General features: G+C 33.7%; 30 protein-coding genes, 2 non-coding genes and 1 pseudogene across 46 annotated transcripts; 17 read left to right on the forward strand and 16 right to left on the reverse strand.

The window, feature by feature from the left end:
• Positions 1 to 3,402: 3,402 nt before the first annotated feature.
• LOC129900747 (CASP-like protein 1F1) lies at positions 3,403 to 5,209 on the reverse strand. Its single transcript, XM_055975769.1, has 3 exons — positions 4,702 to 5,209; positions 4,497 to 4,620; positions 3,403 to 3,798 (listed from the first exon to the last, which is right to left on the reverse strand). The coding sequence occupies exons 1-3, from the start codon at positions 4,914 to 4,916 to the stop codon at positions 3,577 to 3,579; spliced, it is 561 nt and encodes a 186-aa protein (XP_055831744.1). The 5' UTR covers positions 4,917 to 5,209; the 3' UTR covers positions 3,403 to 3,576.
• Positions 5,210 to 14,822: 9,613 nt separating this feature from the next.
• LOC129899677 (CASP-like protein 1F1) lies at positions 14,823 to 17,131 on the reverse strand. Its single transcript, XM_055974699.1, has 3 exons — positions 16,800 to 17,131; positions 16,592 to 16,715; positions 14,823 to 15,242 (listed from the first exon to the last, which is right to left on the reverse strand). The coding sequence occupies exons 1-3, from the start codon at positions 16,988 to 16,990 to the stop codon at positions 15,021 to 15,023; spliced, it is 537 nt and encodes a 178-aa protein (XP_055830674.1). The 5' UTR covers positions 16,991 to 17,131; the 3' UTR covers positions 14,823 to 15,020.
• Positions 17,132 to 19,534: 2,403 nt separating this feature from the next.
• LOC129899533 (ubiquitin-conjugating enzyme E2 27) lies at positions 19,535 to 23,771 on the forward strand. The gene is made up of 5 exons (XM_055974535.1): positions 19,535 to 19,784; positions 20,975 to 21,023; positions 22,766 to 22,925; positions 23,051 to 23,140; positions 23,305 to 23,771. Exons 1-5 carry the CDS (start codon positions 19,607 to 19,609, stop codon positions 23,410 to 23,412), a joined length of 585 nt encoding a protein of 194 aa, XP_055830510.1. The 5' UTR covers positions 19,535 to 19,606; the 3' UTR covers positions 23,413 to 23,771.
• Positions 23,772 to 24,771: 1,000 nt separating this feature from the next.
• On the reverse strand, positions 24,772 to 32,597 carry LOC129899597 (pyruvate dehydrogenase E1 component subunit beta-1, mitochondrial-like). 2 transcript variants are annotated; one of them, XM_055974604.1, is made up of 15 exons: positions 32,309 to 32,597; positions 31,991 to 32,057; positions 31,839 to 31,901; positions 31,665 to 31,745; positions 31,313 to 31,339; positions 31,144 to 31,206; positions 30,960 to 31,046; positions 29,974 to 30,099; positions 28,454 to 28,587; positions 28,294 to 28,366; positions 28,147 to 28,212; positions 27,386 to 27,424; positions 27,167 to 27,291; positions 26,869 to 26,983; positions 24,772 to 25,162 (listed from the first exon to the last, which is right to left on the reverse strand). In XM_055974604.1, exons 2-15 carry the CDS (start codon positions 32,039 to 32,041, stop codon positions 25,109 to 25,111), a joined length of 1,104 nt encoding a protein of 367 aa, XP_055830579.1. In that variant the 5' UTR covers positions 32,042 to 32,057; positions 32,309 to 32,597; the 3' UTR covers positions 24,772 to 25,108. The 2 variants fall into 2 exon arrangements, with proteins under 2 accessions (XP_055830579.1, XP_055830580.1); XM_055974605.1 differs by lacking the exon at positions 32,309 to 32,597 and adding an exon at positions 32,182 to 32,273.
• A 1,146-nt stretch (positions 32,598 to 33,743) lies between these two features.
• LOC129901029 (uncharacterized) lies at positions 33,744 to 35,762 on the reverse strand. The gene is made up of 3 exons (XM_055976134.1): positions 35,120 to 35,762; positions 34,965 to 35,026; positions 33,744 to 34,213 (listed from the first exon to the last, which is right to left on the reverse strand). The coding sequence occupies exons 1-3, from the start codon at positions 35,610 to 35,612 to the stop codon at positions 34,046 to 34,048; spliced, it is 723 nt and encodes a 240-aa protein (XP_055832109.1). The 5' UTR covers positions 35,613 to 35,762; the 3' UTR covers positions 33,744 to 34,045.
• Positions 35,763 to 37,609: 1,847 nt separating this feature from the next.
• Positions 37,610 to 39,511, forward strand: LOC129899896 (mitochondrial import inner membrane translocase subunit TIM8-like). Its single transcript, XM_055974896.1, has 2 exons — positions 37,610 to 37,796; positions 39,181 to 39,511. Exons 1-2 carry the CDS (start codon positions 37,749 to 37,751, stop codon positions 39,367 to 39,369), a joined length of 237 nt encoding a protein of 78 aa, XP_055830871.1. The 5' UTR covers positions 37,610 to 37,748; the 3' UTR covers positions 39,370 to 39,511.
• A 1,791-nt stretch (positions 39,512 to 41,302) lies between these two features.
• On the reverse strand, positions 41,303 to 48,362 carry LOC129900661 (probable protein S-acyltransferase 7). Its single transcript, XM_055975677.1, has 5 exons — positions 47,866 to 48,362; positions 45,703 to 45,885; positions 43,651 to 43,947; positions 42,295 to 42,528; positions 41,303 to 42,134 (listed from the first exon to the last, which is right to left on the reverse strand). The coding sequence occupies exons 1-5, from the start codon at positions 47,962 to 47,964 to the stop codon at positions 41,619 to 41,621; spliced, it is 1,329 nt and encodes a 442-aa protein (XP_055831652.1). The 5' UTR covers positions 47,965 to 48,362; the 3' UTR covers positions 41,303 to 41,618.
• Positions 48,363 to 53,031: 4,669 nt separating this feature from the next.
• TRNAQ-UUG (transfer RNA glutamine (anticodon UUG)) lies at positions 53,032 to 53,103 on the reverse strand. Its single transcript has one exon. It is a non-coding gene; the product is annotated as a tRNA-Gln (tRNA).
• Positions 53,104 to 55,830: 2,727 nt separating this feature from the next.
• LOC129899460 (bidirectional sugar transporter SWEET9-like) lies at positions 55,831 to 58,000 on the forward strand. Its single transcript, XM_055974439.1, has 6 exons — positions 55,831 to 55,947; positions 56,202 to 56,238; positions 56,333 to 56,543; positions 56,655 to 56,816; positions 57,060 to 57,179; positions 57,527 to 58,000. Exons 1-6 carry the CDS (start codon positions 55,902 to 55,904, stop codon positions 57,791 to 57,793), a joined length of 843 nt encoding a protein of 280 aa, XP_055830414.1. The 5' UTR covers positions 55,831 to 55,901; the 3' UTR covers positions 57,794 to 58,000.
• A 4,862-nt stretch (positions 58,001 to 62,862) lies between these two features.
• LOC129899640 (bidirectional sugar transporter SWEET12-like) lies at positions 62,863 to 65,152 on the forward strand. Its single transcript, XM_055974652.1, has 6 exons — positions 62,863 to 62,948; positions 63,286 to 63,322; positions 63,421 to 63,631; positions 63,743 to 63,904; positions 64,299 to 64,418; positions 64,708 to 65,152. The coding sequence occupies exons 1-6, from the start codon at positions 62,903 to 62,905 to the stop codon at positions 64,996 to 64,998; spliced, it is 867 nt and encodes a 288-aa protein (XP_055830627.1). The 5' UTR covers positions 62,863 to 62,902; the 3' UTR covers positions 64,999 to 65,152.
• A 20,005-nt stretch (positions 65,153 to 85,157) lies between these two features.
• On the forward strand, positions 85,158 to 86,634 carry LOC129900155 (bidirectional sugar transporter SWEET11-like; annotated as a pseudogene).
• A 7,627-nt stretch (positions 86,635 to 94,261) lies between these two features.
• Positions 94,262 to 95,429, forward strand: LOC129899669 (auxin-responsive protein SAUR71-like). The gene has a single exon (XM_055974691.1). It carries the CDS (start codon positions 94,659 to 94,661, stop codon positions 95,166 to 95,168), a length of 510 nt encoding a protein of 169 aa, XP_055830666.1. The 5' UTR covers positions 94,262 to 94,658; the 3' UTR covers positions 95,169 to 95,429.
• Positions 95,430 to 95,559: 130 nt separating this feature from the next.
• Positions 95,560 to 101,849, reverse strand: LOC129899668 (DEK domain-containing chromatin-associated protein 1-like). Of its 3 annotated transcripts, none has more exons than XM_055974690.1 (11): positions 101,348 to 101,849; positions 100,483 to 100,516; positions 99,110 to 99,189; positions 98,894 to 98,953; positions 98,626 to 98,739; positions 98,457 to 98,537; positions 98,245 to 98,322; positions 96,602 to 97,145; positions 96,155 to 96,252; positions 96,041 to 96,071; positions 95,560 to 95,942 (listed from the first exon to the last, which is right to left on the reverse strand). In XM_055974690.1, the coding sequence occupies exons 1-11, from the start codon at positions 101,672 to 101,674 to the stop codon at positions 95,767 to 95,769; spliced, it is 1,623 nt and encodes a 540-aa protein (XP_055830665.1). In that variant the 5' UTR covers positions 101,675 to 101,849; the 3' UTR covers positions 95,560 to 95,766. The 3 variants fall into 3 exon arrangements, with proteins under 3 accessions (XP_055830665.1, XP_055830662.1, XP_055830663.1); XM_055974687.1 differs by having other exon boundaries at positions 98,245 to 98,325; positions 101,348 to 101,847; XM_055974688.1 differs by having other exon boundaries at positions 98,245 to 98,325; positions 98,626 to 98,736; positions 101,348 to 101,846.
• A 1,094-nt stretch (positions 101,850 to 102,943) lies between these two features.
• LOC129900603 (11-beta-hydroxysteroid dehydrogenase A-like) lies at positions 102,944 to 105,559 on the reverse strand. Its single transcript, XM_055975614.1, has 6 exons — positions 105,219 to 105,559; positions 104,671 to 104,863; positions 104,475 to 104,560; positions 104,111 to 104,242; positions 103,866 to 104,030; positions 102,944 to 103,380 (listed from the first exon to the last, which is right to left on the reverse strand). The coding sequence occupies exons 1-6, from the start codon at positions 105,405 to 105,407 to the stop codon at positions 103,090 to 103,092; spliced, it is 1,056 nt and encodes a 351-aa protein (XP_055831589.1). The 5' UTR covers positions 105,408 to 105,559; the 3' UTR covers positions 102,944 to 103,089.
• Positions 105,560 to 105,824: 265 nt separating this feature from the next.
• Positions 105,825 to 111,640, reverse strand: LOC129900359 (HVA22-like protein e). 2 transcript variants are annotated; one of them, XM_055975315.1, is made up of 6 exons: positions 111,557 to 111,640; positions 109,307 to 109,614; positions 109,167 to 109,193; positions 108,156 to 108,278; positions 106,643 to 106,796; positions 105,825 to 106,221 (listed from the first exon to the last, which is right to left on the reverse strand). In XM_055975315.1, the coding sequence occupies exons 2-6, from the start codon at positions 109,351 to 109,353 to the stop codon at positions 106,192 to 106,194; spliced, it is 381 nt and encodes a 126-aa protein (XP_055831290.1). In that variant the 5' UTR covers positions 109,354 to 109,614; positions 111,557 to 111,640; the 3' UTR covers positions 105,825 to 106,191. The 2 variants fall into 2 exon arrangements, with proteins under 2 accessions (XP_055831290.1, XP_055831289.1); XM_055975314.1 differs by lacking the exon at positions 111,557 to 111,640 and having other exon boundaries at positions 106,628 to 106,796; positions 109,307 to 109,599.
• Positions 111,287 to 113,490, reverse strand: LOC129900360 (mitotic-spindle organizing protein 1B-like). Of its 3 annotated transcripts, none has more exons than XM_055975318.1 (3): positions 113,247 to 113,490; positions 112,016 to 112,050; positions 111,287 to 111,886 (listed from the first exon to the last, which is right to left on the reverse strand). In XM_055975318.1, exon 3 carries the CDS (start codon positions 111,876 to 111,878, stop codon positions 111,657 to 111,659), a length of 222 nt encoding a protein of 73 aa, XP_055831293.1. In that variant the 5' UTR covers positions 111,879 to 111,886; positions 112,016 to 112,050; positions 113,247 to 113,490; the 3' UTR covers positions 111,287 to 111,656. The 3 variants fall into 3 exon arrangements, with proteins under 3 accessions (XP_055831293.1, XP_055831292.1, XP_055831291.1); XM_055975317.1 differs by having other exon boundaries at positions 112,016 to 112,093; positions 113,247 to 113,485; XM_055975316.1 differs by having other exon boundaries at positions 112,016 to 112,147; positions 113,247 to 113,485.
• Positions 113,491 to 116,768: 3,278 nt separating this feature from the next.
• Positions 116,769 to 119,470, reverse strand: LOC129900601 (heavy metal-associated isoprenylated plant protein 7-like). The gene is made up of 5 exons (XM_055975611.1): positions 119,184 to 119,470; positions 118,853 to 119,078; positions 118,541 to 118,755; positions 118,322 to 118,409; positions 116,769 to 117,501 (listed from the first exon to the last, which is right to left on the reverse strand). Exons 1-5 carry the CDS (start codon positions 119,190 to 119,192, stop codon positions 117,011 to 117,013), a joined length of 1,029 nt encoding a protein of 342 aa, XP_055831586.1. The 5' UTR covers positions 119,193 to 119,470; the 3' UTR covers positions 116,769 to 117,010.
• Positions 119,471 to 138,661: 19,191 nt separating this feature from the next.
• Positions 138,662 to 144,712, forward strand: LOC129899212 (RNA polymerase sigma factor sigA-like). Of its 2 annotated transcripts, none has more exons than XM_055974085.1 (10): positions 138,662 to 138,714; positions 139,197 to 140,011; positions 140,663 to 140,861; positions 140,983 to 141,075; positions 141,174 to 141,302; positions 141,422 to 141,475; positions 141,551 to 141,628; positions 141,843 to 141,905; positions 143,900 to 144,012; positions 144,186 to 144,712. In XM_055974085.1, the coding sequence occupies exons 2-10, from the start codon at positions 139,329 to 139,331 to the stop codon at positions 144,292 to 144,294; spliced, it is 1,521 nt and encodes a 506-aa protein (XP_055830060.1). In that variant the 5' UTR covers positions 138,662 to 138,714; positions 139,197 to 139,328; the 3' UTR covers positions 144,295 to 144,712. The 2 variants fall into 2 exon arrangements, with proteins under 2 accessions (XP_055830060.1, XP_055830061.1); XM_055974086.1 differs by having other exon boundaries at positions 139,200 to 140,011.
• A 6,903-nt stretch (positions 144,713 to 151,615) lies between these two features.
• On the reverse strand, positions 151,616 to 152,752 carry LOC129900156 (suppressor protein SRP40-like). The gene has a single exon (XM_055975098.1). It carries the CDS (start codon positions 152,750 to 152,752, stop codon positions 151,616 to 151,618), a length of 1,137 nt encoding a protein of 378 aa, XP_055831073.1.
• A 614-nt stretch (positions 152,753 to 153,366) lies between these two features.
• On the reverse strand, positions 153,367 to 158,684 carry LOC129899514 (zinc finger CCCH domain-containing protein 56-like). Its single transcript, XM_055974512.1, has 2 exons — positions 157,028 to 158,684; positions 153,367 to 153,903 (listed from the first exon to the last, which is right to left on the reverse strand). The coding sequence occupies exons 1-2, from the start codon at positions 157,815 to 157,817 to the stop codon at positions 153,620 to 153,622; spliced, it is 1,074 nt and encodes a 357-aa protein (XP_055830487.1). The 5' UTR covers positions 157,818 to 158,684; the 3' UTR covers positions 153,367 to 153,619.
• Positions 158,685 to 161,568: 2,884 nt separating this feature from the next.
• LOC129901368 (WEB family protein At3g02930, chloroplastic-like) lies at positions 161,569 to 165,320 on the forward strand. Its single transcript, XM_055976519.1, has 3 exons — positions 161,569 to 161,967; positions 162,435 to 162,639; positions 162,851 to 165,320. Exons 1-3 carry the CDS (start codon positions 161,951 to 161,953, stop codon positions 165,056 to 165,058), a joined length of 2,430 nt encoding a protein of 809 aa, XP_055832494.1. The 5' UTR covers positions 161,569 to 161,950; the 3' UTR covers positions 165,059 to 165,320.
• A 334-nt stretch (positions 165,321 to 165,654) lies between these two features.
• Positions 165,655 to 167,191, forward strand: LOC129898907 (inositol-tetrakisphosphate 1-kinase 1-like). The gene has a single exon (XM_055973620.1). It carries the CDS (start codon positions 165,835 to 165,837, stop codon positions 166,786 to 166,788), a length of 954 nt encoding a protein of 317 aa, XP_055829595.1. The 5' UTR covers positions 165,655 to 165,834; the 3' UTR covers positions 166,789 to 167,191.
• On the forward strand, positions 166,892 to 173,590 carry LOC129898906 (heat stress transcription factor A-1b-like). 2 transcript variants are annotated; one of them, XM_055973619.1, is made up of 4 exons: positions 166,892 to 166,996; positions 169,093 to 169,343; positions 171,036 to 172,341; positions 173,118 to 173,590. In XM_055973619.1, exons 2-3 carry the CDS (start codon positions 169,128 to 169,130, stop codon positions 172,263 to 172,265), a joined length of 1,446 nt encoding a protein of 481 aa, XP_055829594.1. In that variant the 5' UTR covers positions 166,892 to 166,996; positions 169,093 to 169,127; the 3' UTR covers positions 172,266 to 172,341; positions 173,118 to 173,590. The 2 variants fall into 2 exon arrangements, with proteins under 2 accessions (XP_055829594.1, XP_055829593.1); XM_055973618.1 differs by lacking the exon at positions 166,892 to 166,996 and having other exon boundaries at positions 168,926 to 169,343.
• A 693-nt stretch (positions 173,591 to 174,283) lies between these two features.
• LOC129899706 (syntaxin-22-like) lies at positions 174,284 to 176,440 on the reverse strand. 2 transcript variants are annotated; one of them, XM_055974733.1, is made up of 8 exons: positions 176,278 to 176,440; positions 175,752 to 175,981; positions 175,560 to 175,653; positions 175,325 to 175,464; positions 175,166 to 175,234; positions 174,808 to 174,965; positions 174,611 to 174,711; positions 174,284 to 174,520 (listed from the first exon to the last, which is right to left on the reverse strand). In XM_055974733.1, exons 2-8 carry the CDS (start codon positions 175,973 to 175,975, stop codon positions 174,455 to 174,457), a joined length of 852 nt encoding a protein of 283 aa, XP_055830708.1. In that variant the 5' UTR covers positions 175,976 to 175,981; positions 176,278 to 176,440; the 3' UTR covers positions 174,284 to 174,454. The 2 variants fall into 2 exon arrangements, with proteins under 2 accessions (XP_055830708.1, XP_055830709.1); XM_055974734.1 differs by lacking the exon at positions 176,278 to 176,440 and having other exon boundaries at positions 175,752 to 176,012.
• A 509-nt stretch (positions 176,441 to 176,949) lies between these two features.
• Positions 176,950 to 181,213, forward strand: LOC129901388 (binding partner of ACD11 1-like). The gene is made up of 5 exons (XM_055976539.1): positions 176,950 to 177,081; positions 177,575 to 177,678; positions 177,774 to 177,849; positions 180,118 to 180,201; positions 180,290 to 181,213. Exons 1-5 carry the CDS (start codon positions 177,076 to 177,078, stop codon positions 180,932 to 180,934), a joined length of 915 nt encoding a protein of 304 aa, XP_055832514.1. The 5' UTR covers positions 176,950 to 177,075; the 3' UTR covers positions 180,935 to 181,213.
• A 650-nt stretch (positions 181,214 to 181,863) lies between these two features.
• TRNAY-GUA (transfer RNA tyrosine (anticodon GUA)) lies at positions 181,864 to 181,949 on the forward strand. The gene is given in 2 exon segments: positions 181,864 to 181,900; positions 181,914 to 181,949. It is a non-coding gene; the product is annotated as a tRNA-Tyr (tRNA).
• Positions 181,950 to 183,260: 1,311 nt separating this feature from the next.
• LOC129900654 (FAS1 domain-containing protein SELMODRAFT_448915-like) lies at positions 183,261 to 184,281 on the forward strand. Its single transcript, XM_055975668.1, has one exon. It carries the CDS (start codon positions 183,261 to 183,263, stop codon positions 183,978 to 183,980), a length of 720 nt encoding a protein of 239 aa, XP_055831643.1. The 3' UTR covers positions 183,981 to 184,281.
• A 7,294-nt stretch (positions 184,282 to 191,575) lies between these two features.
• Positions 191,576 to 200,078, forward strand: LOC129899505 (ERAD-associated E3 ubiquitin-protein ligase HRD1B-like). 6 transcript variants are annotated; one of them, XM_055974497.1, is made up of 9 exons: positions 191,576 to 191,737; positions 192,106 to 192,327; positions 193,146 to 193,690; positions 194,659 to 194,835; positions 196,266 to 196,415; positions 196,494 to 196,684; positions 197,039 to 197,198; positions 197,894 to 198,158; positions 199,064 to 200,078. In XM_055974497.1, the coding sequence occupies exons 3-9, from the start codon at positions 193,158 to 193,160 to the stop codon at positions 199,202 to 199,204; spliced, it is 1,617 nt and encodes a 538-aa protein (XP_055830472.1). In that variant the 5' UTR covers positions 191,576 to 191,737; positions 192,106 to 192,327; positions 193,146 to 193,157; the 3' UTR covers positions 199,205 to 200,078. The 6 variants fall into 6 exon arrangements, with proteins under 6 accessions (XP_055830472.1, XP_055830471.1, XP_055830469.1 ...); XM_055974496.1 differs by having other exon boundaries at positions 192,116 to 192,327; XM_055974494.1 differs by lacking the exon at positions 192,106 to 192,327.
• Positions 200,079 to 202,678: 2,600 nt separating this feature from the next.
• On the forward strand, positions 202,679 to 210,703 carry LOC129898830 (uncharacterized). Its single transcript, XM_055973518.1, has 7 exons — positions 202,679 to 203,044; positions 205,658 to 205,748; positions 206,901 to 207,016; positions 207,417 to 207,476; positions 207,559 to 207,624; positions 209,949 to 210,148; positions 210,230 to 210,703. Exons 1-6 carry the CDS (start codon positions 202,988 to 202,990, stop codon positions 210,138 to 210,140), a joined length of 582 nt encoding a protein of 193 aa, XP_055829493.1. The 5' UTR covers positions 202,679 to 202,987; the 3' UTR covers positions 210,141 to 210,148; positions 210,230 to 210,703.
• A 431-nt stretch (positions 210,704 to 211,134) lies between these two features.
• Positions 211,135 to 214,913, reverse strand: LOC129898829 (uncharacterized). Its single transcript, XM_055973516.1, has 5 exons — positions 214,600 to 214,913; positions 213,142 to 213,760; positions 212,846 to 213,052; positions 211,621 to 212,696; positions 211,135 to 211,508 (listed from the first exon to the last, which is right to left on the reverse strand). The coding sequence occupies exons 1-5, from the start codon at positions 214,711 to 214,713 to the stop codon at positions 211,458 to 211,460; spliced, it is 2,067 nt and encodes a 688-aa protein (XP_055829491.1). The 5' UTR covers positions 214,714 to 214,913; the 3' UTR covers positions 211,135 to 211,457.
• Positions 214,914 to 215,810: 897 nt separating this feature from the next.
• On the forward strand, positions 215,811 to 224,354 carry LOC129899471 (uncharacterized protein At1g51745-like). Its single transcript, XM_055974456.1, has 3 exons — positions 215,811 to 216,462; positions 220,426 to 221,363; positions 222,711 to 224,354. The coding sequence occupies exons 1-3, from the start codon at positions 216,275 to 216,277 to the stop codon at positions 223,832 to 223,834; spliced, it is 2,250 nt and encodes a 749-aa protein (XP_055830431.1). The 5' UTR covers positions 215,811 to 216,274; the 3' UTR covers positions 223,835 to 224,354.
• An 853-nt stretch (positions 224,355 to 225,207) lies between these two features.
• Positions 225,208 to 228,239, forward strand: LOC129901333 (cell division cycle 20.2, cofactor of APC complex-like). The gene is made up of 5 exons (XM_055976483.1): positions 225,208 to 225,750; positions 226,301 to 226,576; positions 226,760 to 227,029; positions 227,111 to 227,692; positions 227,776 to 228,239. The coding sequence occupies exons 1-5, from the start codon at positions 225,652 to 225,654 to the stop codon at positions 227,914 to 227,916; spliced, it is 1,368 nt and encodes a 455-aa protein (XP_055832458.1). The 5' UTR covers positions 225,208 to 225,651; the 3' UTR covers positions 227,917 to 228,239.
• Positions 228,240 to 228,926: 687 nt separating this feature from the next.
• On the reverse strand, positions 228,927 to 229,828 carry LOC129899720 (late embryogenesis abundant protein At5g17165-like). Its single transcript, XM_055974753.1, has 2 exons — positions 229,544 to 229,828; positions 228,927 to 229,406 (listed from the first exon to the last, which is right to left on the reverse strand). The coding sequence occupies exons 1-2, from the start codon at positions 229,654 to 229,656 to the stop codon at positions 229,136 to 229,138; spliced, it is 384 nt and encodes a 127-aa protein (XP_055830728.1). The 5' UTR covers positions 229,657 to 229,828; the 3' UTR covers positions 228,927 to 229,135.
• Positions 229,829 to 236,716: the final 6,888 nt, after the last annotated feature.

Here is a 236,716-nt window from a genome sequence, read left to right on the forward strand (position 1 = left end):
TATTCTTCAAGAGTTTTTGAACTAAGACGTTATATTTTGTATATTATGAGACCATTGCCCTCTTTTCTTATTTTTTATTTTTTGGTATGGGGACTAATTACGTTTTTGTAGAGATTAAATTGCCATTTTTTCGAGTTAAGATCTTATTCTAATGGAAAAAACTAAGGAGAGGGATTTTATTTTCAATTATTTGGTTTAAAATCCTATACGTGTGAATGAGATTGAAAAGGAAAATATAAATGTGAACTGTAGGTTTAGTATAGGTAGCGTGCTAATAATATATTTAATGACTAGATTAGTTATCAATTTATCATCATCTTCTAACAAGTACTCCCTCCGTCCAACAATACTTGTCCACTATTGACTTTGCACAATTCTTAAAACACTATAAATAGAAGGGTAATTTTACAATATCACCCTTTGAATATAATAAATACAATGTCTTGAAAAATGTAATAGAAATGACTACTAATTAATGATAAGGATAAATTAAGAACTAAGTGTAAATTATTTCTTGATTTCATAAATTGGACAAGTATTGTTGGACATTTATTTTTAGTATAATGGACAAATAAAGATGGACGGAGGGAGTATAATATTTTGTATTTGTAGCATGGCGTGTTAGATGAAGTGCACACATTTATTAGGTGATTAAGATATGACATGATATGCCTTAACAACACTCTCTTTTTCCTCAACTTATAAACATATTGATGTAAGTTATATCAAATTACATATCATGACTGTTTTCCTTATACATCATATGAAACAACCCCTTAAGAGTTTTGTTCCAAATCGTTTGCTGGTGATGTTGAAGTTTCCAAAAACTACGACGCAAGTGCTTTCTTTACCCTTTAGTAAACGTCTAGTAAAAGAAAATGACATTTTTCAGATATTGTATGTCTAAAAATGAGGAACTATCATAAAAATGACATTAAATTTTTTCAATTTTTTATAGATAATCTACAAAATCAAATTTCCCTGCTCCGTGTCATATTTTTCATGCATATCTTATGTAATTTTGAGTGTCACAACGAGGTACAGGCAAGAGATTGTTAGAAATGGTATAATATAATTTGTAGAGGCTAATTTGAGATTTTTGGTTCAACAATACATAATGTTATTGTGTTACTTTCTGTAACAATATATATATATGTTGATTTTAGTATATATATATAATATATATAATGCTAGTATATATGAGTCAAAGATGAAAATGCATTTGAACTAATAATATTTTGTTTTTTCCTCCTATGATACATATTTCTCAATAATCGACATAATATGTCTCCATGTCATAGCAGATTCACATTCTCTTGCCTCAAGTCAAAGCATGTAAATTGGAATAATGTGGCAATTTAGATAATTGGACTTTAAATTTAATAAAAAGATGCAACGAACCTTGCAAGTATAATTAATAGGACAGATGCAAGTACTATAATTCTCATAGCCATAAAATAAATTCCATAATACCTTGTTTGGATGGTTGTATATATTGTATTGTTAGTTTATTTAATAATGTTTGTTTAAATTGTTACTTAAATTCTATTGTATCTTATTGTTTAAATCTATTGTTAGTTAACGACGAAAAAGACCATTTTTTTCTAACCATCGATTTAGTGTGATCGCGTCGTTATCTAAATATTTTTTCTCATTTTGTTTTTACTTATTATTTAATAGTTTTATTTTGTCATTTACCCTATATTTTCATAGTAGCTCTACCCGTACCCTACAAGTTCTTGTAGGTTTGCCATGGACGTGTGACATTATGTAACGAAGAAAAATGATACAATCTATTCAACCATTGTATTCATTAAAACAACACAGTACGATGCAGTACAACATAATACAATATAATATGATACATTATGAAATAATATATAACAACGATCTAAACAAAGGGTAAATTATAATTAATGTTGCGGTTGGCATTGCCACTTCATAAGTTGTTGATTGACGGACTAGTTTATACTTATATATATTCTTATAAATGTAATTAATTACATGACAATTTAGATACGTAACGAGAGTAAATGTAACCAATGGTGCTATCTTAATTAATTACCCTCTCAATTTCAAAAGAAATGAATTTTAAGATGTGTCACGCTTCTTAACAAAGTTAGTAAATGACATTAATTATAGAGTAATTTATTAATATTATTCTTTTATTTATTTCCAAACTTTTTTAAAAAGCTAGAAACTGTTAAAAAATAATTCGTTCATTATAAAACATTAAAAAAAATGTCAGAAATTCATGTATTTTAGGCCGAAGGAAGTAGCAAAGGTTGAGTTGGCCAGGAATGGTATATAATATATCTTAGTTTTAAATTTGGATATATAGAAGCATGATAATTCTTTAGTTATTCTCCAATAATAAATGCATTGTATAATTTTCTCTCAACAAACGATTCCCTCCAGACCAATGCACTGAATGGTCTTGAATTTTTAATTAATTTGCTGCTTTAAGTAGAATATTAAAAAAAAAGAAGATAATGTAGAATAAATAACTTGTTTAGATAAATTTCGACATTAGAGATTAGGTATGAGACACATTTACCGTGTTCCATGAGCTTTGTTTCCAATCTTCATACTCCCTCCGTTTCTTTTTCCTTATCAAATTTTGACTTGGTACACCTATTAAAAAAACAGTGAATGATATAATGAGTTTAATATTTTACCTCTATTAATTGATAGACTTTTACACGTGTTTACTCACTACATTTTTCAAAGCTATTAACTCAATGCTAATAAATTAAGGTTATAATAGGAAGAAAAAAATTATCATTTCTAGATTTGTCAAAATTGACAAGTAAAAAGGAAAATTCAAATTAAAAAAATATTTGACAAGTAAATAGGGACGAAGAAAGTAGTACACTTTCTCTATCCCATATTAGTTATTAACATTATTGAAAATATTTATCAAGTTATAAAATCAAAATAAAATTCATTAAATTTTCTCATCTTACCTTTAAAATTTAATTGTTTTTGAAAATAAACAATATTAATCATAATACATAAATAATATTGTAAATTTTGAATAATTGTAAAAAGTTATTAGCCTTATAATTGTAAAAATATATATCCATTAATTCTTATGTGAATATATAGGTGGTAAATGAGCACAAAATTTTAATTATTTATTTATTCTTTTATAATTTTTAGAACGTTATAAAATCATTATTTTTCTCCATTATGATTATATATAATTTATCACCACAATATATTTATATACTCTATGCTAGTGTAGTAACCTTTTCATGACTAATCTAAATACTCCATTAAACGTGTTGTACTCTATTTTAAATTTTTTAATCAAAACAGTTAGATGGCACTCTCAATTTTACATAAGCAATACCCAAGTCCAATAATATACAAAGTACAAGGTAGCTACAAAACTTAAAGTAAGGATAATATAAATTTTTATATATTCAAAGTAGCTAGCAACTAGAAGCAAGTAATGATTACAACAAAAACAAAAACTAAAACAACCTATAACAACACCACTACTATGTAAAATGAGTACAACATTGATCAAATCATATTGTTCATTGTTTTTTGTTTGTACTTGTTAAAGTGTTAAACTAGGATTTTTCTGGATTGATTTGCTGATATTATAGTGAGGCAGAGGTAAAGTAACACTGCAATGTAAGAGAGAATGATACTATGTCTAACTTTGCGACAGAATTTGTCAACATGATCACAAATGGGCATCCATCCTGAATGACTCTCTCCATATTGCCCCACATATCCAATTGCTGTTGCTGCTGCACATCCAGCCAGTAGCAATGCCATCATAATCTGCCCTCACAAACAAAAAATACCAACATTCACATAACTGCTGCGCGACATAAACAATGAGGATTCATACATAGACAACGTTATATTACTAGCCCAACAAAGCTCACTATAAAAAATAATCCTTGTCGTTATATATGTTTTTTTTTTACAAAATTTAGTATAATTAGTGTGTATACATTATACACTTATTACACATATGTAATATAGTGAGTAAATACTTGTTATATATTGAGTACACACGGATAACAATTACTACAAACGGTTACCGTGAATGTAGGTGAACTTTTATTTTTTTTGGCATCTGGCTAAAAAAGTAAGATTCATACATTCATATTTGCATTTATACCAAATGAAGGAATTATCACAACAAATTTTCTCATAAACTATAATATCCCCCCAAATTAGTGAAATAAAGTCAGAATTTTAACCCCAATATAAGTTTCTTTCGAAATGAAGCACTTGGCGTTACCTGGGTCCGTCCTACCTCAACAACTAGAAAAATGCATTATATTAGACGTCCACGTTTAGGCCTTAGAAATGAAGAGAGAGTAGGGCATTAAATTGCATATTGAGTGACGTTACAAGCTTCCATTAAATGCAAAATTGTACGCCTATTGATTAAGAAGTTTTGCCAGATCCAGTGATATAATTAGTGATTGTGATGTAGAAAAATTCATCAAGTAAAATGTTGGACGTACCAAGTCATGAAGGAACATGTAAAAATAGTTCTTTGGATCAACACTTTTATGGCCAAGAACAGAAGCCAAAATCAGGGACAAAACAGAGAAGGCACATCCAATCATATTTGCAATAGCAAAGAACCTGCAAAAGAATACACAAATAAAAAATAAAAATAAAAATAAAAAAGCAAAAATTTAATTTTGTTGTGTGATGTTGGCTTACTTGAAAGCTGAAGAATAAGTATAGCGAGCCTCCATTTCAATGCCATATACAGTAACCGTCTGTTTGCTGATGAGAATCATCACAATGGCTGCCAATGTGAATGCAATGCTCAAAATTCTCAACAAAATTTGGGTTGCCAACAAACCTTTGTGAGATTTCAAATGTGGGTTTGGCCTATTTTGGTTGTGCATATTTTTGGCACCAAAGTTTTCCATTTTTTAGGATCTCAAGAAAACTAAAGTTTGGACAAAGAAGATAAACAAAAACTGAATGAGGAAGTGGGTGAGTGGAGGTTGGTGCTGGTATTTATAGAATGAGAAAGTGGGAGAGAGAGAGAGAGATCATTGAAGTTCATGGATCAGTTTCAAAACCGACAAAAAAGCTACCAAGTTCAAAACTGCCTCCTTTAATAACTAACAAAAATAGATCAACAAAAATGCAGTAATTTTCGGGGGGAAAAGAAAATGTTTGACATTTTCCCCTTTCTAGTTTCTACCTTTCAACTTTTCACTTGGACTCATTTGTCAATAATGTACATCTTACATTATTTATTTATATTAAGGTTTAAATAAATATTTATTTCTTTATCCAAAGTCTTAGTTTTTTTTGTATAGATAATTTTTACTAACCATTTTCTGTGATCACAACTACTAACATTTTCAGTTATTACTACACTTATCACCTAATTCATCTATAGAAGCCAACACTATCACCTCTGCACACCACCTCAGCTATTACTCTCAGTTTCTACCATCACAATGGTCAATTTTACTATATACCAATAACCTTATCATCACAACCATCACCACCATCACTATGGCCGTTTACTATCATGCCGCTCAATACAACACCAATCACATCGACCAACCACCATAGCTATCCCTACTATCATTCATAGTCGCTAGCACCATCCATCAAATATCGTCATCACAATAAACCATCTCCATCATTATTAGTGAATAGGAATATTTTATTTTTTTAACTAAATAATAATTTTATTTTATTAAATGTTATATTTTAAAAAAAATAGCTAATTACTTTTTAAATTTAAATTGTATAATTATTATATTCAAAAATAAATAAATTATGCACTGAAAAATCATTTGAGACAACATATTAATTATTTGTGCTTTCAAATTTAGATATCTTAATGTAAATAAATGGAACATTAATCCGAGTCAATAGCTATCCTTTCTCAAAGATTTGTAAAATTCAAAAGCACCAAATTAAAGGGAAAAAAATTAAATTAAATCAACTCCATAATTCAACTGGCTCCTGCCACTACCCTAACTAAACGCCACAAAATTTTCTCCACCATCTTATAATCGGTTTAGGTACTTAGAGGGTGAGAAAACGTTAATTTCGGACAGAATGGCATCAAACGAATGAATAATATGGACATATTTTTTCTCATTTTCAACAAATTGAATATTGTGTGGTAACTGTACTAACACTATACCAACATAGGTGGTAGTGCAACACTGCTCCATCCTTAGTTAGAATTTTCAGATTCGAAGCTTGAATATGGAGAAATTTTATTAGGAGCGTCACCCTCAAAATGAATTCGAATTAAATTGAGGCTCCAACATCGAATATCGAGTGAAAAATATATATAAAAAAATATACTAATACTATATCTAAACTAGAAAAAAGTATGAGTTTGACAAAAATCATTAATTTTAGTTTAAATCTTTTATATAAAAGAGAAATTCAATTAATGAGTTGTAGGTCTAGAGGCAAACAAGAATTATCCGAATTCATAAACTTCATATTTTAAATTTCATCCCATCTTTTACAATTGTGGGGTATAAAACATCACAAGTTTATAATTTGCAATTTCAAGAAGGTTGATGAAGACTTTGTTAAATGCAGTCAAAGCATGGAGAGATTGTACAAAGCATGTTCATTAATTAAAGATATTTATTTGCAAAGAATAGAATTGACTACCAAAAATTCTAGAAACAAAAAGTTGTACTAAAGGTTGATGAAGACTTTGTTAAATGCAGTCAAAGCATGGAGAGATTGTACAAAGCATGTTCATTAATTAAAGATATTTATTTGCAAAGAATAGAATTGACTACCAAAAATTCTAGAAACAAAAAGTTGTACTAATTGATAACATATCTTGGTTAACTAATAATTGCTCAGTTTTGACACAGATAAATAAGAACAATCCCACTGAAAAAGTCTATCCGATTTTCCTGTAGTCAGTTACCTAAATTTCGAAAACGAAAATAAAATAAAATAACGACAGTACCATACTATTTATACAAAGGCTGCTAGCAAAAAAGCATTTTTGCCCTGATTTGTGTGGAGCAAAATTTGTAACAAAACTATGGGTGGGTTTCCAACGGAAGAAACCATTTTTCGAAATATATTTTTTAATTTTTTTATATTTGGTAAATTAAAATATTTTAAAAATATTATCAATTTAAGAAATACAATTATTCTCATGTTTGGTAAGTTAAAATAAACTATATTCTATAGAAAAATAAATTTCTTAAAAATCAGGAATATGATTTTTCTATCGAAAATAAAAAAAATTAAATTTCATAAACGACATTTCAAGTTTACCCACACTTATTGACCATCCTACCATCCAACACTCCACCATCCATCATTCCACACTTTGTTAGAAAAATGGATTTACATTATTTAAAATATTTTCCTTATATCTTAACTATTTTCGGACTATATATTAATCCATAACATAAGTCGAATTATAAATGTGATAATTGATAATTGGATTGTGCATTTTATTTTATGTGCTTGACGGATCTCGTGAGGCGATGAGTATAGGCTTAATCCAATGGGGCTCATAATGGGTGAATCCATTAAAGTTTCAATAATTACAGCTAGGTTCCCTTTTCTAACCCTAACACTTCTTTGACTTTTTTTGTCATTACTAAAGATATATATGAGTGTGAGTATGTTGTCTAATTGCTGCTTTAATGAAAAGAGTAACAGAGAGGAAGACTTAATCCGTTCTACAATCTGCTATGAGTCAAATAGATCAGATATGACGTTCAATCCTACTAATTTTTATATATTTTGTATCTTATTATCATGTATGATCTTGGATTTATCATGTTAAATATCTAACACCCTCCGCTCTCCACCTCACCCAATTCCTCCCTAGTGTTTCAATTTCTAGATTAAATATAAATATTTCAGATAATATTTTTTATTTACTTACAGAACATCAAGAAATAAATTTTAAAACCACCTATTATTTTTCAGAAAAAAATTCTATGAAAAACATTTTTCATACCAAAGACCCTATATATACATAATATTATATTACTCCCTGCCGTCCTTTTTAGTTGTTACATATACTGAAAATAGCAGGTCTAAAATAATTACTGCATCATTTTAGAAAATTACGCTTCAAGTCTTGAACCATGTTTGATTAAACAAACGTTATCCCCCACTTTTCCAGCCAAAATGCGCTAATAATGATCATTAGCTGATTTCTCTTTTAATTAATTTGGCTTTGATTTCTAATTCCTCATTGGTTAGGCATTGATCGTTTCCAATTACAAGAAGATTTTGAAGCTTTACGTTGAACTTTTGTAAAATGCTCCTTTTTGGTTGGGATTGATTGTAATTTCAATTTTTTACCATTGGATTGAGACTGAAATTTTTATAGAAGTTTGTAACATGTTGTTCTTCAATCTGAATAATGGAAATTATTTTAGAGGTCCTTAGCTAGCTGTAAATTTTAAGCCACACACATCTCTCGATATCCTTGAGCAAAGGCCATGCTAATTTCAATTTTATCGGATGTACCCGGAGTGACACTTTTCTCGTGATTATTTCCCATTCTTCACTTAATTGTTTTGTTATTGTTACTCTAATTGATATCGTTTCTCCCGCACTAGCTCAATGACATATTTCAGTCTTAGTTTGTTTTTAGTCACAAAATTCTTTATAATTAAAATTCCAACTCTAACTTCATTTCTTCAAATGGTAACATACGTGTGAGCTATGTTTTCCTTGATCAAATTGAAACAAGAGAACCTTTTAGCAGATATTTTCCGTCCTCATCTTACCTAATATACTAGACATTTGTTAGTTGTAAAGCGCCATCCAGGGTGTAGTTGTGTATAACCTAAGATTCAGGAATCAACCGGGGTGTGGTGTTCTGCAGAAATTGCTTGTACAAACTGTTAGTGTGTGAACATTTTAACATTTTATTAAATTGCAATTTTAGCAATTGTCCATTGATGACATTTAATGTCATCTTTATTATTCTTTCTTTAGTGCATAAAAATGTCTTTCATTATCATCTTTATTTAGTGCAAGACTAAATCATTCCATTATGTATTTTTAATTTAATTATCACTAATAAGTGGTGCACTAAATCATATTATTATGTATTTTTAATTTAATTATCACTAATAAGTGGTGCACTAAATCATAATGGTGCACTAAATCATAATGGTACACTAAATGATGATAATGATGGCATTCTATTATTTTTTCATCTTTGTATGATTTTCTCTCCTATAAATAGAGAGGTCTTCTTTGTTTTGAAGGGAGAATAAGAGAAGAAAAAATTGAGAGAGTTAAGTTTATATAAAAAAGAGAGTTCTTATTAGTTGAAGGGAGGTGTTCTTTGTGTAGAGCTTTAAACTCAACTTTTGTCCAGAGTTTGTTGAGTTACATTTTTGTGATAAGGCTGTTGTATCCTGGAGGGGACAAGTCAAGAGGACTACTGCTGGACCAGTGAAACGATTTACTGCAGTGGGCTTGAATCTCCTTAAAGAGAGCGAGATATCCGCGCCTCAGCCAAGAAGTGAAGTTAATTTCTTCATTTTATTTTTTAATTGTAATTTGTAATCTTATAATTTCTCCAACAATTTTAAGGAGATTCAATATGGCTACAATTGAAAAATCCGCGGATATCAAGATGGGAGATCTAAACAAACCATTTCGGTTTAATGGTAATCATTTCAAGAGATGGAAGGGTAAAGTACTTTTCTACTTAAGTCTTCTCAATGTTTCATATGTGTTGACTCAAAAAAATCCTAATAAAGTTGACATCCTCTCCATGGATAACGATGAACTAATTTCTCATCAAGAGAAAGTGGAAAAGTACAATAATGATTCCTACAAGTGTCGGTATTATATTCTTAATTGTCTATCTGATAATTTTTATGATTATTATGATAGAACTTACTCTAGTGCAAAGAAAATATGGAAAGCATTGCAGAGTAAATATGATACCGAAGAAGCTGGAGCGAAAAAATATGCTGCTAGTCGATTTTTTCGTTTCCAAATGGTGGATGATAAATCAGTGATAGACCAAGCTCAAGATTTTATAATGATCGTTGGAGAGCTCAGGTCTGAGGAAGTCAAAATTGGAGACAATCTTATTGTTTGTGGCATAATAGACAAACTTCCACCTTCATGGAAGGAGTTTAAAAAAACTATGCGCCACAAACAAAAGGAAACCTCTCTTGAGACTTTGATCATGAAAATCCGCATGGAAGAGGAGGCAAGGGGCCAAGATGCACTTTTACAAAATGAAGAGAGCAACATCACAACGAAGGTAAATTTAGTTACTTCAAAATATATTACTCTTGAATCTAACAAAACAATTTTGTAACTTTGGGATCCATTAGCCTCACAAAGGCTAGACAACCCCAAACTCTTAGATATCCCAAATTTGGCTTATGACCTTTCCACAACTCAAAAGGTGTTAGTTTAGTCTTTTTATGAGGCACTCGATTTAACACATAACACGCAGTCAAAATAGCTTCACCCCAAAAATTCAAAGGTGCATTTGACTCAATAAGCATGGCATTAGTCAATTCAACCAAAGTTCTATTTTTCCTTTCCGCTACACCATTAGATGAAGGTGAATAAGGAGGAGTAGTTTCATGAATTATTCCCAATGATCTAACAAAAGAATTAAACTCATTTGACTCATATTCACGGCCTCTATCACTTCTAATTCTTTTTATTTTCTTCCCAAACTGATTTTCAACCTCATGGAGAAAAAATTTAAAATTTTCAAAAGCATCACTTTTATTTTTCATTAAGTAAACATATGTAAACTTAGAAAAATCATCAATGAAAATGATAAAATATCTATTTCCTCCACGAGTTAAAATTCCTCCAAGTTCACAAATATCAGTGTGAACTAATTCTAATAAATCAGTTTTTCTTTCAACTTTAAAATGAGGCCTTTTAGTGATTTTTGTTTTACTACAAGCTTCACACTTTTCAAAATTCTTTTTAATCACTGGGATTAATCCTAAATTACTCATGATTCCAACATAACGATCATTAATATGACACAAACGAGCATGCCAAAAATTAGTAGAAGAAAGCATGTAAACAGAAGTAGAAATTTTATTCATTTCAACATTCAGTTTAAACATCCCATCACAAGCATACCCATTTCCCACAAAAATACCTTTTTTCACAATTACATATTGATCAGATTCAATAATTTGTTTAAAGCCTGCTTTATTAAGAAGAAAACTAGACATCAAGTTTTTTCTCATGGAAGGAGTATAAAGTACATCTTTCAAAGTTAATATCCTTCCAGAGGTAAAACACAATTCGATATCTCCCGTTCCAAGCACTTGAGTAGTATGAGAATCACCGAGCATGATGGTTTTGGGCTCTCCAAAAAGAGTATATTTTTTAAACCAATCTTTGTCATAACAGACATGACGGTTTGCACCAGAATCAGCCCACCATCCATCAACATTCTCAACCATGTTTATGTCTGTAATCATTGCCACAAAAGGCTCTTCGGTAACGTTTGCCTGAGGTATAGGACCACGTTTCCGGTATCTGCAAAATCGAGCAATATGTCCACTCTTGCCACAGACAAAGCACGGTCCTTTATCATAAACTTGTTGATTTTGTGCTTGGCTATTTTCATCATTATTTTTCTTGGAAAGTCTACCATTATTTTTCTTGTGCTTTTCTTCTTAGGCTTCAAATAGTACAGCCTATAGATTTTTTAATCTTGAAGATAAAATTGTAATAGAATCAGGTGATGCTATTTTTCATGAAAATAAATTCCTTTTAATTCTAAAAATAGTGGGGGTCAAAGAATTGAACAAAATATTTTATCACTACCTAGTTCTTCTTCTTCCATTTTAAAAAATAAAGAAATTGATGATTTTGAGGTAAGAAGAAGTAAAAGAGCTAGAGTAGAAAAAGATTTTGGGCCTGATTTTTATGTTTTTAATGTTGGAGATGACCCTTTCACTTTACAAGAAGCTTTATCTTCGTATGATTCTATTTTTTGGAAAGAGGCTGTAAATGATGAAATGGAATCACTAATTTCTAATAAAACTTGGAAGTTAGTTGATTTACCACCAGGTTGTAAAACAATTGGTTGCAAATGGGTCTTACGAAAAAAGTTAAAACCAGATGGATCAATCGATAAATATAAGGCTAGACTAGTTGCTAAAGGGTTTAAGCAACTAGAAGGCCTAGAGTTTTTTGATACTTTTTCTCCGGTAACAAGAATTACATCCATTAGACTTTTAATTGTTATGGCTGCAATTTTTGATTTGCATATTCATCAAATGGATGTAAAAACTGCTTTTTTAAATGGAGAATTTAATGAAGAAATTTATATGGAACAACCTGAAGGTTTTGTTGAAGCAGGCCAAGAAAGCAAAGTATGTAAACTTACTAAATCCCTATATGGCTTGAAACAGGCACCAAAGCAATGGCATGAAAAGTTTGATTCCTGCATGATTGAAAATGATTTTAAAACAAATGAGTGTGATAAGTGCATATATCATAAGTCTTGGAATAATACACATGTTATTATTTGCCTATATGTTGATGATTTATTGATCTTTGGCTCGAATATGAATGTTATTGATGATACTAAGAACATTCTTAGAAGCCATTTTGATATGAAAGATCTTGGTGAGGCAAATTTTATTCTAGGAATAAAAATTACTAGAACATGTGATGGAATTTTCCTTGACCAGTCACATTATGTTGAGAAAATTTTAAAAAAATATAACTTTCTTGATTGCAAGCATGTTTTAACTCCTTTTGATTCAAGTGTACACTTGTTTCCTGTTCAAAGTGAAATTGATGTGATAAATCAAAAGGAATATGCTAGCGTAATTGGAAGTTTGAGATATGTGACTGATTGCACTAGGCCTGATATTGCATATGAAGTAGGAGTACTTAGCAGGTTTACTAGCAAGCCAGGTAATGAACATTGGCATGCTATAACAAGAGTTATGAGATATTTAATTGGAACAAAAACTTGTGGTTTGTTCTATAAAAAATATCCTGCTGTACTTGAAGGCTTTTCTGATGCAGATTGGAACACTTTAGCAGGTGATTCCTGTTCTACCACTGGTTACATTTTTACATTGGGTGGTGGTGCTGTTTGTTGGAAATCAAAAAAACAAACTATAATTGCTAACTCTACCATGAAGGCTGAACTAATTGCTTTAGCTTCAGCTAGTGAGGAAGCGAATTGGTTAAGAGATTTATTATTTCAAATACCTTATTTTGAAAAACCAATTCCTCCAATTTTAATTCATTGTGATAGCACTGCAGCAATTGGTAGAGTTCAAAATCGTTATTACAACGGTAAATCCAGACCTATAAGGAGGAAACACAGTAATGTAAGATCATATTTGACAAGTGGTACCATTAATGTTGATTATGTCAAATCTTGTGAAAATCTTGCAGATCCTCTTACTAAGGCCTTAACAAGAGAAAAGGTCTGGAGCACATCGAGGGGGATGGGATTGAAGCCTATAAATACATGAGTCATATATGAGGAAACCCAACTTGGAGACTAGAGATCCTATAACCAGGTTCAATGGGAAAAACGAATCATATGATGACTTGTTGTGAAAAAAATGCACTATTTTTATTCCCTCCCTATGATGTGAGTGCATTGTTTCCTGTAGTGAATTGAGGAGGTTGAGTTTAAAAAACTCTTAATGAAAATCTGTAGCCCGTATGGGTGGAGTGTTAAATTTACAGGAGCACTCTTGATAGATTTCACCTATGTGAGTATGGAAGTAGGCCGCTTCCTATGAGAATTAGGCTTATTCTCAAAAGCACTCATAAAATCGGGATAGCACAAGGCCGTAATGTGCTGGCTTATAAAGCTCGTGACAATACCTTGATTACTATGTGTGAGCAGTAATATTTTATGTCCCTTAAGCAGTCATAGTTCAAGTCTGAGACCACTACGACTCTGGAGTAAAAGTTATTGTTTCACTAAGTGGAGGTTCAATGCAGAGCACACCTTCATTATGTATAGTAATCTTCCTTCAGCTGATAAACTCTCTTATACAATATTAAAATGAGTGGGGGATTGTTAGTGTGTGAACATTTTAACATTTTATTAAATTGCAATTTTAGCAATTGTCCATTGATGACATTTAATGTCATCTTTATTATTCTTTCTTTAGTGCATAAAAATGTCTTTCATTATCATCTTTATTTAGTGCAAGACTAAATCATTCCATTATGTATTTTTAATTTAATTATCACTAATAAGTGGTGCACTAAATCATAATGGTGCACTAAATCATAATGGTACACTAAATGATGATAATGATGGCATTCTATTATTTTTTCATCTTTGTATGATTTTCTCTCCTATAAATAGAGAGGTCTTCTTTGTTTTGAAGGGAGAATAAGAGAAGAAAAAATTGAGAGAGTTAAGTTTATATAAAAAAGAGAGTTCTTATTAGTTGAAGGGAGGTGTTCTTTGTGTAGAGCTTTAAACTCAACTTTTGTCCAGAGTTTGTTGAGTTACATTTTTGTGATAAGGCTGTTGTATCCTGGAGGGGACAAGTCAAGAGGACTACTGCTGGACCAGTGAAACGATTTACTGCAGTGGGCTTGAATCTCCTTAAAGAGAGCGAGATATCCGCGCCTCAGCCAAGAAGTGAAGTTAATTTCTTCATTTTATTTTTTAATTGTAATTTGTAATCTTATAATTTCTCCAACACAAACCATCAGAGATTAATTTGGTTGAAGGACGGAACCAATTGTTCATCCTCAAAACTATTGATAACCTCTAGCATTATTATTACTACTTTTCTGAGTTAGAATTCGTTTCGAGTATAAAAGAAGTGACGAGAAAGGACATGACGAAGTACTCAAACTAAAAGATTGATCTGTAAATATCTTGTACACTAGACCCAAAAACTAACATACAACACGCATTTGGCCTGAGGTAGCCCTTAATAAATAGCATTGCGTCCATTCAGAATAGTACATGAAGAAAAAATCATTAGTTGCTCTGATTCAACTTCTGATGTATGTATCGTTAACAAAACGATATTTCTGGAATGTTAAACTTGGATCTGTCTGGATTGATTTGCAGAGATAATGGCAAGGCAGAGGTAGAAAAGCACAGCAAAGTAGGAGAGCATGACACTATTTGTAACTTTGTGACAGAATTTGTCAACATGATCACAAATGGGCATCCATCCTGAATGCATCTCTCCATATTTCCCCACATATCCAACTGCTGTTGCTGCTGCACATCCAGCTAGCAGCAGTGCCATCACAATCTGTGCTCACCACAAAATTCCAACATTCACATTACTGCTTCAAATTTTATACTAACAGAATAGTATATAATACAAATGTCTGGTTCATACAAGACTTTGAGTTTAATGTAACTATTACTCCCTCTGCAATAATTTACATAGCACCCTTCCCTTTTTAGTCTGTCTCAAAGAAAAATGTCACCTTTCTATGATTAGAAACAAAACTTTAAAAGTTCCATTTTACTCTTAATGGAATGATTTAAAGTCACACAAATGTCAAAGGTTTGTTTTAAACCATAAAGTTCAGAAGTCTTTGTGTCAAGTCAAACAATGCCACATAAATTGAAAAAAGTATATATACAACGGGTGTAAGCAAAATTTTACTCTATCCTATTATGTTAGCTAAAGGTAGCTATAGGTAACCGTTCATAAAATGTGTGACTAATAACTTAAAAATAAGGAAGGTTAACCGTTTACAATAGGTTAAATTTCATTGACAGTGTGAAAATTCTTTATAATGTCAAGGCGGCAATCCAAAGACTTTGTGTGTTTGAAATTTGAATGGTCCTAAAGGGCCGGACAGAAAGGAACAGAGAAGGGTCATACGTTCATACTAGCTAGCACCATTTATACCAATGTCCACCAATTAGTCTCTAGCGTCTAATTTTTGTTTTTTAATGATGGCAATAATTGATACAGGAAGATTCATCAGTATCCCAATTCCCACATACTAATAATCTGCTCTATATGTAGGTAACATTGCAATAACTGGAGAAATGCATTGTAAGTGAGTCTAGGAGACAGCTAGACAATCATGCCTCTTACGTGACATAACTAACTTGCAAACTGTGGACAAATAAATATTGTATGAAATTCTAGAATGGGGAAGAAAGGCACAACAACAATAATATACTCGATGTAATCCACAAGTTGGGTTTGAGGGAGGGTGGTGTTTATGAAGCCTTACACCTACCTTGATAAGGTAGAGAAATTGTTTTTGATAAACCCTCAGCTAAAGTAAAGCATATCAACAGGGAGGAAAGGTATATTTATGGAAAATATTGAGTGATTCCAGAGTGAAAAAAAAAAAGGAGTATGATTTCCAGACCCCCAAATGGCTATTCAAGTGGGTGAAGTGTATTTTTGTAGGATCTGACATAGGTGCAACAATATTTATGAAGAGTGCGAGCAACATAGCCTTTGAGTATTGGTTAAGAACTTTACGCAGATCTACTAACTAATAAAACGGAACACCTTCAATAGTAGTACTAAAAGGATGGAACAATCAAGAATTGCAAACTTGCTGCATCATAACTGATAAGTGACACTGTCAATTATAAAAACAAAAAAAGAGTAAAAGTTGGACGTACCAAATCATGAAGGAACATGTAAAAGGAATTCTTTGGATCAAGACCTTTATGGCCAAGAACAGAGGCAAGAAACAGAGACAAAACAGAGAAGGCACATCCAATCATATTTGCAAAAGCAAAAAACCTGCAAATAACCACACAAAAATAACACTAAGAATTCAGAACTTTCAAAGAAAAACACAAATATTTTCTTTTGATTTTCATTTACTTGAAAGCTGAAGAATAACTATAGCGAGCATCCATCTCAAGGCCAAATACAGTGACAGTTTGCTTGCTGGTCAGTATAATCCAAGTGGACGCCAACGTGAATGCTGTAGCCAAAATTCTCAACAAAATCTGTGTTCCCAACAAATATTTGTAAGGTTTCAGTGGTGGACTTTGCATATTTTTGGCCTCCATATTTTGGGATCTCAAGAAAACATACAAGAAAAACAACAAGTGAATGAATGAGTAGAAGTTGGTGGTGCTATTTATAGATGGAAAACAAAAAATGTATTGATTGTGTAAGTACTGTGGGGTAATAGAAAATGAGACTTTAATTGGTTTTGGGTATAAAAAGTTTGGACCCGTTAAATTATCATAAAAATATTTCATGTTTGTTCTCTATTTCTATATGAGCCGTTTGAATTGGCTTATAAGTTGTTTATAAACTGTTTTCAGCTTTTTTTGAGTGTTTGACTGACCAACTTAAAGTGATTTTGTGCTTAAAATAAGCCCCAATAAATAGTTGAGTTTATTTGGATGAACTTATTTTAAGCAGCTTATAAGTTGAAAACAGCTTATAAGTCAAAAAAAAAGTTGGCCTGCACCTATTATTTTTTTTAACTTTTAAGCAATTTTTAACTTATAAGCTGCTTAAAAATAAGTCGATCCAAACAGGCTATATGCCCTTCACTTCTGGGAAGTAGCTGATCATTTTGGTGTCAATATTTATGAAAATTGGCCTTAAATTAAGTGGAAGTCTCCACCTAAATAAAATATTACGATTTGAATGATAATGTCATGAGTTAGAATTTAATGAAGATTGATGTCTTAAGTGAGTTGTGAGTTTGAGTTCTTTGTCCCATTAACTATGCAAAATCAAATGTAGAATCATTTTCATCTAAAATTGCTATTTCCGCTCATCTAGCTCCGCCCCTGACTATTTCCTCTCGGAAGACATCAAATTAGCCAACCAAAAATTAATTTGTGATGAATGGTGTTCTGTTTTGTCACATTTTTTCTTCCTATATCAACCTTCTAACCACCTCACTGACATTCAAAATAAAGACGCGTTGTAATTTCATTCATATCTGCGTTTGCCCTTACTCAGATCGACAAAGACTTCTGTGAAATGAAGTCAAATTGTAAGTGTATTTTTTGCTTTGTGACTAAATAAAAAAAACAAATATGGAGAAGATAGTAGATCGTGTGTGTTCATTAATGAAAAAGGTGAAAAGAAATTGGTAAAAGGAGTCAAAATTGACTACCAAAAGTTGTGATACTGTATAAATGCTACACGGATTTCTAACATATTTTTGGTTACCTAATTAGCTGCTCAATTTTGACACAAAAAAATAACAACTATTGTTAACACTGGAAAAGTCCATACAGTTTTCTTGAAGTCTGTTACCTAAATTCCCCAAACAAAAAAAAAAACATTTTCACTTAAAATACTCATGAACAAGGTGAAACAATACATCTATCTATAAATTAGAAGTCTTTAATTTAAATTCGAAACTTTCCTCTTAAAGAATTTCTTTCAAACGTGAATTTGAATTAATTCAGCAATTATTTTTTTTAAAAAAATAGATAATTATAAAAAACTAGTTGAAATGAACTGAACACAAGTGAGGTTCAATTGATTGGTGGGAAAGGCCAAGGTTTGAATTTAAGGAAAAGAACAATACAAGTAGTTCAACGCTCTCTATATGCTTTTAGTCTATCATGCAATTCTCTCCTTAATTTCTAGGGAGATGAAATGTCTGATCACAATCTTTTCATCAACTGACTTTTCAATATCACATAGTTGTATTATATTGTACTTAAGATCATTGCATCGTATATAATTTTAGTGAACATTTTAATACATAAAATTATGCCAATAATTATTATCATTAGCACCTACCTATTCTTTTACCACGAATAATTGAGTATCTACCTATTAAGAAAAGACTAGGCCACAAGGGATGACTCGTGAGTGCTATTACACTATATATTTCCTTAAGTTTAAGTTTCATATATTGAAGGTGTAAAAATAATTCACATTATATTTAAACGGTAGAATTTATGATAAGCATCAATAATAATTAAGAAAATTATAATTTACTTAATATCATATGTTAACCTATATTGATGAAGAAAAATCTATTTATAAAATTCAAAATCTTACTATTTCTTTTATCCAAAAGGGGCTAAATATGCCCTATCAATTATTCTATAAAACCCCGTTACCATCCACTGATGTTTATTCAATAACTAATCTTTTTTCTTGTTGGCCTGTTGATCACTCTGTCACTTGAATACATATAAATTAAAAATGTTTGTCCTCTAAAAAATATACATCTGGATGAAAAAAATTACTTCTTATATTTTTTCTATTTTATTAAAAGTAACAATTAGGCCACACATATATATGCTTACCTTCTATGTAGAAAAAGTTAAAAAGAACAAAAGGTATATTTTTAATAAAGGAAAAAATAGTCTATAAAAATAAGTGGAATATTCTTTTTCTCAAGGTGAAGTCTATCACAGTAAAAAAATAAAAAATATTATAAAAGGATATATCAAACTTGGAAGTTAATAATTGGGTCAATTTACTAATAGTTAATAGTTAAAAGGCATTATTGAACTGAAAGAACAAAACATAGGGCTTTTTTTTTTTTAATAGTTTCGGATTAATTTTTGACCCTTTTGCCCTCCGTTTTATTTTATGATTCTCATTCACTTTACTTCATTACCCTCCTCACTTTGTCAGCCCATCTTCCAAAAAAAAGAAAGCAACCTTGGAATCAAATTGGAAGAGAGAAAACAAAAATGGTGGACTTGGCTAGGGTACAAAAGGAGCTCCATGAATGCAACAGAGATGTTCAGGTTTCTGGAATTAATGTTACCCTTAAAGGTGACAGTCTCACTCACTTGATTGGTACAATCCCTGGTCCTAGCGGTACTCCTTATGAAGGCGGTACTTTCAAGATCGATATCACTCTTACTGGTAACTCTCGCAATTGATTCTTAATCTAATTTTTCATCGTTTTACATAAATGGGATACAGATAAAAGGGCCTTTTTGTTATTGTATCAATTTTGAAGGTGGGTTTTGTTTATTGAGGGGTTCTAGGGTTTTGAATTTGGAATACTGAAAAATATAAATGGGTGTGTATTATTGAGGTTTTATTAGGTAAAAATTGAATCTTTTCAGTTAGTGTGGCACATGAAGGAGTTACAGATAGATTTTGTTTCTTTGTTTAAATTTGTTGTCAGGCACTTATGTTTGGGGACATTATGGAAAGGGTTTCAATGTCATATTTAATACTCCCTCCGTCCAAAATTTACAGCCATTTTATCTCAAAAAAAAAAGAATTTAGGATTAAAGTTGGCAATTGATTTCAATTATACCTGTAATGGCACCGTATTTAAGAAGAATAAATCAATCTGCTTTTATTTTAAACTATACCTTATATTTATTGTTTTTCTTAATGGGCGAGAAAAGAGCTAAAACAAGTATATCAACCTGAATGAAGATGAGTTGGAGTGTTGGACCATTGTTTATTGTTATTATTTTGATATATTAATTGTATACCTCTGGTGTTTTCTTAATTTACAACAGTTTTGTATGGGTTATTTCTGCTGTTTTGATAATGTCAAGTGTTGGTCCTCATATTTCAAAGATGTCCTTTGTTATCGAAATATGCATAACCCAAAAAGGGTCTTCCGACTGCTGGTAATGAAATATTTACCTCCTATTACTGGCTTCCTTGCATGAATCATTTTGAAAACAAACTTGTATAGGTGTTGAATACTAGGTGGAAGTCCACTTACTCACATTGTTGGTGACATCTGAAATTCATCTTGAGCGCTTGATGGTACATGGTAGGTAAAAGACATGACAAGGTAAAAAGGGCAGAGGTTTCCTCGCATCTAGAGAAAAGAAAACCTACTTCTGGAGGAGCTCAATCTTATTTTGATAAGGAAGACAGTCTAGGCAGAAAATTCCAGCACTACCTTTATGCTGTTTATGTATGCCACTATTACCATTTTTGAAAAAGGCTAAAGTGTGATTTTCACCCCTTAACTTGTCATGAATTTTCATTTAGACACTTGAAATGGGGAGCCCCCTAAAGTTTGTTAGCAGTAACTCTATTTCTATGTATGCCTCCTAAATCAAGAAGCTTTTTCTTTGCAGATGGCTACCCATTTGAGCCTCCAAAAATGAAATTCGCCACAAAAGTTTGGTATGAGAAAACATACATGCTCTATCATCTGTTTCTGTTCTTTCTTCTTCTTTGTGGTAACTGAAGCAATACCTGTATAACATTTCATACATTGAACTGCTGACTTAGGTTGTAATAAGAAGGAATAAACAAGTTGCAGATTACCTTACCTGCTGAATTGTTAATGATTGCAACTATGGTACCGTCTCTTGTATCGAATATTGACAACTCATAATTCCTTACTTCAGGCTTTTCTGTATTGGGCTCATGTGATGTAGTCAGACATCAGAGCAGTTAAATTACTTTATATTTTAGAATCATCCAGTATAAATTTAAATTGTGGGTGGTTGGTGAGCGGGAGGTGATGAAAGGAGTCTAGAACCAAAATATTCCTTCTAGTAAAACTGAGGTTTATAATCATTTCTTAGATACTCAAAGTTATTTAATGAGAGTTCCATTTTTTGAGTTCTAAACTTGTTATACATCTGTGTCTGCAAAGTATAAGTGTGTCTCCCAGCTGAAACATTGTTAAAATGGAATTCCTCCACAGTTTGATTAAGTCTAGCATACTCTTTATTCTTTTCTTTTTTTGACCAAGAAATCCTTTTGGTGCCAACCCCTAGGAGCAACTGTACCTTTCAAAACACGGAAACAATTGGCCCGCCCCTCTATCCTTCTCCACTTAAATACCAAGCTTAGTTAGCATGGTGAAAGGCTCAAACTTGTAACCAAAGTTACATTTAACCCTTTGCCACTTGACCAAGCCCTATCTTTTTATTCTATCCTCTGGTGTACTCTTTTAACTTTTTCCTTTGATGAAAGCCTAGATTCCTCGCACTATTGTTACTTGTTCTATACGTATATGTGAAGAAGTTTTCCTGTTTAACATCAGCAAGTTGCCCTAGCTCCCCCCATCCCACCCAAAATAAATAAATAAATGAAATCTTTACTTGAATATGTTCTGATAAAAACATGTTTAATGTTAGGCTAGCTTCCTCTAGTAGGGCTTCAGTTAGCCACTTAACCAAGTTTTCAATTTCATCAAATAGGTGCAATAGGTGATCTTTTCACTGTTGAACTAGAATTTAATCACAAGACTTGAGTCAATCTTTAGCATCACCAGAGCTAAGAAAGCCACTAGCACATGTCTTGTGTTTTTTCAAGTCCCCTACACTTTCTCCATGCATATGCAATTAATAGCTAGTTTCAGATGGCCACCTAATATATCATAGGAAGTCCTCTATTTTGCTTCCTTAATATTAAAGACACTAGCAGAGCACTGAATTATCGAGGTCATTTCACTGGAGGTTAAACATAAAACTTTCTTACATCTATCATTCAACCTGTATTTTCACCATAGAATTGATAGCCACAGATACCCCATCACACTGTACACAACCTCTGCTCCATGGACCTACACACCAACCACCAAAAGAATGAGCAATGTAGCACCCAAGGGTGTGGCCTAGTGGTCAATGAAGTGGGTTGACAACCATAAGATCTCAGGTTCAAATCCTGTGGAATTAACCGAGGTGTCAAGCTGGCCATGACACCACAGTTATCACACCAAAAGAGAGTACGAGCAACGTAAACATCCTTAAGAGTGATATTTTTAAAACTGTCTGTTACATAGACCTTGAACACACGGTATCCAATTGACGAGTCAAAGCAGCCCCTTTAATGTATGATAAAGGTCTATTTTCCTGTTCCCTTCTAGTGAAATTATGATTCAAGTGCTTTTATGTATTTAATCCCCTTTGAAGGCATCCCAACATAAGTAGTCAAAGTGGAGCAATATGTCTTGACATCCTGAAGGACCAGTGGAGCCCAGCGCTAACTCTCAAGACAGCTCTCCTTTCTATACAAGCATTACTTTCTGCTCCTGAACCTGATGATCCACAAGATGCAGTTGTTGCACAACAGGTGCTTCATACATTCAGTATTATCCTCCCCCCTACCTTTGAATCCTGACCTTATGTGTGTCCTGCATCCCTCCTTCCTTCACCAACATGCTTCTCTGCTGATCACTCTATTTCTTGCTGTTGCAGTATCTTAGAGACCATCAGACCTTTGTTGGCACAGCTCGTTACTGGACTGAAACTTTTGCAAAGACATCCACACTTGCCGCAGATGAGAAGGTGTGCAATTCTTACATGCTTTTGTTTTTGTTTCTGTTGGCTACTTACAGTAGACAGGAAATTTTTTGTTAAGTCGTGGGTAGATCTTGGATTTTCTGCGGTTCTTTCAAGATCTATCTACTGCGTCCAAATATGCTACTGAATGAGTACAATTAATGCCCCAGATACAAAAGCTTGTGGAAATGGGCTTTGCTGAAGCTCAAGTGAGGAGTACTTTGGAAGCAACTGGGTGGGATGAAAACATGGCTCTTGAAAAGCTGTTGTCCAGCTAGAACCCTTTTACTGCTACTCATATTTTGATACAGACAATTATAGCCTTCCAGCAAAAGCTGATGACCAGAATAGAGTCACTCGGTTATACTGTTGCTTGGCAATCTTGTTTCTATTGACATTTCTTCACATCGTGTGAAGATTCTGATGACATTTTTACAATATCAAGCAAATTGCATATGAAACATGGGGAGGAAGTGGACTTTCCGGGTGAATGTTATTTAAAGAGTTCAGCCTAAGTTTGCCTATTGCTGTCTTCTTTTGTAAAATTTTTCTGCTAAATTACTGTATTACATTCTTGCTCGTAACCTGTTATTCTCTGAAACTGAGAACTGCATTATGTCCTCCTTTCTTACTGTTCTTTTTTTTTCTATTTAAATTCTATCTACCATCTTCAAGTTTTATACAACCATCTCGTTGAAGGTAAGCAATAAGTTCACTTTTCTTGACAAAGAAAATTTTAACAATACCATCTACTAGTGATGTATATTCTTTTGAACTGAAGAATAATGTATAATATTGGATCGAGGTGATCTTAATCTTAGATAATGGACAGTGAGGATTTATGTAGTTAATCCCTGCTTTTGTTTGGGATTGAGGTGTAGCTGTTTTCACTTCATTAAGCAAGATACTGTTGTATCATATTCTTTATTGTTGCAAAAAGTTATATAAAAAGTACTAGTCCAGTTTATTATGTTGAGCCAATTTCAAGCATAATCTGGTTGAATCCCTTATGTAACAACTGTTTGTTTGGTGTCAAGGAAATATTTTCCTTTTACTTTCTTCTGGGTTTTGTTTATGCGAAGTGTTTCCCTGTTTCGTGACATAGCTTGGTGGTTGCTTCAGATAACGTTTACTTTCATTTGTCTATGTAAGTATGGCAAGAAGAGCTCGTTTCCTGCAATCTGCTAAGTTTGGTTGTGTGTATTTTTGGAAATTCCTCCTCGTGGCTCCCTCTCTAGGGAAAGAAATCAAGTCATGAACTTTCTGAATGTACCCTAAGTTACTTTCTCAAAGAAATATATTCCCACTATGGACTTATTCATTAAACATAACTTGAAAGCCTAAAATATGTGAAAATTCCAAAGTATGCTATTTCATTTCCACTCTGGAAGAACTAACCTTGTTTGGTAAATTGTTAAAGAGTGTTTAATTAGATTGAATTAGCAGTATAGTGTAAGAAAATACTAAAGTTACATAGTTCAAAAGTAAGTACTAAACAGCTTGAAGAAGATACAATCATTTGTCTAAAGGAAAAAGCAGCCATATTTGCATATCCAGTTAGAGTTGGTGTTCCCTTAAACATTTTATATTTTATAGCAACAAGCAGTTAAGAGACAATTAGACAAAGAAGAAACAAGCATTGGCACTGCAATTTGATATTTCCCAGAACACATGTATTCTCTTATAAAAACATTTTTCTAAACGTTCACCCAAAAAAGGAAAGAAGCTGTAAATTTTATTTTCTACAAGAACTATTTCCTCGTGTAGCTGAAAATTCGGGCAGCAGATTTCATTCGCTGAATTAGTTTACCAGTTTAGCTGGTTTTACAGTCAATTAAACTTTCCAGGAGATGGCAAGAAGCATACGCTCACAGGCAGATAAAGAATTGATATCCACAAAAAGAAGTTAAATGCTTTGGAACAAGCAAGACCTTGTTGGATCAAGCCTAAGCAACTGCAGCCATTGGAACTGATTTAGTTAGTTGATCGGTAACAAACCCTCTTGACTGCACGAACGATGTCTTCAATCTGTATCAGAAAGTTCAAACACATCAGGAATGTGTTCGTATGAAGGAAAACATGGAACAACTAGTTTCAAATGCAATTCACCAATAAAATATGGGAAGAAATATTCTCCATGAGCTACTCAGTTATCCATTGTTTTGTTCAGGTACATACTGAACTCTGGTAACTTGTTCCAACTACTCTCAATTTTTTTCTTAATTAGACTGATATACCGGGAGACATGTTGCACTATTCCATCAGTCAAATCAATTAATCAACTGTCTCAATTTCCAAAGTTAGTTAAGATCAAGTATACAAAACATTGCATTCATTCAGCTGTATCCTGATCAATTTCAATACTAAATAATGTCTTCCAAAGCAAGGTAGAGGTTTTTTAAATCTAACTATTATCCCTATATGAATATACAAGTCTGTACTCAAACTAAGAAAATTCCTGTCAAACACTGATCCAGTTTAAGCATAATAAATACAAGTAAAATTTTATTTCCAACGATCTGCCTATATGGATCTTTTGCTTCCATTATATTCTTAACTAAATCCACATTGAATCTAAGAAATTGTATGTCTTTTGACATAACTTCATCCATGTGAATTTAGGTTTATTTCGTCTTCTTTCTATAACAGTCAAATCATTGAAGTACCTCACCGACAGACCGGTACATATTAGAGGTCCAAATAGGACAAGATCAAACTATCTCAGGCGTTCTCTCTTTTTTCTTTTAATCAATTAAAGTGAGATGTGCTTCATTAATTTGCATCCACGGGATGCTGATAATAACAGCAGCTGAGCAAACATATTAGCTACTGCACATGGTTTGTCTGATCTCTAAATATAATCAAGTGGCTAGCAAAATAAATGAATTAGAGTATGTCCATTTGTGTTTAGACCAACAGAAAGGTCACTAAACATCTATCCTCGGGGATTCCCTCATTTTATCCTGTATGTGTGATACTTGCACCCTATGTAGGATGTGATCATTATTTATCATTTCCAATCTTGTATAACCACCTATTCATCTTATCATCTGCATTTCTACAACACATATTGCTGTGCCTATATGTTTACTCTCAAATAACATGGTTCATGGACAACCTTTTTGTAGAACTTGCACATTTCATTATTTGACAAATAGTCAGAATTTATCTACCCTGAGCTTGGACCACTAAATACTTACCTATCAGTTGTCTTATATGACATAAAAGAGAAGTCATTCTTGGATGTTCTAGGCCAATTGATCCTAATATGTTCTTTTTTCCTGAGTGCATCAGACCCTAATTCAACATGATATAATCATCTAGAGACACCGGAGAGTTCCAAGCTCAACCACATGCAGATCATTTATTTTTTTCATCCAGTTAATTTCTATATGTACCATTCTATCACAATAACCATACCTATGTTACATGGATTTGTTTCTGATAGGTCTCCGATACATGTGTGTATATCTGGTCCTGATATGACCTGTTCTTTCTTCTAATTTTTAATGTACTTTCAAGATTCTTGAAATACCCATGCAATACATGCATTTGAGTTTCGACATATGTACATCAAGACAGGGAAGATGAAGGATCTACGAAATATAAGGTCATAACTAGAATCAAATTAAAATTTATAAACTATCAAAGACCTAACAAAACCACCAATTTATGATTAAGTAAAATATAAAAGCCAAATTTCGGAGAACCAAGGAAAATATTTGACTACAGACCTGTGGAACAGCCAGTCTTTCAAGATTTGCTGCATATGGCATAGGAACATCAGCACCTGTTATCCTCTCAACTGGTGCATCAAGATACTCGAAGCTCTCCTCAACCACAGATGCACTAGTAAGATTAGGAAAATGTAATCCGGTAAGTTTCATTGATGTCAAAGGAGCTTTACCTTGTCAATCAAAAATAAAAAAGATAACAAAGGAGATCAAGTTTTTTTTTGCAGAATTGGTGGAAGGAGAGGACTTTGGGTTGGGGTGAGTGTGTTAAGTTCTAAGACTGTTAGAAGAGAGTAACCAGATCTCAGCGCCAACACCATGTTGCGGGAATCCTTCTTCAACAGTTACAAGTCTGTTGGTTTTCCTCACAGATGCATTAATGGCAGGTCTATCAAGTGGTCGGATCGAGCGCAGATTTATAACCTGATTACAGAAGAGAAATGAGAAGTGAAAAGCAGGAACTTTTTTGTGCTTACCAGTATAAAAGCAAAACTAGATATGAACTCAGGAGTCATACCTCAGCATTAATTCCTTCCTTGGCAAGAATTTCAGCAGCCTATAAAACTTTAGATGTCATTACGCATAGAATTGCACAAGTAAGCTAAAGAGAGCATCATACTATATATTTTTTTTATGCATCTAACATCAAATCCAAGCGATATTATCTCTTGTGGAATTCCCCCTCTAGCAGACTAGTGGATCGCAAGCTGTATGAGACTATGCTTTGTATTTAAAGTGCTTTTGCACTAGGATCTAAAACTTCAGCAATTACGAATCAACAATTGTTTTTGAAGAAGGAGAATGAATACTTACTACTTTAACACAATCCAAGGCCCAACATGTTATTTTACTCATCCAAAAATAGTTTAACACAAATCAAGACACAAAATATAAAAGCTAGCTTCTTAAAACCAGTCAAATTCGAGCCATCTAAGACTCCTCAGATCAGAAGAAATTCTGTCCAAACTGAAAGGTAATTAAATGAATCACACTTCAAATCTAAACGTTGTCACATGATTCATGACTTGTGATAATAGCCCTCAAATCCATCAAGCAAAAAAAATCTTAAATTCAAACAGAATTGCTATTAGGTATAGATATCCTTCTACTGTCATGTGCTTCATTGGTGGGAGACAATTCTGTTAATTGATATACTCGAATCCAATAAACACTAATCACCCATTTTATAGAAACCATCAAAAGTTTGTCACGGAGGATGATGCTGGAACTCATGCAGAAATGGTCCAAACAGTACTGCTAAGGAAAACTAACACAAACCTTGAGAGCATAGCCAACCATCTTTGAGAAGGCAGTGATTGTCACATCCTTCCCTTCGCGTTCTATCTGTCAATGTTTGTAAAGTAAGGAACAATAGCCCATAAGATGATACAGAAAAAACAATGTAATATACGTGAATGAACTTGCCTTAGCTTTTCCGATGGGGAGAGAGAAACTAGAATCAAGAGCTTCAGCTGAAACAGGGAAAGACTCACCATATCTGCATCATGAAAATCAAGTGACGAGGTTACATTTTGAGAAGGAATAAAGAAAACAACATTTTGGATAACTAAACCCATAAACTCACAGCAATTCATTTTCCAGAAACACAACAGGATCGGGATCCCTGATAGCAGCTTTGAGCAAGCCGCGAGCATCTTCGGAAGAGTATGGAGCTAGTACCTTTAATCCTGGACATGCACCATACCATGCCGCATAGCACTGCAAAAATATTAAAAGAAAGGACCATGGAACTTTATCCAATATAAAGCTTGCAATACACGTGCATGCACGCCCGCGCACGCACACACACTGAGAGCTGAAGCTTGAAGATAATATCAATGTCAACTAATAATTGACTGAAACAACGCAATAAATTTAAAAGATATGCAGATGATGCTATAGGACCGAATTTAAAAGTTCACGAGATACATTGACAAAGACAATTTGATTCTTACATTCCTCCCTCATTTCTTTGACCTGCATTGACATCTTTTATTATCTCAGGTTTTTTGTCAGAGCACTCCGAAAAGAAGGAGAAAAGGCGATAAAGCTTTTCTTTCTCACAAAAGTACCGAAAGAAAAAGAAAAAAAAAACTTTTATTATCAAAGATGAAGTCCTGCCCTCATCAAAATTAAGTTTCCTTCCATCAGCAAGATAAGCAATATTTCTACCCATAAAACAATGAACGTCATGAATAAAATTTTAAAACATGTACATTTGAAATTCTTACACTGAATAAAAATGGGAGAATTAGGGCGCACGACTTAAGAATCATTCAAGACTCAGGAAATAATGCAACTTAGTTGTAAAATACTGAAGTTAATCATAGTGACTTGCATAAGTCATTAGTGCAAATACTGTTTCCAATAATCTTTGGCGAAATGGTCCTAATTTTCTTATAGACACTCCCTGATAATTTCCCGAGAAAAAAAATGACCCTTGTTATTCTTGACGGCTCTCAGAATTATTTATTCAACCAAAGTTCATCAAACAGAAAAGATCTCAGCCGTATTCACAGACCTCTACTTATTTTGTAACCTTTTTAAAGACTAATTTTTACTAGCAATGTTGCTATATCAATCACTTTGTGGATAACAAGCCTAAAAATTAGCCTTTCCAGCATCAGGTATGGAACCAAACTATCTGCATATGACTAAATATATTCAGAACGTTCGGCATGCAGCAGGGAAGTGGTCTGATCAGAATACAAAACACCCTTATTCACATCTAGTGCCTCACCAGTCACCAATCCTGTAGCCAAGTTATCTTGCAATGCACCAGGTGTTAGTTAAAAACCATCTCCCAGTCTACTAATATACCCATACCATGTGCCATCTATATAAGATTATTAACTAAAGCCAACAACTTTAAAAACAAATCCATTCAAAACCAGAAAGAAGAATATAAAAAAAATCTAGAGTAACAGTTCTGTGTAATTTTGCTATTTGGCACCAGTTAAGAATAAACTCCAATAGTGAGTGTGGCTAGCACATCATTACTACCAACCTCAGAGAAAGACAAGATCAAATGTTGAACTGTTGAAGGAAACCCAACAGCAGCACCAACAAACCGCAGAACACCACATTTTCAGTTCATAAACATACCTGAGAGTGTTGGGCACCAACACCAGCTGCAGCACCATTAGGACCCCTGAAAACAATGGGCACAGATATCTGACCAGCAGACATGTAGTTTGATTTTGCAGCAGAATTGATAATATGGTCAATTGCCTGCAAAAGTTGGGGATAATATATCATGCATGTGCACAGGGTTAAAATTGCATAAACCTTAGCCTCAAGAAATCTTGTCAACATAACATGATCTACATAAAAAATGTAGTGACTTCGTGAGAAACCACCACCTATGTGCTTGACACATTTGCAGTCGGGAGATGTCATTGTTTGTAGCAAGGGGAAGAATAGGATGCAGATGCGAAGTTGGTCAGGGAGATAACAGTTGGAGGAAGAAATTTTTACCTATCTGCAAGGGAAACAAGCTCCGCAAACAGTTGGCCACTACATAGTTGATCAATAGCCATTTACAGTCCCCATCTATTTCCTAGTTTACATTGAGGGGGGGGGGGGGGGTTGACACTACACTTCAGAAACAAAGCACTTGTCCTACTGGCTGTTGTTATTTTTAGACCATGATTTCTATGAGTATAACACAAATTTAAGCATGGAAGTCATCTCATCTACATTTTGTTTAATTACTTGGTTTCTAGTGACTGCAGTAGTAGCTGCAACTTACCCCTCCCACCCCCCGAGACCTCTTAGTATTGTGTTTGCATTTAATTCAATCAGCTCATTTCAAGAAGACAAGGAAAACAAAAAGTTACACCATGTTATAAATATTAACTAGATTCCAAACATACACGATCAAAATTGTTTGCATGCTTTGCTTAATTCATCATTCTTAGCATGACCTTATTAATGGGTACTGTGAACTCATTCATACATAAAATACATACGGGAATTTTTCAATGACATTGGCAGATGATATCACATACTTATGTTCAAGGTAAGAACAAATAGATCAAAAAATATTAAGAAGATTAAACAAGAAGTCTTCGTGAGATCAGAAGTTCAACCTGCATGGAAAAGTTGAATGTCATGAATTCGATTATGGGCTTTAGACCATAGTAAGCTGCACCAACTCCAATTCCAGTAAATCCAGCCTAGGAAAGAATGAAAAATGGTTTGAGCGCTTTATTATGTATGTTCGAGAAAAAAAAGGAACAGCAACAGTTTCATAATTGAAGCAGCAGGAGCAACCTCAGTAATTGGTGTATCGAGAACTCTTTGGGGACCATATTTATCTAGAAGCCCCTTTGTAATCTGAAAAAAAGAAGCAGCTCATGCACTTAGTAAATGATTTCTCATTGCAAAGGGTGCCAATAATAACACAAGACTTGAAAAACTTGTGAAAAGAACCATTTCTTACCTTATAGGCTCCCTGGTACTCACCAACCTGAGCAAACATAACAGAGATTAAGATTTTTGTACTTTATAAATAATGTAAAATAACACAAATGAAGACTAAATGCAAAACATTAGTAGTGACAGATATTAGCAATAACAACAAAACAACTACCTTAGCAACAATAACTATGCCTCAATCCCAAACTAGTTAGGGTTGGCTAATATTTGCAACAACACCTTACAACAGGACAACCATGCCTCAAACCAAACTATCAGGTAGACTATATGAATCCTCTATCAGTTCTACTCTCTGTGGGCGTATTTTACAGGTAACATTTTCATTTTAGAATTTTAAACAAAAACTTTGATTGTACCTCTTCCCCCATAACGAAGACCTTAGGATCCGCAGACATTTCTTCATCTAGAGCTGAATTTAATGCGTCACGCACTGTCATCTACAAAGAGATCAAATTACTCCACAATCAACATCAGTAAACATCAACCAAATGTATAGACCAACAAAGTCAGATAGAAAGGGGGAAAAAAACCTCTTTAACTGCGGAAGAGTAAGTTCTAGATGCAAACACTCTGCTTCCCACCAAGAACTTGTTCTGTAATGGTAAATCCAAATTCACCATTTAAATATACAAAATACACCTCAAGAAAAAAAAAACATTCAGATACTGCAATTTATCCTCACCAAATCAGAAATCCTTCTGCTAGCCATTGTTCGACCTATAATTCGAGACATGTCTGGTCCTTCTTAGCTAAAATTCAAAATCGTAATAATAAACACAAAATATATAAGTCAAATCTGCTTGAGTAAAAGCAAATGCATCTACGCAAACTCATACATTGATCAATACATCTATAGTTAGTAGTAGTAGATACCAATAATCTCAACAGATCACAAAAACTCGATCTGGAAATTAGTTATTACAGTAGTTGTATTATTTGGGCCCGTCTCGTGGTGGCAGGCGCTAAAAGTAAAGTGGACAAATTCGATTTTCCTATTTACCTTGTTAATGGCGGACGATTATGGGGCCCGAGAGCAAAGCTATACAAGTCTGTCTCCTCTCTCCCTTTGAACGCCCGATAATGTTGTCCGCGGAATATGGCTGCTACCAACCAATATGAATATTTAATCATTCGAAAATTTACATATAACAACAATACAATATATAACAACAATCCAAAACAAGTTATTAGCAGCTCAGTTGGTTGATTTTAAATTTCTTTTCCATATTCCTCATTTTCTTCCTTTTGGTTTTGGGCTCTTGGGACTTCTGAAGGGTTGGACATGTAGATATGTAGCATTGACTTATGAATTTTATTTCTTTTTCTTACTCTGTTAAGTACTACATTATTGAAATCCATACAGAAAAAAAATTAAAAAAAATAGGTGAGTGACCAAGATAACACACTATTACTAGCATAATCAATTAGTTCAATCTTATATGATACCAATAGAGTATTAATATACCGACAGAGTATCACAGAGAATTAAGCTTAATCATATATGATACTGATAAAGTATCACAGAGGATTCTTTCATAACAGTGATGTTGATGTCATCATGATGTCATGAACGAAATTACAAGGGAAAAAGTGGGGTAAGAAGGTAAATAGTTTGGGTTATGAGTTTAATTAAGGATAAATAGTTAAATCCAATTTGAGTAAATAGTTTCACAATTGAGTCTATTTTGTGTAATTTTCCCTTATATATACACCATATATATAATATAATTTTTGTATAGTCAGTGTATATTTCATGTATAGTCAAATTATATTCAATTTTTGAAAGTATCATAATGTATATTAAGTGTATAGCTCATGTATAAATAATGTAAATAAAATATAATTATATTTATTATAAAATAATTAATTTCTTATATATATTTAAAATTGTCGTAGAATAGGTGACCGAGAGGTCCAATGGGCCAGGGATAAAATTGTAGCGGTCCGCACATGGGAATTTCAGCACCTCACCCAAATACATTTTGTCATCCCAAGTGGTGCAACGTATAGTTTTCACTTTTCAGTTCGTTTCGATCCTTTTGCCAAATCAAAATCAATGAAAAACAAGGAAGCTAAGACGTCAGCACAAAAGATTTGTTGAAGCAACTAGAATAACTAGGATAATTGTTAGGTGGACGAATAAAATGAAATTGCATACTACTCCCTCCATTTCATATTAAGTGAATTTTTAAGAAATTTTTTATTGTTTAAAATAATTGAATTGTTTAAAGTTCAACATACATATTTGAAACTTTTTTTCATATTTGCCCTTTCATTTATTGAAGTTTTATATTTGTTAGGAGATAAATCACACTACTTGCAAAATTATATTTATGATTTTACAAAGGACAATAGTGGAAAGTACGGTTCAAATTATGTTTTGAATGTTTTTCTTAATATATTTGTATTGCCTCACAAATATGAAATGGAAGGAGTATAGAATACTACTCTTATACCAAAATGATAAATATATATTACATTGAACGTTCTAGCTAAACAACTAGAAATATATATACATCAGAGGAAGGAAATTAAAACAAAATACACAGAAGAATATTTAGTTTACAAATAAATTCAATTATATATCTCAAATTCACAATAAATGAACCCTTTTATAATAGAAATTATTATTATTATTTCATAGAGAGTCAAAAGAGGAGGAATGCACAAGAGAAACAAAACAAAGCAATGTGTAGAGGTGTTTTAATAATTCCCCTTCAGCATGCCATATGATAGATCAAGAAGCTACTTTATGATGATATTGATGAGTTGATCGAGTTGAAGAGTTAGATGATGATCGAACATTCAACAAGTTCTTTGGTAGCACATTTCTAAAAGTACTCCTCTTTCTTATTTCCTTCTTCTCTTCCTTTTCCATCGACGGTTCCGACTCCGACTCCGAATTCTGTGCAAAATTGTCAATTTTATAAGTTTAATAGTACACTATATTCGAACTAATGCGGCACCATTCGAATTTCAAGAGTCATATGAGTTTTCGTTTGACCATGATGTTTTCATATGCCTTTTAAACATTTTGAATATATCGTTAATTATTATGACTTCTAATATTTTTTACGTAATTTTAAAAATGTATGAGTATATTTAATTATTTCAAGAAACTTAAAGATCACATGTCAGAATTCACAATCAAAATTTAAAAGTTTGATTCTCAAAAATCGACTGATGCCACATAAATTAAAATAGAAAGGATGTTCAGAATTTGGAACCCAAATTTTGAATAAATTACATGGACAGACGTTGCTACCACTTCTAATTTAGCAATTTTAACATCTCTGCCATGATAAGGTATGCAAGAAATGTAGTCAAAACGAGCAAGGTGTTGATAGAACTTTAATTAATTTGTGTATATACTTCTCCAATTTAACCTTTACAAATCCACCATGCTATGATGGAATGATCAAAATGTTTTACATCTTTTGCAAATAAAATGAAATTGGCAAAAACAGTAACAAAAAAAAAAGAGGGGGGGGGGGGGGGGTTAGGGGTTTCCATAATTGATAATCTTATTAAACAACGAAAATTTATACATTTATTCATTTTTTAGCTATGAATTTCTTGGCTAATTAGTTTTTCTCTAAAAGAAATAAAGAAATAATGCAAAAGAATAGAATTAATTGTGAAAATCACATGCACACCTTTGTTGGTGATATGGTAGTTGCAACTGGGGTAACGTCCTTCAAGCCAACCTTGTTATAACCTGCATTACGCAATTATTATGAAAAAAATTGTTAACCATCGTAAAATTAATCAATTTTCGATAAAGTTATCTTTTGTATATTGGTACACATACCGTCATCCTTGTTGTTTGTTTCAACATCCTTATCGGTGAAATAAACCCTAAAACTGGGTGAACTAGGGAAATCATTATCATCCTCCTCACCAACACGAACCTTATTAATCGCCCTTTGATCATCGTCATTACCATCCTCCTCCTCCGACCCCTCTCCTTCATCTTCATGTAGTCTACCCCTTTCATCATGTTTCTCCGCCTCCTCAACCATTGTCTTTATTTTCGCCACCCTTTTTTCGTCATTTTCTTCTTTAGATGCCTCGGGGTTGACACAATTCAAATTATTAACATCACATTTTGGAACAGAAATTGAAGGTCTATCATCATTTTCAGGCATCAACAACATTGGTTCTTTCTTTGGAGGGATGAATTTGGTTGATTGCTTCTTTCTAGTGGGGAAATTAGGGAGAATTGATCTGTTAGGTGTGGCGACGCCATTGGCATCTATTTTGGAAACGCCACAACCCATTCTAAGAATTCTGTAAAAGGGCATTTCAATTCCTTCCGCCCCCAAAAATAAAAAGGAATTGGAAGGCAAGGCCTAAACAAATGAAAAAAAAGGAGAATCTAATAAAGGTCAAAGCAAAATTTAAATTATCCCACTCCATTGAATATACCAACCAACATTTGCATAACATGTGTAATTTTTTACATATATTTTTGTCAGTCCATATAGTAGGGTAAATTACAGTACTATGCATGCATTTTTTAATAATATGACTCAATTGTAGATAAATCCTTATATATTTTTAAATTAAACACTTATATCCTTTATGATAGAGAGAACCTGGCCTAAACAAATATAGTCATCCATCAGTGATCAGTTATTGAAATATTAACTTGGTGATATTTTCACTATCCAGCTTCACCAAATTCCCCAATTGGGACCGGTTACAAGGCCCACGATCGAACCAGTCTGGGCCTTTAGACAACCCTAATCTAGAAAATGACCGAGGGCGTCGATATACATTATATCCAATAGGTATAGACATATTTATACTACTTTATACGAGTATTATTAAAAATGTTGTAATCTATTCTATATTTTGGTGCTATTAGAAAGGGAAAGAAAAGGTGAAGGAAATTGAATTTGTTTATATAATGTATTAAAATTAATATAATACCTCGAGATCTGATATGTAGCTTAAATTGATTCATAAGAAATTTTGTCAAAATACTTTTAAAACGACTTATTTCTTGTTTGAAATGCTATAAAAAAAAGGATAATTACGTCACATGGCCATTCGGCAAAAGTAATTACCAAAAAAAGGTCATTTGCTGTATAGGAATGTATAGTCAGTGTATATTTCATGTATAGTCAGTTTTTGAGTGTATCATAATATATATTTAGTGTATAGTTTATCTATAAGTAATCTATATTGTATAGTCAATATATACTTTCTGTGACTTTTGACAAACTATATTGTATAGTCACTATATATTTCCTATAATTTTGGCTATTTTTTATGTAAATAAAACATGGTTATATTTATTGTAAACTAATTAATTTATTATATATGTTTGAAATTGTCCACCCAAAAAACTAAAACTTGATAAGAGTCGATCATGTTGAGTTATGATACATTGTTTGATCTATTTTCATTTCAGTCCGAATGACCCACTATTTAATAACTCGATGCTAGTAGCGAACTAGCGTGGTGGAGTCGATAGCCAGTCCAACAATGTGATCGATACAATGAATGGGCTATTCTCACTCCTCGACGGGAAATCAACTTAGAAAAGATTATACAAATTTCATAGTGTTAGGAGTTAATTATATCCAATCTCTACTCTTTTTCAAATTACAAAAATTCCTTAAATTTGATGGAATTTGGATGCAACCCAAAACATCCTGATACATCACATAAAGTGTTGTATCTGACCGTGATGTATCAGACTCATATATTGCGTAAAGTGATGTCTCCAAGAATAGAAAAGAATAGGGATTTTTATAATTTTTTCAAATGGTAGAAAATTTTAGAGAATATGGTAAAATAAATTGTGTATTGATGTAATTTTTCCATGGGAAACTTACATAAATATACAATATTAAAAAAATATTTACCATCTATAGCAATAAAAAAATAATTTCACTAAACACTTATAATACATTTATAATACAGTTTTAATACATATTGCAGAGAATTATTTATAAAACATATATAATATAAGTTTTATAGATGGATAATACATTTATCACATATTTTAATAGACTTATAATACATTATGTCAGTTTTTTACTACACAAACATAATATATATTTTAAAATACTTATAATATATTTATATTGTATGCATAATTCACTTTTAATACAAATGTATATTTATCATAATATTGCTATGTATTACTATAAATTATAATAAATAAAAAATACCGCTATAATTAATAATTAATTTTTAAAAAGCACTTAATTAAGTAATTTTTCCTTTTTCCATCAAGGCTAAGGACGCTTAATGGGCTTAGAAGTCCAAAACTTGTTAAACTTATGGGCTAATCCAACACAACTACTCAACTATCGAATTCTAGTTCATCTTCCGATTTCAATCGGTTAGGGTTTTGCAAAAACTTCAAGTCCATAAAACTTCCGTCTAACCGGAAAAATCACTAGATTTCCTCCGTCAAAGTTCCCATGGATCCTTCAGTTCTTCAGTCCCCAGAATTACAGAATCTTCTCACCGTGAGTTTTTCAAATTCCGTAGATTGTATATCTCTGTCTATGCACACTTATGCAACCACATTTCTCTAATCCATTCGGCATTCCATTTTGTTCTGGACGATTACTTGAGTTGCTTTAGTCAAATAGCTTAAAATGGGCACAGTGCTTAATAATGCTTCATTCTGACTTTCTGTAATTATTGATCTGGTTAGTTGAGAAATTGGTTCCTTTTGTTTTTCTCTTTGGCTTAGATTCATAAAGTCTTCTTTTTTGTTAGAAAAGATAAAGCAGTCACCTGGAATAATCCTCCAACATGAGGTGGTACTATAGAATAAAGGGGAACCAAAATTTGACACAGTTTAGTTTGTGATTTTGATCCACTTTTTCTTTTGACCTTAGTAAAGCATTAAGATGACTGGTAAGATTGTATATGCTGCAAATTACTATAAGGAATGGATCTAGAATCACCCAAGAGTTTCTATGAAGCGGTTTGAATAAATTTTGCAGCTTATTAAACTAGTAAAAAGTTAATTTTTTGTGCTCATTTATCTTATGAAGCCCCTTTGAATGAATTTGCAGCTCTTAAACTGGTGAGAAAACTTTTGAGCTCGTTTATCTTTATCGCTGTTTGATCTTTTGCTACATGAAAATTCTATTTGCTAGTTATCTTTTTGCTCGCGGGATCGCTGATTATGTCCCAAGTCTTGTGTCATCAGTCTACGTCATCCACGAGGAACTTGGGTACCATCTTGGAAAAATCATGATTCGTTAAAGTTGATCTTAACTCATTATTTTTGGAATTTACTTTAAGTGCTTAATGAATTATTCTTTAATTTTCTTTTCACCAGAATCTATATTCTGAAGTTAATTTTCGTGCTGCAATATTTTGAGGTCTGTTGGACACAACATACTAGTAAAATAGGATTCTTAATCATGTTTTGCCTCAAGAATTTATATTTTTTTTCCCCGAATAACAGTTTATTACAAAGCTTCTCCAGCTACTTCTAAACATTTTTTCCTCATAACGTCAGTAAATATGCTCAATGAAATTCACACGTAGCTGTTAACCATTCCCTGCCTCTTCATAACAATACATATCTGTGAAGATCGTTCTGATCTTGTTCATTGCCTTTTCCTCTTTTGCCATATTAGGCTAAGAGATTCAGAGTGCTTTGGAATCTTAAGCTAAGAACCTTGTATCCCTTATAGTATTAGAGTGGATATTCCATGACTTGGAATTGCTTGATTTAATTAAGTTGCCCCTCCTGGTGTTGAGCAATGTATAAAACATCAGTTCCCAATTAACTGTTGTGTTTTGCTTTTCTTAATAGCCTTAATTTTTCTGATATGGTTAGAGTGTCTTCATCTCACTATGTTTTGCTCCGCAATTCTTAATTTTCTACAGCAAGAGAAAGAAAGGGCCATGATCAATGAAATGGTTGGAAAGCTTACAAGTGCTTGCTGGGATAAATGTATCACTGGAACACCTGGAAGCAAGTTCAGCTCCAGCGAATCTAGTTGTCTAACCAACTGTGCACAACGCTATATGGAAATGAGCCTCATCATTGTCAAACGATTTCAGAACATGCAGTGAAGAACGATTAGCTGCATTCCTTTGTGCCAATGAAAACTATGACTACTAACCGCAGATGGATGCCATCTCTCATTTGGGATTTTGTAGTGTAGATCAATAAATTGAATATTTATGTTGTTTTTTGGGCGGGAAAAAGCATAAATTTCCTCCTGAAATTGTATCGAAAAGTCAATTACACACTTAAACTATCATAACGGCTTATTACACACTTAAACTATCTAAAAGTGAAACTATTACACATCTGAACACATAACATCATTCTCATAGTATGTGGTGTATTATACTCGTTGTTACCTGACACCATGTCATCGTCACGTGAGAAATTATAATTTTTTATATATATTTTTTTTCTTTATTAATTAACTATAGTTTATATTAGTTAGCTCTTAATTAATTATTAACTATCCATTCAATTTTTTATATATTTTTTATTTATTATTAATTAACTTTTCTTTTATTAACTATATTTTATACTAATTAGCTCTTAATTAATTATTAATCACTCATCCGATTTTTTATATTTCTTTTTTTTCTTTATTAATTAACTTTTTTTTATTAATTATATTTTATACTAATTAAATTCTAATTAATTATTAACTACCCATCAATTATTAACCACTCATCCGAATTTTTATATTTCTTTTCTTTATTAATTAAGTTTTATTTTATTAACTATATTTTATACTAATTAACTCTTAATTAATTATTAACTACCATATGATTTTTTATATTTTTTTCTTTAATAATTAACTTTTTTTTATTAACTATATTTTATACTAATTAACTCCTAATTAATTATTAACTACCATATGATTTTTTATATATTTTTTTTTAATAATTAACTTTTTTTTATTAACTATATTTTATACTAATTAACTCCTAATTAATTATTAACTACCATATGATTTTTTATATTTTTTTCTTTAATAATTAACTTTTTTTTTATTAACTATATTTTATACTAATTAACTCCTAATTAATTATTACCCACCCATCCGATCCCCCCTCCCCCCCTCCCAAGACCCCAATCGTCTTCTCCACCAAAATGGATAGAATTCTTCTTCTTCTTCTTAATAAATTTTGAAAGAAAAAAAAATCAAGATTCAAAATGGGGAATAAATAGAGGTGGGTGTAAAGAAGAAGAAGGTAGGTGGGTGTGAAGTAGAAAGGATGTGGGGTGGGGTAATTTTGTTTTTTAATTTTTTTTACATTAATGTGTTTTGAAAGAAAAAAAAATCAAGATTTAAAATGGAGTAAATGGAGGTGGGTGTGAAGAAGAAGAGGGTAGGTGGTTGTGAAGAAGAAAAGATGTGGGGGTGGGTGATTTCGTTTTTTTATTTTTTTTACTTTACAGAATTTGACGCTTTTTTTTTTGGCCACGTCAGTTGTAGGGGGATAATAGTTTCACTTTTAGATAGTTTATGTGTGTAATAGATCGTCATGATAGTTTAAGTGTGTAATTGACTTTTTAATACAATTTCGGAGGGGGGGGGGGGATTTATGCATTTTCCCTTTTTTGGGCATGAAATGTCCTAAACATGAATGGAAAATCTTGAGATGCATTAGGAATTTGTTAAATAACTTATTTTTGATCTTTTTTCCTCTGAAAGTCTGAATATAATCTAAAACATCATAGTCCTCTTCATCCCATCCAACGACCAAACAACGGTTGCTAATGGAGGGCATTCAAGGAAAATGGAAGACGTAAAGTATACCTTTTTACCTTTCCTAATATTGCCTTCTTATGTAAGACATGTTTAAAAATTGCCCTGAAGATTCTCTTTCAGCGTTATTGTGAGCCACTTTTCACCCTTACAAAAAACTAACCATGTGTTTCTCTAGAAAACTTTTCAAGTCGTGGAGTGCGCACATCTGGAGCAAAATGGTGTTACCAAGAGTATCTATAATTCACATATCTGATAACTTGAGGCAATTACCCAAAAAAAGAAGAGAAGGGATGAAGTAGAATAGAATATGTATTTCACAATATATCACATGTAACAGTTGGAGCTATTACTGGTAAGTTTTTTTTTTTTTTTTTTTTTTTTTTTTTCAGATTAAGCTCATTTCAAAGAACTTTCAACAAAAGAAAACTAAACGTAGAAGGAAAATAGAATTATACACACAACAGCACACCCCCTCAAGGATAACCTGATCCCGTCGATTAACGGGATGGACAGGATCATCCTTTGGCTTAAGATCTCTACTTGTCAGTTCTTCTACAATAATTTAAACAGCATACAGGCCAACTACAACTGCTGGTTGTCAATCCGGTAAGCACTATCACTGACAGTAGTCCGATTAGACTCTCCAATTTCAGATGCCATGGCAATTACATCAGGCGGTATATTCAAAGTTCCACTTCTTCTTCCCCAACTAGAGCGCCTAGGATGTAGGATACTACGCCCTTCAGCCAATGTGGTGTTGCTTAGCTCTGGGGATGCAGCCAAGAGCTCTTCATCCTTATCTAAATGATTATCATTTCTAGGTTGTCCTTCAAAATCATCGGTTCCTGTTGCAGTCTCATGCCAACTTGGCTTCCTTCCCATTTCTAAGTCGCTCATTGTTTTCTCCAAGTTCGGACTAACGAAACCACCAGCCACATCACGAGCTGGTATCCCAGGTTCTCTCTGCACTCTGTCCCTGAATCTGTTCCTGGAAGGAGCAATACTGGTGCAGAATATCTCTAAGAAGTTATGGATTACACCTTTGTCAAAAGGATTGATCCGCCGATCATATCGATATCTAAAGTTCTCATACGTCGACTGCAAGCAGATAGAAGACTCAAGTGTCAAAAACATCAAGTAATCTAATCCTATAAAATCGAAAGACTTCACGAGTTTGAATCACTTAGAGAACTGAATAAACAACGAAAAAGAAGGGAAAACATCTGAAAAACTGCAGCTGTCAAGAAGAATATATTACCTGGTTTGTGCCAATAAGATAAAGATGGAAGACAGACAGGCCACCAACAAACCAGACTGATATGAATGTATAAATGATTAACACAATGGAGGCAGGAGTCTTGGCCATTGCTTTCCAGACGGTGGTCTGCTCACCATCCATGATCCTTCTAATATAGACCCAGCAGAAGCCATGGACATATAAGCAAAGAAGGGTTGTTGAGGATACAAACATGAAGAAGAAGCGGTAATTCCTCTGCACCACCAAACAGAATGTAGTTCAATTTAAGGGCTAAAACATTTCACTCAGAAATTTTGTATGAAATCGCTTACAAAAGTAGAAGCTATGATCAGACTAGGAAAATCATTTCCGACTTAAAGACCTAGATGTCCTTTATCAAAAAAAAAGGGAGACGACCAAGATGTTCTACCAGGATTAAGTGAGGAGAAGATGTGCAGATAACATTGCAAATGGAAAATATTTTATAAAAATAGTGTTTGCTGGAGAAACATAAAAGAACAGAAAACAAGAGGAGTCATCCGCCACTCAAATCACTCAAATCTTTAATCTTAAATATTTAGCAAGTAGACAATTTAAAGTTGATATACTTGATCATTGCAAGGCTTCTTGTTTGACCAGAAAACTATAAAGTATCTTTTTGCCAATACCCCAAAAAAGAGGATCATATACTTAAGAACTAACTTGACTATGAACTGGCTGGTGTTGTTAACCTAAAGAGTGCATGGATGGGAAAAGTTCATGACAGATTCACAGTTGGTCAAGTGCCATTCTAGCTTTAAAACCTTTCAAGAGAAGAATCTAATGACTCAAAACATTTTCTTGAGGAGGCTTTATGGATTCAAACAGAACAAAGAGGAGAAATGATAACTGACTGAAATCCTTTTGGGACGACAAGCAAACACTGCAATGCAGGACCACTGTTACTCATGAACATAAAATAAACTGTGTACGTTGTTACGTGCAGATATCAAATCATTCAGAACTCAGAATCCAAGGCATCTTTCGGGCAACAATTAAAGTATGATCCACAAAGGGAAAAATTACAAAACCAATTGATCACAAATCAAATAATGAATAATCATCACAAATTATTGATAAATACAGAACTGCCAACAATTGGAATAATTTTTATTTTTTTTCAGAATACTGCCTCCTGAGAAGTTAAAGAAGTGATGAAACTAAATAAAATAGGAATATTCAGTGCATGTGTTACTTATAAATTAAGAAAAAAAGAGGGAAGACCATCCATGCTATGCAAAGATATGCTTTTTGAGAGGAAAATAAAACTGAAAAGAGATTAACATATTGTAGGGCCCAACTGCAAAGCGGAAAAGATTTTCAGAGATTAGAACTCACCAATCCAATACATTGCCCAACCCAGGGACAGTGATGGTCAAATCGTTCCACGCAGTTATTGCAAATTGAACAGTGAGAACAGCGTGGAGGCCTATACAGCATGCAGGTATCACAATATTTGACTTTTACAGTTATTCCATTGACGTTCACGTCCTTGATGCGGGGTAAACGTAATTGTGGAGTTTGACCAGGACCAGTTTGAATACTTCCTTCAAAGTTCTCTAGCTCTGGAGGATGAGGATTGCGAGGAATAATACCAGGATCTCTTGCAGATGTCAGTAGAAGCAGGACTAAGACCTTTCAAAAAAAATAACATTATTACGTTCTATTTTGACTCATGAATCTATAATCTCTCTTGGCCATAAAATTAAAGTTCAGGAAACAACCCAATTAATAGTTCCTTTATGTTACAGAAATTAGCAAGAAACATCAGAAATCCTTTACGTAGAGAATTCTTTTTTCAAACGAAGACAGAAGGTCATCTGTATTAACATAATACTAAGGGAAAACCAGAAAGCAGGTCATCCACTTTCGTGTGATATCCAAGAAATGAAAATAAAACTGCAAGAAACTAGACACATTTTCTAGTGCAGCGAAAAATAAAGGAATATACAAACTTCCATCACCACATCACTCACTATCAGATGTCCCAAATAACAGCACTCTTCTATTTTTCGTCCCCCCACCCCACCCACAACAAGCTTTTTCACCACCATCATATGTATATCATGGTTAGAGATTTCCTCTTTTTTTTGTTGAAAGGAACCATGATTAGAAATTTCTGTTCTTCAAAAGTGCTTAAATCCACCAACAGTCCAACATAGTTACAATTAATGGAAAATCCACACGTACTGAAGGCAAGTTAAAATCTGGCAAATTAGCAACAATTTTCTGTCTTTATTTTATTATCTCTTGAGAATAGATGAAAAACCAACATGGTCTCCATACAAAGACTTTCACTTTTGTTTCTAAAGTAAACTGCAGCACATCTTCCACTTTTTATTGGCCTTACTAAGTGCCTCTGCTTTGTGCAGTCGATTTCAAAATTTGATCCAGAATGCATTGGATCAAGTAATTTATGAAACAATATCCATCTTTGTTTAATTGCAACTATTTGTTTAGTTCAACCAGAAAAATTGGCAGAAGATTGACTCGGTCCTTTGAACCCAACAGCATCTTCAAAATATAATCTGCATTGTACATAAAAAATACCCAACCTCTTCCAACCAACTAAGCATGCAATGCCCTTTTTTTCTTCATAACAGTGGTTTATGGGATGCTCTGACCATTTTATATGTTTGACATAATTATTCATGCAATCCACATCTTATTACAAGTATGTACTCAATCCATATAGCCTGGAATTGATAAGATAATTACAAGGAGAATTCTTGTTAAAAAGAATTTGTGCACTAATGGATATGGAGTATCTAGGAAAGGGTTAGGTTGGTTGAGCAATGGACTGCCGAACTGAGTCGATTACCAGAGGCATCTAAATAGACTAGAACTAGCGTGTAAACTTAAGCCATTAGGCATGCTCCAGACCACCTACTGATGTTTTAGAATGTAAAGAGTAGATAGTAATCAAAAGAACAACAATCCTGGAAGTTTCTCCTCATATTAATCAAGCTGCAATGTTAAGCAATGGCAAGATCTCTTGCAGTTAGATCACAGTTAATAAATCATAACAAGCCAGTCTTTTTGACACATTATCAACATTTACAATTAGTGTGCAAATGAAACTTGTTTTTGTTCATGAATCACCAAACTTACTTTAATTCCCAAACTGAATGAAAATGCAAGAAAGAAAAAGGAACAGCTAAGTAAATAACACAGTATTTACATAATAAGAAAGAATGTATAGTCAAGTGAGCAGGAGAAACTACTCGTAGAATTCCATTATCTGAAAATGATCAAAAGGCACAATACTTGCTTTGATTCCACCAGCTAAGACAGCCAATATAACCATAAAATATTTGAGGGATATACAGATTTTTGAAATCATGCTTACAGAATATAAGCTTAGTTTCCAAAAAAAATATAAACACTTACATATAGTGTAAAAACAACAGCTACGACCATGATAGACCACCCCCAATGACCAGCAAAGTCATCTACAAGTTTCCTCGCAACAAATATGCAAAACACAGCAACTGGGACAACTATAAGGAAGATAGTCATAAAGAGCGATCTCACATCAGGCCCAAATATGAACCTTCCTTGAAGACAAAATTTCTGCACAATCGAAAGGCAATACTTAAATTAAGAGAGAGCAAGCAAAATCGCGAGATGTGCTAATTAAAACAGCCAAAAATGCAAAAAGAAAAGAATGTCAAGATTTTAGCAATAAACAACAATATAGCTAATTGTGATAACATGCTAACTATACATGTTACTCTTTATGACAAAAGGCAATGTCAGTAAAGTTCCAATGTTCCATTAGCAGTAAAAATTTTGACTTAATGTATTTGTAGGTACCTATTTATATTTTGTTTTGCACAAAATTCTGGAAATAGATAGTATAGAACTTTCCTTTTTGGGGTTGCTTATGTTTTTCTCCCCTTCTTTGATAAGTTGGAGTAGCTTATGGTTTTTATTCCTTTCTTTCCCTTCATTCTTCAATAACTTGGGGTAGATTAGTCTCCAAAAGAAAAAACCTGAGGTAGCTTATGGTTCTGGTCCATTAGGTCATTTAATTTTTTATTTTTTTTATGACCGCTGTGTCCGCGCCAGCTTTCATGCACCTTGACTAATACCACGAGATATCTACCACCTCTCACCAGCAACAGGTACCGAATAACTCTGTCCACCAAGGCAAGAACAGATGGCAAGAATGACCTAGTGTTTTTGTCTCCGCTGGGATTTGAACCTTAGACCTCATGGCTTCATTCACCACTAGGCCACACTCTTGGGTGCTTTAATTTTGTTTAGTAGTAGTTCGTCTAGATGAGGAGAAGATTTTGGGGTCTACAAGGACTGCCTCAGTGTTTATTCTTTTTTCCTCCTTAGAGAGTCGGAAGAATACAAAATTTTGCAATAATTCAGAATTTCGGAACAACTTCTGATCTCCAGAGAGATTCTTAAGTTACTGGAACAACTCTTACAACTTTTTTTCCTGTTACTTTTGATTTTTGGGTTGTAATCACTTGTAGAGACCTCAATAACTACATTAGGTACCTGCTACCTACCCGCACAGTTACAAGGTACCTTTGTCCAACAAGTCTTAGGCAAATGAAAAGAAACCACAAAGCATTTTTGTCTCTACAGTCTACTCGCATTTGCACCCTAAACACATATGGTTTTTAGACCACTAGAGGCTAGACCATATCATCGGATGCAATCTCAATCATATACTAACTCTTATCTACGTAGAAGTCTTATCACTCAATAATTCGCTACCCTAGCTGCAGGGGATTTTTCCTCAAAATGCACAACCTAGCAAGATCATTTTCCATCTGATACTGATTTTAAGTTTCTTATTCCCATTTCTCAATAAACTTAATTAGCTCAAACAGACTCTTATCTCAAATCCAAACGGCATGTCATCATAAACCTCTGCTGAACCTCATTTCACTCCCAAAATAAATTGAAAAAATGAAACAAAATACTATCTCCTGACTCTTGTGTATTCTTACAGGTAGATAATAGATACTTAGTAAATGGATTAAATGTCAGGTGGCACCACCTGAACTTACAGTCTAATGGTACCAGTTTGAGTATTCCACAAAATAAGTATGGGTTCAATTCTGATTGTCCCTTTCCCCTTGCTTGATCTCCTAAGTGACAAAAGAGAATTTAAAAGATGCCAGGTGCTTAATGCTTGTGGTTGACACAGAAATGGTAGAAAATAAAAGGTTAAGAACAGAGGTTACAATACAAAATTGCCATCAAAAACTTGTTTTTGAAAGCTAAAATCTACTCCGTGAATTACAAAACTAATTCAAAAATATGGACTATGAATAACTAGTTCAACAGCCTATTCAAATAATCTGAAAACGAAGGAAATAATGAAATCAAAAGTACAGTAGATATCAACTATCTCGAGCAATTTAGAGATCAAAATTATAAATCGATTCCACTAAATCCGAGAATTCAATCACCAAACTCCTACAATAAATTGAGAAAAAATTAAGCAGAAAAAACACAATACCACATTCATAATCATTATAAAACCTAAAATATGGAGGAGCATAGAAAAGCAACTCGAATACTTACATTGCTTCCTTTCCAGGTCTGATACGTCCGGGGAAACGCCGTATTTTCAACAGCGCCACCTTCGGAACCCGTACTCCTCGGCGGAGCGACTCCATTCATATCTTTTTCTCTCTGTAACAATCTCTCAAGAAAAATGAAGAAAGTTGTACAATATGAATCGGGAAAAGGTCAATGAAAAGAAAGCAAAAAAGGAAAAGGGAAAAAGGCAGCTTTTTATTTGTTTATTTTTTCTCTATAACTTTTATTATTACTACTGCTTCAGTATTTCTTCTATTTTGGGTTCTTTGCAGGGTTTTTTTGACTGGAAATTTGGCAAATGGCAAAACGTTGACTACATCAGCCACGAGGGAGAATGGCGTCAGAGCACGGCGACACTCCCGTGGTATAATGAGGAGAGTGGATTCTTTACAGCAGGTGGACGGACGGTGGCGGCGTTAATTGTACAGAGATTTAAAAAAATATATCAAAAAATTGTTTCATTATATATTGTGCTTATTTTTTCACTTCAATTCGAAATTAAATTTTTTAAGTTTGAAAAATTAATTCTAATCACCTTTTTTATATTAAAAAAAAGATTCTCGCAAAAAGCTATGCGAGCTGGATCTATACATTAATATTTTGAGGATTTTTGGACAAATGAATTGATAGTTAGGGATGACATCACTTGTCAAAATTATTGCTAAACAATTTTTGAAAAAAAACATTTTGCGTTTGTTAGTGTTTGAGACACTTCCATCTTTTTTATATTAAATAATATATATTTTTATTTTTTTTTTATTTTTTTTATCTTCATTTTAAAGGACGTTTACGGTATTTCCACACTTTTTCTGTAACTCGAAACTAGCACTCCAACTAAGTTCCAATCATTATCTTCAATTTAATTTAAAATATTATTCAAATATTACCTAATTCGTGCCAAAATATCAACTAAAATTGGAGCACGAGGAGTGAGTGGCAATTGAAATGATTGAAGGCAAGTATTTTAGATTGTGGAATTAAGTGGGGGACAAATTATGGAATTGCCAACCCTTTCTCTCTCCAAAGTCCCATTAGTACCAATATTTTACTATGGTGTGACACTGGTGAAGGTTAAACCAACTAAAAATGATTTTTGGTGTGGAAGTCATTATTATAAATTGTCGCATCGTGAATATATGAAAAAATTGGAATCATCAATTTAACCAATATCACAATACAATTCCAAATTGAAATTGGTAAGTCGAGTTTTCCTCCAAATATAAAATTTGGATATGCTCATATGCATAAAGAGACAGAAGAACAAAGAGATGTGTCATTAATCATATCCAATAAGCTAATATTTTCATTGAGGTATATATCTATTAGAGGAAATAATGATTTTAGTCTCTATGTTATTGTATAATTCTAATTTTAGTTTTTGTGTTATTTGATTATGCACATTTAATCTTTAATTATTTGAAGTGTGCGATTTTGATCCCTGGAGTTAACAAAAATTAATTATAAAAGAAAAGAATAATGTTTTGCTAAGGAATAAAAAACAGAACATAGAATATTTGAATAAAATGAAGCTACAACAACAACAACAACCCAGTGAAATTCCACATCGTGGGTCTGGGGAGGGTAAAATGTACGCAGACCTGACTCCTACCAATGTAGGACGGCTGTTTTCGAAAGACCCTCGGCTCAATAGAAGCATAGAAAAAAGTGAGACAAAAATATTAAAAGTAGATAAGTAGATAACGAAAATGGTCCAAACAATAGTAAAATCAAAGCACCAAAAAAATAGTAGTAATTGTTAGATAATAACATAAATAACATAAATAACATAAGATAACATAACATATATAACATACATAACATAAATCAGAGTACAAGAAATCATAGTGCATTAATACGCCTACGGATAAGGGGAATAATGTCATTATGTACTAGCCCTCTACCCTAATGTGTGTCCTCCACACCCTCCTATCTAAGGTCATGTCCTCGGTAAGTCGTAAATGCGCCATGTCCTGTCTAATCACCTCTCCCTAATATTTCTTCGGCCTACCCCTACCTCTTCTGAAACCATCCATGGCCAACCTCTCACATCTCCGCACTGGTGCGTCTAGGACTCCCTTTTTCACATGCCCAAACCATCTTAATCGTGTTTCACGCATCTTGTCTTCCACCGAGGCCACTCCTATCTTATCTCGAATAGCCTCATTTCTAATCTTGTCGCTCCTGGTATGTCCACACATCCATCTCAACATCCTCATCTCGGCAATTTTCATCTTTTGCACGTGGGAGACCTTAACTAGCCAACACTCCACCCCATATAACATAGCTGGTCTAACCACCATTTTGTAGAACTTGCCCTTAAGTTATGGTGGCACCTTCTTGTCACATAACACACCGGAGGCGAGCCTTCATTTCATCCATCCTGCCCCAATACGATGTGTGACATCCTCGTCGATCTCTCCGCTACCTTGCATGATAGAACCAATGTACTTAAAACTACTTCTTTTTTGGATGGCTTGGTCCTCGAGCCTAACTTCTGCGCCAACCTCCTGAGGAGTCTCACTGAACTGACACTCTAGGTACTCTGTCTTGGTCCTACTCAGCTTAAACCCTTTAGACTTCAAGGTGCGTCTCCAATCTTCCAGCTTAGCGTTAACTCCGCTATGAGTCTCATCGATGAGGACTATGTCGTCCGCAAAAAGCATACACCATGGCACCTCACCTTGAATTTGTCGCGTTAATACATCCATCACCAAGGCAAATAGTAATGGACTAAGAGCTGATCCTTGATGCAACCCCATCACAACTGGAAAGTGTTCTGAGTCCCCTCCTACTGTCCTTACCCTGGTTTTGGCACCCTCATACATGTCCTTGATCACCCTTATGTATGCTACAGGTACACCTTTAGCCTCCAAACATCTCCATAGTATCTCTCGTGGACTTTATCGTAAGCCTTTTCTAAGTCGATGAATACCATGTGCAAGTCTCTCTTCCTCTCCTTATATTGCTCCATTAGTCTCCTCATAAGATGTATGGCTTCCGTAGTTGAGCGTCCCGGCATAAATCCGAACTAGTTCTCTGAAATAGACACGTCTCTCCTCACCCTCATCTCCACCACTCTTTCCCACACTTTCATTGTATGGCTTAGAAGCTTGATACCTCTATAGTTGTCGCAACTCTGGCTATCTCCCTTGTTTTTGTATAGAGGGATCATGATGCTCGACCTCCATTCTACGGGCATCGTTGCCGTCGTAAAAATGACATTAAATAACCTAGTCAGCCATTCCAAACCTACCGAGCCCGCACTCTTCCAAAATTCTCCAGGGATCTCGTCAGGTCCGGTCGCTCTTCCCCATCGCATCCTACGAACGACACCTTTAACCTCGTCGACCGTAATACTCCTACAACCCCCAATATCGTGACTACTTCCTGTATGTTCCAAATCTTCCAACACAATTTCTCTGTCCCCTTTGAAGCTAATGAAATGAAGCTAATGAATAAAATATAATTTTAATTTTATATACATAATTCTTCAACCATTTAAAATCACTAACCCTTTATTTTATTTTATATATTATCAAATAGTTATTTTGTTAAATAGTTAACTTTTGTTAGCTTTAAGGACTAAGACCGCACACTTCAAATAAATGAATGTTAAATGTGCATAATCAAAATTAATAGAGACTAAAATTATGCAATAACATAAAGATTAAAATCTCTATTTCCTCTATCCATTAACTTCGAAACATAAAAATAAATAACAAAATACCTCATAATTGAGTATGTAAATAAAAATCAGATTTTAAAAAAATCAACTTTTGTGTTTGACTATACATTTCGAAATGAAACGATATAAAAAATCGGAAAAAAGATTCATAGTTGTTAATGAAGTTGAGGTTTAACAAATCTCATATTCTTGAAACCAATAACAGCTTTTAAAATTTATTAAAAACCATTTATGATTCAATAATGCTTAAAAACAATTGCCACCGCTAATGGCCTCAACTATGCTCTAACAAAATTAAGTCTAATTTTTTTTTTTAAAAAAAGGTAAATGATTCATGATTCATGATTAGGTATTAAAGGACCAAATCTTTATGACTCGGAGTCTGATTAAAATAATGTAATTAAATAAATGCAAAAATTATTATAATCGAAATCTCTTGTAGGGGCTCTGTTTATGAATACACATATATTTAAGCCTTAATTTGGGAATTTTCAATATAGTCATCCATTTGAGGATATTGGGTAGTTTACCAACTAATTCAGCATTTGAGTTGACCCAAAATTGCATAGGCGTCCCAAGTAAAATTAGAATAGTATTTTTACAACACACTTTGTATTAAATAATTTATTGGAATTATTATAATAGATATTAATGTGTGATGCCAACTGCCAACAACCAAGTCAAGTGCCATGCCAACTATACAATTTTGTTTTACTTATTCGTTGTCTCTTTTTTTTTTTTTTAAAAAAATCACGTTCCTTTAGCATTTACGAATATTGTGTAAGAAATATACCACTACAACAACAATATACCAGTATAGTTCTATAAAGTGGAGTTTGGAAATGAAAGACACTATTTTTTATAGAAAGCTCAAAAAACCAATCCAAAAAAGCAGTTTTGAAAAAAGTTAACTAAGGTACAAAAAACAATCAACAGTAACAAAACGAAAACTAGAACAAAACAATATAATAATCAAGATATAAGAACAACAAATAGTAACAAAAATCAAAAGACAAGAAACTATAAAAGCAATACTATAACTACTTATATGAATAAATATCAAGACAACACACTACCACCAATCTATATTTTCTGAAAAAGATACATGTAGAAAATAGATAAATAAGCTTATACCCAAATAAAAGTTTCATAAATAGCCATTGTTTCTTTGTGTCGAAATGAATTTCATGAGTAATGATTCTTGATCATGTTTCAACCCTTTTTAAGAGCTCTCACATTTTTTGCTTTATCATAAGACTATAGGCGAAGGATGATCTTACCAACGACTTCAGCGATGTATAAGCCCATGCCAACCCTGATACCCATCAGCCAATATGAATAGAAGTTTAGTGGCCCAATTAGTGACTGGACTCTTTGCTGGGCTGGCGCATGATTAAGAAAGAGAAGTCCATAGCTTAACATGGGCCTAGACACTATCTAAAATCATTTCAAGTTAAAAAGAAAGGTCCTACCGGGAGTCGAACCCAGGTCGCTGGATTCAAAGTCCAGAGTGCTAACCACTACACCATAGAACCTGACGTGATATACATATTATAAAAAGAGTTTTACCTAAAGCTCGTCTTGTAGTAGTAGTACAAATCAAGTACTCTCTCCGTTCCATATTAAGTGAATTTTTGAGAGATTTTTCACTGTTCAAAATAATTGAATTGTTCAGTGAGAAACCTCAGGAGGTTTGCACGGAAGTTAGGCTTAGTGATCAGGCCATCCAAAAGAAAAGTAGTTTCAAGTATCTTGGGTCTATTATGCAAGGCAGTGGGGAGATTGCCGATGATGTCACACATCGTATTGGGGCAGGGGTGGATGAAATGGAGGCTCGCTTCCGGTGTGCTATGTGACAAGAAGGTGCCTCCACAACTTAAGGGCAAGTTCTACAAAGTGGTGGTTAGACCGGCTATGTTATATGGGGCGGAGTGTTGGCCAGTTAAGGTATCTCACGTTCAAAAGATGAAAGTTGCTGAAATGAGAATGTTGAGATGGATGTGTGGGCATACCAGGAGTGACATGATTAGAAATGAGGCTATTCGGGACAAGATAGAAGTGACCTCGGTGGAAGATAAGATGCGGAAAATGCGACTGAGATGGTTTGGGCATGTGAAGAGGAGAGACACAGATGCCCCAGTGCGGAGGTGTGAGAGGTTAGACATGGATGGTTTCAGAAGAGGTAGGGGTAGGCCGATGAAATATTGGGGAGAGGTGATTAGACAAGACATGACACAGTTACAACTTACCGATGATATGACCTTAGATAGGAGGGTGTGGAGGACCTACATTAGGGTAGAAGGCTAGTGCATAATCTCGTTATTCTTCCTTATTAGTAGGCGTATTAGTGCACTATAATTCCCTGTGGTCTGATGTCCATTATTATTTATTACTTTCAGTAATTTGAATGCTCTATCTTATCTGACTTTCTTTCGTTACTTCCTATTCCTTATCGCTTTGAACTTATAATTCTTATCTGACTTCTTTTTTTATTTTACTGAGCCGAGGGTCTTTCGAAAACAGCCGTCCTACCTTGGTAGGAGTCAGGTCTGCGTACACTCTACCCTCCCCAGACCCCACGTTGTGGGACTGCACTGGGTCATTGTTGTTGTTGTTGTAAAATAATTGAATTGTTCAAAGTTAAAGATAGATTAAAACTTTTTCCATATTTGCCCTTTCATTTATTGAAGTTTCATATTTTATAGGAGATAAATCACACTACTTGCAAAGTTATATTTATGATTTTACAAAGGAAAATAGTGGAAAGTATGGTTCAAATTATGTCCTTGAATATTTTTCTTACTATTTGTGTATTGCCTCACAAATTCACTTAATATGGAATAGAGAGAGTAGTTTGATGAGCTAGGTTGTATTGACCAATATTAACTTAAGGATGGTCACTTAAACACCTTTTATTGAAAAATTATATTATGCATATAAAAATTAATATTGTGTATAGCGAGAGCCTAGTGCACGAGCCGTCCTTTTTTATTCATTTTGTTTGGGACTGAGGATAAATTAGCCACGTCGTCCTGCATGGCTTCAAAGATGATAGGAAAAAAGTACATAATTCAAAGGCATGTAGTGGCTGCTGAATTTGAGAGGATGTACGCTAGCCATCCACAAAATCCTAAATTAAAGCTTTGGCCTCTTGTTGTCTCCCATTATTTTTCCTTTTCTAATGTAAAGGTGATATTTGCACGATGAATCTTATCCAAGAAAACAGGAAGAAAAGCCAACATGATAGTAGATATGGTTCAAGAATTTGATCAATCCGTAAAAGCCAGCAAAGTTGTTTCTATATTCTAAATGAGGTGGCCATATATAGCACCTTATTTTTCTCGTTTTATTATTATCGACAACAATCAATATTGGAAAAGAAAAAGCACCATATCATATCAAAGTGTTGTTACATTAATGCTATACCTACTACAACGAAATATGGAATTAGCTACGAAATTTGTCGGTAATATTTAACTAATCATCACTAAAAAGCTCCTAACTAATTGAATTTTCTCTTATAATCCATAGCTAAATGGAATTGGCATGAAGTTTTTGTTATTTAACTATGAAATTTTGTCTGTCGTTAATTCCTTGTTTATGATAGTTATATAGACTCAAAACACCATAAATTTATTTGAATATTCTTATATCTATAACGAATGAGGTAATAACGTAATGATAACATTCTTTTTATTTAACATATATATAAACAAGAAAATGGATTCATTAATTATATTACGTACTACACAGATAAATTGAATGACACAACCCACCTAGTAGACAAGATAATCCTGCTAATAAAGCTTACAAAGCAAATCACATCCTAGTGATTTTCATCACCTTTATACGCTGTATAGTAAATTGACCCCCCTTACGTAGAAATATTAAGGCCAGGACTATATATAATCCTACTATTAATTATTATTAATAGCAAATGACAAACATTATAGCTGGTCCCTCCATCATTTCTGGATTGATTTTTTGCTGATTAGGAATACATTTTGTTTACTAAAAAAAAATCCAATTTAATGGGTTAATTAGTGCCCCTATGGATTGGAAGATGAGTCGATGACATAATAAAAGCGTTGCATGGGGCCCTTTGTGAAGATATAATAATTAAAAAACTCATTAAAAGTGCTTTTATTTTAAAGAAATTGAAAAAGAAATACAGGAGATCAAAAAGAGAAGTTCTCCACTAATGACAATTACTATATAAACCTATAAGATGAGCCATCTTCATTCATTAAGAAGTAGAACTACAACTAAACGTTTGCAACTGTTAGCAAGTAAGAGAGCAAAGGCAAAATATTTCTTTCTTTGGTTAAAAAAAATGGCTGGATTTTCTGACCACTGGACCTTTGCATTTGGTGTCCTTGGTAAATACCTTCTTTTTTAGTCTGGTATTCAAAAAATATCACTAGCTATATTTATTAGTTACTCTTTAAAACCAATATATGTTATACATGAGTATCAGATAGGGGAAATAATAATATATTATCAATAACATCATCGTACTTATAAGATATCCTCAATCATTTAAGTACATAATCAAATGATTGCATCGAATATTCTAATACTAATTTATACTTTAAATTTTTTGAACCTCTTTTAATTTTCTTCTATTTTGCAGGAAACATTATCTCCTTTTTCGTTTTCCTTTCTCCACTGTATGTCTCTTGTTCCTTAAGTTCATTTTTGTAAGTGTTATATATTCCTTTTTTTTGTGTCAATGGATTAATTTGCATAATTATGCTTGTACAGGCCAACATTTTATAATATTTACAAGAAGAAATCAACAGAAGGCTATCAATCAATTCCATACGTGGTTGCTTTATTCAGTGCAATGCTCTGGATTTACTATGCATTTCTTAAGACCAACACCACCCTTCTTGTCACTATAAACACTTTTGGCTGCTTCATTGAGACTTTATATGTTGGCTTCTACCTTTTCTATGCACCAAAGAAAGCTAGGGTAATTAAGCTTTTCTATTAAATGTAAACAAAATACTTTCAAAATATCAAATCACCTAAAAGATAATTATACACGACTGTTTGGAATTAATTTTTGACTTTGCAAATGCAGGTCCAAACTATAAAGCTACTTCTTTTATTAGTGGTTGGTGGCTTTGGAGTTATTGTCCTCGTCACTCAATTTCTATTCAAAGGGGCAGTTCGTACCCAAATTGTTGGATGGATTTGCCTTGTGTTTTCCTTATGTGTTTTTGTAGCACCATTATGCATAGTGGTAAGTTTATACATTCAAAAATCAAACATATTATTGAAAGATTTTAACTTACTGTATACAATTTTCAGATTATCAGATCACTTAAAAGATAATTATAAGTCTATGATAAGTAGAATTAGTTATCTACAAATTAAGTCAACCAACTTGTTATAACATGTTAAATTACATTGATTGATAGTACTATAAAAAAATATTAATACAATCAATACAGGAAAATAATGTTTAATTTCTTATTTAATGCAGAGACAAGTAATCAAAACAAAGAGCGTGGAATACATGCCGTTTCTCCTCTCTGTTTTCCTCACTTTAAGTGCTGTTATGTGGTTTTTCTATGGTCTTCTATTAAAAGACTTCAATATTGCTGTAAGTTCTCTTTAAACTTTCATTTCCTACTGATAACACATACGTGCTCTTTATTTTAATTTTTTTTTTAGTCCGTTAAAAAAATATCTTTTCTTTTTTTTGATAATTTTTTAATTTCAATATTCCACCTGACATGTTTAAGACCACAAAATTAAATAACATTTTGGGTACATTCTGCATATCTTTAATTTAAGACTATAAAATTCAAAAGTTTTTTTTACTTTCTTAAACTCCGTGTCAAGTCAAAACTAGACAAACAAATTGATTTCAAATATTAATATATCTCTTTTGAACTCTAGAACTAATATTAATATATCTCTTTTCTTTCTAATTTTTTGGTTCAATAGATTCCAAATGTGTTGGGCTTCATCTTTGGTATTCTCCAAATGATACTCTATGTGATGTACAACAAGAAAGAGAAAGTTGTTACAAAGGAGCAGAATCTTCCAGAGCTAAAAAACCATGTTATAATTTTAGAGGAGGACAAGAAGAAGCTTCCAGAATTAAGTGAAGAGCAAATTATTAATATTATGAAACTTGGTTCACTTGTTTATTCAGAGAAAAATCATGGAAATTTAACTGAGGCTGCTAAAAATGAGAAGGTTGTTTCCTAGCGCGCTGCAAACTGTGGAAGCTTGAGAATTTGTAAATTTGTTTGGTAATTTGTAAATTTGCAAGCATCTTTACATTAAGCCATATACAAGGATTGTTGGCTTATTTTGATTTGATGTGTGTTGCATGTATTTACATAATTAGTGTTTAATTATCAACTGTAAATTATGTTTGACCATTAATAATTCAAGCTGTAATTGTAGTCACTTTCTCATGTCTAAGTTTACAACTTTAGTACTTTTATATACCGTCAGATTTTTCTATAACAATATTTCATTATAATATCTTAATTTTTTTAAAAAAATTGACTTTCATGTTATGATATACTATAGACTCTCTACAATAATATTTATATAAAAAAAATTAAAAATCACGCTATAAGCTATAGCATGCAAAAATATCCAAACAGACGTTGTATGTTATAGAAATATATGACTGTATATTAAGAATAAATAAATTGTTACTAGTACGAAGTATATACGATTGGAACATTATTAGATCATATATAATATGTCATGTCATGGTATATATAAATCTTCTAAACGGAAGATTATTAATTTAATTATTTCAAATTAAGGATCAAGAGATTGAAAAGAAACTAGAGGAGGATAAATATTAACTCCAAGAAAGTTGTATCTTTTTCCATAATTTCAATCCTTGAGAAGGATAAAGTTTCAATCCTTGTGTTGTATTCTGAGGTAATATAAAGCTTAGTCCTCCTTTTATTCTTTATGTCATGTTATATAATACTCCTGTATATTTAACAAGGGATACTGTTTAACTAGACTCTAGTATTTCATTTTTTTGAGTAGTTAAAGCTGTTTTTCAATTTGTTCCATTAAAAGGTCTATACTACAATTATCCAATTCTCACTTTTACATAATACATAAATATAACTCTTAACTTGGTTTCAGCTACAACTATAACCTCTAACTTTACTAATACACAAGTAGACACTTTAACTATTCAAAACTTAAACAAATAGACACATTCGTCTTACGTTGCAATTTTGTGTCCTACATGACGTCCTACGTGTATTGTGTCGCATAGGACATGTGTGTCTACTTGTTTAATTTTATGCAAGTTTAAGTGCTTACTTGTGCATACACAAAGTTGGAGGATATAAATATGAAATGAGGCCTAGTTAAATGATCTATTTATGTATTATGCATTGTGAATATATTTATTGTTTTGTTTATTAAGCAAAGGTCTGATGAACTTTGGCCTAAAAGTAGGTAGTCTTAGATCAAATAAAACCGTACAATCACCATTAAATATTCACCAACGGCTAGCATATATTTGAATGTTTTTTTTCTTTCATAATAGTATATTTCATTGAGCTTATATTATTACATATTTCCAACGATTAGAATTCAATTGATTGAAGAAAATTGAATGATAAAAGATTGAAGTAACATATATTAACCACACTTAGGATCACAATGGAAAGTTGATTTGAGACTTTTAGACTATTTTTGAGAGTTGAGGTGTAACTTTTTTTAAAAAAGGTAAGAAGCTGTTTTTGATAAGTTGAAAAGCTCTAATTAATATTGGCAAAAATAACTTTCAAATTAAATACCAAATACAAATAACTTTTCTCTAAAGGTATTTATTTTTGAAAATACTTCTAATAAAAAACAATTTTCAAAATAAGAAGATTAATTTTAAAAATTTGGACAAAAACTATTGAATCCGGAAAGGTACATTACTGATAAAAAAAAAATTATAGCAAGACTTTATGAACAGTAAGTTCGAACCTTTAACAGAAAATTACTTTAATGCTTCCTCTTTGCATGCAATGTTAAAATGATGGACGTGATATGTACAGATAGAATATAATTATGGGTGGCAATTGGGCGGGTTGAGTCAAGTTTAGACGGGTCATAATGGGTTAAGATAAAAATTGAGTCAACAGTCCAACCTAACCCAAATTAGTTTGGGTCAAAACGGGTTGGGTCAAAATGGGTTAGGTAAATGTTATATAACGGATCAAGATCCAACCCGACTCAATTTTTACTAAGCTTAATTGTTTTATTTGTTCTTTTAAATTATTTTAGTACGTAATAAAATTATTATTTTTCTTTATTATGGCTATAAATAACATATCAAATTAAAAAAAAAGTTTTTTAAAAATATTTTAACAATATTTCTCATGAGACAATTCGGGTTACATATCAACCTAATTTTTTATGAATTGAAATGGGTTGAGCTAATAAATAAGTGGGTCAATGACCAACCCAAACTTAAATAAATTGAATTGGACTGGACGGATTGGATTGATTTTGCCACCCCTGAATATAATACAACATGAATGAAGAAAATTAGAGAAACCTAGCTAAATAATAAAAAAAGAAAACAGAAAAAGAGAATGAGAGGATGGAAATTTATGTAAATATTTTGTGATTGGAGATTAAGGATAAAATTGTATGCGCCACGTCCTTGTTTCAATCATGAATGGGAAAGTATATATATAGTTGGACGGAAGATAAATCTTGTCCAGAAGAATGGAGGGGAAAGCTAGCAAGATTATTCAAGACTTCTTTTAAGCATTCCCCCCAAAAAAGAAGTTTATATATAATAGAATAAAGTCGATAATATAATTAGTGTTATTTCATAACTGAAGTCTATAAAGAGGCTGAGCGTATACAAATTTTAAGCAATTTATGTGAAGTAGATATAAGAAGAAATAGCGGTTTTAATTTATGTGTTATTATATAATTTTTGTGTTATTTGACTAGGCATATTTAACCTTCAATGATTTGAAGTGTGCGATTTTAGTCTTTGGAGTTAACAAAAGTAAATTATTTAATAAAATAATCATTTTGAAATATATAAAATAAAATAAATTGAAGGGTTTGTGATTCTAAATGTTTGAAGAATTATATATATGTGGGTAAAAAAATTAAATTTAATAAAAATTAAATGTTAAATTTTTTAAAGAGTGAAAGTTGTTAGGACACCATTAATAGCATTAAGGAGTCTGTCCACATACTAAACCCTCAAATATAATCGTATTTGACCTTGATTAGTACCATTGAAAAAGAGAGGAAGAACGAGTCGCTAAAGAATAAAAAACAGAGCATAGAGCATTTGAATAAAATGAAACTAATGAATAAAATATAATTTTAATTTTATATACATAATTCTTCAAACATTTAAAATCAGCAATCCTTTATTTATTTTATTTTATATATTGTCAAATAATTATTTTGTCAAATAGTTAAATTTTGTTAACCTCAAGGACTAAAACCGCACACTTCAAATAAATGAAGATTAAATGTGCATAATCAAATAGCACAGAACTAAAATTAGAATTATGCAATAACACAGAGACTAAAACTATTATTTCCTCTAGATAATCGAGATAAAGTATTTTAAAATATTACGTATATCACATATTAGGTATTTTTTTTTTGGTTTTCTATCGCAAAGGAAATTATCTTCCTCTGCACCCTCAAACATGAATTGGGATTCAGATAGGGAATCGAATTTGGACGAGCCCTGCATGAAATCCTCACAAGGGTTTATGCACATAGAACGGGCAACTCCTTATGGGTTGTATCCGAAGATCTGGAAATAGATATTTTTATGTTAGCAACAGAAGCCCAAGATTATGAAATTGTTGATCTTTTAGCAATTCAATGAAAATAACATGGATTTCGCGTAAATCTGTGATTTGATATTTTATATTTGAATTGAATATTCTATTAAATAGAAGTAATTCATCATCATTCGGTTAGGATTAATCTAAACCAACCCATCATATTATGTATACGATTCAACATGCCAACTATTAAACAACTTATTAGAAATACAAGACAACCAATTAGAAATGTCACGAAATTCCCTACTCTTCAGGGGTGTCCTCAGCATCGAGGAACATGTATTAGGGTGTATGTACGACTCGTTTAGATCATGAGCTGGCATAAAAAAACATGAAAACAATTTTTATAGTATCAACGATCAGTACCGGTGAATGGGATGGGGATAGAAAAAAGAGAAATTTTCATTATGAATCACTCGAATAAACACAATAATTCGCGAAAGGAAAATATCCTATAGTTATAATAGAAGGGAAGTAGTCAGAAAATTGTAGTAGTATAACATCAACATTTTGACTATGGTATGGCCAACGAGGGGTTGGCGGTGGCCTGATTCGATGATCAAATATGACACTTGCAAAATCCAAGACAAGATAATTTAACCCCAATAATCAAAGCAGTTTGTTTTCTGATTATTTGCATCGTCCTTGGTCCCTAGACACTGTATATTATTGATGCCAAATGGCAAACATTCATTGGTCTCTGGTTCCATCACTTTTATGATCGATTCTTTTTGCTGAGTAAAAGCACAATTCTTACAGCAAATAAAAGGGAGTCTAAGCGTATACATTAAAGCTGGAATGAATTAATTATCTAGAGATTATTTTTTATTTCACTATTTGATTTGATTTTTTTCCCGGAGAATTCTGTTTTTATCCTTGTTTATCTGTGTTAATAATAACTTACCAATATCATATTTTTTTTTTATGTATTTAGTATCCACCTTATCCTCCTAAATGACCCCGAATTATAAGGTTAGTGCGGCCTTTATGGATTGGTAGATGACATAACAAAAGTTCGGTAAGGGGCCCTGTTTCTTTTAAGATATGAAATCCTGCCACTGACACCCCCAAAAAAGAAAAGTTAGCTATAGCCATGTTGAAAGGTGCTCTATTTTTTTTATTTTTCTTAAATAAATAGAGAATTTTGATTCGTGAGATAAATGAAATATTTCAAAATTAAGTTTGAGACTAACTTTATATGTTATTTGATTGAAGATATAATTAATTTTAAAATAAATTTATATCTTCAATTAAATAAAATATGAATAATTCTAGACTACATTTTATTTAATCAAACTTGATTAATAAATTAATTTAAAAATAATAATTTCGGAATAACTTAGTGCGTGAACCAAATGATATCTGACAATACAATAAAGAGAAGATCTCCACTAATAACACCTACTTTCCTACTCTTGCTATATAAACATGTACTGATCGAGCCACCTTCATTCCTTGTCAAGTAGAACAAACTACCAAGGAATTTCCTTCTTTGGAAAAAAAAATAATGGCTGATTTTTCTGGCCACTGGGCTTTTGCATTTGGTGTCCTAGGTAAATTCCATTTTCCTTTTGTCAGTACAATTTTTTTTGTGTGTGCGTATGTATGTATTTTATAGTGTGCTTAGAGAAGAAAAAAATAATAATACATATGGTATTAACCGATGCAATAATACAAATTTAATCATATAAATAAAATATTTGTATATTCTTACACTGGAAATAGTAATCATTTCATTAATTGTACTAGCAATTATATATTGAATGGTATTAATCGATGATCATTCTTGTAGATAATTTAAATCATTGATTTTATGGCGATTTATCTCTTTCTATTATTCATTATTTCACAAATAGTGATCTTTTTACCCTCTCTTGCTCCATTTTGCAGGAAACATTGTCTCCTTTTTCGTTTTCCTTTCTCCACTGTATGTCTCTGGTTCCTTACGTCCCCCTTTTTTTTTGTGTTGCAACTTGTGCGATCAATCAATTAATTTAATTTACGTACTTATATATGATCCTGCAGGCCAACGTTTTATAGTATTTATAAGAAGAAATCAACAGAAGGCTATCAATCAATTCCATATGTGGTTGCTCTATTCAGTGCACTGCTCTGGATTTACTATGCATTTCTCAAGTCCAATACAACCCTTCTCATCACTATAAACACTTTTGGATGCTTCATTGAAACTATATACGTTGGCTTCTACCTTTTCTATGCACCAAAGGAAGTCAGGGTAAGCTTTTCGCAATACAATAAAGACGTAAACAAAGTAAGATCACCTAAAATATAACTACAGATAATTGTTCGTAATATATTTTTGACTTTGTAAGTGTAATTAATGCAGGTCCAAACTATAAAGCTACTTCTTCTATTAGTGGTTGGTGGCTTTGGAGCTATTGTCCTAGTGAGTCAGTTTCTATTGGAAGGAGCAGATCGTGTACAAGTGGTTGGATGGATTTGCCTTGTGTTTTCCCTATGTGTTTTTGTTACACCATTATGCATAGTGGTAAGTCTTATTCATGCAAGAATCAAACCTTATTTTCCTTTGATTTTTCATCAATATAGGCGATATTTAATAGTTGAAAATATATTTTCGACATGTTAGCACTTTTATTTTACGTCTCATATATGCTTTTCTAGCGTCGGTTTAACCTTTTAGAGATTTATTAGTTAGTAAAAAATATAATGAGCATCGAATACTTTTTTTTAAATATTATTATCAATTTTATTTTATATAGTATTGGTCTGAGATGAATTTAATTAATATAATCATTAAGAATTTATATATTTAATTTCTACTTGTTTAGGGCTAGACATAATTATTATTGAAGGTATCTTTTTGGTTTACATTGTTCATGAAAGAAAATAATGATATCCATTTTTACATTTGATGCATGCAGAGACAAGTAATCAAAACAAAGAGTGTAGAATACATGTCATTTCTCCTCTCTGTTTTCCTCACTTTAAGTTCTGTTATGTGGCTCTTCTATGGTCTTCTTTTAAAAGACTTCAACATTGCTGTAAGTTTTTTTTCTTCTTTTTTAACTTAGTTCATTTAAGTTCAGAGTTGATTTTTCGGATTATCATGACTCAAGTAATAATTATTATCACATAAAAGCTCTTTCTTTGTTGAAAATAATAAAAATCCAGAAAAACAATGACTTTCTGAGATAATAACTATTACTTGAGTGACCATCTGAGAGATCAACTCTTCATTATTTCCTATTCTTGACTTCATGCATCTATATATATATTTCTTGAAATATGATACTAATATTATTATCTCTTTAATTTCTTTTCAATGAATAGATTCCAAATGTATTGGGATTCACATTTGGTATCCTCCAAATGGTGCTCTATGTGATGTACAAGAAGAAAGTGGAAGACTTTGTAAAGGAGCAGAATCATCCAGAGATAAAAAACCATGTGATATTCTTACAAAATGACAAGAATTTTCCAGAACTAAGTGAAGAACAAATTATTGAAATTGTGAAACTTGGTTCACTAATTTCATGTACACAGAAGTTTGATTTGGCCTTATGCCTGCATGAAAACATAGCTGAAGATCATAAAAGGCTGCGGAAAACACTGGAAATATGAGACTATATACTAGTAAATTGTTGCTAATTGGTAACGTAAAAAAATGCACAGAGATTTAAATTTATATAAGCTGACGTGTACTATATTTTATTATGATAATTCTTTAAGTACCAAATGTAATTATATTTCTCCGAATAATTCAAGCTTTGTTGTCCGATCAGCTCCTGCTCTTGTACACAACTTCATGTGTTAATTTTGTGTCACCTCTAATTTTACTATTGTTTTGCTTTTACTAATTAGAAGCACGCCAATTATGGTGAGCTTAAATTCAATTAGGAGAAAACTGACATTAGGTTTATTTAAGAGCTGTCAAAAATGGGCTGGCCCTATAAACCACAAGGGTCATTTGCACTTTTGTCCCTATTTGCATTGGTTTTTATTTTTATATCTCTCGACAATAGCTTCTTTTTTTTCGGACATAAATTTATATTTTTTAAATCATAATATCTCACAAATTTTGTTTTGTATTTTTAAAGAACTTATGCTCCGATAGTATAAGCTTGACTTTTAGGAGGGGAAATCAAAGACCAGTCCATTTAAAGGGCAAAATCATGTCATTAAATGGTTCGACAATTCAATTTTTTGAAGGACCTCCAAAAGCACTAGTCGAACTTAGAGGATGTTTGGATTGACTTATTTCAAGTAGCTTTTGGTTTTTAAACTTTTTTTATTATTATTTATGTTTGGAAGTGTTTGAAAAAACAAAAAGTGATTTTTAAGAACCTACTTTTAGGTCAAAAAGTACAAAAATAAGCTAAAGGCCAAAAATTGAGTATGACCAACTTATAACTTTTAGCTTTTATCTTATAAGCTACTTAACAAAAATTCAATCCAAAAGACCCCTTAGCCACAAGTGGGTCGTGGGCTAGCTGATTGTTGAATCCATTCCTTTTAAATTAAATTTAAGTGATTAGTCATTACCAGGAGTTATTTAAAATAATAATTTCCACTAAACTGATGATTGGCTATTAGCTCAAAAGTTGATTCTATTTTTCAATCTAATCAATTACCAACAATCCAAGATTATATAAGGAATAATATAAACTCACATCAAATTCTGATTAAATCAGGTGGAGTAATCTAAATCAAACATTATATCAGTAATTCATCAAGACATATGCTTACTGTGGATCTAAATTTGCTACAAGTTCAAATTTATTAATACTCCCTCCGTTCCATATTAGATGGGCACTTCCAACTTTATACGGTGATTAAGAAATCATTAATACATCTTTATCATTTTTCCCTATTTATATCAATGCAATATACATAGAGTGTAGAAATAGCTAGTATTGAGAATTGTTTACATTCGAAAGGTCATATTAATTGTAGGGGTAAAATAGAAAAAAATTAATTAATTCTATCTTGATTTAATAAGTAATCAACTAATATGGGACAAACATTTTTAGTAAGATGTCCATATAATATGGGACGTAAGGAGTATTGCTTTTGGATACGTAATAAACTCTAAGGTAGTGTATATTTAAGAGTTCTTATTTTTTGCTAGCTCGTATTTCTAATGTGATGTCAATTGACTATGCCTTAATTCTAAATTAGTTCTGTGTAGATAATTTTTATCATAGCAAAATGTTATAGATAATTCAACTTCGTTCATTATGTTTTGCCATACTACAGACAACAGTCAAACCACTTTCGAATTTTAAAATCGTCACAGAAAAAAGTAGCATGATAATTATTAACATGAATTTTCCTAATCTTGTTTCATTTGTGGCTAGATTAAATTAGATTAGATTGTTGAGACCTAAATCTATCGATGCTATATTTTTCTTTTATATTGATGTGTCCACTCTCTGTGTACTAAAAAGAAATTACCTAACATATTTTTTATCTACTGAAATTTGAATCCGATTTCCTATAATTTCCCCTACTTTATTAATCATTAGGGCATATGTTACGCCTCGGAAGGGTACTCTAGAGACGTGGACGGCACTTAGAAATCATTATTGGCTTCCAAGTGAACCACTTGACCTGGTCACACATCCATTCATTTATTCAATCAACGGAAGACTTAAAATAAGAGACAAATAGGTGGACAATTACAATCAACTATCTAACTCGATGAAGAAAGGTCATAGGCCAACAAATCAAACTTCAATCTATGTTATGAGAATAGTTTGACAAGAACAATTCAAGGAATAGAAATACTCAATCAACCCATCTCTATTTAGTCTATGAAGCCTCTATCACTACTGTCTAAATGGTGCCAATGACAGATGCATGGCTACCTCAAATTAGAATGAAAAGACTCAACTCAAAACAAGAATAACATAAGTGGTATCTTCCGAATGCAAGGGAGGACTCACCAATGTGCTGAGTGTGAACAGATCCTCAATGGTATGCCTGTTGTGATCCTTAGAACCCGTCTCTGCATCATGAAATGATGCAAGTCCAAATGGATGTCAATACATTAATTGTACGAGTATGTAATATGGCAGAGTAAAACATGCCTAAGATAGAATAATATCAACTCAAGCAACTCAATCAAGAGAAAGAAACTCAATCAGGATGTCATAAGTCTAAAGTAAGAGTAAGGTTTAGATAGAGACCAATCATACACAATCCAATCCACTCCAATCCAATTGAAGTTCTACCAAGACCTATATGGGAGTTTCTCTTATCCGACAACAATCACTTATGAGCCAGTGATTGTGCAACAAGCTCGTTGTTGTTGCCACAACCGTCTAATACTTTGCCAGGGTAAATGATGAATCAACCAATCATGAATCCAATCATCAATCAATTCTTATCATGTCAGGACAATAAAATAGAGAAATATCTGACTTAACAGATCAATCTTCTCGTACATTTGGCTATGTAGTTATTGAATTCGAGTTATTACTTATTCTTATCCGATTCAGTACTCGATACTCCTCCCAAGACTCAATGCTCATAAGACAATCAATCACAATCAAACCAATCAACAAGTCTCATATGGACTCTTATCAGTTCATCAGTTTTTCTAATCAATCCTTTCAACCAATCATTCTCAATCATTTAAGAGTAGTTGGGACAATCATTTATGACAAGATTCAATTGAGACCATTCAATTAGGTTCAATTATGAAGATGGAAAGGACTATCAAGTTTCATCAACACTATCATCATGCTCACATCCCAATCACAATCATGTATTCACAAGTTCAAGGCTCTAGGCTCAATCCTTAGGCATATACATCCAATATTAATCAAAATACTGTTAGGGTTTATGAAATAAGTAGTTTAAATCATTTGTTCAAAAAACAAGTTTGTGGAAAAACATCAATTACGCAATATTATGTAAAATATATTAAATTTAAGGAAATTCTCAAGAAACACAATCATGAGGACTCAATTCATTCCCAAATCAACCTATCACAATCATAGGACACATGGAAGATCAAGGTCCATGCTTTAGTTTAGCCTTACATACCTGAAACAAATGTTGGACAATCAAACTGTGAAGATTTGGCTTAAATCCTTGAACCCTTGCCCTTTCTCCTCTTCTTAGCTCTAGTTTCTTTTGCTTGAACGCGTAAAAAGTCTAAAGATTGGGTTTAAAAACCCTTATAAGGTCGAAAATGGCCTATATCGGTCATGGATTAAGTATAGGAGGGGTGAGGAAAATATTGGAATGCCCCTCATTGAAACTGAAAAACGTACGAAAAAATACACATAAGTCAAATGCGATTTATGTACAAAAGTCGTGCAACACATAAAACGCATTTGCCAATTGAGTTTTATGAACAAAGTGAGAAAATGAACTAGGTGGGGGCAGGTACGCGACGCGAACCTATCGCACACTTTTCTAGTTAGGCTGTTTTTGCCCCGAAAAATTATCTTTTGATCCGGTTGGCCTAAAATTCAATCGAGACCACTTACCCACATGATTTTTCCCCCTGATCAATATTTCGGCCTCGGGATTGGCCAAAAAAAAATCAGAGATGGTGCATTATGTGAACGCACTATCCTCCAGGGGTATTTTGGTAATTTCTAGGGTACAACAACAAATCATTGAATACGACTAGTCACTATGACAAAAGAGATATTTAGTGGCAATAGATTTTTCTTTCAGCGGCAATATATATTGTCGCAAAATAATTTAGCGGCAATTGATGTTATTACATCCGGAGTCGCTATAACATTTTGCGACCTTTTATATAGAGTGTTGATTATAAATATCTATATTTATTATTATTGCTAAATATAATATAACAATAATTATATTATTGCCCCTAATTAATTATTTTTTCTTATTGTAGTGAGTACAGCTATATACCTTAAGCGTGTAAAATGTCTGCATTTCGATTTCACGAGCGTAGAATGGTCCAAGATTAAGTGTGATGCGACTATGACTTGTTAATAATTGGGTTGATGTATAAGTTATGGTTCGTCGGTATCATCAATCATGTAATTTATAAAAAATAAAAAAAAACGTAAGCATTTGAATATTCCAAACCCCTTAGTGGTGATGGAATATTCTTTATAAAACATATATACAATGTCAATTATATGATCCGTCTAAGTTTGGTTGGTTACTAATCCACAATTTATTAACTTAACATTTTGACTTGCACAATTTAGTTTATGTAAAAGTTGGGAATTGATTTGGATCGAATATGTATTATAAATTAATCTATGAAAAAATTTGTCAAAATAATATAAAATTATTTGGAATTTATATAAAGTCATAATAAAGGAAAAAAATAATTATAGGAGAATCTTAATTAATAGCTTAATTGGTTGACTATCTGAATTTCACATTGTTGGTGGGGGGAAATTTCAGAAATGACAAACATATTAAACATAATAATTTCATATGTGTATAGTTTTCCTAATTACTCTCCATAGCTATATTTATGTTTGCTATGGTCATTAACATTTGTATATTTCTCTGCATTATACAAATTGAGCTTTCGCTTTTGTACATCTCGATGCATTATACAAATTGTGTTTCAAAGAGATTGTATATATTCACGTTCAGAATTATATATTTGCTTTCAGATTTGCTTTAAAAATTTGTATATTCGCTATATATTCATTTCCAGATTTGTATATGAGCCCCCAGATTTATATAATAACAAATTTCATTAAACTATAGCCAATTCGTGTAATTAATTGAAACTATACCCTTATCGCGTAATTATAGTAGTAATGTTTGCCAATCCGCGTAATTTTCCCTTGTTGGTGAAGCTGATTCAATTCTCCACCTTGTAATCCTCTCCCCGTTTCCCTGCCTAGAAAAAGGAAGAAAAAAAATTATACAACGTTACGCATGTACGCATCTTAACAAGTATAAATTTCTAAAAGAATATTAATGTATTCAAATTTGTGTTTAATTCATGTATCAAAAATTAAAGGAAAAAATGCTATAGGGAATTTGAGATCCTGTTTAACTAAACTCAACGCAGAAATAGTCATGAAAAACTTCTTGGTTCTATATATTATATTAATACAACAACAACAACAATCCAGTGAAATCCCACATCGTGGGGTCTGGGGAGGGTAAAGTGTACGCAGACCTGACTCCTACCAATGTAGGACGGCTGTTTCCGAAAGACCCTCGGCTCAATAGAAGCATAGGAAAAAAGGTCAGACAAGAATATTAAAAGTAGAAAAGTAGATAACGGAAGAGTTCGAAACAATAGTATAATCAAAGCACCAAAAAACAGTAGATATCGTCAAATAATAGATAAATATAAATTAATTTCAACTTAGAGCTGTTTTCTACTCTAACTTAACATTATATGCTTATTTGGAGCCGTCACGATTTCAAAATGGTCCACTGAGTACATATTACTATGAGTTAAAAGTTATTAAAGCAGAAAAAAAAATCAATATGCTTCCAAGTGTGGCCTGTGAGATCATCAGTGATTTTCATATGTTTTAGAATTCAAGTTTTCCACGCAATTTTATTTGGATGATGTAACACAGAATTCTATAGATGTACTATAATATGAGTATAACTTTTTTTAGAAATGTGCTAAGTTCCTTTTCCCAAAAATAATGTCTTTCTCGGCCTTTTCCATGAAATAATTATAACCAAACAAATACTGTTCAATTAGCATACGACGTACCAATATTAACGCACGAAATCTTCAAAGTGGCACTAATATATACACCTTTCTTGTAAATATCCACCGTTTATTTATATCATCAAGCAACGTGTTTGCTTTCTTATGATACGAGTGTCAAATAAGCGAGTCGAATTGAATTTGAATAGGTCAATGACTAGATCAATAAGGGCAATTAGTTATATATTTGGTCGATTGACCAAAAATAATTAAACTTGCTAGCTAAATATACAAAAAAGTATATATTATGTTATATCAAAAATGTATATTTTATGTATGTTATATATTAATATAAATATATATATATATATATATATATATATATATATATATATATATATATATATATATATATATATATATATTTCCTGACTATTATATATTTTATAAGTGGAAGACTATTTATGTCTGTTTTCTCAATTAATAGGTATTAATAAGTCGCGGCGGTCCAAAGATTATTTGGATTGAAATAAGTTTTATCAAGATAACTTAAAGAATCTGCACTCACCTTGACTATTAAATGAAAATTTATTTTATTATGACTACATATACATATAAACAAAATATATTGTGATTGGTTAATTTCGACTACATGTTAATCTATATCACCCATCTTTTAAATGCATTAAATTGAACATATCAAAATAAATTGAATTAATAAATAAACGAAACATATATTGTTTCTTGGTTAATTTTCCCAGCCGTATACCATGCTAGTGATGCATTATATTCAACTTGTCCGATAAAAGGGAAAAATAATTATGGAGAAGAAAAAGAGAAATATGGTACGAAACATCTTTGAATGTTCAATCATTGGAACATGCATAATTGACAATTCATGAGCAATATGGAAGAATAGTATCCACAAATCTCTAAAGATGAAATTTATAAAAGGCTAAAGAAATGAATCTTATCCAATAATGAAAAAAGAGAGAAAAAAGTTAAGACTAAAAAGAAAAGTCTACTGTTTTGCTCTGCCATGTGTTTTAATTAATGTAAAGAATAGTCTCTATTCGCTGCCTCTGTATTGATTTATGTTTAGTTCCGATAACAAAGACTCTATTCGCTGCCGTCTCATATGAATTGTCCATCTTGTAATTAATTTTTTTAAAGTATAATAAATTTGTAAAGTTTCAAAAAAAAATAAAAATTAACGGGTGAATAAGTATAAATATCCTTATTTATAATATTTTTTTAAAAATATATAAAATAAACTACTAATATGAAACGGAAGAAGTACCTTTTAGTAACAATAAAACACCAAAGTACGAAACAATTATCTGCTGATCATCAATACTTAATAGCGTTATCGAGCCAAACAATCTTAGGTGGATATGTTTTTTTTTGGTAATAAAGGACTTTTATTCATTAATAATCGAATTTAAGAGTTATTACATAAGGAGACTAACCTAGACAGCATAGTGTTTATTCCGTCTCTTTCAAAAACAGAAATAACAAAAGCGGGAAAATTGGGGTACAATATTAAGCTTTCAAAAGTATCAATCTCGCATTCTTTTTTTGCTAATTGGTCCGCTACTTCATTAGCTTCTATATATATATACTTGATAGGTGCACTTCCCGCTTCATGCAATAGGTACCTGCAATCATCAATTAAATTTTGATAAGAACAATTTATGTTAGATAACATGCTGATAATTTCATAGCAATTTGTTTCGATTACTAAAGGTGTCAATTTGTTTTGTATAGCAATTTTTAAGCCGTGAGGTAGAGCTAATGCTTCCATGTAGATATTAAAGGCATAGTGTATTCCCATATTGAAACCCAAGACCCATTTCTTATTATGATCTCTAAATACACCTCCAATTTCTCCCTTGCCCGGATTACATTTGCAAGCTCCGTCAATATTGAGCTTAAAGACATTCTTATTTGGAGGTTTTCATTTGATGTAGATGATTTTTTTAATTCTATTTAGGACATTTTTACTGGTCATAAACTTGTATTTCTTTTTTTTTATTGTAAACTTGGATGATCAAGAGTGGTTTTGTACTTTTTTGAAATATGATGCCATTTCGGTTGTTCCAGTTTTATCATAGGAGAAACGATATAAAATTAGGCTAATTTAAGAAATTTAGCCGTTTCTCTGACTTAATTTGTTCTTTCAACCATAATTTCATGATTTCCAGGCTATGCGCACAGTGAGGATAGTTGTGACTTGGATTCACTTGATTCCATAATATTCTTGAGTGAGTGCATCTAAAGAGTATATGCTTTATGTCTTCTTTTTCATTCCAACAAATGTTGCAAATATCACTAGGGAGGATTTTTCTTCTATGTAACATGTGAGTTGTGGGAATTCTGTTAAGGCAAACTAACCACAAGAAGTATTTTATCTTATTTAAAGTGTTGATCTTCCAAAGCCAAGTAAAATCCTCCTCCTTAAATTTATAATTGCTTTCTTTTGAGATTAGATCGTAAGCCGCCTTTGTCGAGAAGACATTGCGTCCTACAATATTCCATCTATAGCTATCCTCTCCTATACTAATTTGCTTGACGTATGTGCTATGAATTTGTTTCTTAATTTCTATGGGGAGCTCAAAGTAGAAAGATTCAGTTTTGATATAACCATTACTAAGGATGTCGGTTATAGTTAAATCATATTCATGCTTCATTAGAGGGCCATAAATCATATTTCTTAGAGGTTTTTCTTGGTTTATCCAATTGTCTTGTCATGTGTTTATTTATTTTCCATTCTTAATTTTCCACTTAATGCCCTCGTTACAGAGTTTCAAGCCTCTAATAATATTTTTTGATATATTGGATCCTCTTAGGTGGCTTGTAGCCGTTTGATTATTCCTTTTGTTTGTTTTCATACTTGTTTTGCAAAAGTTGTGCCCAAAGTGAGTTCTGATTTTTTTTTAAATCTCCAGGATAATGCCATGTCGAAAGAAGCATTTTTTCATAGCACCTTATATAACCAAATGCCCCCCTTATTTTTTGGCTTGGTAACAATATCGAGTTTGCAAGGTGACATTTTTTTTTCTTCCGAACTTCCCCACAAGAAATTTCTTTGAATTGAGTCAATCTTTGATAATGTTGCCTTGGGTAAATGATAAAGCTGCATGATATGATTTGGGATAGTTGCAAGGGTTGATTTTATTAAGGTGGTTCTTTCCGCAATTGTGAGAAAGTTGGACTTCCACCCCTTTAACCTAGTGTTCAATCTATCGATAATGAACTGAAAATTATGTTTTGATAGTCCTGAATTGATCATTGAAAATCTCAAGTATTTACCAAAGTCATTAGAGTGTTTCATACCTAGGTAATTGCCGATTTCTTCTCTAACATCCGTCGGAGTGTTTTTGGAGAAAGTTATTTTGAATTTGCTAAAATTTATTGATTGTCCAGAGATTGCACAAAAACTGTTTAGCACATCTATTATAGAGTTATAATTTTTTTCCATTGCATTTGCAAGTAAGATAAGGTCATCGGCAAAGAAAAGGTGAGAAATTAAGGGTCCCTTTTTAAAAATCTTTATAGAATTCCATCTACGACAGTCTACTTCTTGATAGATGCATCAAGATAACATTTCCATACAAATAATAAAGATATAAGGAGAAAGAGGATCGCCTTGTCTTATCCCTCTAGATGGTTTGAAGAAATCTGTTTTTGAACCATTAACAAGGATGGATATTTTTGAACTGGATATTCATGACAAGATAATATCAACTAGTTTGGAGGAAAAATTTAGTGCTTTTAGGGAGAATCGAACAAAAGACCACTCTATTTTGTCAAACGCTTTTTAATCAACCTTTTTGCCTTTTTTCTTTTTAAAGTTCTAAAGTGATTTAGGACCTCGTGAACTGTTATAACGTTATCAGAGGCTCTTCTTCCTTTTATGAAAGTGGCTTGAGTTGAATGTATAAGTTTTAGAATGAAAGATTTAATTCTATTGACAATAATTTTTGTAAAGACTTTATAAGCGGTGTTACATAGACTGATAGGTCTAAATTATTTTAAAGTTTGTGCGTTTTGGCATTTTGGTATGAGACATATGTAAGTAGTATTCATATCTTAAGACATTCTCCTTGTCCTAAAAGTCTCTTTGCAAAAATTGATTAGGCATTTTTTTGTATCGTTTCAATATTTTTAGTACAAGAATGGATGTAGAACATCCAACCCTGGTGCTTTTAGAGGTTTGAAGGAGTCGATGGCATATTTTATTTCCTTTTCGCTAGGTTCCAATGTCATCCTATTGTGCTCCTCGATCTCTATATTAGCACCATAGGTCATACAATATTCATTAATCGAAGACCTCTTTTGGCTAGTGGTGTATAAGTCGTTATAGAAAGCGTTAAATATCTCTTTTATGTCGTTTTGTTCATAATATCAATTTTCTACATCATTTTTTAGACTAAAAATTCTTTTTTTCCTTCTTCTTTGCATTGTAGTAATGTGGAAGAATTTTGTATTGGCGTCTCCTTCTTGAAGCCATTGGATTCTAGATTTTTGTCTCCAAAATTCTTCCTCTAATTTTAATATCTCATTTAATTCTTCAAAAAATTTATTTTCAGGTTGATGAGAAAAGGACTGGTCATGTATTTTGGTGATTTTTGAATTCCTTCCATCCTTGCAAGCAAGATATTTTTTTTTATGAAAAATGTTTCCAAACATTTTGGTGTTGCGTTCTTTTAAGTTCTTAGTGAAGTTTTCTATCGCGTTGGTAATATTTGTTTGATTTTATCATGAATCGTGCACAATATTTATAAAGTTCAGATGAGATGTCCATATTGATTCTATTCTAAAGATATTATTATTTCTGGGAATATGTTTATGTAACTCAAGCTTAATTGCACAATGGTTGGAATGAGTTCTAACGAGATTTCTCACACTTGCATCTTGGTAGAGTTTTATCCATTCCAAATTGGCTAAGAATCTATCAAGTCTTTTCATAATTAACGTTTTACATTTTTTCCTCTTGTTAGCCTAAGTGAACCTTTGTCCTTGAAACCTAAGTCTAGCAATCCACATTTGTCCAAGCAACTCGTAAACTGATTAAGTCTAGTAGTATTAACAGGTAGACCACCAAACTTTTCACTAGCTTTTGTTACTTCGTTAAAATCTCTGGCTACTAACCATGGTCCCTTAAAATTGTTAGCTACAGTTTTAGGGTTACTCCATAAAATAAGTTTTTCGCTAAGTAAATTGCTAGCATAAATAATTGTTAGGAACTATGTGTTGGATTGATTGTGTACCTCTATCATTGCATAAATTTCTTGATTTGTAGAACCAATTTGATCCACCGTGATCTCCTCGCTGTTCCACGTAATTACAATATCACCAGAATTTTCTTGAGTAGGAACTTAAACCAAGCTGCTGAATTCGAAGTCCCTCATAATGCCATGGTGATTGTCCTGTTTTGTCTCAAGCAAAACAGTTAAGCTTGGCTGATTGTAATCGAGCATTGATCTGAAAGCTCTTCTAAAATCTCCATTTTCTGTTCCTCTACAATTCCATACGATAATTGTCATATTAGAGTTCTAAATTTGTGAGCTCCTTTGTCACGATCCAATCCCGTAGGCCGTGACTGGTGCCCCAAGTTGGGCACCCAAATGTACCCTTATCCCCAAATTAGCATATTAATCGGATAAACGTAGATAATGATCAGAAGGAATCTCTAAATAGATCACAAAAAAATAGATATAACGCACGAAGGCCGATAGGCCGTCATAAAACACACAAAGCCCAAACCATATATACAAAACCCACAACATAATTCTGTCTACAGACCTCTACAGATGATAGCATAGTCATAAGACGGGACAGGGCCCCATCGTACCCCTGACCAACTTATCCAAATATACAGAGATAAAGTAAGTACCGAAATACAAGCTCCGAACAAGGGAGCACTGTCAACAACGCAGTAGATGTCCTAAACAGACGGCTCAGCAAAACGAACTTCGGTACCTGCGGGCATGTAACGCAGCGCCCGAAGAAAGGGGGTCAGTACGGAAAATGTACCGAATATGTAAAGCATGAACTGTAATATATAAATTCATAATCTGAATAGTATGTGCAAAATATGAAATCAATGTTTAGAATTTCAAAATGCTTATCAAAATCTCAAATCATATATGCACAGACATATGCCATATCCGGCCCCATTATGGACTCGGTGAACAAAGTGTGGTCGCCCTCCCTTCATCGGCGCCACAGCATAGCATAACACCAGAGTAGGGAATATCTCCGTAACAAATCATATCATATCAGATGGCCATATCAATTCATATCATATCATATCATATCACAAACATATATGTACATGGCACAGCATAACTCCGTGGCATAACATTTACCACCCCATGTACATGTCATACCTGCCTCCTCACGTCGGGACACGGCGAACAATGCAGAGAAATACACACAAAAACATATCCTGGCCCAGGCTCAGTGAAAGAGTGGTTACAGTATACACGAATAGAGTAGTGAGAAACTAAATGCAATTTAAATTACAAATATTTATACAGACTCGATGGCATAATTTCGATAACAAATCATAAAAGAAAACTTGAATAATAATAATAGTACAAATACTTCCAATATCACAATAGTCTATGTCAAAATAGTATTTTCCGAATCATCTCCGTACTTCCAAATATATTATGGAAATTAACGGAATAATTATTCATATAATATTAGGAAGCATAGCAAAAAGTTTCTTTCAAATTTTCCCTAACATAATCCAAACGAAATAACAAAGAAAAATTCGGAATAATGGGACCCACCTCGGTCAAATGAGGTGGCGCATACAAATCACGTGTGTTACACCTTATAACATTATTTAGAAGAGTTTTAAGGTAGTCGGAATTCATTTGTGCAAAATCTAGAAGTTTAGACAATTTTTTCAAAACTATTCATAATTACCTAATTCAATTCTATTGAATAGAAAAGGGAAATTTTCGAGCGTCGATTTCGAAGAGTAGAGTGATCTCCGAGGTTCGTATTCACTCCTATTACATCTAGGACATGCCAAGAGAAGAAAATGTAAAGCTTTACGGTTGTCCAAATTCAATTCTCGTTTCCTTCAAAATCTACAATTGGTCACATTTACCAATTACTATTCACAAGACTTTAAGAATTTAATTCTATCAATATCTGTCTACAAAAATTTCGGCAGCATCTCCCTTATATATATGACAACCCCGAGATTACAACTCGGCCACCATATCAACAACCAAGTCAACAACAACACCGATACCATCAATAATCAATTTAAAACGCACCATAACATAAATTGGTTTCTTTTCCAAATAGTACAACAACTTTCAACCCAACTTTGCATTTCCAAATAAATATGAATATTTCATGTTCATAATTAATTTCAACTCATTCCAACATAAGTGAAAAATATTCCAAGTAAACTATCCAATATTCATCAATTCCATATTTCACCCAAAAATTCCATAAATGCAACAAAACTATTATAATCCATTTTCTTCTTTCAACTTCATAATCAACAACAATAATCCATACTTTAACAACTTTATTTTCATAATATTACAAAATCATCCTTTAAGGGCATAATTCCTACAAACCATTTTAATACCAACTTACACCATATAAACTTCATTTATATCCCCAAAATCATAACAACAACTAGCAAATTATACAAACTTAATTTTTTCCATTTCATCACCTAACCCATATTTCCAACTTCAATAAATTCATTCAACTTCCAATTCCAACATAAAATTTTTACCATAACCACTACTCCATAACTACTACTAAAATACTACACAAAAATTCAAGTCTTCTTGCCAACAATCTTACATACACATAACTTATTCATATGTCAAAATCCAACCATATAACTTCCATATTTCCATGGATTCTACACATTCCTACTTACTACAACATAAACAAACTTCATAACATAATGAAATTAGATTAATTCTTACCTTTTCCTTCCAACTTCTTCACTTCACCAAGACACCCAATCAACCAAACAAGGCTCCTATCTTCCAAAATAACTTCATCATATTGTAGAGGACCCTTGATTTAGTGGAAATACCAAGAAATTATAATTTTAGGGATGAAATTTCAAGGAGTTATTTTTTTCTTACCTTGGCCGAAACTCTCTTTTTTTTCCTTAGAATTTTTTGCTCTTCAACTTCTTCCAATTCTCTTGAAAGTTCTAGGAGTTGAAGATACTCCTAGGTGAAATTACCATTTTGCCCCTCACCTTTTCTAATATTTCTAAGTTGAAATTCCAATTATGCCCTTAACCTTTTATAGTATTTCCACATGTAAAATTCCAATTTTGTCCTCAACCTTTTATAGTATTTCCACATGTGAAATTTCAATTTTACCCCTAAACTTTTCCAATATTTCCACATTCCAATTTAGTCATAAGAATTTTGTATCCAACAAAATCAAACATAGCTTTGCCCTTGACTTGTTACCGTTATCCCAAAAATGTCCTATTGTAAAAAGAAAAAAAATATGGGATATAACATCCTTCCCCTCTAAGAACTTTGATGGTTCGAACTTTTTTCATTGCCCCACATATAGTTGGCAAATAGTGTTGGAACCATTACCATTGCATACTTGTAAATCCCTTGAGGAGGTGTTAAGGACCTTATAGTGATTGAGCATTTTCTCAATTTCATCGGGCAACGTAAAATGAACTTTTTTTTCTTGAACACTATTGTTTTTTCTTATCTTAGCATCCCATATTTGACTACATTTTCTGTTCTAAATCTTACCTCTTCTTCCTCCTCTTCTATCACTGGTTGGTTCAGTGTTGGTGATGTCACTAGATTTTGTGTAGCTTGAGGGGGTGACACATATGCTTGTTTCCTTTGTGTTGTGTTCCTCTGGTTCTGCATAGGGATTGACATATGTGCATAACCCTGGGCATTGTTGTTGGAATAGTAATTTCCTGGGTTTGACATTATGACGAAGTTTTGTGAATTCATCTCATAGTTCACTTTTATGTTAGGGTTCTTTGAGTCAATTGGGTTCGAACTGGTGGTAGTTGATGGCTTGAGAAAAGAGGGAGATTCATGTTGAGTAGGTTGGCTATGTTTTGTGGGTTCCAAATATTGGGGAATAAAGGATACAGTGGTGCTTGTTGCGCTGAGTTGGTCAGCCAGGGGTGATTTGCAATGTTGTTCATCCCTATTCTCAAGCCCTCCGTTACTATTTGAGCCAAGTAGAGGGGGTCCTCTATCTGGAGAACCATGTCCCGTCCATTGATCTAGAGTCCTATGCTCAACATGTGTCCGGTTAGTTCATCTTCCAACCATGATTGGGGAACATTATTCTAGGGGAGTAGTGTTGTGGAGCAGATCTGTGGTGGAGGAGTTGTTAGTTCTAGAGTAGGGATCCTATTGATATTGTTTGGCTTCCTCACCCACGGCTTCCTCACCCACACGTTCCTCTTTGTACGTTGGAATCTCCTGTGATGGTTCATTGATGGTCTCATCATTTTTTTTCCAAATTTTTGAAATATGAGAGTTGTTTGTTTTAGGATCTATGATGTTTATATGATTCTTTTTTATCTGTTTTTTTTAATTGGAGTGGAGGTTGGTCTGATGGATTTTCCTCATCCTTCTTCCTTGCCTAATCTAATTCATTAATGTGATTTTGATTTGTAATCTTTAGATTGTCAATATGATGTATACTATAGGGATCTTGTAGGAGTTTAAACTTGTTTTTTAGGTGTAGATTATCATTACTGTTGGGAGAATTGTAATCAACATTTAATGCTGCTAATATCTATTCTTCAGCGATGAGAGTTTCTATGTCCATAACCTGCTTTTCTGAGCAGATGGAAATATTGGTATGATTGGGTTTTTTCTTGTGTTTGTTTTGGGTCTTTTACAGTAACTAATGGGTATTTAATGAAGTTAAGTTATGTGCTATTTATTATCCAAAAAGCTGTATCTTTAATATTATTGTTCATAGTATGATTGGACATTGTCTCTTTGGTGTAGAAGTCTCTATGTCCAGTAGAGAATTAGAAGTTTTCCCCTTTATCTGATGGATTAACTAGATCTAAGTCTTTATCTAGTACTTTATAGGAATTAGGCTGATCTTGGTTGGAAAGCACAACTTTTTTTTGTAGGTGTGATAGTAGATGATGATGAGTTAGTGAAAGGGGTATCACTGGGTGTGATGGGTAGGGTGTTGGTATTGCTATTATCCTTTGAGCATTATTATCCATTATTTAGCGTAGAGGTCCTTTGCTTGTATTTTGGTTTGTAGTGAACTCTACCTGGTAGGTTCCCTTTCTTCTTCTTTGTGTTCATCGCCGGCGTTAGGTTTCCTCCGTTGTTCTCTGAGCCGTATGACTTTGCTTAATTTCTCTCTAATTGGTTGCTGGATTTCCTCCTTCTTTGGTGTGATAGAATGGTCCATTGATCAACTTTTTAAACAATTTTCTCAATGTTTTGTTTAATTTTTTCTGTACTGCTATGGTTGTTCTCCGATGTTATCTTAGGGCAGTTTCTATCATTGTGACCTATTTTTTCACAAGAAGTGCATAACATATTGAATCCCTCGTAGGTGACCCTTTGAATGTGTCTTTTGATTATGATAAAGGTTTTAAGTGGTTCCTCGATGAGAACAAATATACATACTCTAGCACATTTGCCCCTTACTGCTAAAGATGTGCAGGCATCAATACGTAGTAGTTGTCCCAGTTTTTCTCCAATCTTTTTAAGGATTTCGTAGTCGTAGAACTCGATAGGGAGTTTGGGTAGTCTTGCCCAGATGGCAGAATAAGTTAAAGATGTTTTAAAAGCTACAAATTTTGGCTCTCATCTCCTTACCGTTAGGAATTGGCTTCCTATAAAGAAAGGTCCTTCAGGTAAAGCTTTGTTGTAGTTGTCTTCTTTACTAAATTTCACTAAGTAGTAATCGAATCCAAGGTCTTTAAGGGACAAGTTTTCAGTAGGTTTCCAAATGGCTGTTAGTTTTTGTTGTAAAAATTGGTATCCCACTCTTCTTCCTAAAACTTTGATTATAAGGGCATTTGCCCAGTTGTTAAAAATTCGTTCTTTATCTGCGGAACTGAGGGGAATGAAGTTATCGGTCTCCAATGAATTTTTTATTTCGTCAGGCGGATCTAACTCTTCTACATTATCCTAAACTGTGACATGGTTTCCGATTGAATCTTGCTTAGAGGTTTCCATTTGTTTATCTAGAAAGGTACACTTATTAGTATCTGTGGATAGGGGGTGTTTATTTGGTGAGGATTGGAGCTCCTTATCTCTTTCTGTATAGTCATTTGGCTTTTGACTGTCTGTTTTTCAATACTTATCATCTCAATGCCGCTGTTTCTGACCTCATAATCCATTTGTTTTTGTTATTGTTCTTTATTGTTGTTGTTTGGTGAATGTTCATTTTCTGGGATTGTAACAATTCTATTCATTTGCTTTCGTTGATGTATCAGTAAAAGATGAATGTGTTATTCAAAAGGGGGATTTTTTCTTTACTAAAAAAACAAGCATTAATTTGTGATGAATATGTGGTTGATTGTGGGTTGGGTAGCTATAATAATTGAAGCCTAATCCTTGTGTAGTGAATAGAAAATCATATTTAGCAATTATATACTCAACATGTCATCTGCAATAAGTAGTTTTGATAAATAAAAAAAAGAAATAATTAATGCTATGATTAATAAATTGTATTGATAATGTAAGAATTGTTTATATATTTTTTTCAATATATATTAACTAAACTTCATGTATGAAAAATAAAAGAAATTAATTTAGTTCTACTCATTCACAATGGATAATTTTTTTATATTATCGGATCAGGTAGACCTATAATTAAACACAATAATAATAACAAGATGGTTAGTGTAATATCACAAGTGGAATCTTGAGGTGATGTTAGATGTGTACATAGTCTTATTCTTATTTTGAAAATAAATTTAAAATAAAATTTCAAAGGACCATGGCTCAAGTGTATATATATATATGATATGTAGTATTAAACGATGGAATGATAATGTAAAAAATATTTTTATAATTAAAATTAAATTCATGTAAGAAAGATTGATATTGAACTAATTTGATAGTGCAGAATATATGACATAACTCCACCCAGATCGACAAGATAAGCCTAATAAAGCAAGGCAATATCCTGATGAATTTTCATTAGCCATTTCACCAAATTGATCACAGCAATATAGTAGAAAAAAGTGGTCCCACTCTATTATTTATGCCAAATGGCAGGCAATAATTGGTTTGAACATCATTTCTGGATTCTTATTTTGCTGATTTGGAACCCATGCAGAACAGAAACTTACTCCTCTGGTCATGAGATTTTTCAGTTTTTATTTTCCTTTATTTGAAAATTGGTGTTTGGTATAAAATTTTAGATACAAAAATCTGAAATACATCAAAAAAATCTGTTTTTACTTTTACTTTTTTCACTAATTTTATCTTTTTCATAAAATAATCATATTTAAATTTATATTTTATATGTTTTTAAAAAACTACATTCAAATTTTAAATATTTATTAAAAAAGGTATGACCAAATACAACTCTAACTCCAATTTCAATGATAAAAATATCAAATAAAATAAAAAATAATAATTGTACTTTCATGAGCATACGCCCGCTAAAAAAAATCTGAGATCCCTCCAATATTAAAGCACCTTATTAGTGTATTGGAGGATGACATAATGAAAGCGTACGTTGGGACCCATTAATTTTAGGATATTTTCATTTTACCCCTTGAACAACAATAAATTGAGTTTAATTTATATACGTTGATATTGTAACAGAATTGAAGGAGAGCCTTGGAGTAACTGGTAAAGTATAAATATTAGCAAAAAGTAAAGAAAAAATTATTAGGAAAAACACTTTTTAATAAATAATTACTGATTTTAGCGATACTTTTTATTTATTACTATTTATAGCAATATATAATAATATTATGATATATCTACTATGTATTAAAAGTGAATTATGCATGCAATATAAATGTATTATAAGTGTTTTAAAATATATTATACTTGTTTGGTAAGAAATTGACATAATGTATTATAAGTGTATTAAAGTATGTGATAAATTAAGTATCCATGAATAAAACTTGTATTATATGAGTTTTATAAATTATTCTCGTTAATATGTATTAAAATTATATTATAAGTGTATTATAAGTGTTCAGTGAAAAAAAATATTATTGCTATAAATAGTAAATATTTTCTTAATGTTGTACATTTATGTAAATTTCCCAAAAGAAAAATGAGTAATCATGGGACTAATCTTTACATATATAACCGAGTGGATTCATTGATTATTTTTCCTAGCTGATGTATATATTATATTACACAAAATATATATTTATACATAACTATACATATATTATATATATATTCGCCAACAACTTTAAGTACAATTGGATGATCGACTACTTAGATTAGTTATTCATAAATAATTATTTGCTATAATATATTAAAATATACATATATGATGTATAAGAATTCCTTATAATGTTGGTGTATCTAAATTAAATTCATAAGAAATTTGCAATTGCAAGGGCTTTCTTTTTCGTTAATACATGTGTCCAAATACAACATAAAACAAAAGACCTTTTTGTTGTTGCACCTACTTTAATTCTCTCTATATATATATATGTGTGTCAATCAATTAGCTCTCCTAATTGCATTTTCAAGTAGTTGCAACTCTTGAAGCTCTTTGTGATACAAAGAAAATTGAGCTAGAGAATTGCACATATTATTAGTTCAGAAAAAAAGAATTAAAAACCATGGTCGAGATTAATCACTTATCTAATACTTTAAGTACCCTTGGTAAGCTAATCCTATTAGATTTCATGGATGTGACATTTCATCGTACTAGTAATTACATTTGTTTAATTAGTAGTACGCGTATCTTCATAAATTCATATCTCACTTGTTTGTTTGTTTGCTTGCTTTCCTTTCTCAATTTTCAGGCATGATCGTCTCGTCCATTGTGTTCCTTTCTCCACTGTGAGTCTCCCATTGCTTGAATAATTCATTGAGATATTGATTAAAATAAATTAGTACTTACATTATTGTATATATATATATATATACATGTACAAATTTTCAGGCCAACGTTTTGTAATATTTATAAGAAGAAATCAACAGAAGGCTATTCAATCAATTCCATATCTGGTTGCTCTAGCCAGTGCAATAATTTTGATATACTACGCATTTCTCCATGGTGGCTTGGTTCCCATTAAAATCATAAACGCCTTTGGTGTCTTTATTGAAACATTTTACGTCATTTTCTACATTTTCTATGCACCGAAGAAAGCCAAGGTAAGTTGTTGTTTTTTTCTATACACTAACAAACGAAAATGAAGTACTTTAAAATTATTAGATCATCTAAACGATAATTTCTGACGCTGCATCAGGTCCAAACTATAAAGCTACTAGTTTTATTAGTGGTGGCTGGCTTTGGAGGAGTTGTCGTCATCATTCAATTTCTATTCAAAGGAACAGACCGAGCCAAAATTGTTGGATGGATATGTATTGTGTTTTCAATATGTACGTTTGTAGCACCATTATGCGTACTGGTATGTCTACGTACGAATGCAATATTAACAATCGTTTTTAAATTATTTTGAAAATTATGTATATTTAACTATGTATATTCAATTTAATTAATTTGGTATTATTTCATTATATTCATGCAGCGAAAAGTTATCAAAACCAAGAGTGTGGAATATATGCCATTTCTCCTATCGCTTTTCCTATCGCTAAATGCTATTATGTGGTTCTTCTATGGTCTTTCTTTGAAAAACATCGTAATTTATGTAAGTATTTTATTTTTAAGCTTCACTTCCTCTCCCCTATTTGGGGCACGTTCTATGGGTTCAACTGAATTGATGATCTAATATTTATTTCGTCATGGCACTATTAGAAAATCCCCAATTTTGAACGCACATCCGATGTTTTGTTATTGATGAGCCAGATTCCAATAGATTCTATCAAAAGTTTCTATCAGAAATTAGCAATTTTCTGATAGCGTGAATCATAGTACATGTATATGTATATGATGCATGATTTAAATTTTGAATTCGCCTTTTGTGGTATATAATAATAACTCTCCACTCCTTGTCTGAACTATAGGCACCAAACATCTTAGGATTCATGTTCGGTGTTCTCCAAATGGTGCTATATGTTGTGTACAAAAACAAGAAAGATAAGACTGTTACAAAGGAGCAGACACTTCCAGAGCTATTACAAAATCATGTGATAATATTAGATGATGGGAAAAAGCTTCCTCATTTAACTGAAGAGCAGATTATTGACATTTGGAAACCTGGTACACCGCTTTACTCTGAGAAACTTAATGCACGTGCTGCTGAAGTTGACAATAATAGACCAAATCTGCAAACTGTGGAAACCTAAGACCTAAATTAATTAATCTAAGATTGGAATTGTCATTTTCATAATTAATCCTTAAGTGTTGTGTTTGTGTACACAAGTGAATTCTTAGCTCATGCAATAATATTTCTCTTGTTGTGCATGTACGTACCTAGCTAGAACAAGAAAATTCTTGTATGTGTTTTCTTTGTTACAAATAAAATTACGTTTTTTGTGGGGATATACATAGACTGTTCCATTTGCATGCGTTTGATTTTAATTTTAATTTCGTCCTATTTATAGCACTTCCTAAATAGTTTTTATTTCGATATCGGTGTTATAATCTAGCTTTCGTAAATATGTTCTTTAAATTTATTCATCACATTTTATATGGTGAACAAATAAGTTGTGTAACACAATAATACTTTCTCTAGTTAAAAAAAGAATGAAGGGATCGAAGCTACATAAAAGTAATACTATAAATTACACATTCTTAATTAATCAAGCGTATATCAAGAACATAAAGAATTATAGTGGAAAATTATTTGACTCTTTAAATAGTAATATCATGTTAAATGGAACACGGAGTAACTATTCCAAAAAGAAGTGCACAATTCCGTGAGAATCGTGGGTAGTATCTACTCTGACTTTTAGGTTAAATTATGATTCTTCAAGTTAAGTTATGCTCAAAGGATGTGTCCGAGAGGCCCAACATGGGAGGCTATACCATGTTAGATGAACTTTGGCCTTAACTTAGTCCCAGAACTAGCATAAGGAGATCAGAATTGTCCAAAATCATATAAAAGTCTGATTCATCTCAGATATAAGAATCTTTCTTTCATCAATATTGAGTTATCGATTTCCTTAGAATTAATTTTGCATCGATAAAACAACTTTTTTTCTAGGATTAAAAGATGTCCCATGAGGTCAATTCCAAAATCAAGTTGCATGGCAGTTTCGTTAGTGACAAGGAAAAATGCATATAAAAGATTGTTTTCTGAGGTAAATGGCTGACCTATAGGCTTCTTTTCATGCTTTTGAGAAAGCCATAAAAGCGTACAAATCTTTAAATCCTTTTTGTGTAGTCCACTCCTCTTTAATAAGTATTCATATATCCCAATTCTAACTACTGATGATATCAAATTTAATAGTATACCAATTGATACATATCACCAAATGTCCAGTCCTCCTTGAATTGCAAATCGTTTTCACAACAAGAAAAATACGAAATTAGCTAAAAAATAATAATAATTAATCCCTATCTAATTCGTTGCTAAATAGCTTTTAGCTAATTGGTTTTTTATTTAATCCATCCTAATCTATAGCTAAATGGAATTAACATCACATTTTTATTGTTTAGCTACAAAATTTGTCCGTCACTAATTGCTTATTTTCTTGTAATATTTAATTTTGCTATCACTTGATCAACGTAAGATTTATGAAGGAGAAGAGTGTCCACTATTTAATATACATATATTATAAACTAATTATATACCAATGTTATATATCTGCCGGCTACCTATTTTTGGGCGGGGGATAATTAAGTGAATTTTCCCATATATACTATTGGTCATTGGAGTATAATATAAATGTCCTTGTCCCTTCTTATTCAGTAGTTCAAACTGTTTTTCAAGCCAGACCGGTTCTTTTTCTTCTTTTTAAAACAATTTCCAGTAAGTCAGAATGAATAGTATGCCTTTTTTTCTTACTGTATGTAATTATTCATTTTAGTGAAAGAAATGAGAGATCAATTTTTCATTTCCCAAATTGGAAACAAGATCTCAACGAATTAATTTGCTCTAATTATAATTTACGATTGTACAAATATACGTCTAGGACATTACTACAACAATAATATAAGCTGTTAGAGAAAACATTTACTTGTAATACAGAGACCACTAGCTAACTTTCCGTACTAGGACATTACTATATCTAATAATACTACATATTACAAAATATGGGAAACCCAATTGCTGAAAAGAAAGATTCCCACAGACCATATATTATATTGCCCCAAGAAAGTAGAAATTCCCTTTCCTAGCTCCAATTATATGTGTAACATCGATTCAACAATTTAAATACTATTGCTTTGGATGATCACTTTTGCCTTTTCTAGTAATCATGAACACAAAGAATTGGAAGATCTAGGATGAAAAAATTCATCAAGAATTACCTCAACAAATCTGTGTTATATGTCCCCCTTGTTACAAATTCGTCCACTTTCAGGGTACAATATAATACGTCCAAGGTTTTAGTGCTACTGATGATCCTTTAGATAACATGAAATATGTTCAACTTTACTTACTTTTATATGAAATGAATTCATGCCAATCTCTTCTTATAGTAACTAGTTTATCTATGTTTCATGGTTATTTATAAGGGATTCCCTATATATAATATAAAAGTCGTATTTCCTGAATTTACCCATCATATAATATGTGTCTTATCTTAGGATGATTAAAAGTGAAATGGCTATATTAGAAAATTTTAATTTGTCAAACACTAGGAGGATGCACCTTATGCCAAGTGGTACCTGTTAAAGAATGATAAATGTCCCATATTGTTAATTAATGAGATGGTAGACTCTTTATAAGGCTTGGACAATTCTTTTTTTTAGCTAGTTTTTGGAGTGTGAGTTAGGTCCAAAATCTAATTTTACATGATATCAAAGTAGGACCAGTCTCACCCAACGTTGGGCTCCGAAATTAAAATTGTCCATAGAAGATTTCATCTAATATTTTTCTTTCTCCCACAAGAATGTAATAAATCTTGTGTACGCCACCGATCAAAACATATATAAGGTAAGTTTATCAATATGGGATGGATCCAAAATATTTGCGTATCCATGAATTATACTTTCACATGGTTGCAGTTAAATCGGGATCTCTTCTTTGGAGTCATTTTGTTTTCTTTTCTTTAGAGTAATTATTATTATCAAGATTGCAGTTCACTGATAATTAGGATTTAGTGGTGATGATGAGACTTCAAAATCAAATTGGTTTCCTAAGGATGATCCTCATAATCCAAAAGATTATTAACAAAAAGAGAGTAGCATCTGCATTAAAAAAAACGATAGAGACATTTCACTTTTGCCCCTATATTTTGTACTGGTCTTTAATATGTTATCCCACTCTCTTAAAGAACTTATACCCCACTAGACAATATATATATATATATATATATATATATATATATATATATATATACCCCACTAGACATAAGTTTGATTGCTAATACATAAAAATTAAAAATCAAACTATTTAAAGAGAAAATCGTGAAATTAAATGCTAAAGATAGGATTTCAAAATTCAAATTAATGAGTATGGCTCATTTTTAAATTTTTTGATATAGAAGCTTATTCGTCAAATTCAATTGCTTTTTACTTACTAATCCTGTCCAACAGATTTTATAAATTATATTGATGTCTTTTCACTAACTTGCACTATAAGAATTATTTACATGAAGACTATGAAAACTACCTTTAATAAAATAAAAAGGTGAGATAGGTGCAGTCGACCCAACTTTGTTATCTTTAGTCGCAGATCTCATTCATTTTAATTTTGGATTGGGTCAAGACTCCAAGTTTAGAGTGACAGGAGAGAAAATCGAATTTGATTCTTTTTTTTTAGAAATAAAACTTTTTTGTTTTGATTTTTTCATTCAATGTCTAATATCCACAGTGAAGGTCGAATATATCTATACTCGCATTGTTTAGGGTCTATTCGGAGAGAAGTGCTTTCTGCTAAAGATTTTTTCTATATTCAGAAATCGAATTTGAGACCTCTGATTAAAGAAGGAGCAGCACATCCAATGCACCAAATTCTTTGATAGTAAAATAAAACCTTAAGATCACTTGCAGCTGAGATTAATTACAATATGTTAGATTGATTTTCTGTTGGAATAATTACCGTTTTGTGGAGAAAACGGAAAGAGATAATTAATGGTTGTAGAAAAATAAAAATGACCATTTTTTTTATTAAGAGGAGAGTGCATCATTCAAATTTCAATACATATGATATTATTAAAGAAAAGTATTATCAATTTTAGTACTCCAAGGTCCAAAGTTTCACAAGACAGTCTCCGATTTGTTAATATTATTATTAATATTTAATTTAATTTTTAAAAATTCATTAACCAACCAAATTATAAAAAATATTTTTTTTGAAAAATAACTTCCTCCTTATCACATACACATGTAACAATATGTTGCCCATTCTGCTCTTGAAAAATATTGCTACACAAAAGGAACCTTCCCAATGGACTAAAAGAAGTGGGTTGGGCCGGTCTGAATTTTGAAATCAATGGGCCGGGTATCAAGCAGGTGTAATTGGGAAAATTACACGAGATGACAAACATTACTAGTTTATTACTAGTTTGTCTAATTCATTATGCAATTCACAGTTTTTATATAGCATTTGTGTAATTCACAAATTGTATAACGTTTATATATTTCGCTATACAATTCGTGTATCATATTTGTATGATTCACTATACAATTGTCAGTGTTTGTATATTTCAGTATACAAATAATTCGTGGGTATAGCGTTTGTATAATTTGCTACAGCATTTGTATAATTCGCTACAGCATTTGTATAATGACAAACATATGTTTGCTATTATATGTAATTAGGAAAACTATACCCATATAGAGTAATTATGCTTAAAAGGTTTGCCATATATAAAAAAAAAAATCAGTGTAATTAAGCAAAAAGCCGGTTATCCTTTTTCAAGAAAACTAGTTAAGTTGCCTGCCCCTTCGCGCCGAAAAAAGTTTATATATGAATTTGAAAAAAAAAATTAAAAAAATAATAATAAAATATATATATATTCTTCCATTGCTTAGTAAATGACACTTTTTTTAAGGGAAACTTACATAAATCTCACTAGTTTAGGAGCTAATTACTTACTTACACTCTAATTTGTAATATTACGTATCTTATCATATGTTTGTGCATCATACATGTATTTGGGATACATAACAAATCTCGCTCGCCTCTCTTCCATCTCGATCGCCATTCTCGCATGTATCTGGTACCTCAGATACATGCGAATCAAGCCAAATACATACAAGTACATGTATCTAGTGTGATACGCATGTCTCTGGAATACATACGAATCGCGCTAGGTTCTCTCCCTAATCTCGCTAACCTCTCTCCTTATTTTAGTGTATCTGATAACAAAAAAATACATGTATCTAGTAGAAAACTCTTAATTAGTGGTAGATACATAATATTTTGAAAGTATAGATAGTAATAGTAAATATGGTAGTAAAGTATGTGTAATTATGTAGTTTTTCCTTTTTTAAATGGAAAACTTACAGAAATTTCACTAGTTTAGAAGTTAATTACTTAGATATATCCTAGTTTGCAATATTATTAATCTTACCAGATTTTGGTGCGTTCACGTACGTCTAAATACATGTATCTTGGGATGCATGAGGTCAAAATTAGGTGTAATTTATTCTAGATACAATGTATGCAAGTGAATTCACATGTATCCGGTTTACATAATACAAATCTCGCTCGCCTCCCTCCTATCTTGCTCGCCACTCTCCTTTGTATCTGGTATCTCAAATACATGTGAATCACACAAGATACATACATATACATGTATCTAGAATACATAACTATCTCATTCGCTTTCTTCCCCATCTCGCTCGCATTCCTCCCTATTTTTAGTGTATTTAGTAGCAAAAATACATGTATTCAGATATATTTTTCTCAATATATGATTGAAAACTCTTAATTAGTGGCAAGATACATAATTATTTAAAAGTATAGGTAGACTTAATATATATGGTATGAATGTTTGTCTAATAATCTAGTTTCTCCTTTTTTTAATTTATATTTTTTTCAACTTAGAAACTTTTAGATCATGAGATTTGACAATCTCTTTTGATCGAATTGAAAATCTTATGAAAATTCCTGAGTCTACTATCTAAAATGTTAGAAGTTCTTGCAAATGTTAAACTATCTAATATTTTGATTTATTTGTAAGATTGAGTAAACATCATAGTGGGAGTTTAAATACACCGGACTGCCCTTTATTAAGTAAACATCATACTTGAATCTAACGTTTTCGAAGGACAATTTATCACAAGTTATACTATTTGCGACACCTCGACAAAATTTAACTGGGGGCTTAATGAAAGGTCATTTGTGTCAATAAGCCAGTAGTTAAGACCTGAAAAGGCTGCCTCAACATCAACTAAGGAAAAAACAAGTTGACCTTTTGTGAGATTCTAATATAATCCAACAAGCAAATAATTAAACATATGTAATAATGAGATATCCCACTTTTTGCATGTGTGCTTGATTTCTTTTGATAAACTAAATACGCCAAAATTCTTCTTAATGAATTACAGTAAAACTCAAATTTAGAACCTTTTATCTTATCTGGTGTGTTTCCACCCATTCTTATTAAACCACTTTCAAATTATGATATCAAGCTTAATACATGTTGGGGTATGTAATTACATAATCAACTACTACTTGTTTTCTTAATTTAAAGTAGCTCTTATAGTCTAATCCTTAGGTAATCAACTATTTATTTATTTTCTTAAAACTTTCAACATATTCAACAACATGTTATACGCTCTATTTCTCTGGAAGCTTGAATAGAATTCAGTCGAACTCAGTAACTTTTGCTTGTATTAAAAAATTTATGTGTATATATATATTAAGTTGAAATTATGGGTCAGCCTATCTAGGTAAGTTTCGATATAGTAAAACAAATTGCAAATTAAACCCACTCTATAATAAGCCGCCGCGCCTGTTGACTATCTCTCAACAAAACCAACAAAAACTGTCATGCTTTCGTCAATTTCATTTGTGCATTCTTTTTTTTTTTTTAGTTATAAACGTGAAGGGAAGATAGATACTGGCCAAGACAAGAATAAACTAGAATAGAGACTATTACGTATCAACTTCGTCTGTGTTTTTCAAATTCTAATACTGTTTTATACTTTTAGAAATTTTCAAATTTTAGTTTGTATATATCAAAAAATTTAAAGAATTTTATTACATCATGTTTTACAAGATTTTTAACACCGTGAATGTATAGAAATTAACGTCAAATATACAATAACAATAATATTTCAGTCTAATTTTATATGTGAGGTTTGAAAGAATAAAATATATACAAATTTTGTATTTATCTCAGCGGAATAGAGAATTTGTTTTCAATAGACGTTCGATTCAAAAATATGTAAGAGAAAAAGAGAATAATAATTTACGATATTCAAACTTGGATTTTACATAGAACTTAATTAGAAAAATTAAAACTTGAAAATAAACTAATGGATTTCTTGTAATGGGACCAAAATTCAAATGGATGCATGAATAATTGAACTAAAATAGTACGAGTAGTAATTAATTAGCTGAGGTAATCTTTTTAGATCAACATTAAGTGAAGCCTGAAATATACTAATAATAATAAAAACGTCCAGAAATTAGTGCTACTCAAATCAGACACGTTCTTTTACGGTGCCGACTCAACAACTACGTACTCCATTTATGGAAGAGTCAAAACAATAAAAAAACAAAAGTGAATGACATAACAAAAAAATGTTGGTTTATGGAAAACAATTTAATATTTGATCATTTTTTGTCATTCACTCTTAAGATGTTGAATACACTGAAAGTGGCCATCTCTTTTGTCCCCATTGGAATTTAATAAACAATCACCTTCCTGGTTTCGGTTGTCCGGTGTTCGTTACTCGTATTAAAATAAAGTAATTCAAATTTACGTTGTATATATCCTATTTGAGGAGAGTACTCCCTATCATTAATTTTTTCATATTCAGGACTAAAAAATTAAAAAAGTAGCAATTTCATCCCTTGCAAATAACAATGCCCTTTTTTAAACTAAAAGCTTTTATCACCGTTGACTATTGCAAGTGTATATTATAATATATATAGTGAGTAGTAGTATCTATTTGGGTATGGCTCTATGTAACTTAGTGACCTTTCGTATATATAAATTTGCCTCTTAGTAACCTATACCTCACAACTCTCTTTTCCCATTCTCTTTATGCCTTCTTCACCACAAGTTCTCAAGAATTCTTTTCTGTTATTTGAATACTCAAAAGTATGAGTAATCCAACTAGAATAAAATCTAGGTTTATGCTAAATTTAGCCTATGATAGAGGATAAATCCACAACTACATCCAAACAATTAAAACCGAAAAGCTTTTATTTTTTTTTGTTTCTTTTTTGTTTTCTCCTTTCATTTGAACTCTTGAGTTCTTGAGAAAGTGAATGGATATGGAAATGGATAAGGGGAAGAAGAACTCAAATTCGTCGATCCTAAGGAAATTGGAGGGATTTTTATCGATGAAGAAGGGAAGTCGAACGATTGTGTTGTCGAAGAGCAAATCATGGCACAGTGGTAGCAAAGCAAAGAGCTCAGTAGTACTAGCACCCCAAGGCTGTTTTTGTGTGTATGTTGGGCCAGAGAAAGAAAAGTTTATAATCAAGGCCAAATATGCAAACCATCCATTATTCAAGATGTTGCTTGAAGATGCTGAAATGGAATATGGTTACAGTAGCCAAGGGCCCATTTTGCTTCCTTGTGATGTTAATCTCTTTCACAAAGTATTGTGCCAGATGGATAGTGAGAAAGAGATTAATGGGCCTGGGTGTGGGCTTGCCTCATGCAGCCCATTTAGTCCAGCTAGGGTCTTGGGGCATGGAGAAATGGGCAAAGGCTATGGCTCTTATGGGATTCTCACTACACCAAGAATGCTCAAGCTCAACAGTTCTAATTAATTGTCTATAAGAAGTATGTGGTCTTTCTAAAATATGCATGTAATGTTCATAGATAGCACAAAATTGTGGGTTACTTTTAGTTGCAGTGAATAATATATGGTCTGTTCTTATGTAGTCTTTTTTCTAATACTAGCTAATAAGGTTAGTGCTTCGTCTAGACAATTGATGGCTACAAAGGTTTGAGATGGATGGATAAGATTGAGACACTTATCAAAAGGTTTGAGAGTCTTTAGAATTTAAAAAGAAAAAAATCTTAATAGGAGATTCTACCATGTTGCCACATTTGGCTGAATAAAATTGTACAACTGAAAACATCAACATAAAGTATCTGAAAATTCACATATTAAGCAAAGAGAATTGCAGCAACATAAATACAAGAATTTGAAAACTATTTCAGCAGCAGATGGTGTAGTGTTGCTTTAAAAGAAATGCACAGGTTAACTCTACAGAACAAGCAAAGGCAAAACAAATGCCTTATATACGAACCCATCGGGGTCACCATCTAATATCCAGCTAAAAGTATAAATAAAAACAACTCACAAGATGTATAAAACCTTATACCTATCCTTCTACTGGACTCGTAAATTAAGCATCACCTTCATTTTTTTTCTTCATCATTCTCAGCCTCAGGGTCATCACCTTCATTTTCTGCTTCCTCATTCTCAGCCTCAGGGTCATCCCCTTCTTCCTCATCACTCATATTATTTATTACATCGGTGATAATAGCCTTCACCTCCGCTTTCCTATGCATCAAATCTACACCAAAATGGCTACCTGAAATGACCACAGATACGCGGTCAATCACCAAATGAGAGAGCAGTACTATCAATTTTTTTAAGAACAAGCAATACAAGAGTTTCCTTAGGTCATACCTAGATTCCGGATGATATCAGATAAAGTTGCCTGCATTTGGAAGAGTACAACAAAACTGATTAGTAAGAAAAGTTCTAGTTCTTGTGTATTTAACACGACAAGATATCACTTACAGAGTTAAAATCCACTTCGTTCAGAATATTTACAACTGCTGCGTGTATTTCTTCATTGCTGGGCTCTGCCTTGGCCTTTTTGCCACTTTTTTCTTTTCCTATTCGAGAAGATTTTGGAACAACTTTAAAAATGGTAGAAGATATATAAGACTAATAAGAGATTCAGAGTTATGATTACATTGTATATTTATCCCTGAATACTAAACATTATAGGTGAGAATAAGACACTGGATGATCACCGAGATATTAAAAGAAGTTGAATAGAATGGTGTATCATGTTAGTTGATTCAAAATATTGAAAGGATCACTCCATATTGAATGATGAAACACCATCCCTCAAACCAATACCTCAAAAATAAAACATAAAATATAGGTTTTTTACCTCAATAAAAGAGGAATAAAAGCACGTATATCGAATCACCAATGAATAAAGAGAAAGTTAATCACCTTCCTTTTCAGAAACCTTAGCAGGAAACTTGGTTGATTTTTTCTTGTTTGAAGCATTTTCCTTGACCGACTCGTTTTCTTCTTGTTGACTTTTCTTTTCAACTTTTTGTTTCTTAGGTGTAACTATTGAATCAGCACCAGAACCACCTCTTTTGGAAGCTGTACTTGAAGACACTTTGGTAGGTTTAGTTGAACTTTTTGGGGATTTAGCAGGGTTATCCTTTTTCACAGCCTTGGGCTTCTCTGTTACTTTGTTTCCAGAATCCTTCTTTGAAGAAACATTCCCATTGGACTTCTTTTTCTTTGGTTTCTCTTCCTCTTCCTCTTCCTCTTCCTCTTCATCGTCCTCTTCCTCTTCCTCTTGCACTTCATCTTCCTCTTTCTCTGAAGCACTCTCTTCATGATCACTTCCTACTTCATTGGCCTGCTCATCATCATTGTCATCCCCAGATTCATCTCTGGCACTCGATGGTTCATCATCACTTTCGTCTTCCTCTATTTTTGGTGACTGCTTGCGCTTCTCCCCTTCAGATTTCTGATGCTTCTGCTTTGAACATAAGAGAAGAATTACTTTTTCAGCGAGACATATGTCAGGCATTTGCAGAAAAAACAACAGGTTAAATTTGAAAGTGTGTCCAACTATTTACAGCTGATTACAGACTCAACTTGTGAAAACAATGTTTTAAAGCAAATATAAAAAGTATAATTTTCTCTCAACACACATTGGAATCAAGCAATCTACAACTGACAAAATTAAAAAGATATCTGTATCAACTTACTCTATATGCATTAGATAACATACTGTTTTTAGAAGCTGCCAATTCCAATGTGCATTGAGGGAGAAGTAAATACAAATTTCAAAATAACAAAGGTTTCTTAAGAAAGTGATACTGCCACTAGTTCGTCTTAAAACCCTAACAATTATTGTACCACTTCAGAGGTAAAATGATGTCATTCTTTCATTTATATACATATAGGGGGACCATAAGACCATTTATGTTAAGTAAAGGCAGCCTTTACTGATAATCAATTTTCCTGGTAGTCGTTGACTCAATTTTCCTTTCCTGACAGCCTTTACTGATAGTCAATACTTCCCACAAGCAGCAGGAGCATCACTTGGAGTAGTGAGTATGTCTGTCATCTCTCCATGAAAGTGTTTCTGAGAAGAGTGTTGAGGAAAGGACGAAAAAAAGTGGAAGAACAATCGTGTTTGAAGAACAAGAAAAGTGGGATTCTCTATTCCTATTGTCATGTCTGCAAAGAGACTTTTCAGTTCTTTTTCTTCTTTTTACTTTTTGAAAAATAGTAATTTAAAAGTTCTCAATTTGTTTTTGTTTTCTTTACAACAGTGGTGGCCACACTTTTGCACATACCCCAACTATTCCACCAAATACTTGCATCCTCCTTCAATTCAAATTTGGAGCAACTCTACCAACCAAGACTTGTGAAGATGAGAAGAAATGACGTAATTGCTTATTCTTTTGACTTTTATGGGAATTGATCGGCATGCAACACCATTCGGTGCCAAAAAAATCAGGTATACATAAACCATTACTTTAAGGTTCAGAGTAATAACGTGATAGATTACAAATTTGTTGCAGTATCAGGCTTTCAAAGAGAAAGGAGATTAAAAGAAAGCTAACCTTTCCTGACTTTCCTACAGCTTTGTGTAAGGAACCTGTGCTTTTGGAAGTTTTGCCCTTCGATTTTCGCTTCTTACTCTTCTGAGATCAAAATGAAACATAATAACAGGAATAACTACATTGTGATAAACATATGGTTTATGGGTACCAAAGTCATAACAAAACGCAGCACTGTGAGCAAGAGGAAGCAGCAAATGCAGGATCAGCTGTACCTGTTCCTTCTCAGCAAGCAAAGAATCAGTCGTACTATGAGGAGATTCCAGGAAGTCTAATAACTTCATAGAGAGCTCATCCTGCAAATTGAAATATGCAACAATAATGATTAGCGGAGCATACATTTGCTGTAGTGGAGCACACAGCAAACCCATTGATGATACATGCCTTCTTTGCTGCAGATCTACTAACTGGGATATTGAGTATATCACAAAAAAACAGTAGCTTTTCTTTGACACACTTGTCAAGCTTCTCTTTGATTTTTGCCCTCTGTTTTTCCTGCTTGAGAAAGAAAGGGACATTAAACAACATACACATGCCATTCACGTATCAGAAAGTCACTTGATGTCAATACTTGCATATTCCATCCACATATGTCACATCATCCAAAAAACGACGAATCAACAAGATATAGCGAAGGAGAGAGACTGACTACCTCATTTTCAACCCAAACATATCCAGAAAACAGCCCTATGTTTTTCTTCAAATTATGTGCCTGCAAATGCAAGGACTTCATTTAACACTTATATGATTGCAATACTACCATAACCCAAACAATACAGTTGTGAGTTGAAAGAGAGAGACAGAGTGTGTAAGCAGGGGCATCAAGTTTTAGGGCTTAATAGATTGCAAGAGTGAAGAAGGCTATGACCTTTGTCTTCTTGCCAAAAAGAATACTATGCAGTATCTGCAGGTTGTCATCTGGTTTTCTCTTGGACAACTTATATGCCACTGAAATATTTCACAAAAAAAATTGTCAATGGATTTATCATCAGACAATTCATTTCCACAAATTTACTCAAACAAAGGAAGATCAAATGTATATAAAGCAACCACCCAAAATAAAAAAAGCACAAGCACAACAAAAAAACAGAATACTTCATATTTGCTAGTACATAACATGAAATAGTATGGCACAACAGATTATAAAAATGTTGGCAATCAAATATGAAATTGTGAAGCTAGTAATCAGTCAATCTAAGTATTAACTGGTAACCAACCTGTATGCAGTATCTGTGTTGACATATACGCATATAAACTTTTTGTAAAGTCATACCTCATTATTTTTTGTTACCAAAGACTATACCTCATATATGAGAAGAAAGAACAAAGAAAAGACACTGATGTACTACAGCTAGGTTATTCATTGTTCCAGTGTGTCAAATGGAATTTGTTGGGCACACCTATTTTTCTGCAATGTATGTATACTGTCCTATGCTCATATGGGTATTAAATGAAGTAAAGGGTACAGCAGAAGCATTTAAATGCTTCACCAGGCTCATTAGATCCAACCCCTTCTCTTCGAAAGAAATAAATTTGTAAGAGATAAATGAAACAAAGCAATAACCTAGCAATGTTCATTATTCATCAAAGTTAAACACACAAACAACTGCTGAAAAAATATAATTAGCATCCAGCACAAACTGAAAATACAAGGATCAAACACAAGGATTTTGTTGGCACAAAAAGGATATTGTTTATGTTACTATCTCAATGAATATTCGCTAACTGATATAACTAAATCTTGAGCCCGTTTGGATTGGCTTTAAGTTGGTCAAAACCAACTTAAAACCCCTTTTCAGCTTTTGGATGTGTTTGTCTAATGCTAACTTTAAGCCAGAAAGTTCTTAAAATCAGTCAAATATGAAAAGTTAGGATTGCTAACTTTTTTTTAAGTGCTTAAAGTCATTTTCTTTGACCATGAAAATTACTTTTATATAATTTATATTTTAACTAAATTCCCAAACTATACTTTTTATTATTTTAACCCTAAAATTCACATAATTTTACTCATTTAAGCACTTTTATCCAAACAATCAACTGCTTATTTATAAAAATAACTTTCAGCACTTTAAAGTTCTAAAAGCACTTAATACATAAAAGTTACTTTTTTTAAGCCCATACAAACGGGCTCCTTATTAGTTTCTCTAAGATAAACTTGATAATATACATAAAAGCAAAAAAGAAGAAAAAGCGGACTCCGAAAGGGGAAAAAGTGGTTGCATCAAATAAAAGAAAATGTACCATTTGGGATGTCCTTCAGCTGTGTACCTTGACCCTGCATTTAATCACCAGGATAATAAGAGGGAATCTCCGAAACAATGACAAATGCTAATAACATTTATGGTAAAAATTGAAACAAGACATTTCAATAACACTTGTTCCCTATACAGAACCCAAGAAACATGCAGAGAATGACACAGAAATTATCTAGTTTTCTTGGTTTGATTTCTTAGTTTAAGGAATACAAAGAAGAGACGGGAAACCACCCTCAACAAACTTAAAAGGTACAGCGATACAGGGAATAATTACAGAAATGAACGTTCTACCAAATTTAGTCAATTCTTCCTTATCCTTTCTATTGACAAATTATTTGAATCAGGATTGAAGATGAATTGAACAATGATCTTAAACATCTCAAAAGAAAGAATAAAAACATCAAAAGAAAAGGAAGGAATATGCACTAAAATTGGTGCACAACTATTTTTTCTTGATTTCTTTATTCACATGGATATGAAAGATTATACTTTTCACATAACCAGAACTTACTGTACCTTTTTTCGATCTTCCTCAATAAAACAACAAAAACCAAACTTAGACCCCAAAAAAATGACTTGAGAATACCCAAAACAGAACAGAGGCAGGTTGCTAAACTTTTTAGCAGCAACATTTTGAATCCTCTAAACACAGAATAGACATGGATAACAAAGATCCTCATGTTTCTAGTTTTACAGGTTCTTCCTATACTAAATCAGCTTAACTCTTGGATTTAGCAATGATTTGATTGAGATTGAAGCATAATTGATTGAACAAAAAACCTTCTTTTACCTATCGGATCTATGACAATGAAGCAAGTGAATTTTCAAAAGCAGAAAATTTTGAATTATACCTTCACAATAGACAAGGGCTTAGTTGCTGAACCTCTAGCAACCAAAGACTCAAAATACCTCTCCACTGTTTTCCTTTCCCTCGTCGGCCTGGAACCTGGTGTTTTAGGCGAAATCCCATCATCACTTTTCCATTCCTCCTCCTTCCCTACACCTCCATCTTCTACCTTCTTCACAACTTTTTCCTTCACCTCCTCATCTTGCTTGTCTACATCCATTTCCTCTGCACCTTCTTTCTCTTCTTCGCTATTCTTTTTTGCCTTGTCCATTTTCTCGATTGTTTCCTTTACTTGTTTCTTCTCTTCTAGGGTTTCTTTCACGGCCGCCATGGAAGTTATCAGTTAGGTTTTGTTTGTGCGTTGAAGGGAGAAAATTCTGCTGAATGACAACAGTTGAATAAAGAGTGGTGTGGTGTAATGGACCATATTACTCATATTCGGAAAATACAACTGCAAAATTTTGCGGGAAAATTCTTTTGGAAAACCGCGGGTAGATCTGCCGCTAAAAATAAAAATAGGGAATTTTTCGTTTCAAAATTTGCAACTTATGAAAAATTCCACATAAACATGAATTTTAACCCGCCAATGCCACGTTTTGTTTCACGGTCAGCTCTATTGACCTGCCCGTTTGATACTTGGATTTATGTGGAGAAAATTATCAAAATGGATCTTATTGAATATGGATTGGACTAATTTGGTCCCTAATACATACCAATCAAATTGAAATGAATAGAGTATTAAATTTAAATTAGAGGGTGTTGAGATCACGAATTAGGGTAGAAGATAAATAGGAGTGAAGTGTTGCCTTACTTTCGAGGATTCAAACTTATTGGTGTTTGTTGTTATACTAACCATATTTTTGTATCTAATTTTTGATATTTATCATCATTTGTTTATTGTATTTTGGCTACTACCCTATTTAATTGTTGTTCATATTTTTTTTCTTGTAAGCTTTGCGATGCTTCTCTTATTAGTTATTATGTTTTCTTCACTGTTGTTTGTTTTATTTTTACCTAAAATTATTACAATCAAGCTAAGAATCTTTCGAAAAATAATCTTTTTACTTAACTATCTTCATGATATAATGATAAGTTTCTCTAGCTAACTTTCTTCATGAGATAGTAATAAAGTCTACGTACGGTACCTAATTTTCTTTATGAGATAGTAATAAAGTCTACATGTACCGAATGCTCATGCGGAAAAATTGACTCCTGGGTCTGAAACCTGCAAAAGAGTTCGCCCAAGCTTCTGACCACAATTTTAAAAGAAAAGATTGGTCGGCACCATCCTCACTTATATGAAATTTCAATTCTACCTTCCTTTGACTATGAAAATTAGTCAAAACATTAATTTTTTTCCACTCTTTCTGTTATAAAAAATATATATTTAATATCAAAATTCCCAAATATTCATATTTGGTTAATTGGACTTTATAAATTGATGCATTATTATTTATTAATATTAATATGGTCCACAACTAGTTGCATTGTACTTGTAAAGAGCTACTGCAAAGGCCACTCTTCTAATATTGTTGTCACCTTGATAACATCATGTCCTTTTAGTTGATTTTCAGAGAACAAACAATACTGTATAATTAACTGAAACATTCATAATTTTATTCATAGTCACAATACAAACTACCACACAAAGGTCTTCCTTGTTGAAACTCCAGTGTAGGAAACAGCAGACAACACAAACTCTTTACAACTCATGAAACTAACTACAACCTCTTTTACATCATAGCATTAGTCCTTCTTTGTTTCTGAAGTCCTGATAGTTTCTGGATACAACACATTTTGCGCGCCCGTATAATCTGCTACTTTCTTGCTAAGTGCATCCTCCGGTGAAGTTCCCGGTCCGGTGAGATACATCAGCCTGTAGATCCATTCTATCACGTCCGGGGCAAACACCTTCCACAAGTAGCTAACTCGAAACCAAGCTGGTATTGTCACATATCTTTCACCTCGACAAGCACTATTCACTATTGTCTTGGCACATGATTCAACTTTAGCCACGGGAGTCGCGCCTATGAGCACCTGGTTCACACAAAAAATGTCCACTTTCTTGCTCAAAATGAGTAATGTACGTAATTCTTTGTAGAAGCAAATGAGAGAGCATTAGCATGAACCGAATAAGTTATCAAACCAATAGATTATGCAAGAAACAGTCTCTGCACTGCTAAAATTTCAATCTTTTCAGGTCAAATTACCTTTAATTAAAATGGATTTAAAAAGATTACATTAAGCATTACATATACACCGACAATCAACTTTTTACTAGTTATATAGTGGCTATCTACCAATTCCCATGTTACCGAATTACAGTTGCTACATAAAATTATTACCTGTTATTGCAAGTCACCTTACGATGATGCTACAAAACAACTATACAGAGAGTAATTTTCACAGACATAAGTTAATTCCAAATTTTAGGTTAGTTAAGATTGATTACCATAATTATATGCTTAGCGACCTAGAGCCAGATGAAAAGGCAGAAACTAGTAGCAAAGAGGAAAACTTACATCCCTCATTCCTTGATCAACCTCTACATCGCCGCCCTTACCGATGTATTTGCCTTGCGTTAGTTCAGATTCAACAAAGCCAGGCGTCACCAGAGTTATTTTGATGTCCTGCCCCAACTCAATTCTTAACGTCTCGAAGAATTGAGATATCGCTGCTTTGCTTGCCTGCCATGACAAAATTTTAGTAGGGTTAAAATGTGACCGTCTCCAATGGAAGAATAAAAAGCAGTAAAGTTTATACTCACATTGTAAAAGCTCGATCTTGGAACAGGCAGCCAAGAAGCAGATGAAGAAAGCACAATGATCCTACCTCTACAATATCTAAGATATGGAATTGCAAAGCGGGTCATGTAAACAGAACCCCAGAAGTTGATGTCCTGCGAAATACCAAAACATGTAAATAACGATTCAAACTTTAGTTCACTTAGGTTACCATTAATTCGAATTAATCCAGTAATGCATACAGCCTTTATTCTCTTAAAGAGAAGGAGGTTTTGCGTCAAACTCATTCAATGAATGTTCCTTTCATTCACCACACGGATGATTTTTTTGTGATAAACTTCAAACTGTCCGCTTATATGTAACAATCAAAACCATTTTCCACTTTACCATGACAGATTTAAAATCAGTGACATCTTCTGTATCTTCAAATAGAGTAATCGCGTGCACTCCAGCATTATTAACCAGATGGTCCACTGCATTAATAACATAATAACACAACAAAAAGAGTTCCATAAAACATGCTTAATCATTCTTTTTTTTAAAAAACATTTTAAGCATCAGAATCAAACGAATTAAAACCGACATTGGCCGAAGTGATTCATGGTTTGATCAACAATCCTTTTGCAGTCATCAGCTTTTGAAACATCAGCTTGAATTGTTATAACATCTGGTGAGCCAAGTTCACTTGCTCTTTCGGCCACTTCATTCAAACTCCTATCTCTTCTGGCTGCAAGGGTTAAACATGCTCCTCTCTTGGCGTACTCATAGGCCAGATACTGCAAATTGTCAAACAATTTTCCTTCGGTGGAAGAGTCATAAATTTATAAAAGGGGATTCAAATGTGGCAATTTTTAAACCTTTTCCCACATCATCAGAATTCTCTTTTATGTAAAACAACAACATTACACCGCATAAGTTGCAACTAAAGGGGATTTAATTTATCATCCTACCTCCGCCACTGCGTTGTTATTCAGTTTGGTGGAATTAAACTCTCAAATATGCATATATTATATAACAATCCATGTACTATTAATAATAATTACAGCATAAACAATTTAATTTTTCAATTAAAATTAATGTTCATGATTAATTATCATATAGCCTAAATAAAAATGGTTGAAAATAATTAACCTCGCCGATGCCGGATGAAGCCCCGGTGATGATGACAACCTTTCCAGCAACATCTTCACTAAAAAGTGTGCCCAAAATTGAGAGGACGAACTTGAAAAATTGAAAAGGCGGCAAGAAAAGAAGCAAGCTGAAGAAGGAAACTGGAGGAGCTACTAAGTTGAGAAATTTGTGAATTAGTTCCACCAACATTGTTTCTGATGATTTTGGCGTACGTTACTCAGGCAGTCAAAACAAGTGAAATTGTATTTATGGACTCAAACTTGTAACGTTTAATAATGATGGTATGAAAAAACAAAGAACAGATAAAGAGTTTATCCTTGATAAAAGCAAAACAGAAAGATATAGATGAAGCGGTGTTGTATTTACTACCACTGCATGGAAGTAACATGACACGTTTTCTTAGTCAAAGCGGTCGTGATGTGTCTTTTTGTATGGAAAGAGATACATACATATCAGATCGATATAGACATCATCGATTTCTATATTATCTCATTTGTTGCGGTGCATTACTTTTCATTAAAATCAACTTGGACTATTTTTTATTATAAAGAAAAAGGATCAAAGTATACGAAAGATGCAAATTTGCCCTTGCACTTTAGACAACACTAAGGATCAAAGCTCCAACTTAAGTCTCATTCTTTTCCTGTTTAGCTGTTGTATAAACAAGCAGACATCATAGCGTCACCAATTAACAAGCTGCTACTCTGAGAACACTGTGGCCATATATGCAACCAACGTTCAAATTGAGAATAGATCTCGAGCACTAATTCCATACACGCATCAACTAAAATCGGACAAAATAATTAAAAACGCTCATCGATAAGCAAACGATTATTACATATTTTAAAGTGGCGACATAACATTTACATTATGATCTTCACCAATTCCTATTCTGATAGTATTACAGATAGTGTTTTTTTCGCTTGATTAAAACAAGAGAGAGCAACGCTTCCACATTAATTCGCCTCCTCAATCAGTCCTCACTGGGTTTTTTCACGCTCACCTGTCCAAAAAAAAAACAATAAAAGATATTACTATGCACTTCCTAGGTATATATTCTCTCAAAAAATGATCCATGAAATCGCGGTACAATGTATTCTTTGTGAAATAAGAGCACAAAACCTCCATCATTGTGCGTTAGCATCATGCAAAATCTATTCATTTTAAGTTTGTGACCTTTATATAAATCAACAATGGTAGGCATGATATATAAATCAATAACCAATATAACAAGCCTGATATAATAACCTGAAAAAGAAAAAAAGACTAATAACATGCCATGGTCAGTTCAATCGAATGAATGGTGTAAATATTAATAGCTTTATCGTGTGTATAACTTGAATCCTAATTTTATTTATCAAAGTTTAAGATCTTCAACTACCACAATTCATAAGGGACAATTTAATCACCTTGGCATGACTCACAGGAGGGGAAGATTTGTCTCTGAAATATCGAGCTCCATATTTGGTGATGAATTTTTCCCTAACAAACTTCTCATAAATAAAAGCAGCTCCCCTGAACTGGGGAAGAACCAACCATGTCACCATTGCTAGCTTCAAATCATACCAAATAGGTATCCTACAAAACAAGCATAAAAATTGAATCAAGATTATATATATTTTTTCGAAAACTAATTGAAGATTATCTACTTGCTCTGCTCCCCCCCCCCCCCTCCCTCCTCTCTCGAGGATCTACTCAGTTCTATTGGAAACTACCTGTCTACCCACATCTTACTAGGTATTTTGTTCTTGTTCCTCTCTCTTTTAGGGCATGTTTGGAAATTGTAGTGTAATCACTACCGATTTTTCAGCAGGTAACAGATCCATTAGACGGTCTTCTCTATAATATATGTGAACAAACTAATAGCTATAATCCAATCATTTCCCGTGTAATTATTTAGCTATGTAAAGTCACTACTTAAGTAGCCAAATAATTACATAGTAGTATCCATTACAATAACCTATTTGTTTGTCAAATTTGTAGTGTGATGTTTGGCCTCGGTGGAAGACAAGATGCGGGAAATGTGACTGAGATGGTTTGGACATGTGAAGAGGAGAGACACAGATGACCCAGTGAGGAGGTGTGAGAGGTTGGCCATGGATGGTTACAGAAGAGGTAGGGGTAGGCCGAAGAAGTATTGGGGAGAGGTGATTAGACAGGACATGGCTCAGTTACAGCTTACCGAGGACATGACCTTAGATAGGAGGCTGTGGAGGACCCACATTAGGGTAGAAGGCTAGTACATAGTCTCGTTATTCTTCCCTATTCATAGGCGCACTAGCACATTACAATTCCTTGTACTCTCATTTCTGCTATTTATGTTACTATTTAATGCTTTCAGTACTTTTGATTACTCTATTTTATCTGTGATGCCTTCGTTATTTATTTTCCTATAGCGCTTTGAATTTCTTAACCTTATCTGACCCCTTTTATGCCTTTTTTGAGCCGAGGGTCTCTCGGAAACAGCCGTCCTACCTTGATAGGAGTAAGGTCTGCGTACACTCTACCCTCCCCAGACCCCACGTTGTGGGATTTCACTGGGTTGTTGTTGTTGTATGTTTGGTTGCACAACTGTAAACATATGATTTGATTTTTTTATTTTAGCTTAAAGCTTATTTAATGTGTGTGCATATAAGTAACCTTAGAAATGAAAAAGGAAAATTTGAAGTCGACTGATGATTACACCATGTAATTACCCTTTCTGTTGATCCCCTTGAGAATTACAGAGTACAAGTGCTATCAATTATACTTAAATTCATGCTGACCAACTAATTGCATTGGCTACACAAACACATTTATTTTTAAACCATGTAGTAACTAACAAATCCAGTTACAAGGTGGCCTTCAATTAGTTTTGATATATAGTAGTACTACTTTTTCTTTGCTATCTTAAGAAAAAAGGGCAGGGGAATAAAGAAAGGGATGCTAATTACTTACCATTGAAGCATGGGTTGAAGGAGCATCTCCATAAGAGTGAGAAAAGAATAGAGAATCCAATAAGCAAGCCATTGCTCATCATCCAACTTAGATGTGCTCTCTATAGCCACTACTGATGCATATCTTCATCATGAAAAACAAAGTTATTAACATTTCATCCTTGAAAACATGAAAAACTGAAATAATAAAGAAATAAAGGCATTACTCCCTCCGTCCCGCCCAATTTAGGTTGTCGACGAGGATTCCATTATCCACCTTGTGACCTCCTCCTCAATTTTCCCCTCTCCTACCCCAACCTTTTGTTTTTCAAAAAAAAAAAGACGAGTAGTCATACTAAGAAATTTTGCTCATGAAATAAAGATATGAGACCTTTGCCTCACAGAAAGAGTGGGAAATTGAGAGAAAGGAAGAATTTACGCAATTTAAAGAAAGAGAACTCAACCTAAAAGTTAACTCAAAAGAATTGGCTAAGTCCATAGATGTAGACCGACTCCTTCTCCAATCAATATGGGACTAAGCCTAGACCCAACAGAAGTGTGGACCGGAAGCTCAAACAAGGATAACCCTGACTCTGATACTATTATAACATTCCTCATGCCCAAACCCAACTAAAGTGGGGATCGGGAAGCTCAAACAAGGATGAACCTAACTCTCATAGCATGTAATTCAAATTTTAACCCACTCTAACAGTTTTAGCTAAAAGATTGTCTGGTTTGACTCTCAGAATCCAAATTACTCCCTCTGTTAAGAATGACCTACTTTCCTTTTTAATTTATTTGAAAAAGAACGACGGTATGTTTAAAGCTAAAAAAAAATAAAGAATATTTTCCTATATTTGACGTAAATTTAGGATAACAAGATAGAATAATATTTTTTTTGTTTTGTTAAATAATGTGCTAAGTTAAACTAGCTCATTATTATTATTATTAATGGAGGGAGGGAGTATATAAATCGGGACAATTAACAAAGTATTTTTTTTAAAAAAAAAAACTAAAGTATTTATGTACTTACAGAGGATAGAGCAACATCACCGATGGTCTTCATATGGAGATATATAGAGTTTCCAAAAAAAAAAAAAACAGAATGAAATCAAAGCTTCACTATAAAGAAAGAGGAAATAAAAATAAAAAGAAATTAATGTAAAATATTACCCGGCAAGAGTATGAAGGTGAGTCATCACAGTCAAGAATTTACCCATAACTATTCTGGTGCTGAAAAACAAAAACTTTGGCCTGGCCTGCAACTAAAAGAACAGTATCGAGTGTGCCGAGTGAGTGAGAAGTGAATTGCAGTTTATTAGAAACAGAGATGGATAGTGACAGCACATTCGACTCGTGGAGGCATCTCATCCTCTCTCTCACCGTCACTACACCTTTAGCACTGACCCCCACATAGTAATGCGTTACTGCTATAAATTGTTCGGGTCGGGTCAAAAGAATACTCCCTTCGTTTCTTTCGCCTACCATGTATCAAAACATCTTTTAATTTTATGATTTTAAATATTTGTATCAAAAAAAAAAAAGATACAAATAAATTAAAATGAAAAGAATATTTAGCTGACATTTAATCATAGATTTCTAAATATTTTTAGAAAACCACTTTTGAATGAAATCTCAACTTGTATGTGACCATTATTTATGGAAAATGTATTTTCACTCGTTTTAAAAAAAAACATGAAACAAAATTTTTACCCATCAATTCTAAAAACTATTATAAATATCTATAAATTTGACATAAAATTAATATTTTTATAATGAATTAGATAGTATATTATCTAAAAATCATAACATGATAATTTTTTTAAAAAATAACAACTGTAGCAACTAGTTATTCCTCAATATTATCTTCTCATGTTTTACAACAATCCCTTTAATAAAATCCATTTAATGAGGGGTTAAGTAGATAGAATATAAAATATTGATATGCATTTGAAGTTCTAATTGATAGGTTTTTTATAAAATATAAAAGTTTGAGGTAAGTCTGATAATTTCTAAAGAACACAAAAACTAGATTAGTTTTGTGTCCCTTTTTAAAAGAAATTTTTATTTTTACACGTAAAAAAGATTTGATTAAGTCATTTCTTCTATTCAATTTATAAGTGATCATTTCCACTCCCCAATAGCTATACTGGACTATAATTGAAAAGTATATGCTTTATTTGGGAGAGACTCTAAATATTACAATGTGCAAAATAAAGCTCTTTTTGTCTTTCTTTTTATAATCATGATGTTCGAATTAGCTTACGCAAACCTCAATTAATTTCACGGTATGACCTCCCACCCAACAACATGTACCACATAACTCTCTCCTCATCAAGGCTAGAACAAATGGAAAGAAATCATCTAGTGTTTTTTGTCTTTGCTAGAATTTGAACATGAAACCTTATTGTTCACAACCTACTTCATTGACCAGTAGACTACACATGGGTGAAAAACCTCCCCTTGACCTTGTGAGTTGTGCCTCAGGGAATTCTTCATTTAAAGAAAAGGTCATACTTGAACTAGGACTCAACTAACTTGGAGGACTTGTTTCTGTCTAGACTCTTGAGTGTCATCAGTAACAGAATAAATAGAGTGTTTTGAGAGAAGAAATCTAATGATTCCACAAATGAAAAACAGACATAACCACACAAAAGATGGATGAGAAGCCAACATTCTTTGGAGAGCATCCCCGTTGTCAGATCAGATACTAGATATGATGCCATACAGAAAACTCTAAGTTCGTATTATCTTGCTACACTGATGTAGCAAAAACATTTCCAATCTAACAAAATCAGACAATATCCACAGAAAACCTTGCCTTTTTCTGTATATAAGACAATACAATTGGCATAGGATGCACTAACAGAAAAATCATTTGCTGACTAAGTTTTTTCAAGAATCTCAACAGTTCTTCCACTAAAAGAAGAAACAACTATAATAGGATAAAAACACGTAGGGAATGCAAATGACGAAATTGGTCACAATTGCTCAATGGTTATGTGATTAATGATATAGTTGGTCACTCAGGGTTGCATTGGAATTGAAACACCTCAGAAAATAATTAACCAGCAGCTAGTAAGTGCATCCTTTTGAACTCCATTAAAACTAGCTAGTCATCGGTAAGTACTTGCTTATAAACTATGCTGGCAATACTACAACACTCAACAAAGTAGAAGATGATAAAATAGGCAACATTTGGATCGTACTTTTCTATATTTATCCCGTATTAGCAAAATAAGATATGATCTTTCAAAGAGAAGTCAATAAAAGCACACATATCAGCCAGTTGACATTTCAAATAAACGGAGAAAGCTTGCATAATAAAGGATAACCAGAAGGCTCACTCCAAATAAGCCTCAAAACTCAAAAAAAACACCTTGTGTTTGATGCCAAAGTAGGATAAGAGAACAACCCACTTACACATCAATCAACAGGGAAGATCAAAAGGGTTAAGAAAGAGCTCCTCCTGAGATTGTTCCATCAAATTTCAGCAATCAAATGGGATTTAAAATTAATCTGCCTAAGGTGCAGATGGAGCAGTTGATTGGACAGAAGAAGAAGCCGGTGTTTCTCTGCGAAGCTCCTTAACTACAGCGGCCAAGGCCTCAGGATTGAAACCCAGTTCAGAAAGTGCAATCAGAACGGATAAAGTGTGACGATCAAGCCCAGTGTCAAGAATGTTTGACATATGAAATACCAGATCCAGTGAATCCAGTGCGGTGCGTGCAGCTTCTGGATCCATTTGAGAAACTGTAAATCCACAATCATGAATAGGAAAAGGTGATAGCTTATGATTCAATCCATGCCTCGTACAGCAGAACTCATTAAAGTGAACAGAATAAGAAATGAATACTAATTTTCTGAAACGGAAAACTTTACCAGTATAATGAACTGGATCAGCTTGCTTTCTTTTCCTACATCAACTTTAAACGATGAGAAGATCCTGAGTTCTAAAACCTTTAGAACGTGAGGAACACACAGTCAAAGAATCTGGGATTTTAGCAGACTAATCTGACAGGAAGAAGGATTCAAATATGAAATTTATTTTCTAAAAATAGCAATAGTAGTGATAGACACAGAAATTAGTATTCAAAAAGAGCATTAATTATGAAGTTCTCTAACATAAAAACGTCAATTCATCGGTATATGTGATAAGACTGATTTGGATTTAAGGGATATTTCAGATGGTCAGAACATGAAGTCTGCAGTTGCAATAACTAAAAGATTTTGGTAAGTTGCATGAATTTTATAATTTTCATCGTTCGTGCTGAAAATTCACAAATAATGAAAAAACACTCCGTATTTTATGGCATTATTTCGCTTACTGAAGATTTGAAAGAATGCAAAAGAGCGAAAACAAAAGACGGTACACTTGAAATCAAGATATACTAAATTACTGTTCCATCTTCATTCCTATATGACCGCAAATGCAGATTAGTTACATTAGTACACCATCACAACTTCGAAGCTAATTACACCAGAAGCAAATGAAATGCATATTGATTTATTTATTTTTTTTAAAAATTGACGGCGGTGCTTCAACCAACTTGTGCGTCTGTAATAGTCCACAAGCACAATGCAGGGAAAATCTATTCACAAAGGTTAGGGCAAATGGGATCACCCTAAGTGGTGTAGCTTTGATTTGAACTGAAGATCTCAGTTTACTACTCCTACTCCTCAACCATTCAATCATACTCTTGGGGACACAAAAACGTATATTAACTTGTAAACACAAAGACCAATACAAATAATTGCATAGAGAACAATGATAAAGTTTTCCAAGCAATTCAATTACTATTAGATTTGAGAGAGTCAGAACGTAAATTGGGGTTGAAAAAGATCAAAACTTTGGTGGGGTGTGGCCTAGTGGTCAAATCTAGTGTATAGAATAACCTAATACTTATTGCGGTGATAGATGACAGATTTCTGGTGGAACTAGTTGAGGTGTGTGGTTGCAGTTATTCCAAGTAATTAGTTGAGATTGACATACTCAATCCTTTTATTAGTTAAAGTCAGAATGCAATATATTCCTAATTCGTACTTATTCATTAAGATCATTGGAATAAAGAGATAGAGAGAGCCAAAAAAGAGAGAAAGATAGAAAGCTTACAACTTGATCTCAAGGAACAAAGAGAGTGAGAAACGCAGGAGGGAGAGTGATCGTTGGCCGAAGAAAAAAAGGTGTGCGAAATTTGAAACTAGGGCCAAAATCAATTGGATTCGGGTTGATCTCCTACTAGCCCAAAATGGAAGAAATTTGGGCTTGTGGGTTCCGTATCACTCCATCGATACTGAGCCCAATATGATCGTTTTGTAACCAAAAAGCCCAAAGAAAAATAACTCGCCGTCGCCGGGATGGTGACAGCGGGAATACTTACCACTGTACTATAACAGCTTTGTTGCTAAAGAACGGCTACCTTATAATATCACTGAAGAATACTGAGGGTATAATGTTATTATTTTCTCATCAATTATGCTTCTATTTATAATGTACTAGAGTAGTAATAAATATGAAAAACCAAACATATATATTAGTAGTGGTTATGTAAAGTTTATTATGAACATATCAAACAATGTATTACTTGTGCAAAAATTACATACTGATATAGAAATTTATTCTGCAAGTGTTATTGTTTTAGTTTATTAGAAATCAAAGCACCCCTTGAATTAAGTAGTAACATTGGATGCCAATACTAGTGAAGAGGGCACGACAAAGTGGAGGCATCGAGATTGCTAACAAATTGTCAGCCACAATTCACAATGTTAATGTTACCTAGACAAGATTAACAAGAACCGCCATAGCTCGCTAAAACTCTCTCCTCTCAAAGCATATCATCCATCTCTTAAAATAATACTGTCTTTCTACTCTTTTATTCAATAGTACTATTTGAACGACTTGAGTAGACATAATTACAAAAATAGAACCTCGTGAACCTGCATATATATATATATATATATATATTACTAAAGAACCTCCTCGTGAAAATCCATCTATTTGATCTTTATGGTTTGAGAGTTAATTACACGTGATGGTAATTATAAGAGATTGAAAGGAGGATCATTATGTACTATTCTCATGAGGCCACATGTAAAAAAACGCCGATATTTTTTAATTATTATTATATTATTTTTCTCCATACCTAATGAGGGCATTTTATTGGAAAGTAATCTCCACTAATAAGCCAAAGCTAATTAGCCGATGCAAGCTTTAATTTGATCAAATCAAATAAAAAACAAGGAGGAAAAGAGAGCAGATAAGTCATGAGGCAACGTAAGTATATACGTAACAATGTTATCTCTAAATTTACAAATTAGTAGGGTCTTCATTAATGTGACTGTATATGACTTAACTTTTTCTCAAAGTGCTTTTCACAAACTTGATCATATCGAGTGCAACTGTAGATCATAAGAGAGACAAAGGACAATTATGCATTTCGAGTCCATAAAGTATTCCACTCATATATAATCATGATAAGAAATATACAACCCCACCAGAGGCAAGTGTACCATATATAATTTATGACCAAGGTAACAATCTCAAATTAGGTCTTTGACATCAAAAAGAAAGGTTGTAATAACGACATGTGAGAATTTCTTCTTAGCTAGTAGAACAAGAAAGACATAGATCTATACGCAATCAAAGGATTTCTCCCCAAAATATATTATACAATACTAACTGAGCTTACTAACAAATATTTATAAATATTTAGGGACTTTTTAAATATAAATACAAGGTATAAGTAATAGCTACTCGAATTCCCATGAACTCATATATTTTGTTCTTGGACCGCCCCAAATTATCCACACCCCTCTACTAAAAAACATAAATTGGCTATGAAATTTATTGGTAATTTCTAGCTAATCCATCGCTAAGTAGCTCTTAGCTAATTGAATTTTCATATAATCCATCACTAATTTATTTGATTTGTCTTTATTGATTTTTATAGCTATGTGGTTTAAAAGTTATTAGAATAAGTTTTGGAGTTAGTTTAATATTGGATTATTATTTTTTGAAATAATAAGGACATAATTTAATACGTTATTCAACTAAAGAGAAGTGAATTTTTTAAAAATAAATATGAAACAGAAGAACAATAATTGAGAACTCAAACCATGTGCACATGTACTTTGAGACCATGACCACAAGTTCATAGTCGTGAACTTTGTACTTGGCCATCAAAAGTTATAGTATAATGATTTCATCAAAGGAGTTGCAGTATTGTAAGATACTGATTATTGCAGTATTTACCAATATAGAAACATTATTTGTGGCCAAACAAAAGAATAAGTTTTGGGGTTATTTTTTCTTTGTATCTACTCATCTAGTATCCAAGATTTATTATTATTTTTATAAATTCTGATTCGTGTTACCTACAAATTTCTCCATTTCCAAAATTCAAACTTAAAAGTGACTAAGGGTGGAACTAATTTTAGGTTATTAATTATTCAACTAAAGTGTCTGTTCATTTCTTTTTTGATATCACAATTTAGTGGACCATCTTACCAATCTCAAAAGAAATTCTTTTGATGGATGAATTAAGAGTGGTGATGAATGGATGTACTAAAGAGATTGGTGGATTTATGTCAGTTGTCATATTTTTGCGTAACGGACTAAAGTTTGCGACCCCCTACAACAGTGTATTCCCAATTGCAATACAAGGACAAACTATGCAATCGCACTTCCATCATTCCCTATTTATGTATAGTTTTGATCTCAAGTTACTTTTGGAACTTGATATGTCCATTCTAAAGATATGATCATAAAGTTGGATATTATTACTCCTACAATATACTTGTGGTTAATATAATTTCTTGGCTAATTTTATTGGACAAGTCTCACTTCATTTTCTAATTTAATATTCGAGGTTAAATTAGATATTTTGCTATCTAAAATCATGTCATGTCAGACAAAATGCTCTAAAGACTCAGCGATATAACCATATTCTTCCATAAATAAGGAAGAGAAAATTGTTTGACTACTTACTAACCCATTACTTTAATCCTCGACCTTCATACTTTCCTATCTAGGATCAAGTTATGTCCAATTACCCCTTTTGAATAATTATCACCTCATAAGCTAACTTTTTGAAGTTAAATAAGATCGGAGGTCCATTACAATATTGGGAAAAAAAGGAAACCAGTAGATAATTTGTTATAACAAGCTAAAAAAAATATTTATTATATTGTAGTCAATTAAGGATTTAACTATAATATTTTGATTTGTTTACACAAAAAATAGTTATTTGCAAATGAATTCATAAGACAATATCACATATTTATCATTGCAAAAGAAAAGCTTACCTCGTGAATGCGCATTCCAATCTTAACCAACACGCCATTATCATTCTTACCCTACTGTTAGTTTTCCGTTGGCAATAAAAGGAGATCGAAAGAATGTCACTCACGCATTATAATATTCAACTACCAAAAAGATGTGACCGTTTAACAGCACCAAATCTAACCATACAACCTCTCTAAGGCATGAGTAAAATTGTTTGTTTTCACGTCAGACTCATAACACAGGATATATTGATAAATATTTATAGTAAGGATGTGTTTGGTAGGGAAAGAAGGAGAAAGCGGAACAAGCAAGGTGCAGTAACTCAAAATTAAACAACTTCCAAGTCCCAAGTACGATATATAATTTTTTCATATAGTACTGTTTATTGTATCGTACAATAGGGAGTATATAACAACATAAAGAAAGCCAAAACCAAAAAAAAAGTACAAAGGACTCACAAAATTCTACAGTATTTGTCTAGCAGATCAATTGTAACTTAGCGAGTCCCAAGACAAAGGCTCACATGAAGAGCACCACCACAAGATCAGGGCTGGACGTACATTACCCTTTTTACCCCTCACGTCCCTCCAAATTTACATCACGGAACATGCATTCGGATTTTCATCGCTGAAAATCTGGGGAGGTGGAGGGTAGGCAAACATTTCATGTGCAAGTCTCTGAGGGTTATTATACAGCTGATGATTCTGAGGATGGTGATAGTAGTAAAACTCATTCTTCTTCACATCTACTATTGGATCGACCTCGTTTTGTACAGCTTCTTCCTTAGCTGGTGCGGCTGCTACTACGGCTTCTTCCTTAGCTGGTGCGGCTGCTTCTTCCTTCTTCTCCTCTTTTTTGTCACCTTCTTCAACTTTCTTCGCTTCTTTTTCGTCGGTTTTCTTCTCTTCTTTTTGATCTTCTTTGGGCTTGACCTCCTCCTCCGCTTTCTTTGCTGGTTCTACTTTCACGATAATTGCCCGTTTTCCAGTCCTTTTGCTTACATATTCCACCAGTTTTGTTGCCTCAAACACACCTTTCACTGTCACCTGTGAGTTTTTCAAGTCTGGTTCCACGTTCTCCACACCTAAATTTAAGCAAAGTTAGCGTCAAAGACGAATTCAAAATTAAACTCTATATAAGTCTTAAACCTTTAAGGTTTTTAGCATTGGATTTCTAGAAGAAAATGTCATTAGTATGATGCGAAATAAAAAGGAATATTGAAAATTCGAGTGGTTGAAGGTGAAGCATTACTTTTGAAGTAATAGACCGAAAAAACAATGACTAGAGTGAAAGAGTTATGAGTGTAAAAAAGATTCCTCACTTGTTTCTCTCATTCAAAATTGTGAATCCGTGAATGAAACTATTGTATTTTTTAAATTATATGAGTTCATATATACTATTTCTTGCAATTTTAATATATTTTTTATACAAAAATTTATGCTCCGGATTATCACAAATCAATTTCCCAAATCACTTGCAGCTTTTGATAATACCTAATAGTCAATACTAAGTAACTGATTCCAAAGATTCAAATAGTTTATCAAGTGAATATAGTTGAGTAGTGGAGGACATGTGCTTTGAATTAAACTCAAAATTGAAGAATTTGAAGAGAATCTTAATACTTAAGAATTGAATATTCTATTCCTACTCACTACTAATAAAAGAATGTACAGATAGTGAAAGATATATATAAAATATAGGATCCTAAAGTATCCAATGCTATTTTAGAGATCCAAAAAGGAGGGAAAAAAACTTTCTTTAACAAATACAGCTGAAAAGTGTAACAAAAGCGTAATCAGAAATGCAGTAATTATCAGCAAAATGAATCAAAACAGTAGTAACTCAATTAATTAAGAGAAAAGAGATATGAAAATAAATTTTAAAAAAAATCTAAATAATCTTGCCTTTCATTTTTTGTATACGTCTTTTGATTTCTTGTGCACAAGCCTCACAATGCATGTGAACTTTCAGAACAACTGTAATCACCTGAGGCTGCACAAACAAACATATAAAACCATTTGCATATATGACTTTTACCTTAAAAACAAATAAACCCAAAAAAAAAGACTAAAGACCAAGAGAGAAAAATAAATACTAAAAATACTAAAAATAAATAAATGAACCTCCTCTTTTTTCTCTTCGGGTTTAACGGCTACTTTCTCCTCCGGTTTCTTGGGCTCTTCCACCGCCGGCGCCGGTGGTTTTGGGATTGGAGAGAGAAGCTCAACTTGGCGATGACTCTTTTTCTGTATTCTCTCCAATACCTTTAATGGATCTGCTTTTTCCCCTTTCACAACAACCTTATGGGTCTTGCAATCCGTCAACACATCTTCAACTCCTACATAAAACACAAATCATTCAAAAAAAAAATTAAAAAAAACACAGAAAACATAAAGAAATAAAAATAACAAAAAAATCCTTATCAATAAATACACCTTGGAATCCTTTGAGCGATTTTCGGACTTTACGAGCACAACCTTCACAATGCATGAAAACTCTCAAAACAATTTCTGCGGGTGGTGGAGGTGGTTCTGGTTTTGCCTCTTTGGATTCTTCCTCCGCCTTTTTTTCCTCTTTCTTCTCTTCACCACCGCCGCTGTCGCTTGGCTTTTCATCTTTTGGTGGTTCCTCTTTCTTCACTTCTTCTACCTTCTTCTCTTCCTAAAAAATATTTATTAATAAGCACAAAGCCACATTAATCAAAAATCTCAACCATCAAAGCAAAAAAAGTAAAAAAAAAATAGAATGAACAGAAAGTAAACCAACCTCTCCCATTTGCTGTTTACAGAAATGGAAAATGTATGTTTCTGTTTTTCTCTCTCTTCTCTTCTTTTATGATGAAAAGGAAAAGGGGGGAAGTGGGCTAGTGATGGAGCATCAGATCTAAGCGAGAAAGAGCACTCACTCACTTGCACAGTATGATAGCGGCGGAATAAGCGTGGCTGTTATATATAGGTGGCACGTGCGAGGGAAGTACAGTCATCATACTTCTGGCACTCTTTAAAAATATGCTATTAGTGGGATAGGTGGGATTATGGTCAGTAGTTAGGCAAAGATTATACTGATTAGGCAAGAGATTTATTGTGAAAATATATTACTATTTGGTAGATGAACTATACATTAATCATGATACTGATAAAAAGTAATTTTATATAAATCATTATTGAAAATTGCCTCTTTTTTTTTTTTACATTTAGGTACTTGATCACGGTCAAAATTCTGTCTTAAAATAAATAAGTGAATATTATTGCCAATATAATCTATTTTATGTCTGAAATTAAACCCATAGAGAATATTTTCAGACACAATATTCAGTATCACAAAAAGAATTAATTTAAATAATTTTGTCTTGTTATATTATTTTGATTTATATATTTACTACCAAACTCTAATAAATAACAACAGTAGTAAATTTATCATACTAATGAAAAGTTCTTTCGATAATTAGACTATAATTTTGTCAAACTATTTTCTACCAATTATTAGGCTTTTTGTTTTTATCACCAATAAGTATCTCTCAATCGATGTGTAGTACATAATTGTTTTAGAATTATTTTTTAACTCTAGCTTGCAAGATCACGTCAAAGTTTTGATATTTTTAATTTCACTACTAAATCTAAGCAAATAATTTCTAAACAACTTGAAAGTGATATTGTTTAACTAAAATCTAATTTTATAATATTTTTGAAGTATGCAAAGTATGGCAACACCGTTATTTGAGAGTACTTCAATGAATTAACAACAATCAAAATGTAGTTGAACAAGTAGATAATGAAAAACGATTCAATTATATTTTAAAACTATCCAGAATTCATCTAACAATTGGTCCACTAATATTCTAGATAATATTTTTTTGGCTACTCTTAATAGTATTCAAAAAATACTAGAATTCATAACCAACTAAAAATAATAGAAGAAATGTGAAGCTCGTAGTCGAATTTAAATCAAACAAACATGCGCCAAATAAGAAGCGATAGCATAATACAAGTTAGCTAGAGTGAGTTGAAGTCCATATTGATTGGAAAATAGATAGATAATTTGCTTATATGAATTTGTGCAATCTTTTATTCATTAGATAGCTTTTGAGGTTAAGTTAAGATTAAGTGTCACATTTTTACATGGTATTAAAATCAAGTTCATTCCAATTTAGACTCTTGGTCCACACTCCAGTTGACCTAGATATGAAAGGGGTACTGTTAAAATGAATTAGAATATCACATTGATTGAAAAATTGACTGAAAATTTGCGCATATGGATTTGAACAATCCTTCTCTAATTATGAGCTAACTTTCGAGATTGAGTTACAGCGCAATATTTTTACACTACGAATATGAAATTCTATCTGAATATCAATACTCTAATCCACTTGTTAATATATGTTTTTTGGAACTTCGCATTATATCCCGTATAAAATAGTATATAAAATCTCATAGTGATACATTTTTGTTTTTGTATTACGTTATTTATTTTTTCGTATTATATTTCGCCCAAATTATGCTGAGATCTTAATTATTGTAGATATCAAAAATTTTATCGAATTTAAAATAGGACATTATAAGATGGGTCAAATCTATCTTCAAACTTTAAGTACCCATTTGGTCACAAATATTCCTGGAAAAGAATTTGAGAAAAACTAGGGAAGTGGTGTTTGACCATATAACTTGACAAATATATTTGGCAATATCCCAAGTTTTCAAATACTAAAAAAAAAATTAGTATTTAGGCCAAGTTCTAGTATTTGGAAATTTTATCTATTTAAAAATTATCCCAAGCTTTTATATTTCGTAAAAAACACTCATCATTTATTTATTCCAACTAATATTTATCTATCTCCTCCGAAAAAGTTTGAATTATAATTTGAATGACAAGATTGAGAAAAAAGAATAATTTTTTTTAATAGATTATAATTTCAACTGAATTAGTGTCAACTTTGAGTATGCGATTAATGTATTGTTCTTGCTCATATTGTTATTTTGTTGTTGATTGTTATCAATTATGTTATAAAGTTATTTTTTAATGGAACATGTTCATTATAAAATGATAATACAAACTTATGGATATTTTAAATAAATTTTAGAAATTGTGGGTATAAATCATATTTTTTGAAAATAGTCAAATATTCTTGAAAAATTTTATGGTCAAACTCATGGTGAAACTTCACCCAAAAATAACTTGCCACGAATATTTGAGAATTTTTGGAGCCAAACGCTAGCTAAGATCCGTTAGGATTTTTTGGAGGCTAGTTTCTATCTATAAAAAGGGACACACGTTTCCTTGAATACTCATCTCAAAATCTATTAAACTTTTGACATATTTACAAAGAGATTGAGACATCAAATACTTCATTTCTCAAAGTCATTCTGTGACTTTCCTAGTAATTAAATACATCATAAGGAGGTCCAAATAATTTTATGTTCGAAAAAATATGCCATTAATAATTCTTGAATCACAAAAAAAAACTTAGGAAAGAAGAATTTAAAAAATACACGATATGTACTCACAATCTGATAAATAAGATCACATTTTAATATGTTTTGTGATTGCAATTTAATTTTTGAAAAATTTATTGCACGCAATTATAACTATACAATATTTATCATGGAAAATACTTCTTTAAGTATTACGTTTGTAAAGAAATTATTTTTTCTTATCATTCAAATCAAACTACCTCTCACAATGCTATTTTGATTACGTGCTATTTCATCTATCCTTTTGAATTTTTATTTCACTTCTTTTCCCCATGACTACACCGTACATTCGTACTCATCTTATAGTTTAAATAATTGCTTCAAATTACATATGAAACGTAGGTGATTAGTCATGAAATTCAATTGATTCCAATGAAGTCAAAATCTGTGGACTGTAGATAGTTTTGGATACACATCATACATATACCTTAACAAAGTTATTAAGCTATTTCGAATATCTCACACAATTAATAATTATGTAAAAACAATTAGAAAAATATCTGGGCCTTTTCCCGAATTTTGCGCATAGCGGGAGTTTTAGTGCACTGGACTTTTCACTTTTCTTAGTCAGAGTATGTGCTTGGACTTCAATTCGAAACTCTGAATCGATCAATCGAATGGGAAAACACCTTTCCTGCATACAATTAGAAAAATATCTCACAAATTAGTGAATTTAACATTATACTTTTGAGTGTACAAAATAATCATTTTCTGGATCATATACCCTAACAAAGTTATTTGGCTTTCTCTCTCTTTATATATATATAATCTGTATCACTTAAAATTTATCAATATTAATGATATTTTATCAGGTATATGTTTGTATTTAATGAGATGATTTTAAATTGTTTAATTAACATTATTTTAAAAACTTCTAAACATAAATTTTCAATTGAACAGTAACTATGATACCAAGGCGTGGTCCTAAATGTTATACGAATTTGTAGTCCTCATTTGCTATTGAATCACAACAGTAATTTCTACATAAATGGTAAAATTGAAACATGGCATTATTTCGATTTTCAGAATTCTGGTGCACTTCTGAATCCCCTCATTAAATGGTACAGCAGTAGTAGTAATATATTTTTCAGTACCAAAGAAAAATAATTAATGAGACATATATTTTAACAAGAGAACTTAATAAATGCCCTGATAGTAACATATACCGTGCCAGAGTTGGTACACAGTAAATATTCATTAGTATTCAATGCTATCAAATCAAATAATTTAATCTTAATGCACATCAAGTAACGACTACGAAGAGAGAAATGTTTCCATTTATCATATTACTGTAATTATTATAAAAATGTGATATATTATAAATATTGAGGGTAAATAATTAAGTTTAATTTAAATTGGTGACAGGGACTGTACAAGCGATGTGGTTTTGAAACTTGTTGCCCTGAGGAAATGTCAGTTGTTGCTGGTGAGGAATCTTTATAATTGCATAATATGGTAGTGCTCATCAGATTGCCGTTGCATAATTATAATAGTTAATTTAATGCCTTACCCTCCCCACTTTGGAAAAACATAAATGCGAATAATCCATCAAATTTTTTTTGTGCAACTGTATTGTATCTTATATTTGGTTGACATGTGAGCTGATGTGATCTTTTTGACTTTTATCAATTTAAATTGGCTGAAAATTATTTTCCCTCCCCATAATAATAATAATAATAATAGAAAGTTACAAAGATTATGTATTAGAAATTTAGAATAGAAGAATAGTAGGTAGCCATGTGTTATTGTGTTAAATGAGAGAAATACAGATAGCTAGAAATTTTATTTAGTAATTTTACCAAGTATTCACACACCAAGTATCTTATCTTTTAAGTTTACTATTGTACTATCTTTTACTTCCTTAGTTTTGTTTATTTTGCTATTTTATTGTGATTATTTTTCTTTATATCATGTTTTAATTATGCATTTTTTGAGTTGAGTGTCTATTAGAAACAATTTTGCGTACATTTTATCATTTTTCAAACCCACTTATGAAATTACCCTTAGTACATTGTTGCTGTAAATATTAATAATAGTAATGATAATAATAAATAAAATTAACTTTGAGCCACAGAATCCCGTGTGCATATTTTGTGGTTTCCCGTTCTGGAAGGAATATTGTAATTTGTAGGTAGGCTAAAAAGAGGGGTTTTCTAATATTATATCATTTTATCAATCCTAAGAGATTCTGCATTCCTTAAAAAAAATAAAGAATTTACATAAGTTAAAGGAGGCAGAAGAAGAGTACTAGGAATTAGTTAATTGTCTTTTTTTTTTCTCATTAGAGGGTCCATTTTCTTGCTAATGTCTACAAAAATTTCATTCTCATTGTAGTAGCAAAAATAGTTGCAATCCAATTATAATATTAGTGATAATTAAGGGGATAGTAATGATTTATAGAAAAAGACTAGCTAGTGTTTGTGAGATATAAAAATCAGGATGCTCAAATAGTCCAAGTGGCTTGGATTTAATTTTGATGAATGCTTTGATACTACTCCCCCGTCCGTCTCATATTAATTATCTAATAGTCAAATTATATGAATTATGACTAACATTTATATATATATTTTTCATCAAATTAACATAAAAAAAATTACTACAATTTATAGTACTTATTATAAAATTTTTAAATATTTAAATTTAAATATAAAATATTATGATGATTCAATTTAATTTAATTTATAAAATAAATAGAAATGACTTTCAAACAAAGAAACTATAATAACTAATTTGGAACAGGGTTACCATTTCAGATAAACCACAAATATGAATCAAAATTTGACTCCAAAATGATAACGAGATAACCCTTGAGTCCCTTTACCAAATGTTGATTTTCTCTAGAGAGTTTAACTTCTATAAGATAGCAGTAATGAGAAAATACTTATATGATCAGGTTATTTATTAGGTAATATTTTAATAAGTATTACTAATTGATAGTCATTAAAATGGCAATCCGTGACCTACTATTATAGATGAATATTTACAATTAATTATTTGTGTTAAATAATCTTTATAGTGACTGTGTGCAGGGCGGAGTTAGAGATTAAGGTATGAATTCGGCGAGATCAATACTAACTGTTGGTGTAATATACCATAAATTAAATTAATTACAGTTGAAAATAAAATGATAAAAATGAATAAAAAATATATTCACGCAGAGGTGAGGATATCTCGCTCTCTTTAAGGAGTTTCAAACCCAATGCGGCATAATCTAAACCGATTCAGCAGAAATACTCTTGTCTTGTCTCCTACAGGATACAATAGCCCAATAAAATTGTACAACTCAAGCAACTCTGGATTAGTTAAAGAGTCCAAAACTCTACCAAAAGAACACATTTCTTCAATAGATAGATACCCTCTTTTGTATAATGAATATAGTTGAGGACTTAGAATATTTTCTTGTCTCAACTCTCTCTTTCATTACTTCACTCTACAATATTTTTTCACACTTAAACATATTTCATCTCATCTTGTATTTCACAAAGGACGAAACACTACTATTTATAGGTGGGAGATTTTTTCTTGTCTTGAATAAAAACAAAGTGGATAATAATGTAGATAAATGAATGGAAAAATTATGCCCTAGAAGTTACATATGTTACAAGGCATAATGAGGTAGAACATGACTTAGTGGTTACATAAGTTATACCAATAATAATTGACCACATTCTTGTCAATTTATATCCACTAAAATATGCACTTAATATTTTATTTTAATAATAAAATGCATATACACCAACATTAACCTTGGTCCAAATACTATATTTTTTTCTTAAGAAAGACAACGAGATAACTCTTAAGAAAAATTAAAAAGGGTAAAAGTGAAAAGTAATATTTAATTTTTCTCCTAAACTTTTTTTTAATAAATGTACATATAAAATAAAGAAAGTACATTTATTACCACGTGTCATCTATTAATTTAAAATTTAATAATTTAAAAGTAATAAAATTTTGAGCGCATATAAATTTTAAATCCTCAATCCGTCACGACTTAAGTCCCTTTAGTAATGAAAAAGGGGAATGCTTATAACTGTTAGTAGTGGATCAGGCTTGTTGAATGTATTTGTCTTTGCTGCAATCATTGAGCAAATTAAGTTCAATGGTTCACATTTCACAATAAAAGGTACTCTAAAAGGTAGACTATCAATTAAAACAGGAGCTGATTGTACAAATATGATAGGTTAAAACAACATTATTTTAGTTGGTGAAATTAATGCTTTAAGTGAAAGTAAATAACAGAGGAAACACATTGATTAGTTAATTGTCTTTTTTCTTTTGGATTGTCATAAGAGTCAGGTTTATTTGTATATATAGGCCGTTTCAATAAATTCGGGAAACTAAAACTAAATTTTATAAAAAGGTCTTATTTCTTTTTAGTTAACATATATAAACTGAATAATTATAATATACTTAGTATAATCCTACAAATGAGGTTTGAAAAAATAGAATATATGCGGACATTATGAAATAAGAATGTAAATAATAAATATTTTTAATAAAAATATATAATATAAAATTAGAATAATAAAATCTAACTCAAAAATATGAAAAATTTATAATGATATCGAAATAGTGTTACGTTGAATTTGATAAATTCATATAAGGATAAATAGTGTTGATTAGTTTGGTGCTTTAAATTTGAAGAAGACACCAAAAAATAAATTTGATCTTTTTATAAACATATAATAATAGATTTTGCATTATGTAGAATGTTTGACCGTTTGAGAGATTTTAGAACATTTAGAAATGAGGAATAAAAATAGTAAACGAAAAATAAAAAAAGTAAAAATATAAAATAATAATGTTGGTTCATGATAATCGTCAGAATATAAATAAGACAACAAAATAGATAGCCACATAAGAAAGGTCATGCTATAATTAACTAAACTTTATTCCATTTTTTAAATATTACAACAATCATTATATTAAATAAGGTAAAAATTTATTATATTTTTTATTTGAAAAATCCTGTTCAAATTTCACAATACATGTAAAAAAAATTTAATAATATTTATACATATTTGAGAGAAATTAGGGGTCTTCAAAAAATTAGGACCCCAAATAATTGCTTTAATGAACTTATGATCGATGGTCGATGGTCGAGACGGCCCTCATATATAGTACTCCTAGCTGTTTTATGACTCTTTGATTCTTAAGTGTTCCAGTATTTAAACATATGATGTTGTGGTAAAATAAGTTTGAGTAAAATAATCTTTAAGGATGCTCCATATAGCACCAAATTGACAAGAGGAAAAATTTCTAAAAAAACAAACAAACTAAAGCATGTGACATGACATAAAGTTGATTATAAGTTGAAATTTATGAATTTTTAAATTTACCTATTTCGTTTAATCGATGATATCTAATAAGAATTGTCACGACCTCGATCTGTCATGACTAGCATTCACTCTAACTTTTCGATGTCAGTCCATCCACAATAATCGCAAGGTATACACAAGTTTAAAGATGCGGAAGCAGGATTAAATCAAAGATAGATGTTGAGTTCCCATAAATTCAGAAACCAACTAGTTATAAACTCAAAATATGCGGAAGTAAACACATCCTAGGAGCTGAAAGTCATCGTACCAAAACTCTAAAACTAACAAGTCTAGAACAGGAGTACAACTCCAAATAGAAACCAGTAACAACTAAACCATTGTCTGAATATCTAAATCCTGGAAAAGAAAAAGGACTAGAAATAACGATAAAGTTCACGGCAGCCTGAAGGAACAACTCACCCTTTAACTCGAAAACATAATTACTCCTCTAGATGAGGTCTCTCCGCAGCCGGCTGAATATGCCTTGTACTCAACAAAAGGCAGAGCAAGACTAGTATCAGTACACAAAAATAATGGTGTACTGGTAGGATCACGCAGTTAGCATTAAGCGGATTATAGACAAGTAAATTAAACACAATAGGCATATACATATACAAAATAAGTCAACTAATCTCAAGTTCAACCACATTTAGCAATATCACAACTCAATATCTTCCACATGTTATAATTTCACACAAGGGTCCTCTTAAGGGACCTACAAACAACCAACTTTGTGTCGGAACATGACACCCGATCCAAATATGTGTCAGAACGTGACACTCGATTTAAATATATCGTGTCGGAACATGACACCAGATCCAAATATGTGTCGGAACGTGACACCCGATCCAAGCATACCACAATCACAAATACATTCAGTATTTACAGTACTTATATCATCAAGAATAGGTTCATCACAAAAACAGGCCAACAAGTGATCATTTCACACATAATCTAGTATCTTTCCCTATTCATATACACACATACATATCATGAAGCAATTTAACAAGTATACGAAACACATACGAGAAACTAGACCATCACCTACCTCAATTTCAAGCTTCAGCAACCTTACAATGCAAGAGTCTTCCTTTTCCGGGTTCGTTCTTGATCTACAAAACAGTAAATACATATAAAGGATCAACACAATGGCCTAACTATCATAAAAATATAGTATAATTCACACCCTAGGCCAAACCCATGATCCTACCCTCACCCTAGGGCTATTTTCCACCATTAGCTTCCAGTTCAAACCCTCCCTCAATGACTACCAACCATACTTTCTAGGTTCTAGGAATCAAAGTATGAATTTAGGGAGTAAAATCCCTAACTTAAGTGTGGAAATCCGTGAAAAATTGGTAGAATTCGCCTTAGGTCACCTCTTGAAGTTTTAGAAACTAATTTTGCAGAAAAGACCGTTTCTGGGATTTTTCACGACTTAAGTTGCAATTGCCCCACTCTAGCGGGATCCATCCTGCTCTGGCGGCCCTGCTCTGGTGGGATATGCGAAAATAGTGAGCTCGGAGTTTGTGCTCCAAACCCCCATTTCACAACACATCCCCTTCCAATGACATATTTAAATATGTCTTTCACGCTAAATTCGAATTTTGGAGTTTTACTCGCCCGAATGCGATCCCGCGAAGCGTAAATGCTCCGTATTGTTTTGGCTATTAGTCTGTCCAATCAAATTAAAGATTTGACCTTCCATCATTCACATGACCACTCTAGACTTTACCTGGCTCAAAATTCGTCCAAGCCTGACCTAGGCTAATTTTTTTCGAAGTTACTATCCAAAGTTTTCTGGTCCGAAAATCCTTCCCCATTGACCTATTTCTAACGACAGGGACAAGTCGTTACATGAATATATATTACTAGTATTTAGTGCCACTACAAGTTATTTTGATTAGTAAGTTTCAGATATTGAATAATTAAATCAAAAATTATAATTAATGATTTGACTCGCTTTGCTTATGGTTCAAAGTATGTACACTGTTGGTAACAAATTGTCTGGTCGATTGATGTGAAAGGCCATTTGCAATTAGATATTCTTATAGAAAAATGCCTAGCTATATTAAGATAGAATAAGCAGTGCCTTGTACGCTGTTACTTTACCATGTATAACTTTCTTTTATTTCTATAAGCAATGTTTTAATTATTTGTGTAAAATAGTAAATAATAATTTTATCTGTTATAAAATCTTTTTAATAAAGGCTAAAAAATTATATTCACTTTTTCTTTATATTTAATTTCTTTTGCTAATTTTAACCTTTGTCTGATGCTCCATGATTTAATAAGGAAGATTGAGGTAAACTTCATCTTATACGAGTATCCTAATATTCATTTTTTTTCTTATTATCTTTAAATATTCCTCCAAAAACATTAATACAGAAGATTTAATTTATCACTCCAATATTACAGTGCCTAACAAGTGTCATATAATTTGTCAGACAAAAGCAGAACATAAGATCATGGTAAAATTGAACAAATGGTACCTGCAACATGGATTTGGATCTTCCTAGGTCCTCATTGACGCACCAATGAATCATTTTCTGTTTGTTTAGCTTAGGAAATGTGACATTATTATTACCATTTTTTTCTTTGAATAATGATTGTATAAACATTTTTTTTGGTTACTAGCTTTCCATTAATCACCAAGAACGATCTTTACATTCCGTAGCAAGCTTTAAGCTTAGCATTGCTATCTCAAATCAAGAACAAAGGAAACGCGTCCATAAGAGCTATCCTAGAATCTAAAACTTTGAACTAATGAATTAATTCTAGGAGGGGCTCGGACATAACTAATTAACATATGTCATTTCTCTAACAATAGCTTTCCAAGGCTGATTTCGTTTCTCAAATATCCTCTGATTTCTTTCTTTTCATATCTCCTTAGTGATCTCTGCATACAACATCTTGAATACCTGAGCTTTTTGTGATTTTCCTTTTGCATTGGTGACTGCCCACTGTATATGCTGATCCCATGTATTGGTAGTATATTTTGGATTGTGCATCCAAAGTAATAATCTGTCCCACAAATTCCTTACATATACACATTGTACAAAAAGATGCTTCCTGCTGGTGGCATAAACAACATGTTTTCTCTACTTCGATTCCCCATTTGCTCAGCCTATCAGTTGTCATCATTTTTCCAGGTAGTTGCAACCAAGTAGTGAATTTAGATTTTGGTCTAGCTGCATTCCCGAACATTGTTGGGTTTTAAAGAGGGTTTTAAAGGTGTGAATGAGAAATGAAAGATTGTGACATTTACGAGAGGTTGTGCCTTTTTTCAAAGGGTTGTGACCGTTTCGAAAGGTTGTGACCTTTTAAAGTGTTGTGACCATTCCGAAAGGTTGTGACCATTCTGAAAGGTTGTGACGTTTATGAAGGGTTGTGACTTTTCCGATAAGCTACAATAAACACCTGTTCACACTACCTTTGTTGTCTATAAATAGAGGATTTTCCTCTCATTTTTTAAACATTGAATTTCTCCCTCTTCTGCATATATTTTCTTACAAACAAAATTGAGTCTTTGTGTGATTTTGTTGCTGGCTTTTGAGTTCGTTTAAATTATTGAAGTTTGAGGTACCGCTACTTCTTTAATAATTTATCCGTTTTATCTTGGAAGGAAATAATTCATAACCTCAGGTATAGTGAGGGGATTAAATTCCTTAAGGACACACAGTAAATTTTATGGACTCGGATACTATTTTTTTTTTTTATCTTTATAGTTTCTGATTTACTAACCTTAATACAGGAGGAATAACAAACATGAGTCATTTCCAAGACACTCTAGACTTGTCATTTATCATATGGTTGTATATTTGTCTGATCAGACTCTTAGAATGATTGGTGAAGGGGATTTGAGAAACCAGCCTTCTAGCTTTCAATATTTTCCTGATCATCCAACTGGCCTGTTGTGGTTTAGTGCTGCTATCATTTCACTCCTTTTTTATGTAGTATGTGTGAATCCATCTAATCCACAGTTTGTCTACTTTATGGTCCACATCCCAGTAGTTCTTTGCTATAGCAGCTTTGTTCCACAGTCTCAAGTTGGTAATGTTGAGGTTTCCCATACACTTAGGAGAGCATAGAGTTTCCCAAGCAACTAAAGCCCTCTTAGTGATAGTGTTACTACCTGACCAAAGATAGCTTCTACAAAATGACTAAATCATTTTTATCACCTTTGCTGGTATCATAAACAGTTGTGCCCAATAAGCTTGAATGCCAAAGAGAACTGACTGGATGAGTTGGGCTCTTCTAGCATATAAAGGATTTTTAGCAGTCCATGAAGATATTGTCTAAGTAATCTTTGTGATGAGAGGTTGTCATTGAATTAAAGAGATTTTCTGAGTACTGAGAAGAACACCTAGATATTTGAATGGGAACTCACCAATGGTGAATCCTAATATGGATAATATTTCGACTTGATCATATTGTGAGACACCTCTAAAATAGATAGAAATTTTGCCTTGATTTGCTTGCAGCCCAAATGCCTTAGAAAAATCACTGAAGCAGTGCTGCATCAGAGTGATAGATACTAAGTCCCCTCTTGAGAATAAGAAAAGATCATCTGCAAAGCATAACTGGCTTATGTCCAACTTACCACACCTGGGGTGATACTTAGACTCCTTATTATCTTTGAGATTGTGAAGCAATCTACTCAGACACTCCATAGCAATTGCAAACAGGAAAAGGGACATAGGGTCACCTTTCCTTAGTCCTCTAGCAGCCTCAAAGGGGGAGGTTGATTCTCCATTGATCATAACGGTATAACTCACTATCTTAACACATTCCATCACCTAATTGGAGAATCTTGTTGGAAAGCCAACCTCACACAACACTTGTTCGAGAAAGATCCATTTTACAGAGTCATAAGCCTTCTGTAAGTCTATTTTGATCATATACCTAGGAGAGATGTGCTTTCTGGTATACCCCTTCACTATCTCATGGGAAAGGATAACATTACCTCCTATTTTCCTTCATGGGATGAATCCTGCCTGTGCTTCACTAATCACAGTAGTCATAACCTTTTGCAATCTGGAGGCTAATATCTTTGATATGAGCTTATACATTACTGAGCAACATGCTATAGGTCTATATTCTTTGATGTTTGCAAGATTAGAGTTTTTAGGCACAAGAGCAATGGTGGTACAGTTGATAGGCCTATATATTTTACCTGTATTAAAAAACTCTAAGATTGCTTCAATGACCTCAGGTTTGATAATTTGCCAAGCCTTCTTGAAAAACACAATATTATATCCATCAACTCCTAGTGCTTAATCATTTCCAATAGAGCTCAGACTAACTACTATTTCATCTTCAGTGACAGGATTGCATAGCTGAATTCTCTGTTCTTGAGATAGGACTGGTCCTTTCTTCATTAATGAGCTATTTATTGCAGGAAGATTCTTTGTTGAAGACCCCATTAAAGATTTATAGAAGCTAACTATTTCTTCCCTTATTGCATTTTGATCAGTCAATTGAGTACCTTTGAGGGAGGTAAGATGGCTGATCTGCTTTTTTTGGCTCCTCTTCTTCATCACAACACTAAAGTACTTGGTATTAGAGTCCCCCAGTTATATCTATTTTGCCTTGAATTTTTGTTTCTTAATATTCTCCTCCACCATTCCTACCTTGATAGGAGTAAGGTCTGTGTACACTTTACCCTCCCCCAGACCCCACGTTGTGGGATTTCACTGGGTTGTTGTTGTTGTTGTTGTTGTTGTAATACTCTCCTCCATCATAGACCACTTTTTAATCTCCTTCAAAGTATTTCCTTCCTGTATTTGTACTATATCACTATATTGAGCTCTGAATTGCTGTTGCACCTTAGCCAATACACTTTTTGCATTCTCAACTCTCTGCATAGTATTTTTGAATTCCTCCTTATTCAGTTTCCTAAATGCTAGATTAAGAGCCTTCAGATTTTACCATTTATTTTGCATACCATGCTTAGCCTTTCTTTCTTGCCAAGTCTCGTGCACAATAGCTAGGAATTGGCTATGGTCTGCCTAAACATTAAAAAATCTGAAAGGCACTTTGATACTATTTTGGCTTTCATCCACTTTGACAATCACAGGTGAATGATCAGATATGTTAGGAAGCTCATATTCAAGTATCACATGTCCTCATCTCATCATCCATTCACTATTCTCAAGTGCCCTATCTAGTCTACTACAAACCCTTTCAGTGCCTTGTTGCTTATTGGTCCATGTATAATATTCCCCTTTCTAGGGAACCTCATTGAGAGGTGTTGAATGCAGACAATCAGCAAAATCTTTAATCTCAGCATATTATACAGGATTGTTGGATAATCTATCCTGAGGATATAGTAATGCATTTAAGTCCCCACATATTATCCAAGGCCATACTGTGTTTAAAGAAATATCCCGTAAATATTACCACAATGATTTTCTTTGCTCTATGGTATTAAATCCATAGATAACTGTTAAGCAACACTCCACATCTTTCATTAGCCCCTTTACCTGATAGTGTATCATCTGATCAGCTTCTTTGAGAAATGCGACTATGTAACTCAATTTATTCCAAATTATCCATATTCTTCCTTTGCTAGCTGATTGATAGTTGTATAGTATGTCCCACCCTGGAGCTATATTATTCATAATCCCATTTGCTTTATGGTTCCTTACTCTAGTTTCAATTAAGCCAACAAGCTTAATTTGTTTATTATGGATTAGTTTCTTCACCTCTTTCTGCTTATATCTCTTATTGATCCCTCTTACATTTCATAATAGCCAAGTAATATTATTTGGTTTGTTCTTCCCCTATCAGGAGGTTGAAAGCTTGTTTCGCCACTCACATTCATTGCACTGAATCTATTCTTGAGAGGCATTGAACATAATACAGGGAACTCTTCTAGAGTAAACTCCAAATTGTGATTTTTATCTTTCCCTTTATCACCTAGCTGCTGATCTTTGCCCCCTTTATCCTTGATGTTACTTTTGCCCTTCATTTCAGTATCAATCCTCAGATATGGTGCTGCATCCCCTTCATTTTGTTGTTGAGATACCATAGGAACCGGTGGAATAGCTCCTTTGTATACCCATTTCTGCACTTTTCTTTTTTGTCCTGCATACTCACCTCTTCCTCTTGCTTGTCCTTGCTCACCTTTAGGATCACACTTGTGTCCTATGCTTTGGCATACTTCACAGAACATTGGCTTCCATTCATAAATAACAGGTTGTATAAATATTCTCACCTTGGGATCTTTCACTTTGATTTTTTCAGGGAGAGGCTTGGTCACATTAACTTCTATTAACATTCTAGAATAAGACACTTTTGTTTGTTTGGCTGTGCATTCATCTGCAAACATAGGAGTACCTATTGTGCTTGAAATTCTACTTAGTAAATTTGGCCCCCAATAGTTCAGAGGCAGATGTGGAAGCTTTACCCATAAAGGGATATCTGATGAGAATTCTTGCTAAATTCAAACTCAGGTATCCATTTCTTCAGAATCAGAGGTCTATAATTGATAGAGTAAGGTCCAGCCAACATTATTTCCTGGACATCTTCCTTCGATTAAAATTTCACAATAAAGTCTGTTCATGCATATAGATTGATGGTTCAACTACATTCCAGTTTTGGGCCACAAACCTAGTCATAACATTATATCCAGGACAATCTCCAATAGCATACACAATTAGGGCACACTCCCATTTTTCTGTTTCCCTTTGAACCTCCTTCTTTTCCAGTTCTACTACTATTTCAGCATCAATAAATTGAGGAGTGATATAGTCTAGAAACATACTATTACTAGCATCAATATGAAATTATAAATTATAAATCAAGAATACGGGGGCATGGGTCCACATGAATATGAAATATTGAAGTTATTATTGACCATTGATTGTTAAAAGGCAAATACATTTTATTTTTTAAAAGGAATAGTGGGGTTGACAACCTAGGGTAAGGGGGAACAATTGTTTTTTTATAAAAGCTTATATGATTAGGATTTCTGAATATGAAATGAATTGTCGCTTATAATTCCTTCAATTAACAAATGGTTCATTCAAGTTATTTTTGGAACATCAAATTAATAATACATGGCTCTAACAATCCCTGTATTTTGACCTAACAAACTTTGAAATTGCAATTTCAGTACCATGAACTTAATGGGAACCTGAGGGTCATTTAATTTGTTTGGTAAAGTACATAATATCTCTGCTAATTTATTGAGTTGGAGAAACATTATGGCAAAAATCATAGTACATTATGAATATATCTAACTTTAGATGTCACTTTTGTTTTTCATTTTTTATATCAACTGTACAATGTATAATAATCATAAAAATTGAATTTAAAATATTTAATAAACATTTAAAAAATGTTTTGATTCCTGAAATGGTAATGGTTCCGCTCTTGTTGGGCCATTTTAATGTTACCTTCATGATTCGGAATTTTTACATGAACTCTTTTAGATTAATAATTATTTTTTAAGGTATTTTTTTAATTAAGGTCTATAGCATATTTATCTTAATTAATAACTAAAATCATCTATTATCTCCCTTTCCCTTTCTCTTTCTCTTTCTCTCTCTCTCTTCCCCTCTTCTTTTTCTATTTATTTTTTCTCTTTCTTTTTCTCATTCTCATTTTCTTTCTCCCTTTTAAAAAAAAAATAAGAATTAATTATTCAAATTTAAAATAAATTTAAATAGTACCGAAATGTTTGAAATTCAAATATAATGCTTATAATATATTTGTATTAAAAATATTTTAATTATATATTCACCACATTTATTGAAAGATGCATATAATATCTATCATAAATTGATTTTAAAATGTATTATAATTATTATTTATTTTTTCTCTTATTAATAGTGCTAAAATATATTATTGTATTATAAATATTTTAGTTATATATTCACCACGTGCATTAAAACATGCCTATAATATAATGAATTCAAAATCTATTATAATTATTTTTTTCTCTTATTAGCGTAATATATTATTATATTAAAAATATTTTAGTTATATATTCACCACATGCATTGAAACGTGCATATAATATATTGAATTCAAAGTCTATTATAATTATTTTTTATTTTTTTCTCTTATTAATGGAATATATTATTGTATTAAAAGTATTTTAGTTATATATTCACCACGTGCATTGGATCTTCTCTATAATATGTATAATATATTAAATTTAAAATGTATTTACAATTAGAATTCAATATTATACATTGTTATGAATTCGATTGTTGTTATTTCAACAAATATAATATATTTTTAACAGCGTAAATTAATTTGAATAATACTAGAATGTTTAAAATTCAAACATAATATTTATAAAATATTTTTATTAAAAATATTTTAGTTATATATTCACCACATGCATTGAAACATGTCTATAATATGTATAATATATTGAATTCAAAATGTATTATACTTTTGTTTATATTTATTTCTTTTATTGTGTTAGAAATGCCTTATATATGTATTTATATATAAAAAAATAATTTAAAAAGTAATAAAAAACATTATTTTTATAATATTTAATTCAAAATTAAGTTTTAAATGAGAATAATTGATTATTATTTTTAAAAGAGGAAAAAATGAATAGAAAAAAAAGAAGGAAACGAACAAAAAGAAAAGAAGAGAAGAAGGAGAGACAAAAAAGAGAGAGGAAGAAAGTGAATGAGAAAAAAGAAAGGAAAAAACGGAAGAAAGAAAGAAAAAAATGGAAGAGAGAAAAAAAAAATATTTTTGGTATTTTTATTTTGTACTATTTTAGATAAGAAAAGTAAATTCATTTTTAGTAAAGGTGAAATATATACTAAAATTCGTAACTAATGTTATATACTTTCTTCATTTTATATTAAGTGAATTTTTGAAGAATTTTTCATTGTTCAAAGTTCAACATAAATGTTTGAAACTTTTTTCATATTCGTTCTTTCATTTATTGAAGTTTTATATTTTGTAGGAGATAAATCACACTATTTGCAAAGTTATATTTATAATTTTACAAAGGAAAATAGTAGAAAGTATGGTTCAAATTATGTTCTTAAATATTTTTCTTCATATGCATTGTTTCACAAATTCACTTAATATGGAATAGAGAAAGTATTATATTATTTACGTAAATGGGCCTTTTGTATTTCTATATAGGCCCATATGTACAACAATTTAACATTGATGTGGAAGAAGACTGCATATGCCCGACGAAACCCATTGGACTATAATTATCTTTTAGAATGGATTTTTTTCCTTATAGACATAAAAATATGATAATATTTAGTGTAATTTACATAAATCTCATAATGTTAAGAGCTAATTATATTATTTTTAAATATTTTTTAAATTATAAAAATTCCTTAAAATTTATGAAATTCAGAAATTATGGTAAAATAAGATGTGTATTTAGGTTATCTTTCCTAATATGTACCCCACTTTAGCTTATTCTTTATTTTCAAAAAAATATATACACAAATCCAGTCAAAACATTTGTATAATCTTATCAAAATATACAACTTGTATACAATTTTTTTATATTGTATATAAATTCTGTCAAAACATACAACTTGTATTTTTTTGTTGTATACAAATCCGATTCAGATATACAACTTACATATAATTTGTATACAACTTATTTATGTCTTTTTCCTTTTAAGTTTCAATATGAAATTTCAACCAAAATCAACTCAAATCTTCAGGAAGCTTCCTCAAGATTGAGATAAAAGCTCCAAAAATTATTCCTAGTCGGTTGCAGCGACACTCAATCCAAACAAATAATAGTTTTGCAAAATCCGATTTTCAAATTCAAAGTTTTGAAACTCCTTAATGGTTGCCAATGAAGCTTAATTGGAATGTACTTACATATACTATTTTTCAACTCTAATCAAATATCATTTGAACTGACACTTTATGTTATGCAAATCACACCAAGACTTGATAAAATTTGAGTTCAATATGAGTAATCAACATTTAAATATATAATTAGAGAGATTATTACAACACGTATTATTTGTGTACAATATAATAGATAATTGTGTTAGGTAATTAAATGGGAACCAATTTCTTAACACTAATCGAAATTCTTAATGTATGATTACAGATAGTAAACATAGATCCAGATCTAACATTTTGATCACAATAAATACTTTCCGTTTTAATTATATGTACATATCCAATTATATATGCATTAAACACTTCCTCCATTTCTGCGAGTTTTTTTATTTATTTTTTCTAACTCAATGTTGGAAAGATAGATAGAGAGATAAAGAAAGAGGACAAAAGATAAAAAGAAAAAGAGTAGGTGTATGGCTGAGAAACCAAAGAAAGAAGCCACACGAACCCAGCATCAAATATCTCTCCAGCCAATGGCTATTAACTTCTCTCTGCCCCCAATATCCAACCCTTCGTTATTTTCCACCAGTACCTTAATCATTCTAATAAAATCAAATTTCCAAAAAAAAAAAAAGAAATACATTTTCATTTCAGTTAGCAACACACATTCACACTATCTCACTTTGTGCAACTTCTAAAATTGAGGTATATCACAAGCTGAACAGATCACCTGAGATCTTCATACTATTTATTTTATATACTCATTTGATTTGATCTAATTTCATAAATTGGTAGAGTTTAGCTTAGTTTATGTAAATTCTCTTTGTGCCGATGCATTTTAGCCAATTTATTCATGTATTTACCTGTTTTAAGAATTCTTATGACTAATCCATATAGATTTATTTTTTTATGAATGTTAACTAAGTATCGTAAGTAAATTGTATCCCCGTTGTTCAATCATTTGATAACCAGAATCATCCTTCTATAGTTGTAGGGAAGGGTGGTGAATAAACATAATTTTCCTGATTTCATTGCTCATCCAAAAGAAAACAGAAGCAAAAAAATAGACAAGTTGATTGGTCAAAAAATTCGGGGTAGCTTGTTTGTTCGGATTCTCTGCTTACAATCCTTATTTTAGAAACTAATTGTCTCTTTGGTATTGTTTCTTTTTGTGGACTTGCTGTCAGAAGTTTGAGAAGTTGGGAGATTGAATTAGAGAATCAATATAGCACCTGGTCATCAGCTGGTATGGTTGTAACTCAGAAATATTGTTAAACGCGGTGCATGGTCTTGGATTTTAGATAGTCATATCCCTCGTGATGGCCATTGCTGCAGTTATCGGACTCTATGCAGGAAATAGAATCTTAAGCTCGTCCTTCTATTATTCTGATCTTACTGAAAAGTTAGCTTGTAGCGGTGGTGATCATGTTTTGATCTGCAATCATACGAGGAATGTGATCAATGCTAAGAAGTCATCCAATTATAGCCCCGGTTATGTTTCCAATCGAAAAAAACAATCTGTCAAGGCTGTCAAAGAGCATGTAGACATTGCATCTAATCATTCCAATATGGAGCCATGGGTTCAAATGTTCAAAAAGTTGCAGAATGAAAGCTGTAGTGAAGAAGATTCGGTGGAGGTTCTTCTTCTGTTGCAGAAATCCATGCTTGAAAAACAATGGAATCTTTCAGCTGAGAAGACATTGGCAGCTTTCCCACCAAATGAAAAGAACTGTAAAAAGACGATACAGATCACTTGTTCGGGGACATCTGCTAGGCGGAGGAGAATGGATACTCGTAAAAGAGTTCAAATTCCAAAAACTTCAGCCGCAGCAAATTCTGCAAGCAAGCGACTGAGATCTGTTGTCGGTCCAGAGCTACAACAAAACCGTTTAAAAGGTTACATGAATGGTGTTGTAAACCAAGAACTGCTTACACATAAGGAAGTGGTGCAACTATCCAAAAAAATCAAATTTGATCTTTATTTAGAAGAACAGAAGGCCAGGTACTAAACTCACAACTCCCTTCAACCGTGCCACCCCTACTTTCTCAGACATTAGAACAGACTTTAGAAGCTGATCTTCTCTTCAGTGATATTAATATAAAGAACTAAAGAAATATTGTAGAATGTATGATAATCTCTCTTCTCAAATACCCCACCCAAACGTTCTGTTCTCGAGATTGTCCAACTGCTTTTGTATGTTTTCCTGAATACATTGCTTTCATAATATCGGAGGTCAAGTTGCTACCAATGTTTTAGTAGTGCTTGAAACTCATTATAAGGAAGAGTATGAATGCTGTGGGACTGAACCAGATCTAAGCTAGTATTAATGTTGCTAATGGTAACTAGCTTCCTTATCTAATGAAAAATTAGGTAAATAAACAAGATGGAGACAGAATGCTGGAGAAGTTTTTAGATAATCTAGAGAGTTCCTACTCCTTAGCATGTTTCTCTTTATAGATGTCAAAATGTAGTTGTACCTTCTTGAAGGCTATGATTTCAATGTTAACGACAGCTTAGCTTCTCTATCTCTATCACATTGGAACTATTCTCTTAATAAAATTGATAGTGATATTTTGGACTAGGGTTTCCTTTCAAAATATGTTTTAGAGATGATTTACCCAGCTTGTTTAATTTAATCCATGAAATTTTTAGGCTGAAGGAAAGATTGGGATGTGAACCTTCTGACGACCAATTTGCGGTTTCCTTGAAGATGTCTCTTGCTGATTTACGATCTACATTAATTGAGTGTTCCTTGGCTAGAGAAAAACTTGCAATGAGCAATGTTCGTCTCGTCATGTCAATTGCACAAAGATATGATAGCATGGGTACTGAAATGGCTGACCTCATTCAGGTAACTTTTTACTGTATGAACAAAGTTACAGATGCAGAACTTCTTGTGTTTGTGCATTGGTCCTCATACTATAAAATCAAAAGTGTCACTTCTTGAGGAGAATTCCTTCATGTGCATGTAGGGGGGCCTTATTGGACTACTTCGCGGGATAGAGAAATTTGATCACTCAAGAGGATTCAAAATCTCAACTTATGTTTATTGGTGGATTCGTCAGGTGAGATTACTATTTAGTCTTGTTTTTCAGTTTCTTGAAAACAACACAAGTTTGTGTACGACCTTTCATTACCTATTGGCTATTTCCCCATTTCTCAGGGCGTCACCCGAGCATTAGTTGATAACTCAAGAACCTTAAGATTGCCCATACATCTACATGAAAGACTGAGCTTAATCCGGAATGCAAAAATCAAGCTTAAAGATAATGGAATAACTCCATCAATCGAAGTAAGTTCAGTCAAAATGAATGGATTGGTATCATACTCTGAATGTTGCTAATAAAATTAATTGTAAAATATCACACTGTTCTTTTTGCTAATTTTCTTGAGCTTCCCATGAACCATCAGAAAATAGCTGAATGCCTTAACATGTCACAGAAGAAAGTCAGGAATGCAACTGAGGTATGATTATCTTATAGCTTTAAAATTTGCAGTTCATTTAGTACAAAATTGTTTCTAAAATATTTTTTCTTCTAGGCAAGCAGCAAGGTGTTTTCACTTGATAGGGAAGCATTTCCCTCTTTAAATGGCCTTCCTGGAGCAACACTTCATAGCGTAAGTCCAAACCATAATCTTTGCAAAAATGTATTGTAGATTTGAATTTGACAGGATTCCAGATTTACTAAGTAATCCAAGACCTTCCCTTTCCAAAATTGACTATCAATCTTCTAGAAAGATTCTAGTCCAAGATCTTGAGGTCTTAGGCTTTTCTTTTTATCAGGCATTTTCCATCACCGACTAATGTTTCATGGTCTACTTTCTTCTGCAGTACATTGCTGATAATCGCCTGGAGAACAACCCGTGGCATGGAGTTGATGGATGGGCGCTCAAGGTAAGTTAATGAAGAGAAACCCTCACAATTTATTATTAAATATTGGACACATGTACAGTATTTATTATGTGACTTGTATTCATAAGTCAAATTTTAACAAAATCAAACTTTTGAGGTATTTTTGTCCTGATTTACCCCCCTCCCTTAAATTACAAAGGAATTTGTATTAACCCTGTGCATGCCTGAAAGATTCCTAGTGGCAGCTACTGCTATTCTTGTTGGAAAAATTAAAAATTCCAACAATTCTAGCATTAGCTATCCGAGCTGAGTCTTTCCTCCTTGACTCAAAGTTAGGTTTGATTTCAATAAGTCAACTCATAATGGTGGTTAGTTTGCCAATCATAATTTTGTGCAGGAAGTATGATCTTGGTCTACATTCTTTGTACCTCTCCATCATTATATCTGATTGCTGCGCTACCATAAAATCTTGTTCCCTTGGATTCCCTTCTTTCTGTGTCACTGTAATTTTTCTCTTCTATAACACACTACAACTGAGCCTCAATCCCAAACTAGTTGGGGTCAGCTGTTATGATCCTATTGCAAAAAGTCCCACATTGGGTTAAATGGGGAGCTGATTTGGGGCTTATATAACCTTGGACTCTTCCGCTTTACTAGTTAGCTATTGGGGTGTGGTTTTCCCTGGATTGTATCAATGGTATCAGAGCCACTCATCACCCTTGGCGCCTCCTGGGAAAGAGCTACCTACTTGTGGTAGAGTGAAATCTACCCAGAGTAGAGACGTCGAGGACGACGGATGTGGAGCGTGGTGATTTGTTATGATCCGATTGCAAAAAGTCTTACATCGGTTAAATGAGGAATAACCTTGGGCTCTCCTACCTTAATAGCTAGCTTTACAGGTGTGGCTCTCCTTGGGTTATATCAATTTAGGTTCTCTAGCACTAGAAGTTCTAAACTAAACCTGAATTACAAGTCAGAACTAAATGTTAGTCTATATGGATTGTTTTTTTTCCATTTTGCCTTATTTTGTGCTGAGTTTGCATGTATTCCAATAGACTCTGTGTCTTTTTAGACAACTTCCTTCCCTATGATTAGGTCTACCACATCAAGTTTGAACTTGGATTCTCATCTATCTATGATTAGGAGCCCGTTTGGATGGGCTTAAAAAAAGTAACTTTTATGTATGAAGTGCTTTTAGAACTTTAAAGTGCTGAAAGTTATTTTTATAAATAAGCAGTTGAGTGTTTGGATAAAAGTGCTTATGATGTGAATTTTAGGGTTAAAAGAATAAAAAAAGGTAGTTTGAGAATTTAGTTAAAATATAAGGGATATAAAAGTAATTTTCATGGTCAAAGAAAATGACTTTAAGCACTTTGAAAAAAAAAAAGTTAGGAATCCTAACTTTTCATTTTTGACTGACTTTAAGAACTTTATGGCTTAAAGTCATCATTAGGCAAACACGTCCAAAAGCTAAAAAGGGGCTTTAAGTTGGTTTTGACCAACTTAAAGCCAATCCAAACGGGTTCTAGGTCTACCTCCTATTTTCGCAAGGCATGTATGTAAACACATTAGTAGTAATGATAACACTCCAAATTAGGTCAAATTTGGGTCTGAGGATAAAATGATACCTGTGATATCAAGCATGCTTCTCCCTACCTACACCTCCTAGGGAGTGGTGTTCAGTGGAGTTGCCTCCTTCTATGCCACATTCTTCTATCTTCTTGTATTATTTATCAAGATGTAAACTTGAAATGTCTCAGAGAGTAAACGGCCTAATGTGTTTGAGTTATCTATGAGTTTTGCAAGAAATGAGTGTAACTACCAATAGATGGCAATGAAAATGTTTCGGCTTTGGTCAAAACTGTTTCAGTGGAAAAAACTGAACCTTTTGGATTTTATTCATCATATGCTTATATTTACTCTTGTAAAAATGTAAGAGAATACTTCTGAGGTTAATTCATTTATAACTTCCGTCTTCTTCCTGAATTCATAGATTGCTGATGAAGAAATCATAACTGACTTTATCTGTTTTGCAGGATGAAGTAAACAACCTCATTTCTTCAACTCTTAGGGAACGCGAGAGAGAGATTATCCGACTGTACTATGGTCTGGACAATGAATGCCTTACCTGGGAGGATATTAGTAGAAGGTGAGAGCCCCTAATAAAATTGGTTGTTTAATGTAGTTAGCAAAAGATAAAGAAACTATACATGATAAATTCACAACTAGCAACAATTTGAACTTGGTTTGAAAAATTTATTGCAATGAAGTTCCTTGTTATGTTGTACAGTTGCTCTAAATTTAATTTTTCTTTCTTAACAGGATAGGTTTGTCCAGAGAAAGGGTGAGGCAGGTTGGATTAGTTGCACTTGAGAAATTAAAGCATGCTGCCAGGAAAAGGCGATTAGACGCAATGTTGGTTAAACATTGAGTACGATTGTTGAGACCAAACTACAAATGAACTGTACATAGAATGTAAGGGAACCTACATCTCCTATTTATTTTCTTGATGAGGAGAACAGATGAAGATCAAAGGGACATTATTCATCATCCACTTCCCTGCTCCCCTCCCAAGCCTCCAAATTCGTCCGAGAAGAGTCAGAAAGATGTAGTGAAGATTTTGGTGCATCATATATTTTAGGCTGTATCTGTGTTTATTGAGATAGGAGGTAGGTAAATGCAAATACTGTAGATATGTTCTTTGTGTGGACTTTTTTCATACACTTGATGTGATAATGTCCATTTTATATGATGTATCTTGATGAAAAGCACAGTTTCCAAAATGTTAATCTGACTGTGTACATAATTTTAGCGGTCGTAGAAGAAAATGTTAAAATAATATTGTCAAATTATTTCCTGTAGTGAAGAAAGTAGCACAACAAAGTTGACATTTGATTTCTTAAAAGATTAAAAAGCTGTCTGGGAAGTGAAATCGTGTATAACAATTCGGAAGTTCAAAAATAAAATGTGTTACTAGTATATAAAAGGGATGGAGTAGTTCTGTTTTTTTTTTTTTTTTTTTTTTTTTTTTTTTTACCGGGAAGGGACCCTACACGAGGCTCCCACCTCTCGTGCACAGTCAGGGGTTGAGCAGCACCCCCAAGCCTTATCATACATAAAATATAAAGATACAAAGAGGGGGATATAACCTTACCTCCGAATTAAGGTGGTTCATAAGTCTGCAAACCTACTAAGGTCGGCTAACTCATCCCCGATACTAGAAAGTGCTTCCTAAATACTAGAAAAGCAGTAAACCTATGAGAGGACTCCTCTCGATACAATGCGACTAGGAAAACCATAAATGAGGGAGACTCTCCCCTTCCATGTGAATTCAAGAAAGATACCTACACTAGTCCTATTCAAATAAGCTACATTTTATACATAGCTAAATGAAGAAGATCAAGTATACGATACATCTTTTTCTTCCCAGTTTTGTCATATCGATTTTGTCCAAGTTAGGAACATTAGAGATAAAAAATGTTCAAGGAGGTTGTTTTATCCTTTTTAATCTTCTTCTCCTGAAGCTTGCCATTCCTATCTTGTCTAGCTTTATGTAGCCCTTGGTTTCTTGTGGAAGTTGTTGAAGGTTGTAGAAGTGTTGTGTATTATCAAGTGTATGGCTGTACTTAGATAATGTATCAGCTGGAAAATTTGCTTCCCGAAAAACATGTTTGCATTGGAAGAATTCTAGCAGTTGGACCAGTTGTTGGAGTTCATTAACGTAGTTTTGAATGTTCCAGGGTGGTTTGATGTCCAGATTCAGCCACTTGATCACAAGTTCAGAATCTACTTCCAATATTACTCTATTATAACCTTGTTGAATGCACCAATTAATGCCAAAACTGGTTGCCTGCACTTCCGCTTGATTATTGGTTCCAACTCCCAAAGGAGAGGCAAAAGCATATATCAGATTACCCTTATGATCCCTTACTATGCCTCCTGCTCCTATCTTTCCTGGGTTGCCTATGGCACTCCCATCAGTGTTAAGTTTAACTATGTTAGGGGGGGTTTGAGCCATTTAACCTGGATTACTTTTATGTCATGCTTACAGTTTTCTATCCAAATACTTAGATCCTTCCAAGCTGGTGGCCATGGGATATATGGAAAAGCTGTAGTAATAAGCATGTATATTTCTTTGATTATATTGAACTTCACTCTAGTAGTACTAGATTTCTTTCCTCCATATTTACTTGCACACCTGTTCTTCCAGACATTCCAGCAAATAAATATAGGGAGGGCTTGCAACATGAGTTTATGTACAGCATTATTTGGTTTGTAGGTCCACCATCTCATCAAGATGCCTCTAATGGAGTTGTGGTCCTGCATGATTCCCCCCAGTTGGAGAAATATGTCCAGATGTGTTTAGCAAAGCTTCCAGAGACAAATATGTGATCTATGTTGTCCAAACCAGGCCTGTAGCAGCATGAGCACTCTGCAGTTTCTCTCCCAAAAGAAATCAGTTTATCATTGGTTGGCAGTTTGTGTCTCAATGCTCTCCAAAGCAAGAATGAAGCCTTGAAAGGGATGTTAGTATGCCATGTCATCCTATCTATCAATGTCTTGTTTTTTTTCTTTCTCACATTTTCCCAAGCTGATTTACAAGTGAAATTTCCATGTGATTGCAGCTTCCATTGAGCTTGATCTAATATGTTTTGTTGGTACATGATTTTAGTATTGAGAATTGTGTGTATCATGTGTTGAGGGGCCTGTTGCCTGATTTTCTCTTCATTCCATTTTCCATTTGTCAAGAACATGGAGACAGTGGAGTTGTTGAATCTTGGAATATATTCATAGTGATTGGCTAGAGGGCCAATACCCAGCCAATCATCCCACCAGAAACTGCAGTTCCCTGAACATAAGGTCCACTTAATGTGAGGTTCTATGTCACCTTTGTTCTTCATCATGTTCTTCCACATGAGAGATTGACCTGTGTGCCACTTTTTTGTGACAGGGTGAGCTCTTTGGCAGTATTTAGCTCTCAAGAAATCCCCCCATAAAGATCTCTTAGTTCTGAACAACCACCAATGTTTGTATTGCATTGCCAGACATATATCTTCCAAGTTTTTTACACCAATACCTCCCTCCTCATATGGTAAGCTAAGGGTTTCCCAAGAGGCCCAATGGTACTTCCTTTTCTCCTTATCCCAACCCCAGAAGAAGTCAGCAATAAGGCATTTTATTTGTTTCAAAGTGGTTCTGGTAGGGGTTATGGCAGATAACAGATGTATAGGAAGTGATTGAAGCACTGATTTGATCAAAGTGGCTCTCCCCCCATAGCTTAGCATCTTTGTCTGCCACCCTTGAATTTTAGCAATCACTTTTGAAACTATACCAGTGAAATATATGACCCTTTGTCTTCCTATATACAATGGACATCCCAAGTATGTCATAGGCCCATGAGTGCATTTATAACCAGTGATGGTCACTACTCTATCCATTATATCATCAGGTGTATTGGTAGGGATTAAGATTTGGCTTTTGTCCTTATTAATAAGCTGCCCAGAAATGCCTTCATACATCTGAAGAGTCTTCATGATGAGTTGAAGGGAATACTTGGAAGTTGAGGTGAAAATAATAATGTCATCTGCAAAACTCAAGTGGTTAATTTGAGGACCCCTTTTCTCCATTTGAAAACCAGTGTATAGATAGTGCTGATGAAGGTTGTTTAACATTCTGGTCAGCACCTCTGCACCAAGAACAAAGAGAGCAGGAGAGAGTGGGTCTCCCTGTTTGAGACCTCTTGTTGAGTGGAAAAAACCATGCCTGCTGCCATTTATGATGACAGAGTACCAATTGTTAGACATTATTCTCCATACCATGTTTATGAAGGTTTCCCCAAATCCCATCTTTCTCATGACAAGACAGATAAAGGACCATGAGACTCTATCATAAGCCTTGGCCATGTCAAGTTTAATAACCACATTATCTCCAATTTTGGGTTTGTTTATGTTATGCATAATTTCTTGAGCCAGCATAATGTTCTCAGATATGCTCCTTCCTTGGACAAATCCAGACTGATTATCAGAAATAAGATGTGGAAGGATGGGAGCCAGTCTGCTACTAAGGAGTTTGGAGATTATTTTGCTACTAAAATTGCTGAGAGATATAGGTCTGAATTCAGATAGTCTATTAGGATGTTCAACTTTTGGGAGTAGAACCAGACATGCATGGGAGACGTATTTTGGGATGTCATGGCCATTAAAGAAAAACAGAATCAGCTCCAAAAGGTCCTCACTGATAATGTCCCAGCATACCTGGAAAAACTTGCCACTCATCCCATCAGGACCTGCAGCAGAAGTACCACTCATAGAGAAAATCACTTTCTGTAACTCCTCTTTAGTAGGTACCCTTTGCAACATGTGGTTTTGATTGTCACTGACCTTTCTAGGTATGTACTTAAGGAAATCTTCATTGATTTTCTTGTTGTCTGTAGTAAATATCTTTTCAAAGTAATGACATGCAGCCTTGGCAATTTCCTCATTTCCCTGAATACTATTACCCTGATCATCCTCAATTTTGTGAATATACAGTCTTCTCCTTCTCCCTCTAATGATAGCATGGAAGTAATTGGAGTTGGCATCCCCTTCCTTAAACCATTGGAGTTGAGTTTTTTGTTTGAGGATGGATTGCTCTATCTTTAGATACCTGATGTATTTGGCATTGATCAAGTTCAACTTGGTTCTATTATCTTCGGAGTTATCACTGATTATTGCATCCTCAGCCTCTCTAACTTTTGTCTCAAAATCAGTGATGGAAGAGAAAATATCACCATATTCTTGTCTTGACCACTTACTCAGAGTGCTTCGCACTCTTTTCATTTTTTCCTGAAATCTTCTCATAGGATTTCCTGCAGCAGGTTTTCCCCAGCACGTTTTCACTACATCAAGGAAGCTATCATTATCAACCCAGCAGTGTAGAAACTTAAAGTACTTAGGGGCATTGTTCTGTCTCTCTGCACACTCCATGAATAAAGGGCAATGGTCTGATCCAGTGGAAGCTAAATGAGTAATAGTAGTCATAGGCATCATGTCTAACCACTTATCATTTACCATAGCTCTATCTAGTCTCTTCCAAATCCTGGCATCATTATCTCTGTTGTTACACCATGTATACTTTGCACCATGAAAACCCAAGTCTATGAGTCCACAAGCTTCAATAGTACTTATGAATTCAAAACTTTTGTTCATGTTGTAGGGTATGCCCCCCAGCTTCTCTTCAATGCCAGTGATTACATTAAAATCCCCTATTGTACACCATGGTTTGCCTACACTGGAATATAGCAGTAGTTTATCCCAAAGATCTCTTCTCAAATGATCTTTACATTTAGCATAAACAAAGGTTGTGAGATAGGTAATATGCCATGTAACATGTTTGATCTCACAGGTAATCTGCTGCTCATCCTGATCTATAATGGAGCATGCTACATCTTTATTCCAGAAGAGCCAAATTTTGTTGTTGGAATTATGAATAGCACTGTCCATATTAAGCTGAATTTTATGGGAATTGAGGTGTGATTGGTTTGAGAATGGTTCAAGAATTGCCATCATAGATATTTTGTGATAGTCTTTGAGTTTTTGAAGTCTATCCAGTGAACCCTGAGTATCAATACTCCTTGCATTCCAACATATGGTATTAATCATTGAGACTTATTTGATTTGGACCTTGTTTTGATGCCACTTTTGCAAATAGCATTATCAGAACTTGTTGTGTTATCTTGTTGCTTCTTTTTCCTATTTTCTTGCTGACCCCTGGTAGAAAGAGCCCTCCTTTCCTCCTCTTCTTTTTGAACCTCATCATATTGGTCAGGATCTTCCTCATCCTCAGAATGCGTGACTCTGTATTCATCTGTTAGTTATTGTGGAGTAATTTTCTTGTTAAGGGCACATTTTCCAGTATCCGGTTTCTGAATTTGCGAAGCTGTCACATGGATGCCTGCATGTTCCACCACCAGTACATCATGTAAGCTCTGTTGTCCTGATTGCATTTCTTTAATAATTTTTTTCTTCAACGCATCCCTTTTCTTCTTACTAAGGGCTAATGTAGACTTATTGTTAAACGCCTGAGGACTCTCATTTTGCCTTTTCGGATCCGGAGGTTCCTTATCCATTGTGTAGCAGTCCTCTTCTTGTTGTGAGTTTTCATTGTACCTCTCCTTTCTGGTTACAGTTGTAGTAGTTACCTCTGTGGTAGCAGGAGCTCTAATGTCTTTCCTAGGGTCAACCAAAGTACTTTCCCTCCCTCCGGTAACCCCTTCCTGCAAGTTAGTGGGTTCCTCCTGTATTCCCCCATCCTCACCTCCATAAACTACAACAGCTACATCATTCACAACATTAAAATTATTGGGGGAGCCATGGGGCTGTGGGAGATATAAGTCAATACCTAGCTCCTTCATTTTTGTAATATTGCAGTCATCCTCAAGTGTATCATTTGTGTCAGCATTTAAACCAATAATCGGGACTTGGGGGTGTGGGAGAGATAAGTTAATACCTGAATCCTTCCTTTTTGTCGTATTGCAGTCATCATCCAGTGTGTCATTTGTGTTAGCATCTAAATCATTAATGGGGACTTGGGGGTGTGGGAGAGATAAGTCAATACCTGAATCCTTCCTTTTTTTTGTTACAGTCGTCATCCATTGTGTCATTTGCATCAGCATCTAAGCCATTAATGGGGACTTGGGGGGATGGGAGAGATAAGTCAATACCTGTTTGCTTTGCTAGATTCTGCTTTGATTGAACATTCTTTTGTTGTTCCTTCTGTCTTGGTTTTTTCTGAATTTGCCATTCTTGTTGTTCCTCCTTGTTTTTGTTCCTATTTTGGTGCTGTCTCTGTCTCCCAGCTTGATTTTCTTTTGTACCTGCATTAGTTAAAGATATATTATTCTCAGGCATTTGTACAGTGGTTAAGGGACATACCTGGTTGTCATCTTCTTTCCTGGTTTTATTATTCCTTGCTTCTTCAGCTTCTTTCCTTTCTTCATCTCTCCTCTTGACATTACATCTTGTCATAGTATGTCCTTGATGCTTACAGTAAGAACAGTATTCAGGTAAACCTTCATATTGTAGAGCTTGCCATCTGCCTTTATTGTGATCCTCTTCATCAATTCCTAACCATACATGTTGAGGCCTTTCCTTAGTGATATCCATTTGTATCCTTACTTTTGCAACACTGCCTCTAGTTTTTTTAAGAGATGCTGCATCCAGGTACAGGGTTTTACCAATCGGTTCTAAAAGGGTGGTTATAAACTCTTTATTGTAACAATGCCATGGTAGTTCTGGTAGTATGACCCAAACTGGTACGATAGGAGTTTCCTCCTCTGGCCTGAAGGTTGGAGTCCACAATTGTAATCGCATAAGTTGCCCATCAATATACATTTTCTGTTTATTCCAGACTGAAATATGATCTTCCTCATTATCAAGATCAATGTAAATGTGTCTTGCATTGAAATGAGCAATTTTGACACCTCCGGTGAGTTGAGTCTGCTGAATAAAGCTTCTTCTGATAAGCTCTATCTTGGGCATTGTATTGGTGAATTTTCCTATTAAAGTATACTTACATCTAGACGCAAGTTTCACAAAAAAGTCTTCCTTTTTATAAATTATAGCTGGTAGGCCCTGTCTTGTGGTGTAGACAGGAGGTGAAATATTAATAGACGCTTCAGTTCTATTTTGGTTAACTCTTAGTCTAGTCGCATAAGTTTGTATAACTGTGAATGGACTTGGTTCTGGGACAGAATCTATTTTGGAGCTCTGCAACTAAGGTAGCTGTTTTGGTTTTGTGGGAGGTTTGTCATTTGAATTCTGGATATTTGGTTTATACTGAGGGTTGTGTTTAACAAAGTTGGATGTTAGCTTGGTAAGATCATGAGGGAGTTGAGTCTTGTTAGATGCTGAATTGTTATGATTAATCTTGGTACTGTTATTACATGCATCATGTTTTCCTATGTTGTCCTGAGTATCAGTTTCTATAGCGATAGGATTCAACTCATTTTCACCCTTATTTTCCTTATTATTCTTAACCTCTTGATGTACAGAATGGGTTACCTCTTTCGACTTATGTTCAATCGGAATAGATACACTCTTACTTGGATTGATTTGGATATTGCTCCTTGTCGTTTCTTCAATGTCGATATTCGACTGTTTCGAGATCCTTTCCTGTGAGGCATTTCCAACACCAGTTGATACGCTCGCCGAGTCCTCCACATTTTGTGTAACTGTGTCGAATCTCTTCAAATTCAAGAAGTTCTCATCTGAGTTAGAGAACTCTTTATTAGAGGAACCACTCTCAGTATCCGAGTCACCTTGGGTATCCCCAGATTTTCCGATTGGGAGTGTGAAATCGTTTGAGATTTGTTGTGTATCTAATTGTTTAGAATCAGACTCCGCGTCTTTACCCTGAGTTTCACCATTGCTTCTATTTTGTGACCAGGAGATGATTTTTTGTGCCCAAGCTAGTTGTTCCTTCGAAATCTCTACAGGGGTCGCAGTGTTGTAGCAGAAGCTAGGTGTTGATTCCAGTTGGGTCTTGTTCCTGGGTGAGAGACGCTCCTCTTGGACTGATTCCGGTGGTCTGCGGAGGGCCATTCCGGCAGCTCTATATGCTGTCGCCGTTTGAGTATAGAGAGAAGGGAGAGTATTGTACAGAGAGAGAGTGCTAAGCTCGTTGAAGCGCTCCTTTTGGCGTTGAAATACGGATTCTTGTAAAGAAATGCATTTTTGTGCACAGTTCAAATCTTCATTCGAAATTGCTATATCGTTCTCTTCCTGCAGATTCGAAGAAATATGATTTGAATTAGGGGATAATACTTGATGGGTTTGGATCAATTGAGGATTATGCAACTTTTGGGACTGATCCGGTGGTTTGAAGAGTTCCACCGGCGTTGACGACGACATTCCGGTAGGGCTACAGTGTAACGGCTACAGAGGAAAGAAGAGAGAGGAAAGAAGAATTCAATTAAGATTTTCCCGGCATTATGGAGTAGTTCTGTTGATGTTTCAATGTGCCCATATGATCATCTGATTGCACACGTATAGTCTATTTGGCCAAACTTTTAAAATGAACTTATTTTGAAGAGTGCTTTTCGCATATGTACTTTTGATGAGAAACAATTTGAGTTTACAATAAATTTCAAACACTTTTAAGCATTTAGCATTTAGCATTTGACGAAGCTAATTCTACGTACATTTTTCTCAAAGTGATATTGGAGAACTATTTTTTTAGCTTCTAAAAGCCAGCTTCTGATATTCCCCAAAACACTTTTATTTTCTCATACAAACTTGGCCAAACACCTTACTTTTTAAAAATACACACTTTTCTCCCAAAAGCTTGGTCAAATAGACTATAAATTCCTTAGAAACATTGAGTTGTTCTTGCAGATAAAACCTCATACACTCACATCCAATGTCTGTGCTAGTGAGAGGAAACTGACTCTTCGCATTTTCCAGGGTTATATGGACTATGGTACATTGAAAATCACCACGCAAGACAAAAAGGAAATCAGAGAGGCTCGAATAAAGAGATTTTAGCCAATTATCATTCTTAAAAACAAGTTGTGAATAATACAGAAAAGTGATTAAACATTGGCTGCAGAGCAGTTATCTAGTTTGTAGCTCTAACACAAGAATGTTAGGCATAAGCCGAATTTGGTTCAGAGGGGCGAAAAAACACTAGGTAAAATTCCTTTGGATGCTAGGCTGAAAGCAACCCTTGGCTATTCAGTGTCTAGGTAAACAGATCAGTAGTTAATTAGGACAACTCTTTCATTCGATGTCATCAATCCAGTCACCATATATTTTACTAATCTTATCCGGGCCTTTCCATTTTTGAAAGAATCTTTGGCCAGGCCTATCAGCTATGCCAGTCGGCCTTTGTACCTGAACACCCTGCCCCAGATGATAAACATCCATGTGGAGTGGTGGAATGGTTGACGGCACTGTACTTTCTGTTGCTCTTAATGGACCCCCTCCCTGCTTTAATTCTGTAGGAACAGAAACATAATCTTTGCCCTCTGTTTCTGCAGGTCCTCCACCAAACTTGTTCAGTTCTGCCACAAAACAACACGAGTTAGTAGTTTGCAGAGGATCAAATGGAAACATCCAACAAAATTTTGTTGTCTGGTCCAATGAAACAAGACAGCTATAGCTAGCACAGAAGACCTCTAAACAATTAACTGAAAGATGGCCAAACAATTGCACATTTAAGAGTCTTAGCATATAGGTCTTACAATCATGCAGATTATCTTTACCCTAAACCATAATATCTCTCTACTGCAAAACCAGACAGCTTCAAGATGACCAACTTTTAGTCAGCATCCAACTGCTTCCCTGATACTCAAGGTTCTTTTAGTAGAGAAATTCAATGCCATGGTTATGTCCATATGTAGTGAAATTAATGAAGTTGATACCTAAGAGGCTCTTCCTATTGCACATGAAAATATTGACATAAAACATACACCACCAAGTTCCAGTACATTTCTGTCTTCTTCTTCTTCCTTTCAAAAATAATTAAATATTTAACTGTTACCTGGAAAACTGTAATCTTTATTACTTAACATGCCCTCCAGCATACACTAATCTCTAGGATGTTCCACAATCTCTGCTGAAATTATTAGATTCTTCCACATCCAAGGTTTCATAACTCTATGCAAACTTTCAATCAACCTCTTCTAATGACTTTAGTTCTTTAAAATCTTCATTTCATAGTCATTGCGTTGACTCATCGACCAAATAACAAGATTCAGAAATTCAATTCCATGGCCTTTCCTTTTTTTTTTTCTTTTTTTTTGTTGGATATAACAAACCCCACCTCACCATCCAGGATCCAAACAACGACTTTTCCCACTTTGCTTCTGCAACTTGAATCCAACATCGTGGTTGGAGGTGGAGAGCCCTTTCCACTAGATTATAAAGTCCTTTCAATTTTTTTGATGACCGGTAAACCTATCTGGAGCCAACCACAGCTTCCGAAACTCAGGAATGATGGGGCCATCCCTCTACCTTCTTCACTTAAATATTGGACTTGGTTCGCTTGATGCAGGGCTCGAACTTGTGAACTAAGACACAAATCTCTCAACCTTTACCAATTGAGCTAAACTCTAGGAGGCACTCCTTTCTCTCAATTTCATCCAACTTATAAAAAAGGAAAAGAAATTCAATTTAAATACCTATATACAATAGCATCAACACAGAATATTGAATATTACATGCAATTTGGAGTTGCTATTCATTTTACCTTGTTTTTGGATAGGCACATGTTAACCCAATAATTCTTTTTTTTTCTGCAATAAAGTGTACCTTCTGTTTTTTTGTGTATCTTGGTTTGACTGGGCACAAAGTCTAAAAAATAAGGGAGACTTTTGAATCTTGTGGTCTAAAACTAAAGATGTGTATAATGTAATAAAATGCTCTTTGAATCTAGTGATCTTAAACAAGAAATGTGAGATGTTAGAATTAAAGAGTTACCAGATATAGAAAGTGTCATTCTTTTTAAAATAGATTATAAAGGGAAGTAAGAGTGTAAGACACATAAATTGCAACGATGGAGTAATATTTTATTGATATTGTGGAGAAGAAGTATACTGTATACCAAAAGGTAAAGAGACTTAAAAAAGATATGGATTATCTTTATACATAGGGGTACACCAAAAGTTAATCAATTTAAAGGGCACACCCTAATAGTTGTAAAGTCGTATTTTATCGTTTGGCACAAGTATTTAAAGCCTTACCTATGTAAAGTCATACATATTCACCTAATATTCTAACCATACATATAAAAAATGTAATGAGTTTGGTATCTGATGTCATTCAACAGATAATCTCATATATAAAGGTATCAATAAAGAGGAGGATAATGACGAGAGTGAGTACAGCTATTAAGCAGACTAGTTGAGAACAAGAAAAATTAGGTTAATTGATATGGCAAACAGAGGTAAGATAGATAACTTAGAGCAACACTAAAATCATAACGTCAATGACATTTCCCAGTGAACCAAGAATAGCACTCCCATCAATTATACCGATTAAAAAAAAAAAATCTTCCATCTATCCAACAAATGGATTGTAGAAAAGCACATTCTCTAATTTCCATGCCCACCAAAATTCTTAACAACCTCGTAGGTAGAGATTCCCATAGTTATAGCATAGAATTTACAAGAGAGGTAAATGTAACTTGTTGCGACCGGAGTTTAAAAGGGGTTTTGCTGGCATGGCTTCAACAGAAGAGGAGATAGAAGTGGTGGGGAAGTATAGGTGAGCATAACAAAGAAGAAAAAGAGATTCTTAAAGTTGTAGAAATGGACAGAAAGGTAGATCAGATTAGACCAAATTACTACTGTGTTATCATTCAATGAGAAAAAAGAACCCATTGTTATGTCTCCCAACCATATATCAATTTTGGAGAATTTCCCAGGTAATACTTTCATAAGTATTGAAGTCATCCTATATTGAAAGAAACTCCAGTCTATTTAATGGTATTTTCAGCTTGTCTAATTTCAAGTTTACACTTTTAACATGACAAGGCAAGTCTCTGTCCACCATAAAACTTAAAAGACAAAGGAACCTTAATACACTCATCAACATGCATTTTCACATAGCATTCCAGCCAGGGGCGGAGCTACAGGGGTGCGAGGGGTAGCAACTAAACCCCCTTCATCGGAAAATTGCACTATATATATACTGCAAATTTTTTTATTCATGTACAAATATTATTTTTGCATCCCCTTAACAAATGGAGATTGTGGATCAGTGGATAAGGTGCCTAGGTGCCTGTGATTGAGCCCGCGGTCGCGGGTTCGACTCTTGGCAATGACACATTTTTTTACTTTTTTCATTCAGTCCCTTATTTTTTAATTTTCTTGAACCCCCTTATCAAATATTCTGGTTCCGCCCCTGATTCCAGCAAGCCAAAAATCAATATAAATCATCATTATTAAGCAATCTCATTATAAACATTGATAGATGATGAGGTAAGCTGCTATCCACCATAAAAGATAAAGGGAACCTTAATACACTTATCCACTTGCATTTTCACCTAAACAAAATTTAATCAAGCAGATCAACAATTGCAGCAAAGCAAAATCAATCATTAATCATCAATCTTCAGCAATCTCAATGTATAAATTGATATCATATCTCCCTACACCACAAATAAGCAAAAGGTTATATCCATACCTGCCACACCATGAGCAAAATGACACTTGCTGCCGAATGGGCAATAACCAGTAGTCTCCCACTTATTACAAATTCTTGTCTTCCAGTTTGAAGGCTTTTGGATTGCTCCAGTAGCATTATTTCCAAATCCACCAACAGTAGGAGTCACGCTTATTGCAACACTCTCTCTAGACCGTGATTGTTCATCGTGAAGAAAAGTGCAACTATCTCCATAAGGACATCCCTCTTCAGTGTAGAACTTCTTGCAGTGCCTCCCTTTAGCAGACCTTTGAGACTCCCCACGTAACTCCGGAGAGCTCAATATTGGTATCTGGTGTTCTTCTCTCAGTTCCACCATTACTCCCCGCTCATTTTCATGTGCAGCTACTATCTCTTGCCAATTTGGGGGTGGTTTGCGAAGCTCCTCTATTCCATGAGCAAAGTTACAATTAGTAACATAGGGGCAGACACCGGCACGGAACTTACAACACAATTTAGTTTTAAAGAACATCTTTCCGATTGCTTTAGAGCTACTGGTGACTATAATGCGAGCATCTGAATCCTGCACATTCCTTGACTTCTTGTTGGGAGGCTCACTCCCGGACCTGTTTTGTGAATGCCTCCCATCCTGACTGGAATTGGAAGGGGTTTCACAAAAGGGACCAGTGTTCCAGGCTTTATAATCATCCTCAGTAGCCCAAACTGCCTGGTCAGAAAAATTAGGACCCCAACTGTCAAAACCACCACCACTGGCTATGGAATCTGGGATCACATTCCCTCCAGCAAAACCAGCTTCACCCGTAAAATCCATTAAAACAGCAGATCTGACTACCCAAGATGTTCAATTCCCAAAACTGATAAAATTGAGATACATGACATAAAACAACAAGAAAGCTCAAACCATGAGCAAAAAGATTTACACACTGACAGCCATACCTCAAAAGAATGAGAAAGCAGGAACCTCAAACCAACAAAAACATCCCAACACACTTATTTTCCAGAAAGGAAAAGAAACAAAAAAAAAGTAACTAACTTAAGAAACTTTCCTCTTGAAAATAAGGAGTGTTGGAAGCTAAAAATCCTACCTTTTTCACTTGATTATTACAGAAAACCAAAATTGCTCCTTTAGTGGGTACAATGCCCTAATTCAAACTGCAAAAAGAGAATTAAGTATAGTACAACAAGTAATGAAACGAGATTGACCAACTCGTGCTAAAATACAATGCACTTCAAAAACCCTAGGTCATATTAATTACTAGTAACAGAAAAGAAAGAAAACCCAGCAACCCCAGATGGAAAAACAGAAGCTACAGAAAAGGAAAGACTACACAAATTAGGGAATTCAAGATTAGTAAGTGTAGAAACAGTTAATTAAAGTTAACTCCGATAAAGGAAACAGAATCTCAAGACTAAAAATTGGATTTAACAGAGATAAGATTATGGGGTTTCGATGTTTGATAGACGAAAATGAGAGAAAAGGGGAGGAGGAGCGGCGGTGGTGGGTCGTCAACTCATCGACCCTTATCTCCTCCAAAATAGCAATGCCACTGAAAATCGGACAATTTCCGGTCAGATGATAGATTGTCTTAAATTGGGATTTCCTTAGGGGCTCCGATTTAAGTGAACTCACACCAAACAAATCTCAATCCTAATTGAAATTTTTGAAGTTTCTTTTTCAAAAATAACCAAAAATTACGAAAAAAAGTATTATAAATATAATTTTTTTCTCTAATTTAAAACTATCAGAATTAAAGCAATCGAAAAACCTACATAATAGTGAAATAAATTATCAAATAAAAAAATACTATTAATTGACTCACGTAAGATAAGAAGAAAATCTTAAATTTACATAATGTGGAGTTAAAAAAATAAGAAGAGATATAAAGAGTAAACGTCTTGGGAAGGAAGGTCTTTGGAGGTGAGTCATTTTTTTGATCGAAGCAGGTGAGTTAAAGGATAATATTGAAAGAGAAATCAAGTGTACCTATAGAGCAATACAGAGAAACATCTGTAAAATGGATAACCTTAAAATAAAATAATAGAAATACCCTCGAATTGAATGTGAATTCCAAAAAACACACACATTAACAAGAAAGTGCTTGTTATTCTCTCTTACCGGATAATACTAGTGTTTGACACGTGTGTTGCATGTATGTCCTATATACAATATGATGATAAAACTAAAATGTAATAAGAAACATAAAACCTAAAGTGGAAAAATATTGAAATTAATTGCAAGTAAATAGGGACTTGTTTAGGCCATCCGATCCATTTTAAAAAGTTTTGAGGTTTTTCCTTTCCCACCCGATTTACAGATTGTTTTTAGGGCTTTGACTAATTGAATTCATGCCAAATACCCTTAATCGGTTAATCCTAATTAAAATTTTGATTCTTTTTCAAAAATAATTAAAAAATACATAAAAAAATATTATAGATAATTATTTTTTATAATTTATAACTATCAAAAACTAAACTACCGAAAGACATAACTAATTGTGAAATAAATTGCCAGGAAACAACATTGACGATACCCTCACTTAAGATAAGAAGAAACTCTAAAATTCACAGAAATGCAAAATTAAGAACAAGAGGAAAGGAGAGAGTAGACATTTTGAAGATGGGGTATTTAAAGACGAATTGTTTATTTGCTTGAAGGAGGTGCGCTAGAGGATAAAATTGACGAATAAATCAAGTGTACACGTCGAATATTACAGAGAAATTATTGCAAAATAAAAAATCTTAAAATAAAATTATATGAATATTTTCGAATTGAATGTGAATTTCAGAAAGTACACATGTTAATAAGGATGTGTTTATTATTCCCTCTAATTAAATTCTATTAGTTTTGACATGTGTATTACGCGTAGGTCCCATGCAAGTAGTATACAATATGCTTATATTAAAACTAAATTGTAATGAGTAACATAAAATCAAAGTGGAAAAATACAAGTTAAAACTAATTGAAAGTAAATAGAGATTTATTTACCTCATCCGTTTTAGAAAGTTTTGAGGAGTTATTTTATTATTTTTTTCACCCCTTTTATGAAACTTTTTAGGGCTCCGACTTATTGAAGTCATGCCAAATAAACCTCAGTCATAATTGGTTTTTTTTTCAAAAATAATTAAAAATTACATAAAGAGAATTATAGATAATTATTTTTTTATAATTTAAAAACTATCAAAATCAAAGCAGTTGAAAGAACCAAATAATCATAAAATAAATTTTGACGAAACAACATTAATAGTATTCTTTCTCTGAGATAAGAAGAAATTCTAAAATCCACAGAAATGTAAAATTAAGAACAAGAGGAGAGACATGGAGTGGACGTTCTAGAGAGGGAAGTGATTGGAGGTGAGTTGTTTATTTGGTCGAAGGAGGTAAGTTAGAGGATAAGATTGACGGAGAAATCAAGTGTACACGTTGAACAATATAGAGAAGCAATTGTAAAGTAGATAATCTTAAAATAAAAGAACAGGAATATCCTTTAATTGAATGTGAGTCTCAGAAAACACACACATTAAACAAAAGGTGCTTGTTATTCACTTTTATTAGATTGTAATATTGTTTAGCACGCGTGTTATGCAAATAGTATATACATTATAATTATATTAAAATTAAAATGTAATCTGTAACATAAAATCTATGGTGTGAATTGAAATCTAAAAATGAATATCTACTTTTTCCATCGTTAAAATTTGAGACATTTTCAAGTAGTCATATAAATAGTTGACTAAATCAAGGTTAAGAGACAAGGTTGACCAAATCAAAAAGTCATATAAATAACATCAAAATTGGACAAGATCATTCGAAACCAAAAAAAAGTACAGTAGATTTTTTAAGGTACTGGATTAGACTTTCAAAGTAAAAGAAATGAGTCACTAAAATGTAATTTCACTGAAAATATATACTCCATATTAAGAACTATTTATAGAATTAGCACAATACTCCTAAACTAACATTAAACGAAGAAAACTTACCTATTTTGATTTTTGTAAATTGGTTGTTCGTTGCAAATGGTGAATCGAGAAGGTGTCATTGCACCTCATCTTTCCTTAATAGATTTGTTGGACTTACACGCCAAAATTTTATAGCTAGTAAATGACATGGTACATTAAAATTCAGATAGTGTTATCCTATCCACGTTGAAATTTTGGTCCACTTTTACTTATTAACTTGGTTATTATCAATTTCAATATTTTTATTCAAATACGTAATTATTTATTTATAAATTTACCTTCACTACCAAAGTATATTTTTGAGCATTCAATATTCATCAACTGCTTTTAAATCAGCTTTGTTGTAGGGACAAGAACAAGGTCCCATCGTATCAAACGTACTTGCATCAGTTTAAACTTAAAGAATCTCAAAGAGTAGTTAAGAAAAAAATATTGAAGAGAGGTGTATGATTATTGGTTACTTAATAAAGTTGGTTAATTCTGTAAGACTATCCTTTTCCTTTCTGTAAAAGAAAAGTAAGCATTATAGAAATAGACCATTTGAAAACAACAGCAAACCTGCCTGACCCATTCTCCATCTTTATCACTTGCAAAAATCAAAAAGAAGTAGATAGATTTCTGAAAAAAAAGATAACTTATTACTACTACTACCCTTGCTGCAAAAGCAAAAATACCTCTTTTCTGAAAGCAGGAAGGGTAGACTTGTAAATTCTAACTCCCAATTCAAAAGCTGCAACTGATATAGAAAAAATAGTATAACTGCTCTAGTATGGCTGATCACCAACCCAAATGATCTTTTTTCTCTGTAATTTTCCCTTTATTCCATCAGTGTTAATACTAACATTCTTGATATAATTTGATCAATCTTTTTATTTGTCTCAGTCTTACATTTTCTCTTTGTTACTGAGACAAATGTCTGCAAATTTAGTAGCAAGTCTTCCCTTCTGTTGATAAAGTAGCATTCTTGTTTCTCTTCAACAGCCAACAATGTCCACTAAATCCAAGTAAGTGCTTATGGATCTGAATTGTGGGTTGTCTTTACAATTGTAACATGTCTGTAACCGTTTTTTTTTTGGCCCTCTTTCTTGGAAAGTAATCTTTTTTTTTTTTTAAATGTCTATGATTTTAAGCATCTTGTATTGTAATGTTGCCTTGTTATGGTATCTGGCTTGATCTAAGGATCTAAAATTTCACTCAATTTGGCAAAAAATTTCTGGTGCACCTACTTCTTTCTTGCTAGTGCTGCCAAAAAGTCAAAAGAAAACAATAAATAAGGAGAAAAAGATAGCTTGGATACTACATTCTGATAAAAAGTTTCTAACTTTGGCATGGATTATTCTAATTTCCTTTTGCAAATTACTAATTGGATGTTGTGGGGGTGCGGGATGGGGTTGATCTTGTGATTTTACTTTTTTTGAATTGCTTGGAGTATCAGGTTTACCTAATTGGGGTGTATTTGAATTTGCACCAGATCAACTCCAAATGGAACTCCTAGCAATTCGACACCAGCAACTCGGCGGATCGGTAGAGTGAGCAGGGGAATGGCTAAATGTGATGCTGATTCACCCTCGTCCTTGCAGAATTTGCATCGTTCAGTTGATAAGACTGTTAGATCTGCTATTACCTCTAAGCCTTCAGTGGAACGGCGGACCTCTAAACTCAGTACTCTACCTGATGTGAGTTTCTCAAAATCCATTTGATGTTATGTGTGTAAAGAGATGTAATTTGAGTTGCATTGTCTTGGTCATGCTGTGGCATTACGTTGAGCAAAATAAAGAAAGGTCTTCATGAAATTTTGAATTTCTATTTGTCTCAATGAAACTTTTTTGTCTTCTTTAACTTATGCATTCTGATTTACATTACTTGCTTGATTTTAATCCTTATCAGAAAAAGCCAACACGGATCCTGAAGCCATCAGAGCTGCAAGCTGAATTAAATGTTGTTCGAGAAGACCTTAAGAAGGCCAAGGAGATGTTGGCTTTGGTTGAAAAGGAAAATGTGCAAGCTCTTGAAGAAGTGAAGGAATCTCAGAAATTGTCTGAGGAAGCAAATGAGAAGCTGAGAGAAGCTTTGGTTGCTAGAAAGCAAGCGGAAGAGAACTCTGAAATTGAAACGTTTCGTGTTGTTGAGATGGAACAGGTGAGGTTTGAAGCTGCTCAGAAGAAAGAAGAGGAATGGCAGAATGAAGTCGAAGCTGTGAGGAACCAACATGCTGTGGATGTGGCTTCTCTCCTCTCTGCTACACGGGAACTTCAACGTGTAAAGCGCGAATTGGCCATGGCTTGTGAGGCCAAAAATAAGGCACTTAGCAATGCTGAGGATGCCGCAACAATTGCTGAAACTCATGCAGAGAAGGTGGAAATCCTCTCAGCTGAGTTAGTGAGATTGAAATCTTTACTTGATTCCAGGATCTCTTGGAATGAAACGGAGGTTAATGAGAAGAATAAGCTGGTGGATGATCTGAAACTTGAGATAGAGACACTGAAACAAGAACTCGAGAAAACAAAAAGTTATGAAGCTCAATTGGTGGAAAAAGAAGCTATCGTGAAGCAACTTAATGTCGATTTGGAGGCTGCTAAGATGGCTGAAGCTTGCGCGCATAATGTATTGGAGGAATGGAAGAAGAAGGTTGAAGAACTCGATGCTCAGGCTGAGGAAGCACTCCATTTAGAGAGATCTACATCAGCAACCCTTGAGTCGGTCATGAAACAACTGGAAGCAAGCAATGATCTGGTGCATGATGCAGAATCTGAGATTGCATATCTCAAGGAGAAGGTGCGCATACTGGAGATGTCAATGGCGAGGCAGAAAGGCGATCTTGAGGAATCAGAACATCATGCTCAAATGTCCAGGGAAGAGGCGTCTGAGTTGAGAAAGAAGGTAGATTCTCTTATGTGTGATCTTAAAACAGTGAAAGAGGAGAAGATTCGAGCTATGGAGAATGAAAAACTAGCAGCAGCCAGTGTTCAAACACTATTAGAAGAAAAGAACAGACTTGTAAATGATTTGGAAAGCTCCACGGAGGAGGAAGAAAAAAGTAAGAAGGCAATGGAAAGTTTGGCATCAGCTTTGCATGAGGTTTCTTCAGAAGCAAGAGAAGCCAGAGAGAGGTTGTTGTCTAACCAAGCTGATCAACATGAACATTATGAAACACAACTTGAAGATTTGAAGTTGGAATTGAAAGCAACAGAGGAAAAATACGAAAGCATGCTTGATGAAGCAAAAGAGAAACTTGATGTTCTTACCAATTCTATCGAACAATCCAAAGACGGACTAGAGAAATGGAAGGCTGAGTGGGAGGAAAAGGAGCTTCATCTGATGAGTTGCATGAATAAGACTGAAGAAGAAAATTCATTAATGGAAAAAGAAATAAACAGATTGGTAAATATGCTAAAAGATGCTGAGGAAGAAGCTTGTGCCAAAAAAGACGAAGAAGCTTATTTGAAGAATTCCCTAAGGAAATCTGAATCTGAGGTGACTTTTTTGAAAGAGGTCCTTGGTGAAGCAAAAGATGAGAGCATGAGGGTGAAGGAACGTTTAGCGGACAAAGAAAATGAAATGCAGAATATTGTTCGCGAAAATGAGGAGCTTCGAAGTAGAGAAGCTGCATCTTTGAAGAAAGTTGAGGAGTTGTCCATGCTGCTTGAAGAATCATTAGCCAAAAATGAACCTGAAGCAAGTGGAGAGCTTTCTGATAGTGAAAAAGACTACAACATGCTCCCAAAAGTAGTGAAATTCTCTGATCAAATAGAGAAGCCTAAGATGGAACTTCCACCTTATCAATCTGAGCAACATGTTGATGAAAAGCCTGAACAAGTCAAAATCACTTCACATGATGAAGCTGATCTTAAGGCCTCTAAAGTTGTCGATAATTCAAATGGAAAACTAAATGAATTCGAGAGCAAAGCAAAGGAAGATGTTGATTTGGCAAAAGGTGAGCATAAAATGTGGGAAAGAGAGGCAGACGAAAACTCAGAGCCCTATGAGAATGGTGGTACATCTCCTACTAAGCAGCAAAATCAGAAGAAGAAAAAACCATTATTTCATAAATTTGGAAGTCTACTGAAGAAGAAAAACACCAGCAGCCAGAAGTAATTGACCAGTTATCAACTGTTTTCTTATTTGTTTATATTTTCTAATAGGGGCTTAATTACATAAGAAAAAAAGTTGTATTATCTTTAGTTTTCTGTTCTTATTATTTGGGGGAATTTGTTTCTCAACTACAATTTGTCATGTTAGGATTATCCTTTATATTTGCCACCATTTCTTTTTAGCTTTGTCGTCTATGTATTTGGTTTCTGAATTGCACTTGGTTTCAACATACATTTGTCTCAGTTAAACTAGTGAGGTTATATTATGAGCAAGTGTCCACTAATTTTCACTTTGAAATACAAATCTTTACTAAGACACGCTTGGAAACTTATTTGTTCTATTTTGATTGACCTTAAATTTAAGAACGTAATTTTTTTTTTAGTCTTATAATCTTAAATAAAATATATGTCAAATATATCAAATTACCTTTAATTTTTATGATCTTAAATTAAAAATAATTTTTTAAGAAATTAAAAAAAAAAAGAAAAACATATTTGATGTGCACTAAAATGTAAGTATGAACTTTACACTTGTACAGTTTCTTTTTAAAAGGTTGGTGTCCAATCAAATTTGGAGGGTGTAATCTAGGAATTAGTGTCAAATGAATCAAATTAAATGCCAAGTGGGGCGCGACTTTCAAGTCCTAGAATATCCCACCCCACAGAAACACTAGCAAGTAAAACGCATCACTCTCCTTATCGCACTGCCTCCCAAAATCAAAATCCTCCTCTTCAACATTTTCTTGCTTTTCATATCTCAATTCAATTCGATAAACACCTATGTCTGAAAGGCGATTTCGCTTTGGTTACGTACTTGCATCGAAGAAAGTTTCAAGCTTTATTCAAGATTCACTCATCAATCACGCTCAAGAAAATGGTATTGATCTAATTTCCATCGATCTTGACAAACCATTAATCGAACAAGGTCCTTATGATTGTCTTTTCCACAAGCTATACGGTCCAGAATGGAGGAAACAGTTAGAAGAATTCGCCTTTCTGAACCCAACCACCATTATAGTAGATCCAATCGATGCCATTGAAAAGCTTCACAATCGGCTCACAATGCTCGAAGTCGTCAAAGGATTGAAAATTGACGGAGATAACGAAACTATAGGAATCCCTATTCAGATTTTCGTTGAAGAAAATTCGGAATCCCTATTGGACGCTATCACTAGTCAAGGGTTACATTTCCCAGTCATTGCTAAGCCGTTGATTGCGAACGGCACTGCCGATTCTCATCAAATGTCTTTGGTTTTGAAGCCAGAAGGGTTAGAAGGGTTGAAACCCCCAATTGTTTTACAGGAATTTGTGAACCATGGGGGAGTTATTTTCAAGGTTTATGTAGCTGGGGAGCATGTGAAATATGTGAAAAGGAGGTCGTTGCCTGATATTCCGGAAGATAAATTGGGGACATTAGAGAATTTGATATCTTTTGCGCAGATATCTAATTTAACTGCTCAAGATCAGAATGATGATAGTTTTGCTGAACTGATTGAGAAGGCGGTGATGCCTCCTTCGAAATTTGTGACAGATGTGGCTAATCAGTTGAGGGATGCTTTGAAGTTGCATCTTTTTAACTTTGATATGATAAGGGATGAAAAAGTTGGAAATCGATATCTTGTCATTGATATCAATTATTTCCCTGGCTATGCTAAAATGCCAAACTATGAGACTATGATGACTGCATTTTTCCTAGATATTGCCCGCGAGAAGCTTAACAATGAGTCTCATTAGGCTTCTCATGATCATTATAGGCCAGTGTAGTGGTTCTACATTTAGCTTTTTACTGTTTTATTTCAATGACAGGTAACAAATTTTCCAGAAGATGGGAACAGCTCACTGCTTTGCTGCAGATGATGCTGAAGTGTTTGAAATAATCCTGCTTGTTGAGGTAGATGCGAATCAAAAGAGGCTACCTGCTCTAATCACTTAAAATTGTTAGGTGAAGTCTACTGACTTCTGGTGCAATTGATGCTTCTCTTTCATTCTCGTTTTTTCTTAAGTTTAGTAATTGAGACGTGGAATAATTTGGAACCGGATGATAATACTTCAAAGTTTCAACATGTTCTGTTGAATGGAGTTTTTAGTTTTGAGGAATTGGTGTTTTCAATACATGCTTAATATTGAGATTGCTTGAGCCTTTTTCCTTTCTTGCTAAATCGTTCAATATTTTGGTTGCCTTTCTGGGTAATTGGTTCAAGAAGTCATAGAGTTAGTATTTTGCTGTCATCCAAGATGCATTTGTTTTGTTTATTCATGTTTTTTTAATGAAATTCCATATGCAAAATGTTATTAATGATTTTCACAGTTGAAGCTGATGTTATTAGGCTTAGTAGAGGTGGTGAAGTGGAGGGCTAGAAAATTTGGTGTGTCATGGGTTGGTGGCATTGTTTCTTGAATGGATTGCGATTTATGGTTCACTTAGATCACACTAACAGTTAACATCAAGATTTAAGTTCTTCAAGTGTGAGAATCTGAATGTTAGACCATACCAATTGTTTAAGGTGTTACAAACTTTATAATTTACCCACAGGGCCTAAATTTTCAGATCTACAATGTACAAAGATAAACATCTTAATCCTAGCTGTTGTCATTAAGTGAGCACCTTCTAAGGTTGAATGCCTAGTCATCCCTGCTCGCACCAATTACTCATATAACTACTCAATACAGGGTCAGAAAAATTAGACGTGGTTCAATGCATAATTAGATATAGTTGATTAACATCGCTTAATTATAACTTCTGTCTGGAAATTAGTGATGTAAGGATGCTTCTGGGTCTTTGTGGGTAAATGGTCGGGGACTTGCAATTTTTGGGACAATGTACTTGTTATAACTATGACATTGGTGCCTCAAGTGCTGCACTTGTTACCCAAAGTGCCAGGGTAACTTTAGCGTCTCTGCTAGGATTACTTGTGTGGTTCTGTTGGCAGAGATGTTTAAGGAAGTTGAATGTTTTGCAGCACTGACCTGAAAGTGTTGTTATGTTACCCCCGTGGTATATAGCGGTGATGCTGCAATTCATTAAACACCAAGAATTCCTATTGCATACTCTATGAGGTTGCTGCTTAATCCTATTGGTTTAGATTTGGTGATAAGATTCTTTTGACCTGAAGTTGGTGTGTGATCTCTGACCTTCCTTCTAACCAGGCTAGTCCCAAACTTGCTGGGGTGGGGTGGGGGGTTAACACAATTGTGTGAAGAACGTTGCCATGTTTAGTATGTTATACTAGAACTGAGTTTTCCATAGGCACTTTTATGGTACTTCAAATGGAGTTGTACTTATGCTCCTTCAGTCCTTCTCCCTCACCAAGTCTAAAGATGTGATTAACTTGGGTACCTCTTTGTCAACTATACTCAAATCAGTTGGCTTCTTGTTGCTGCACATTATTAGAAAAAATCGAGCGCATTTAAGCCTTGAAATTGTTTCGTAAGCCTTTAATTTTTTATCACGTTAATTTTATTTTAACAAACTAATTAAACTTTATTTACATGTCTTTTCACTTTTAGAACAACTAATTCTCCCTCAATTAGAATTCTCAATTTTGCGCTTTAAATATATATAAAAAATCTTTAGCAAAAAAGATTTTTTCTATTAAGATATCAATCTATCATATATTGATCGTATCAGTTTAACAGTTGAAAATCACTTAAAAATAAGGAGACAAATCAAATGACATGCACATGAATTAACATATTACATCTTACTCTAAAGCAAACAATGACATCTCCTAAAACAATCAAGAATTGAAAACAATAAAAAATGAAAATATGAAAATTAATCCTAAATAAGGATTTTATATAAAAAATATTATAAATATAATTTATTAATTTATTATTGTATTATTAATTAATCAATTATAAAAAATCTCGCGCATTTATTCTTTGAGTAATTCAGTCTGCTACTTCCTCTTTATCACCTTTTTCCCAATTAAAAATCTTCCGTCTCACAATCTCCTCGAATCGCGAGACCTACATAGTATATTTTCTAGTGTCTCGTGTAATTTCTGCTTCTTTCTATCTGTGTCTGTGTATTATCAGGTGAATAAACAGAGCACCGTCAGAAGGAGAAAAAAATGGAAGGAGCTGTTGAGATAGGAAATCCGCCACCGCCTTTTCTGAGCAAGACGTATGACATGGTGGATGATCTATCAACGGACTCTGTTGTGTCGTGGAGTAAGAGTAATAACAGTTTCGTCGTCTGGAATGTGCCCGAGTTTTCTAGGGATATTTTGCCAAAGTATTTTAAGCACAATAACTTCTCCAGCTTCGTCAGGCAGTTGAATACTTATGTTAGTAAATAAATAAAATTCATCTTTGTTTCATCGCTCGTAATCCTCCTATATTTCGATTTATGTTTTTGCTTGTGATGTTCGTGTTTGCAGCAATTTACTTAAAACCCTAAATGAACCATTTTTTTGAAGTGTTGAATTGGTTTCTGAATGTAGCTAATGTGGATTAGTGTATGTTGAAATGAAATTGGTCAGAGTGGAGTGGAAATATACCAATAATTTGAATATAGCCAACTCTAATTAGTCTGGGATTGAGACACAGCTGATTGCTTCTGCAAAATTTATTTACGTTTTTTCTGTATATTTGTTGTTTTAGGTGTTTTTACTTGGATCGGTTGTGTTCTAGCTCTCACTATAAGATAGCTTATTCGACTTCTATTTGTTGATAACTCATCCTGAGATTTGAGGTTATATGTAGCACATTGAGTTGGAAAGATGGAGCAAAACTTTGAGCAAATAGGCAGAACTTTCTATCTAATTAGAATAGAATTTCTGATTTAATATATTATTTCCAGAATATCATTCAAAGATTTTAGTTAAATTGGAAACTTTTCCTTCCTGCAATTCAGTTACATAATTAGCAAATTCCGTGCTGCGTAAACTGATTATTAGTTGGCCATGGCGAATAACTAAAGTAGAAAAACTTGGGGTGACTTGAGGCAATCGCTATGTACGCATAGGTTCTGTAAAAGGACTTCTATTTATTTAGAGAAGGAGCACCAAGGAGGTGCAAGGACAAAGTGCCCAGTAAGCTCAAAGGTATCATGCAAGATACTGCTAATAGTGCTGTATAATGATCCATAAAAACTAAAACTATGTCATCAAGAGTTAATGTACTGCAGAAGCTCATTAATCCATCTGCACTCTTGTTTAAATCAAACAGAAGCTGTCGTAGGTACTGAAGTTTCAGTTGGGGGCTTGACGCTTTGTTTTGGAAGTATTTTCCCTTCTCTTTAAATCTTGTGGTAGGGTCTCATCAGGGATATTAGAAACTGATGAATGGTACTTTAATTTGAGAAGCAGTTGCAGAGTTTGTACACCAGACTTAATCTTTTGGAAGTTTCCGTTTAGGGCCAATCTTGAATTCAATATTTGGAAGATAAATGCTAATTTCCGAGTTTGATGTGTTTTGCAAAACTGGGTTAGGGGCTTGTAATGTTTTCTCATGGGATGACAGTATTCCAACAGAAAAAAGTCTGGTTTACCCCCACCACAAAAAAAAGAAAAAAGAAGTAACAGCAATATTTTTGTTTATAATATGTTTGTTGCATGTGTTGAAATATTGAATAAATCGTTACCAAGCGAAGACATTTTTGTTGGAAAAAGTTGATAAAAACAAAATCACGATACAAGTATTACAATCTCACATGACTCGATTCCCAACAACTTCTAATTTTAGCATTCCAATCATTTGCTATTCCTGTCTGCCGAATAACCATTTCAAGACATCAAATGAAGTGTATCTGTGTGATACTGCAACAACTCTGTCATTGATCGACGATGAGAATCTCTTCTAATTATGACGAGGGAGTTAGTTTCTTGTGTAATGCAGCTAATACTTAAAACAGTCTCTGTTGTCTGTGTATTTTAAAACAGTGTCCGTTGTCTGTGTATTTCGGTTACAAATACTCTTTGTATATGTTGGGCAACCTTAACTCTTTTTACAGTTTGCTTTCCCCTTTCATCAACCAGGGTTACAAGAAGGTTGATCCAGACTGCTGGGAATTTGCAAATGAGGGATTTCTTAGAGGCCACAAGCACCTCTTGAAGACTATAAGTAGGCGAAAACCCTCTCAAATGCAGGTTCATCAGGAAACTGCCTCCCAAGTGCAAAGTTTATCTGTTGGATCTTGTGTTGAAGTTGGGAAGATTGGAATTGAAGAAGAGGTGGAAAGGCTTAAAATAGATAAAAGTTCTCATATGGAGGAGCTAATCAAGTTGAGGCAGCAGCAGAAGGCAACAGATCACCGCTTGGAGAATGTTGGGCAGCGTCTTCAGTTAATGGAGCAAAGGGAACAACAAGCGATGTCATTCCTTGCTAAGGCCTTGCAGAGCCCTGGCTTTATAGCTGAACTGGTTCATCAACAGAATGAAGGTAAAAGGCTAATTACTGGGATGACTAAGAAGAGGAGATTCCCCAACCAGGAAGAAGAAAATTATGCAGGCAAGCAGGTCAGTACTTTGCGTGACAGGCAGATAGTCCGTTACCAGCCTTTAATGAATGAGGCAGCACAAGCATTGCTGCAGAAGCTCCTGAAATTTAATACATCTGGTAGGCTGGAAACCAAACTTAAGAATACACATGGTTTCTTGATTAATCGTGCCCGGTCTTTTGAAAATACATTAGAGACTGGTGGTTTATCCCCTCATATTTCTGGGGTTACGCTTTCGCAATTGGCAACTTCTTCACAATCTCATGTGATGTTAGATTCAGGATTTCCATTCAACTCTAGTTTTTCTGTCATTCCTGAGATCCAGTATTCCCCTAGTCTGGTTCCTGGGGAGGACAAGGTCCCTCAGTTTTCTGAATTAAATGCGATCAACTCTCAGACAGACCATGTGACCCCTGAATTTTCGGGACATGGGATCAATACTCCGGAAACTCTTGAAATAACTGACCTTAAGCGGTCAGAGACCGGGGGTATGCCATACATTGACGCAATGCAAGGTATTGTGGATGGTGTAGCATCCATTGTCCCTGATGGATTTTCTACAGATGATGTCTTTCCGGACGAGATGCCTAAGCTTCCAGGCATTAATGACATTTTCTGGGACCAGATTCTTTTAGCAAGCCCTCTCACTGGCTATAAGGATGAGATTGGTTCTCTAGCATTAGAAGATGGTTTAGCAAAAGAAGAGGATATTCCAGGAGTTCAAGAGAGTGATTGTGATAAACTGGAGCATATGAGTCATCTTACTTAACAGATGGGGCTTCTCGCATCAGGCTCTCATAGTGAATGAAATTGTGGATTTTAGTTGAATCAGGAAAGCATCAGAGGTAGAAATTTTGTTTGTTATTCACTATGATGAGCTTATTACTTTCCTTTCCCTTTGACAAACCGTTGCAAATTTCTTACCATTTCTTTTAATTCTTTTAATTTTGATTTTTACACAACCCCTTTTTTTTTTAAACTGAAGTTTTTATAATTCTAGCTTATGCGAAAAACTTATGCGTGCATAACTCAAGAGAAAATGATAAAATTCTCTCTTGCTAAGAAAAATCTTTTTCAAGCCAATTAAATACACCATTTGATTTCTTCGACCCTTGCGAATGAATCAACATTTTATCTCATTTGTTCCATCAACAACAGCCTTAGTACGTGACACTGTATGCTGCTAACAAAGAAGAATTTCACTTGAAGGTTTAGACCAACCCTCAAACATAAAGGACTAGTTTTTTCATTTTCTCCATTAAGAAAGAGGAAGTTCACTTTCAATGTATCTGTATGCTGCTAACAGCCTGCTGGTTGCTTGAAATCTCTTGTTGAGTTAATTCTTACTTTGTTGTGGGAACAGAGATGTTTCATTGGTTTTATATCTTGACATTATGCATTAGTGCATTATATGGGTGGGTGGATGACATCTCGAGGTGGAGTCAGGTTTCAATATTTCTCCAATTCCTTTCAGGACCTTCTATTCTTAGGTCTGGTGTGCATGTTTTAATCTTCACACCATTATAGTTTTGCTTTGAGCACAACTACTAAAACCTTTGGTATGCTTAGAGAGAGCATTGGGGCTTTAAGTTTCTTATCATGTTTCTGTGGTTTTTGTCAGGTGAATGCGCTGTACTGGTGGACAGCAATGCCTTTCTGGGGAGCTGGTCTTCACCACAAATGAAGTTTTGAGTAGAAAAATATGTTATATCTGCCTAATACATTTTGATTCAAACACTGAGAGTATTTGGATATTCTAGTTACCATGGGGGCTGGAAAGGTTGCTAAAAGATTGCCACTGGTGGTATATATAGAAGTTCTTTTTCACATAATGGAATGACAATGAGGATTTGATGCAGATGTAGGTATAACTTTCAAGAATGTGATATTGTTAATCTGCAAAGGTTACTTCAAGCAGATTTCTCCCATTTTATAGTCGATTCTCTTTCCAGATGTGATGAGCTTATCAGTCATGAACGTATATTCCTTTTCCCACTTTCTTATTATCAGATTAATATTTGGTCATTCTGGACATCTAAAGTATTTGTAGTCGTTTTTAGTTTGCACCCATCAATTTGGTTATATTTCTCTTTATTGCTTGCTATTTGGGTTATGGTTTGGTGTAAACACCGCGTGGGTAAAATTTTACCAGATTACCAATGTTTGATGGAGATTAATGCCCACTGTGGTAGCAGATTAGTCCTCACATGCACTCAATCTTGATAGATATCAATTTACTCGATTGTATGCGGTCAGAAGGGATCAATCACAATAGCCAATAGGTATTTGGTTTTGCCTGCCTTTGGTTAGACGTTGGTAATATCGTTTCTTGCCAGTTGAATCAATTGAGTTTTGCCTTTGTTGGATCAGATGGAGGCGTGGAGCTAAAGCAATAAATATTTATACCCTTTTGGTTATGTAAATTAGATATAGAACCACTAGTCTTGCAAGGACGGAAGAATGTCAGTGAGCTAAGGGAGGACTTGGAGGACTGGGGGTGGCATTCTCCTACTTAGCTTCTTCTTACTGTCTCTGAAGTACTAGAAAAAAATGGTAGTAGTAGACTTGTCGAATACCAATTTGTGACTATATCTGGATCATTGAAACGAAGAGCTTTAACGTTATGGTAAGAGTTGTCATCTTAAGACCAGATCATGGGTTCAAGCTTGAAAATAACCTCTTGTAGAAATGAAAGGTCATAGGTTCAAGCTTGAAAATAACCTCTTGTAGAAATGAAAGGTAGGACTACATACACCGGACACAATGTGGTAGCGCACTGCACACAGATAGTTCCCAATGTCTATAAATTGTTTTACTGTACATCTGTACTTTGAAGGTCATATTGACATACAAATATCTACACTAGCAGACTGATGCAGGTAGAACAATTGGAACCCATACACTTGAGAGATGAAAAAGGCTACAATATCTCAATTTAGTTACTTGGAAGAAAAATCTTTATGGCAGCGCCAGTATAATTATTATTAGCAGGATGACCCCAAATATCACCAACAACAAGCAGCTCTGCAAAGAAAATTTGGAAGTATCAATGTTGCCTCAAAATGAAGGCAATTTGGCAGCTATCATAGGACTAGCTGCAATATAGACTCTTACCATTGATGAATTACATTGTTGGGTTTTTGATGCCTTGGTAAGTTGCTTAGCAGCTTGTGCAGTTGCATCATGAGAGCTCTCAATATTGGAACTGATATCATCTGGCAGATGGGTTTTAGGATGTTAGATCAGTTATAGTTGGAATTTTGGAGGAAGAAAGACAAAAGGTGAAGGATCGGATAGAGATATTGGCTAACCGAGCATAGTTCCTTGTTCATGGACCAATAAAGCCAAATCCTTGAACACCTCATTCAGTTCACCAATCTGCTGCTGGATTTCTATTATCCCTTGCTCTCTTTCTTCTATGATGGTTCTGTTAAAAACAATCTCATGTTCCAATTGTACCACATTCTGTCTGCCATAGAAGTAAAGCCAGAGTTCACTATGAGCAAAAGAAGTGGTGGTTGCATAAAGAATTTGTGAAAACAGTAAGAAAATAAGATTACAACTACTTGCCTTGCCATACTGAGACGTGGGTGCTAAAATAAACTTTCTTAACATACATTATCAACCAACAAAACCCAAAAACGAGTGTGTACTTAGTTATCTCCTAACCTTTTGGATTCCAGAAGGATAGAACCGCTCTCGGGACTGATAGATGAACTTATCTGAAGCTCTGGGCTTCTGCAAAATACAAATGTAAGTTATGAATATAAGATCATATATCCGGGCTAAGAAAGAAAGATGGCAGAAGCATTTGGAGTGGTTAATTACCTAGATGAAATGATTTCCTGGGAGATGAAAGGAGTGTAAGCTACTTCTCTCTGTGCTGCAAGTTGCTGAGCCTTTTGGAACTTTTTAAGAACTGATTGTAAATCCTTAGCAAGCTTAGTATCGGCAATCTTCTTGGTGACCTGAAAGTTTAAAAGAAACATTACTCACAAGATTCCCAATGTGTGACGCATTCTTATAAGTGCACTTTTTTGTTCAAATATTTTCATCCACTTACACTAGATTGAGAATGTCGATTTGATTCAATGGTTTGCTTTAGGGTAGCTGAAGTTCCTTTTATCAATTCCCCAATTTGCTGCCTTGTACTGTGGCTGCAGAGAAAAGCAAGAAATTAAGCCTTGCTAACACACGCACCACCGTAAAATGCCCCTAATAGCTTAATCAAGGAACACAGAATACAAGTCGTTACATCTTGTGGCGGAGTTGAAGAGTGTCTTTGGGAGTTCCAAGGGTGTTAACTAGGCGTTGAAAGTTTGTCAAAGCCGTGTTTATTTGAAACACACCAACTACTATGGATTGACGATTATCAGAAGCAGAAGGATTTGTGATGGTTTGTTTTGTTTGTCGTCCCCATGATCCATTTCCTCCTTGAACATACAATGACCTGCCTGATTCAAGATCTTCAAAGCTCATTTCTTCCTACTTGAAAAAAACACAAAAAAGAGAGAATTTTTTGTTGTTGTTGGTGTGCTGTAAAAGAAGTAGAAATCTGTGTCTACAAAAAGAAGAAGCAACGTTGTGTTTGATGTATTTGAAAATGCATTAAGTTTTTGCAAGAAAAGAGCAGGCGAAGTGGGCGATGTGCCGTGCAAGTGAAAATACTACTACTGAGAGTACAAAACGACCAAGGAAGGAAGGTGCATTAGCCTTAACGCCTCTGCTATTTCTGTTTTGCAGTTGATTTTGTCTTCAGTTTTATCATTTACTAATAATACCTCTTCCAAGTGTCATCCTCTTGGAGTGTATTGATTTGGAGAGGGTCTTTTTTTCCTCTTTTTATTGTTGTTGACATAATTAGCATACGAGATAGCGAAAAATACTTATAAAAATAGTCAAGCGCACACGTATAAATTGTAAGTCAGAATCGACAATGCTTATGAAACCATATAACATGCGAAGATAGAAAATTTTGGCAGTTATAATATTTGTGTTAAGAATACAGTGAATTGTGGAGTTATCCTACAATTAGCTTGTAATTATTTTATAACTATAATAAAACTTATTATTTATAACTATAAGAAGTAATTATGATTAATTAAATAATAATTGTATAAGGAATACACATATTTGCATTTATTGATTTGGTTTATATGTTCTGTACGCGTACATATTTACCAATTTATAAGTAACTTGTGCAGACAGCTGTAGAAAGCAACTTCTATTCTTATAAAAAGAGAAAGCTAAATTAATTTATTTTGTACTTACATTTCAATAACAATAAAATATCTCTCCCTCAATATTCTTTACTATTTTCTTGTATTTTTTGTAATCGGTGGGTAAAGCTTTCGTGTGGCCTTATTGGAAACAAACACCTGGGAAAGGTAAATAGCGTGTCCATTTGCCAACTTTTGCGTATAACACGTTCTATTTCTAACTCCATAATAATATTAGTTCTATTTTTTACACGTCTCTTCTCCCCTCTTGGATTCTTCCTCCAATTTTGATTTTTTTCTTTTCTTTCTTTATCCTCCAAATTCTTCTGGGGTTGATCTGCTATCTTTTTATCTCGATCGATGTCGGTAAGTGAATAGCTCAACATCTCTATTTCTTTTTATTTGTTGTTACAAATGCAAATTAGCTCATCCTAACGTGTATCCTCCCCAGTTCCGGTCATGGTATAAATGAAATAAATCAAAAAATGGATTTGTGTTCCATTTTTGACTTATTGTTCTATGAGATTCAATTTCATTTGTAAATCTCTTAAATACATAAACAAATGACAAAATAATTCTGATTTATATCCTTTTTGTAACTAGTTGTATATATATAGGAAAGGTACAACTTTTAATCTTATGGCAATATATCCATTAGGTGATAATAATATCCTGGTTAATTAGAATGTGCAAGATTGGTTTTTTTTGGGTGATAGTGATAAAATCAACAGATAAGTCACTTTTAGTGCCACTCTAGATAATCGTACATGAGATTTTTACCTTCACAAGAGGTGGAAGAATTAAGCCTTCTGTTATAAAGTCTTGCTGATCTTTTCTGGTTGTTTTATTATTATGATAGGTTAAAACAGTGCAAGTGAACAATGTTTCTTTGGGTGCTAAAGAGCTAGATATCAAGGAGTTCTTCTCCTTTTCTGGGGATATTGATTATTTAGAGATGAAAGGGTTAGTTTATTATTACTATTTTTGTGTTTTTTAGCATCTAACTTATCTTTACACGAGATTTTATTCCCTTACACGTTTTTTATTTTCTTTTATAGCGAGAATGAGCGATCTCAAGTTGCTTATGTCACGTTCAAGGATCCTCAGAGTGCGGAGACTGCAGTTCTTCTTTCAGTATGTAGACTTCTCATTGATCTTGGCATTTTGTTGCTTTTTTTTTTGTTTGTTAATGTTAGTTAATAAGCTTCTATAATTGCCATTCTGATTTATTTAATGAAGAAAAAGCTGTTATCTTTGTTGATGAAGTACTTTTACAACAACAGCAGCAGCACACCTAGTATAGTCCCAGAAAGTGGGGTTTGGGGAGGGGAGAGTGTACGCAGAACAAAGTGGGGTTTGGGGAGGGCAGAGTGTACGTAGACCTTATCCCTACCTTAGAGGTAAAGAGGTACTTATGATGGTTGTGTCTTTGAAGTACAACACAAATTCTATAAAAGGTACAAGACCTTTGTGCCAGTTAATTTAGCAAGCATGTGATACGAGCTAGCACCCCTATTCCTTTTTCTAAATCCTTCTGAATTATCACTTTGTTTCCTCGAAGTGGAATATAGTTTTGTGGGGTGAGACAGAATGAGATATTGAAGTGTCCCTATTGCAAAATTCTGTAAATAGCATTAATCGGTTAGCTCACATTGTTTGTGCTTTTGTGGTTGTCCCGAATCTTCCTATTTATTATTTGGTTGTTGCCTCATCTGTCCATCTGAGATAAATTCAGATTTTCTTTCACACTTGTGAGATAGCTAAGTTTTCTAGGTTAAGTAAAAAGGATACTCTTTATGTTAAGGAACATCAAAGGAGCTGCTGCGCCAAGGGGCGACAATTTGCTTCACGTTTGTACTGTTCCTCTTGGTTAATCTGTCACTTGTAACCTTGTGAGACCGTTAACTGAAAGAGCTTTAAGATATGATCCATCCATTTACTTGGATAAATACATCACACACCACTGCTGGTTGGTACATCCTTTGCAGTTAGGTTTATTAACTTGGAGCCTTTTCTTTTCTGTAAGAGTAATAGAAGTTCCAAAGTGGTCCCATATAAACTACAGTTGATTCAGTTGAGAGTCATCACATAACTTTGGTTGTTCGCAACATAGACAAATGTTAGCATTTTTGGCTACACAGGTGGTGAGGGGTGTGGGAGGTAAAGTTCCATTCCTTATCTCATATTAATAGAAGCGTACGGTAAAGAAATGAACCTTGGGCCTAACTCAATCCCAAAAATTAACTCATGAGGTGGGCAAATAAGTAAACAAACAACTCATCCCTCAACCCAATGTGGGATTCTTCTGTACGAGGTGAGTATCGTCCAAGACTAAATAAGTAGACAAATAACTCACCCCTCAACCCAATGTGGGAATCTTCTGTATGAGGTGAGGATTGCCCAAGACCAAATAAGTAGACAAACAACTCATCCCTCAACCAATGTGGGATTCTTCTGTATGAGGTGAGGATTGCTCAAGACCAACTAAGTAGACAAACAACTCATCCCTCAGCCTAACGTGGGAAACTTCTTTATGAGCTTCCAGTTTTCACTTCTTTAAGTATTTATCGGTTCGGGTAGCATTTATAGTTGTCTGTATCTTGTCTTGGTAAGTTATGGATTTTCTCTGTCGTTCTTAATTTCTATTTTTTATTAATTTTTCTTTTGTGCATCGCTAGGTAGCAGTTTGTCTTTCTTCTTTTTTTCCTTGGTGTGTAGGGGAGGGTGGAGAGGGGTATATTAGGCAGATGATAGAAGCGTTTTATCACAGTGCAACTGACAGGAGATTTATACATCCTCCTCAGCAGCAAAATTATGGTTTCATTTTTAGACCCAAGCACTTAGAAGTGCTTAAAGTCTTGAGGCTCACTACTGCTGCCAGAGAATAGAGCAAAGTAGCTAGCGAAATCATAAAAGCTAGGTCCATGTTACTTGAGTGTGGCCTTCTTACTCAGCATGATGGCTTTAATATAAGGATCAACATAACTTCAGGGGAAATTGAAGTTTGAAAAGTTAGGGTACTATATTGCATTTTAGCCTAGTGTAGAAGTCAATCAGTCTTTTAAAAGGAAGCACACAATTAAGGAGTTTGGATACATATCTAATGATCATTTTATTGACAATTTTCTCAGTGGATACTTTTACTGTTTGAGTATTAAAGTCAGAATTGCTCAGATGTTACAGAGAATAAGGAGACTGTTCTATACTTTAAAAAATCAGTACCATCATTTTTTCCTCTTCTTCTATCCAGTTAAATGTTGTAATAGAGATACAGATAAAAGCAAGTGCATTCTAGTGTAAGTATTGTTGGTTGTTCACTTGACTTATGTGCTATTTCCAATTCTGAACATGTTCCTTTACTTCTCCGCTTTTGCGATTGATAAGCTCATTTGGTGTTTCTAGGGAGCTACAATTGTTGATCAGTCCATCTCAATAGTCCTAGCTCCCGAGTACAAGCTCCCACCTACAGCTTCAGTATCACAAGTTGTACGTATAACTTTATGTTTTAAGCAGACTTTCCAGCTTCATGCATCACATGATTGTCCATAAATGGTGTACCGTTTATAATGTGCAGCCAACTGAAAGCAGCAATGTACCCGCTGCTGGATCTGCTATTCAAAAGGCAGAGGACGTAGTCAGCAGCATGTTGGCAAAGGGCTTTATCTTGGGCAAGGATGCAGTTGGCAAAGCCAAGGCACTAGACGAGAGACACAAGATCACATCCACTACCTCAGCCACAGTTGCTTCTTTAGACCAAAAATATGGCCTTAGCGAGAAAATCACTACAGGAGCAACCATTGTGAACCACAAAGTGAAAGAAATGGACCAGAAGTTCCAAGTCTCCGAAAAGTCAAAATCTGCTTTTGCAGCTGCTGAGCAGACGGTTAGCAATGCTGGATCCGCCATCATGAAGAACAGATATGCTTTGACCGGTGTAACTTGGGCTGCAGGTGCTTTTAGTCGGGTCACTAAGGCTGCCGGGGAAGTGGGACAGAAGACGAAAGAAAAACTGGCCGAAGAAGAAAGAAGAACTTTTACAAAAGGTCATGCACAAGAACAAGCTGCAGATTCCGCTAAAGGTGATGTGCAAGAACTTTCTGCAGCTTCAGCTAAAAGTGATGTGCAAGATCATGCTGCAGCTTCTGCAAAACAAGAACACCCCGAGTCCCAAACCGGAATTGAGGAATCTACCATTCCCTCTCTTCCCCCTAAAGCTTAATCCTACATTTATTTTGAAAGTAAATGCACAATTTACGCTAGTTTGTTATTCGAATTTAAGGTCATTATGTATGGTTTGATAAATGTGGTATTTATACAGGATTAAGAGAAGGTATACAGGAATCTTAAAGTGATGGCATAATATTAATGTTTGTATATCTTATTTAAGCAAATAAACTAACACTCGTTGAGAAGAAATAAGACTTTTTATTATATCAATAAGCAGAGTGAAAGAAAAAAAGAACGGAGGAGGGTAGCAGATTAAACATCAGAATATTGATGTTTCATTCTGAATTATAAAACAGATTAAGTAGAAAATGTCTTATAGAAATAAAGCATGTAGAATTTTTTACTTGTCAAATCTCAAAATATTCTATAGTTATAGCTTCCTTTTATGTTCTTTTTGGCATAAGAATCGGTATTAGCTAGTAGATTTCAATGATCATATATTTATTTGTATCACAGGAAAATTATATTATTAGTTTTTTTAATTTCGAAATGTTTAATATGTATGGTAAAGCATTCATATGTGTAGTTCTTTTGATATTGTATTGTTTTATTTAAATAAAAAGGTTAATATATTCAATAAGTCGTAAAATCTTAGACTTGTTCTGGTTGGTGTGTATAATTAGAGAAGGTGACATATTTTGAGTGGTTAACTTATCTATGTAATGAGCACGTGAGAATATGCACAAAAGTTTTCTTTCCAAAAAATATGAATATTTTAGCATGTGCTTAGGTATTCAATTAGAATACGTCATAGCCTGAGCGTCAAAATAAAATTTACTGATAATTTTAAAAGGCTGTTTGATGCATTCCGTGGTAAATAAAAGTGTTTGACGTAACCCATGAACGCATGAAACTAAATAATGAAGGAATGAGAATTGGTAAGACTAGCTTTATATTGGTGAATGCATGCTTATCACAAGTCCGACCTTAGCTCAGTTGGTAGAGCGGAGGACTGTAGTTTGAGTACTGAAATCCTTAGGTCGCTGGTTCGAATCCGGCAGGTCGGAAACATTTTTTTCTGTATTCCACCCAAAGAAGGAAGGAAAAAAAAAAAAAGTATGTCAGCACAAACCATGAGATTAATGGACATTTTGAGACATTTGACATATATTTAATTTAAGATCATAAAATTCAAAAGTTTTTTTTATTTTCTTAAATTTCCTATGAGGTCAAAACAAAACAAATAAATTGAAACATACAGAATACTTTTTACACCTGTCATTTAACATGTCATATCATGCTACTCACTATTTGTTCTAAATTACCAATCAATAATATTTAAGTATAACTATTGATTTGCAATTAATTACCTTTTAAGTGACTTAATCGTGTAAATTTTCTTTAAACTTTTTTGAAAGTTAGAGCTATGGAGGAAAGGAAACAACCCCCGAATTCTCAAGTAGGAAATTTTCTTCTAAGTGGAGGCTACTTAAAATTTTACATCTTTAAAAGCGGTAGCTTAATTTAGAGAAAATGATCTTCTATAGCCACTTACAATTTATATAGAAGAAATTAATTATATCATATCTTAGGCAAATTATTTTCATCTCTTAATTTATCAGGTTTCCTAAAGGAAGCAAAGAACACTGCTACTTTGACAAGACCCTTGTGAGACATAAAATTGATTTATTGGCTTTCTTCTCAGTGTCATAAGATGTTCATCATGAAGTTTTCAGCTTCCTTGCCCACTATCAACATGTTAAAGCTGTGATGTACTTAAAGAACCTTTCCCTTGAATTTGAAGAGAATAGAGTGTACGCAAACCTTTCTTTTACCTTGTGGAGGTAGTTTGGTCGCACTTCTAGCATTTAAAGAATGAAAAGAGGCCTAAAATATTTTCAAACTATTTAAATTGGTACAAAATTACCCTTTGTATACCTTTCTGCCCCTAAATACCCCGACAACTGGCATTAGATTGGCCCTACTATACCCTTATTTTTAAAGCCCCAAATTTTGACCCCAACTAATAACTTCATTTATGATGTATCGCTTATCTATCGATCACCCTATAATTAACTTGAACTAATTCACCCCACCCCACTACCCGGATCCGCCTTCACTATTCGAATAATTACAACACTCTTTGTGCTAGCAAAACAAATATATAGAGCGATCACTTAGCAGAGTTACCTACCATATATACATGCAGTAGGTATGAGGCTAATTAGTTGTTGTAGCAGCAAGATTGCATGGTTAAGCTAGCTTTCATTTAGCATAGTGTATCACATATAGAGCATTATTACCCATGATTATGATCATCAAATACTCTTCAAATAACTTAAGTCTAACAGCACTTTGACAAAAAAAATAAATCAAACATGGCCAGAAATTATATAATCTTGACATTCCTTCTAAAGTTGCTGCTATCATCTGTCTCTACTGCCACAAACAGTAACTCAGACATCCGCCAAGCCATTGAGGAGATGAGGACAGCAAATTATTTCACCTTTATAATGCTGATTAACATGGTCCCTGTTGACCTTATTCAAGGAAACATCACTTTCTTGATGCCAAGAGACAGGACACTGTCCCAAACATTAATCCAAGAAAACGACGTGGCAGATTTCTTGCAACGACATTCCATACAGTCACCATTGGCTTTCGACCACCTCCAACACTTCCCAACAGGCTCCATGATACCAACTTCAATACCCGACCTTTTCCTCAGAGTCAACAATTCTGGTAACATGCATTTCTTTCTCAACAACGCCAGAGTCGTTAGTCCAAATATCTGCACCAAAAGTGCTTCCATCAGATGTCATGGCATTGATCAAGTCCTGGAAGCTGCCACTTTGGCATCTGATCATAATGCCAGTCTTCCTGTGCCTCCACCTTGTGATCATATCATTACGAGTCCGCCTTTTGGGCTGGTTGCATCACCTCCTGCAATGTCACCACCATCAGCAGCACAGCCAATAAGTAGCAACATTAATCCGGTCCCATCATCGGCTCCACCACTGAAATCTACAGTAGCTTTAAGTCAAACCGGAATAACTGGGCTTATTTGGTTGCTAATGGCCGTGAAGTTATCTCTTTGATTGAAACTTAGGCTTCAAATTGAATCAAAGCAAGAGAGCAAGCTTGTATATGGAGGCCAAACGGAAATACTGATATATTATTGAATTTGTATTGCATATGGTACTTCTAGTCTATTAAAACTTCTTGTTTGTGTTGCCACTTTCTTTAGATGCTCCAAAGGTATCTTCTCTTAGATATCAGGTTTGAACTAGATAAAAGTCCACAAACAACTTTTTTACAAAAAGGGCTTGAAGTATTATTAATTGAACAGTACTGCATCATTGTGTTAGTTTGAATTGAGATACTGTGGGATGATTTTAAGTTTCTGGTTGCAAAAGAAAGGATCTGTAGGACCCAAAATATAACACTACTAGTAGTAGCAGTTAACTGAATAATATAGAGATAGAAATGAAACCTCTTTTAGTAAGGGAAATTCCGAGAAAGTGAGTTCGGAATGAGGCTCTCTTCATGCTGAGATAGGGAGAAATGAAACAAATTGTTGGAGACTGGAGCAAACTCCTTATTATGTGATCATCAACTACTGTATTTGCTAGATTGTAGCATGAGAAAGGAAAACTGGCATGGAATTGGAAAAAAGAGTTGGTAAGGCTGGAAATACCATGTTTAGGTGAATTGAAGTTTGTGAAATATTATCAATAGCAATGTGCAGCTTTGTGCTGAGGCAGAAATGAATGTTCCACAATAGAACTTTCATGGATTTCTCACCTTCCTTCTCACAGTTTGGGCTTTAAACTTTATCTGCCAAAGGAAAGGAAAAAAATACTTCCAAATTAATAAAACTAAATTAAATGAAAACAAAATAGGACTTTATGTCAAACGACCTTTAACATCACTTGAAAATAGAAAAGAAAGATTAGGTGAAGTTAAAGAAACTAGAGAACCAATCATTACATAAATAAAATAAGTACAAGATTTATTTGTTCAGATCTTCCAGACATCCCTCACATAGAATTATTTTTTTGTATTGTCAAGCTCTTCAACAGTAAGAAATCAGCACGAAAGCTCATTAATCTATCACCATTAAACACCCAAATTATTTTGAATAGTTTAAAGTAAAAGCCCACAATATTGTCAAATAGATATTTATGCAGTGAAAAGTTATGGAAACAGCTACTGACCATAATAAGATTACAATTCTGAGAACCAAGACCCCAGAAAATAAAACTTAAAAACGTTATTGAGATTACTATGCAAATGTAGCTTGCTTGATAAACATTTGACATATGCTCAAGAAGTTAAATGTTTTACAGGTTAGACTCTTAAATTTGAAGGAGTACAATATGGTCAGAAAATAGAGGGAAAACAATTGTGGTTCATGAGAAATATCACTTATCTGAATCTGGAAACCAAAAGAAAGGGCTGATAACACAAATCCAAAAAGAGAGGGAAAAAAAACATATGCACCAAAATAAGTTCATTAAAAAGGCCATACTATCATAGAAAGATCATTTCCATTAACATTTCTATTGGCTAAAATTGCGAAATGAGTTTTTATCAAGCAGACATGCAATAACAAAACAATTGTGGATACTTGATAGAGGAGCCCTAATGGCTAGGCTTAGGCCACTACTTACAGTCACATTTGACAGATTGATATGGAAAATGATATACATAAATCCACTTTTATGAAAGGAAAACGGGGCAACAATCCTGCCCTCAAACTTGATAGGTCAAATTTTATTGATCACTTCCATTGCTCTCTTGCTTGTTACCTGACCACAGAAGGAGTCAGCTTTAGGCCCTTAAATGATAATTCATGGTTTCAGGTAGTACGGTATACTGAAACCTAAGAATGAAAGAATCCAGTAAAGGGCTCGTTCTTCATGGTAAAATATTGTTGTGTCACCTCATATCTAGAGATTAGAAGAATGGATGCACATATAGGCTATATCATAGATTAATGGAAGTGAAAGATAGAATACAAAAGTATATTAATTGAAAAACAGATAAGGAAACATTTCCTTCTGGGAAAAGGACATCTTAACAGATGCGGTCCGTAGTAACTCTATTTGCACAAGGTTTTAGTCAGAAGGCAGGGTCGAGCTCGTCGCACCGGGCTTGCCTAGTGTGGGTTACCTCTCCTGTGTGGTTTGCGAGCTATTGCATAGCAGCAGGAGTTTTACCCTGTGCACACCCAAAGGGTAGTGCGGGTTTCCCTTGTCATAAAATAAATAAATTATACATAATAAGGAAATGAGAGGCATATTAACACAAAACATATTTCAGGAAATTCTAAAATAGACGTAACTGTTGAGTCACATCTCATCTCTACCTGATCCAGGCCCTGGCACAGCCCACACGGTCCAATCGGCCCATTCACTGACTTAGGCTGAAGATATTTATTTGTTTCACATGTATTTTCACCAATTTACCCTTGATGTATGTAAATTGTGTTATCTGTGAATTGTGGTGGTAGGTTCTCATCTTCTTTACCCTAATACGGCCGTCTTGCTCTCCATGTCTCTCTCTACCTTTCAAAAATCCTTGGTCTCTTTGTAAGATTTCTACTTCTTTTTTTTTGTGTTGAATTTGCAGAGATCTAATGAATCTTTCATTAACTATGGATTCTGATCCTAGTTCTTATATGAATTTCTCAACTAACCTTGCTTGGAACCAAATCAGGAAGCATAGAGATCTGTCTTTCACCAATTAGAAAATGTGCACAAGATGTTTCCTTATTCCCTATCTCAATCGCATCCATCTTCTTTTCATATGAGTTTTGTCAGTCTGGCAGCCATTTTTTATACTAAAAAGGAAATTTTGAAGTCTGAGTAGAAGAGACATTAGACAGATGAGTTGTAGGTAGAAAACTAGAGTTTGATAGGAGTTAAGAGCATGCATGTTTGGTAGGAGAGGGGCCGTTGTATTTGCTAGCATTGCTGCTGGAATCCAGTAGGAAAATATCTTCGGGGGGAAAAAAACAGTGGTTGCTCCATTTGCCAATACTATAGTTTGACTCCAATTAGGGAAACAAATATTTCCTGAAACGTTGGGTAATTGAGTTGGAGGTGAAAACGGAGTTGTGATAAAGGTATACGTGAATGACTAGTTTTTGGTAATCTAGATGAGGTTCTACTCTTCTCTGGTAATTAAGGTCAGCATTCCCAATATTGCAGCATTTCACCAATTAAGGTTAGCATTCCCAACTTTTTAGGAAGTATTTATTTCCTTAATTAGAGTCTAACTATAGTTTTGGCATATGGATCAACCACATAGAACCCTGTCATTTTTTTCCCGAAGTTATCTTGTTACTGGATTCCAACACAAAGTTAGCAAATACAGCAGCTCCGTACCACTGCCACATTCTCCGCGGAAAGACTAATAGCTCGATCTCTATCCAGACTATGCATCCTGCGACGAATCACTGGTAAGTAAGGCAATTCCCTTTTAGGACAACCTGCAACTTGTGGAACTGATCAGTTTTCACGGATTAGTCTTGTTTCGGGAAGCTGAGAGAGTAACTACTGGAAGAACATGAGGAACTCTAATTCTGCAGCTCAACTGGTGAATTTCCCAGTGAATGCACCTCAAAATTAATGAGCTAGTTATTTTAAAAAATTAAGTAAGGTTGCGTACAATAGATCCTTGTGGTCCAGTCCTTCCCCAGACCCAGCACATTGTGGGAGTTTTAGAGCACCAGGGCCAGTGGCGGAATCAGGATTTGAATAAGAGGGTTCAACACCTGAATAAGTAGACACACGAGCTAGTTGAAGGGGGTTCGACATCTAATTTATATACATAAAAAATTATTTTAACCATGTATAAATGGTATAATATGAACCCCCTCGGCACAAGGTGGCTTCGCCACTGACCAGGGCTTTTAAGTAAGGCCCAGTTCATTTTCTTAACACGCTTCAGATGTTCAACCCTTGAGCATGTGCAGGGTGTAAGCATATCATATTGGTTGGGAGTATGGGTTGTAGTTCATTCGGATTAAGTAAGACCCAAGATCCTTCTTTTAACACATACAATGCCTTAAAATATCTTGAAACTCAATTAAAGTGATACATCCCAACTGGGGTATTGTTGGTTTGATCACACAATCAATAGCTCGATCTCGAGCCCCTCACTTACCAGATTATGTCAATCTCAAGCAACAACAGCTTAGGCTTCTCTGAAGCCTGGGTCTAAGAGGTTAAGCTTGGCTTGGCTTGAATAATTTGCATCTATGCATAACAGGAGGTATTGGTATCTTACGTTGGGTCCTTAAGGATGATAAGGATCAAACTTAGGTCTTTAGGCTTTCATGATCTGAGGTGGTAAGAGAAGGTTAATGAAACAGATATTTCTATGCTCTAGACATGCCACACACATAAGGACAAGTTTGGAGGAGAAAACCCCTAATAGATGTATAAATGATGGAGAAAACCATTGGACTGACTTATCATTTATGGACTAGGGAAATATGGCCGTTTTTTCAATGATCTGTGGCTCTTTTGACCTGCAATTTCATCTCTTTCTATGTCTGTGATTATAAAGATGGCTACTTATTTCTTCACTTCCCCTTCATGGTTTTGTTTTGAAGGCCACATTCAAGTTAAGTAGAGTAATCGCTTGTTCTATAATCTCTTCTACATTGAGACCTACCCTTCTTCTTTGGCACTTTAGCCATGAAGCGGAATTTTGATCCGTGATTAACTTCATTTCAGTGGAATGATAGTCCAGTCACATTAATATCTGCACTTGCATAACCTTTTGATCTCACAAAAAATTATACGGCAGATGCCGCAAATCTGATTTCTACTCAATGTTTCCTTTTTAACACATGGATTCTCATCTGTTGTCCTTAAACTTTAGTCTCCTTTTCAACCCTTCAAATCACTAAACAATGAAGAGATTTCCTTCCAATAGGACCATGACAAATAGTTAAGCACACGTAGCAAGCTGTTTCTGATAACTTTTGGTTTTCACAAATTTCATCCGAACCCTCTTCGGCAAAAAAATGTACTATTTATATATGGTTAAAGTAATTTTTTATGTATAAATAGTAGATGTCGAACCCCCTTCGGGTAGTTCGTGTCTACTTCTTCAGATTTTGAACCCCCCTTACAAAAAATCCCGGCTCCGCCACTGTCTAAGTATCTATTTTCCCTATAACTAGTCTTTTATTGGTATTCCCTATGACTAAATTTTAGACTGACTATGTATTTTTACTAATGCCATATTGCATGAAGAGCTTTTTGAGCAGTCAGTCAATTTCTCTTTCACATGCAGGTGGCGCACATAGAGATCCTTTGTCAAATTCTTTCCTACACTTATCTCCAACGATAAAAGGAGGGAAACATACTAAATCAGATCTTCACTAATATTTTATTTTCAACCCTTAATTATGTACTCTTGAGGATACGAGATCGTCATTGCTTTTTTAACAAATAAATAAAGTTATGAAATGTCCGGCATACGCAGAAAACTAGTACTTCATACAGTTATGCACAAGAAGAAACTAAAATTTTCATCCAGTACTATTCCAAGTGTCAGCTTCCTTCTGAGTTCTCCTCCAAGTATTTACTTTATTTCTGCTTATGTCTCGAGTTCAGAAGTTCTTTTGACGTGAGGGGGAAAAAATAAATATTTCAAATATTGAATGAATTGAGGAAACAGTTGTGCCAAAAAAATAGTAGGCAAAGCAAAAATGCATGTTCTTGATCACTTCCAAACTACTTGTATGGTTGGTCGCAATCACAATAAAGAGCACAGAGACTTAGAAAGGTTAAAATTTTGATTTGGGTATCTATGTATCAAATAAGTAGTGAATTAAAAACACACCTAAAGTATCCCGGTTTTTCTTAGTTTCATATTTGAATTATCATGTGTTCACTTTTCTTATCTGAACTATAACTAACTAGTTATCAATGCACAACTCAACTATGAGTTGTTCCCTTATCTTACTGATAGGGATATTACATGTAAGGAAAAGGAACGAACTTTTATAGTTGAGGTGTGCTTCAATAAATATTAGGAAGTGTGAACACATGATTCTTCAGCTGTGAAACTCGAAAAACAGGATACTTCAGATATTTTTGATCCTTCACTCATAAGTTAGGGTTAAAAAAAGAAGAAGGAAGAATGGTAAACAGTAAGAGAGCAAAATTTCTTTCATAGTCACTTGGTACTAACAAAAAATTTGGGGAAATCTGCAATGCAGATGACAATACGGACAGTAGAAAAGGAATTTGTACCTGCATCTATTTGACCGTGTGGAGGTGATGATATCAATGCTAGCGCCGCCGCTGAGACTTCTCAAGTTTGACGGTGAATTTGAAGATTTTCCGGTAAGGGTTTTTAAGAGATGATATGAAATAATTGTATAGGCTTAATGAATATTTGAACTAACTGATATTTCAATTGGACACTTCAAACTCTTATAGCCCGTTTGGATAGTTTTAAGTTGGACAAAACCAACTTAAAGTTCCTTTTTAATTTTTGGACGTATTTGTCTAATGCTAACTTTAAGGCATAAAGTTTTTAAATTCAAAAATAAAAAGTTAGGATTCTTAACCTTTTTTTTTGTAAGTGCTTATAGTCATTTTCTTTGACCATAGAAATTACTTTTATATTCCTTATTTTTTAACTAAATTTCCAAACTATCATTTTTATTCTTTTAACCCTTAAATTCATATCATTTTCCTCATTTAAGCATTTTTATCCAAACACTCAACTGCTTATTTATAAAAATAACTTTCAGCACTTCAAAATTCTAAAAGCACTTCATATATAAAAGTTACTTTTTTAAGCTCATCCAAACAGGTTCTTAATAAAGTAGTATTACAAATACAAAATAATAATAAAAAATATGAAAATTTACATAAATGTATTTGATTAAGAAAATATTTATCATTTATAGCAATAATATTTTTTTCACTGAACACTTATAATATATTTATAATACAGTTTTAATACAATTTTAATACATATTACCAAGAATAATTTATAAAAATCATATAATACAAGTTTTATTCATGGATAATATATTTATCACATATTTTAATACATTGTATCAATTTCTTAACAAACAAGCATGATATATTTTAAAACACTTATAATTCACTTTTAATACATGATAGATATATCGTAATATTACTATGTATTGCTATAGATAATAATAAATAAAAAATATTGCTAAAATTAATAATTATTTATTAAAACGTGTTGATTTGGGGAATTTTTCCTAAAAAATACGTATGTTATTATTAGCATATTAAGTAGATCTACTAGACACACATCATTGTCATTAGATATATCATTAGGCTATATCGAGTCAAATATGTTTTTTTTTTTTTTATTGCAGCAAAATAATATTTTCAGCTCAAAGTGTTTTAATAATACATTTTTTATTCAATTTTTAAATTAATTTTATGTGTGTTTTCATTCGTTATTTAGATAGTTAAGTTAAATTAAGTTAATCATATAAATTATGTATCTCCTTTAATTATACCCATCAATCTTAAATAGACAATTGTATATAATTTAAAAAAGATATTTTATATGATTATCAAAAAATAATTTCAAAATTTAAATTAAAAATATCTAATTGAAACGTCTATATACTTCTTTCAAAATTTAATATTTTGATATTAAAAGTTAAAACCTCACTAATCTAACCAATCGGTCCGTCGGGTCGGGCGAGTTTCGTGTCCACACGTGGCGGACAACAATTGGGGATTTCCTACACAACGACGCGCGAAGCACTTGCTATCGGCGCAAAGCTTAGCAATAAACGATTTAGAATCAGCAGGAAGATTAGGAAAGTTAACAGGTAAATTATACTTTATTTATAGATTTATTATTTACTTCTCTCTGTGTTGCTAATTTGCGAACAAATGAAACTCACCGTCACCGAAAATTGTTTCATCATCTTTACTTTTGTTCTAAAAATCTATTATTATAATCTGGATGTTTTTATTTCTGGAATTCCCGTAGATGTTGCAAAGTCTTAAACTACAAGGGATCGATTTAGAAAACTGTATATTTGAATTTTAATTTGGTAGAGCCCATTAGAAGATGTAATCTCTTCTGTTGACTCAGACTTGGAGTCAGGATTTGAAGCTTTCCTGGTTTGGATTATAATCTTTTCAAGATACTGAGTTCTAAATCAATAATGTGTACATTCAATGAATTTTAAAGACAAATACAGGGTTTGAACCAAAAGCCCGCAACCATCCTGTAGCTCTCCCCTGCCTACAACAACAACAACAACATACCCAGTGAAATTACACTAAATGGGGTGTAGAGAGGGCAGAGTGTACACAAAACTCGCCACTGTCTCGTGGAGGTAGAGAGGCTATTTCCAAAAGATCCTCACCTCAAGCTCTGCCCCTACGCTTAAATCTTGTTAAAGAGATGGAGGTAGCTATGCCTCAGCTTCAATAGACATACTAACTTTTCCACTGTACTTTTACTTTCATCATCACACTCTCCCTGGTTAGTGTTTGCTCACGGTTATTTGCTTGATGTGATAAAGGATCCGAAGTCATGATGTGTACTAATTTCTCTTTCACTATCACTAATTAATTTTCTGGGACTCCTATACATAAAGGAAAAAGGGAATAAGATCATAAAAGATGGAACATTTACAACATTGAGGGGTTGTTTGGTATGACAAATAAGCGATAATAATTCCAAGATAAAATGCAAGCTTATTTTTATCTTGCATTTGGTTAAGGGTATTAGTTAGTCCCAGGATTATTATGATGGGATAAGTTATCCACTATTTACTATAATGATGGGATAAGTTATCCCATATATATGCTGGGATAACTTTGTCTATCCCATCCTCCATACCAAACGACCCCTGAGAGTTGTTTGCATATGTGATGAAGTCATTTACCAAGTTCTAGCGTTCGAGCGAGTGATTTTAATTTTTGGCTTTCCCAAATATAGGCATTTGATAACAGTTAGTTTTAGATATCCCTTGAATCATAATTAGTCTTGCCACATGGACCCTTCCGTTTATGTTATGGAATGTTATTATTGATGTCTCTAATAATTATTGATATATCTTTTTCTCTATCAAGATTATTATATCTTCAAAGAGTGGATTTTACTTTGTCATATATGGATATATGTTGCACATGTTTGAATTTTGACATGATACGTACAGACATTTTTACTTGATTGGATCTGGAATGCTCGTTAATTGACTGAATAGTGGCTTTGTGTGACAGGGTTAAGAGAAAATGATGAGAGTACAAACTTATGTTGGGCTTAGTATAATAGCTTCACTAGCTGTCATTTATCATGCCTTTAGTAGTAGAGGCCAGTTTTACCCTGCAATGGTTTATTTATCGACATCTAAGATCAGTCTGGTGCTTCTCCTCAACATGGGTCTTGCCGTTATGTGCATTTTGTGGCAGCTAACCAAGAAAATTTTCCTTGGCACCCTTCGAGAGGCAGAAGTGGAGAGGCTAAATGAGCAGTCATGGCGGGAACTCATGGAAATACTTTTCGCAATCACTATTTTCCGGCAAGACTTCTCCATGGCGTTTATTACCATGGTTACCACACTATTTTTAATCAAGGCTTTGCATTGGTTGGCCCAGAAACGGGTTGAGTACATTGAAACAACTCCAGCTGTTACTAAGTTGTCCCACATTCGCATTGTCTCTTTCATGGGCTTCCTCCTTCTCATAGATAGTCTCCTTCTGTACAACTACATGAACCATTTGATACAGACAAGACAGTCTTCTGGTTCTCTCTTCTTCGTGTTTGAGTAAGCCATTCTGTTCTAATTCATTTGTAGTTTTTTTTCCCGTCTGAATATGTGCTATGCTCCTTAAAGATCTACTATTAGTCTAGTCGTGCTTTTGGGTACAATTTGAGATATATACCAGGGGAAGGAGTACGGCTTCATTAGATCGGATACCACTAGTTCGGGGGGGGGGGGGGGGGGGGGTTACACAAACATGTTTCATGCCTTTGCCTTATGTAAACACTTAGTTGGGCTTGGGACATGGGGTTATATGATACTTTACAGAGATAATTTGCTATCTACTGGGGACGGCAAAGGACTGTGTTGGATCTTTGCACCTGCAAATGCTGTTTATTTTTTGATGTAGTTCTTGCACTGGTTTACTCAAACTGGACGCAGATGTTTTAATCAGTATAATGCTAGATGATGAAGAGGTTTTGTGTAGATGATTAGTTTTTTAAAAAACCAAACGTTGAAAATCTTGATCATTTAAAGGTACTCACTCATACACCCTATTTCCCACTCTCTATCTCTTGGGGTCATTTTTCTCAATGTTGAATAGTTAAATGCATGATTCACTGTTTGCTTTGAAATCCTTGCTTTGTTATGCATTAACTCACATGACTGTTGTATGGGTGAATATAGTCAATTATCATTCTTGGCTTATTCATCATTGCTTTTGTGCATATTTTAACTTATATGGTGACAACATAAGATCCATCGACAGGACCTTTCAGGGGTGTGCTTACTTGAAATGGTTTTTCTACCTTCTGTATGCTGGGTAACTCTGGTCATCATTGCTTAGTAACTCTGGTTATTCATCATTGCTTAGTAACTCTGGTCAATGTGCTGCTATTGTTTTACCCTAGTGCAGTTGGACCATATGGCTGCCATTGTTTAACCTAGTGCAGTTTGATCATATTATATGTATCCCATATCCAGTTCCCTAGTGAAGTTTAACCTTTTACCTTTTTGCCATTATTTCTCAGGTACATGATACTTGCTACAACAACTGTTGCAACATTTGTAAAATATGTTTTCTATGTACGTGACATGCTGATGGAAGGACAATGGGAGAGGAAGGCCATATATACTTTCTACTTTGAACTTATTCGGGACTTGATCCACTTGACTATGTACATGTGCTTCTTCCTCATGATTTTCATGTAAGTCAAATTTATGTTATTTTATTATTTTCTGCTGCTTCTCCTCCTTCTCCTTCTTATTAATTACTTTTTTAAAAAAAAAAAAGAAGAAGCTTCTTGTGTATCATTTATAAGTAATGAATAGTAAAGGGAAAAGGTTATCATTTAAGGAAAGGAATGGACCAAAAAGGAAAGCAGGAGATCATTTTTTTGGTTTGAGAGAGTAAATACTGATATCAAAAGACTCCAGAGTTGGTCCAAGCATGTTACGTTCTTGTGAAATAGCATAGACTTCCACATGGTGTTCTCAGTGTATCTAATTGAACTCATTCGTTCTCTCTAGTGAATAGTAGTGAAAGATAAAGAGGTTCCTTCACATTTGCCCTACTATCCCTGGGAATTTTTGGATCTACTTTCCTTCAGGAACTTCTAAGCTGCTAAATAGTATGGGACTAAAGCATTAATCATAGAGCTGTTAATTTTCTTTTCGGCCAGCAATAGGATAATTGGCTGTTTGTGCGCTGATTCAGGTGTGCCACATTTATAGATATCTTAGAAACTTCTGTATTTATTCTGTATTTTCCTATTCAAGTATTTGGATAAAAGGATATTTGATCTCTATTTGCACATTTTGTGACCGATTAGTTGTGGCATTGCTTATGGATAGAGGGTAAAGGCGCTCAACAATAGGCTCAAATTAGTATACCTCTGTTGCTTGTTTCCCAAATGGAAACTTTTTCATGTTTTGATGAAATTCTTGATCAGTAAAACAAATCTGTTTCTCCCATGTCTTGCTACTTTCTTTTGGAAATGTAGTGCTAGGCCATCCTTGTTGAAGAGCAAGTCCTTTTTCCTTTTGCTCCTGGAGATTTGTTAGGGCTTCAAAAACTTTTTGTAGCTGATGTAAAGTAGAATACATCTTTTCTCCCCTCCTTTTTAGGTAAAGAAATTTTCACTGCATTACACAACAATTGATAATGTTCTGGTTTCTATCTCCCATCCTCTTATGTAGTTAGATTGGGACCTGTTGAAACACATAATAATGCTAGCAAAAACTTCATGAGTTTCATCAAGAGATGAAAATAATCATGTGATGCCTGCAAGCGGAAATCATCCAATTACGCAGGAAGGGTGGGCTGTTGGTTAAACTCTAGTTTAGGCACTAACAATCAAATTGTTAGAAAAAAGTTTAGTTTAGGCATGGTCCTTGTTGCTTGTTCTCCTGATATTTATTTGCCTTTTGGTAGAAGCAATCATAATTTTTTTTTTCATCCAGTATTGTGTTTAAAATTCCCTCTTTTCCTTCTGATTTATTTATTTATTTATTTATTTTCATGGATATTCTGGGGCGTACAATTTTTCTTACCACTTAATTCTGTCCATATTATTTATACTCTTTTTGACCCACTATTATGTGTTCATTTATTTTTTTTATTTCCCTGGACTTTCAGCAATTATGGTGTGCCTCTGCATTTAATTCGGAAGCTTTATGAGACATTCCACAACTTCAAGACTCGAGTTGCTGATTACATACGCTATCGAAAAATCACTTCAAATATGAATCTTCATTTTCCAGATGCTACACCGGAAGAGCTCAATGGGTAAGTTTCTCACTACTAGAGTCTTGGTATATATATATGTTTTCTTCATCATTATGATTATGTTTAATGCTGTTGCAGAGGTGACACTATCTGCATCATTTGTCGTGAGGAGATGACCACTGCCAAGAAACTTACTTGTGGACATGTCTTTCATGTCAATTGCCTCCGGTCATGGCTAGAACGTCAGCACACGTGTCCTACTTGCAGAGCTCTTGTTGTACCACCTGAAAATGGGACGCATGCTGCAGGATTCCGATATGCTCAGCAAGGTATCACCTAAAACTGGCTATTCTCTATATTGTGTATCAACTTTAATAAGTTAGTTTTGAATGACACCTGGAAATTGATGTTTCATTTTCCAAATGTTTCTCAACATGGCTTTTTTGCTATAGTAGAAACAAGATGTACGGTTAAATCACCCATTTGTTTGTAATAAGCTGTTTTGAGCATTAAACTTCTGCTGAAGTATGTTGATTATAGCTGAAGATAACATGATTGTAATGGAACAAAATTACTTCTTTTTTTTTTTGGGAAGAAATTTCATGTGCTGTTCACTGAATAGTTGTGTCCCTACTTGTGGATTGTCATTTGTAATCTCTTATCTTAAAGATGTCATGTCGCAGGAACAAGTTTAGCGAGCATATCTCAAGGTTCCCAAGCAAATCCTAGGACAAACGGTTATGTTAGCCAGCACCAGGCTAGACTCCAAGCTGCAGTTGCTGCTGCTGCAATTTATGAGCAGTCCTTTGTTTATCCTTCTGCACCAACACTACCCCAGTATAGGTCTCTCTTCTATGTCAACATTGTATTGCTTATCTTCTTTGCATATTTATGAGAACTCCCCCCCCCCCCCCCCCCCCCCCCCGCCCAGAAGTGCATATAAAGCCTGAAACCTCCCTGACTATCTTCCTTGATAAGCACAGTTACGTTGATTCTTCTCCATGTTCCATTATTGTTCATACACTCCTTTTTATTTCTAAGAACAAGTAACTGTTGGCCTCAATTTTTTTTAAGCAGTAATAACTGTTAGCCCCCACTTGTTTTCTTGATTTACATCAAAGAATACCAATTTCTTCAAATTCAAAGTACAGGATACATTAGAAATGAATGGGCATCCGATGTATGCGATTGGCATCCTCTGAAGATATCTACATAAGCACTTGTCATGTTGTGGGATCAGAATCTTATTCATTGAGTTTCCTTTGAGATTTGGCTTGTCATGGAACCCTTGACTTTAGCAGATGATTGCTAATCAAGTTGTCCATAACTGCATGGGAAATGACTTCCAATATATATTTCCTTGATCATGCTGTGTGAACTGGTGGTAGATGCAGAGTGAGGTGGATGGTGGTGGCTTCCCTTTTTTTCTCTCTCTTTTGGCTGTTGACAAGGGGGTGGTTGTCTTCTTTATTTCCGAAAATTTGTAGTTCTTTTAAGCACAGTGAAAGAACTTTAATTAATTGCTCTCATGCTTGCAGGTCTCATGGATATGCTCTATTTCCTCCGTCCTATGGACCAGTCAGTTCTGTCAGCGTGGACTCAGAAAGAGAGCGTGCTGCAAATGAATGGTTACAGCAACATCAATCTGCAAATATGCCTTTTGCTTACTATCTGCAGAGCAGTTTTGGTCCTTCAGGATATCCTGGTGCTAACATGCCTTTTGGAGATAGTTCCTGGAGTAACCTTAGTACTTCAGATACTCCACTCGAGGCACATAGGATATTCTTACAGAAGCAGAGTGAGGTATGAACATTTTTCTGGTTAATTAGTATCTGTCTTTTATGTTTGTAAATATTGCTAATTTCAATATGCATTAATCATCGTTGAGATAATTTCTAGGCTTAGTTCTGTTGAAAATGTGATTAAGTAAATGAAAGTGTGACCTCTCTAATAACTTAAGCTTTTAGATGAAGTTTTTCACAAAATTTCAACATGGTATTAGAGCAGGCGGAGATCCTGGGTTCAAGTCTCACTACCCGTTATCAAAAAGAATTTCCGCGTGCTTGGCACATGAAAAAGAATCAAGCCCGCATGTGAGGGGACACATGAGAATATAATTAAGTAAATATAAGTGTGATCTCTCTAAATAACTTAAGCTTTTAAATGAGATATTCACACACTTCAACAAGTTCAATTATTCTGTTTTTCTTAAAATATTTTGAAGCTCTTAAAATTTATTCTCTTTGGTATGGGACTTCAGCTCTGTTGGTCGAAAAAATCACCGCAGATGAAATTCTGTAGAAATTCAGGGAGGGAGGAGGGCCAAGGGTTGGTGATGTTTATTGAAGAAAATAGCAAAACTCCTTTTTAATGGTTACTTTGCAACTTTGGTGGCCAAACTCAATGCTTTGATTGTTCAATTCTCTTTTTCAACATTTTTCTTTGGAGGGGGGATGGGCTGTATTTAATACGCTGTTAGGGTTGAGATAGGCATGGACATACAGCTGTGCAAATTGATGTATAGCCTTCACCCTGTTGAAGATCACATTGTAGTGGATTGGATTCTCATTTTTAAGATTGCTTCTTAGCGTTTCTTTTCTTGGGTAAACTTTTTCCTTATTCGATCTTTAACATACACACACACACATGTATGTATGTATATATGACGTGTAAATATTTACCAATGGAAACTACATTTATTTATCTAGGTTCTGCAAAATCAGCTCATGCTTCTAGAGAGTTCAAAGACACAGAGAGCAGCAGATGGCGCAAAAGTTTCTGAGAGCAAGGGAAAAACAATTTCATTAGAGAATGCTCAAAATAGACAGGCTGAAGGTGCAGATATTTAAGGCATGATCATCTGTATATTAAGTGCAGTTGCAAACATCCGGTTAAAATGGCTGCTGAACAATGGAATTCACCAGAGGATCTGTCAGTTGTATTTTCTCTAGTGAACTGGAAATAGTTGTATTGCAGGTGAGAACTCGACAATTTCTGTCTTCTGCAGGTTTCTTTCTTGAGGATCTCCAACTTTTGTATCTCTGCAGAGTCTCAATTTCACATGAGTTCATTTAACGGTCCATTAGAAAACTAGATAAACAGGTACGACAATTTTAGCACAAGATCTTATATGTTCAAGTAGGAAACTGAGATGAGGGAAGAGCTGAATAAAGTGAGAGATGAAGCCTGATTCATTCATTCAATAAGACTCTGGACCTTTCAGCCTAGCTGTTGCCATTCTTGGGTTGGTGTAATACCGAGTGGTGGTAAGTTTCTTCCAATTTCAGTTTAACGTATCAGTATCAAGTATATGCTGAACCATCCGGAGTTGACATATTGGATTATATAAAATTAAGCTGTGTGATCGTGTGACCATTTCCTCTCTAGCCTTGAATGCATAATAATAGTATATTTTCATCCTTGAACAGTTGAACTAGTAACATATACCACACTTCTATTTGCGCTATCTGTATCATAAATCAGTGTCAATTTCAAACCAAAAATAGTGTCGGACATCAGACAGGCTATTGAATTGGCCTCCTTAGTTCAGCACTGAAAGTCTGTATAATGTGTACGTGCATTGACCAGAAATCATTTTTGTATACTGGAGGAAATAGTGGTGTATTTGAAAGAGATGCACAAGTACGATAGTTGGTTAGCGATAACTAAGTTGTTCAGATATCTTATTTGTTGGAGTAATATATAAGTGGACGATTCATCCAATTTGTACCCAATTTATTGCACTTATAACTTGCTTGATATGTGAGTTCCTAAGTTGCTTTAATGGATATTCTATATGCAATAGTAATTCTGATCCCATTGCTTCCCAACAGTTCTTTTTTGAAATATGGATATTCATATTTCAATTTATGAATGGGAGAATCAAATTAACAACATCTACTCTCGTCTCTCTCTATTAAGCTTCTGTGATATAATTTGAATGGACATGGATTTTCGAAAGACATAAAGATTTTTTAAAATTTATCATCTTAAAAATATCACAGCATGTATGTGAATATAAACTTTTCTCAAACTTATGATTTTAAATATGATATAACATTTATGTGATTATATGAATTTCTTATTAAGGATAAAAAAAATGTAGAATTAATTATTTCTTATTATAAAAATATATTAATTTTTATAACAAACTAATAAAAAAATAATATCACAAACTGAAACGATGAGAGGACTGACTGATGAATAGAGAATCGTGCATGATTGAATATCTTTTTCCTAATGAGAATTTGATCTTTTAAGTATCTAATTGATTTTAGTAGGCTGTCTCGGTCGATTCAATTTTGAAGGTTTTAATTTGATTTATCGGTTATCGATTTATAGAAATACTAAATTATTTGACAACTATTAAGAGAATTTTTGGTCAAAATCATTATTAAATTATACTCTAAATTTAGATTACATCCTCAAAATATTATTCTTAGCAGAAAATAACCTCTAAGTATTTAAAAATTAACAACTTTCATCATTCTACTAGAATTTGTCATGAAACTAACAAATCCCATAAAATTATGTCACTCATTCGTATTTAGTATTATGATATATGCAAAGAATATTATTGTGAAATTTTTCGGTAATTGAGTTTAGTATTATGCAAAATATTTTAATTAGCAGTTTTTTTCCATTTATTTTTCGTGTTATTTAATATTAGAAAACTTGTCAGTTGAAATATAATTCTTCTCAATTGAATCTGCTAGAAGCGGTGTTTGTTGGAGACTTCCATGTCAAATAATAAAGAATGAAAGTTGAATACGAGACATAATCAGAATTTTGATAACCTCAATATCACATTGCCCCAAAAAATTATTGATCTAACTATAATTTGGATTTAAAAAAGGTAAAGATAATTAAGCTCCAATTTCTTTTCGTTAGTAAATGAGAAGAAGAACAGATTATGTATCATCACACCTTCCTAACATTTTTTGTTTCATCAAGCACTAGTGTTCAATATTTTTAATAGTCTTTTCTTCATGAACTTTTTACAACAGGTAATGACATTATGCAGGATAACTTTTGTCGATAGTTACGTGAACTGTACATGTTTTTGTAGGATTCCTTAGTTTTTTGACAATATATAACAAAAGGATGAAAATTGTTAACTTTCAAATACTTTGAGGATGTTGTGGGCCAAAAAAGATATTTTAAGGATGTAGTTTAAATTTGAAGTATAGTTTAAGAATGTTTTTTGGCCAAAAACTCACCATTAATATATCGATTAATCAATTATTAATTAATTAATTAATTACTGATTGTTATTAGAGATTTCACACAATTCTTATTTTTTTAAATTGAAAATCAGACAATGTGTCAAATAAAGTCTATTCGGGTATTCCCTAAATTATCAAAGAATTTGCACCTGAAATAAAGTTTATATAAATTACCAGTTTAAAATAGTAAGTATTAGCAGCACAAAATATTAAGAAAATTAATCTATCACACTGACTTATCGATCATTTTTTTAATAAAAGGAATCAACTAATTTTACATTATTGGCACAATCTGAAAAGTAAAACATACTAAATCTACAAAATTTATTTTCAACTATTATCGGTTTATTGTTTAATCCGTTAAGAAAAAAAATATTAAATTATTATAAAATTGATAACTTGATAGAAAATAAATCTAAACTATTATTGAATCGTTAAACTAAATAACTCATTATTGATACTTCAATAATAATTTTTTAGTTTGAATTATTGATTTTTTCTCTTAGATTTTGAACAATCCTGAACTATTGTAATAATAGTAGTATTAAGAAATGAATATATATCTCAATTGTATATTGAGAAATGAATATATATATCTCAATCATATGACTTTGTATTAGTATTAACTAGTAGGGATGGACATTCAGTTTTTCGATTTGGTTTTGACAAATTTCAATCCGGTTCTTCGATGTTTGATTTTTAAAAAGTGTGCACTTGATATCGAACTAAACTAATTTGGTTTGATTTGATTTTTTGATTTTCTGATATTTATGGCCACTCATACTTACTAGCATTATTTACTCGAGGTAAATAAGGCTTTAGTTTGATAAGAGGAATAAAGGATTATAAATTTTAAAATGAATTTATCTCATATTTAGCTAAAGATAAAATTACATAATAATTTATCTCAAAATTAATTATTCGAAAATAAATTATTGTGTTATTTTATCGGATGATTTTATAAATAAAAATTGGTCCCACGGATTAAAAAAAAGCACAATATTTCAACTTTCCAAGTTTGAAGTATTCCATTTCGGGGACTAAAAGATGAAAAAGAAACCAAAGAAAGAGTTGATCCATAGAATTCCCAGTATTTGCAACTTCCAAAGTATTCCATTTCCAGGGCTAAAAACAATGGAATCAAAGGGGAATATAAACTTCTTTTTTTTTCAATAAATAAATAAAAAATAAAAGAAGAAGAGAAAAACGAAGGCAAAACAACGCTACCTTCTCTTCTTCATTTCTTCTTTTTTTTTAAAAGTAATTCTCAAATAAGTTTGTCAGATCACCAAATTATAGTAAGCGTATTAGCTTCTCCAACTTGGATCGTCATCGTACACTCTCCAATTTCATCTGATTCGCTTTTGGAGAAACGAGTGAAGAAGAAGAAGAAGGAGAAAAGGCGTAATGGGACAAGCCTTTCGCAAGCTATTTGATACTTTCTTCGGCAACTCTGAGATGAGGGTATACCCCTTTCTTTTTTCCTTACTATTTTTGTATGTTTATATCTTGTTGGAAATGATCAATTATGATTTTGCCAATTTGAGTTTGTGGGGTTTCTTCTTAGCTCATTGAAGATGATGGGTTTCACTTTTCTTGGTAAAGGGGTTAGAGGAAGGGGATGTCTACTTAATTTACATTTGAATTTTTTGGTCCATTTAAAAAAAAAAATGTAAACTTTAAATGAACTTTTGATCCGGGTCTAGTTAAGAGACAATAAATTCGTCTGTTACCTTAATTAAGAATCTTGTCTACCTTTAGTAGTTTTAACTCTCACCTTAATTAAGATTCTTGTCTGGGTAAGCAATTCAGGGGTAGGAGTTGGGGAAATCTTACACCTTGTTTGGATGGCTGTTACCGTTGTATTGTATTGTATTATATTGTTTGTTTAAATACAATGTTTGTTTTGATTGTTACTTAAATTCTATTGTATCGTATTGTTTAAATCCATCTTTAGTTAACGACGAAAAGGCCCATTTTATGTAACAATTGATTTGTGTGATCGTGTTATTACCTTAATATTTTCTTCTCATTTTTTGTCTTTATTTTTTATTTAATAATTATATTTCATCTTTTACCCTAGTTTTTCATAGAAGCTCTACTCCGTACACTACTTTTCTTGTAATTTTATCATTCAAATCATGAATGCGTGACATTATGTTACAATAGAGAATGATACGATTTATCCCAGTACTATATTCATTAAAACAATACAGTACGATACAATATAATACAATGCAATACGATACATTATGAAACAATACGTAACAACCATCCAAACAAAGTGTTAGTAGCTCAGTTGGTTGGCTAACTGGATTTTCACCTTGTTGGTGGCTATCTGAACTAATCCCCTCTCCTATTTTCCCTTCCCCTATTCCCAATTTGTTTCTTAATAAAAGGGATAGTAGTTACAAGTAGTTGTGAAGGTTTCTTATTTTTTTTTTTAATCTTTCGGTACAATGTAAAGGTTTCTTCTGATTATTGATCTGAATATCATCCATTATTTTAAGATCTTCTGTTCCGAAGGTTTGAAGATGAGTTCCTCCATTCCCTTACTATTTAACAGCTTCCACTCTACTATTTCTTTTTTGGTCATTCCTGAGTGGATTCTAGTGCTTGAAGTATTAAATCTAAAGTATATAACACCCACACCCTGGCTATATACTTTTGAGGAAATTGAGTTAAAGTATAAAGATGTTTGAGGTTGTTGAGGACTGAATGTGATATGCAGGGTTGAATTTAGCTTTAAAGCTTCTTCCTGCAGCTTACGGCAAAAATATTAGTCCTGGGTTTTCAAAGTTAATTGTATATTGTGATTTAACTGTCTTGTATGGGCTTCTTTGAACTGTCTATCATATTTAGAGTACACCAACCTATGAAATGATCTGTTCGTTGTATGTGAGTTGAAGAACTTGGGGTTGACTTCTTTGTGTATCTTTAATCTTACTATTGAGGGTTAAGGTTGCCATTGTTGGAGCACATTGAGTAAATAGTACATAGAGAATAAAATTATATAAAGATGCCTTAACAGAATTGTCTGTTGGAAACAGATACAGGATGCTATCATTACAAATGACAATTCTGACCTTTAATTTTGGTCAATTTCCATTTATCAAGATCAGTGGTCACTCTTTTCTTCATTTGCACATTACTGTTTTCTTCCTTTTGGCGCACTGCTGTTAGTGGTAGTTCTTGTGCATAAGTGCAGTTGCTAAGGTTGCTTCCTTTACGGCTTCACTGTAACTAATGTTTCAACTTGGTCTTGTAATTCACTTAGTTGATCTATATTGTTTGTTTCCTCTAAGTAGTAAATTGATTTCATCAAAATTGGAAACAATAAATACTGAAGCTATTTCAGGAAGATCAGGTGAAAATAAGCTAAAAGTACCCATTCATTTCCTATGTAGGTGGGATAAAAAAGTAAAACCCTATTCCCTTCAATGTCATTCCTTCTCCTCTAGGATTCCAGTTTCCTCATTGTGCAGAATGCCAGCTACCCAGTGGCTTGATATTGCTCAGGGACCTGCCAGTTCAACGAAGGGCCTCTAAAGCAGGCGGGGTTTAACTTGCAAAGAGCCTAAAATGGCCATCTTTAGATCAGTAGAGCCCTTCAATGTGTCAGAGATCATCTCATTTTTTCCATCATCCTTATTTTTATCTTTTCAAATAGGTAATCATCATAAATTTATATGAAGTACTAGCTCACATAAATCATGTCTGCCATATGTTTTTAGTCTACTAATGCAGTGCCCACAGTGTCCACATTACTGACAGCATAGGGAGGGGCTTGGGGAATGGAATGGAAGGTTTCTTGGAGGAAAAACCATTTTGCTTCTGCAATGACTTTTTGTCTCCTCTATAATGAAAATTATTACTACAAATGGTTAGATTGTTGTAGCAGGTTTACGTAAGAAGTGATGCTTATTTCTTATCATCCATCCTGCTTTATAGGCCATTGCCTTCTGTTCACTGCACACCTTTTGTCTCTCATTATTTTCTTAGCAGATTCTCTTCTCGTTTGTGTAATTAATTATCTTTATACCTTTCTGCTGTGTTTTTATCATTTGGTTGGCATAGGTTGTGATGCTAGGACTGGATGCAGCTGGGAAAACAACTATTTTGTACAAGCTGCATATAGGAGAAGTTCTGTCCACAGTTCCTACTATTGGTATGCTGTTGCTATAAATTCTCGCTCGCGGTTGTGTGGCACTTTGACTTTAAAAGTGTTTTGTTGGAGCTTCAGTTCTGAATCTTCTTTCATTGATATTGTTCTTGACTTGACTATCTTTTTTTTTTCAATTACTTGATGCTTGATGAATTTGAAGTTTCAACTAACTGCAATATAACCTATCAATGTACTTATAAAAGAAGACCTGTCAATGTCATAGGTAAAACTTTAAAAAAAAACACCAAGATCTAAAAGATATGGTAGCTTTTTGAGCACCCTACATAGCTAATAGGGGGTTGTTTCCTTATATAATCAGAATGTAGATCCGAATATCACTTAATTATGCTGTATTTTGGCAACAAAATGCTTTACTTATTAAATAAATAAATAATGGATAGGTTATTAATGAATTATGAGAGAAAATGGAAATATGGCATTACCTACGATAGGGTTGATGTAATTGGATGCATGGTAACATATGCCGAGTAGTGTTGATTCTGCACTGTTCTAATAAGTGGATCCTTATTACCAGAAGAACCACATGTACAAATTTTTGTTTGAGAAGTATTCTTAGTTCATTGAAAAGATTGTGTCAACACTTGTTAGAAAGAAGGTATTTTGATAGTCCATGCTAGAGTTAGTTAAAAGCTTCATCAACCAAATCATTTTTTTTCTAATGACAATGGAACCCACAACCGCTATCCTTTGGCTGCGCACAGGGTAAACCCCGCTCTGTGCAATAGTTCACAAACTATACAAGAGAGGTAAACCTCACTAGGCAAGCCCGTGCGACGAGCTCGAACCAGAAGGCCAACCCCTGTTGTCGCAGGCAAGGGGTTTCGAACTTGAGACCTCCATTGTGGAAGTCCCAAGCCAAACCATCTGAGCCACCCCGAAGGGTCAAATCATTTTTTTTCTTTCTAATTCTCTGACTGAAAATAAGTCCTTTCTTTTCTTCCTATATTTGAGGCCATCACATAGGATCACATTATAGTGGTTGCAGAAGGCACAAATTTGGATTCTCGAATATTGCAATGGAAATTCCTTTCTGTTTGGAATATTGCAAAGTTGTACAGAAATGAGTATTGAACACCCATGAAACCAAGTGATGCCTGTATATGTAATACCTGGTTGTATGTGCATGGCATGCAGGTTTCAATGTAGAAAAAGTGCAGTACAAGAATGTTGTTTTTACTGTGTGGGACGTCGGTGGACAAGAGAAATTAAGGCCACTCTGGAGGCATTATTTCAATAACACAGATGGACTGGTAACTACATATATAAATTAGATTGTATCTATGTCTATTACTACGTATCTACTGTTGATTTTAATTTTCATATCATTAGATGCCATAGGGAAAGATGAATTTTCCCTCTTTACTTGTAGAAGAAAAAGGTGAATTTCCCCCCTTCTTCTTTTCAATAGGTGGTATTACCTAAAAGCTGAAAAGGAAGCTTAATTCCTGAAGGGTCATAAGGTATTTTAAATGAAAAAATGTGTGAGCGTGATATACCATATGAACCATCATTACTGAATGCGTAAGTCAACTTCCATGTGAAAAACCAAACCTACATTTTCCCTTTTATGTGAACTGCTGTAACTGCTTGCACATCCGTCTCTATAAAATGGAGACTATATCTGTTTACTAAGTGCTTTACTGTATACAGATTTACGTTGTTGACTCTTTGGATCGAGAGAGAATCGGAAATGCAAAGCAAGAGTTTCAGGTTCTGTTTTTGAACTTTTATCTCTCTGTCTCAGGTACAATGGTCACTTACCTACTGAAATCTCATTCTTAATGTGTTTCAGGCTATCATCAGAGATCCATTTATGCTTAATGCTGTCATCTTGGTTTTTGCTAACAAGCAGGACATGGTAAGTTTGTGAAATCAGTGGGTTTATGCATCAACAAAATGCATTTAGTTGCTTGTTATCTATTTTCTCTCTTTAAGCACTGTTGAAGGATACACTGCTAAATTAATCCAAGACAATAGATACTCAAAGATTTTGACTTTCTTAGTGCTGCAAAAAAGTTACCTTTTTTTCCGAAAAAAAACAAAAGATACTCAAAGATTTTGAGATCTTATTGTGCTTATTATCAGATCCTATGTCCTGGCCTTTGTAAGCTTTGACATGCTGTTTTATTTATTGAACTTCCCTGTGGTGATCCACAGCTGATGCTTGGTGTATTCTGGTACTTGATTAGTGAAAACAAATTGGTGTGGGGGAGTCCGTATCTCATCAGGTAGATGCTCATGTTGTTTTACCTCACCGAAGCATTCTAATTCAAAAAGAACCAAGGAACAGGCACACCTCCTTCCTTTCACTTTCTCCCTTTCCACAATCGGAACAACTTCTTTTCCCTTATCTTTCTTCCTTTCCACCAAAACCTTCCAAAAGTAGACCGTCTGAACAATTGAATCAGTTGGGGTACTTAAATGCAGAAATCCAGTCATTCAGATTCCATATTTTAGGATACTTGTATGATAGATAAAAATGTAGCACATGGAACTAGAATAGGATGAGCGCTACAACAGTGTTATGCAATCATGGGTCCCACGTAAAGTGAAATGTCAGTTCTATGAAATGGTTGCGAGACTAACTTCTTTTTTGGGGAGTGAACGTTCAGCCACGAAGGTCTTAACATATTCATAAAATAAATCTTGTTGGAATAAAGGTTTAATTGTTGTCAGGAGTGTTTCTAATATGGTTTGAGACTTCTGTAGATATAATTGTGAGAGAATCTTAAGCTTTAGAAAACCCGTCATTGTTGCCAGAAGTCCTTTATGTTTGATTAAAGTTGTGTAGGCCTATATAGCGATAAGCGTGGATTTAGAGAACCTCTAATTTTCCAAAAAGACAAATTATTTAGTATTAGAATGAAATGTGTTCGATTTTCTCTTGTTTACTGATAAAAGAAAAGATTGAAATGGATTTGATTAAAACATGGTTGATATAAACAATTCATATAGTTGAAGCCAACTGGTTTTGGGGTTGAAGAATAGTTGATTGACTAGTAGGCAACAAACTACCTATGCTTATCCAAAGGGAAAGGTGCCAAGGGTTATGGCCTACTGGAATTTTTCCATCAAGAAATAAGGTTGTGATAGGAACGCAACTTGGCCCTTACAAGAGCAGAATTGTTGTCTTTTTGCACCCTACACAAATAATATGGACAAACTAGTATAGATTCCGAACCTCCCCAAACCCCACTTGTAGGATTACACTGGGTATGTTGTTGTAGTCCAAGTATGACCATGAACTATAGCAATAAGATGATGCGCAGGTAACAAAGCAAACAGAGGTGAATACTAATGGATTATCTTTGCAGGATTAAGAAAATGTGTTGCAGCTGCTTTTCCCTCAATAAGAACACGAAAGTGATTTGTAACCGAAAGCTATTGAGTAATTAAACCTCTTGGTAACTGCAGGAAATCCTAAACTAGTGAAAGGAGCGTGACCCAAAAGTCTTTTACTGTGCTAGTAATACTCAAAATTTGACTACAATGGTGCAGAGCCATCACACTTGGATCTTGTCTTCCAGCTGCCCTATGTGCTGCACTAAGTTCTGTTTGTCAGAGTTGGTTTTACCAAGATTGATGCCTAAAGCTTACGAATGCTATTATAGTGTATTTTGCTATTATTATGTGTTCCCTCTTATTTATGTTTTGGAAATTGTGTGATATCCTGATAAAAAAAATAAATTCTGATTTCTCAATCATGAGCTTTCCATCTCACACCATAACCTGCATCTTAATTTTATTATGTGAGTGGTCTCTGTTTCTGTCACTTTTCTCTTGCATTGTGACTTCTGAGTAAAATGTGCTTGGTAGGCGGAGTAAAAGAAGGATGGTTGTCATTTACCTTTAGTCCTCTCTTCTTTCTTTTTTCTTTTGGTTGGGCGGATAAATGTCCCCCTTTTGGCCTTCTCATGTTGTTAGGAAATGAAATTGGAGGGGCTTTTGCCCATCAATATCAGTTCTCTATCTAAAAGAATGTGGGAATGAGGCAAATCTTTTTAAGCCTCTCCTAATCGTTCCAAGCAATATAAAAAGAAGTGCACACACATACATAGAACTTAATATATTGTAAAAGAAGCAAATCAAATTTCCCCTCTATCCCTTTGCCATTTTCTCCTTGTGTTAGGTAGATATTTTATCATCTTGAACCTTTTTGTTTTTTTCCTAATTTTGGTCCAGAAAGGAGCAATGACTCCAATGGAAGTGTGTGAAGGCCTCGGTCTTTATGATCTTAAAAACCGAAAATGGCATATACAAGGTGCATGTGCTCTTAAAGGGGATGGTCTATATGAGGGACTAGACTGGTTATCGAGCACCCTGAAAGATCTCAAGGCCGCTGGGTACTCTTCAGTGGGCACTTCAGCCTTCTGATTGATCAGGTCTACAACTTGGCTTTTATGTCTTCAGGATTGTTGCAGTCATCCCTAACCTGTTGATCTAACTTTAATTTGCTTTTGCAGGCTTACTAAGAAGTACCTATTTTGAGGGACAAAGCTGAATACCCTGCCGTCTGTAAATTAAAACGCCTGAACTCTCATCAAAACTTGTTCTTTTGGGTCTGTGCTTTTATGCAGTGGAATCCTAATCTAGGGTGAAAGCTTGATTTTTGATTCTGCTGTATGCTGAAATGCGAGCCTTGCAATTGGTCTTCCCCGTACACGAGAATTGTGTCTGTTGATACCTACTGTAGTATTTTAAGTATGTATCCTTCCATGTGAAATAGGTGATTAATGATCTCCATACAAGCATGCCAAACCGATGATCGATCCACCCTGCTTCATGAAAAGTTTGTCCCTAGATGTATCTTATCATTCCCGTTTTGGCCTCTAAGCATGTGTTCTTGTGGAACAGTTTATCTACAAGGAAACATATGGTATCAACTGAGACAATTGTCTTTCTACTTTTATGAAAAGAGGAGTCCTTTTTCTCTTCCACTAAGGTTTATAATCCCATTATGCTTTTTCCATATACCTGAAAATCAACATATTTCAATTGTGTTGCTTTGGCAGTATTCATTGAAATGATGTTTCTGGAAATATTCACTTGACCACTTGAAGGGTGCTTAAATCTTGATGAAAGCGCTTTAGAGCAAGGTATCAAAACATTAACTTTTCATGTACTACGTACAACTTGAAGAGGGGCGACACAAACACGAAGTGCAACTGAGAAATTATATATTTTGCCTTTGGCAATTAGTTTCTTGAACCTTTTAGAGGAGTTGTTTTTAGGATCGAGCTTCTGTGGACATCTTTTTCCATCCTTCCCACTTTCTTTCTTATTGAGTTACAAATGCATAAAAGTTGCTTTAGCAATGTAATGTTTAATTTTTGCCAAAAATTAAAAGGGAAGCTACATATTGCAACTGTTAAGAGGGTGCCAAATTCTTTATTCTTTTTATCAAAGATCAATCATCACAAGTAGTTTGAGAGAGGCTAGATAGATTGACAGAGAATAATTCAGGTGAATTGAAGAGATATCTGGTGGATTCATCATCATATGAGTAATTTTTAGTTGTTCATACAAGTATTGAAAAAGTAACTCAAGGAATACAAAAACTAGTAGCAAAAGTAGCAAATCAAGAGGTTTGCAAGGCTGATCATCTTCCATCTTCATTCCGCTCAAAGGTTCACTTAATGGCAGGCGGAGTGGTCTGCCCCTATAATGAGCTTCAATTTTCGTTTTCACTGGTCAAACGGTGTTGTCTGGAACCTTTTGCAAGGCTGATCTTGAGTTTACTGCCTGTGAATAGAAAAAACACATCAATTATACTACTCCACATTTAAACATCTACAACCACAGGTGAAAGAGGAACACACAAATTAAAAAGAATGTTAGCTGCTCTTGTTCTTACCTCCTTTCCACTAGGATCTTTTGAGATCTTTAGATCTTTCAACATTTTTGTAAGCTTCCTCAAGCTTAAATTTTGCAAGTTATTGCCAGCAGTGCCTTTGCTTTCTTTCATACAAACCAAGTTTTCCTTGTTATCTGAAACAAGTATCAGTCCTATGCTTGTCACTGCTGATGAATTCTCAAGTGGTGTCTGAGTGGTGAGTTCTGAATTTGTGCTTGCCAAGTCAGAAGGATTTTGCATAGGATCCAGTGCCAAAGTGAAGACCGGTTCTGGGGCAGCATCAGGAATGAGAGGCAAGGGCAGAAGACTATGAGCTGCACTCTCCACAGTAGCCTCAGCATAATCAACTTCAGAGTCTTCCATGGATTCTTCATCTCCAGCAATTTCCAGAGCATCAGCTGGTGCATCCATGTCAGCCTCGGTACAATCAACATCATATTCTTCCATGGATTCTTCTCGTCCAGCAACTTCCAGAGAATCAGCTGGTGCATCCACGTTAGCCTCAGTACAATCAACATCATATTCTTCCGTGGGTTCTTCTCCAGCTTCTAGAGAAGCGTCATATTCTTTCATGGGTTCTTCTCCAGCATCTTCCATGTTAGTCAGACACTTCTGCTGACTTCCACTCACCTTAGCCTCCACCTTACCGTTGAATTGCTCGAACAAATTCACCTCAAGAAAATCTATGTTAGCTTGCATGTTAGTCACACACTTCTGCTGACTTGCACGCCCCTTAGCCTCGACCTCACCATTGGATTGCCCAGGCAAATTCACCTCATGAAAATCTATGTTACTGTTTGGATTGACACTTACAGGTTGTTCTCCAATCAACTCTTGTTTTCCTGCAACATCAGAATCAAAATGATCTCCTTCTTCCTCATCATTTTCTGCCATAAAATCAGATGTATCACCACAATGGGGCTCATCCTGCCCACTAGGCTGCTTGGTGATATCTGAATTACTCTTGGTATCATCACCCAAGTTCTGGCTTTTCTTCTGATAATCTTTTTCCTTTTTAACTTCCGCAACAATTTCAGATTCTTCCATGGGTTCTTCTCCAAAAATTTCTTCAGATCCTAAAAATAATTTCATTTAATGATCACAAAGTATTGCATAGGATATCATACAACAGAGATGGTGATAAGACAGTTGATACAAAAAGTACACAGAACACCATCTTCCATTTTCTCAAAATTTTCTACCCTGAGAACAGAGCAATACGTACCATTGTTATTGTGACCAAGTGCTGCTTCCTCTGAGCCGTCTTTTGCTTTTGTATCTAAAGCAACAACTTCCAGATCATTAGCACTGTCTTGTTGAACACCATCTTCCATGTCTATTTCATTTTGTACCAAGGTACTTAAATCTTGACCTGACACGGTATCTGAATCGTTCTTGATGTCCAAACTCTCGGATGATTTCAAATCAATAACTGTAGCATAGTTGCCAGTCAGATCTGAGACCAAGTCATGTACATGAAAAAGAAGGAGGTTAAGGATTACATGAGCTTGCGGACATTACCATTTTTGTCTAATTCTTCAGTCTTGTGAGCAGAATGCAGCTCAGAGTTCACCTCCAAACTTTCATCAGTTTCTTCAGAAACTGCATCAAACGTAAGTGTTCCTGACTTTTCATCCTCTTGTGTGCTTGATTCCTGCATAGGTTTCCCAGATAACCTCACTGATCGACGAGTGCTGTACACTTGCCTAACTGAACTCTTTGCCTTCACTTCCTTTCTTTGGCTAGTGAGAGCAGCTGCTGGTGTCTTTGGAACATATTTCTTTTCTTCTTCAACCTGATCCCCAATTTTCTCTTTTGGTTCACATTCCTTCATGGCAGATTCCAGCTTTGCACGAACTGAAGTCGTTGCAGCCCTCCTTCTGGTAGTTGGCAATGCAGGAGTCTCATGCATATCATTTTTGGCTTCATCAATCTCTCTTACCACCGTTCCTCTCGTTCTGCAGTGACTCCTAGTCGAGGTCTGCAAAGTTTCTGAGTCATGTTTGATTGTCTTTCGTTGTGTAGTTCGGCGACCAGTCTGAGGTACACTTGTTAATGCTTCTGACTTTCCAGGGGATTCCATGGATGAGTTTGCACCATCAGATTCACATGCTTTCAAGACCTCTTCAATACCATCAACCTGCATATAAAAACATTTCTGAATTTCCTTTCTGATGTACAATGTCAATGTACTATTAGGTAAATATGTTATAACCAGCTATAGGAATCTAGCTGTGGAGGTATTAGGTGGTTCACACAATCCAACAAACAGGAATGAGTTTTAGTACAGAAATTAGAGATGGCGAATCCACAGCTTAATAATGATAAAATCAATTAATTATTCGACAGTCCACAGCTTTCCTCACATTCTCAATTATCTGAAAGTTAAGGGTCAATGCCCACAAAATATAAGCTGGAAAAAACTTGGTATCATAGAGGTGACTGCAAGTGAAATGAAGTAAACCGATCTACATATCGATCCAACCAAAAAATATTTGCAGATCGAATCAGATACCGATATTCCTCTTCCCATTGTAACCATTTGAATTGCTGCTTATTTAATTTATTTTAGATAAACTCAACAGTCGTTTTGAATGAAAAAAGCTTACAAATTCGAGAGAGGTGTAAGTAAGTGAACCGATTAACATATCGATCCAATAGAAAAAATTAATCGCAGACCGAATCAGATACAGATATTCCTCTTCATAGTGTAACCATTTGAAATGCTGCTTATTTTATTTTCATTTTAAACAAACTCAATAATGATTTTGATTTGACAAAACTTGAAAACTCGAGAGAGGTGACTGCAAGTGAGGTAAACCGAATCGATCCAACAACAAAAAATATTGGCAGATACCGGTAACTCCCTTCCTACTGTAACCATTAGAAATGCTACTTATTTCATTTTTCATTTCAAACAAACTCATCAATTCTACAACACAGGAACCGAGTTAACAGATTTTGATTTAAAAAACTTACAAACTCGAGAGATTGAAGAGCATCAGCCATGGCGACATTGGTCATGTTAGCTGGGATTTTGTTCTTCTTGCAAATAGCTTGCAATTCTCTCCTTGTGAGGCTGTGGAAATCCATCTCTGCTGCTGAAATGAAACAGGAAATCGATCTATGGGCGGGGGATGAGGGATTTATGAGCTGCACTTGGATTGACAATGATGAGAAAAAGGAGGGATATATATACTTGTGTGGGTGAGGAGAAAGAACCCCTTGTCAAATGTGACCGTTGGAGCGGAAATTCAAATTATTTTGAACTTTGGGCTGCAAAGAGAAACCCTAAGCCTCTCAATAATAGGGCCTTGGTGTAATGTTTTAGAAGAAGCCCACATATAATTGTCTCTATTTATCACCTGCTAAACTTGAATAATTTCCCTTTTGGGGGGTTTTATGTTTGTTCTAAATAAATAAAAAGAGATTACTTATTTATCATTTTCCTTTTCTTTAGTCTATTAAGTATATAAGTGGTACAAAATAATCCTTGAATTTCTTTTATTATTTTGACAAATATGAACACATCTTTTAAAATCTAAATCTTGAGGATCATTATTTCTTTATATGCTTGTTAAGTTAAAGTGAGTCATATTTTTATACCGTTTCTAATATATGTCAAATTTTAAATATGATTTGAAAAGTTGTTTGACATTATTTTTTTAGCACGTGAGAAAATTCTATGAAATATTTCTTTCTATTTTATTAATACTAAGTATAAGATAAATTTCAAAATGCTTAAATGATCTTTTATTTTTTTTTTCAATTTATTGGGATGTACCTAAATTAATCATCACAATTAAGAAAAGTTTTCAGAAAAAAAAAGGAATTTTATTGTGTTGTCCTTAAATTATGTCACACTTCTATGAAGAGAAATTTGTTTCTTCAATTCTTCTTATCATCAAGTATTATAGTATTTCTATATACTACTCGCTTGGAATTCTAATAAGTTAACATTTTCTTTAGAAGTTCTATAATAATAACTAATTATACATTTAACTGCCGAATAAAAAAAATTAAGGAAGCATCATATAGAATGTCAAAGGCCTTCTTCTTCTTGCTCACTTGGAAAAAAAATCCTGCAGTGCGTGAGCTTGCTACTATTTTCATAAACGATGTCAATTATATTATCAAGTCTATAAAAAAACACTGTCATATCTATTTAGACGTAAAACTATAATTTTTACATAATACAAAGAGGTGATTTTGTTTATGCACCTATAAAAAAAACATGGTTTTAAATTATTAATTTTCATTATAATGAAGGGAAAAAAAAGGGAATAACTCGTGCGGTTTAATGCAGTGAGTCGACGCCACCGATTTTCAGACTTGATTTCAACCTCTTCGATCAAATTAGATAAAGCGCAAAATACGACTATGATAGAGAAAAATTCTACAATTCTTGAATTAAGTGGACGATCAGTATATGTAATTTTTTCAGAAATACATAAATTTTATCCAATTTTGACTGGAAACCCTAACCCTAACCCCAAATTTTCCATTTAGATTCTCCCATTTGCCAATCTGCAAGTCCAATTCTCCACCCCCCCCCCCTCCGGAAACTCAGCAATCAAAACCCCCAATAGTCTGTCAAGAAGGGAGTTCCTATCATTTTAGCATTTGATAGATATAGACATATAGCTATAGAGAGATGGGGAGCTCTGAAACAGAATCAGGAACGGGGGATTGTGGAGTTGGGAGTATTGTTTGGGTCCGAAGGCGAAATGGGTCGTGGTGGCCAGGTAAAATACTATGTGCTGATGAGCTTTCAGCTACTCATTTGATGTCTCCACGATCTGGGACTCCAGTGAAGCTTCTTGGGAGAGAAGATGCTAGTGTGTAAGTCCTTTCTCACCCTTCAATTTATCTTATAGTGGAAGATTTTGACGCACGGTAAATGTTGCACGTTGATATTAACTTGTAATAATGGGAAAATCTTGATTTTTGTTGTCTTGCATGCTATTGATGGATTTTTAGTTGCAGGAAACTTGGAGTATTGTTGATAACACTATAACTAATGAATTTCCAGTGAGTTTGCATTGTGATATTTCAGTTAAAATTGGGGTTGGAAGTGGGGAACAATTAGCTTAACTATTGCAAATGTAATTCTGGACTTAGTACGTTACAATAATTGGATAGTTAATAGTTTAGGATTCATAGTCAGAAGCAGAGGCAGATCCAAGATTTGAATTTTGTGGGTGCCACAAACTCATCACTAGTGATTGACATCGAATTGAGGCACATATTCAATCAGTTCAATCCATTTTGGGCTAATTCGAATCGATTAACAAGATTTTTGGTTCATAAGTAATACACGGTCATCGAACCAAATTAAATTTTGTACGATTCGATCTAATTCTTGGTCAAATACTATTGAACAAAGATGAGAAATATAAGCAAGAAAACTAAATCTTGAATATGCAATTAGACCCCTTCAATTCAAACATAATGTAGTAATGTTCTTAAAACATGACAACTCCAAATTGTAACTCATGATGAGTTCTATAAAAAATAAAAGACAAAGCAGCTTTTATTATGGACATTTACCCTCCCATTAACAATACAAGTAAAGGAAAATATTTTCATTACGAAAAATCACAAATTACCTATACAAATATAATAAAAAATTTAATTTTCTAACAAAAATAAAAATCTTAATAAAGTGTATAAAACAATCAATGAACTAGCACATGTTGGCCTTGCATCCACTGTCTCTGTTCAAAATAGTAAGAAATGAATAATCAAATTCAACAAATAAAATGTACTTTGTAGTAATAAAGGGGAAAAAGATTAAAATCACATTCAATTAAAGATTTGGAGATCTTCAAAAAATATATATTAAGAGATAATTAAGTAAATAAACTATCAGATGAGGATTTATTGGACAAAGAGTTGAAATACAAAACTAAAGAATATAAAGGAAATTAGAAAAAGAAGAGTAGTAAAGAAAAAGCAAAAAGGGAAACCGAAAAAACGGATGGGCAGTGTTGTGAAAAAGCACCGAAGCGCTCGCTTTAAGCGTGAAGCGAAGCGAAGCGAGGCGAGGCACTAGCGCTTCAACACCGTGAAGCGAAGCGATTTCAAAAAAGCGTGCGCTTCATGGGAGAAGCGAGAAGCACGCTTCATCTAGAAGCGAGAAAAAAGCTCGCTTTTTTTGAAAAAGCGGCACTAGGTTTTTTTTTTAAAAAAAAATCTGTAAAACTTATAATTAATTGTTCCAAACTGCTGCGACTTCTTCTTCAACTTCGAGAGTTCAACCAGGTTAGTTTTTCTTCTTCTCTTCTTCTCTTCTTCTGTTCTTCTCTTTCTATTTCTATTTTTATTTTCATTCAGCAGTTCTGCCGTCTGCGCAACTGCTGCGATGTTCATCTCTTCTTCTCTTCTTCTTTTTCTATTTCTGCGCAACTGCCGTCTGCGAAGAATTATTTTTTTCAAGTTTTATTCAGCAGTTTGGCCATTTTTTTTTTGAAGATAAAGCATATGCTCTGTTTTTTTTTCCACATAGTCTGGCTGCTTTATTATTTTTTTTTTAATTTTGCTGCAGTTGCTCTTTTAATTTTGATGCAGCTGCTCTGTTATTGTTTTGACAATTTGAATTGTGTGACTGAATTATTATTCTATTTTTTCTTTGTAGTAAGTTGTATTTTCTTAATGACACAAAAAAAGAATCTAGCTTGGGCATATGGAATTGCCATGGGAAGTAACACAAAAATCAAATGTGTTTTTTGTGATATGACATATAATGGCGGAATATTTCGTCACAAGAAGCATTTTATTGGTGGTTATAAGATGTTAAAGTGTGTCCAAAGGTCCCGAATAGTGTGAAGGAAGAAATAAAAGAGTATTTTACGAAAAAAAATGAATTTAAAACTCAAATGAATCCTGAAGCATCCATGGTTAATCTTGTTGATGATGATGAAATCGATGATGAAGTTGAAGTGAATATGCCAATGGAGCATATTTTATTATCTATGCATATTTTATATTTTATATTTTTATACTAAATAGCGCTTTTTTTGAAAAAAGCATGCGCTTCGCTTCACGCTTCTGTGAAGCGAGCCCCTGTCGCTTTTTTCCGCTTCTCGCTTCTCAAAACATTGCGGATGGGTAGAGGCAATGATTTGAGAAAGGGAAAAAGTTAACTAAACAAACGCGCTTAAGGGGATTCGAACCTACAGCTAGCGCCTGGCACCCTGGCCATTGGCCAACAGATCAGAAATGATAATGCTATTATGGGTGCCAACCTTTTATATATACTATAACTCACTAAATTACTATGTGTATATGAAAATTTGAGCCGAGTGTTCGGGTGTCGTGGCACCCTTACGCTACCACATAGGTCCGCCCTGGTTAGAAGTTTGGACTCTTTGCCATCAGTCATTATGAAGGAAGAAAATGGAAATGGGATAATCTTATTGTTTGCTGATTAGCTCGTATTCCTTGTTAAATCAACGCCTAGTGGCTAAAAGCTTATCTTGGGCTACGTTGGAGAATGGTAATTGTGAATTCCCTGGTATTGTAGGTGAAGATTCTTGAGTTCAGAAGATAAGCTCCGCTATGGAAGCCTGGCTTAGGAGATTAGGACTCTTCATATTGGTTGAAATTTCCTTTTTCTCCTTTAGTTGTAAAAAGAGGAAACAATGCATAATGATAATAGAGATACGCTGCACCTTGTAAGCTATTTATGGAATAGCATTGTATTGTGCCATTCCACCCTTTGCCTAAGAGGGTAAGATTGAGTTTAACCTAATCACTGGAGACTTGAGAGGAAGATTATTATTATATGCAATTACAGTAGCTCTAGTTCATGACAATACACAGTTAAAGAACAAAAAATACACAGGAGAGAAAAAAAAGAGGCAAATGTTCATAAGTTGATTCTATGGAATTGGCAGAGTGAGCTTTGGCTAAAACCTGTTGGCAACAAGCTTTCACAATGTTATTGAAAAGTTTACGAGGTTGAGTCAAGATTCTGATTCATCCACTTGAGAGTTTTACTTAGGGGATACTCAAGCCGGTGCTTGTGGATTCAGAAGCTGGATTTAGTCAGAAAAATGTTGCAGAATTGGAAGTGTTCGCAACACATACAGAAAATACTAACTAAGCCAGCCATTAATTTCTAGTTAACGCACCATGAATGGTCTGATCCGCTAGCAAAGTTCTTACGTCGAGTGCGCGATCATGACAAGACTCGAGATAGAAGTCCGGGAAGGACACTTAACAAAGCAAGAGCTCGTACAGAGTTCTAACTTAATTCTTTTCTTTGTCCAATGCTGTACATTTTGTGATAAACAGTAGTTCCGTATGAGGACTTTCTTTCTCCATGTATTAGTCCACTCAAGGAGTACAACATTTGGGGCTTCAAACCCTCTTTTGTTTGTTTCTTCTATCTGAGTAAGAGCCTTCTTTTAGAGTGAGTCGGTGTTAGAAATCTGCTTGGAACTGGTGCACTAGTGGCTTTATTTTGTTGGACAAACTACTGGTTAGTTATCTAAGGCAGTAGGGCCAGTATGGTCTCTTTGAATTGATGGGACTTTTCAAATTGTCGCCTGCATGTGGTGAGCATCTAAGTTAATTGAAAAGCAACATGAAGAATCAAAAGATGCTTGATTCTATTTTTTGCTAAATGCTGCTTCCATCTCTCTCATTCTTGATAAATAGAAATGCTACTTATAGCTGGTGGAATATTGTATCTTCATAAGTCTATGTCAGCTGTCTTAATTAAACTTTATTTACTAGGTGCTGACACTTCATAGTCTTAGTATGGTATGTTATGGTGTTTCTCTGTGTGTATCTTACCAGGGATTGGTATAATTTGGAGAAGTCAAAGCGAGTGAAAGCATTCAGGTGTGGCGAATTTGATGATTTTATTGAACGGGCAGAAGCTTCCCTAGGTCTGCCTCCGAAGAAAAGAGAGAAGTATGCACGACGCGAAGATGCAATACTTCATGCTCTTGAACTTGAGAGGCAGTTAGGTAAAAGATGTGGGAGTTTAGGTTGTTCGTCTACTGATAGAACCAATAAATCTACTTTTGATTTTTCCGGAAGAGAGTCACATACATCATCAAAATACTTGGAAAATGGGAATGGGAGACGTTTAAGATCTAAATCTCATCAACTTTCGCATAAATCTGGTTTCTTCCTTGAGGAAAAGAGTACATGCAACTTTTCTTTTATACAGGAATCCAAAGATCATAATCAGTTTAGTGGGGACGATGAGAATTCTGATGTACCTCTGAGGATGAGAGGTTTACAGGATTTGGGCCTCAGTACTGTTCCTTTAGAGCATGCTGTTGCTGATGGGATTTATAATTCAGAACGCCTAGTTAATACTGAGAGAAAAAGTTTATCAGTCAAAAGGAAATTATCAGATGAAGGCTTGGCTGAAGAAATTCTTGTCAGGAGGCGTGATAGGAGCTGCCTTCTTGCTCAAGTTTTGAAGAGTTCTGAAAATTTACTTGACTCAGGTTCTGTTTGCATCTCTGAAACGGGAGAGGGGCAGCCAGGAGTTGCAAAGAAAAGCAGGGGTAATTTGGCAGAAGAGCCTACAGAATCTTTGACTGTTGAAGAGAGTAATCATGCCCAGATGGAAATCTCAATATTGAAGCGTGAAGATAATGGTTCTCATCCTGCTGATTTATGTGAACAGAATGCTTCTGGGTCTGCAGAATATACTGAATGGGATTCTTCTGAGACAGATTCTGCGGAAGATACTGATGACGAGTTGGCCACAATCTCAGGTTTCTCCCTTCTCACTCTTGCACAAGCCACCTTACATGTACATTCTTTTTCTCGACAAAATGAAGCAGCATCAAACGTACACAATCTTTTGAGGCTACGCTGTAACACCTCTAAACTTTGGAACTTTGAGATCTTTGGAGCTGATTGGATAAACTTAATTATTTCAATCCCTCACTCTCTATGCTTGAATCACCTTGTGTGTTCTACTAACCCTATGTGAACCGATTCATTCTGTGGTTCTCCTTCTCATGGTACACATGGTATGCCATGGCCACCTTGTTCAGTCCTCTAAGTTTGTATTGCGATTTTTAGGGGTGAAGCTATCAGAAAGTGGCTGTACTGGTTGCTTCACCAACATTCTGTATCATCTGTGAGCAAGTTCAAAGTAGTCTAGGCCCTAGCATGTTGAAGTTCAGTTAAGGACTTCCATGGGTATCCTAGAAACTTGCTGCGGTGGAATTTTTTTAGTTCTTATTATGTCAAAAGAAAGAATTTGGTATATGGTCTTAAATACCCTTCCATGGTTGGAGTTTTGATGTTCTAAATTACTAGTACTTTCAATTAAAAGGAAGAAGCATTCAAAACCAATGTTTAGGTCCCCTTTTCTCAAAAAAGTCTCCGGAGGTTGTAAAATGTCTCCTAATCCCCCCACCCCCCTCCCCCCTCTTTTTGATGGTGCAGGTGTCCTCATTTTAATATTTGTTTCTCCTTACTGATGTATTATTATTCACTTCAATTTTTTAACGAAGGACTAGGGCTTGTTAATTTTTTAATGAAGCGCTAGGACTAGTCCGAAAACAAAAAGGACAAAAGAGTACAGAGGAGCAAGGTGTTTTACTTTTAGCGAGGAAAACTATTACTTGCTTTCTTCTGAGTTGGATTTTGTCGCTAATTTGGTGAGTTATAGAGTTTGATTCAGAGATGTAATCGGGTTCTAAAGCAAAGAACTTTAGCAATTCCAAAGGAAAGTCACATTTGAGTGACAACTGACAAGTAGACATGATCATAAGTTATAATTTAATTTCTTGATATCTCTTCCATAATACCAAGTCGGTATTCTTTCTAGTTATCAAAGAAAAAGAAACTTTAGTGAATTTGTTCTCTGGAATTGTGCACTTTTTTGCATCTAAACTGGAGAATTATTTCTAATTTTGGTTGTGAATGCAGATTTAAAAAAACGGATTCAAAAGTTCTGATTGTGAATGCAAAGTTCCTTATCTCTCTTTTATTAATCATTTCTCTTGACATCGTGAATCAGTTCTTCCATAGGCATTGCACTCCTTTAAACAGAGAAGATAAGACAGTGAACTGCTTAAGTAGGCTAACTTAGCTTGTTGCTAATGCAGATGGTGCAGCATCTATAGAACTAGAACCAAAATATATAGGAAGATCTGAAGCACAACCTGAACATGGAAGTATCAGCAGTGAGGAACTGGATGAAGTGACACTTACTGATGGCACTTCTTCTCATGCTTATCACCAGAAATCTTTTTCTGCTGGCTTTGGGGTGTCTAAATGGCAACTAAAAGGGAAAAGGAATAATAGAAGTCTTAACAGGAAGCCTCTGGATCCTTATGATGGAAACCTTGCGAGAAGGCCCTGTCGTATGACTAATTTCAAGGGAAAGAGAGGTTATGGCTGTCTTCAAGATGACCCCCTGACAAAGGCGCAAAAGGCTGGATATGGATCTAGAGCTCCACATACTGCTAGTCAAAACATGTTCAATTGTGTGGATTGGGCTTGGGATGATCAACCTGCAAGCAGAGGTTACTGGGAGGAGCCTGCTGAGAATTTTGATTCTGTGAATAGCTACCATCACTCTGGTGGCAGGACCATGCTGGTCAATGTGGACTTAAAAGTCCAATCAAGTTTTCAGAGAGGGCACATAGCTATGATTTCATTGACGAGTAAGATAAATGGGCAGGCAATAGTTGGATATCCTGTCCAAATTGACGTACTTTCAAACAATTCTTCTGAAAGCCTCCTTTGGGCAACTGAGTGTAATTTTCCAGAATCATCTGATAATGATACTGCACTCCAACCTATTTGGAGGACTGCTCGCAGGACTGCAAATGTTCGTGTTCCGCGGACGCATGCATCATCAGGATTGGATAGTCCTGAAGGAATCAAGCACATCCAAGCTTTAGACCGCAACAAAAATGTCCAAAAAGCTAGTGTAGGTGGTGTTGTTCAAAAGGGAAGCATGACAAGGACAACTATTTCCCAGCCTGCCATAGAGAGAACATTTGCAAGAAAGTCCGGAAAAAGGATTAGTTTATCTTCTTATCAAAAGGTAAGAACACTTAAATCTATAGCCTTGCAGCAGAAACGTAGTGGTCAGAAGGGTTCCAACACTCATCAACTAAATGGGGCAATCAAACAAGAGACACTGCCAACAGCCATTGCTTGTATTCCAGTTAAGCTAGTGTTCAGTAGGCTAAGTGAGGAGTTGGTGGGCCGTCATCAATAATCATTTCTACTGGGGCTGAAGGACAATAATGTAGTGGCTTGTAAAAGTTTGGAGAGAGATAATAATACTGCACCAGGTAGTAGACGATTTCTTGGTTATCTTTTTTGGTCCAGGCAAAGGCAGCCCCCATATGTATCTGAGCAGCTTGATTGTCAAGGTAAAGCAGGCAAGGCATACCATAGGACATTGTTTAGGATGGTAATTTCAGTTGTATATGGGTTTTTTTCACAAGTAATTTTTTTTTCTTTCGTTTTTTTTTCCTGGAGGCGTGGAAGTGTGGAAAGCTGAAGGTGGGTTAGACACAGAATAGTAGGCTCTATATATATGACATTATGTATGTAAATTGTACTAACTTAAGCTATCTATGTATGACTTGGTGCCACAGACTTGTGGCTTTCACTTTGCACCTTCCCAGCGTGAAAACAAACAGAAATTTCTGGTGCTCGCCCCATCCCATTAGTGAACTCTCATCAGACTCAATTGTATCTCTAAGGCAGAGAATATCCTACTCGCGCTCGAAGTCTACGTCTAATTAAAGAATGCATATAAATTTTTATCTTTTAATCATAGTGAAATGATGTGTATTTCCAATTCAATTTCCGACTTTTCAGGTTAAATTGTTTTAGTGTTGTAACGAAGTTTATGCAAGTATGTTTCGAACTAAGACATGTTCATTAATGAGTTCGACGAGTTTTAAGTCTGAATTGGTTGGAGCAACTCTTTTACGACTAAATCCGGATCTCGCACTCAGGGTCTTTTTGTAGGTGGTGCTCCAACAAGATTTTTTTCATACCAGGGTTCAAACCCGAGATATTTGATTAAGAGTTAAACAGTCTCACCACTGCACCACAACCTTGTTGGTTGGTCGGTTGGAGCAACTTCGTTTATTGCTTACATATTTTGTTTCCAAAGGAAGTAAAAAAAGAAAAGAAAATTCCTCTGACTCCTTGGCCATAAAACTTGCATTTTAATGTTGAGCTTGTTCTGTCCCTTGGATAAATGAGTTTGTTTGTTCTCATTTACACATCTTAATTAATGGTGTTATTAAGATAAAAGAAAACGTTTATTTTTTTTTGGTGGTATCCGAAATTTACTGCCCAACTAATTACGATTCGTGTTGCGCCTAAACATTTCGTTAGTCATATTTCAAAATTCTTAATACTCAAATTCTAAATTTTTAATCAAGGATAAAACAATTCTAATCATCCAATCACCATCACATTTCTTTCGAGTTATCTAAATAAGATGAGTGTTTTAACCATCTCTTTCCGAGAGGAAAATTCGTCCAAATAAATTAATTGTTTTTACTTTAATTTGTATCTCATATAAATTGTGTGACACATTTTTTTAAAGTGAACTCAAAGTTTGCTTCATAAGATTTGGATCATCTAAATTGTGTGAAACAAATAAATAAATAAAATTTCTCAACAAATTACAAAGGAATATAGCCGTTGGGGGAGCATCCCACGAAATGCAAACCCTAGTAGAATCCTCGTGGCGGCGACTAGCCGTTGGATAAAAGAACACAGACAGAGACACACATTACATAAACCCATAAATTAAACGGAGTTCCGATGAAGCAGTTATCTAATAATCATTATCTTTGATTGCAGGACACAAGTCGGGTCCTTCCATCTTCTTTCTCCCTCTTCTCAAGCAAATCCGCAAGCGCACTTCCATTTTACTGTCTTTGTTCTTCAATATTATTATTATTATTATAACCCCTCATCCTTATTTTGCAGGCTTTTAACAATCTTGTTTCTTTTATTGCTATCTTTGTCTTGTTTCTTGTTTTTTTTTTTGTGTGTGCTAACACCATGGATGCAGGATCATTGAGTTCTGTCTCAGCAAGTAAGACCAAATCTCGTTGCCCCCTCCAGGAACAATTTCTACAAAAGAGAAATTCTCGGGAAAATGTATGTATTGTCTACCTTCGACTTGCCTCCGGTTGTTTTCTCTAGAAAGCACTATGATAGTTTGGATTTTGAAATTAAGAAAATTGCCTAAAAGGAAGAAGGGTTTTCATCTACTTTGTGCTTTAGTTTTTGTTGAACAAATTGATGGATTATGCTTAGACTTGTTTTATGTGAGTGCTTTGATATGTGCTACTTGAGCCGAGGGTCTTTTTGCGACAGCCTCTCTCTACCTCCTCCCAGACTCCACCTGTGGGATTTCTCTGGGTATGTGGTGGTGGTTGTTTTATGTAAGTTCTTAAAGAGGAGGGCTTTAACATAGACATTGATTGCTGAGTTGGGTTATTACAGTTGGTTAGGTTCATTCCGGTTCTATGTATCACCGATTATTGTCTCTAAAAAGTACTACTTGTTTCCATTTATTGGCATAATCTTTCATCTGTGGTTGGCTTTGATTGTAGAATAAATGAGGTTACTTAGACTTGTTTTATGTGAGTGCTGTTATGTGGAGTGCTTTGACATAGACATTGATTGTTGATTTGCGTTATTGCAGTTGGATAGGTTCATTCCGAATCGATCTGCGATGGATATGGACTATGCACATTACATGTTGACAGAGGGAAGGAAAGGTAAGGAAAATCCAGCTGTTAATTCTCCCTCCAGAGAGGCATACAGGAAGCAGCTTGCAGAAACATTCAATATGAACAGGACCCGAATACTGGCGTTCAAGAACAAGCCACCCACTTCTGTTGAGTCCATCCCAAACGACTTCTCATCATCTGTTCATCAACAGGCGAAGACTGTTAAACCCCGTCGATACATTCCTCAGGTGAGTTTATTACATGGTCTAATGTTGATATCACATCATTTAATGAATCATCATGCCTATTGTGCTTATTTTTTGTGTATCACAAGATTTAAGTATATTGATGTAATAGTAAATATAAATCAGCACCAATTGTACATGTAACTGAATACCGTTCTTATCAGTTTCATCTGTTTATTTTTGCAGACCTCTGAAAGGACATTAGATGCTCCAGATTTAGTGGATGACTACTATTTGAATTTGTTAGATTGGGGAAGCAGCAATGTTCTTTCTATTGCACTTGGCAGCACTGTATATCTGTGGGATGCATCTGATGGTGCCACTTCAGAATTGGTCACTGTTGATGAAGAACATGGTCCTGTTACAAGTGTTAAATGGGCTCCTGATGGTAGACATATTGCTCTTGGTCTGAACAATTCTGATGTTCAGCTCTGGGATACAACGGCAAATCGACTGGTTTGTTTCTTGAAACTTTTTGTTCATGTTGTTTATTTTGAGTGATTCTTATGCCAATAATGTTTTTATACATTGGTACAGCTGAGAACTATGAGAGGTGGCCACAGATCCCGAGTTGGCGCTCTAGATTGGAACAATCATGTATTGACAACTGGGGGCATGGATGGTCAGATCATAAACAATGATGTGAGAGTTCGATCGCCAATTGTTGATACTTACCGGGGACATCATCAAGAAGTTTGTGGTTTAAAATGGTCAGCCTCTGGCCAACAATTAGCTAGTGGTGGAAATGATAATCTCCTCCATATATGGGACAGATCAATGGCTTCTTCCAACACATCAACAGAGTGGCTTCACAGGCTTGAAGATCATACAGCTGCTGTTAAGGCCCTTGCTTGGTGTCCTTTCCAGGGTAACTTACTAGCCTCTGGTGGTGGTGGAGGTGACAGGTCCATAAAGTTCTGGAACACCCATACTGGTGCTTGCTTGAACTCTATCGATACAGGCTCTCAGGTTTGTGCCCTGCTATGGAATAAGAACGAACGTGAGCTCCTAAGTTCTCACGGTTTCACGAAGAATCAGCTCACTCTTTGGAAATACCCTTCCATGGTAAAGACAGCGGAGCTTACTGGTCACACATCCAGAGTTCTTTTTATGGCACAGGTAAATTCTCAAGTAATTTTATTGCATTCTTTTGCAGTACACAAGAAAGAAAGGAACTAATTTTCTGGTTTATTTTGTTGCAGAGTCCAGATGGTTGCACAGTGGCATCTGCAGCTGGGGATGAAACTCTTAGATTTTGGAATATATTTGGTACTCCTGAAGTTGCAAAGCCTGCACCAAAGGCAAATCCTGAGCCATTTGCTCACCTTAACCGTATTCGTTGAATTTTGAGGGACACTATATATTGTGAGAGTGACGAAATTTCTGTAAACACTATTCAGCTCAAAATGCTCATGAACCAGACAACTGTATTTATTGTGTAAAAAGAGATACTTTGGTTCATCTTCCTGTTTTTGTTGATGGAGTTCGTGTAAATGGAGGAGCTATTTGGTTGCTTAAGTTGCTGCGATAATTTTTCTGAGTCACCTATAGTGACGAAAAGCATGTGTAAAAAGATACTTCAACATAAAAATAATGTGATTGTGAAACTACTTGGAAGTTCTACTCCCTGAATAAGATGCAATTAAAGCAAAGTCTGTTTATACTATTCAGTTCTAAGCTTTTGTGTTACTGGTTTTTACTCGCCCTTTGAACAGTTCAATAGATTCTCCGTTTTACTAACCCTTTGAACAGTTCAATAGATTCTCCGTTTTACTAAGTGAAAATTTAAGATGCAATTAAAACAAAGTTTGTTTAATACTATTCAGTTCTAAGCTTTTGTGTTACTGGTTTTTACTCGCCCTTTGAACAGTTCAATAGATTCTCTGTTTTACTAAGTGAAAATTTAAGATGCAATTAAAGCAAAGTTTGTTTATACTATTCAGTTCTAAGCTTTTGTGTTACTAGTTTTTACTCGCCCTTTGAACAGTTCAATAGATTCTCCGTTTTACTAAGTGAAAATTAAGATGCAATTAAAGCAAAGTCTGTTTATACTATTCAGTTCTAAGCTTTTGTGTTACTGGTTTTTATTCGCCCTTTGAACAGTTCAATAGATTCTCCGTTTTACTAAGTGAAAATTAAGATGCAATTAAAGTAAAGTCTGTTTATACTATTCAGTTCTAAGCTTTTGTGTTAATCGTTTTTACTTGGCCTTTGAACAGTTCAATAGATTCTCCATTTTACTAAGTGAAAATATTCATTTTTTGATAATTGAAAGAGTAATTACTAATATACTGTAATTCTTTGGGAGAATTTGGATGGAAGCTTTCCTCCCTCCCACACACCGAGAAAGGACTTGCTAGAAGTTAAAAAGTTTCATATTACTATAATACAATACTCATAACCATTTGACAGCAGTATTACACAGGAAACTACAGTTCCAACTCAAAGGTTACCAATTCAAAGAACACAACAGCAAAACATCTTTCACCTTTTGCTAAACCTTGCTGCTACTACCATAGTTATTGTACACATGCACTTGAAACGACTATGTTATTATGAAAGTTAAATGTAGGCTGGCTTCTCAAGATCCTCGAGGGGGCGGAAGAAGGCCTTCTGTTCCAACACAGAGTCTACACTAGCACTCACAGGCCTGATACTGTAACCGCGTTCCCTGTTGTCTATATGATGATCAGTGGCTGGTCCAAACACGCCAGTATGAGGATGAGGAGTCCAGTACTTGTCCGATTTTGCCTTGATCACTTCATCTGGCACCACAAAAGGCTGCACATATTCCTCCAGATTCTTGTCGTACACTGATGCATGTACTGCCCTCCTGCACAAAACACACATATAAATAAGGATAACAGAAACTACCTATATATACGAGAGAGGCATATCAAGGATTTGAACTTTATGACAACTTATTGAATTTCCTGAGTTTGAAATCATATATAGGATTCGAGCCCAAACCTGGTAGAGAGGATAGTCGAGTTCGTAGAACTTTGACTACTTGCATAGCCGAAATGGTTCAAAAATCCCTTCCCCAAGCTAACGAATCTACGGTTTTGTAAATTGATGGCCATTCAAATATGGATTACTAGTTTTTTTTCTTTGAAAGAAAGGATTAGAGTTCTTAATTACTAGTATTAAGAAGCTCTTTAACACAATAAAGCAAACTAGAAAGAAGAATTAGATAAAATGCTCAATGTGATGATGGTTTAGAGTCTTTGCCTCTATTTCCCTATTTATAGAGAAAAACTCCAGACTCCAGAATGGACTACAGCAACAACTTTTACCTGGTATATTAATTAATGGATATATACCAAAGATTACCAAGGAAGTATTAGCAATAATATTGATTACTCCGCATTAATTGAAACTCGTCTTTGTCTCGTCATAATTTTTTGGTCACATAAAGGATGTGGAATAGAAAAAAACAAAAGGCAGGTGTTGTTAATTATAAATCTCACTTCATTCACTTTTACTTATTTTTACTTGTCCACCATAATAAAAATAATTTTTATTTTTATTTATCTACTTTTAGCATATCAAGAAAAAGACCATTTTTTCTTGTTCTACTCTTAATATTAACTATGGCTCATTCCAAATCATTTCTCAAATTAATTGAACTTTTTATACCAATTTATATGAGTACAAAGGTAAAAATATATACTTTATTTATGATTTTTCAAAAAGGTGTGCAAAGTCCATTAGAAACAAAGTAAAAGTAAATTTAGGGAGTATAAGGGATTGACTAATTGAATTAATATTAAGAGCAAGTTAAAATGGATTGAACCATCGCAATATTTTATTTATGGTCATGAGGCTCATACATAAACTTCTGTCAGCTGTGTTGTTATATTGATCTAAACGAATTATTAAATCATGAGAATATAGTGGCATGACTTTTATATTTTAAACATGCCAATTGCTGGTGAAGGTTGATGGCTGGATAAAACTTGTGACAATCTAAAATGGGGGCTTACATTGGAAATAATAAATTAGATTGATCCTGATTTTAATATCAAATTAAAGAAATGGATGATGGACCTAATTTAATCTCAGAAACTAACTCATGACGAGAAGATTGTTTAAAATTATATAAGGAGTTGTATCTATAATATGAAGTGGGACTCCGACTTTTTTTTTCTTTTTTTGCATAAAATTGAATGAAAGAAAATACTAAGCAAAAAGATCTACTCTTATTGAGTTTTTTTAAAAGTTAATATTCTTTTTTAATTTTTTTTATCGACTATGTAATAGTAAGGGTCCAATTAGAACTCTTGATAAAGCCACCAGATTAGAGTTAAAGTTCACATGTTTAATTATTAATTAGCTAGATTAGACTCTAAGTGCGACATTATGATTCCCAAAGATTGTTGCATAGGTCTCATCGCTTCCACAATCGAAAATTAAACTTTATAACATTAAAAGGTATGATAATGAAGTACTTAGTCTGTATAATGACAAAACTAAAAGGTATGGTAACTTTATAGTAAAATTATATATTAAAAGTTTATTGCAATTAGGTGATTTCTTTTCATTTGTTTCGGTCTCAATGAATAGAGTTATTTGATATTTATTGCTGACGTGGAAGATGATAGATATTCCGTAAAATTAATTGAGGTGCGTGCAAATTGACTCAGACATGGTTGTAAAACAAAAATTAAAAATATTGCAACTTGCAAGGGTCTCATCATTTCCACAAGCGGAAATTAAACTTTATAAAATTCTTTCATGATAAACTGTTTTTTTTTAAACTGTGTGTAATTTAAAAATTGTTGAATTCCAAGATATTTATATTTGAGTCTAAATTGTTAGGCCATAGAAATAAATAGTACGCTAAAATATATGTGGAGTCTTATTTAGGAGCCTGGGCCCTGGGGAACCAAATTTGAAAATAGTTAGGACTTTTAGTATATGATGAAATATTAATATATCCACTGAGCTAGTCAACTAATGGTATGCTAATTAACTATTGTAGCAGACAAAAGATAGAAAATCCCCATGACAACCTTGTTTCATTAGACTTGGGATGAACAATGAGGTAGAGTAGTTTTTTATTTTTTATTTTAAATCAAATTTTGGGCTTTATTTATCATCAAAAAAGAGAATTACAACAAACTCATTTGGGCCTATTACCCAAATCCAAAAGACTAGAGTAGTGGTAAACAGCCTAAGATAATTGAAAATAAATTAAATAATGTATAAAATAGATTAAAATTTAGCAAGTAAAGATTTGTCCCAACTCGTTCTATTTACATTCCCAATTTGACTTATAATTTATTTTTGTGAGTAATGAAAATGTCAATTGTTGAACAGATCATTTTTGAAGATAAAATATTCTTATTGAAATGAAAAAAACGCAAGAAATTAAAGATAAAGGGCATATGAAAAGTTTATTATTCTATTAAACGTGTGGTGATCACTTTATAATACTAATGTGCTGTTGGGTACTAATTATAATATCCATTGATCGATTATTGCAGTATTTATTCTGAGACTTTAAATAGCAACCGGTAATACATTTAATGTAGTGGATAGGAGAATAAAATGACATTAATATTAGATCATATCAGAGAGTGTAATAAAATCATAATTTTATGTTATAGTAGAGTGAGTTCAATATTACATATCCGTATGACAATAGAGCATAACAAGGCGGCCGGGTTTAACGGGCCGGGTTGAGCAGGGGAAGAGTTAAACGAGACAGGTCAAATTAAAACACATTATTTTTTCAAAAAATAATGCACGGGGCTACCTAGGCAGGTGGTTGGGAAGTAACTGACTAGTACAAACTTCACAACCTAATTAAATATGTGTGAAATGAATAATTAAAACGATAATTAAATATACAACAACAACAACAACCCAGTGAAATCCCACAACGTGGGGTCTGAGAAGGGTAGAGTGTACGCAGACCTTACTCCTACCAAGGTAGGACGGCTGTTTTCAAGAGACTCTCGGCTCAATAAAAGCATAAAAAGGGATTAGATAAGGTTAAAAAATTCGAAGCGATATAGAAAAATAAATAACGAAAGTGGCACAGACAAAATAAAATAATCGAAGTACGGAAAGTAATAAATAATAACAAAAATAGCACAAATGAGAGCATAAGAAAATGATAATTAAATATATAACATAAAATACAGGTTCCTCCATCAGTTGGAGATCGAACAGTACTACTTAAGCCTCTGAACATTAAAAGATAAATAAATGTTCTTGGAAACTTACAACTTTTGGAATAGCTAATAGTTTATAGAAATTTTTAATTTGATGAGAAATTGTTGATTTGGTGACTTTAGACGACGAAAGATTGTATACACTATCGATGTAATTTAACAAATAATAATATATATTATTACGTCATTATAATTTATTTCAAGTTTACTAGTAATATACTTATAAGTTTTCCTTAGTTATCTTTTCACTTGTGTGTAATATTTTTTGCATTCATCGTCAATATATAAGCTTAATTTTCTCTGGACAGAGAAAATTTTGTTGGGAGTGTCATCTCATGTAGGGCTGTACAGGGCAAATCGATAAACCGCACCAAACCAACAAATCGAATCAAACCAGAAAAAAAAACCCGACTAGTGGTTTGGTTTGACTTGGTTTGGTGTTTGAAAAAAAAACCCGACCATTATAGGGTTGGTTTGATTTTAACTAAAAAAGTCAAACCGAATCCAAACCGACCCGATTATAAATATACTACTTTTAAATTATGTTATACATAAAAATATTTATTAAAATGTAATTTATAAATATATTTTTAAAATTTTTCATAATTTTTGTTTTCTTTCTTACATTTAGATTTGGACTTGAAAAGCCCATCTAAATAATATACAAAAAAAAGTCCATCTTATAAAGTTAAAACTTCAAACAATGTTCTGCCTCCATCTTATATGTTGATATTTTGTATTAGAACTCTTTTTAAGAAGCACTGCTCTGTTTTTTTATTAGATATTATGAAAAACCCGAAAAACCCAAAAAAACCCGAAAAACCCGGAAAAAAACCCGAAAAACTCGAAAAAAATTGATATCGAAAAACCTGATTTTTATTGGTTTGGTTTGGTTTATAGATTTAATAACCCGACACAAATGATTTGGTTTGGTTTGTAAAAAATTCGAACCAACTCGGTCCATGTACACCCCTAATCTCATGAATAGACCCTGCAGTGTACTATTCAGATTTAGTCAGAATTCTAATGCGGGCTCCAGAAAAAGAAGGAAAAGAAATAAAAATCTTATTTCCCTACTTTTTAAAAACTGTTTTATAAGTACTCCACAGGTCTGTTAGAAAGGATAAATAGGAAGAGAATCTTATTTATGGAATTTGAATGCTCTTCATATTTAAAACCAAACTCTACATAATAAGAACATGTTTTTCTAATTTTCTTTTAAATTTTAATCCTTTGACATGTCAATAGCATGCTTCATCCCTGTGATGTCGTATCATCTTTCGATGCAAACAATAATTTCTTTATAAAATTATGGAATAAAATCTACCCTAAAAAATTATACAAATATTTTAATTAAAAGAAATAATTTTCAGGAGCTGAAGTTTCCTCTTAACAAAAAAAATTAGCTAGTCAACAACTTCCCGTTCTTGTTCTGTTGCATGCATGGCAAATGCCAATTAATTAGTGACGTACGTTGTGAGCAACTTGCCCACTTATTTATGAAATCGACAAAATGAACTGTTTTCTTTAATAACCTTTAATTAATAACGTCACTAATTAGTAATTAATTTGGATTTGATTAGGAAGTTTGTACAGTCCCTTTACTAAAGCTACAAGTTGTTCGTGTAACCTATATGTGATCTACTGTGAATTTAACTATAGCGAGGACTAAATTTTGATGGTCGAAATGGAGTAGTAATAATAGCAAGAGTAGTTAAAATAGCGGTGAAAGTCAAAAATTTCGCCAGCGTATTCAAGATTTAATATGTCTGTATAATAAATAAAAAAATTTAACCTCAGAAATTAGCGATTGATAAATATTATAGCTAAACATTAAAACCTATTGCTAATCCTATTTGGTGATGGATAATTATCATAAAATTATATTTACTATGAGCAATTTAGTAACAAAGTTCATAACTAATTCTAATTTTTTTTATGACAATACAAATTTTTAAGTAATATGCACGGTGTATAAATTTTTTTACACTATCATGTAAATTTACCTGCTATTGTAGGTTATTCATTTGTTCCAAATTTTTTTCTCTTCCTAAAATCAAGCATTAGTTACCCATTCGTTCAAGAAAAAAAATTCTCTTCCTAAAACTAAACACTACAACTATTTTCTCTATCCTCCAAATCGGCATTTTTAATATTTTATTTCTTTTAACTTTCTTCTTAATTTGTATGCCTTTGATCTTTTTAATGCAAACACTTAATACACTTCAAAATATGAATGCAGGTTTTTTATATATAATATTTGTAGTTACATATGCTTCTCAACTAAACAGAAAGAAAAATTGAAATTTGTGTATATAACAATCATAAAAATAATTAAAAAATAATGTGTACTACTAAATCGAAGCAAAAGAAACTCCATAAGATTAATTATGATTGAAGCGTTAAAAAAATACTCATAATATCTAACGCATTTAATGATTATTCACCGATAGTGACAATCGTTCAAAATAAAAATGAAAACTTGACCACCCATCACTCTGTGTTGCTACGTACACCACCAAGGCACCAACTAAAAGAAGTTCAATATCATAGGTATTAGCGTAAAGTTATATTAAAGTAATTAGTACGTTCGAGAAATAATCAAAAGTTATTTTCTTTGCTCATCTCCAAAACCAAAAGATCAAGCTTAGGAGAAAACGGGGACTTATTTTGTTCTCCAATTTACTAAAGTAAATCTATTAATTATGAGATCCAATTAATCATGCTTCAGATTAGATACTGCAATATTTAATCACTATTTGATCAGTAATCACCAGAAATTTATTTAGCAGAATAAAATGACTTTTCCATGTTCTTCTCTTTTCCGAATGAGACTTTATCTTTTCATTATATATATAAAGTCTACTAAAAATGCATGTTGAAATGGAATCACCAAGGAGCAAAGCTAATCAATAAACATGTGGAGTTTGACTCCACTTTAATATCTTTCTCAAATCATGTTCTCAAACAAAGCAACATGCATTCACTAAAAAGAATAATGAAGATTGGACTATATCTCCTATTATTATTTTCTAGTAGTACTTTACTTTATATGCAAAATAAAGTAAATTAAGATAAATGTGCATCTTAATTAAAAACGTGAATAAGTTTTAGCCAGCCACGAGTCATGACAGCACTTATATTGATGCAAGAAAAAAATAGTACCAAATGTTGCTAAAGATATAATTAAATAAATAAGCCAATAATTTTTTATAACTATTTTTAAAAGATGAAAGTTGCCGAAATGAGAATGTTGAGATGGATGTGTGGGCATACTAGGAGCGACATGATTAGAAATGAGGCTATTCGGAACAAGGTAGGAGTGACCTCGGTGGAAGACAAGATGCGAAAAATGCGACTGAGATGGTTTGGGCATGTGAAGAGGAGAGACACAGATGCCCCAGTGCGTAGGTGTGAGAGGTTGGCCATGGATGGTTTCAGAAGAGGTAGGAGTAGACCGAAAAAATATTGGGGAGAGGTGATTAGACAGGACATGGTGCAGTTACAGCTTACCGAGGACATGACCTTAGATAGGAGGGTGTGGATGACCCACATTAGGGTAGAAGGCTAGTACATAACCTCGTTATTCTTCCTTATTAATAGGCGCATTCGCGCACTATAATTTCTTGTGCTCTGATTTGTTGTTATTATCTATTACTTTATGTACTTTGATTACCCTATTTTATTTGTGTCGCTTTTGTTATTTGCTTTCCCATATCGATTTGAACTTCTTAGCCGTATCTGACCTCTTTTTATGCTTTTATTAAGCCTGAAAGACCAGCCGTCCTACCTTGGTAGGAGTAAGGTCTGCGTACACTTTACCCTCCCCAGACCTACGTTGTGGATTTTACTGGGTTGTTGTTGTTGTATCTCGTTATCTCTTCTATCTGCTATACAAAAACCAAGCAAATTACTTTCATTCTCTCCTTAGCTATAACCCTCCGTCTCATATTAGCTGTCT

Source organism: Solanum dulcamara, chromosome 8 (genome assembly GCF_947179165.1).
Source record: "Solanum dulcamara chromosome 8, daSolDulc1.2, whole genome shotgun sequence".
Lineage (NCBI taxonomy): Eukaryota > Viridiplantae > Streptophyta > Magnoliopsida > Solanales > Solanaceae > Solanum > Solanum dulcamara.

Coding starts and splice junctions, on each gene's coding strand:
- LOC129900747 (XM_055975769.1), bottom strand. CDS start 4,916: ATGGAAAACTTTGGTGCCAAAAATATGCACAACCAAAATAGGCCAAAC. Junction 4,621..4,701: donor ACTTATTCTTCAGCTTTCAA/GTAAGCCAACAT, acceptor ATTCTTTTGCAG/GTTCTTTGCTATTGCAAATA. Junction 3,799..4,496: donor ACATGTTCCTTCATGACTTG/GTACGTCCAACA, acceptor TTGTGAGGGCAG/ATTATGATGGCATTGCTACT.
- LOC129899677 (XM_055974699.1), bottom strand. CDS start 16,990: ATGGAGGCCAAAAATATGCAAAGTCCACCACTGAAACCTTACAAATAT. Junction 16,716..16,799: donor AGTTATTCTTCAGCTTTCAA/GTAAATGAAAAT, acceptor GGTTATTTGCAG/GTTTTTTGCTTTTGCAAATA. Junction 15,243..16,591: donor ACATGTTCCTTCATGATTTG/GTACGTCCAACT, acceptor TGGTGAGCACAG/ATTGTGATGGCACTGCTGCT.
- LOC129899533 (XM_055974535.1), top strand. CDS start 19,607: ATGGTGGACTTGGCTAGGGTACAAAAGGAGCTCCATGAATGCAACAGA. Junction 21,024..22,765: donor AAATTCGCCACAAAAGTTTG/GTATGAGAAAAC, acceptor TCCCCTTTGAAG/GCATCCCAACATAAGTAGTC. Junction 23,141..23,304: donor CACTTGCCGCAGATGAGAAG/GTGTGCAATTCT, acceptor TTAATGCCCCAG/ATACAAAAGCTTGTGGAAAT.
- LOC129899597 (XM_055974604.1), bottom strand. CDS start 32,041: ATGTCTCGAATTATAGGTCGAACAATGGCTAGCAGAAGGATTTCTGAT. Junction 31,207..31,312: donor AGTACCAGGGAGCCTATAAG/GTAAGAAATGGT, acceptor TCTTTTTTTCAG/ATTACAAAGGGGCTTCTAGA. Junction 25,163..26,868: donor AAAGACTGGCTGTTCCACAG/GTCTGTAGTCAA, acceptor TTTCTGATACAG/ATTGAAGACATCGTTCGTGC.
- LOC129901029 (XM_055976134.1), bottom strand. CDS start 35,612: ATGCCCTTTTACAGAATTCTTAGAATGGGTTGTGGCGTTTCCAAAATA. Junction 35,027..35,119: donor AACAAACAACAAGGATGACG/GTATGTGTACCA, acceptor TGCGTAATGCAG/GTTATAACAAGGTTGGCTTG. Junction 34,214..34,964: donor CTACCATATCACCAACAAAG/GTGTGCATGTGA, acceptor AATTTTGCACAG/AATTCGGAGTCGGAGTCGGA.
- LOC129899896 (XM_055974896.1), top strand. CDS start 37,749: ATGGATCCTTCAGTTCTTCAGTCCCCAGAATTACAGAATCTTCTCACC. Junction 37,797..39,180: donor AATTACAGAATCTTCTCACC/GTGAGTTTTTCA, acceptor AATTTTCTACAG/CAAGAGAAAGAAAGGGCCAT.
- LOC129900661 (XM_055975677.1), bottom strand. CDS start 47,964: ATGAATGGAGTCGCTCCGCCGAGGAGTACGGGTTCCGAAGGTGGCGCT. Junction 43,948..45,702: donor CTGTTGTTTTTACACTATAT/GTAAGTGTTTAT, acceptor TTTTTTTGAAAG/GTCTTAGTCCTGCTTCTACT. Junction 42,135..42,294: donor ATCTTATTGGCACAAACCAG/GTAATATATTCT, acceptor ATCTGCTTGCAG/TCGACGTATGAGAACTTTAG.
- LOC129899460 (XM_055974439.1), top strand. CDS start 55,902: ATGGCTGGATTTTCTGACCACTGGACCTTTGCATTTGGTGTCCTTG. Junction 56,544..56,654: donor ATGCACCAAAGAAAGCTAGG/GTAATTAAGCTT, acceptor TTGCAAATGCAG/GTCCAAACTATAAAGCTACT. Junction 57,180..57,526: donor TAAAAGACTTCAATATTGCT/GTAAGTTCTCTT, acceptor TTGGTTCAATAG/ATTCCAAATGTGTTGGGCTT.
- LOC129899640 (XM_055974652.1), top strand. CDS start 62,903: ATGGCTGATTTTTCTGGCCACTGGGCTTTTGCATTTGGTGTCCTAG. Junction 62,949..63,285: donor TTTTGCATTTGGTGTCCTAG/GTAAATTCCATT, acceptor TCCATTTTGCAG/GAAACATTGTCTCCTTTTTC. Junction 63,323..63,420: donor TTCGTTTTCCTTTCTCCACT/GTATGTCTCTGG, acceptor ATGATCCTGCAG/GCCAACGTTTTATAGTATTT.
- LOC129899669 (XM_055974691.1), top strand. CDS start 94,659: ATGGATATGGAAATGGATAAGGGGAAGAAGAACTCAAATTCGTCGATC.
- LOC129899668 (XM_055974687.1), bottom strand. CDS start 101,674: ATGGCGGCCGTGAAAGAAACCCTAGAAGAGAAGAAACAAGTAAAGGAA. Junction 98,740..98,893: donor ATGTTTGGGTTGAAAATGAG/GTAGTCAGTCTC, acceptor TTCTTTCTCAAG/CAGGAAAAACAGAGGGCAAA. Junction 96,072..96,154: donor ACGAAGTGGATTTTAACTCT/GTAAGTGATATC, acceptor TTCCAAATGCAG/GCAACTTTATCTGATATCAT.
- LOC129900603 (XM_055975614.1), bottom strand. CDS start 105,407: ATGTTGGTGGAACTAATTCACAAATTTCTCAACTTAGTAGCTCCTCCA. Junction 104,864..105,218: donor CTTCATCCGGCATCGGCGAG/GTTAATTATTTT, acceptor GACAATTTGCAG/TATCTGGCCTATGAGTACGC. Junction 104,031..104,110: donor CAAGATCGAGCTTTTACAAT/GTGAGTATAAAC, acceptor TTGTCATGGCAG/GCAAGCAAAGCAGCGATATC.
- LOC129900359 (XM_055975314.1), bottom strand. CDS start 109,353: ATGGGTAAATTCTTGACTGTGATGACTCACCTTCATACTCTTGCCGG. Junction 108,279..109,166: donor GTGATGTTGCTCTATCCTCT/GTAAGTACATAA, acceptor TTCATGATGAAG/ATATGCATCAGTAGTGGCTA. Junction 106,797..108,155: donor CTTCAACCCATGCTTCAATG/GTAAGTAATTAG, acceptor CTTGTTTTGTAG/GATACCTATTTGGTATGATT.
- LOC129900360 (XM_055975318.1), bottom strand. CDS start 111,878: ATGGATCCAGAAGCTGCACGCACCGCACTGGATTCACTGGATCTGGTA.
- LOC129900601 (XM_055975611.1), bottom strand. Junction 118,410..118,540: donor CCGAAGAGAAAAAAGAGGAG/GTTCATTTATTT, acceptor TTGTTTGTGCAG/CCTCAGGTGATTACAGTTGT. Junction 117,502..118,321: donor ACGTATACAAAAAATGAAAG/GCAAGATTATTT, acceptor GCTTAAATTTAG/GTGTGGAGAACGTGGAACCA.
- LOC129899212 (XM_055974085.1), top strand. CDS start 139,329: ATGGCCATTGCTGCAGTTATCGGACTCTATGCAGGAAATAGAATCTTA. Junction 141,906..143,899: donor TTGATGGATGGGCGCTCAAG/GTAAGTTAATGA, acceptor TCTGTTTTGCAG/GATGAAGTAAACAACCTCAT. Junction 144,013..144,185: donor TGGGAGGATATTAGTAGAAG/GTGAGAGCCCCT, acceptor CTTTCTTAACAG/GATAGGTTTGTCCAGAGAAA.
- LOC129900156 (XM_055975098.1), bottom strand. CDS start 152,752: ATGTCGTCGTCAACGCCGGTGGAACTCTTCAAACCACCGGATCAGTCC.
- LOC129899514 (XM_055974512.1), bottom strand. CDS start 157,817: ATGGATTTTACGGGTGAAGCTGGTTTTGCTGGAGGGAATGTGATCCCA. Junction 153,904..157,027: donor TTTTGCTCATGGTGTGGCAG/GTATGGATATAA, acceptor GTTTTGTGGCAG/AACTGAACAAGTTTGGTGGA.
- LOC129901368 (XM_055976519.1), top strand. Junction 162,640..162,850: donor AACTCAGTACTCTACCTGAT/GTGAGTTTCTCA, acceptor AATCCTTATCAG/AAAAAGCCAACACGGATCCT.
- LOC129898907 (XM_055973620.1), top strand. CDS start 165,835: ATGTCTGAAAGGCGATTTCGCTTTGGTTACGTACTTGCATCGAAGAAA.
- LOC129898906 (XM_055973619.1), top strand. CDS start 169,128: ATGGAAGGAGCTGTTGAGATAGGAAATCCGCCACCGCCTTTTCTGAGC. Junction 169,344..171,035: donor TCAGGCAGTTGAATACTTAT/GTTAGTAAATAA, acceptor TTCATCAACCAG/GGTTACAAGAAGGTTGATCC.
- LOC129899706 (XM_055974733.1), bottom strand. CDS start 175,975: ATGAGCTTTGAAGATCTTGAATCAGGCAGGTCATTGTATGTTCAAGGA. Junction 175,465..175,559: donor ATCGACATTCTCAATCTAGT/GTAAGTGGATGA, acceptor TTAAACTTTCAG/GTCACCAAGAAGATTGCCGA. Junction 174,966..175,165: donor ATCCTTCTGGAATCCAAAAG/GTTAGGAGATAA, acceptor CTTCTATGGCAG/ACAGAATGTGGTACAATTGG.
- LOC129901388 (XM_055976539.1), top strand. Junction 177,679..177,773: donor GATTATTTAGAGATGAAAGG/GTTAGTTTATTA, acceptor TTTCTTTTATAG/CGAGAATGAGCGATCTCAAG. Junction 177,850..180,117: donor AGACTGCAGTTCTTCTTTCA/GTATGTAGACTT, acceptor TGGTGTTTCTAG/GGAGCTACAATTGTTGATCA.
- LOC129900654 (XM_055975668.1), top strand. CDS start 183,261: ATGGCCAGAAATTATATAATCTTGACATTCCTTCTAAAGTTGCTGCTA.
- LOC129899505 (XM_055974497.1), top strand. CDS start 193,158: ATGATGAGAGTACAAACTTATGTTGGGCTTAGTATAATAGCTTCACTA. Junction 196,685..197,038: donor ATTCCGATATGCTCAGCAAG/GTATCACCTAAA, acceptor GTCATGTCGCAG/GAACAAGTTTAGCGAGCATA. Junction 197,199..197,893: donor CCAACACTACCCCAGTATAG/GTCTCTCTTCTA, acceptor TCATGCTTGCAG/GTCTCATGGATATGCTCTAT.
- LOC129898830 (XM_055973518.1), top strand. CDS start 202,988: ATGGGACAAGCCTTTCGCAAGCTATTTGATACTTTCTTCGGCAACTCT. Junction 205,749..206,900: donor GTCCACAGTTCCTACTATTG/GTATGCTGTTGC, acceptor CATGGCATGCAG/GTTTCAATGTAGAAAAAGTG. Junction 207,477..207,558: donor ATGCAAAGCAAGAGTTTCAG/GTTCTGTTTTTG, acceptor AATGTGTTTCAG/GCTATCATCAGAGATCCATT.
- LOC129898829 (XM_055973516.1), bottom strand. CDS start 214,713: ATGGATTTCCACAGCCTCACAAGGAGAGAATTGCAAGCTATTTGCAAG. Junction 213,761..214,599: donor CTCTTCAATCTCTCGAGTTT/GTAAGTTTTTTA, acceptor TTTTATATGCAG/GTTGATGGTATTGAAGAGGT. Junction 212,697..212,845: donor ACTTGGTCACAATAACAATG/GTACGTATTGCT, acceptor AATTATTTTTAG/GATCTGAAGAAATTTTTGGA.
- LOC129899471 (XM_055974456.1), top strand. CDS start 216,275: ATGGGGAGCTCTGAAACAGAATCAGGAACGGGGGATTGTGGAGTTGGG. Junction 216,463..220,425: donor GGGAGAGAAGATGCTAGTGT/GTAAGTCCTTTC, acceptor GTATCTTACCAG/GGATTGGTATAATTTGGAGA. Junction 221,364..222,710: donor CGAGTTGGCCACAATCTCAG/GTTTCTCCCTTC, acceptor TTGCTAATGCAG/ATGGTGCAGCATCTATAGAA.
- LOC129901333 (XM_055976483.1), top strand. CDS start 225,652: ATGGATGCAGGATCATTGAGTTCTGTCTCAGCAAGTAAGACCAAATCT. Junction 226,577..226,759: donor CCCGTCGATACATTCCTCAG/GTGAGTTTATTA, acceptor TTATTTTTGCAG/ACCTCTGAAAGGACATTAGA. Junction 227,693..227,775: donor GAGTTCTTTTTATGGCACAG/GTAAATTCTCAA, acceptor ATTTTGTTGCAG/AGTCCAGATGGTTGCACAGT.
- LOC129899720 (XM_055974753.1), bottom strand. CDS start 229,656: ATGGCCATCAATTTACAAAACCGTAGATTCGTTAGCTTGGGGAAGGGA. Junction 229,407..229,543: donor TCGACTATCCTCTCTACCAG/GTTTGGGCTCGA, acceptor TGTTTTGTGCAG/GAGGGCAGTACATGCATCAG.